The sequence below is a fragment of the Tachypleus tridentatus genome, chromosome 10 (genome assembly GCF_004210375.1).
Source record: "Tachypleus tridentatus isolate NWPU-2018 chromosome 10, ASM421037v1, whole genome shotgun sequence".
NCBI lineage: Eukaryota > Metazoa > Arthropoda > Merostomata > Xiphosura > Limulidae > Tachypleus > Tachypleus tridentatus.
In genome coordinates, this window is record NC_134834.1 from 51,640,094 (window position 1) to 51,916,857 (window position 276,764).

Genomic DNA, 276,764 nt, shown 5'->3' on the forward strand with positions numbered 1-276,764 from the left:
TTACATGCTTTCATTGAAAAATAATGCTAATGAACTATGCATATTTGACTTGGCGCACTTTTGCCGTGAGTGAGCTGTGTATGACGGTTTTGTTTGTTTGTGGATTTGCCCAAATTTACTCGAGGGCTATCTGCAGCACTAGCCGTCCATAAATTAACAGTGTAAGACTAGAGGGAAGGAAATCATCACCATCCACCGCCAGCTCTTGGGCTACTCTTTTAACAATGAATAGTGAGATTAATCGTCACATTACAACCCTTCAACGATAAAAGGGTGAGCATGTTTGGTGTGACTAGGATTCGTACCAGCGAACCCTCTAGTCTTACACTGCTAAATTAGGGACGGCTAGCACAGATAGCCCTCGAGTAGCTTTGTGCGAAACTCAAACAAATAAAATAGAGCTAAATTACGTTCATATGCAATACATTTGATAAAACTGTCAAATTATGAAGAGCTAAAGCTACTAATAAGGGACATAAACACCTCACATTAATATTTTAATACTTTCCATTAATAGCTGAAGATAAGATGACAGCAAGTAATTAAAAGCTAGATTCAATACCACAGTAAGTTTTAAGTTTATAAGAAACCAAAGAACAAGAATGGGCCTGACATGGCCAAGGGTGTTAAGGCGTGCAACTCGTAATATGAGGGTCGCGGGTTCGCATCCCCATCGCGTCATACATGCTCGCCCTTTCAGCCGTGGGGGCGTTATAATGTGACGGTCAATCCCACTGTTCGTTGGTAGAAAAGTAGCCCAAGAGTTGGCGGTGGGTGGTGATGACTAGCTGCCTTCCATCTAGTCTTACACTACTAATTTAGGGACGGCTAACACAGATAGCCCTCGAGTAGCTTTGTGCGAAATTCAAAAAAACAAACAAAAACAAGAACAAGAAAGAAATTAGTATCAACTAAGCATTTGAAATGTTGAGTACAAATACGTTAGGTATGCCAAGTTTTTGGTTTTGTAATATAGATACATTAACCTTAACTGAAATTCATATTGTGGTTCTATGATCAGAACCCAAGTCTTCAGATACTTACTTTATTCCTTTCATTGGACACAAGCATGGAGTTCTGAATTTATTTTGTTTATTTAACTGAAACTTTGCGATACCCAGTGTATTTTTGTACCTAAACCTCTGGCTTATTGTACTTCTGTTGTTAAACACAAACTTTGAACACGTGTTTGTTTATGCATTTAAACCTAAGTCTGAAAGTATTTACTAATATTAAACCTAAAACAAAGCATGCATAGTATATTTATATCATAAAACTTAAAGCTTGGCACACTTAATAAATTTATGTTGCGCCATCCAAAGAAGAATGTACTTAATACATCTAAGATGTAAAACTTTAAGTTTGATATACGTAAATACAAGGTTTATAAGTTGATAACCGAAATACAACATAATCTTAAATTTTATGTTTATTATAAGCGCATGCATTAGAAAACCCAAATGTTTGGATTTAATAGGTGAAGTATAAAATATGTCTCAAGGTTTAAGCTGAATAATGATAATTAACCATGATAATTAACTCACAGCTTTGTATGGATTATAGAGAATAAATAAACTATTATGATTTTTGACGGATGATAATACTATATTTCATATTTACAACTTGGCTGAAGAGAGAAGACTTTTGAACATATTGGAACCAAATATAAAATATTAGTGTATTATACGACTTACTCGTTCTTATTTTTTATTTTCTGTGAGATAAGTTTATTCTTAGTTCCGAAATAAATAAATATTTAGCATTAAAGATTTCTAACATTTTTCCAAGTTCACAAAAATAATAACACAAATAGTATGAAAGTGTATATAAAAATAGGTAGATAAATAAAACTTTTCCAGGTAAATCTGTTTAAAAAGAGCACCAGTAAATTAAACTCTAAAATAATATAGAATTACATTAAATATATACAAAATACAATCAAGAGATGATAAAGTAAAATGTTGGAAACAAAACAATTAAATTGAATAATAACAAAGAAGTAAGGGAAGAGTTTATTAAATACTATAACAAGTTAAAACTATCAAAATATATATATAAAATATTTTACTGGAATAAAGTATTCAACAAAATTATATATTAATAGAGTATTGTTAGTAAATGTTAAAATGTGATCACGAATACAAGAGGATTCTAAAAAGAGAGCCACCTTTAATATTTTCAAAATTACTTCTTATAGAATATTAGGTCTATACGAGTAAAAAAATCCAAATAAATGGAAGGACTCGTGGATATCAAAAATAATGTTTTAATGCTTAATAAAATCTGTATACTTTATTTGTTCAAAGCTAAGAAGTATTAGAATAACAGAAAACAAGAAATACAAAATTTAATAATGTTGATATTAAATATAAATATAACTTTCAAGATTTTCACAGCTGCCGTGAAGCAGGGCCTTTGAATAATTTACAACCACATATATCAATCAATAAATTTGGGTTATATTCATCAATTAGGTGTTCAAAAGTATTCGAAATAGAAAAATTCAAAAACTTGGTAATATATAAAGTGTTACCATTATTTAGAAGGACTGATGAATCTAAAAAGAACCAAAATGTAAGAACCATTTGGAACAATTGACAAAACATCTTTTTGGGAAAAAATGCAATTAGGAATATTAGAAATAGTAACAGTATAATGTTCAGTGCAGCATTAGAAATTATAAACGAAGAAACAACCGAATTAGAGTAAACGAAAACCCATGTAATAGTGAGGCCTAAATATGCTACCACACATCATCAGTTTATTTTAATTAAAAATAATAATTTATGGTAATATTTACATTGGATTGCAAGAACTCATAAATGTAGTATTAGTTCAAGAATAAAAGAATTATTAGAATATCTAGAGATCAATCTATACGAAAAAATGAAAAAGAATTGCCTATAAAATATCAAGGAAACCGTGAAAACTGATTTAACAGAAAAAAAATTACTGATGAAAATATTAGAATTAAAAATGAATAAATGTCTAAAATATAAGAGGACTTTGAAACTGGGCCTTTAGAAAATCCTTGCAATATCAAACACAAATTACTTTAATGATAAAATTGTAATCTTTTTCAAATGCCAATTACCTTTTTTCTAATTATTTTTAATTTTATAAACATCATATTTCTTATCATATTCACCTAACTTTGTTCCATAAAAGCATTCTTCAATGTTTTCATCATCTAGATATTTAATTTCTTAAGTCATATGATCTTTTTTCAAACCATTGAATATAACAAATATCTTTTTCATAAAAGGTTTGAATGTATCTGTTTAGGTTCCCCTTATATTACAAAACTTATGATCAACTTTTGTCTAGTAGCAAGATTTTTTAAAATTACATATATTATTAGATACTTTACAAGAATTTCTTATCTGCTTCCTTCAACTGGCGTCATTTTAATAAATTTATGTTATTAATTATTACAATTTTAATTTATTTATCCCAAACATCAATCCACTTACATGTATTATAAACAGTAAACATTTTCACATTCTAGTTTTCAGTTTTTTTAAATTTTTGAGTAACCTAAGCTTTAAAATTGCTTTCAGTGGATACTCTGATCATTAAATAATTTCTGAATTTTGTTATTAATAACTTCTGTTCCTTTATTATTTTCAATTTTTTATTTCCTTTCTTTGAAAGCCTTTGTTATTTCTTCTGTGATTTTTATTTTAATTAGAACAGCACAATCACATTTACTAAAACTATCTATAACTGTTGAAATAATCTTGTGCTGTTTCTCTAAGATTTATATTGCTCATATCAACTAAATATGCCTGACATTGATCGTCATTACGTTGTACGAAAAATTTTTTCCCGTACGTCTAATTAGTTTGTGTTTTGTATTCTCATATTGTTGATATATAAATTTTGTTATACTGCTCAAACTTTCCTCTTGTAATTATTATTTTTTAACTGAGAGGTGTTGTACCACAAACTTTGCATATTCCTTCCAATTACTAGTCTTCCATTAATTAAGGTAGCTTCTTGAATGTTGTATGTTTCAGGTTTTGTTTTACTCTTTAAACAGTATATAAAGGGATGAAGATGTCAAGACCAAACGTTTCTTAGCTTTATTAATTGGTTTTGTCTCACTGTTAGAAACGAAATGTTGTAAAAAAATAAATATATTATCCCACAAGCAGCCGTTTCAAAACTTAACACATGTCTATCAGCTGTAGCTGGTGATGTACTATACACAATATCACGTTTCTTACACACTTTATTCATTCTATTGATACAAGGTCACCATCAGCTAGACACATTTGAAACTTGATGAAAAGTCTGCATAATTGAAATTCAAGTAAATGCATCTCAGGGGAATGAAGTTTATCTTGGATCAAACTTACTAGATTGCCTTCTATTTGCTTTTTTTCTCATTTATATCCATTCAACTTAGCGTGTTTAATGTGCTTTCTTAGAAAGCAATTTAATTTTTGCATGCAATCTTTCTCCTTTAAGTTAATTTATTATTTAGTAACATTTTAGCATCTGAATAAATTTAACATTTCTTTGAAAAGTTATAAGAACCTTTATATTCTTTTCTCTAGCAGATATTTTAGATGTTTACCAATTGCTTCAATAACACCGGCTTCCGGACTTAATGCCACAAAAGGAACAATAACAAACGCTGTTAAACCAGAAGCACTGAATAAAAATTTAAAACTTTTCATAACTGTATTAATATTAGAATAGGATGCATACGATATACAAATATTTCCATTTCGAAATACTCCCCTATTATTTATAACTGGAGTAAAATTCCTTCTATATCTCATTTCATTCAGTAGCTTTAAGATCTAGCATAAAAATCATACCTTTTTAACAGGCTGCTTTGATATATGCTCAAATTTATCAACATAAACACGGATTATCTTCGTTTAATTTATCATAGATTACGTTTAACAACAAATGTTATTTCCCTATAATTTCTTAAACCTACAATTAAAAGTATAAAGCGATGTACAGAAAATAAAGGTTATTTTTAATAAGATCATCATATTCCGCCAGCCCCTCGAAATCTTTAATTACCATAATTTATTTAAGTATAAATTCAGTTACAATTTAGCTACTTTTAACTATAAGATAAGCATCAATAAATTATTAGTAAAGAGAATAAAAGTATATTAATTCATTAAAATGAATATCGAAGCTAAACGAAGTAAGAATGAAGCACAAGCTTCAGATAAAGTAAAATACGAAAGATCATACCATAGTTTCATAATCTAGGAATTCAAAAACGGAAATTCAATCTAAAAGTTAGAAAAAAATGATATCGTTAACATGTGGGATTCATAACAACATGATACCACAATTCTAATCTCAGTTAAAATTAACAGTTTATCAAAGAATCCAAAACATACATTCGTTGATTTAAATGAAGCATTACATGCTTCATTTTAGAGCAACAGTAATTTATACAACCATCCCAATTAATTAATAAACCTGATTTAACTGTAGAAATTATTGAAAAACCAGAAATAGTACATAAATATCTGGATTATAAAAAGAGCTAAAACAAAAAGATAAATATCTAGAAAGAAGAGAATCATTCGAAACATAGATAACTATACTAGAAAAACGTTTAAGATTTAAATCAAGAGTCTTTATCATAGTATTTTACAGAATATTTCACATTTTAGTGTCAGTAAGTACAAATCAACTAAAAAGTGTTTATTGGCAATTATAACAAAGATTATCAAAGTACTCGAAGCCACGAAATCTGTTTCGGTTTGTGCCCTAGACATTACCAAGGCATTGGATAGCGTTTATCTTACAATTTTGCTTTTTAAATGTAATCATTATGGTCTCTGAGGTAAAACGTATTACATCTTAAAATCCTATTTAAAAAATAGACAATGTTTTACTCCAGTTAATGGTATAAAGTCTAAATTTTATATTATTCATTATGGAGTTTTTCAAAACTCAATCTATGGCCCTATTTTATTTATTATTTATGTTAACGATTTAATTTCGATACGTTCAGAATATATGCTATCTTTATGCCGATAGTATGACTCTTATTATAAAAGCAGATTCTCTTGCTAAGTGTTACGAAATACGAATGGTGAATTGCCTTCTATTGCCACTTCGGTTATTGAAAATTGCCCAAATTTAAGTTGCTGTTTTTTGTTAAACTGAAGATGGCCTAAGAAGGTCAATATGTTGGTTTCTGCTTTATTGGTAAAAGTATCAATACCCATACTATCCGTACTGCGTTGCAAAGTTATCTCGTATTCATAAGTCACAATGTATGATAATTTCAAGGAAACAGGTTAACGTCGATTTGAAAGTGAATCATAGCTACAGAGACTTACTGTTTGTTTGTTTGTTTAGAAATAAGCACAAAGCTACACAATGGGCTATCTGTGCTCTGCCCACTAGGGGTATCGAAACCTGGTTTTTAGTGTGTAAGTCCGCAGACATACCTTATAGTATACAGACGGTAGCAGACCAACAACATTCTAAAACTGTCTCTCTGGGTGTTGTGATGGCTAGATTTTATACTCATTAAGAGAGATTCTCGAAAATTCACGTGACAACAATATTAGAAGATACGCTAGTGCTTTCGTAAAACATATATTGTTGATTTTTCACACGAGAATCTTTTACAAATTTAGGAAACAGGCGGGACTTGCGCAATACACATTTAATAATGTAAGTTACATACACTTCTAAATATTTATTAAATTGAAACAAACATAGATATTAAAAGAATATTAAATCCGGTACACCCCTCCACAGAGAATTAAAAATTGGCGTTACAGAGTTTTTAACTGAAATATTATTTTAATGTATATACATTGATAACAATACATTAGACAAAATACGTTGTCAAATAATGGTACAACTTCAGAACTCATGACAATATATAACCCAATTAAAACAAATAACCTAATGACCATAAAATTACATCGCACGTGAAAGTACATCAGCACAAAAGTTATCAACCCCTTTGGCATGGATTACCTTCAAATAACACGCTTGTAACGTTAAGCTCCAATTTAACAGCCTTTTGTTTTTGCAGTTCATGCGGTTCAAAAACGTTAATAGGTTGTGATCAGTGTAAATGACAATAGGCTGTTGTGATGCAGATACATACACATTGAAATATTATAAAAATACCACTAAAGCCAATGTTTCTTTTTCCACAGTTGAATAGTTCTTTCAGTGAAAGTTAATTTTCAGAAAAATAACCAACAAAGTGTTCAATGCCTCTTTTGTCTGATTTAATGAACCACAATCATTGGCATCAACACCTAATGCGAAAGTTTAATCAAAGTCAGGTGCCATCAATACAGGATAAATGAACAATAAAGATTTGATCTTTTCAAAAGCAGATTAACATGTTTCAGACCACTTGAGCTTTTATATTTCTTCAATACGTTTGTTAATAGTAGTGATGTCAGATTTTTTTTCACAAAACTTCCTGTAATAACTAGCCATTCTCAAAACTTTCTTCAAGCTTTTCTTGTTTGTATGAGTTGGATAATTCACAATACAATCAACTTTAGCTTGAATTGAGATACTAGAACGTGGCCTACCACTGACCAAAGTAAACAGTTTTGGCTTTTCAAAAGTCACTTTTTTCCACACTTATAGTGAGATTAGTTTTTTTAAGCCTCTCTAAAACACGACGTAATACACATAAGTATTTTTTTACCAGATGTTACTGTAAATCACAATATTATCAACATAAATTCCAATATCTGACAAATTGTTGAAAGATTGATTCATCATTCGCTAAAACGTTGCCTGAGAAGTTTTCATCCCAAACAGCATTACGTGTTACTGGTATGATCCATTAGGAGTAAAAAAATAAATATTTCTTTTGTCCTGTCACGTAGACGAACAACCCAGTATCCCTTTTGGACGTCACATTTTGTAATATGTCTAGCTTTCCAAGTTTATTGATACAATCTTCCATTCTTGGAATGGGATAGGAATCTTTGTCAAAGCATTTACTTTCTGAAAGTATGTACAGAATCTAAGTAAACTAACAAATTTAGGAATTAATACACAAAGTGAAGACCAATCACTTTTACTGGATTCTATAATCCTGTTTTTCAGCATATGAAATATTTATTTGCGCATTTTATCAGCCTTGATTGAATTCACACGATAGAGATTTTGTTTCACAGGAGAAGTATCACGTATATCTATATCATGAACAGTAATGTTGGTTTGATTAGAAACATTCAGAAATATACATTTATATTCAATCAATAAACCAGCAAGTTAATTTTTCTCTTTAGAAGGCAAGTGATCGAGTTTTGCAAAAAGCTTGGCCAGAATGGCAGAATTTCTGAGTTTGATGTTGCATTAATCTCAAATATTTTAAAATTTATGGGTGTCTGAGTCAAAACGATAGTCACCGCTACCAGTAGAACACTCAATAAATTAAGTATTTTCAGATACATCTGGGATGTAATAGGGCTCTGACGTATTGATATCAAATAATCGGGTAGCCTTTCAACGACGTAGTTTGACTTATTGATTTTCCAAACAACCTCGTAGGGACCATGGTACCTAACCTTGAGCGGGTGTTCCATTGTGGATAACAATTCTAAGATCATGTCGCCAGAACGGACTTTACGCTCTTTAGCCTTGCGATCATAAATGTTTTTCATTTTAGTTTTAGATCACTTCAAGTTTTTCTCGACCTACCTGAAATCGCATAACAGCCTTTACCGAAACTTTGAAGCGAAATCGAGTTAGTGCTTTTCTTTCAAGTCAACTTCCAAATTCTTTCAGCAACTTCAAAGGTTCATGCATTGAATGGGCAAACACCAACTAGAATAGGCTAAACCCTTACGACTCCTAATTTGACTCTCAAACAGCAAATAATAATAAATTAACTCTTTCATTCCAATCCTTCTCATTATTAAGACAGTAAGTCTGCATCATATTTTTCAAGGTAGAATGGAATTTCTCAAGAGCACCTTGCGAGTCAGGATAGTATGCACTAGATTTAATCTGTTTAGTATCAAGCTGGTAAACAACCTGTTGAAACGACCCAAACATAAATTTCGATCCTTCATCAGACTGAAATTATTTAAGCAAGACAAGAAAAGTAAAGAAATTAATCAAACCCTTAGTAAATGTTTTGGCCAAAATGTTTATTAAGGGAATAGCTTCAGAAAATCGAGTGGATGTGCACATGAGAGTCAACAAATAAGAGTTTCCTGATCGAGTTTTTGATAAATGCCCAACACAATTAACAATCACACAACTGACGGGTTCTTCTGATGCTGGAATAGGTTTCAAAGGAGCAACGGGAATTTTCTAGTTAAGTTTTCTGACCAGTTGACACGTATGACAAAAGTTACAAATCTTAAAAACACCATGTCTAATTCTTGGCCAAAAGAAATATCTCATAATTTTGTAACATGTCTTGTTGACAAATAGGTGACCTGCCATGGGAATTTCATAGGTAACTTTCAATATTTCAAGATATGCTTTTGATACAACAATTTGACAAACCACAGCCCAGTACTCTGAAGCTGGAACATTTGAAGGTCTCTTTGCGAGTGCATATTGTAACGTATTTACCGTTACACGTTTATTTTAGAACTTACGTTTGTTTTATTATATTTTTATTTTTTGCATGTGATATATATTGTTAACCATGTATTTTGCATGTCTCTCATGTTTTCGAAATTTGTAGAAAATTCTCAAGTAAGAATCAACAACGTACTAGGTGTATGTGTAATACTAATGATTGACAGTATTAGTGATAATCGTTATTATAAATTGTATTGTTTTTATGTTTGTATATTATAATATATTTGTGTTAAAAAAGGAAAATGTATATATCAATTTTGTTGGCAAATAACTCAAATTTAACACATATGAAAAATTTAATTAATTACTAAGTCCAGCAACTACTAAGTAATCGAGCACGAACAATCCCACATTGAAGCCCAAAAAGAACAATCCCATATCGAAACTGAGAAAGAAATTAGGCTGAAAGAAATGGAAATTAGACTAAACTCCGATCGATCAATGCTAAATGACAGTTTTGAACACAATCGATGTATTAATTTACTACCATTTCATGAAAAAGAGGTGGATAAATATACCACTTGAGGATACGTAAGATAAATAAACTTACCTCCTGAAGTTAATATTCCAGCCTTCATTATGAAGGTAAGGCACTAAGTAGTTGCTCAGTAGACAAATTATTCTATTAATAGGGTTCCAATAAGTTATCTAAACTAACTAGTATAACTTCCAACCACCAACCACTTACGACGATAGGATTTTAAAATCTGTTGTAAAGGCTTTCGAATACTCGCTATCTTTAAAATCTAAAATTGTCATTTATTAAAACGTAATTTCTTTGAAATCACTCGGTAATTGAGTAAATGTATATGACACTTCGTACAGATTAAAACTGGCACTTTTGTTTTTGGAGTTATACCAGGTTTTTATGCAGATGTTAACAGATAAGATTTTATTTGCAGAATAAAAATGAATATTGAGTAAGAAAATGATCATCCAGTTGATGTGAACATCCAACGAATTGTATATAGATTATTGTTAAACAATAATAAATGAATTTTAGCAAACATTGTTTATTTGTAAAAGGTCCCTTATAAAAAGATATTTCTACTGATGTTTCAAACAAAGCAGAAGATAAAGTTCTTGAAGTTTAAGGTAAGAAAGCGAAAATATTTTTGTCATTAAATTTATAGACAGTATATTAGATGTTTAATATTTTAGATATGAACTCAACACTGAAGATGCAACCGACATATTATATGTTTATAAATAACATATTATATGCTAATGGTTTTATTTGTCCAGAATTAAAATGTGACGAAACAAGATGATTCCTCAATTGTTATAGACAATTATTTTTATAAAACTGAATTAGATATTGCTAAAATGTTTATTGAAAAAATTGAATTACCCTGTCTTGCTCGTTATTTTTACTGGTTTATTTACTCATTTTTGTTTTTGTTAATCCCACAGTTACAACACAGATTATCTGTGCTGCGCCCATTACGAGTAATGAAACTCTACCTTTAACATTATAAACATTCAGACTTGCTGCTGAGCTATTTGGGGAGTGATCGTGTAGAAATATAAATGAATTTCACAAACAATTACATCAAGAACGAAGTATCTAATATATTCTTCCATTCTGATACCTCAGAAACTTCAGGTAAACAAGCACTAACATCTGATAACGCTAAAACAACAATAGATGGTGCAAATAGTAAGGAAAAAGTTGATAAATTAGTACCAACATTTAAACATAATGCTTTTTACGACAAAGGATTTAGCAAAAGATGAATTATAAAAAAAAAAAATAACGGTAAGATAAACCAATTTTGGATATCGATTAAAATAATGTTTTGGAAGAATGAAAGTCGTGACATGACTTTTACTGATGTAACCAACAAAAATTATGGAATGGTTATAAGTGATATTTCGTTCATTATGGTTATCTCATGTTAAACTATATCTCGAACAACAAACTGAATGTATTAGGTTTATTTTAAATGATCAAACTGAAGTTGAAATCAATTGTAATTGGTAAGACCAAGTGATACATATATCGCAAACACTACAAATTATGAAATGAGAGACTTTTACGTTGTTTCCCAATGGCAAGATAAAGAAAATAATCAATTCGAAAACACTGTGATTTTCGATAATCTTGATGTATTAAGAACGTGGGTTAAAACGAATAATGATAAATATGCTACTGAAGATTGCAATGTTAGTTCAAACTTGGAGGATCAAGTTACTTCGCTTGTTACTCAGATTTATTAGCAACCGGGTTAATTAATATTAATGCAGAATCTTGATGTTTATTAAGCTATACCAATTATGGAAGAACATATCCAATAAACTGTTTGACGTTTCGAACCGTATTTCCTATAAAAATGTCATGAATTTGCAGATTAGGTTCATGTGACAACTCAGACAAATTCCAGCAAAACCATACAGAATAAATAATCAGTGATGTCGAGAAACCCACTTGTTGAGAAATTTATATGCAAAAACGGCTCGTTTGGGTTGAGAAAATATTTTACATAGAAGAGCAAACAACGTTTCGACCTTCTATGTAAAATATTTTCTCAATCCAAACGAGCCGTTTTTGCATATAAATTTCATACAGAATTTAATTTCTATTGGTTGAAAAGAGAAAAGAAATAACGAATATTTGTAACAGAATGTTTTGAAACTATGAGAACTTATTAATGATAATAAATGAGTTTTTGTTTCCGTATGTAATCCAAATAAAGAAACATCTCAAGACCCTATAGTACTTCCTACAAAGGGTATAAATTAACTGCTGATGGCAATTATAATACCGAACTAAAATTTAAAATGTTAAAGAATCAACTGATATTAATGATGTTATTAATTTATTGTTAATAGAAGAATATATTCATAATAAAACCAAAATCGATAACAAATTTATTAATAATAGTCTTAACAGAAATAAAGATGGTTTGTACTTATGTACCGAAAGGATAGTTATTAGTCAATTATAAGTGGGATACTAATACCAAAAATATAAAGGAACCGAAAGAGGAAATTGACGCAGCTAATAAAAACTAAGGAAATAAGGAAATTATAAATATTATTGACAAAATTGAAGGTATTGATAAAAATTATGAACTAATGTAAGTGTATTAGAGTGAAAGTCAAAATATTTAATTAAAAACACTAATTCAAGTATTAACAACTTTAATACTGAAACTACAAGAAAATCACAATACTTGGAAAGTTATTCATTAATACTAAACAATAACAAAAATTTTATTTGTATAGTTTTTGTTTCTGTTTTAGTTAAGGGCAGAGCTAAACAATAAGCTATTGTGCTTTGCCAACCAGGAATGTCAAGACCCTAATTCTGGTGTTGGGAATTCATAAATATAGGTGGGGCAATGTAAATAAAGATACTGTAATAAATTTAATAGAAACGAATGAAGGTGAATATCCAGTTAATGAACATATGCAGATAATATAAATCATATAATGAAGCGCTTTACTATTTCAGAAATGAACAAAAACATAGTAGAGTTTGAATCTCACATGGATTTAAAAATAGGTTATATAACTGTAACTAATAGTCATATACTATTAGACTTTTAGTGAATAATATTTCTTATTAAAAGAACATCTAATTCTGATTTGATACATACGAATATAGTGCACGTAAAAGACGTCTATTTGAAAATTATTGTAACGTTTGGAACATGAAAGCTTAATTTTCTTCTAAATTAAAATTTTGGGAATATGAAATAGGTCCATTTCAAATAAGTGAAACTACTAATTGATCAAAACTTATTTTTGTTAATGCATCTAAACATGATAAAATTCAATTAATTTCATCAACTAATAATCCATTCGAGGGATCTCCTACATATTTTGATTTAAAATAATTTATGACAATACCCAGAAAAATGACGAAGAATTGTGAGATACTTTAATTTTATCGGCGAACGTTTTTTGATACTTTTTAGACTTAAACGATTTTTATCTATATTTTTGTATTTTTAAAAATATTTATATATATTTTTGTGAATTTAAGCTGTGTTTCTATAAAGAACCTTTATAAATGAAGTTTCTGCTACATTTTAAACAAGTAATTTAAATATGTAAAATATTAAAAGCACCAAATAATAAATATTGCCTCCAAATTTGGGACAAATATCCCTATACTCTTAAGTGGAAAGATAAAACCTAGATGATAGATCAACGGAAAAAATAAATAACTGTCATTTTAGATGTTCTTTTACGAATTTGGAGTTTCTTCTAACAATATTTGGCTAATTTTGCTGGTTTTTTTTGTTCTTTGAATAATTTTGGCGTATTTTTTTGTGTTTGGGACTATTATTTAGTCTTTTTTAACATTATTGTATGTATTAAGCTTGGTAAACTACTGGGGCAGAACTTACATTCATATACAACTAATGCATAAAATCGATTAAGTGTGCACCAATTATAAGCCTTAATATTATACTGAACAATGTAATGTTGGCAGTGACAAATGAACTCATAAATATTTATTTACGGGGAAAAATATAAAACTTAACAGTGAAATGACAGGGAACCAGCTATTGGTCTATTGCTACAATTCCAAGCAACACATGTTGACATTTTTACATATAATACAGAACACAACTAAAAACAGTATCTGCGATTGATACACTGCGTCTGGACAACAGAAAGTACGACAAAGGACAAACACGCTGTTCCCCTTATTAATTTTGGTAACTTTGTGTGAAAGGGTTAATGCTCAGTTTAATACTGATATCAGTAAAATACATAACAATTGACGACAGTTTTCTAAATTTTAGAAAACCAAACAAGTTATGGACCTATATCTTAACAATGGAAAGAATAAATGGATCAAATATACAGAGATCATAATGAGTTTTAAGTTAGTTTGCTACCCTTGGAAACATAAGGTGTCGGAGTACTTTACACTTCACAAATAGTTCACAGCTTTAATTGTCCGAGAAATGTTATTGAAGCAAGATTCTTGGGAAGAAGGCCCTTTGTAAATAATTTATTAAAAAATGTGTCTGAAAATTATTTTGTGATTATTTATTGTATGTTTTGAAAGAAATTCAGAGACTATGTAGGCTTTGCTATATGTTTAATCGATTCATAGTTGCATCACATGTATTACCAATGCAAATCGCAATAATTTGTTTTTTGTTGTTTTTTGAATTAAGCACAAAGCTACACAATGGGCTATCTGTGCTCTGCCCACCACGGGTAAATCGCAATAAGAACGACATTAAGCAAAATATAATAAATATATAATTAAAATTCGTTTTCAAAAATAAGGAGTCCGTGTGCATCGAAACGAACGGAAGAAGTTGCGTTAGTAATATTATTTTTCATAACACTAAAGTGCTTCTTTTTTATGAAAGCAAAGAACAGCGTTCAGAAATACTTAAGCAAATCAGTACTTTTCAGTTGTTATGCCATTTGACAGTTTTCATGAGACAGCCAAGTGTAATTAAAAAACATTCCCCAAGTGTAGTCAGCAAGAACGGTGTATCTCGTGAGAAAGGAGGCGCTGATCAGTTCCCGTTCAGTTCGTGTATTTTGTAACATTTCGAACTCTTTGTTGATATTCTGACAGGGGCCACTAACTGGCTCAATCTGCAACTTCTTCATGTTTTTATAAAGATGATACAACAGGACGGTTGCATTTTTCTTCAGGTTTTGGAACAGCTCCAGGTAAATAGGGTTATCATTGTGAAGATTATGATCCAATATCCTGGAATCTGCAACTATTAAATACGATTGGAGATCTCGGAAAACGTCTTTTATGGGAGCTTTTACCTGCGAATATTGAATATCAGTATACCTCTAAAACTGATATTATATATCATCTTAAAAAATAATGGAAATACAACAACTTTTATAACTTATATTATTATTATCTAATAATTATTTCATCACCTAGTGAAAAATAGTATAGTGAAAATTGTCTCTTTTGTTTATCCAAATGAAGTTATATATTTTAATTGTTGAATGATTCATGGGTGCATTACAGCTTATGTTTATAAAAGGTGTATATTAAGTTTGAAAATTCGGAAAACATAGTGAGTATATGTTTCACAAACAACAACAAAAAAAGGTATAATAAATAGCACTTTTTCCTTCGTACATCAACCGTAAAAATTAAGATTTATAACTCTTTCAGTTAACTTACCTACAATAAAACAAGAACAAGAACAAAAATTAGCATCACCTATGTTTTTCACAATGAATTTTTGACAACTGAGTTTCTGTAGGCTGAAATAAGTTTGTGAGAACAAGAAGCTAAACTTACATGATAAGAAGAATTGTCATCACGAATTGTATATATCTTTATCACATTTATTTCAGTATTAACGACATTTGAACCTCTCTCATGCATATAAGTTAACATTTTCTTCTTTAGAAGTTCTGTTAACTAACAAATATAATTCATTAAGAATTCACCAGCTCATAGATGTATTAATTACTTTTACTTTGCCAAACCCTGATTTAACTTTAACAGTATGGGTTTGAAGAGAAATTGTATATTTTTCAATGACGATATTTTATTCTAAAAAGTACAATACTTTTGCAAGTTTATTTATGACTTTTATGGAATGTGACGAATTTAATATGATATATCTATTTTAATATCGATGTTTGTTTCAGTTAAATATATATTTAAAATGTATGTAACCTATACTGTTAATTGTGTATTGCGAAATTCCCGCCTTTAACTAAAATTATAGAAGATTAGCGAGTGTTAGAATCAACAATATATGTGTGTACGAAAGCACTAGCGTATCATCAGTATTGTTCTCCAAACTGAAATTTCTAGAAACAAGCTTCACGCTTATAAAAATTAACCAATGAAATGCGCCAAGAGACAGTGCATATTACTGTTTTGCTATACCTGGTGTACTATAAAAGCTATAACTGTAATTAAGGCTTATCAATCGGGAACTTCAGATATTGACCAGGAACATTTATACATTTCAAACATTATAATTAGTTTAACTTCAGCAGATTAATTTCGGACGTTAGTATTTTAACACAGACATTAAATAACTTCAGCAGTGAAAACCTCAGGTGTGATCAGTGAAGAGCTAGTTAACTCCTCATTAAGTGAATTGTACCGATATTAACTCGAAATTAATTCATTCATCGTGAACCCTCGATAGGATATCAAGAAAGTTTCAGATCAGATAGAAGGCTGACTATTGTTTGTAAGTATCTTAAACTTTAGAATATAAATATCTATTTATTATAACTCTTTGTAATGACGGTTATTGTAAATTATATTATTGTTTGTATATTAAAATATATTTGTATTAAGAAAAAAAACTGTGTGTATTAATATTGTTGGCAAATATCATAAATTGGATACAAATCGACATTTATCCAACTAAATCTAAACTACAATTTAATTAAGTTTTAGATTATTTGAAATCGTAATATGTAACAGTAGTTTCACATTATTTGACTAACTTATAGATTACTACAAGTAGTTGAGCTTTGTAAATAGTACATAACGCAATTTTTTTTGTTGTTGTGGCACAAAAATGTACCTTATCTACTACAAATTTTGGTTATTGGTTCTCACGGAATAAATGCTAGACAAATTTTAAAGGTTCTTACTTCTGCATGAGGTTGTTGACTAGGTCCCGGAAGCCATGAAAGAGCATCTCTTGCTATAAAACTTTCAGAAAAAGCTTCATCATAAAGCTAAATCTAAACTACAATTTAATTAAGTTTTAGATTATTTGAAATCGTAATATGTAACATTAGTTTCACATTATTTGACTAACTTATAGATTACTACAAGTAGTTGAGCTTTGTAAATAGTACATAACGCAATTTTTTTTGTTGTTGTGGCACAAAAATGTACCTTATCTACTACAAATTTTGGTTATTGGTTCTCACGGAATAAATGCTAGACAAATTTTAAAGGTTCTTACTTCTGCATGAGGTTGTTGACTAGGTCCCGGAAGCCATGAAAGAGCATCTCTTGCTATAAAACTTTCAGAAAAAGCTTCATCATAAAAGGCTTCGTGGCGCTGTAAATATAAATGCAACTTTCATAGCATCATAAAACTACTATATCAAAACGAAGAACAAAAAAATGAGTTCGAAAAGATACCCGAAACAGTGGAAATAACGTAACTTACTATTCGCTATTTGAGGTATTTTTTTCGGAATTCATTATAAACTTTAGTAAGTAATTGTAAAGAAGTAATGTAAAAGGATAAGAATATATAATATATATGTTGTGATAATTACAACTGAATTTTAATATATATGCTCATACCTCCTATGTCTAATGCAGTCATGAAGGGGAAATACTATAGTAACCTCGTTAAATTATACAAAAATATAAATTGTAAACAGTTACCAGCTATGATTAGAAAAATATTAGTAAATGTTTGAAAAACGTAATTATTAGAAGCCTTATATATGATGTTTTGAGCCTAACAAATGAATTTTCTTTTCCTGAGAGCGCCACACTAACAGTAAATATGGAAACCTATAACGCTGAACTTGGTTTCTATACTTGCATTGGAGCAGCATATATATCCTTTCGTGTAGCTTTGTACTAAACAGCAACAAACAAAATCTTTCCCTCAGACGAGAATATTATTGACTGATTATGAGAAAATCAAATGATCGATTATTCAAAATAACCAGTCAATAATTATTTTACTTTAAGTCCTACCCTCCTTGTGCTTTCAGTTTTGTTAAAATTTAAATAAATTAGCACTTTCGCATGTTGTATTTAGCCTACATCCTTGAGCCTCCACGTAAATATTAATGTTTAACATTTCATTGAAGGTTTTGATTCCAGTTTAAGAATGAATAATAAATAAATAAGACTAAGGAGTTGTTTAAATTTCAAAATACAACAACACATCATGTAATCATATCAATAAACGTGTCAAATACACATGTACTTATCCTTAAATGTGCTCAGGCTATCGGTGAGATTTCTGGCACTGTTTGTTAATTAGGCCTAAATAATCGACGTTTTTTTTTTTTCATTGTGCTGGAAAACTTGTCTGCAAAGCTCTGTTGCGACGTTAAATAAGTATAACGGCTTTGTCAGTTGTGCAACACTCGTGTTTTGTTGCCGAATTCATGCTAGGGGTAATGTTATAACTATTAAGATTAGTTATCAATTTAATTATCCTAAACTAGCTGATTCACAACTAACAGTCCTATTCGAAGCATTTATTCTCGTCGCAAAACTGAATTTCACGTTGCAAATGTTTATCACTGAATTTCTGAAACGTATTTCTTCTTATTAGATATTATGGAGAAAACATTATAATTTTCAATGTGCTATTGCTCATGCTCGAGCTAAGAAGGCTAACATTGATTACTGCTGTTGTTGTTTCAGCACAAAGCTACACAATAGGTTATCTGCCGATTGACCACCACGAGGAATTGAATCTCGGACTTTAGTGTTATTAATATGTAAACTTATTACTGACCCACAGGAGGACACTATTAGAAATATGTTACGAACTGGATATTTTGGACTCTTATCATTGCTTTCAACCCTTAAAAAGCTGTGATGGTTCAACTGATACATTAAATATATATGGCCAGCATGACGTGCAACTAGTAATCTGAGGGTCGCGGGTTCGCATCCCCGTCGCACCAAACATGCTCGTCTTTTCAGCCGTGGGGGCGTTATAATGTTACGGTCAATCCCACTATTCGTTGGTAAAAGAGTAGCCCAAGAGTTGGCGGTGGGTGGTGATGACTAGCTGCCTTCCCTCTAGTCTTACACTGCTAAATTAGGGACGGCTAGAGCAGATAGCCCTGGAGTAGCTTTGCGCGAAATTCAAAAATATACACTAAATATGTTTTGCTCGTAATTACGAGTTGTAAATCACAGAAAATTCTAATTCGTAAGCCTTCAGAGTTATAATTATAAATATAATTTCAGTACCTAATATCTATATTAATTTATATCACAAACTGTGTTATTTTATTTTGTTAATTATTATGCTAAATATCTTACGTAATTTGTGTCAATATGTCGAGCAGCTGCCTTATTGGCTTGAGCTTTTTTCTGTTAATTCAGACATAACTGACGTCAGGTAAACCTTTTCTTCACCCATTGTTATAACACAGGGGATATTTAGACGATTGAAGAAGGTTCTGGGAAATAACTGAGTATCAGCAACAGTTAAAAACAGAAACACCAAAAACGCTATTCCCTGGATGCTGCAGTTTGCTGAAAAAATTAAAATTAACTTATCAATGAACACAATTCATTAATTTATAGAATGCAAATTTGCCTTCAAGAAATATCCATTTTTGCTTAAAGCATTAAATTTGTTTAGAATTATAAGACACCGTATAACATTTCAGGTTAATAGTTTTCATAGTTTTATGTTATTTTTAATAAGTATTCAATATAAACTTTATGTTAATTTGAAATTTTAACATTAAAACATATTATATGAAATGAAACAAAAATGAAAGGATCTGTTATGCTTAAAAATAAATGATGACATCACCTATCAGTTATTGCTACTAAAACCTCCTATATTTCTTTTACCAAGTTTGTAAAAAATATTAATTTTTCCAAGATTCGTCTTTGTCTATCCTTATCAACTTTAATTTATTATACATATCGTTTTGGAGACAATACATAGTTCTAGGAAGAATATATACACTATATACACGTACATTTGTAATCATTGCATATAATATTTAAATAGCTGAGTAAGCGAACATTAAAATACTTACCATTTAAACTATATTTTACCATTTTGCTCAAGCCGTTTATTTTATTAGAAGGAAATTTATTTCAAACGACACTTTGATTTATAGCTAGAAAATATGGTTAGAGGAGCAGCGCTTTATTCGATCAACTTCTGATTCTTCTGAGAAACTCTGGATGAAATATATCCACATTTATATTGTTGTAGCTGAAGCGTGTTAATTTTTAATCAATAATACATATATGCTGTATAAACAACTTATGTATACTTTTCAATCTAGTTGCTGCATATAACTGATTTATTTTAACTTTTACAAGAGCTTTAAGAACCGGCGTAATAAGATATGTTTGTATATCTTCGTTGAATTATATTTGGGTTTGAACCACTAAAGATAAAACATTATAATAAATTGATTTCTAAACATATAGAAATTTTATTAAAAATTCGATAGCATTATCAAGAATTGTAGCCTATAGGTATTCAACCACTTGAGTTGGAAGGCATATTACATTTCTAAGTGCATAGATTTATTCATAAATGAGTATTTTTATCACAACATATTTCATTAATCTCTCATACATTGTACGTTGAAAACAAACACAAGTAGTAATAGCTGCATTATATTAATATTGATGTAATTCATTTAATTAGACATAACAAGAACAGATTTAAAAAGTCTTTATCTTCGTCTCGATGTCTCTATTTTCATATATTCGCAGAAATTATAAAAAAACGCTTAAATTCAATGCTTTACTACAGTCGATCTCACTTACATGTGAAGCCTACTCTGTTATTCGATTTACTATTTGTCTCCTAGTTATACCGGTTTAGTATCTTAAGCATTTTGTTGGCTGAATAATTTAAACTGCATATTCTTGAAATCCTTCGGTTAATAAAGAATCGCTGTGTAAGTAGAATTCGTGTCGCAATACCATACATATAGTAAACATTCCACCGCTACATGAGCCTATTGTTATTTCTCGGTTTTTTATTTCTTTCCACTCGACAGAAATTTCAAAAAAGTCATAACCCTAGATTCGTTTCATGAAAGCGAGCTGCGACGAATGGCTGTATTGGTGAAGCTATTGGGTTGAGGAATAATTCGTGAGCGTTTTTTCAAGTTAAAAAAATATATTCATAAATGAAACGCTTTCGAAAAATATTTCATGTCATTTGGTAGATAATATTTTCCTCTAATAGATGGTGTGTTTGATTTTCATATGTCTTTAATTTTTGCTTTCATTTTCAGCTCATTAAATGGAATGTCAAGTGGACAAAATCGAGCATTTTCGACACCATCTGCTTTTCGCATTTAATTTCTTGCAATTTCGTTTGAAACAATGCATACTATATACCTAGGTATTACATGAAATAAAGTATCATAATAAATGTTTTGTGTGTAATGTGTTCATACATTGAAGTATTGTATAGTCTTGCATGTAATGCTTGAAGGAAATTATTTAAAAACGCTCACGAATTATTCCTCAACCTAATAAAAGCCAAACTAATGTTTCATGAGGACATTACAGATTTGTCAGAGGCTGAAATATCACAGGTATTCCACTAAAATCTGTGATTGCTTGGGAACAATCGTAAATGTCCCCTTTTTTTAATCATAAAACCAAATAGAAGACATTTGCAATAGTGCCTACTTTACTTGATCGTCGTAGTTCGGTAGAGATTAGATTGGAGAGCATTTAGGTATCAATCAAATCCTTTTGAGCTTTCCATCGATTCCAAATTGACAGTAAAGTATAGACTGCTTGTCATAGAAGTTAGAAACATATGGGACTATCTTGAACTTAAGGCACGAAATTACGTCACTCTTTACGTCTAAGTCCCAAGAAGTGCTAAATTTATTATGGTTTTATTTCGTTCGCAAATATGCTCGTCCTTTCAGCTGTGGAGCGTTATAAATTACAGTCAATCCTACTATTCGTTGGTAAAAGAATAGCCAGAGTTGGCGGTTGGTGATGATGATTAGCTGTCTTCCCCCTAGTCTGGCCTGGCACGGCCAGGTGGTTAAATCACTCAACTATTACTTCGAGGGTCACGGGTTCTAATCCCTGTCACGCCAACCATGCCCACCCTTTAGCCGTAGGGGCGTTATTATGTGGCGGTCAATCCTACTTTTCGTTGGTAAAAGAGTAGCCCAAGAGTTGACGGTGGGTGGTGATGACTAGCTGCCTTTCCTCTAGTCTTACACTCTTAAATTAGGGACGGCTAGCGCATATTGCCCTCGTGTAGCTTTTCGCGAAATTCAAAAGCAAACAAACAAACCTTCTAGTATTACACTGCTTAATTAGTGATGGCTAGTGTAATTCGTGTAGCTCTGCGCTAAATTCAAAAACGTTTCAAAAACAATTCACTCCAGTGGAGTTTTCAGGTGCTAAGCAATTGTTATGATATTACTAAAGTTATCGTATCAAAATATGTACATAAAATGTCTAGTTCCTTGTGTGACCAAGTTAAACAGTGTATTAAACTGTATGAAGTACTGGTAATTCATGGTTTCTATGGGAGCGATTAATGGCTGGTAAATACCGATCCAACTGTCTACCAAAGATGAACTTTCGTATGTCTGTAGGAATGGGTTTCTTTCTTCATACATCCACGTAATATCAGATACTAACATATCTACGTTGGATGATATTAGTCGGTAGATTGGCAGAACACATGACAGCTTGATCTGGACAAATTCCATCATTTCTGATGATTTGGCTGTTGAAATTAGTTGGATGGATTTTGAGATACAGTGGTTCAGATATTTTTTTTATTTATTTTTGATCAAATAAGCGTTATTTCACTTGATTATCTTGCTACAGTAGTGTGTTTGTTTGTTTGTTTTTATTATGAAAGTATTATTGTTGTTTTCTTTGTGCAAAGCTACATAAAGGCTATCTGCACTCTGTCCAGCATGGAGAATCGAACCCCACATTTTACCATTGTAAGTCCATAAGCTTATCGCTGCCCATCTGAGTATTACATCTAAATTCATAACAAAGAGGCCAAATTATCTTTTGATGGCGTCCTCTGATTGGCTATGGTGCTCCACTCGCAATCATGTATTATCACGGGTTTATCATGGGGATTATCACGCAATCACGGGTCATGGATTAGAATCCCTGCCACCGAATATGCTTAGCCTTTCAGCCCTAGGGGAGTTATAACATAACGGTCAATCACATTATTCGTTTATTAAAGAGGTTCCTAACAGTTCGCGGTGGATGATACTAACCAGCTACCTTCCATCTAGCCTGTAACTACTAAATTACAGACGGGTATCGGAGATAGCCCTCGAGTAGTTTTGCCCGAAGTTCCTAAACAAAACAAACCTAAATCTCTGGAGATCCAGCGATAAGATAATTTGTTCTGAAATTCGGCGTAAGACGCAACTGGAATTGAGAAAGATGAGAAAGCAACCAACTTTTAGTCACTCCTTAAGAGATTAATAGATTACAACACTAAGTGATTAGAGAATTGTTAGGAGAATGGTTGCCTTTCTAAATTTAGCTATTTTGAAGCTACCAAAACTCCTACGATTATGAAACGTTTTGTTCCGATTATAAAGAAAGCTCATATTTATGTGATTTAGGAAAGTTACATCAAAGACTAGGCGACCAGAATGAAAGAAAGGCCGAGTGACTGAAAGCGGATGAATAAAAGAAAGGGCGAAGCAAATAAAAACATACTGCCAGTAAGAACTAAAACTAGTTCTAAACCTAATTTTCTTATGTGATATTGATAGAGTAATAAAAAGACATTTGTCACTGGTCAATTCCTGATAGTAATTTGGAAAATCTTGATAAAGCTTAAGGAAAAGTGATGACCTAGTATTACAAAGTTGATAAATATCAGAGTTGGTTTACCATAGAGTGGTGTCAGAAGGTGATCTACAACGCTCTTAAAAATTAGATCGATTGATGTCTAGCTTATAGGCCTGATAGGTCAGTCAAAGTAATAAATGCGTGTTTGATTCTCCACAATTGGGCCTGGAATGATCTGTTTGTTAAGGCACTCGACACGTAATCTGAGGATCGTGGGTTCGAATTATCATCACCGAATGTGCTTGCTCGTGGAGGGATTTTAATGTGACTCTCAAGCTCACTTTTCTATAAAAGTTGAAAAAAAAAACGTCTTTTATACGTCTGGATAAATATAAAATATATGTTTTACTTAAACCAACGTTTAACCTTTACGGATTCGTCAGAATTAATATACATAACTGTTTAGCATGAGAATATATATTAAATTATATAACTACTTGTTATGTTCTTTTTCTCGAGCCTGCAGTACGTGCGTCTAACAATGTATAAATTATTATTATTGTTTTAATATTATAGTATCGTTATGACACTAACTATGCAGTTATATAAATATATTACTTGAATAAAATAGATAAAAAATAAGAAAAAGGGAACAATACAATGTTTTATGACTGACTGAAAAGAGTAAATAGAAGCTGCTAAGGAACAGTAATAAGTTTAAAGGATACATAGCTTCTATCAATGTTAAAAACAAACTGTAAGTCTGTATGATATACTAGGCCATCACAAACCGACAGCTAGCTCTCATTTCTAAATAATCTTCACCAATTAATATATTATAAATTTTAACGCAATAATACAAATACGTACACTGTATTTAAATATAAAATATAAAACACTGTAACAACTCTTAACGTCAACCGTTTCGATACACACTAGAGCCGTGAGTGATGACTCCGCGCCCTTTTTTGACATGTTTTTATACACAGAAAATAAATGCCGCGCGGATGTGTAAATAGTTATATATTTTCAATATTTTTATTATTATTATTGAAATTCCTGTTTCGACCGTTTTAATGCATCAGCTTAGTTACGCCACTTGACTATTACTTTTAAATTAGGGACAGTTAACACACATAACCCTTTGAGAACTTTGCGTGATATTCAACAAATACTCTTGCGTCATACATATATCTCGAAGAACTTTTCATTACCTGTACTAAAATCGAACTAAGTAGCCAGCAATGATGATTAATACAACAAAAAATACAAAGAAAACGAACGACACTTTGCAAGGATCTGATGTTAGATCCACCCTCACTGGACAAAGATTAGCATTTAGAACAAAGTATAAAAAACAAAACCTTGCACTTCCGATACTATCCCTACATTTTGTTCTTTTTGTTGTTATTTAATTCCTGTAATGTCCATTGGTATATTAAAGATATTTTCGTATTAGAACTACACGACCTAAAAACACCAAAATCTGTTAAAATGTTAAGCAAATTCTGGTATTTTAAGGTGGTTTTTTCTACTATTGTCTGTTGTTGTTGTAATAGTAGTACTCATTCCATTCTCCGTGTTTTATAGTAAAATTTGTTTCGAATCATTAAATTTAATGTATTAATGTGTTTATTGTTTTGTATTCTATGCTACATATCGTACAAATTAAAACAATTTCCAGTTTTCGTTGTTTATCATTATTATTAAGCTACAAAAATGTATAGAACAAACAAACGAACAAACAAAGAGTAATATATAAGAGTATGGTTTTACTGGGTTAAACCCAGTAATGCATAAAATACTTCACATTGATTAACTGCAGTTTTACTAGGTTCATTTGTGCAATTAAATATCTGTGACATTAGAAGGTTAAATATAATGTTGCTAGAGATCACGGTACACTGATAAGGATAACTTCAGCAATTTTATAGAATCAAAGCTTTATTATGTTCATTCTAGTAATTATATAGAATAGTGTTACTTTATTAGATCAAATACAGTTCTCCTTAGAACACTGTGGGTAGTAACCAGCGTATTAAATAGCCTCATTCCAACTGTGGTAGATTCATTCTAGTTATAATATGTAAGAGCGTGATTATTACGTTAAAAATACTTATGATATAGAACAAGTACGTTTACCAGATATATTCATTATAGTAGTTTTAGACAACTGCAGATTTAGTAGGTTTATCCTAATAGTAAAATGTAACAGTTTGGGTTTACCAAATTAAATCCAAGTTCAGTAATGCTATACATGATAGCAGACTGACCAAATTAATCCTAGCAGATTTACGGAAGTGTGATATTGTTGTGCTCATTAACAGCAAAATCGTTGAAAAGTGTGACTCTACTACATTAAATACAGGAATATTTAGGGTGATGAGTCTCTTAGGACTGTGGCTTAACTATGTTCATTCTAGTATTTTTTCATAACGGTATTCTTATTGGATTCATTCTGTTAATAAATCGGCTGGTTGATTATAATATTGCAATAGAATAGTGCAAACTGTCTATATTCATTCCGACAGTCTTAAACAAATCAAACTTCAATAGGTTCATTCTAGTGATAATAATGAACACTGTTACTTTAGTATGTTATATTTAGTAATGCAAACTGACCAGTTGTATTTCATCAGTTTTAAATAGCCTTAGTTTAATAGGGTATTTTTAAATAAATGTTTAAGAATATAGCAGTATTAGATTAAGTCCAGCTGTGATAAAGAACAATGGAGGTTGACAATGCTCATTCCAGTTGTTTTACAGAAATACTTCTTTGCTAGACTTGTTATAGTAATAACAATGTGTACACTCTTGGTGCATTATTTTGTCAGTATTGTTAAAGACCGCATATTCACTGATGTATTTAGGGCCTGGCATGGTCTAGCTCGTTAAGGCGTGCACTTCGTAATCTGAGGGTCGCGGGTTCGCGCCCGAGTCGCGCCACAACATGCTCGCCCTTCCAGTCGCGGGGGCGTTATAATGTGACGGTCAATCCCACTTTTCGTTGGTAAAAGAGTAGCCCAAGAGTTGGTGGTGGGTGGTGATGACTAGCTGCCTTCCCTCTAGTCTTACACTGCTAAATTAGGGACGGCTGGCACAGATAGCCCTCGAGTAGCTTTGTGCGAAATTCCAAAACAAACAAACTAATGTATTTATAATAATATTACGAAACACTATTACATTATTAGGCTAATTAAAATAAAAACCCCCAACAAAAACAGCTGATTCGAATGATAATAGTACCATAGTACAAGGGACTAATAATAATACACGAGTTTTTTTTTGGAAATAATACATGAGAGAGTATTCAATTCTTCAAAATTTCTCTACGACGGGTATAAGGCTCAGCGTCGTTAACCAAACTGACATTTCTTTTCAAGTATTACAAGTGGTGTTTTATTAATATTAGTTTCTAATTATATATAGAAATATCAAGTCATACACTGTGTCAATACTTACTCAAGTGATAAACAAAATATAATTTCTGTTTTGACCGAGTTATTGATTTATCTTAAGTGTTTTTGTTGTTAGTTTTTTTGCACTCCAAAATCACCTTTATTTGTGGTCTACATGTGTTATCAAATATAAATTTGTAGTAGTTTGAAGTATGAGTTGTATAGATTACATAAACTGGACACGAGTATACAACTTATTACACTCTGATTGGAAAAAAACAACAACAAAAAACAAGCTCGTGTTGATATTTTTAGCCTAAGCGGTATGTTACACAACACCTTTTTTGAGACTTCATGATAAATTCGCGAAGTTTCTCTAGTTTCCGTGATTTCAAAGTTTCTTCTCAAGGGGTAAGTTTACAGAAAATCAATAAGTATATTTTATTTGCAAATAAATATATTTTTAAATATACAAATAATGAAATGCAGTGTTTGTATAAATTAAATTTATACAAAAAATATCTCTTCGCCACATTACATACCTTCAGAGAGAAAATAATTGTCTTTTCAGCTTACAATGTATGTGTTATGAGATCAAATCATCTCAGGAGGTAAGTTTATAAAAAAATCAATAGATATATTTCAACTGCAAATAAATATTTATTTTAAGTATACAAATATAAAAAGCAGTGTTTGTATATGTTAAATCTATACAAGAAATATCTCCGCCACGTTACGCTCCTCCATAGCTGAAAAGACAAGTATTTTCTCTCTGAGAAAATTTGATCCCATAACAAAGAGATTGTAAGTTGAGTATGGTAGCTAATCCTTTATTTGTTATTAAGGACTAAACTGCACAGTGATCTATCTGTGTTTTCCCCAATTCACTTCTTAGAAACCCTAATTTTAATGTTATAAGCCTTCAGACCTTGCAATCAATTACGGGAGGACTTCCCCAATTCCAACAAAACTTACTTAACACTCCTACGAAAAGTGGGGCCTAATAGGCCCCAGAGCAACTTGAAAGGTTATTAATATTAGGCTAATAATTTTGTATTTAAATGAAATTGCCATTTAAATCCATTAATGAATGGATTAACGAGATTCCCACTGTCCCTATCTACTATCTAGCGAAACCACAGCCAGGGGAACGGGCTTGGAGAAATCAGGACTAGAAACGTCTTTTCGTAGGAGTGTTAACCACTATCATTTTTCTCCTTTTACCTCTACCTGTCTAAAGTGACAATAAAAATTTAAGAAACGTTACTCAAAAAACAATAAACCATTGTAGTGTTTCAATATTTGTATATATAATGTTATACAAACCCAGAAGACTAGGCATAGGGAAAACGAAAGTCTGTACGTGATTTAAGGAATGTTTTATTACTATAGCCCCCCAGTTGCTCAGTAGTATGTCTGCGGACTTACAACGCTAAAAACCCGTGGTGGGCAGAGCACAGATAGCCCATTGTGTAGCTTTGTGCTTAATTCAAAACAACAATAACTTATTACTATAATTATATGAAAGACGTAACATTTATTGTTTTATTTACGAATTACAAACTTCTAGTCGTTGAGTAGTAGGAGTATAAATATTATGATTATTAATGAAGCAAACAGTGACATTTGCTCAAAATTCATTATAATGAAATTTTTAAGACTTGTACGACCCACTAGAGGCCAAGTGTTCTGCCTATAAAACTCAAGATCTGAGTTTCTCAGATTCTAAACGTTAATAGTGCCAAACATGCTTAACATCTTCAGCTGTGAACGCATTATCAAAATTATTTTCAATTCTGTTATTCAGTTAAGAGTAGTTGCTACAAACAACGTGTACTGTACACCCCACTGATTTGTAATTTAACATTAAGATTTTTTTTTTGTTTGGAGTTAAGCTCAAAGCTACACAAAAGCTGTCTGTGATTTGCCCATCAGGGGTATCAAAACCCGGTTTTTAGAGTTGTAAGTCCAAAGACATACTTCTGTGTTACTAGGGGACAAATTAAGAGTGGCTCGGTCTGAACTGGAAACAACTCTCACCTAGTCATTTAGTCTATTCTGTGCATGTGTATAAGGTGTCTTTCAGAAGAACAAATAAATTTTCGTACTTGTAATTCACTATCACCTTAGCCTCACCACAAACATGTACTAGGGTTATCTACCATTTCAACTTTGTGCCTGAGAGGTATGAGGTCGAATAAGAACATTGTAATTCTAACATCTTCTATTGTCTTTCGCATGAAAATATCCGTTCATATTGATGCATTGATAGAAGTAAGAAAGTCTTTGTCAATTTCAAACATTGTTTGTTATTTGTTAGTATTACAATAAGATATAGTTCGCTTTAAAGATATAGCTGTTTGGTTCTGAAGATTTGCTTTTATGATCATAGTCTTCTGTTTGTGGATGAAAACATTACTCAGATTTAGTTTATGTGTGTTTGTTTGTTTTTGAATTTCGAGCTAAGCTACTCGTGGGCTATCTTCGCTAGCCGTCCCTAATTTAGCAGTGTAAGACTAGAGGGAAGGCAGCTAGTCATCACCACCCACCGCTAACTCTTGGCTACTCTTTTACCAACGAATAGTGGGATTGACAGATCACATTATAACGCCCCACGGCTGAAAGGGTGAGCACGTTTGGTACGATGGGGATTCAAACCCGCGAACCTCAGATTAAATGTCGGACACCTTAACTCACCCGACCATGCTGAGTCAGTTTATGTGTGATTTCGAAACCTTTCGTTATAGTAAACACTCTGCTAACAAATTTATCAGCTCTCGTGAAGAACAATAAAAATTTTTATCCCCAAAACATTATAATCTTTGGCAACTTTGCTGTATTAACACTTCTATTCGGATAGGCTTTTCATATTACGTTCTAGTAATAAGTAAATCCGCAGCGAAATAGTACTGCAGAATATTCAGGAATCTTTTCTGAACCAAGTATGTAGGTGGCATAAGCATAACTTATGGCATCACTTCTCTCATCCTAGGTGACTGACTGCCTATGAGATAGTATATACAAGTCGTTTTAATGAACCGTGATTAACCCCATAAAGTAAAATTTAAATCATTTTCCTGTCACCTACTGATTTTGACAAAACAGCATTTTAACGATAGCGGCTATAGTTTAGTTGGCCACAGATTTTATTATATATCTTAAGCACTTCTACTACTTTTACTAACATAAATTTATTAAAACTTAATTACAGAGAGCAGCACTATGTATGATGGCACTGTGTAAACACACGAGGACAGGTTTTGCATTTATTAAGAATTTTAAGAGTGAAGTGTTTTATAGATCAAACGTAAGTTTTTAAATTACAAATATATTTTTATGTTAAAAATAGCAAATTTTAATTGCGTCTTAATTGAACTTTTTTAAGGTTTCTGTGCAGGTTATAGTAGAAGGCTTAGGCTTAAGTAATGAAATAGATTGATATGTCTTCAAAATTCAAGCTACTAGTTGTAGTAGTAAGGTATTAGAAATTTATTTATACGTTGATCAAGTATGTCTTAATATTGAGCATGAATACTTAACTTTTAAACATAAAAAATATTGAGCATGTGAGCGATCGTTCCACGCTAGTGTTAATGGAAAAATAAATTATTGTTTCTCTCTCTGCCAAAGGAAATGATAACATTAACAACTAAACTGTGATAAAAACATAAACACATGAAAATCTTGCTTGTAAATCTTTTAAGCTGACTATTACATTATAAAACATTTGTTTTTATCATTTTTTAGTAATTGGTTTCAAATGCAAGCAAAGCTCTTGAAGAACAGTATTTGTGAGTGGTCTATTCATATCATTAAACACCAATCTGCCTATTATTCATTCACAACTCTCAAAGCACTCATGAAGCCCTCTCACGACTTTCTTGAGGCTAGTGCTAACTACCATAAAGTATGTACTACAAATTAGATAAACACAAAATTGACATAATTTGAGGAATACTAGTAAATGTACTTTATTAATTTTTAGCAAAGTACTATAAAATAAAAGAACTTTAGAATGTTACTTTTTTTTGAAGAAGAGTGTATGTGTAGCTGTTGTGTTCCAGCCAATAAGTGCTCTTTAAAAAGAAAATAGAGCATGATCACGAGTGGGCTGTGTGGTTCTTACTGGAAGACTATCATGATCCACCAGTAGGTCATGTAAAAGCCAATGTGTTAATAGACTGATTGATTGAAACATTGAGATTATTTTCTTCCTTAACACTATTTAAGTGATTTCAATCAATGTTTTTAAGGTAGCCCACATGCATTACCTTGTATTTAGCATACATAAAATCTATTTGTAGTTTATTTGCCATTTCATCAAATGATCAAACTCTATTGTAAAACAATATTATTCACATGGCCTATTCATTGATAAAATGTAGCCCAAGATTTGGCAGTGGGTGCTGCCAGTTGGATGCTTTCCCTCTAGCTGGCAGCTCAAAATTAAGTACAGTAGCAGATAAGTTTAATAATAATAGCTTTGTAATTACTCAGTAAGAAAAAAAAAAGAAGATATAATTTGCCCTATGGCTGGAATGACAAGTATGTTTAACAGAAATGGGAATCAAATCTGAAATCCTTGAATTACTGAGAATTCTGACCAGAAAACTGGTTAATTTTTTTATTTGTTGTGTTAGCTGATGAAACTAAAGGAGTTTAAATTAATCAAACATAAAGATGCAAAATCATAATAGAAATATATAATTTTATTTTAAGTAATTTGATATAGAAAACAGTCTGTATGTCTGGTTTCCGTTTTTAGCATTACTTTTTAAATCCAACATTCTTCATAAAGGAGCCCTATTTGTCATATTCATTTCTGTTCCCATTTATATCATTAAGTTTTAAATCCATCATTTCCAGGAACCTTTATTAGTGTTTTATTATTATTAAGTATGTATACAATTTACTGTCCTGTTTTTACACAATTGCGATGTATATTTCATATAGGTGAAATCAGTATGCAGGCTTCCTGTTTTAGCTGTTCATTCACATACCATTCCTTCAGTTCTCCAGACAGAAGGACAACAAGTTGGAGCAAGTTCTGTTAAAGTAAAGAAAATTAGTAAAGCTATGAGAGCTTACTTAGAGAGAGCAAAAGAACATGGTAATGTTGTCATTGTTTGCAAATTTCTTGTGTATTGTAAAAATAATTTTTAAGTGCAGGCTTCAAGTACATTAAATTTTGAAGTGTTTGATTTGATTATACCTGTATTTGAGGAAGTCATTTACTGTGCTTATTGGTAAAATAATTAGAGATTAAGTAGGTATACAATATTTTCACAGAAATTATAAATAGGAGGAGAAGATTTGAAGATTGGTAGATTATTTTTTGTGAAATATATGTTAGCCATGTTAAAAAACAAGTTTATGCAGCTAATGTTTAGTATTCATGTAAAAACTCTGATGTACTATGTTACAAAAAATACATCCTTTAAATTCAAGGTAAGGGAGTGAAGATATTTTAACATTAGCCATACATCCCAGCAAAGGTATTCTCATGTAGCCTGAAATTTAAATTTAATGCTTGGCAGGTAGAAGGTATTTATGATAATACAGTATGAGGGAAAGATAAATATAGTGGTTTCATTTAAAAAATATTCACTTTTTTTATTCTTTCCATGAGCATCACCTTGCACTCCAACTTATAAGAGTCTGAGTCAGATTGACTTCATCATTTCATAGACATGTTCAGTACAATAACTTTATTAACACATCTGACTTTTAGCATATAACAGACTTGTACTAAAAATACTTTTACCTATTGTATAGTTGCAAATTTCATTTGCATACAAATAATTAAATGTATGTATAAATTTTTTTGTGTAATCCTGTATTTTGTAACTGGTATTTTTTTGTATTCTTAACATAGGCTGTTGTGAAATCAGCAATATAGGTTAACACAAATATTTGAAATTTACGTTAAATTCCTAATACCATGTTGAATTTTTCTCTGTACACTCTGATCCCTCATTTATACATATTGGGTTAATACCAACCACAATTTAACAACTAAGCCAACTATGTTTATTAATTGTATAGAACTAACTGTTCAGTAAGTTTTGCCCCATTCTGTATAAATAATGTTCACAAAATGAAAGCAGACCACCAAAAGTAAAGATAATAAAAATTATGGTAATACTTTCACTGTTTATAAAATTTTTTTTGTTCCTAAGATAAAAAAAAATGCAGGGTAGTTTCACTTAAGTGAAATAAAAAAAAATTAAGTGAAGTGTTTGCAAAATATCTTAGACATATATCTCTAACTTTCCTCAAGTTGTATTAAAACTGAATTTTTTTCATCTCGTAAATGATGTAATAAACAATGCTTTCAACTATTAAGTTGAAATGCAATATGCTTCATTGTCCGGAGTTAGTTTTGAAATAATAACTGAAGGTGTAAATTTTCCAGTATCAAAATTTGTACTTACCTGAAATTTATTCAAAAATAAAATATTTATTTACTGTAGTTTTTATCAGTCTGATAAAACTGCTGATCAAAGATAGTAAATGAGCCTGATTATTAAAATTGATAGGTGGTGGTTTATTTGATTGGAAGTATAGACATAACAAAAGTGTATATTCACACTTGCATTTTATATTTTACCAAACTGAAATTGTAGATATTAAGAATTATTGTGGTGTGTATGTGTATACATATAGTATATAATGTTCAGGCATATCATAGTTTGATTTTCATCAGTAGTATGAAATCCATCACGATGTGTTGAATACTTTTTTTTATATTTTACAAAGATGAATTCATGAAACACAAAAGAGAAGAGTATGAGTTTGGGAAAAGACACCTGGCAAACATGATGGGTGTGGATCCAGAGCACTTCACCCAGGCTGACATAGATGTAAGTTACTATGTGTTTATCTGCTGTATTTTTGTAATTTTCATAAAGTTACTTGTAATCAATATATTAAGATCTATGTTGCCTGCAAAAAATATGAAATAATTACCAATTTGACAACATTTATTTAACAAAATCCACTAGTTTATTTTTACAAAATATTTTCAAAATTATGGTGGAGCCACTCCAACAGAAAGGTAACACATTTTGATAATTCCTATTCCTTATTACATGACTTTTACACTCAGGATTATTTGGTTCCTTTCCAAACAAATAAATCCTTGTGGACATGTTCCTACTTTCAAATGTCTTGTCCTCCTCAACTTGAGGATTCCCTTGCCATAGCTTATGTCTATTCACCTTTTCTGTTCTTGAATTCCCAGTTACAGGGGTCTTTTCTACTTGGAAGACCAACCTTCAGTCTCCAATAACCTTCTCTAATAATCCGTTTTCCTGTCTTTACTGCTTTCTACCCATTTTTTTGTTACCTATCCTCTCTTTATTCCTTACTTATACTGTGATTATATTAGTTTTTCTTGGAATGTGGTCAAAAGTTGGTCCTTTTCATTTCCATGGCCAGTGTTATCTCCTGCTAATTTTGTTTGTCTGTTGTTGGAATATTCTGGAACACAACACTCTTCTCTACCATTCTTGTCTCCTTGACCTCCATCTGGCTGCTTTTCTTTGTCCTAATGTCTTCTGAGGTGTTCCTACCTTGTTGGACATTTCTTCAGCTCTTTGGCTTTAGCAGAGTCATGAGAATGTTTTTCATCATGTCCATGGCCTTGTACTTTGTTTTCATTATTACATGAATGAATGACTCCTCCTTGACTCTTCTTAGAAACCTTTCTTATGAGTTTGGTACATCACTTCTCTAAGAGATAGCTCATTTGTGTTGGCTAGTTAAGTTTTCCAAATCTTGGCTGACTCTGACTCAATACTTGTCCACCTCGGAGTTTTTTTTAAATTTTTAATTCAGTCAGGCTCAGACCATTTCTACTCATTTGTGGAACATGAAGCATATAGTTGCAATAAGTCTTGCCTTTCTCTCAGTAACATCTTGTCTTTCTAGGCTGGGATCACATGGATACTTTTCAATGGACTTTGAATGATCAGTAAAATAAAAGTCTCTCGTGATCTTTTTATCCTCTTGAGCAATACTGCCTTCTTCTCTTCTCAAAGACCTTTCTTGGTTACTTGATTGTTCAAATATTACAGTTGACATTCCACTGCTGTCCTGCATCATCAAGGTTTTCACCTCTACTGATGCATCTGTTACAGGTTGAGAAGTTGGGGTTGTCTATGAATCACTTCACAGCCTTTGGGATTTGGTCTCCTGCAGAGTATACCTGCTACATCAATATTTTGTAATGATTTGTCCTCCATTGGATGTTTTCCTAATTACCATCTTATTCTTGTGGATCACTTGTTTATTATTCACTCCAACAATGCTTTGATTATTTTCCATATCAGTTGTTAGGGTGAGACTTGCTTTAGGTATCTTTGCTTCCAAACATTGGACTTTTTTTTTTTTATTGGATCCACTCACATTGGGTTCATCTGGCTGATTGTTATGTTCTTGGTTGTGGTTTGACTCTCTTGACTGGACAGGATTCTGCATCTGAAGTAGTCATTCTATCTTCAGTTATTTTGACAGAAGTACTTCCAGTTTGGCATGCCAAAGTTCAATGTCTTTGCTACTCTTTTCATTACCAACCTTTTCCTCTTCTGGTTCTTGGTACCTCATCCAGTAGTTCTGGCTGTAGATGCCTTCAGTCAGGACTCGTCTCATCTCTTCCTGTATGTGTACCCTTTACTAAAATTGGTTGACTTGGGTTTTTAAATAAAAGTTGAATTTTCCATTTCATGGTTTCACAGTGCTGGGTTTTGGATTGAGATTAAACCAATCAACATAAGTTCTTACACATGTTTGAGGTTTTTTATCTTTCTTCCTTGATTGTGCTTCCTTTGTGTTATGAGTCACACCAGGGGTATGGGAATTTGTTCCCATTCTAATCTTTTGCTATCCCACATGTACCTTTGTCCAAGGATGTTATTGCTTATAGGATGGTTCTGGTAAGTTTTGCTGTTGGGAGAGTTGATTTTATTTAAATAGGCATCCTTTTGATACTGGAAGTTGGATTCCCAGATCTAGTTATTCCTCAAATAACACATGCCATTTCCTGAGGTGGAGCACTTTTTTTTAATCCTCCCAGTCTCTGGTGCATGGAGGTGAAGAGGGTATAATCCTCATCCTACCCCTTACATGGACGTTGGTTCTTAGCTGCATGAGTTTTGGAGGTGGTTGACTGACCAAGTATGGTCCATAGGGTTCATTCAGTCTATACTGCAGGGCTCACATTTTGTTTGACCACTTTTCTGCTTTGTGTGATTAACTTGCCTTTATCTATTTAAGGGTTCAGACACTAATCCTCCTTCAATTTTCTTTCACTTGAATGTTCTCCTATCATTTTTCTCCACTGTTTATGGATGGGTGAAAAATATATTTGGTCAGAGATGGTGTAGTTCCCATCTTCAGATCTTCTGGTCTGGTTCTCTTATGTATGGAAGTATCCTTTAGATGGTTTTGGGAGGTGTGTCTATTTTTCCCTTGCACTGGTCCCTTCTGCTAATGAATGAGGGATTCTAAATAATGTTGTGGGAGGAGGGAAGTACTGTATTGTATTTTATAATTTTTGTCCACTACAAATGTATTTCTGATAGGTAATTTCCTCCACTCACCCTCCTCACAGTCTTTTGGTGCTTCTGTCTTCTGCTAAACTTTGAAATGATAGTTTGGTTGAGTCACATGCATCATGTGAGTAAACTATTGTCCTATTGGTGGAAAGGTGATTGTTGCGTGATGATTTACATGACAGACACGTTAGAATCACTTCATTTCAATAGGGAGGAGCATAAGGCACGTAGCAAGCTTAAGAAAAATGTTTGCATAAAGGGGGCTGCAATGAATGAGAATAGCTGATCTTGTGAGTGGAGATAGGTACCTATTGGAAATACATTTTCAGTTTAGGAAAATTGTAACTTCCTAATTTCTTTAAGATTATGCAGCTCAAAAAAGATATTTTTTTCATCTTTAGCAAGCAATAGAATATCTGATGCCTTCAGGTTTATTTGAGAAGAAAGCTCGACCAATTATGAAGGTATGTCTAAAATATTTGTAATATTAAAACATACCTGATTATAAATTCACAAAATAAATACTTTCTTGAGAAAAGATATTCTGATGTACAATATGATGAACTATATAATTGTTTTTTCTTAACTGTTATGACATGTGATGTTACAATACATTATGCTTAATGTTCTCAGATGTTTTTTAATTTTAAGTTCTAGTTTAGTTAAAGTATATAGATATGTAAATGTATTACTGTTTTGCTGTTCTCTTAATTTTCTTTTGATCTAAATCTATGCGTTAGCATATTCTATGTGCATAGTAGTACAGGGTCAGGCATCTTGCCAAATATCTTATAAAATTTGAGTATGCAACCCTAAGTGTCAGTTAACACATAAGAATATTTTTAGAGTATATTATACATTTTGTTTACATAGCATTTAGTTGTTCTTGTAAATTTGCAATATTTTTATGACAATTACAAAATAAATTTCATTTATTGTTGTAGCCTTCCATGGAGTAATGCAATTCCTGAATTAACATGTTGGTATTTTTTATCATTCTAGCCTCCTGAGCAAATTTTCCCCAAAAGAAAAGGTAAAAGAATATTTAGGAGTTTCTTAGTAATAAAATATTTTTAACGAATTTGACTTGTACACAAATTATGACTAAAGTTCAAGAAATTTTTAAAATGACTACAATTGATAAGTCTGTATTAGAAAGTTTATAGTGATTGTTATAAAATTTCTAATTATTGGAGCAAATTGGTAGTTATGAAGTGGTCAAGATGACCAACCTTTTATAGCTTTATGGTAAAGAAAATAACAAAAAAATTACTGAAAATAAAATATGAAATGTATTTAGGAGGTTTTAGAGGACACACAAATGAAATTTTGAGATGAAGAAAACTATATTTAATCTTAACATGAAAATCACTTTGCACATGGACTATTCAAAATAAATACTCAATGTATTCATGGACAAATCATGTTTTCTTTAGTTTATTAAAAATACTTCAGTAGAAAATACAATTTTTGTGTGTAAAAGACTTGTAATGTTTGCTGAAAGGCTGCCAAGTTCTATGAAGATATACATACAATATTACAAGTAAAAACTGAGTAAAAAAAGGTTATGTAGTCTGTAAAGTTGAGAGAGTTAATGAGATAAACTTTGCATTTTATTTTCCAACACAGCTGCAGAATTTGATGAGAGTGGCAGGCCATTTCATTTCTTGTTTTATACTGGAAAAGCAAACTTCTTTCAGACTCTACACGTGAGTATCTCTTTTTCATTTTGGATTTGTTTTCAATATATTATTAGCCATTTTTTAGAGTGGTGTAATTTATACATAAGAAATCTTAATTTTCAACCTTCTTACATCTTTATTAATTTTTACTTTGGTGTCATTGAAAAGTAATATCTTTGAGAGTCCTAAATAAAAGTTTTTATTATGTATAGAAAATAATGTAAACCCACAATAATTTTTTGTTCTTTATTTAGGATATTGTAGAGAAGATAGAAGAAGTTAACAGCTTTGAAGATCGAATGTTACGCAAAGGAATCCGAGAACCTCCAGCAGAATCCAGAGTGTAAGTTGATATTTATTACAGCTGTTAATACCAGATTGTTATTTAAATATAGCTGTAGAATGTTCAAACATTTTTAGTGAATGTTAGTTAATCATTTGAATTTCACTTACTAATTTAGGCCAGTATTAAATTTTAATCCTTTAAATTCCTATAGCAATAGAAACATTAAATCTGCAAGTCACTTTTAATTCCTCATGTGTCATTATAGTAGCACTACCCTCTAAAAGCCAAATTATTAAAAAAAAACCATTAACTCCTGAAAAATGCATACTTTAAAATATTTAACTGTAATAAATTCATTCCTGTAAAATATTTTGATTAATTTTTATATTTCAATCTGCTGGAAACATTTCTGTCTGAAAAACTTAAAACTTACAATGTTTACTGTCACAGGAGTTACATAAAATGTTTTTAACAAGTGTTCTTTCAAAATATCACAAGTCTTTAAATGCATGCAAACTTTGTATGTGACAGATTTCGTGAAGAAATTTATTACTAGTATTTGTTTTTAATTATCATATTTTGATAATTCCTACCACATTATAATTTTAATATAATGATATAAAATTTAATTACATTTATTTTGCAAAAAAAATTACAGAATAATTTGTTTCAGTTTTTATATTATTGAGAGTATAATAAAACATTTGAAAGTTATGCTGGAGTTATGTATGTATATGTGTTATAGTATTTCATGTGACAAAATTTGATTCTAGCTCAACAAATGTATAAATGAAAAGATTAAGTAAATATATACTGATATCTTCTTTGTTTTTTATTTGTATAGATTGAATTGTTCTTTTTGTAAGTTAATACCTTTCATACATTATGAGAAAATTTTAAATCTGTGACAGTTGTGGATCAAGATTGAATAATAAACAAATGTTACTCCACCATAAGATATTTTTGAGTATGTGAGGCATCAATTCATTTGACCTCTGGTATGTGGACCTGTCTTCCTCTGTCATGTCACCATCTTTTACAGCTTTACTCTCAAAATTTAATTGAACAACTTTAATATCAATGCATGTCAGTAGCCCATTAGCTGTTTCCTCTAAAGCTAATGCAAACAGCAGTGTCATATTACACATGAAATGTAACACATTTTATTTTACCAGGCTTCCTAAGTAAGCTGTAAATAGATTTGGAATTACATTTCAAGTTTGGAGGGAAAATGTGATGTTCTCTCTCAAAGAAACCATGCAGACTTATAATAACAAAGAAAAACGTCTTATATGAATAATGGCCCTATAGAGGAGAATATGCTTTTCCCATTAGTTATAAATATGTTAATTGGACATACAGAGTTGATTAGCAATCTAAAGTCAGAAAGAGAGAGAATGGTTTTTCTGGTAAGTTTAACAAAGTTATTATTTCAATAAAGTAAGAAGATGGAGGTTCAGATTTCATGATATGCTCATTTTGATCCAGTTGTATTGAATGAGTGAAATGAATTTTAATACTAATTTAGATTTTTCTCTATTCTGTAGTACCACTAATAACTAAACTTGTAGATATTAATAAATTAAAATAAAAAATTGTTAAATGGAACAGATATTATTAAAGTTTGCTATAGGTACTAATTGCAGTGATACTATTTATGGTGCAAATATCTTTACATAAGCTTTTCGAGTAAGATTATGTACTATTTTTAAGGAATTACATAATTGTTGCTTTAATAAATGTTTCATGAAAATATTATTCTGATCATTACTGCAATAACTGTGTTCCAGTTGGCCTGAAGAGCTCTTAAGTGAGTAAAGTGCATCATCAACATTGACAAGTATAATTAATTAATAAAAATAATGACCTTATATTTTTACATAACCCTAGATATTAATTATTGAGTTACAGTTACAACAGAATGTGTTCGTACCCCTGCATCCCGAGAGGTTTTTTGCTCATAACTTAAAAAGCATCATGAGTAGGCTAATAGAAGTTTAATTATTATAAATATTATACTAACACACATCAACATAAATTTTTATGTAAATTGAACGACAAATAAACTGTTTATAAACAAATAACCAAATATAGGAGGGGCAGAAAGTGTTCATGCGTCTACTTTAATGGTCAGTTGTGTAAACTTTCAGGTTAATTACTTGGCGCAGTATCTCCTCATAGCCCTCTATGATCGTTTGACAGTACTCTACTGGTATTTTCTTCCATTCTTCTTTACAGAAGGTCTTCAACTTTAGCAAGTTTTTCAGATGACGCTGATGAACCCTGGTCTTCAACTCGTGCCAAACGTTTTCAATTGGGTTGACATTGGATGACTGTGATGGCCACTTCAGAACACATATATTGTTTCTCTCCAACCAGGATTGCACATATTTCGATGTGTACTCAGGGTCATTGTCGTGCTGGAAGATCCAACGACGCCCAAGCCACAAGTTCCAAGCATCATTCTTGATATAAGTGCCTAATATATCAACGTACTCTTCTTTTTTCATGATTCTGTTAACACGGTGAAGGCTGCCTACACCAGAAGAGCTGAAGGAACCCCATAGCATGATTGAGCCACCTCCATGTTTAACTGTAAGGACGGTGTTCTTTGGAAGATTTCATTCCCCTTTCTTATGGAAAATATTGTGAATATCATTGTGGCCAAAAAGCTCGAGTTTAGTCTTGTTTGGCCAAAGAATACTCTTCCAATAGGTAAAGGGTTTATCTACATGCTTTTTTGCATACCTCAATTGTACTTCTAAATGAACAGGCTTTAAATATGGAGTTTTACAAGGACGGCATGCTTTGAACCCTGAAGAGCGTAACATATTCATAACTGTAGAGGTGCTTACTTCAACCCCAGTTTCCCTTACCAGTTTCTGCATGTCATTAGGTGTTAAACGAGGGTTCCTACTAACTTCCCTGAGAACCTTCCTCTTGGTTCTCTCTGGAATTTTATTGGGGCATCCGGAACGAGGGAGGTTAGCTGTTGATTCTGTAAGCTTAAACTTGGCAATTATGTTTTGAACAGTAGATTTCTGCATATTAAGTTGTATAGCAATACCAGAAAGAGACACACGAGACTTGTATTTTACAATAATTCGGTTTTTTAAATCACTGGACAGTTGTTTCCTGTTTGCCATGATGACCAAGCAGATAATGACGGAGACAGCACTAAATTGCCAGAAGTACATTTTTTGCTGGCTAAATTCCAATAATTATGAACCCAGTGTCTAGTTTTGGAATGGTATAATGTAGTTTATTCGCCAAACTAAACAAAATTTTTACAGGAATATCAGTTTTTTCACACAGTTTATTTGTCATTTAATTTACATTAAATTTTATGTAGATATGTGTTAGTATAATATTTATAATATACTGTACTTTTATTAGCCTAATCGTGATACTTTTTGAGTTATGAGCAAAAAAAACACTCGGGATGCAGGGGTATGAACACTTTCTGTTGTAACTGTAAAACTGGCAAATAGAACCCAGATGTATTGTTATATATAGACAATTTTAAGGAACAGCTCAGCCAGTCAGAATTGGTCTTGTTTATATGTTGTGTTTGCCATTGTGAATCTCTTGCCTTATGAAACCTGAGAATATTGCAATTTCCAGTGGCAAGTACATTTGATAAATGAAAATGCCAGGAAAATGCAAAATTAATCTTGCATGGCATTATATGAGAACCTTGGAAATGTGTGTAGTGATTCTGCGTTATAATTGTAGATCCTGTATGGCTCTTGGGTAACACGCATAGTTCAAATATTCACTGTATCTTAGCTCATATGTAGTTTGAATAAATCCAGTATATTAATGAAGACATTGAAATTTGTATAGGAGCAGTTTAGATATGACTAAGCTGTATGTTGTGTGCTCATTTTCTCTTTATAATGTAATTTCACTACTGAATTAAGTATTGAATTTGTAAGTAATTTGAGAATATGAAAAGACTGAACCATTTGTGTTATTAATGTTATGAAAAATTTTCTTGTTTTCATAATATAGAAGCAGCAAATTACTACTTACGAGAGGCAGTGAAATTATTTGTAAAAATCTTTGTTTGTCATCATAAAGCTATGAGTTAATGATCAGATTATTTTAAGTATTAACCAAGTTGCATTTTTTCATTTAATAAATAAAAAGCTTGCTAATTATTAATGCATGCTAGGTAAGAAAAAAAGAAAACAACAAGACTTTTTGTTTTTACAAGTATTGACAAGGTGATGTAGCACACACACATATATTAACTTGTGTTTTCACTTACATTAAGTAATAACAAATTACAACACGTATATTAACTTGTGTTTTCACTTACATTAAGTAATAACAAATTACCTTAAAATATTTGGTACTGGTAAAAATATTACACTATTTGTAATTATGTTTCCATCTACTATGGTTCAAAAGGGGCTGTAAAGGCTACAAATTTCATCTGTTTTTTGGGTTAAAATTTATTTCAAGTCCAAGTTTATCACTCAGTCATCAATAAAATTACTTGTTGCTTGTTTTACACATACCATAACCAAAATCTTTTAAATTAAACATATTTTTAGAATGATTTTGAAGAAGAAGAAGAGAGAAAATCCTGAATATTTACATGTATTTTCAGAAACCTAAGTGGAAGTACATGGGTGACAAAAGAAGGTTTGGAAGAGTTGATTATAGAGAAAACAAGTGATCAAGATGTAAGATATATTTTATCAGTATATCATCTTATGGAATAGAAAAAAAAAGTTCACCAACTTTCAAATGATGATAAAATATATAGATTTGTAATTAGCATCTTTATGTAAAAAAACAACACTAGAACTTCCACATTCAAAAACACATCCTTAATGAAACAAAATACATTTCCACTTATATTTAATACTGTTACAATAAACAATATGAGCACTTTCACAGATGTGTGTTGAAGAAACATTTGTAGAGTTCAAACTTTTATGCTTTTAAGGTTAATGAATATGCATATATAATTTTAGTGCAATCTACGTACAAATACTTGAAACATTTGAGCTATAACATTGAAGAATGTGATTTATGTTCCCATAAAAGGCAGTAACAGTGTTCCAAAAGTAAAAAACTACAGTCTCATCAAGAGAATACAAGTTTATTAGTGTTTGTCTGATATTTCAGTTTTTATTATATATTTATGGAATATTGAAAATTCTGAAAAGTGGCTTAAGTAAAATTAGAATTGTTACATTTTCAAAAGTAAAAACTTTTATAACAAGATTGATTACAGAGCGAGCATTGTCAGCCACAGAGCGAAAAGCAGTATTGAAGGAGCAGTGTTTTTAATTTGTTTATTACATTCATATTTTGTTCCATTGAATGAATCTATTGATTTTCTATCATTTCTTTTACTAAACAATTTACCATTTGAATATTTGTCATAATGATTAGTCTTATTTTATGGTAATGCAATATAAATAATTTTTGATGTACTTTACAGTATTTAAAGTTCATTATATACATTTTCACTTTAAAATAGTTAGTCATTGTTTTGTACTAGCTTGTTCTTTAACAGTTATGCAACAAATCGTGGATAAAAGATATTTTTCAGACCTCTGCTCTGTTTGTTATAACCCACTCCACAATACTTAATTATTCTTTTGTATACCTTATATCATCACACAAATGTTTTATAGGAATTGACTGTTCCTTTGGATTATGTTGTTTGATTATACAAGTTTTTTTTTACATGGTTAATTATTTTTTGCCTCATCATGTTTTAGTATGCAACATTTGTGAGTGCTATTACAAATTTGGCTGATCATCCATATTCGTACCGTGTAAAAGACTACATCATGAAATTTAGAATGACTTTAACAGCAGCATCTCTAAAGCTTGAGATTTTACCTGTAAGTTTTATGTTTTTTTAAAACCATTAAGATACCAAAAAGTGTTGTCAGGTGCTAGATTACCATTGATTCAAAAATTTTAATTCATACTTTCTAGCAAAAATTAAGCCATGACATTCATGTGTTTCAGTTGTAATAAAAATAATTTATCATAATGCTATTTTTTCTGTTATGCTGTTTAAATGTTTTATTAATGCCCTTTTAATGAAAATAAAATGAGTGAAAGAAGATTAGATAATAATGTAATTCTTGTTATAAATAATTTTCCATGTTACAATGTTTAGCAAAGTAAGACCATAAAATAATTTTAAAAATATCAAAGTTTGTTTATTAAGAACTTGAATTTTTTGTGTGTGTTCACCTATCTTTCTGAAATGATAGTATCTTTGCAATCTTATATTTATCTCACCCTTCATTTGCCCTTTAGGCATTAGTGATGTTTTTTAAAAAAAGTACACCAGTCTTTTATACCCCTATATTTTTTGTCATTACAGCAATACATACTGATCATGTAACCACCCTCCACCAATCCCTATGTGCCCTATTTAGTGGTGCAGATAACTCTCTACTTTTGTGACATAATTCTCCTTTTCTTGATTGGCATTCTTGTGTGTAGATGTGTGTTTTACATTCTTCATGTGACTGCACAGTTTCTCAATGTGCTTGCTCATCAATTAATATCAGTTTCAAGTTTCTACTCTTGAGTTTTATGAGATCTTTAGGTCATGTTTTCTAAGTTCTGATTCTTATGGCTGATCACTTATCTTTTCCTCACCAGGTTTACCACAAAGTGGTCTCTTCATTCTCATGTTTTTCTGTGGGTGTATTCTCAACAGGGAACACTGCATATTTGTATACATTTTCCATTCACTGGTATGCCATGCTTTCTCCCTTTAGTCTTCAGTTTCTTACCCTTCAGCTGTGGAGATAGATGCTTTCAGTCAAAATTGGAGGGTCCTTCACCTGTATGCCTATCCTATGATTTGACTCATTGTCTGGACATTTTCCTGATTCTTCTGCATTGCACTCATATGTGATTACCTTTTTCCTGGTCCTTACTGGAGCAACACATCTTTTTCTCTATCCTGTGTGCTCCTAAGTCATCCACGATCTGATGTTTTCAACAAGACATTTCCACAATCTTTGTGTGCAAGTGACTTTTCTGTCATGTGCCTTTGCCCAGGGGCTCACCCCTACATGCCTGCCCTCTCTTCAGACTCTTCCTTTCCTGCTTTTTTTCCTTTATCTACAGAACTCCTTCTTGTGTCATGTTGGTTGCTTTAGATCAGCTGGCTTTAAAATAGTTTTCTCTACTCTGGCCCTTCATGGGACAGCAGACCCTGCCAATTTTTCTGTCCTGTTCAATCCTCTGTCCACTGAAATTGGTTAATTTTCATTCAGATCTCACTATAGTTTATTTTTGCATGCGTTTTTTTGTCTAATTCTATGTTTCAACTCCTGGGCTCACCTTTTGCTCTTCCCCTTTGTCTGTGTTGCTCTGTTGTTTGGCTCATATTGTCTCCTTTCTTTCTTCTCATTCCAGTCTCATTGTTCTATGCAAGAGGGAAGAAGGCATTTGTTGGTTTGTTACGTATTATACATAAAATATGACATGAATTATATTATGCAAGGTCTTTCTGGATGGACAGCACTTAATATAATCCAATGGATACTCAGGGGCTTCCTATAGATTTTTTACCTGGTGGACTTTACTTTGCTGTCTTGATATCATTCTTAGATACTTCCACTGGATGTTTTGCCCAGATAGATGGCATGTGTTTATTTTATCTGTTGTTATGCTGCATATTATTCACACAATATGGCATGAAATCTGTTACGCATAGAGCTTCCACTAGATGTTTCCTGCCCAGATGGACCACATTTGACATAATCCATTGTGTGCCAAGAGACTTCATCTGGATGTTTTGGCCTGTGTGGATCTCACTTAGCTTTTTTAATATCAATCCAAGTCACTTCCCCTGGATGTTTTACTTAGACAGACTACACTTGTCTTGTTTATTTTACAAGCGTATGCAAGGCACTTCTATATTTTATTATGGACCATACTTGGCATAATATATTGTTTCACAAGGCACTTTCCCTAGATGTTTTCTGCTCAAGTGAAATGCATTTGGTTTATTCATATATTGTTTTCTAGCCCAAGCTCCATATTCTATTTTTTTTTTTCTGCCCTGTGTGTCTTATCTTCTTTGCTGTGTGAAGAGTATACCTGTTCCAGAAATAGCTATAACACCCCACAGGTGAGCTTCATATTTTAATTGTGGCATACCTGCTTATTTTATAGAGGTTGTTGTATGCTTGATTATTTGTTTTTGTGCCCTCACCAGTTTCTCAATCTTTCCAATGTGAGATTCTAGCTATGGAGGAGCAGTGGTAGTACTGTTTTGAAAATTAACATTCCTTAACACTGAAAATGTATTTCCAATAGGTACTTATGTTCTTTCACCCATTTCCCACCCTTCCTTCCTATTGATTTGCCTGTGTATAGGGGATTTTTATATGCCAATTTCTCAGAAGTGAAGATTTTACTGTAAGGGTGAAAGGAGCTAGCTACTTTGCAAGTATAGAGGGCACATTATGATGGGTGGATCAGCACATGTTGATACAATGATGCATAAAATATAGAGGTATAAAATATTATTACACTTTTTATAAGTTTACCAATTCCTCGAGGGGAAATTATGGTCAAGATAGCTATGGGTGAGAGAGGTATGTATCTGTTAGAAAATATTAAATTTCATTGTATGTATTAGACTTAAATTTCTGCTTAACTGTATCATGACTAGTGAGCACTTTCAGCTTATCAAGTTTAAAAGTTTGTGTAAAAAAATATACATGTCCCTCTTATTTTAACAATTTTTAATAAACAAAATATTTTAGAAATGATGTTATTTTGTTTAATTCCCTAAGAAAAGTCTGAAAAGTGTAACAACTTTCATTATTCATGAAGCTTTCAGTTTTTCCTTCAAACACTATATTCATAAATTTGGAACTTTTTTGTCCAACTCATAGTGTAGGTTTTTATATTTAAGAATCCTTGAGAATATAATCATTTTTTGTCTTGTTCTGCAAGTGATTTTCCTTGTTAATAGATTCAACACTACAGCTCTTTCTTGCCACTTTTATAATATAACAGCATATGGTCTGAACAATTGTTTACATCACCGAGTTTTGAAAATAGCTATAGCTGAAATTTAAATGTGATTGGGGAGAGCAGATTATAAGCTCTTGAGATATTTAATGGCAAAAACAAAGTTAACAAAGAAATGTAATAGAAAGTTTAGAACACTATTGGAACAAACCACAAATCTGGGAATTTTTTACAGTTTTTTATGAAATCTTTTTATTCCTGAAAATATATCCTTATTAAATTATTGCTAAAAGTTACAGACATTTTAATTTGTGCAAAGACATTAGGCTTAATGAGTAGCAGACAATGGCAAAATATCCTGGTACTAAAATTCCTTATTTATTACATTATTGCTAAGTTTATTGTATTCAGACATTGCACACCATTAATATATAATGGAGATAAGAGACAGAACTTTTGGATTCACAGTAAAAGAAAAATTCTAAGACGTAAGGAAGTGTTTTTGTTTTATTTTCAAAATAGTATTTTACAATAAAATCATCAAAACCCTACAACCTAAAAATGATAAAAATATTAAATCAACTTATATATTTTTTTAAGCTGAAACTATATACTGTTTAATTTGTACCAAAGTTCAAGCAGTTTAAGTATTTCTTCTGTAAAAAAGAAAGAAAATAAAAACATGGTTCAAAAAGAATATAAGGTGCTAATACAATTGTATATAATAAATTTACATAAAAATAATGTATTTTTCTGGTTCATCCATGTCTTCAAAAATGCATTTCAATTTAAAGTGTGTTAATAATTTCTTTTTTTATTTTCAGCTTCAATATGATGCAAACAATCATCCCTTTGTCAAAACTACAGGTATCAGTTTTGTAGAAATCTAGTGAGATATTTATAAATTTTGTATTATTTCTAATTATATATTTTTTAATACATGAAAGAAAAAGAATGCAAAACCCTAACACTTAAAAAGGTAAATACATAATGAAAATATACTATGCTTTTCATAACTACAGTTGAGAAAAGTGATATAGGAAAACAAATGTAATGGTTCAGTAAAAAGTTATTTAATTCAGAAATATATATTTTTTTTCTGTTCAGAAAATGTTGTATGATATAATGTTTTTATCTTTTGCATGAAATGTTTTGGATTCTCTAACGGTTTATGGTACAGAAAAAGAACTTTCAACTTTAGCTGAAATTTATAAAACAGTTAACAAGAAATTTTTTGCACCTACAAATAATAAACATTGTACAGCTTTTCTGTATCTCCAGTCTGTTAAACAGTACTAAGATCTGATATTATTCTGTGGAAAACTAAGTGTATCTGGAAAGATAAAACAAGAAAGACCAAAGACTTAGATTAAGTCCAAATTTAGAATTTGTTGAAGTTTGTGTTTCTGCATGGTGTAAAAATTTTTTACTTATCTGTTCTAATATAAAAACGACAACTAATGTGCTCAAAATTTAATCTATTAACTACAGTATGTCGTTATAGCTTCTGATGAGGAAATGTGCTAGCAGTTCAAAACACTGTTTTCAAGCCATCGTGTGAGCAATGGTTATTGTAAAAGCTATAATAATGTTTTATATTTTTTTATTGGGGATGAAAAAAAAGTGTATGGCTAAGGGAAAAATGAGAATAAAAAAACTTTTATTGTACACAGAAAGAAGGAATCTAGATAAGTGGTGCACCATTTATTTACTGTTAATTATTACAGGATACAGAAAGACATCCAAAGCTGAAGTACTAGTTCAAGGAAATGGAACAGGCAAAATAGAAATTAATGGCACTGACATAGAGTACTTTGAAAATATACAAGACAGGTATGTTGGAAAGAGATTTGTGAATCTGTTTGTTTCAGCAGTGAACCAGTTGAAACACGATTGCAATGTGAATTTAATAGAGAATTTCTTAATAATAGTTTATTAATTCCTATGTTTCTCTTTGCGTAAGATTCAAATACTGTATACATTATTATAAATTGAAAAGCACAAAAGAAGCCATCAAGTATACCACTACACTGACTTTTTTGAAAATTAGATATGTGGTGTAGATTTATGGTTAGGCAAGATATGATTTCTACTTGTAATACTGATTACTGATATTTCTCTGCTCTTATGGTTGAGTTGAGGCAATGACACAATCACATGATGCCACGTTAAGTTTCTTGTACTTTTTGCTCTTACAGGGGGTTCAAGGATTTGCCCGTTTTCAGCTGACTGCTAACTTCTTGATAAAACTGGTTTCTTGACATAAGAAACACTGTCTACATATGGTTGGGACTATAAGTATATGTAATACTATCCACATGCTTTAGCCACTATACCTGTTCCACATATGGTGCAGTGCCTCATGTGTTCTTCAGTTTAATCTGGTATCAAGCTTGTTTATTCTAGGTTGTCATTTTCTGCTTAGTTTCAATTTTAAGTACCTACATCAACCTCTCTCCATATTTGCAATGTGAGATTCTAGTTTTGTATGAGTGGAGATAAGAACAAAATGGATAATATTTTCTTACACTTAAAGTGAATTTCCAGTAGGTGCTCACCTTTCTACTGCTGGTATTGTTCTTTTAGAGACTGCCTGTTCATGAAACCGAGGATTGTGAGGGAGTAACAGAAGGAACTAGCTCTGCCAAATAGGTGGCACATTACTATTGGTGGAGAGTACATGCTATGTACATGCTCAGTAGTTCATGAAATTGTCTGGGTATGTAGACTGGGGCAATGAGTGTGCAAGTTTTTTCCACAGTTTTCAGAAGGCAGAAAGAAAATTGAGATAAGAAAATGTAAACTTTTGCTTTTTACAACTTTCATTGTAAAGAAGAGACCAAATTATTTGGTGAAATCACACTTTTTCTATGTAAAATACATAAGAAATCTTAGCTGTACTTACTGGAATTACTTTCAGTATTAGTGGTATATCCTTTTAAAGCTCTTTGTTGTTATGTCTATGCTATCAGTTGTCAACAAAGTAATGGACCTGAAAGGAATTTGCTGCATAGTTTATAAAATTTGTTTATGGGCCCCATTGCTAACTGCAAAATAAAATATACCTTTATAATAGTTTTAAACCAAGAAATGTTAAAAACAAAAATTACTTTTGGACAATCAGTGAAGTATCAGTTTTCAATATGAACTCTTGTAAGCTTTCCAATTCTAAAGTATTATACCTACAAATGTATGTTAAATTGATTGTTATGTGATAATAAATACAGATTAACAGCTAATTTAAATTAATCAGAGATCCACACACTTCTTGTCTTCACTTTAACATTTAAATTATTTTCTATGACTCTTTTGCTGACAATATTTTTTATTACACCATCCCTAGTATGAGCTTCAGGCACACAGTTTTTTAACCTACTATGTGCTCTTGTTCGTAAGTCAAGAAACTTATATTACTTCACTTTTTTATGCCTATCTAAAATTATTTGTAAAAAGCCATTAAATGGCCTGCATGCATCTGGAGTCAATAGGTTCACAACATTTTAGTCTGTATGCTGTTTCTTTTGGCAGGAACAAAATTTGTTTGCTCGTAAATTTTATAACATACAGTTCATAAACAATTTATTGTGATTAAAAAAATACTTTAGTGAGAAATTTATTCTGAATCATAGTTATAAACAAATATTTATAAACTAGGGTGATAGGAAGTTAGAAATAGCTCAAAAGTGTCAATGATAAAAAATTTACAATACATAATTTTGTAAATGACACAGTAACTCTCATAAGGTTGAAAAATGTATTTTACAATTTTTCAAAAGTAGAATTCATTCTGTTTAATTTTCATGCAGTCAAAACTTCTTTTACACAAGTTTAGAAATAAAATTTTGTGAATCATAAACCTTGGTTATTTAATGTACAACTTCCGAAACGTCTAATTCGACTTTTATAATCACACAACTTTAGAAATGGAATATTGATCAGCAGTTGTCCTGATCAAAATACAAACCCAGTATTATGGCTGAAAACCTTAATTTCAACTAGTGCTAGCTATCGTGGGTAATTCCGTCTTTTGAAATTTATTCTTGTATTTTTTATAGTGTCACTGTTTTATTTTATAGAGAACAGTTGATATTTCCACTTCAGTTTTCTGGGCTTCTGAAACAAGTGGATGTGAGTGCTGTTGTTAGTGGAGGAGGTACTTCAGGACAAGCTGGAGCCATTAGACATGGGCTTTCCCTAGCTCTCTGTAGCTTTTTATCCCCTAAAGAGGTGGAATTGATGAGATTAGGTAAACATTTACATTTTTAAACTAACAACCTTAGATTTGTTATGACATTCACAGTGTATATTACAGGAGTTGTCCCTGATGTGGTTAAAAAAACTATTTATAAAATCTCATCTTAGCTCTATCTACATGGGCTCAGTATAACATAAAATTTTATTTAATAATCCATATTTTAAGAGTATATAGGTTTTAAGTGTTTATTACTACAAGGCAATAATAAACAAATTCCTGAATTTTCCTTAGTGTGACACATGACATATTTTCTCTGTTGTATTGCCACCCCTTCAAAAAATATGAAATTAAACACAAACTACTCACTATAAGATTAAAATTACTCATACAAACCATAATTTCTATATCCTTCAATTTTGTTTGGTAACAGAGCTACTGAATAGAAAATTAGATCTGTCCTGCTACACCCAACTGTCACATTTTCTCTTTCAGGATTTGTTAATAGTTCTCTCTTATATTTAATTAAATATTACCTGTAAGCAATAGAAGGTCAATTTTTTCATCTTATAAATGATGTGTTGTTTAATTTTGCATTATAAATAGATAATTGTGAATTTCACTCAGAGCACAAACATTTTCCCATGAGAAAGTTAGGGGAAATTGTCTAGTTTTTACATGCTATTAGTATGTGTTATTTAGTGCATTATTTAATTAAAGTTATTTACTGTACTACTGCCATTCGTATAAGTAAAAAGTAGGCTTAAGTGTCCTTAACAATTAATGGCATGATAAAAAGAATATTAAATACTTTTATTTCTTGTTTTCCATGTTTATTCTTTATTTATTCTTGTAAAAGTAACTAATTATAATAAAAATAGGTATTTTTTTATGTTATTTAAGTTTATATTAAGTAAAATAAATAATAATAATGAAAATGTGTCATGAGCCATGAATGTGAGTTGCACATAGTAGATCGTAGGTAATGTAATTCAGCAGCTAATTGTGAGCTGCACATGCCCTGAGTGATTTACAACTTAACATGGTGAAGATAGTAGTCAGGCATGACAATAAAATTTAATTATAAATAGAAGTATACTGTTATGACCTTAAAGCTAGTTTCATGCTATAAGTTGAAGTCATTCCAGATAGAAAAAAGGGGTAATTTATATTTATTTTAATTGTTTTTTAGTAGTTTTGAGGTTGATCAAATTGACCGTTTCTGTTTTGAGATAGGGTAAAGAAAATAACAGACAAGATATAAAGTTTTACTGAAAAAAAAAACATTTGAAACATACTTAGAAAATTTTATGGATTACACAAAGGAAGATTGAGATTTTCGAGATGACAAAAACTGACCCTTCCAGATCTTCAACATCTGAATACTAATTTTACATTAAAAACTGACCCTCCCAGGTCTTCAACATCTAAATACTGATTTTTAGCATGAAAAATTACATTGAACATGAACTACTTAAAACAAATACTCAGTATGCTAATTGACAAATCATTATTTTAGTTTGTGAAAAATATGTGACTAAAAATATGTGGAAGACTTACAGTTTTAATTGAATGACTGCAGAATGTTGTGAAGATACACATATTGTATTGAAAGTTAGAAGTACTAAATCTATAAAGACTTTAAGTGTATACAAAGAGGTCGTGTGATTGGTCAGTTTGACTGAGCCCATGTTGAGAGAGTTAATGTCAATGATATACTTGACTATTCAGCTTGTAGATAAATCATCAAAGTATAATGAAAAGTTGGAAAATTAGAAATAAAATGAACAGCTATATATACCCTTTATTCTGTTTCCTTATTGTTGTTTACAGTGTTTTAAAGTATTTCTCCTGAAAGCTTGAACAACTGAACATTCCACATATATTATCTTTGTTTATTTTATTCTCAATAACTAAAATAGATGCTCTCACAAAATAAAGCAGTAAATTGCTGCTCTGGTCAATAGTCTATTTACATGACACTGTGATACAATACCTACACTCATTCATCAGTCAATAAAAGCTTAGGTTATAGTATTACTTATTACACTTATTTAGTTTCAGTGTTAAGTTTTGCAAGCCTTCTGAATCTAGTCTTCTTTATAAAGTATAATAATATTTCCCAAACATTTGTAAAATATTTCGTTTTTCCAAATTTTATGAACATGTTTATAAGTTGTCAGGCTTCTAATGTTGTATAATTTACTTTTATTTTATTTCATCTTAGACAAATAGAATAACATATTCAGTAGACATAATTGAATAGTTATATACTGAAGTAATGAAGCACTGTAGTAACTTTGTGTTTAGTGGGAATGTGTAATATAAGCAAACCAATATTTTATATTGAATTTTAAAATTTCAAATATATAGTCAAATATGAACAATTTTGGCTGAAAGTTAAGATTAGTTTATTAATAACAAAAGATCAAAAAGAAATTACGATAATAGACCATAATACATTTTTCTGATGGCTTGTAAATCCTATTAGTTTTAAATAATGTTTGCAGCTTTACACAGTGGAGGGTAGCATTCCAAAATAGTGTTAATTACTGTTAAACACTATGTTTAAAAAATATTACTAAAGATATGTCAAGAAATAGTTTTTTAACATTATCAATTAACTGACCACATGACCAAAGTTGATTCTGAATTAATGTGTATTAATTAGTTAATTAATTAGGTATCATCTAGTAATCAGTATTGTTGTGGATTAAGTTAATTATTGATTATTGATTATTTGCTAGTTTATCACCATACATATGATGTATTAGTCTGTATCAGTAATCATCTAGTAATCAGCATTGTTGTGGATTAGGTTCATTATTGATTAGTTTCCAGTAAATCATCATACAGTCATTATCTAGTAATCAATATTGTTGTAGATTAGAGTTATTACTGATTAGTTGTCAGTTAACCATCACACCTCTAACCCAAATGTCAGATCACTCTGTGAAATTGAGATCTTGTTAAGAACAAACTAATGCATAATTTCAAATGTACATACATTTGAAATAAAGTAAAAACTTCCACATCTTGTTGACAATATAATATAATATTCTTATTTTGATGAAACTCTGAGCATTGGTTCTTTAGCTGGCCTGTAACACTATATGTAGCAACTGTTTTGATTACTATTACCTAACTTTATAAACATATCAGGAGTTCTAGTAAAACAATGATCAGTGATAAGACAAAATTATGAACTAAAACTATTTAGTTTCTTAAATATTATTAGTTTTTACATTAAATATATATAAAACTATGCTATATCAAAATGAAGTGGAATTTTCTTTACTACACCCAAAAATATATATGATTCCCTTTTGATTTGCTTTAAACACAAAAAAATAGTTGTGATTGGTTTCAGTATTAATGTGTAACAAAAGCAAAACATGGAAGTTTGTGTAAAAATTTTTTTAATGAACACAACCCAACAGCTGATAAGAGGTTCTGTGAAGTGTTTGATTAATATACTGGGGTATTTTGTTGGCTAACCTCTACTATTTGTCTTTTTTGTGTGTGTTTCACTCTTAATCTGTCTGTAGGATTTTTATATGGGTTAGGTTGCTGTTGTGATGAGTTTTTCTAGCTTGAAATGGTAAGCATTTTCTGATGTCTCACTGTAGTTTATTCATACACCCATAGAAACATGGGTGTTTGTTTTTTTCTCTCTAAATTGTGTACCAAATTTTCACTATATACTATACAGATCATTTTTGGGGTGTCTGGATATGAAACAATTTGGTATGAATATGATGCTCTGTATAGAACTAACCACCTAACAAATGTAATATTTGTATATAGAATAACCAAGACTCTTGAATACAGAAAACAAAGAAGTCACAGAATTATATCAGAATTGAAGGTTTTTGAGAAACATTTACTGGTAATAAAAAATTATCTGTCAAAGGTTGTCAAATGAACTCAACAGAATGTAAAAAAAAATGTTTATATACATCAAATGCTTTAGGAGGAGGAATAACATGAATTATAAAAACTTTTAACATAGGAACAATATTCAAGAATATTTCTTATTCATATATATATTCTTAACATCCAGAAATAAGCAAAAAATGTTAAACTGTACAATGTCAAGGCCATACACGACGTATATAGAAAACTATATTCCCTTTTTTATATGTGTGTGAATGAACACCTATGGAACATCAGAAACTCTTGTACCAATACATCTGCTGTAGGTTTTACAGCATCAAACTGAGTGATATCTAAATTCTGGACAAGATTTTAGATGTAAACACACACAAAAAGCTATCATTATAATATCTAATTGTCTTTGCTCATTTAAATATTTTAATCAAAACTTTTGGTTTACCTTATTAACAGATTTTGAATTACAGTAAGAAAAACTTAATAAATGAATTTGGCCAGGCATGAGTTAATTATTAATATGTCAAAACATTACTAAGAGAACATCATAAGAGTAACAGTCAAGTCTCTCAATTTGATTAGATAAGAGTAGTTCATGAGTTGGTGGTAGCTGATGTTAACTAGCTGCTTACTTGAATCTGAAAGTTCAATATCAGGAACAGTTATGTGTAGCTGGCCTTGCACAAAAATTTTGAACATTTTACAAATTAATATATTTTGGTTACTGTTATATAAAATTATTCAGCACTAGTTCTTTGTTTCTTGTCTTTCAATCTCAACAATTTTAGGTTTAATATGGTATAGAGTGTTCATATATATTGTGGTGGAGCTTATTTTTTATATTTAAAAATAATAATAATTAAAATCAAACATTAATTTACAAACATAGTACTTTTGTGTTCTGTGTTAATGTACTCGAAAAAAGAGATTTTCACTTCCATCACAGTATTCTGTATGTGTGGGAATTAATGCTGAAATTTTATTGTTCATTGTAATTTCATTTGAAATTCTTTTGTGTCTGTTTAAATGTAACATTTTCTAATTCACAGTACATAACTCATTTCATTGATGAACAATTCATATGTACTACATACCTGTAGAAGACTCATACCAAAGTAATAAAGCACAAAGAACATTATATTGTACTGTCATTATTTATTAATTACAATTTGCATAAAAACTAGTCTTGTTAACTACCTCATTTGTTGTATTCATTGAAGTTTTTCATTACTTGTCAGTAGTTTATTTTCTTTCCTGTTTGCAATAAAATGAAAAAGGTAGTGTTTTAGCAAGGAAAGATCATTTACAATTGTGGGAAATTATGTTAAATGTTCTATGAGCTATAATAACTTGACCATGCATTAATTTTATAGAAAAATGTTAAAATGTGAAGGACAGTGTTTTATTGATAATGGAATTAAAATTATGACATTTTCTGTCACTTGATAATTTTTTTAGTTTGAAATGAAAATAAGTACATCTTATCATCAGGCAGAATTCTGTTCAGTGAAGTATTGTATTTATGACATGCACAATACATACGTTGTTGACCTTTATGAATAACATTAACAATTTACTATGTGGTATGCTAGATCATAATGAATAATGTGGCTGACTCGTACCTCAGGGTTCTATGTTTTTAGGCTAGAACATATAGCAAGCTGACAGTTTCAGACTTAGTAATGTATTTAAAATAAAATTGGTACTTTTTCAAACAACACTTTGGGCCTTTTCTTTAATATGGGTCTATCCATTGCAAAACAGCTAGCAGTTAATTAAAGATTTGAGAAAGAATGCAAACTTGCTAAAATTGACTACGTTTCTTCTGAACCAAAAGGTAGCTTAAGATCTTATTGAATATCTATAAATACTTTCAAACATACCATTTGAATTTTCAGCGGGTTTGTTAACTCGAGACAGAAGAACACGAGAAAGAAAAAAACCAGGACAAGCTGGAGCCAGAAAGAAATTCACTTGGTTAGTCTGTAGTTTTTATGTATATTACAATGTTATTTATGTAGAATGACTTATTAGTGGACCTTTTGGAGGTATAGTACATATAAAATTGATGTAGATAAACGTTTTTTTACATTCTAGAGTGACTTAAAGAATTGTTGCTTCTTACTTGTGCCATATTTTGACCTTACTCATGAATGTTAATAAATATGTTTTTTAAAGCATGTGAACTTTACAGTGCAGTGCTCAGTTATGCAGTTTGTCAGAGCCCTAATTTTTTTCCATAAAAAAAGAAAGAAAACTATTTTAATAAGAACCTTTGGTGTTGTATGAGCATTATAATTATTATACTAGACTTTTGTGTGATTAAGATACCAGATGATAGTGATTATTCTACCCCACCCCTCCCCAAATCATTACTTTGATTTTGAAACCAGTATTATTGAGACTTGTATTTTTTCAACATTTTTTAAGTACACTTGGTTCAGTGTGATTGTTGTTATTTTAAAATTTGATAGAAACAATACCTGTTTTTGTTTGCTGTATAACACTGCTTTTGAAGATGAGAAAACTTTTATAACTTTATTTTTTCATTTGTTGTTACAGGAAGAAGAGGTGATGGCCACAGTCATGTTGAATAACATATGTTTTCCCATTGTGATTTGTATCTCATACTAAATGATGTAGCGTAACATTGCTTTTGTAGTTGAAGTGTATGAACATTCAGAATAATAAAATTATGAAACCAATAAAAACTTCATTAAGGAAGATATTTATGTACATTATACAATTTATTTTTCTAAAAATTTAGTAGTGCATGAACAAAATGTTCAGAAATTTTTTCATGTATAAAAGTGGATAAAGTCAGCAATAGTGAAATTGTTCAAGATTATTAGTTTTATCAACTGTAGTATATACACGTAAAATTTCATGTCATAAAATTTAAGAAAATAGAAAAAAATAGGAAAGTTTCCTTCTGATTTTTGCTGAATATTAAAACCATGCGAGCCATTTTTCCGCTGAAACGTGGATTTCCGCGGTTTTCAAACGGCCAACGATCACCCACGAGATTCGTGTAAATTCGAGGAGAAAATATGAGCGATTTGGGGGCCGGGTAGGTGGTTTTTGAGGAAAAATCGTATTTTTTCAATGTTTCTTGCAGAAAAAAAAATCTGACCGCCATCTTGGAGGCAGTCTCGTTTCGTCTCGTTGCAGGTCTCGTGGTCTGGTATCGTGTGCATACCAGACAATAAAATATTCTCTACGCTCCAAAGAAACAATAGCGATTGAAATGTTTAAAAGGAAAGATGTTCATTTTGATCCTGTAGACAAGAGAATGTGTAAGGACATTAGATCAGCAGCTTCAAAGTATACCTCAAAGCTGAGGGAGAATCAGAAGAAAAGGGCAGAAAGGCTTGAGGCCTATGGTTCTGTGAAATCTGGCCCAGCCACCTTGGCTAAAGAAAAAGTCCAGAAAGCTGCAGAGGCACAGAGAGCTGCCCATTCAGAAAAGGAGAGAAAAAAAGCTCGGAAGAGAGCACTGGAAACCCTTGTCTCAAAAAAAGAGGAAAGTAGCCAAGATTGATTAAAGGAAATTAAGTGATTTGAAATTTGACTGTAATTTATGCAGCAGAGCAGAAGTTGATATCAGTGACTGAAAAACATTTTATACAGTGCCAGTGGTTTATTTTAAAGCATATCATTAATTTTATTTTGAAGCAATGTCAAAGCTTTCCTTGATTTGCTGTTTCAGTTTGTATTGTGAAAGAATGAAAAATATACTGATATTGAGGTACCAGTAATTTACTGACAAGATTGTATAGATGAACAAGTTTTACTGTAGGTAGTCATGTAGAGTAATTTTAAGTAATTTGAAATTTTAATGGAATACATGCAGCAGAGCAGTAGTTGTTGATGTCAGTGACTGTACAAAATTTAATTTCTGAGGCATATCACTGATATCAGTAGTTTAATATTGAACCATATCAGTAGTTAAATTTTTAAGCAATGTCATAGCTTTCCTTCATATGCTGTTTTAGTTTGTATTGTCAATTTGTGAAAGAATGGAAAATTCACTGACATTAAGGTACCAGTAGTATAATGACAAGATTGCATAGATGAACAATTTGAACTGTAGGTAGTCATGATTAGTCAAAAGAGTAATTTTATGTGATTTGAAAATTGTATGGAATATATGCAGCAGAGAAGTAGTTATTGGCAATGACTGTAAAACAATTAATTGGCAGCATACCAGTAGTTGATGATGATGATGTTATTGATGACAAAAAGGATAATAATGAAATGATTTGTATTTGAAATATTTACTGAGTTATTTTGGCTTTATTAACTCATATTACTAATATATTTTGATTTAGAAAAAATTAAACTGAATAAATAGCAAATAAACAATCTTAAATTTCATTTATTTACTTTTTTATTTTATTTGTTAATTTTAGATATTTTGATATATCTTCTAAAATGAATGCAAATTAAAAGAAGAAATCAATCTGCTAAAACTGTAAATGAAAGTTATAGTTTTATTAGTTTGATTTAGTCTTTTAATTTCCTTTTGTTATTTTATATGATATATATTGTGTACTTTTCCAACATTGCAATGTCAAAAAACAAAGAAATTATGTCCCAGATTGCACCAAATCACACCAAATAGCATCCATTTTTTAAAAATTTCACGGGGGGGCATGCCCCGGACCCCCCTAGTCAGGCGCGGCTGCACCGCACTATGCGCCAGGCTATATACCTTTTCCTCTTTTTTTCATAAATGTCATTAGCATGCCTGTAAAACAAAACTAGTTTCATGCAGCCAAATGATTTACTTTGATGTTTTACTCAGAATTTTTTTCATAAGTTCCAGATATATCTCGGGATGGCTCATGTGTATTACCACTTTTACTAATATAGTAGAGAACAACGTTCGACCTTCCTAGATCATTTTTTGAAGGTCTGTATAAAACATCACTCTTGTTTTGATTAAGTCCTGCACTCAGAGATATAACTATTCAATCCAGCAGAGCTGTTTCACATCTGTTGCTGCTACAAGGTAACTTGTATCATGAGTTCATAACTGTAATGCTGATGCAGAACCCAGTAACAAAAGCAAAGTTTATTTCATCCAGTCAAACTATTTGTGAGGATTAAGTTTGTATTTTCTGGTTGGAAAGACAGCTTTGCAACCAGTTCCTGGTGTATCACAGGGATGGGTATAAACCTTCTAATTCTTGTATGTACTATTAGCGTAACCTTAAATTTGAGTATTTGCACAGGTATGTACTATGTCACACTTCATCCTGCAAGTTATAAGCTTCCATAACATTTTTGGATACAGACCAGTCTTCGTTCCCTCCCAGGTCAACAGCCATGCCAAACTTATTTTATATGATATATATTGTGTACTTTTCCAACATTGCAATGTCAAAAAACAAAGAAATTATGTCCCAGATTGCACCAAATCACACCAAATAGCATCCATTTTTTAAAAATTTCACGGGGGGGCATGCCCCGGACTAGTCAGGCGGCTGCTGCACTATGGCCAGGCTATATACCTTTTCCTCTTTTTTTCATAAATGTCATTAGCATGCCTGTAAAACAAAACTAGTTTCATGCAGCCAAATGATTTACTTTGATGTTTTACTCAGAATTTTTTTCATAAGTTCCAGATATATCTCGGGATGGCTCATGTGTATTACCACTTTTACTAATATAGTAGAGAACAACGTTCGACCTTCCTAGATCATTTTTTGAAGGTCTGTATAAAACATCACTCTTGTTTTGATTAAGTCCTGCACTCAGAGATATAACTATTCAATCCAGCAGAGCTGTTTCACATCTGTTGCTGCTACAAGGTAACTTGTATCATGAGTTCATAACTGTAATGCTGATGCAGAACCCAGTAACAAAAGCAAAGTTTATTTCATCCAGTCAAACTATTTGTGAGGATTAAGTTTGTATTTTCTGGTTGGAAAGACAGCTTTGCAACCAGTTCCTGGTGTATCACAGGGATGGGTATAAACCTTCTAATTCTTGTATGTACTATTAGCGTAACCTTAAATTTGAGTATTTGCACAGGTATGTACTATGTCACACTTCATCCTGCAAGTTATAAGCTTCCATAACATTTTTGGATACAGACCAGTCTTCGTTCCCTCCCAGGTCAACAGCCATGCCAAACTTGGGCCCTGTTACTTTATGTAATCATAATAGCCTGTATCTAGTTTTGTGTTGCTGCTGAAACAGTTATGTGAAAGAACTTTGCCAGTTTCTATCATGGTAGTATACAGAACATAGGATGTTCTTTTTCCAGTAACCTAACTGTCCACCGAGGAAGTAGATACTCTGATCTGTTGCACCAAATAGCACATGTGGAGAAGCAGCTTTATAATTATTCTGAGACCTCTAAGATGCAGGTGCCTCAGGGAGCCTTGTAGTTTCTTTCAACCTATCAACTTAGTTTAGATGACTAGCTCAGATCTTGTAGCTGTATATATGACTTCTTTCATGATTCTTGTTAACCTGACTGTGCCTGATTGGTTTTCTTTAGGAAATTTCCCATTAGGATATCATTGTAATCCATTGAAGCCATTTCCATTCCGTGTAGGTAGAAAATTATCACTGGGCCTGCATTTCTGAGCCTTAAATTTGACCTGGTTTTTTGCTGGGTTTAACCTCATCCACAGGTTGTCTCATATGTTATCCCTGTTGTACTGAGCATTGAATTATCCTCAAAAAAGTCACTTGTCCAAGACTCTAAAGACCAGGCATTCCACAAACTACTTTATGAAATCTCCAGAGAAATGTATTTGAGTTCTTCCTTGCCAAGCTTGTAAGCAATTGCATTTCCTATATGATTCACCTTACCACAAGTAGTAAAAGCAAGTATGTCTTTGTATATGATATTGTGAATATGTATTTCATTTTTTAGCAGCTTGAAGTGTGAAACAGTTGAACATAGATGTATGACTGGAAGCCTTATTTCAGTGAACCCATATTCATTGACTTCATTTCCAGATAAAGGTCCTTTGTGATTATGTTGTGTACTGTTTCCTGGGGCATGAGAATAGCTTTTGCTTATGTGTTCTTATCTATTACAAAACAATCCACTTTACCTCTCAATTAAGTTACAAGTTGTTGCAAGCATCACAACATAGTTCTGATATATGCCATTCCACCAATATTTTATACTGCCTGTAGTTATTAATTGGCTTGCTAATTTGCATTTTCAAAATTATTTTAATGTAACACTCAACCTTCTGGATTGTGTACCTATATTCTCAATATGTGTAAAGTTGTATTCAAACATTTCTCATCAATAGTGGTAGATATTATCATTGTACATAGAAGATGTACAGACAAGTTAATGACTTGCAAGGTGACAGGTTTAGAAGTATATTACCACACTAGTGGTGGCATATTTTATTAATTAAAATTGTAATACAAAGTTTACAATATAAATGACTTAATGAAAGTATTAACTTTATTGAAAGTCATTTTTTAAATCATCTAAATATCATGATATACCAGTTAATAGTAAATTTTGCTGTTTTTTATGAAAACTTTGATAAAACCAATATTTCTTATTTATGAAATTCATTAAAAAACTAGATTGATTGGACTTGCTGAAAGTTTCTGTTCCTTTACAGATAAAGGCAAATTTTTATGAATATTAAACTTTTAACAGTACATTCTAAGAGTGATTCTAATACATTTAATAGTCCTGTTATGAGATAATGCAGAGGTTCCCATACTGTGGTTTGTGGCCCCCTGGTGATTTGTGATAGTATTTAAGGGAGTCAGCAGTAATACATCAAATTTATGAAATTACCATTTACTGAAATAGTAATGGAAAATATAAAATGCTAAAACATTTTTAAATTAATATATATATAAATTCCAAATTAATAATTATAGTTGACATAAATTAAATTATGTAAATTCGTTGTGAGCTTGGTACTGTTACCTGCTGAGCACAAGAAATAATACAGTTGGATTTGACTCATTACTAAAGTGTGTGCATTTGCATCACAAGTTATAGTTATTACAATAATTACATGGTTACTACAAGTGTTGGTAACAGTGATTTATAATTAATTAGTTTCAGTAATATTTTGACATTTTAAGATAAGATTTAAACTTATGAATCACTGGCTTAAATCTAGCATTGTAAAAAACCTTTAGCATAGTTACAGGCCTTATGACACAAGTGGGTAGGTCCATTACATCAAGCTCAAGTGTGCTTCAGCAAAGCAGTATCATTCTTTGCATTACAGGAAGTCACACAAATTGTGTTTTATTTTCTATATTTAAATATTTTTTTATTGTTAATTTCTTAAAACTAGAATCAAGATGTAAAGATAGTAGAAGATATATTTTACACCACTTACAGATAAGAACTATTTTTAATGGGAGATGGTCTACCAATACAGTAAAGAAGTTGAAGTTTGGGAACCCCTGAGATAATACTAATAATTATAATATGAAAGAAATGTTGATGATCATATACGGAAAGTTTACGAATTTGCTTTAAAAAAGTTCATAAATTTAAAAATAAAATGTGAGCAGTTGTAGGGAGTTTGACATGATAGTAGTCCTAAATACAAAATTCATAATGTAGTCTCTTCTTCTGCACATATAGTTACACTGTAGTAAATTGACACCAAAACAGCTCATAAGAAAGGATATATAAGGGGGACATCACCAATTTACTGTCTGGAAAGTGATGAAACCTTTACACTCCACACAAGTTTGATATCAATATTAAAAAAGACTATCTGTTGATGTTTCAAACCTAGCTCCTTCCTTTAGTTGAAAACAAAATTTGTTGTTTTACTTTGTATTTCTTTTTGTAAATCACATTACTGAAATGTCTGAACAAAGTCATATAGTGAACTGTTCTCAGTGTTTAATTTCTTTTTCTGATCCATTTTCCTCATCATCTGTCATCACGTTAACTAATGAGCCAACAGCTTTGCCCAGACTACCTGCCATGTGGAACAGACTGTCAACTCCAGTTGTTCTTGCTCCTGGTAGGTAAAAAAAATTAAAAGTAACTTTCAGCTATTTCTTTAAATAATATATTCCATTGTGTACAACTGTGTAATTCCACTTTGACACTTGTATAAGAAAGTTAAGAAATGACTTGAATGAGTTAAAAAGGAAAATTTATTACAAGTTGCTGTGTGATGTAATACTGTTTTCTTCATTGCCCATTCAAACTCAGAGTGAGTTACTCATTGTCAAAGTTACATAGATAAGTTTTATGATGACACAAACCCTTATTTGCTGATGTTAATTTTTAGTTTTGGTTAAGTACACATAAAAAATAGCACTGTCGGTAGTCTGTAATAAAGGTTTGTCAAGAGAATGTTCATGAAATTTCTAACATAATTCTGTATGAATGTTATTGTATACAAAAATGAAAACCAAGTTGTTGGTTTCAGAAAAATTTATTAAAAAGAAGCTGTTTAGTTAGATCAGTCTTTCCAGGCAAAAATAGTATTTTTAGGGATAAATTTAGATTACTATTTATAGAAGTTTTTTTAAAAAGATGTTTGGAAAAACGTAGGCAAATATTCATCTCAATTTGGTAAGATATAAGTGCATTTTGAAATGAACAAAGATAATTACACTATATTTATATACCAAGACAGTAAATCATTCTCACTTTATTAGCTCAGATTAGTTACCATCTGCCTGGAGATGTAGATGCTTATGAAGGTTTTTTAACCTTACATCTATTGGTGTTCTAAAATTTTATCATAAAAAAAACATTTTGCTTACCTAAATGATTTCCTGATCAATTCACCCCCACGAAATTATCAGTTAATCACATCAGGTCAAAGATGACATCATCCAAATTACATTCCAAGATGACCATAAACAAAAGAAGTTTTGTTTTGTTTTTTTTAGACTATTTGTGAAATTTAAGAGAGAATTTAAATAATTAGGAATATCAAAATTGTTTGAAATACTACATGGTTCTTCACATTAATATTTCTTTTACACAAATTTTTTTCTGTTGGTGACAAAATCAATAAGTGACAGTTTGTATTTATAAATAAAAAAATTAAGATTAATCTACCAAGATATATTAAAATGCAGAAAAATATAAAAGGTTAATTTACATCTTATGATAGAGAAATTTCCAACAAGCTTCCATTACCTAGCTCTGAAGCAACACCATTCCTCCGAGGAGTACAATCAGTAGAAAGGCTTCTTCCATGGTTAAGAGAAGATTGAGGAGTTGTGTAAGAGGTGCTTTGTAGCAAAACTGGATTACTTGATGAACCAGATGATGACTGGTTGGAGACAGAAGAATTAGTTGAGAAAGCAGTTAGTATATAAATTATTTGGAACCTTAAGGCAATCATACAAGTATGTTAATTCTATTAGTAAAATGACATGCTATTCCCATAAAACAAATATTTACTAATCATTGAAATTTTGTGGTAAGCAACTGAAAGCTAAAAACTTTATAAGGTAATACTTCACTTTATGTATTTTACATTTTTCTGTAAACATAGTACACTTTTCAGCACATTTTTTATTTCCTCATTTTAAGTTTTTATTATGTGTATATATAATAAGGAAAAACATCATAGTTTCAAAATTTATTCTGAAATAAAATTTAATATTCAGGAAACATATGAGATCCAGAGAGATAGGAAACAAAACAAAAACTTTTAAATCTAGACAGCATCATGACTTAACTTTTAACACATTATACCCACATATCTATACTATAGATTAGTGTTTTTAACAAGTTATGATTTACATTCTCAAACATTTATAAAATGATTGTTATAAAATAAATCCACAAAAAAATAAACATTTCTGACACTTTATCTATCTTACATAAGAATTGATATAAATGGTTTTTTTATAAAATTATGAATATGTATCTTCTATATGTGAAGAGCTACAGCTAACATACAGTGTTATTAAAAAAATTCAGAAACCATATCTTTGAATGATTGCTAAATTTAACTGTTGTCAATTTCATAAGCAGAAGTTGGTTGCTAATACACAAACTGTCAGCTAGTCATAAAAAAATTTAACTGCTAATGTAAGACTGGTAAACTAATCATACTAAAGTTCAATGTTATGAAAGGACCAAAACTAGTCAAACATGAGCTAGATAATAAAATATGATTGATCAATTATTCATAAAACTTGAGCTACTTACAAATGATACCTCATTTAGTCAAATAAGAAAGCTAATGGTAACCAAAGCCTGAATATATCCACCTACATATTTTTAATGTTAACTTTTAACCACTCTAACCAAAGATTTGGGACCCAATAACTTTTGTTGGAATGACAACCAAATAATGAACCAAATTAAAGTCTGAATCCCTGAATTTTTAATTTTCTAACCTTATCTAAAGAAGTAAAAGTTTGACACTTGGATAAAAAAACAAGACAGTTTTGTCACTTTGGTATAAATACAGATGTTCGAATTTATCTTTTAGTAAATAAAGCTTATTACTTCAACATGAATGTTGTACAAAAAATACTAGTTTGTGTGTATGTAAGGAATATTTTGCTGTATATAAAAAACTTTAGTTTGTTATGGTAGTAAATTTTTTCATCATCTATAGCTTTAGATCTTCATCAACATAACTAACACAGTTATAGTTCTGAACTCATGAAATTGCTAAAATAAATTCCACCACTTCAATTTAACATCAGTTTTACATTAAAGAGATATTTCAGAACTGAATAACACTATTAGTGAGTTAACATGGCCCTTACCAAAAAATACTTTACTATTGTTACATATGTCTTTGGGCATTGTTCTAATTATTGGTTTAACTGTTGAGACAATATACACTACATGCAACTACTATTTCATCATATTCTTCTCATTGTTAGTGACAGACTGTTTAAAACCATACATTTTAAAACCCACTTGTGATGTAAGTAGTCATATGTTACTATACATTGGTAGTCACTGCTTACAAGCATTTCATGTACATAACTTCTCTCTTAATAAAGTCTAACATTTAGCAGTTTGGGAAGTTAACTAACTGGAGTTTTAATATATTAGTTTTTTTCACTTACCTCATTCAAAAGTTTTCGAAGTCGTTGCAGTTGGGCCTCCAATTGACAATTGTGATCTTCTAGTATCTGCATTCTAGCTTCAAGTCGGCCTTTGTGTTGCCTAAGGAGCTTTGCCTCAGCCAACATTTCTTCATTATGACTTGAAGTGTATAATATCTCATCATAAACATCATCTGTGGTTGAAAGGGGCATTCCCTGTACAGCTTGTTTTCCTTGGAGAATCTCAAACTCAGCATGGAGGTTTCTGCAACAGAATAATTAAACTGAGTTTCAGAAAGGAAAAGTATGATGGATCAAAACTAGCAATTCCCTTGACAATTTTAAACACCTCAATCCACCCTCTAACTTTACCTTTTTTTTCAAGATAAAATAATTTCAAAGATCTTTACCTTTTCTCATATGAAAATCCATCCACCCCAAGCACCATTCTAGTAGCTCTCCTCTGAACCCTTTCCAACAATTTAATGTCTTTCCTATGGTGAGGAGACCATAACTAAACATAATACTCTAAATGTGGCCTAACCAGTGACTCAAGAGACTGATCTACTACATACCAAGATACCTTTCTTTCATAACACTGTTAAGATTACTCAATCAAAATTATTTTTGTACTTCAAATTATGATAACTCACATCAACTATCTTGCATTTTTTATAATTAAAACCCATTTGCCATTTATTCCTTCAATTCACTAAATGATCTAAATCCTTTTGTAAAGCAGCAGCATCCTCTTCTCTACTCAACAAGACCTTAATATCATCAGAATGTTGAAGTAATTTATTGACCATTCCTTCATCTATGTTATTAATATCAATCAAAAAGAACAAAGGTCCTAAGAGTGAACCCTGAGTTACCTACTTGTGACATTACTCCAGTTTGACTGAACTCATTCACAACAACCCTCTGTTTTATTCTATCCACTCAGCTAACTTATCTCCCACACCTATAGAAATAACTTCTTTATAAGCTTTTTATGTGACATCTTGTGAAATGCTTTATGAAAATTCAGATACACTAAATCCCCCAATGGCACAGTAATTATGTCTTTGGATTCACACTGGTATAAACCAGGTTTTGATACCTGTGGTAGGCAGAACACAAACATCTTTGTGCTTAATTCCAAATAATCAATCAACCATAACCCCTCATTTATTTAAGCAGTAACCTATTCAAAAAATATCAAAAGATTTGTAAAGCAAGATTTTTCCCTTAGTAAAACCATGTTGACTACCAAATAAAATTTTTAACTTTGTTAAATTACATTGCAAAGTGTCTTTTATCAATCTTTCCAAAACCTTTCCCTCAACTAATGTAAGGCTAATAGACCTATTATTACTGGGAAATTTTTTTATTACATCCCTTAAAAATAGGAGTAACATAAACCAATTTATAATCTCCTGGCACCTACCTACTGTTCAAGGACTTACAAACAATACTAGCAGGTGGATCATATATTCAGTCCTTAACCTTGTTCAAAACCCTAGGGAAATACTGTCTGGCCCAGAAGCCTTATAATTCTTTAAACTTCCTATTTTTTCTTAACATGCTCAGAATTTATGACACTATATTTCTATCTATATGCTGTTCAAGATGATGAATATTGCTTGAATCTTCATTAGTAAGAATTAAAGAAAAAGCAGACTCTAGTAAGTCAGATATCTCATAATCATCAGATATGAGCTTCCCTTTATCATCCTTCAAAGGCCTTCCCCATCCAAGTAACTCAGCTGCCCAATTCAAAACAAACTATTCTTGTCATATCTTCTCAAAGTTGTTTTTTTTTAATTTGTAACCAAAATATTATTATTCGTGATCTCCATATGCTGCAAAATATCAAAATGTAATAGAGCAGTAATCACTTGCACTCAAATCTTCTCCAATTTGGTGATTTGCAACAAATTCCCACGAGAAACCTTTTCCCTTTATATACCTGCTAAAAGAAAATCAAATGGATTCAATCTCCTTGCCATTATCTTTGATATCCCTGACTTCAACAGGATGTAACTCACATTTCACATATAAAGTTACTCTTTCCTTTCTCTCTGGTACTCCATCACTATTAAATAACCAGCAATCTTGTATTTCAAAGAAATTTCTGTAATCAGAATCATCTACATTTAATCATGTTTCAGTTATTTACATTATATCAAAGTCTCACATTAAATCTACCTTTAGAACTACTTCTATACTCATTTCTTATGCTAAACGTCTTCCTACATCTTACTTTTTTCACATTTTATTTACACTAGCCCTCACCACTGTCTAGTACTAGTTTGAAACTTCCCTTACAGCCAAGTTAATAACCTTAGAAAACAAGCCAGCCCCACTCTTCAATTTTAAATGTAAATAATTCATTCCAAAAAGCTACCTTTTCCCATCAAACTGAACTCACAAGTGCAACCAGCCAATTTGCTCATTCTTACACATTAACCCAAGCCTGGCATTCATCTCTAGTGACCTACTTATGTTTCCTTCCCACAATTAAATTTCATTGGTATTCCTGACACAGTCAAATTATAATTCTTTCTTTATATGTTTTTGTCAACCCCTTGTACTCATCAATTATCTTCTCTGACCTTCTTTTCCCTACATCAATAACCCCAGTGTTCTAAAGAAAATCCACATCATTGCTAGCCCCTTTATTTTATTTTTTGCTCTATTAGTTATATATACCTTTCACCCATGCCCCTGAGTAGCATCATCTAATTATTTTCACTCTATATACCCCCTGTAGACTATTCTATCCATATGCCTTGTCATAATATCTATAACCTCTTTAAGTTTATCATTAAACTGGAGATAAACATGATAATATGTCAATTGCATCAACTATGTATAGCATTCCAACAAATGTAACAAACTGGGAAGAACAGTAGTAGGAAGAACGGATGTACTACTGGTTAAGTCGTCTTGGAAGAGAATCTAGTTTTTCAGATAAGGCCAAAACAACAGTCAGTCATGAAATCTCTATATTTCAAATGTTGATTAAAAACGGATGTTGAAGATTGCAGTAAATGCCTCTATAGTTTTAATGAGACTGATTCCCTGTGAAAAAGTCAACATAATAGATAATTCATTGTTGAGCTGGCTAAATGCCAAAATGGATATTAAGAAAACCCAGTAGTTCAAGTAGATGATCTTGGCAAGAACCAAAGAAAGAAAGAAGAGAGAAAGGTAAGCCTAAGAAATACTCCCAAGTCTAATACAGTATATCCATCTCCAGATAAGTTCAACCTGCAACTGAAGTACTATAGTAACAAAAGACAGTCATCCAATGTAACAAAGACATCTATCATTAGACAATGCAGCCATTGTGAAATGAAAGAATAAATGGTCCACTCCATAAAGAGAAATTGATGACCTAAGAAAGAGAGTATGCCAAAATTTTAATCATACCAGGAAAGACTGGTTCAAAGATAAACATGTTCAGAATAAAGCATAGGATGTAGAGAGACTGCAATAAAGTAAAAGCTGCAAAAAAAGATAAAAAGAATACTGTCCTAATTGGTAAAATAAACCATCACTGTAGAATTGTCTGTATGGGCAAATGCAGAATGGTTCTCATTTGGTGGTTTAAAAATACATTTAATGAGTATTATTTTGAACTTAACTGTGTTATTCTCTTAAATTAGATAAACCTATATACTTAGAATTTCAATATAGATATCCTATAAGAAATTCTAGATTTGTAGGTTCTACAATTAGAACCATAATATCTGGAATTAGAGAATGCACTGATTTAAGGTTGATAAAGCAACAAAATTAAAAACAACATGTATTAAAAAGAACAGTAATGTGGAAGGAACAGAAACTCAAGGCAAACATGTTGAACAGCCTGAAGTTCTAACATACTGATGTGAGCTGTTGTTTTCTGAGGAATCTGGAAATCAGACCTATACTGATTCTCTAACACAGCATCCCAACATATAAGGCAACCACATTAAAAAATAGGAAGGTGTATACAATGAGTAGGAAAAGAGGATCCTGCTGTCTTAAGATTTCAATTCATCCAAAAGTGGAGAAGCATGATGATGGAAGGATGCATTTATGCTGTATGACAATGGGCACATTCAGTACCCTTTCAGAAAAAGACATCACAAGTGAAGCCACTGACCTCAAAGTGCAAGAGATATTTTAGTGCCAAGTGTGAAAAACAGAAGAGAAACTCCAAAGTTTGCAATGCCAGGAGATTGGTACTAAAGGCAATTGGCATTGTGAATAATTAATCCAAGAGATATAGCCACCTGAGTAATCAGTAGAGTTTATAAAGGAGACTGAGTGAACAATGTTGTCATAATAAGCCTGTCCATAAAAAAAAAAATGAAAACTGATGTCATTTAAATGTAGAAGAACAGCAAATGCTTTTATTTTTCAACAGGAAATAAATAAAGCTGAAGGGAAGAGAAATGAACTGAAGCCCTGTCCCACTGAAAAAAAACAGAGAAAATTACAGAATGATGGATGCAAAGGATATAATGAGATAAGAATCATGTATACCTTTGTCATCCAATTGGCATGACAAAGAAACTTTCATAACAACATAATGTTTCACATTTTGAAACAAGGTGTCTCCAGGTACAATTCTGACCTTTGCATTCTGTAAGAGATCTGAGACTTTCTGGACCAGAATGTGATGGCAAACTGAATCAGAAGAAAAATACCTTGAGTGAAGAGAAACAAAAAGATGATGACAATGAAAATTTTGAACACAAAAATACCACATATGAAAATATTACCTGAGATGACTACCCAATAATCATTTATATTTTGCCACTTGACAAAAGGAATGAGCAAAAGTAGCAGACATTGACTAACAAGGATAAGAGGGAAGAAAAAATGTAGAAGGACATAAAATGCTGGTTATCTTTAAGAGAAATGACTATCTGAAGTAAGGAAAGATGCTAAAACCCTAATGAGTCCCTATTAGCATGCTTCTCCTTGACATAAATATTTCAGATGAAATTCCTATAAAGACAAAATGAAGCAGAAAAGAATCCATTTCGAGATCAGCTGAAACGTTGTGTGCATGATTGGCTAAGATATCATAGAAAAATAAGTGCTATGTGCTAATAAGATATCTATCAGTGAAAGTAGCTAACACTTAGATTACACTGAAGAAAAAAAAAAGTCTCAAAATGAGACAAGTCAGTGCAGGGCACAAAATTTATGATAGGTAAAAGTAAATGAACACGTGAAAGAATCCCCAATAACTGGGCAAAGTGTAAAAACAAACTTGCTAGAAACTAGAAGGCTACCTGCATGACAAGTGCAATGAATGTAAGGCCTAATATAATTTTTCTAATTTCGAATAACATAAGCAACGACCTGAAAATTGAAGGTGGAAAATATAAAGATTCAAGAACTTAATTGTCCAATGTTACACCAGAACCCCTGAAAATATGCATAGCAAGAATTGATTTAAAAATTAAATAAAATATGTATGAGGAAAAGCAGAAATTATACCAGCAATTATAAAAGCTTCTTTGAAATTAGAACTAAAAAAAAAGAGCTATTACTGTATAAGTTGAGCATTCACATAATTATAAAGCCCACCAAATACATCAGCAAACAATTGGTCATTAATGCCAAAAATACACTGATCAATAAGGGCTGATAATATAGCCATGGGATCTCCCTAGACACTACAGGCAGATTCTGTATGTGTTACTCCTAAAGAGTTGCAGAATTTCTGATATTGGTAGAAGCATTTGTGTCTGCTTTATAACTACTTAAGAAATCACAGTGAATGAAGTTAACATCACAGCTGTCAACAAGAACATCTGAATTATAGTAGGAAAGCACAGCTTATGTACATTCTCTTGAAGTGTTGTGAAGAGTGGGAGAATAGAGAACTCTGGGTTAATTGACACACACTCTGCTTTGTGTCAAGGATATTCAGAATCTAAAGTCATAGGAGTGTTGACAGTGTTGGGGCAATTCAACAACAAAAAGATTTTAGTTTTGTAGAGAAAGATCAAACCTAATTGAAATCAACCTTTCTAGCAACCACATGAATAATGACCAAAAACATCCAATGGTCCAATAATTCTCATTCTACTGGCCAAGAATATTCACTGACTTTCAGTTATAAAATTACTGAAGCATATGTCAGAAGATATATGTTAGATAATGGAAATACCTCAATGCAATGTACTGTGATCATAGTTACTGTACTGCCATTCAACACTTTTATACCTACTTGAATATAAGGGTGTGAAACACTCTAAGATTTAAATAAACCATGAAATAGGATGTAAATTAGTATCTGAAATATATCTACTTTAGAACAAAATCCACATTTGGTAGGAAGGGAGGATGCCAATTTGCAATCCTAATACATGAAGAAATGTATAATATATATGCCAGTTTAACTTACTGATGTTTTCTTAACATTACCTGTTTTCTTCCTCCAGCTGATGAATCATTGTTTCTAACTCCTTTTGATGATCAGCATCTACAACAGCCAAAACTTGGGCTGGACTTCGGGGCTGAAACATCAAGCCACATTTGCAAGTTACAGGAACATTACTGCTTTACACTATACTAACTATTAAACAGCAATGGCAAAAAAGAAAACCCTTTTTTATTAGAAGCATCATTAGAAATATTATTAAAACTATGATTCTTAATGCATTTCCACATCTAAAACAGTTTTCTTCAACAACAAAAAAAAAAAACTGAAATTCAAACAGAAAGGGTGAAACAAATTTTAAATAAAAATAATTGTAAACATTATTTTCTGGTGTTTCTATTTTAGCCAGTAAAGTGATTTACAAAGACATTCAGTAACAAAACTTACTTTTTTATTCCAATTTGATGATAGCATAAACAGTATATGAATCATTATACTAGAAACAAAAGCAGCTATAAAAGTCAGTCATCAAACTGAAGGATGCCTATTCTCACACACACTGCTTTATTATAAATTTTTAAAATATATCCCATTGTGGATTATGATAATATAATAAATACCAACTCAGTTCAGATTTTTGTATACAACACTGTAATAACAACAAATCACAAAATACATAATAAAAAATGACAAAAAGTGACAAGTGGCATGCCTTCTGTTACATACTTTAAACAGATATTCAAACATGCTTGATCAAATACATTTCCACAACTTTCCAAAACATTCTTTTTCAATAAAATTAACTTTCCAGCATTTAATTACTTGAACTTTAAATGATGTGTTTTCAAAGATGAAGAATTTTGTTTCCAGAAAAAAACACAATGGAGTAAAAACTGTAGAAATATATTTATGATTTGTGATGATGATTTACAGGGCACTCAACAAATGTTTCATAAGATCAGAAATAGTAAAAAATTGTATTCATGAGCAAAACTTCAAAACTTAGGTGTGTAAATGTGAAATAGACAAGTAACAAATAAGTAGGTACTAGAGCAATCACATTTTACATGACTATAAATTTAGATTACTGATGTATTCAATTTGACAATGAAAACTCACTGGATAAAATAAAGGAAGACTATTAACTTAAATGTACAGTATATAATTACTGGCCTGGCATAGCCACGTGGTTAAGGTACTCAACTCGTAATCCAAGGGTTGTGGGTTTGAATTCTCGTCACACCAAACATGCTCGCCCTTTCATCATGTGACGGTCAATCCTACTGTTCATTGGTAAATAGAAGTCCAAGAGTTGAAAGTGGGTGGTGATGACTAGCTGCCTTCCCTCTAGTTTTACACTGCTAAATTAGGGATGGTTAGTGCAGATATCCCTCGTGCAGCTTTATGCAAAATTCAAAACAAACCAATATAATAATATGTATGGACTGAAATAGTTGCATTGTATGGCTTAGTAAGTTTTCCAACAGGCAAGACAATCTCCAAGTTTCCTGGGATGAAATAACTTGATCATTCATTTGCTTATATCATTGACTTAATAAAACATGTCCCCATGCTGTAATAATAAAAAACATTTTGACGTGAAAGCCTGTTTTTTTTTCAAAGTATTGTGTGGAGTATCTCATATTAGTCACAAGTTGCTCAAGATACCTTTCTGCTAATAATGTATCTCTATGAAACCCCTAGTTGTATTATCTCTAAAGTGTTAAAAATATAATTCTGATACCATCTTATTATATTCCAGAACTTTTTCAAGAATGATAAGAAATATAAAATTGCAGTTTTATATAACTATTTAACATAGATCAAACATTTTTAAACCTAGTTGTAGGTAGAAAGTTAGTTCACGCTTGAATTTCAGGCAAGGCAATATGATGCTCCACTGAGGAATATATCAATATATCTAAACTGCCTTTATTGGTGTGTTGACATACATATAAATTATAAACATTTTACAGTTACACAAAATGTTTGCTGTTTCTCATAAGTAACATCAGACTTAAATGGCAAAATAGCATATGCTGTCATGGCTTGTACATTTATACATGCTTTACTAATGTTGTTTCTACAATTTGCAAGATAAGACTTAGGTTCTGAAATCCTACCAACACCAGGCAATGCACAAGTGCAAAATTCTGAAATTTTTGTGAATGTATAAAATGTGCTGAATGATTAAAATTTATTTGTTATATTATATATTTATTTATATGGGAAAACAATTAATTACTTCAAAATTTAATTTAAATCTAAAATAAACTATTTAGTGTGATAAAAATAGCAGTTGCCTAATGTGATATTTTACTGGACTCACAAAAAAGTAAGGTGAAATGTAGCATTTAGTCATCTTTTGAATTCTTTCCTTTGATGGTTAAAATTAATGTAAAAAATTCTGAAATCTTATGTTTTTGGAAAATAATTCGAGTTTGTGTGACTCATGCTTTGAAATTAAAAGCAGAATGGCCATCTTTTATATAATGTTTACACTATATATACATTTTAATGACAGTACCAGTTATTTATTTTTATAATAAAACCTTTGGAAGATTAATAAAGTTTTTATTATAAATACATCTTGTTTAATATTACCAATTTAATTTTAAAATTCAATAATTTATCCTATACTGTAAGCTAATTATTAGTATTGATCCATTTATTACTCTACTTGTAACAAATTCTTCAGAAACCAGTTATCCAGCCATTAATTCCATTGTTATACTACTTTGTATAAATAATGATACTCATTTATATTTCCAACATACCCAACTAAAATAGAATATAACAAACTTTAAAACCTAACATCAATGTTCAAGTTAAAGCTGTGTTGAATGTAAAACTGTTTCAGTTTCTAATAAGTACTTCAAAAGATGAAAATTCAGTTGTCTAATAAAAAAAACTTTCCATAAGTGTTAAATGATGTGGCATGGTTTTACTACTAAATAGGTCAAAGCTTCTAGAGAAAGTTCTAAAAGATAAATTGTTAATAGGTTTACATTACTTGGGCTTATCAGATTAAAATATGGATGGATTAATAGCTTTTACTCAAAAATGTCATTTTAGAGTAGACCAAATTATAAATGTCTAATGAAAGTATCTATTATAAGTGATTTTTAAAAGATACTTTTATGACATTGATAACATAAATACTTTATTTTCCAATTTGATGAGCAGAACACTTTAAAGTGATATTTGCACTAATGATATCTAAAGTGTATATTAAGTTACTTTTGAGGTTTACAAACAATCAACCGTATAAGTGAAACCAGGCTTAGAACATTCATGAAATTGCAGTAACAATTAGATTTTGATAGACAGCTTCTTTAATCAGAAAAAGAACATGAAACATCAACTTACAATAAATTGTACATTTTCTTTAGAAAGTGTCTGACAATACTGAGCTATCAGTTGGTGTTCATCCTCACTCCTAAATAAATAAATGACAACTGGTCCTTTTATCTTTCCATAAGAAATACAAGACAATATCAATATTTTAACTATTTTGCTAAAATAGAAATACAGTTATCTCTTCACAACTAGTGTTGTGATTGGAGAGATAACAATAAAAAAGAAAAATTAAAAATGCTATTTACATCTATGCACCACAAATAGCTAAAATCTTGCATGAACTGATGTGTAATTTCCTGCACATGTCACAAGTGTTGAACAGAGCTCCAACCCTCCACATGTCAATGTGCATTGTGTCAGCCTACAATATAAATCATCATTAGACGAGAACATTCATTGATAGGAGGATGACACAACCTCCATACACAGTAATCCCTATGAATTTGAACATATTAATACAGGCTCATTCTTTTCTTAGCATCATTTGTCTTCAAACGCGTTTTTTTTGTCAGTTTCCTTTGTTTTTCTTTTTTATGTGCTTTTTGGGAATGTCTCTCATAATACATTGGCATCTTGAACTGATGCAGCTCTTCAGCAGTCATTGCTGATAATTTTAGTTTAATATTGGCACCTTTTTAATTGGAGGGTAGGATAAAAGATTCTTGGTCACTATTTCATACCAGTGTGCACTAGCTGATGGTTCCTTTACTTCCACTGCTTCTTTTCTTAGTTGTTTGTGTGGCCTGATGGGTAGGGTAATAAACTCACAATCTGACTTGCAGGTTTTAATACCTGCCACTGAATATGTTCTTCACTTTTCTCTTTATTTTCATTTTGTCCTAATTACCTTAATTTCTTTGGTTTCTGAGGTGTACTTTATCAGATTGTCTTACTTTCTGACTTCCACATCCATCAATCCTCTCTCTATGACCTGTCTTGCACCTTTTCTTTTTTATGTGTTTTTTTGGGGAGTATTTCTTATAATATATTGCCATTTTGGGCTTTATTATCATTGCTGATAATTTTGGTTCAATGTCCTTGGGACAAAGTGTACCCAACAGGTTTCTCATCATATACACCATATTGAAGTTACCCCCTTTCAACTTCTTGTCCTCTCCACAGTCTCTCTTCTCTGAGATTATCTGTTTCTAGAGTCCCCCTTGGCTCTGGTCCTATAAAAACTCTGCTTCCTCATGTTGTTCACTGATGGACGACATATATTACAACCTATTCAGTTCCTCAGATCTTTTTCTCCAGAGTTCTGCATATACTTCTACTTTCCCCTGATCTGTTTCAAATGCCATAGGATAATTTCTCAACCTCTTTTCCCTTCTTTTTATCAATCTCAAGAAGATGGGAATGTGTTGACCAAATATACCAACTAATCTGTCCCACTTAGTCAAAATTTGATCCTTCCTCAGTTTTCAATGAGCAATTTTTGTTACTCTTTGATGGATATTTTTCTCAGTAGTGAAAGACCTGATTTATTTTCTCAGACATTTTCTCCACATTCTGATTTGTCTGCCTGCCTCTTGCCTCCTTCAGTTCATCTACAGTGCTCAAACATTTGGTTCTCAGTACTTCCTTTCAAACTGGTTCTGGCCCCATTTACTCATTAAGTCTAGTGGACTTGAATTTGGATGTTAGATTTTTGAGACCTATTTTCCACTGTTTTTTTTAGATGCTTCACTTCTAATTATCCCTTCTAATGTGGCTTTTTCTGTTGTGACCTTCTTTCTTCAAAATTCTTCTCATCTGGGGTGGCTAATTCAGCTTTTCATTTCAATCTCAACCCCAACCTTGTATTTCATTCACTCATGGATCACATTCATTTTGTAAGGCAGCTTAATCTGTATCTTTTTTCTTTGTGAAATGGAGCTTTTGATACCAGGCCATTCATGGCTCCTTCATTTTTTGCATGCATGTGTTTTTACCAGGTATTTTCTCTTCGATTTATCATTTTTCTTGGTTGTACTAATATTTGTTCCCATGATCAGTTTCTGGCTTATCAGTGTTGGTATATCTAGATATACGAGGTGTGATCAAAAAGCTTTAAGACTTCACTTTTATTCCAAAGAATAATTTACATACATCAGTATTATATGCTATCCCCTTCAAAGTAATCTCCCCCAGCTGATATACACTTGTTCCAACGTTCCTGCCATTTTTGGAAGCAATGCTGGAAGTCTTCAACTGTTATGTGACTAAGTTCTGCTTTCACATTATTATGGATGGTTGTAATGTCATCAAATCTCTTTCCTTTCAGCTTAATTTTAAAATTTGGGAAAAAAAACAAAATCACATGGGGCAAGATAGGGAGAATACGAGGAGTGTGGTATCATAGAATGTTTTTTTTTCACCAAAAAATCTTGAACACATAAAGCAGTATGTTAAGGTGCATTGTCACGATGAAGAAACTGGTTGACATTCTCCCACAGCTCGTAAAGGTTTCTTCTTTCTCCCTCAAGCGAATTGAGACTTCTTTATAAAAGGCCTGGTTAACTATCTGGCCACAAGGTACAAATTCATAATGAACAATATCTCGAACATTAAAAAACATGATCAACCTTGTCTTTCCATTTGATCAAGACTGTTGTGCCTTTTTTGTACGTGGTGATGATGGAAACTTCCATTGGGATAACTGAAGTTTTGTTTCAGGGGCATAACCATATCCCTATGACTCATCACCAGTAATAACGATGTTGATGAAATTAGGATCAATTTCTAGCCTTCTTTTCAGATCGTTGCACATTTGTTGGTGGCAAAACTTTTGGTCCTTCCTCAACAGCCTTGAAACAAATTTTATAGACACTCGACACATGCAGAGTTTTTCAGTTAAAATCGCCTGACATGATCCAAAGGAAATGTTCAGTTCATTAGTAATTTTGTCAATAGTTAATCGTTGATCATTTCAAATTTTTTCTTTCATCTTAGTGACCATTTCATCAGTGGATGATGTCAACAATCGTCTAGAACATGGGTCATCTTTGACCAATTTCAGCCATCTTGGAAGCTTTTTATCCATTGATAAACGACAGCCTTACTTAAGCAGTCATAATCAAAGGCAGTTCTTAACATTTCAAGGATTTCTGTTCCCTTTTATCATTTTTCACACTAAACTTGATGCAAACACATTGCTCCTCTTCTCTGTCCATTTTCGTTATAACAGCAGCAAGAGATATGTCTGTCTTTGAGCACATTTTTTGCAACATGGGTATAAGGTCTGGGGAAATGGCTTTTTCGTGGGATAGATCACTATTTGTACTTTGTACACACTTCAGTGAAGCTCACTGCCTCTGTAGTGGTAACTGTAACAAAAGAAGTCTTAGAGCTTTTTTATCAGACCTCCTACACTGCTTTCTTTTCATCTATAATAGTTCTGGAGGCTCACTTCATTCCACATGACCCTGAATATCTTTTTATCCCATTTTACCTAGATTTGCATCTGTTTGGGGTTCTCTGAAGATTAGAAATCTGTTTGTAGAATCTATCTGCTTCTGTACATGAGCTTCCATATCTTTGGCAAGTGTAGCATAGGTGGCACTTTGTGTTATTGGCTTTGTGCTTGATGACAACCATTCCTTTGACCACAAATTTCCACTGCCTCTGTTTAAATGGGGTTGCAATTCAGAATACCTGATCCATTTCCAGTATCTGGTTAGTCTTTGAAAACTACATTTTTCTGTCTCTATGTCCTCAGGCTAGTGGCTATTCCACTATTGTATCTCATTTCTCTAGTCTGTTTTCTCATGATCAATTTGAATACTTCCTTAGTTCTTTCTTCCTTAACTCAACAAAGAGGCACACATTCCCAGGCCCTGGACTTTCACTTCTGGACCCATAACATTCAGTTGTTGATCTGTCATGTTTCTGATGCTTTGGTGATAGATTGATTATCTCACCTGTCCCTGGATGACCCTTCCCACTGAGTGATTTCTCCATTTTCTGGTATTCTTGGTAAATTTGCTCCCACTGTAAGTACATTATTATTGCTCTATTTTGATATTCCTTCCACTCTTTTCTTCCACTCATTTAGTATCCAGTCCTAGTTTTACAACACTGGCTGAGGAAACTGTCTCTCAAGTGATTCAACCTCTTTTATATGCTTCAGATATACTTCTTCCCTTTACCCCTTGCAGCTGCTCACATCTACTTTTGTACTACCCTCCTCCTACACTAGTTGCTATAAGAACAGGTTCAAATTCTTCCATCTGTCCCAAACTTTGGATGGTTTGGAAGGGTGTTTGGATGTTTTCTCCATTCATGCTTACTTGTATTTCTTTTTAATATGTTATAGATGGTTAACTAACTACCTGTGGGCCAAATTTGACCACTGAAGATATTTTATCCAGCTTCTATTTCATTTTTTTAATCATATTTTATTTTGGCCAAACTGGCAAAACAAAACAGAAAATGAACTGTGACCAAGAAAACGAATCCAATCATGGTTCTAAGGACTTTCTTTAATCGTTAATTCAGTTATTTAAAATAATATGATTAACTGTGTATCTGTAGTACACAACTGGAATTTAAATTTAACAAATATTCTGAATGTACTTTACCCTGTTGTATATTAGAAGCCTTCAAGCTACAGTCTAAGTAAGAAAGTGGTCCACAAATGAAGAAGTTGGTCATCCCTACTAGCATTTGTTTCTTTCCAGTTGCCATTCTTCTCTGTTCACAATGGTTCTGATAGTAAGTTATTTTTCTCCTTTCTTTTTCAGACATAACTCTCACCTTATTCTAATTATATCTATAATGGAGACAACGTAGCCTACCAATTGGCCAATGTTACCTCACAGGGAATACTTACTCAAAATCTGCACAAAGTAGAGAAATACAGAATGTGATAAGCCCAAAATCCTGCTCAGCACCTACCACTAAGATTGGGTCTTCCCACTCGCAAAAACACAGCTGTCTTTAGTCACAATAACCCATTGTACTGTCTCTAAATGTAAGACCTAATTTCACATGATTATGTTTGAGTACTATGGTCCATGCACCTCTCTGGTGTTCTCCCACACATATTCTTTCCCTCTTATTTCTTCCAGTGAAGTATTTAGAACCTTTATTTTCCTAGTCACAAGTTGTTGAGTAGGTCAAAATGGATAATTTTTCATCGTGTGGGCAATTCCACTGCATTGAAACCATGATGATGAACTCCTCATTTAAGTAGGCCTGGGATATTGCTTAGTTGTGTAATACAGGGCACCACAGAACTTTATGTCAAGCCATTTCTGATGGTTAGGTCCAGATGGATGACTCTTAGATTTATCTTAAGACAAAGGTCTGGCACACTAATCTTTAAATTTAATTTTTTGTTGTGAATAACTCATGTATTTTTCCAGTATACAACAGTTTGCTTTATAGCTTTAACTACAATAAAGCTCAGCTGTCTGCCTGTGAGATAATGACCAGTTAAGCAATTTGGAATTATGCTCACTTTAGTGAAGTATTGGCAACCAGTAACTGATTCTTTTGATAATACATTTTGCTTTACCACCTCTCTTAAGCAAAGAGTATTCCCTGCTTGAGATGGATGAAGCCTCTCATGATGTGCTACCTCACTAGACCAACCATCATTTCATGAATGTCACATTCCATGAGCTCTATTTCTGATTCTGTTTTCAGAATGCAGCACATCTATGTATTGTCTCTGCACTAACCCATCTACCATCTTTAACATAAGATTCTAGTTCTTTGCAATGCAGAGAGGTGAGTAGTATTTCTAAAGTTAACATTTTCTTTACCTGAAAGTGTGTTTCTGATAGATAGTTATCTCTCTCCATTAACTCCAACCATTTCTCCCCACTTCCAATGCATTTAGTGTGCTTCATCAAGAATGAGCCTGTGTTCAAGTGCTGATACTCATGGAGATTACTGTGCATGGAGAATGTGTTGTCCTCCTATTGCTGAAGAGCTGTAGTCTGATGATGATCATGTCATAGGCTAGAATAGTAGATGTTAAGATGTATTAAGGTAGAATCTTTGTTCAAGGCTTGAGGCACATACAAGAAATTACCTGACAGTGTGTGCATGTGATAATAGTGCTTTGTAGTGCAGAGGTGAGCATCTATCTAAACTACATTTTCAAATAAGGAAAACGTTAATATTGAACAAGTTCTGCACTCAGATGTAATTAAAGACATGTATACTAAGTCTGTATCTTCCAGGTGTTTTAAAAATATAAACACACAATGAATTATAACAAAAAAATAAAACATTTTAAATTTTATTGCTTTAAAGTAAAGTAATAAATTTATTTCCATGCCATATTTGAACAATTATATTTATAATAAGACCATAAAATTAGGTTTATAATATTTTTAGATATTACACATTATTTGGTGCCTTAGGGTTTTTCCAGAAAGAGTCCGTAATATTATAATTTATATTTCTCCTAATACAGTAGTATTTCACTTATTATATTTATAAACACTATATTCTTTATTTGTCTCTTTTGGGCGTTTTTCCAGGATAAAAAAAGTGGTTGATATTCTGTTATACCCTCTTTTTCTTCTTGAAGAGACCTTAAATGTTTCAAATTCCAATTAGAATATCATTATTCCTTTATGGCAAACATAATTTAACAAAGTCATCAATATAAAATACAAAATTTTACTGTTTTGCCATTTTATTTAACAAGATATTCTTACCAGCAGCTAAAACTGTAGACATAATTTTTAGTAAGTTTTTTGTATGCATAAGTTACAAAGATGGTATGTAGACAGAGTAAAATTGTTTCAGTTTATGTTAATATAGTGTTACATTTGTTAGTTGTGTTTAAATGGAAAGCTATACAATGGACTATCTGCAATGTGCCCACCACAGGTAGCAAATCCAAATACTCAGGAGACAAGTCCTCAGGCTTACTGTTGAGCCACTTGGGGGCTCTTCCACTATTATTAGGACTTCATTCTTATAACTGTTAGGTTTCTATAAGGAAACAACCTTTCTATTGAATTTTAAACTAATACATTATTATTGTTACTACAAATAGCTTCCGATAGTTCCCACATTGCTATGGACATATGAGAAAAATTTCCACTTTCATGAATGATTGACTTTATACTTTAACATTCAGAGCAAAAATATTTTTTTACTTTCACATATATGCAGTCTCACAAGAGCATGTTATGACTGCAGTTTAACTGAATCCTTATCTTTGCTTCACTGAAGCTAATAGGGTAAAATAATGCAAATTTAATGACAAATAATTCAAATAATGACTTTTGTTGTAAACTTCAAGTATATAAAGTGTAAAAGCTGATAAATGCTACAACCACTATAAATATGAAATGTTACAATAGGTAAGCAGAGAGTGCTCAAATAGCTCCACATCACTTACTGATACAATCATCAGTTTGAAAATGAACAGTACTTACGAATCAGGTGTGGAGACATTCTGTGTACATAATTCTACTTCTGCAAGCCTAAAAATACAAAAAATGAAACTGCATAATGGACAGAATACAAATTATAAAAAAAAACGTGTATTTAAAGATGTTTACCACTTTAAGTGTTACTTACACATACAGTGCAGCTCAAAGAAGTGTAAAATAAAAAAAATATTTAAAATTAATTTGTAATTATCAAAACAAGACAGTGTTCAATTTCTCTATAAAAATATCAATGTGTGTGTGTGTGTGTGTATACATATAAAACACACCCACACACACATTATATATATCAGGTCATCCCATAAGTAATGTCCAAAAATTTAATACAGAAAGTGCATCATCATTTCTGTCTTTGTAGAAGGCTTTAATGACTAAAATATGTAGTAGGACGTGTATAAAAATGTTCAGACAAATAAAATAAACTAACCTAACTCCACTTTTTCTGATCATTAATCACATAAACCCTTATGAAGGTGGATGTGTCTGAGGAACACATTAAGCATATAATGCTTTATGAGCTTAAAAAAGGCAATAGTGCAGCAGAAACTGCATGAAACATTCAAGGTGTTTATGGTGCAGAGTCTATTAATGAAAGAAAACGTAAAAGGTGGTTTCAAAATTTCGGATCAGGTGACTACAGTTTAAGTGATGTACCATGTTCAGGTCATCGTGTTGAGTTTAATGATGATTTGCTGCTGGTTACACTTAATGAAGATTGTACTGTAACAGCTGAAGAACTAGCACAGAAACTTAATTCAACAGTTCACTGTCATCTGCAACAGCTTGGAAAGGTGTCAAAACTTGGAAAATGGGTCCCCCATGATTTGACACAAGTCAACCTTAGAACAAGAGTGAACATTTGCACTTCTCTGCATTCTCATGAATGTAACTCACCTTTTTTGAAGAGGTTAGTGACTGGAGATAAAAAATGGATATTTTATAAAAATATCAAGTGTCACATACAGTGACTTAGTGCAGGTAAACCTCCACCCTAGGAAAATATTGTTAAGTGTTTGGTGGGATTTTGTGGGTGAAATCCACTTTGAATTGCTGCCACTCAATGTAACGATTACATCAGACTTTCTATTGTTACACTGAAAGAAAAGAGGCCTGCTTGGATCAATTGTAAAGGTGTTGTGTTAACCAGGATAATGCACGGCCCCATACTGCAAGGATCACATCTGCAAAGAATGAAGAGCAAGACTGGGAGAAACTTCTACTTCCTCCTTATTTTCCACAACTTGTCCCATCTCATTATCATCTATTTAAAATGTGCAGAACTATCTTGATGGAAAAGAGCTTGGAACATATGAAGATATCAAAACTACATTCTATACATTCTTTTCCTCCAAACCCTAAGAATTTTATAGAAGTGGCATTTAGAAGCTTGTAAGTCGTTGGCAGGAAGTAATTAATAATAATGGAACATATATTATTAATTAAATAACATTAAAAGCTTTTGAAATTATTTTTCTTTTTCTGAACCCAAAATCGAACATTACTTAAGGGATGACCCGATATATGTATATATATATAATTGGAGATTTTAAGACGAAAATTGAGGATGAGGTTTGTAAACACTGTAGCAAAGCTAACCCTAATAGAATTTAGCATTCTGTACTATAAAACATGATTAAGTCCTTAACTTTAAAAATAGCTGAATGTTTGAGCATTACTTCTATTCTTCATGAAGTTGCTTGTAATAATATTTCATATGTAACTATTTACACATATATTTCAAAGCCTTCAATAATGTAACTCACTAGTACTTATAAACATCACCAAAACCAAAATTGAAAATTATTGTACGAGAAAGAATTTGAGAACAATTTTAAACCTGTTAGCATACAGCTCTAATCTGGAATGCATTTCTTTCGAAGAAACTGTGTGCTGTGGAGATGGTGCTGGACTTTCTAAATCATCACCTTCCAGAACTGTCTGGACTGGAAGATAACCCATCCGATGATGTTTTTTAAAATGGCGTTTAGATTTGAATTTATTACGAACTATTCTTGTGAAGTCTCTCATGTCCTCTCCAGAAGTTGTCTATAAAAATTATAACAATGTTTTATATAGTTTTACCTATATATTTATAGACCATATATCAAACCAACTTTAAAAAGAAAAAAGATAATTTGATAGCATTTGTTTATCCAATGTCTCATTTTAAATATATGTATAATGTACTCTCGTTTTTGATTGTAAATACTAAATTTCTGTAAGGTAACCTTTTCACATAAGTGTTTGTTGGTCATACATCGTACAACTTTCATTCTTACACACAATGTTCACCAAGTTCACTTGACATCATCAGGTGGGATACAAGAACTGAAGATAACAGTATCTAATATCAAAAAAGGATCATGTGAGAGTCTACAACCAATAGTAATCTACAATAATACAATTAAGGAGTTGCACTAAATAAAGTAACTTATCAATGAACTGTAAAATTTAGGCATAATAAATAAAACATTTAGTTCTTGTATTTCACCTGATAATGCTAGGTGAACCTGGTGAAATAGTGTATAAAACAAAAAGTTTTACCATGTGCAAATGATAAAAACGTTTGGAAATTTTAAAAACATAGTTCTTTCTAATATTTAATGTATCCATTTGTTCAATATCATCTTTTACAGGTTATTTACCTGTTCTTGGTTGTATTTGTTATCAGAATCATCTTTTAAAAGTGATTTATACAATGTAAGAATAATTATTCTCTTGATTGTATTTATTTGTACAATACTGCCTTTTAAAAATTACCTACATAATCTATGGTAACTTTCCTCTTCACTCTATGTATAATGCCACCTTTGAAAGATCATTTACATATTTCTACTTGTCCTGCAACAATGATTATTTTTTGCTTATATATATACTCTTTAAAAACAGAAACACAAAAGGGATATTTTTTTATTTTAAAGAGAAATATATGTAATAACGTTACAAGCTCAGAGTATGTGATGTTACACGTGTTAAGGCACTGATTGTCAGACCAAAATGACAATAAAAGTTGTGCACTTTGAAAACAGAGGAAAACATCGCATTTTTCGCAAAAACGCATGCGTGTCCAATAAATTTGTTTGAGAGATCTGCATGTTCTGCAAGTGCAACATGTGCAAAATCCCTATAAAAGTGATGGGTTCTCAGTTTCCATAGTTCAGTGTTAAGCCACCGACACGCAATACAGTTACGCCAAGACTGACTGAAGCACAATGCAACAACGCCATTGGTCGCTTGGAATCTCAATCAGATGTTGCCAGAGCTGTGAATGTCCACCAAAGCACCATCACAAGGCTATTGAATCGTCACCAACAACATGGATCAACTCGTGACCGACCACAATCTGGCAGACCATGCCCGCACACGATCGCTACATCTGGTTAGGTCACCTTCGGGATAGGACCACCACTGCAACGTCTACTGCCTCAACCATACCAGGGCTGCGTAGGATTTCCGATCAGACCGTACGCAACCGTCGACGAGATTCTTAGGCCCCATGTGCAACCCATCATGGTGAACGTCAACGACGTTTTTCAACATGACAACGCCTGTCCTCGCACAGCCCGACTCACCACTGTCTTCTTGAGACACCACAACATCAACGTTCTTCCCTGGCCCTCCAGATCACCAGATTTAAACCCCATCGAACATCTTTGGGACGAGTTGGACCGACGTCTGCGACGGCGACAACCTCAACCGCAGACTCTACCTCAGCTTTGCAGGCTGAGTGGACAGCCATTCCACAGGATGTGATTCGTCATCTCATCGCTTCCATGGGCAGGAGATGCCAAGCAGTTATTGATGCACACTGGGGGCATACTCGTTATTGACGTTGAGTGACGTTAAACTTCACCTTGTGAGCGTGGACTTCGCCTTTGAAGACTTTGGATGTTCAGCAGTGAATGTGCAAAGTTTCAGACATGTCATACAGAATAAACTTGTTAACAATTTGTCTCAAATTTTGCCTTTTGCGTTTCTTTTTTTGAAGAGTATATATGTATATATATATATATATATTTCCATTTTGTAGAAACTTTCCACTACACTCTTCGAAATTCCATGTGATATTAATGTGTAAAATTACAGAGAATATAACTGGAAAAGTTGGAGATATACTAAAGGGTTAAAAAATAATAAAATGGAAATGCACATGTACACCTTAATGTAAACCTTAAGCAATGCAATGTTTTTGAACTCTAAAATATACATCTAACAATCCCTCACCCAGTTTGTTCTTTAATTTTGAACTTTTTCAAAATCCCCATTGATTTACTTCCAGTAAAACAAGACTGTTTGACCTTTGTTGTGTATATTAACATACATTCACCAGTAGTTAATCAACTTGTCCTTGTGAAACACTAAACTTTTGTAACAAGTTTCATAAGAACCAAGTGTGGACTTTGAATTGTCTTGAAGACACACACACAAGAGTAAAATAGTACCTTTGATGAGCTTCAACTAGGCAAAGTTAATTTTGCATGTAATTATTATATTTTTATGTTAGGGTAGTATTTAAATAATGGCATATTGGTTAGTTTTCTACAAAAGATATATAGGCATAAAACATTTGGAACTGAACTTGATAAGAGTATTTAAGGTAATAGATTATAAATTCAAAAGCTGAATAATTTCTTCGTTATAAAATCATGAAATAAAAGGCCATCTTTTATTGTTTCAATTTTTAACATACTACAACATAATCCACGAATCTGACAAAAAGTACCCTGTTTATACTCTTTTTAAACAGCTAGCTTTAAAGTGTTGAAGTAACAAAAATCTGTACATGGGAACTAATTAGGTTTTCAAATGGGACAATCAAAATTGAAAAATATATGAATTTATACAAGACCTTTATCTTTCAAACAATAAAATGAATATATTTTCAATCTACTACTTAACTGTTTTACTTAACATGTATACAAGTCCTAGAAAATCTTGATTTGCACTAAAAGTTTCTGATGGTGTTACATATGGTTCCTTCCATTTTATTTTAGAAACTTTGTTTATTTGTTTTAGATCAAACCCATAATGGGCTATCTGCTGTATCTGCTACTGGAAGTCAAACCCCAAGTTTCTGCATTGCAAGTCTCTAAATGTACTACTGTCCTTCCAGAGGATTATTTCAGAAGCTTTAATATAATTAGTTATTTCATCTGATATATGGACAGTTAAAAATGAAAACTTTAAGTGTCATAAGTGTATAATTGCAACCTTTTCTTTGTAACTTACTATCATACAGTACTCATGCATGGGATGAGAAAGTTTATGGCCTTTGGCTTTTCTTCCTGAAAAGAAACAGTTCTGGCAGAGGTCAAAATTGAAGCACTTCAAGCATCGATATCTGGAAGATAACGTAAAGAAACAATCAAGCACAGAACAGTTTTCTAGATCTAAAACATCTCCAAGTTTTACAGTTTCTCAGTTTTGTTTTTATTCCTAAGCACAAATATACAAAATTTTTTATCTATGTTCTACTTATCACAAATATTTTATAACAGATTTTTTTTTTGTTTCATAAGCCCTCAAACTCACCACTAAGTGACCACAGGCAACAAGAGCATTAAATAAGTGAATAAGAAGTGAGAATAACCACATACAGTCAAGTGTGCTTTTAATAACTTTATTAAATTTAAAGTCTCACAACTTTCAAGATTTGAAATAACTCTTTCATGCTGTATACAAACAGTATTTCAAACATACTTTTGACTGCCTTAAGTCCAACCCAGTTAATGAGTTATATGAAATACGTTTTGTAAAGGTGTGTAATCAGTTTTACTCCATTTATGTAACTTAATGTAAGATTTCTATATAAACTTATGAAGCATTGGATAATATTTTTATGATAAATTATTTATTTAACAAAAAGCTAAACAATGGGCTGAGCTGTAGTCATCATGGGTATCTGAAACCACTTTTATCAGAAGGAGGAGTCTAATTGTTTATATGCCTGGTAGACAAAATAGACAAGGTAGTTTAAACCATGATTGGCTATATTTAATCTTCTCATAATTTTTACTGGTTTCAGATTATATTAAATGGACAAAACAAATGATAATTAAATTTAATTCAATAACAGGATATCCATTATAGATATAATAGCAACTGATTAGGGCAACTGGTACCTAACCTAAATCCAATAATTGGATATTGTTTACAGATGTTGCATTTGGCCTGATGCTTGGCATTCTCTGCAGCAACAACTCTGTGCAGAACTGGAAGCCACACAAGAGACTGGGGTTCTTGTTGAAGCCAATTCAGGAAATGAGTTACTTGAATTTCTTTCTTGTTACCTCCCTAGAAAGATGACAATAGCCAAATGAGAGATTTTGTAAAAAGTTGCAATTTAAAATAAACACAATACATAGTCTTTATTTTTAAACAGTTCTTGAACTGTAGCAATAACAACATTAAGATTAGTATAAAATACTGCCAATTTCAAAAATCAAATTCTAGAGCAAAAATTTCAGTTAAAACCGAGATAATTTTTGGAGATAAAATCATATTTTTCAATGCAACAAGTATACTGCTATCATTAAACAATGTCAAATATGTATTTCAAAACAGTCACAATATGTTAACAAAATGTAACTTCAAAATGTTAATACATCACATTACAAACTTATATTTCTCTAGTCCAAAACTTCACAATGGGCTATCTCTGTTCTATTCATGGCAGGGAAACAAAGTTTATCAGTCTTTCAAAATATTCATATTACTTTAAAAAAAAATTTAATGCATCATAATGTGAGTCATCACTAGTATTTAAATGAAAGCAATGTTTTTCTTATCTCAATAAGAAATAAGACTAATCGAAACTTTCGATGATAGACTATTGTGTCTGCATACAAGAATAGTTATGTATTTTTTAACATCCAAATAAACAAAACATACTGCTACAGCATCACATACACACATATACACATACATACATAAACACACACACACACATATATATATACACACACACACACACACACACACACACTGCTGGCCAAAATCTTAAGGCCAATGAACATAAAGAAAAAATATGCATTTTGCATTGTTAATCTCAACCACTTATTTGAGTAGAGCTTCAAAAGATAAAAATAAGAAAAGGGAAAATACAAATAAAAAACATTTTTAGCATTTAATAGGGAAAATGTGAACACTATGAAATTAGCTTAAATACTAGCTGGTCAAAAGTTTAAGACTTAACAAACAGGCCAAATCAAAAATAAATAAACACAAAATATTGAACTAATTAAAAATATCCAGGGATATAAGGTATAATGTAGGACATACATATACCTTAAGTTTTGGAGGTGACTGAGAAAATAGGACCCACTTTGCAATGGGGATACACTATCTATCAGTCTTAACCTTCATTCATCAGTTTTACATTAATAAATAAAATAAAGGAGTAGCAATATATATATAGAAATATAAATTAGGAGAGTAGGATGTGAGTGTTCAAGTCTACAATGTCCCACATCTATATTACCCTTCAATGCCTGCAGAAAGTTGTGGGAAGGTGACTGCTCTTCAAAGTAAAGAAGAATTGAAAAATAAAAATAACAGTAAGAAAATTAAGGTAGCCACATCTTGCTCTCCTAATTTCTGTTTCTATATACATATATATATATATATATATATATATATTGCTACTCCATTATTTTATTTCTTTATGTGAAACTGGCAGATGGAGGTTAGGGCTAATAGATGGTGTATCCCCACTGCAATGTGGGTCCTATTATGCAGTCACCTCCAAAACCTAGGATAGCTTTATAATCTCACATTGTAGCTTGTACCCTAGGATCTATTTAAAAAGTTCAGCGTATTTTGTTTAATTTTTAATTTCAATGTATTTTGTTTTGGCTTTTTAAAAAAAATTATGGTTATATGCATAAACTTCATTACAAACATATAAATTGTAGTATTTTCATTCTTTCATATTGTATTTCTATGTGCACTTTAATGTAGTATCTAACATCTCTTAATGCTATGGGTCATAAGAACTTGTACAGTACATTGACTAACCTTCTCAAAACAACTTCGCACGCTAGGTTCAATGTTACTTCCTCCAAAGGCAGCTACTTCTCCTAACAACCTGGGAATCTATAAAATTAGCCTTCTTTCACAAAGTATTTGCAAAACATTTAGATAGCAAAATATAGATAACTTATGAAACAAATCATCATTACAGATCATTTTCTACATTATTTCACTATAGCATATTAAGTTAATTCAAAGTAACAGGTTAAGCCACAACTTAATAAAACAAAATTTACAGGTACAATATCATAAAATTAACATATTAGTGTAGAAATAACATAGTAATGTATTTTTTGCTTCACCCAACATTTTACATTTATCCTCCATATTTAAATTTGAAAAGTTCATAAGTTAAATGTATTACAGCTCTCAGATTTAACGTCCCAACATGAAAACATCTACACATACTGGTTACTTTAAAGGGATTATCCTGTTATGCCAATAAGACCTTTCACAGATTTAGCACCTGATGATAATCATGATTATAGAAGATTTATAAAGCCATTGCTGCAGCAATATTTCATTCACTTGTGCAAAGATTTTTTTGGGTTTTGTCAAAAAACAATGATATGAGCAAACCTAACAGGTTCCTTCATCTCTCAGGCAGGGGTACTTGGTAGCAGTTCAAAAACTGAACAGCCAAAAGGATAGCCTCATTCAGAAGGTAGAAATGAATCAAAAGAAGCCTAGAGTCAGACAGAAGTTCATTTAATAAAGAGGACTGTGAGGATTTTTCTAAGATAAGGTAGTGAACCACTAATTAATTTGTTCATACTGACAATACCTCAACCTTATAATTGCATACAATTTGCAGGGAGATGCACCAGATGTTGTATGGCAACCAACAACCACTGCACTATACAAGTTGTAGATACAGTGAGGCTTGGAGAGATGAAAGTGGATCACATCATAAATAATTGAAAGAATATCAAGTAGTTAAATGAACAGAGATTTAGCCTATTCTGCATGGATGGGTGAGGCCAACCCCAGGTTAAAGCATGGGCTTACTGGGCTAAAGCCCAGGGCCTAACATTAATTAGGAGACCTCAAGCTGTGAATAAAAGCATATTGCACATACAGGTTCTGTCTCAAGAGGGCCTCTATAAGTTGAAACACCTAGATCCAACAGAAACCCTTAATCTGGCCCTAGTGTAGAAAATGCTTCATGAGACATAATTCCTAAGTTCTATGGTATCCACTGCGGGTAGAGGAAGGATGGTGGGTAAATACGACTCCTTGGCACAGTCTGATTCTCTATCTCCCTTGAAACCTAAGTAAACTCTTTATGCTTAATATGTATCTCATGGGAAAGCCTCATCCAGGATGACACTGCAGTTCACAGTCCTGGATGGTCCAGGATTAGTTTCTGAAGCACAGAACTGTCTATAGTGAATATTTTCTATGGTAATGAAAGCTCAATCAGTAGATGTCATTTAGCCAGAATGTCTGATATAGAGCCTTAATTCCAATAACATAAAGCAAGTTGAAAGCTACACTGTAGGATACTTAGTGAGTCACATCTTTGGATTCTTTTATATACATCTTGTAGTGTTAATCTCATCACGAATTCATGGTTTTATTAGCTCCAAAGGCAGCAAATTGAGATATTAAAAAGAGTTCCCAATAAAGTGGCCAAAATGTATACATAAAAGAAGAATTTTAGAAAAACAAAATACTACTTAAGATATATAATCAAAACAAATCTTTAAATTTGCATTAATTCTCAATATTTTACTTGTAAAGAATTTTTGCACTGAAAACAATTGTGACAAACACACATATTGTCAAATGTTATGTGACTGATATTTCACACTATACGTACACAAGAAAGGTATGAATTACTTTACCTACAAGCTCACTGCAAAAAAAAAAAAAATCTTCTTTTAATTTTAAGTTACATTCATGCCAAAAGTGTATGTTATCAAGTTTGTTTCAAAATTTGTTAAAAACCTGACTCACAACAGAATGATATAAAATAGAAAATATTTCACTTCTCACAATTTGTGATAAGAAAATGAAACCTATTAAATTCATTAATATCTTAAATGTAATTTCTTGTAAGAAATGAAATAAGAAACATTACCTGTATGCAGTCATGAAGCAAAAGACCAAGTTTACGTTCATCAGCACAACCATTTACATCTGCTATCAATCGGAACAAATCTGCTTAAAAACAGTTATCACTTTTTTAGGATGGAAACAAGAAATCATAAACATATAAAAAAAACTTAGTGTATCAAAGAAGTAGAATCCTTCCTAGAATCCTTCAAGTAGCCTTCCATTAGGCTCTTTTTCAATAACTTAATGTCCTTTCTTAAATAAGGAAATCAAAACTATTTACACATATTTGATATGAGGCTTAACTTGTCATATCCTTTAATAAATTGGTGGCACTAAATAAAGTACTAGATGAAATATAAGCACAATTACTCATTCCTTAAAATTCTTAATACTTGCATCTAAACTTGTCCTCGAGGGTTCCATGACATAGAAGTACGACACCAATTTTGAAGGCAAGGATACGAATATAGCCTGTTCTAGTTGAACTAAAGTGAGAAAATTGCAAAAATTATTAAACAAAAGTTATATGTAACACAAACAGAGTGAAATTCTCAAAAATAAAAAGTACAGTTATTCAGCTTGGTTAAGAGGACCTGTTTTTTAAATAGAAAAAATCTACATATATGAACATAAAAAGTGACAAAGCAGCTCAAATAACTCCTAGCACTATTAACACCTTCATAAAGAAGTTCCAGTACTCAATATTCACCCAATGACACAGCAATAATGACATTAAAACATAAAATATCACCATAAATATCATATTATGGAAGTAAAATATCTTGGTGTACTAGTTCATCTGTCTCTTAAGTAGCAGCTGGAAAAGTAGGATTTTCAGTTCGAAGAGGACATAATGTTATTTTATAGATCATTAAGTAGGCCACATTTGGAATACCATGTTCAGACTTGAGATTCTTATCTTAGAAAGGCTATTGAATTGTTACAAAGGGTTCAGATGAGGATGGCTAGGATTATACGTTAGATAAAAATATTTTCATAAGAGAATAGATTAAGATTCCTGAACTTGTTTCTTTCTTCAGAAAATAATTAAGAGTTAGAAGAGATCTGACTGAAGTATTTAATACTGTTAAAGGATTGATAGTGGATGATGTGTCATTTTTTTTTCACACTTAATGGGGAAAAGTAAACAAGACTTGACAATAGCCAGCAGGGAGCAGTTGGTATCAAGTTTCTTAATTTGCTCCCTAATTCACTTTTGACTAATACCTGTTACACATCAAAGCTAATAATAACTGCATTTTGATAAAACTTTCAACAACATAAAATTTACAGTCCTACTTTTAAAGAACTTAATAAAATTAAAGAACTAAAATAAATCATCATAATTAATAACTCATTACATAATACAATACCATTTATTTAATATTCAAAGCCATTAAGTATAATATCCTCACAGAGACTTAGCTTTATTTTCCATCATACAAAACTCTCATTAAGGAAACTTGTGCCATATCAGCAACTGATGTTACTGTATAAATCTTAAATATAAGTTACATGCATTTAAAATTCAACACTTACATCTATTAACAACTTTAATGCTAATATTTTCCCTATCTAATAATGTATTTTTGATGGATACTCACCTCAACATACAGATAGCTTCTTTTCTCTTGAGTTCACACATTCTGCCAAACATATTTACAAAAAACTAGCCTTGTGAAAACTCCTATCAAATTACATGAGAGCCAGTAAACTTGCACCATTACATGATGGCATCATTATACAGCCAAATTCATGAGAGTGTTATACACATTCATGTGCAATAATCCCATCTACATTTGCACTCATAAATACTCATTCTTTGATGAAGCGTAAATGTGCATTTGAAAAATGGGTACGAAGGATGGGAATGTGTGAAAGGTGATTATCTGTCATAAATAGATTTTCACGTAAGGAAAATGTTAACTTTAGAAATTATAGCTCACAAAAATAGCTAGAATCCCATGTTGAAATGGTGGAGAGACAGGTGCAAATATTGTTTAGATGAACTGCCCTCAAAAGGAACTAAAGAAGCCCATGGGATTATGACATCCAATGGCAGGGACTCCATAAAGGCACTTCACAGGAGATAATGTCTCATCTTGCACATGGTTCTCTCTTTGCCCATGTAGAAGAATAGAGGAGGCACAAAACTCCATAAGGGTGTAACAAATGTGGATGGAACAGATACATAGTCATCCATGAACTTGCACACAAACTGTCAGACAACTATCATGTGTAATAAAGTTGGGGCTCACTTATACCACACTTATTTACTCACCTCTTGTACCATCAAACACAATGGATTCAAACCAGCAGCAACAGAATGGTACCTGTGGTGAGTACCCATGTTCACCTCCTCCATCATTAATCTCTATGGGTCTCATGTCAGCTTCAGAAGAGGGCACTTTATGGAATCATGCTTTTATGAATACTTATGAAGACTTTTCCTCAACAATAGTCACTACTGGCACCTTGTCTGCTGCTATAGGAATATGGTATGTGAGTGATACATTTCTGGTGCATATGGTGCATTCACTACAACTCTACCATCAGTCTCTATGGGACCTATGCTAGTTGCCAGATAAAGGAATCATATTACATATATACATGACCATGGGCATAGAGAAGTGATATAGTAAGAAGAGGTATGTAAGAAAGATATTACCACTGAACCATGTTATGGAAGACTAAAGGAGGAAAGACTGGACAGAATACAAATATTTGGGAGAAAACCATTGCATAGACATCTGAATGATGGTTATCATAGGCAAGGAAGAAGATATATGTGTTAGGGAGAGGTGATACACTGGGCAAGTTGTTAGAGGTGAGAGTCCTGACTAAAAGGGTGGAGAACCACAGTGAGACTTCAATCAGTCAAAGAGTAGGTCAGTGAGATCTGTAGTTAAGGAAGGAAAAGAAGAGGGTAAAAAGGCCTGATGAAGAAATTATCTTGTGGCACTGAAATGGGTGGAAAATGGTAGAAATATGACCTAAAGACCTGCAGTGGAAGAGACAGACATACGATAGTAGAACACAAAAAGGAATATGTTATAAAGAAAAGTGATTAGAGGAGACCAAAGGCAATAAGTACATCATGTATTATGGTAACTAGAAGATGAAGAAGAATGACCAGAGTGCAAAAAATCCTATATGTGAAAATGAAGGAATTCACTCTCCACTGAATAACTGATATGTGAGTATGGATTAAAAGGTATGGTATGTAGGGATAGGATTGGTTGGTTGTTTGGTTTAGTGTTTTATGGCACAAAGAAGCTAGGCTATCTGCACCAAATGTCCAGTGAAAAGTTAAAAGTAAATTTAGTAAAATTCATAAAAGAAAATTAAGGTAAAACGAAACAAAGTTTAAAAAAAAAACACATAAATAGCATAAAACCAATGTTCACATCTATTTAACAATATCAAGAGAAAAACTACAGTAATTCAAGTTGTAAAGGACTTTCTGTAGCAAAACTATAATAATCATAACTCGCCAGGAAAACTAACAGGTAAGTATAAAAACCACTGTCAGTCACCTGAAGTTAGCCTTTGCAGTCCTGGTTCCGAGTTATTTGACATTATGGCCATTTTCAAAAAGTCATAAAAAGGTTTTAAAAGACGTGTAGCAAAATTATAATAATAACTCTCCAGGATGACTAACAGGTTGTTCAAAGAGCAGTGTTAATTACCTGAAGTTGGCCTTTCCAGTCCTGGTTTTGAGCTATTTAATGTTATGGCCAGTTTTTAATTTCAAATCAAACTAAATTTACTGTGATTTTTAAAATGGAGCCACATTAAAAAAGTGTAATGTATAAATTCAAAAGATTAATGGCCTTTAAAAAGCTAAAAACATTACCAAGGTGGACAGTGTCACTATCACCAATAACACTGTCTAACATTATGGACAATCCTTGGGACAGAATATGTTTATAATGGTGCAGTCATTGAGAGTTATAATGACGACAAGAAAGTAAAATGTGGCTTATTATGATCTGAGTGTTACACAAACTACACACTGATGCATCAGTTCCAGATAAAAGAAAACGATGAGTTACAAAACTGTGACCAAAGTGTAGTCTACTTAGAACAACTTCCTCTTTCCGATCCTTACAGAAGCCAGATGGCCAAAGTCCAATATAGGGTTTTATTTTAAAAAGCTTGTTTTTGTGTTGCTCACTCCAAGTTGACTACCAGCTGGCACAAAGCCGAGCCTTAAATACAGGAACATAGTCTATGTATGGGACAGGCACAGCAGTGATAGTGCCAGAGCAGATAGACTTAGTTGCTTGTTAGCGAGCTCATTCCTGCAAATATCAATGTGGCCTGGTATCCAGAAAAACTGGACAGAAGGAGATGTTACAGAGAAATGGGCCAGTCAGTTTTGAATATTGGTGAGAACAGGGTGTGAACTTACGTGAAGTGATTCCAGGGCCAGTAGAGAACTAAGCGAGTCATTATAAATAGTGCAGTTTGAGTACTGCTTAGCTTCTATGTGATCCAGGGCAAGAGAAATGGCATACAGTTCAGCAGTGAACACAGAAGCTGTAGAGGGGATTCTGCATGCAACCACCAAACCACAACAAAAACTATGGCAGAGCTCACACAGTCACCCGATTTCGAACCATCTGTATAAATAGGAATGGAAGGATGGTTCGAAAGATGTTCAGCAAATAGCAGACAGTGTTTCCAAACAGGAGTGTCTACTTTTCTCAGATGACTTAAAGATAGGTCACAATTGGGAACTGTAAGAAGCCATGGTGGGAGGGGCTGACCTGTGGATACAGTAATGCTATCTAACGACAAACCCAATTCATCCAACTGCACCTGGATACGAAGGCTACAAGGAGCAATGGCAGACCGTCTGTTCTGAAAAAAAAAACACAACCCCAGGTGGGATGCTTTGGTAAAGAATAAAATTTTGAAGCATATAGTAAAGACAGTTGCAAATGGCTGAGGTGCAAAGAAGGTTCATGACACTATCTATAAGCTCTGAACTGGGGAAGTGCAGAAAGCTACAGTGCTGAGCCTAGGTCCTTGATGATGAATAGGGTCTAGCATCTTTAAAGCCGATGATCTGGCAGAGCCATAAAACAGTGATCCATAGTCAAGTTTTAATCGAATCAGAGCACGATATATTTTTAGCATCAAATGTCGACCCACTGCCCAAGTGGTGGAAGAGAGGACACAAAATGTTCGATGCTGTTGTACATTTGACCCATAGCTGCTTGATGTGTGGTATAAAGGTCAGCTTACAGTCAAAGATAAGTCTCAGGGACCACAGGCAGCATAACTTCACTGATACGGAGTTCAGGATTAGGGTAAATACTCTGTTGGTGGCAAAAGTGTGTGCAAAAAGTTTTAGAGAGAGAGAGAAGTTAAAGCCGTCTGCTGTGATTCACTTCAGTAAATGATTGAGGGCAGTCTGTAGCTGCTGCTCAATATACCTCATATTCGACGATTGACATGAAATGTGAAAGTCGTAGACATAGAGCCCATTTGCAACAGTGAGAGGGAGTTGTTCAGTGATGGCATTCATTTTTATATTGAAAAGTGTGCCACTCATAACACAGTCCTGAGGGACTCCAAGTTCCTGTAGAAAAGAACAGGAAAATGTTGAACCCATACTAACTTGGAATCTCCTGTCCATTAAAAATTTTAATAAAAATAGGCAAATGGACATGTAACCCATATATATGGAGGTCTTGAAAAATGCCATACCTCCATGTTGTACCATAAGCCTTCTCTTTGTCAAAGAATATTGATACGAGATGTTGATATTTGAGAAAGGCTTCTCTGACTGACATTTCAAGTCAAATCAAGTGGTCTATGGTGGAGCGCTCTCATCAAAATCCACACTGAGTGGGTGAGAGGAGGTCGTTTGATTTGAGGAACCAAACAAGATGAGCATTAACCATCCTCTCTGAGATCTTACAAAGTCAGCTTGTCAAAGCAATTGGATGGTAATTTGAAGGAATCTTGGAATCATTCCCAGGCTTAGAGAAAGGTAGGACAATATCTTGGTGCCAGGCATCAGGAAAAATATTCACCTGCCAGATCTGGTTAAAAACAATCAGAAGAATAGCAAGAGAAGCAGGAGATAGATGGTGCAGCATGTCATAGTGTATATTATCAGGTCCAACTGATGTACTGCCTGACCAATGAAGGGTCAGTTTCAGTTCCACCAGTGTAAAGGGGCGATTATAGTCATAGAGACAATCAGCTTGAAAGGAAAGAGGTGATTGCTCTGCCTGAGTCTTGATGGCTAAAAAGGTGGAAGAAGAAGCAGAAGTGCTAGATACCTGGCAAAAGCCATCACCTAGAGTATCGGCAATGCTTTTGGTATCAGCTACCTCCTGGCCATCAGAGAGCAAGATTGAGAGGGGTACAGAATTATATTGCCCACTGATCTTTCAAATCTTGTTCCATATGACTTTAAAACTGGTGGTAGAAGATATGCCAGTTGTGAACTTAATCCAAGATTCCTTTTGGCTTTGACATCTTACCCACTGAGCATGTGTATGGGCCCACTGGAAAGCAATGCAGTTCGAGAGTGTGGGATATCTATGGAAAGTATCCCAGGCTCATTTTTAAACCTTTCATGCCATGTGGCAGGCTGGATTCCACCATGGACGAGGATATAGTGGAAAACATGTTGAGGTTTTAGGAACACATTGAGCAGATGCTTGTATGATACAGTTAGTTACTGCTGCCAAACAGTCATCTATTGATGGTTTACAGACAATGGCAGGATCAAGTTCTCTGAGAGCAGTGAAAGAGAGCCAGGTTGCCTTATGCAGCTTCCACTGGGACATGCGGATCAGGTGGCATCGACCATGACCAGTCTCTCTCAAGATTATGGGAAAATGATCACTGCCTTGTGGATTATTGCCAACCCTCCATGGAAAATGCAAGAATAATGAAGGGAAGCAAAATGAGAGATCAGTAGCAGTAAAGGACTGACTAGGTGCATGGAAATAAGTAGAAGGTTGTGATCAGAGAGCATATGTTCTACAGAGTGACCCCTCCTATCAATATCAGCACTTCCCCAGAGGGGATGATGTCCATTAAAGCCTCCCAGGATGAAAATGGGAGACAGCAACTGTTCAATGAGAGATGTATGATCAATCAGACCTTGATGCTCTCATTGAACAGTTGCCATCTCCCTTTGAGGCCATAGCCATCAGTGTTTCCTTGGGTTACACCATCACTGTTTGTTCTCTCTACCTGTCACCTGGCAAAGACAGGGTGGGCATATGCTGATCAATCAACAGTGCCACCCCTCCATGCACTCATCCATCACACAGCCTGTCATTTCTTACAAAGAAAACCTCCAAGAGGTGACTGTATCGACAGGTTTCAGAAATGTTTCCTGTAAGGAAAGACATACAGGATGGTAGGAAGAAATCAGTGTTTTGATGTCATCCAAATTAGAACATAAACCTCGACAGTTCCATTGTATCAGGGTGGCCATTTTTATTTATGTGTAGGCAAATTAGATGGAAAACCCTTCTGTTTATGACCATGTTTTTTCCTTACTTTCCTAATTCAAGGGAGGTCAATTAACATCTATGGATCCTGCCCTGGAAGGGGATTCGAGTGACTGAGGATGTGAACGAATTATTGTTTTGCATCTTGGGGTGGGAGAAGATGAATCCAAGGAAATGCCTGTACCTGGAACCAAATGGATGTGGATCTTGGGGTTTGTTGGAATTTATGTAAGGGACAGAGATAGGTGTTAAAGTTGATTCATCAACCTTTTTAACCCTGGAAGTCAAAAGACTTCTCATTTGCTTGGAGAACAATTCTTTTGGAGGCAGAGAAAGATTTGTCTGCACTTCCACTGTAGTTGTGTAATAAAGTGCAGCAGCATATGTCCAAAATGTGGTGGTGGACAGCAATTTTCGAGCCTCAGGATAAGAATGTTATGAATTGTTTTCAAATGCTGCACCTTTTTTCTTCCAACCATTTAGAGCAAGAACGAAAGTAGAATGGGTGAGAGCCATTGCAAATGATGCAATGAGGGTCCATTTCACACTTGAAGGCATCACAGTCCTTGCCACTGCAATGAGCACATGTCAAGGAACCACGACATGACATCTTAGAGTTACCAAACTGCTGACACTGGAAATATTGGAGAGGGTTTGGAATGTATGGCTGTACTCTGAAATTAAGATAACCTGTCTTGATGGTGGGAGGTGGACATGATGTAATTGTGAGAATGAAGACATTGGTCGACACCATAATTCCATCTTTGCGAGTGGATATATACCTCACTGCAGAAATTCCTTGGTTGGAGAAACCAGCAAGAATCTCTGACTCTGAGATGTTCTTCAAATCCCTCTCAACAATCATGATGGATTCAAAGTAGCATGAGGTGTAACCTCAATAGGTATATCTCTAATTGCCTTTGAATACAAAAGAAGTTCACTGTGTTGAAATGTGGATGTTTCCACTAATATGTCACCAGATCAAAGCTATTTTACTGACTTTATAGAGCCAGCAAGTCCCTCTAGTCCCTTCTGAATGAAAAAGTGAGATATTTGCCCTAAAGGTTTGTCTGAAAGTGAATGCAATATAAGAATATAAGGTATAACAGGTGGTACAGGCTGTGAGAATTGCTGCTCAGAACCTTCAAGATGTGGTCGTTTACTTATAGACTGTTTTTCACTATTTTATTAAGATTTTTAACTAGAGTATCAATAATAAAGAAGGGAAATTTTGGTGCCCACTGACCCCACCCATTATGGAGCCCTACAAAGGGATGCACTACAATATCAAACCAGGACACTGCAGCAATGCCAGGGTTTTGCGAGCACCATACCCAAACAGCAGCATCAGATACAATATCCACAACACCTGTTGAGAACATCCAACACTGGTACTTGGTTGATCACAGCCCGAGTGGACCAGCCAACTGATCAAAGGGGGTTACCCCAAGGCCACCCATCTACAGGAATTTAAGGCCAAAGTGGTGTGTTGGGATTAGAACTCTCAACCACCAGGTTCCACTCCTCCCCTTCATGGATTGCCACATATGGCAGACATGTGGGTGGATGTTTATATCCCAGAGGAGGTAAACTGAAAGGACAGAACCTTCCCTGGGATGTCTCCTCACCACATACAGGAATCCACACCAAGGGGTAGTAGGGATAGGAGAGGGATCTTGGGTAAGAGGAAACAGTTTACAGAAACAAAGGATGGAATTTCAGTGTGGGGCCACTAACAGGATCCTGCAAGTGGTGTCCCAAATCAGTGAAGGATCTGTGAGACAGGGTGGAGAGGAGAACGAACCTGGAGGAAAATATAGCATTCTTGACTGAGGGCATAGACAGCCAGCACTGAGGAATGAGGTACAGGAGACCAGTGAGAAGAAGGCTGGTTTTAAGGGGGTGTAACAAAGGAAGTTATTTGGGAAATAGTAAATTCATGTCTTCAGTGTGTAGGATGTGATCTCCTGAGAAAGACAACCTATAACAATGTTCAATAAATCTGGAACATGATCAGTTATGAAATTCATCTGAACAGAAGGGGTACAAAAGAAAAGTTCCAAAGTCAGAAGCATAGGGCCTGGTATATGTATCTCATAAGTCGTTGGCATAAAACAAAACAGTAGAGTTAACAAAATGAATCAGAATTAACTGATCCATACAGAGGGGAAAGAACTGAGGCAAAGCCTGGTGGGCATTTTGCAGACTGAAGGCATGATGAGTAGAGAATATCCCTACAAAGACAAAGAGCTAAAATAAGACTTCATTCAGATGAAAGTACCCAAATACAGGTGAAAATCAGGATTGGGAGGAAGTAAGGGAGCACCAGAAGTGAGTGGCAGTAGAAACATGTAGCTACCAAGCAAAATTTTTCAAAAAGAGATGGAAGAAGGTAGAATCTTGATAAGTATTACTTGTCGTGCAACATCCACTACAGAAGATGCATAGATGCACAACCAAGTGTAAGAAAAAGTTCCAGTGCAAGCAAGGTCTCCAAAGGAGAAAGTACTTCAAGTGCAGAAAGTAAATGACAAGTGCAAAACATGGTGACTAGACAGTAGATGAATGGGAGAATGTTGAACACTCGGAACAAATTGAAGAAAATTAGAATGGAATGAGAACTAGAACAAGGGTGAGGAAAGATTGGGAAAACTGACAGACCACTCTAAATGACTGGAGTTGTGAAGAATGAGGAAAGTGAAGTTGGAAGAAAAATGCATTGGAACAAGTGAGGAGAAGCCTATTGCCAACATAAAATAAACCAAAGGCTTGGGACCAGATAAAGTCAAACAAAGACCTGCATAATGTGAATGAGAATGCAGATAGGGTCAACACTACACCAAAAGCAGAAAAGCAAAGAATTGAAAAGACAGTTCAAGTGGATGAATAAGGGAAGTTGTTGGACAGATGGAGTGATCTGGATGTGAATAAAGGTATTCAAAACATATAGATCTTAGTCATTCACTGGCTAAACTGAAATTACCCACAAAGAATGAAATTCACAATCCAGTACTGTGTGACAACCAAGAAACAATAAACAGAAAATGGGTAAATAATCAGACACTAATCTCCAATCCTTAGGGGAAGAACAGAAGGTTACTGGGGAAAATCCATAGAGGGGCTGTGAACTCTCATGATTGGTTAATTCTTCTATAATTCCAACAATGCTTTCCCCTCAAGACATCAAATGTATGCAGAATCAGATGGGATGGACCCAATTAGGAATAAAAGGGGAAATGAAAAAAATTGGGTTCTCATCAGCAATTAGACCATGGAGTAAGATGTTGGATGGAAGTGGAGAACAAAATGTGAATGAGACATTGGACCCTGAGCAGAAGACAAACCAGGATGAAATATAAAACTGGTGAATTAAGATGGGAACAACTGAAAAAAATGAATAATATGAGAGAAAATCTGAGAGTGGGAGGCTGAATCCCATAATACAATGGAATCAGGGACACTACGAAATTCCTTTGGATGAAAAAGAAAGGGCACAATAAAGGCTCAGGGAAAAGTGGAAGGGAGATGGGTTTGAGATAAAAGGATACCCTTCCCAACTGGTTCCAACAACCAAAGGAACAGAGAAGAAAAGAAATGGTAGAAGAGGTGGAATGGGCCATAGAAGCAAAAAGGAAAAGGTTCTAAATTCCCAAGAAAGGTCATGAAGGGAACAAAGACAGTTTACTGACATAAGGTAAAAGGAATATAGGTACCAAAGAAGAGTAGTATGAAACTGACAAAGATGGAAAACAGCAGGCAATTAATCTGACCCTCACACTTACAAGTATGTCTCCAAAGACTGGGAATCAAGGAAAAGGTAATGCAAGTGACCAAAAGGAAGAACAAAAAAAATCGTTAGGTAGGGAGTGTGAGACATAAAATTGCAAGAGAGAAGGCAAGTCTGAAAAGTGTTATGTACCAAAACAAAAAGTGAGAAAGAAACTATATATAGTGGGTATGTATCTCATACATAATAAATAATTGTAAATACCCAAGAAATAAGGTGAAGAAAGCCAGTGGAAGTGTCATCGTTTACATGGAATAGTTTACAATGCAAACTTGAAGATGGAAATTCATACAATTCAACCTCTTCAGTTTCAAGCAAATAACTGTGAAACAAAGTGAATAGAAGGGATAGGAGAAGAGGATCTTGGCTGTATAATGGAAGACAGCCATTATGTTTTGCACAAGAAAAGAACTTCCAGCAGGAATGGAATTAATATGTCCAATGTAAGGAGAATATTCACTCACATCTGGCTTTAAAAATATATTCAAATTAGTGAATTCATGTTGAATTTAATAAAATCAAGATGGTAAAAACTAAAATTTGAAAAATCACAAATCTTAGCATACTCAAATACACACCAGTGCACTACAGTGTTGAGAAAAATTATAAGGATTCAGAAGCAGAAATGTAGAGAGAGTCATTCTGTATCAAGATGTGTCTTGCTGCTATTGGAGGCAGGTTCTGCTAAAAAATGTCACCTTGCATTTGTACAAATTTACATATATTCACATGAGATTAGGTGGGTGTAATCACAAGGCTATGGCTTGCAAATTTATTTGACAGGATGAGCAAATCTAAGAGAAAAGTAGCTATTTGTGTTTGTAGAGAAGAGGCTTCATATTTCAGAATTTTTTCATTATTTCTTAATCAGGTTTAAAAAGTACAGAAAACATAAAGATCAAAATCAAATCACTTGTTTTTGCCTACTTAGTCAACATGCATGTTGATTTAACATTCTTAAGTTCTCAAGTCACAACTTCCTACAATTAACACTTATTCAAGCAAGCAGAACTTTAAATGTTAGAAATCAGTTTCTTTAGTATAATTTATACACTCCGTATTAGAATATTAGAACAAATATTCTTTTGTTTTGTTATAAAGATTATGTTTGCAGCAACAGTATCATACAATCACGTTTTATATCTTTTAATTGCACATATTTGTGTTATAAATTCCATGGAACTGATTGAAAAGTGCTTTTCAAGCTTGGAAATCACAATATTTATAAATTATCCACTGACAAATAGAAACATAATAAACTACAGTTTTTCTAAAAAAATGTATGTAATCATAATTACTGTGCTTCACTAATCTTGTGTCAATGATGATGACATATAAGATTGACAATTTCTTAAAATTACAAAATGTACATGTGTATAAAATACAGTATTAGTTGTAGCTATATTTCTTAACATGTTACACAGAAAGTCGGTACAATTTTTGTTAATCATCTGAATATGATGCTATAAACACATTGAAAATAACTGTTATGAACATAAAACATATGAAATTGTTTAAGAAACTGTTTTGTGTTTCTTACAATATTTTCCTTATTTATAGCGCAAACATTTTTGACATTTAACAGCGAATCTTTGAAAGTGTAAACACAAATCAAAATTGTTGAGATTTAATTGTACTGCAATATTGTACTCATGTCTTTGATAACAGTAAAATTAATTTGTTTCAAAAATTGATATATTTTTCTGAAAAACGTTGATATAGCTTAATTTTAAAATGTTTTAGTGAGAAGCACTACATACTTTTAACATTTGAAGGTAATATTAATGCACTGTGAGATTGTTCTTAAAACTGTATTACATCAAAATGAATATTTGAGTATTCATGTTTTAATATGTTACTTTCATTAACAAAAGTGGTTCAAATTTTTAATATGCCTTGGATTAACTTATCTTGTTAATTATAATTATAATATAGATATTATTTTACATTATTAACTAAATCTTCTAAATTAGCCATACCTTGTAATATTTTATTGGGTTTAAATTAAACTATGTAACACAAGTTTTGTTCCTGGATAGTATGCGTTATTTCTTATTTGTTTATGTTTTAAAAGTACAGAAAATGGACATTATTTCCTTCAAACTTTGCTTTTGTGACCTGGATAATGAAATTTAGAAATTAACTTATTTGTTACATAAAGATGAGCAAATTTTCACATTTTCTTTTGCATAAGGTCTGAATAAAACAACATATGAATCAAGATTTACATGTATTTGTACTAACTTTATACAAAAATGTTTAGAAGTGTCTAGTTTTTCAAGATTTGTGACAGTAACATAAATCACTTTCACATATCAGCCCCCAAATACCGTCTTCCATCATGTTTTCATTATACACTCCCAGGTCACAAAATCAAAGTTTGAAGAGAAAAAATAGGTCTTTTCTAATTCCTTTAGGCATAAACAATTGGGAAACAACACTTTCTGCCCAGGAACAAGAAAAAGTGAAAAAAAATTGATATATAGTGTTATGAGCAAAAAATATCATTAACAGTTATAAGTAAGAAAGTAAGAAAAGTATATTTAGTTAGCCATATATGTTAATAGGTTTACTTTTAATTTTGGTCTAAGTATGTAGCTTGCTCTGAGTAGAAGTTAATATTAATGATAATCTTTCCCAACTCTTGTTTTATATAATTAATTCTAAGTGATTTCAAAGATGAGTGTATGTGTTACATATTTTGCCAATAAAGTGCTTCTTCTTGGTGTCAAATACTTTATATCATCACAAATATTACAAGATAGCTATGACTATATTAAAGTAAAAGTTTAAGCCACATTCAGCACATCAGTGTGTATTAAAATGAAAAATCTGTTTTATTTTATTCACACTTAAGTTATGCATTGTACATGTATAGGTATATCTTCGTCATTAGTTGCAAGACCATCATATTCAGTTACAATCAATAATTTCAGCATCTTTGGAATTGTAGTCAATGAAAAAATGATCTGCACTGAAGAAAGCTCATGGGTACACAAGGTACGTCCTGAGTTGAATATAGAATATCAAGTGAAACACTTTATTTGTATACTTATTGTCTTACAAATTTGAATATATTTGCTAATTACATATTCTGCATACATAGTTCAATATAAGTTTTACCTGTGAAATATTCTACTTTAATTTATTGTCAAATAAAAACAACATTAAGTTGTGCAACTCTATTAAAGGTACTTACGTGTCAAACAAATTCAACAGCCAGTTTAAACACATGTCTATACTTAGAGGTTTGTTGACTAAAAATCCTGGTTCACTGGATGCACTCTCATAGATTGTTGAGAGACATGTAATCATCTCTGTGATGCTGATTAACTTATCATTCTGAGCTCGAAGACCATGCTGATCAAATGCATTGATGATGTTATTTAAGTCCATGAAAACTACTGAAAAACAGATACAACAATAACTATAACAAAACAAATGTTTTATTCTAATAGTTAATACCAACTGTAAACTTGAATTGTATAATCTTATCATTTTGATGGCCCCTAAATTTCAGATAGCAAATAACATTAGTATTTCCAATTAATATTAGTTACATCTAGTAACAGAAACATACACTCAGATACTAATATTGTTACAAATTTAGAAACTTGTACAAACAATACTACTCACCAAGTACAGTCATTACATTTCTGACACAGGGTTTGGGTATTCTTTAATTTCAAGACGCTTTCTGGATTTTAGATTCCTTTTAGAACAATTAAGTGCTATCATTTTATTTACTACATTTTTCATTAAACTTGTATATATATATACAATATCAGACATCTCTTTTTATCCACACATGATTATAATTGAGTTTAATGCATTAAACGTGGCAAACGTAATTTAATGGTAACTTCATGTGTACAATAAACTCTGAAACATGTTTTGTTCATGTAGAATTCAAGATGTGTATATAGAGCATCAGACTATAAAGACAAACATAACCTGTCTACTTTTATTTCGCCACATATTAATGGCTGCCGACAACCTGACTGCACACAAAAGGAACGAGAGCTAAGGTGAGACGTTGTAAGAGGAGAGTGGAGAAGGGATAGGTAACCTATGGTCTTAATATCAAATTATTTATCACTATTATTTATTCTATGTGCACTTTACTATGTACAATTGCACTTTACTGAGTACAATTTCTACTTCATTACATTTTGGTACTTATTCATGATATGATATTTCTTGAAGCAATCCAAACAAAATCCTAGCCTACCCTCCTTGCAGACTGTAGATACTTTTTCTTTTGTCACTTCTGTAGAGTTGAACTGAAGCACACATGATATGTCATCAGTTTATGGTGCCCATTATCCACCTCTGCGTGTGTCAGAAAGTGACAAGTAGCCCATTCTTTGGTAAGGAATCCAACAGCTAGATTCACATTCTGCTGTCCCTGGCCTGATGTAACAGGTGTTCCATATTTCTCAAAAATTTGAAGTACTACATTATAACTAAATTCATTTAGTTTCATTTTTCCAATTGTGACCAAGTGTACATTATATGCATTGTGAATGGTGACATCAAACATAAATAGTTTGTGATACCATTTTTATATTTTTCTCACACTCTCTACTCCTTCAATCTGGGAACCACTTTTGTCAACAAGCTTCATGTTCTCTGTATGGTCAATCACTGTATCTGGTTTCATTACAAGTTCCCAAGTTTTATAATCCACCTTGCCAGTGTTGCATTTCACCTTTGTGAAAGGTGGTGGTCATTTTTGCATCACATTTGTCATGCCAGTTCATCACTAGTATTTTACCTGACTTTATTCACTCACACTCACCATGTTGCATTCATACAGTAAATTATGATGCGTGTTTTTGGTTTTTTGCATGATTCCACATGTTCAAGCTTTCAGTGCAGGCATGAAATTACACTAATCTGATGATAGATATCAATTATCAGTATACCAAAAAAATGTCATTTTCCATATACTTTGCCATTAGTTCCTTCACCACAACACCAGAAACTCCAAGATGGTCATTATGGGGGATTTCAGTGTCAGTACCTGTATAAACAATAGCATCTAAGATAATTACAGTTTCAAACCATCAGAGAAGAAAAAAGGTTTTATTCGAAATTGATGGCATTTTAATGGTGTATACTGCTGGAAAAATCCTACCTTTGAACAAAACTAGAGATTAATTGATCAATAGCTTATGGAATGGGGAAAAGAATTTGTTAAATCTTGAGGTTATCATAGCAAACACTTCTCTAAGTTTCCATATTCGATCATTCTCAGATGAATATTTACTACCATCAAAGTGTAAAAACCTTAGTAGAAGAAGAAACTTTACCTTGTTATGTATTTTCCAAAAATTGGGTTCCAATTAACAAACCAATTTTTCAATAATCATGGAGCCCATGTTTCTTTACAAGGGACACCAATAAAAATAGGTAAAAATATTCATACAATTCCTGCACACGTGTCTACCTATCTATGAATGCAAGACTTAAGCATGAATATGAAGTTATCTACAGTTAAGACAGAAAGTGTTTGTACCCCTATGTCCCGAGTGTTTCTTGCTCATAACTTAAAAAAGTATCATGATTAGGCTAATAGAAGTATAGTATATTATAAATATTATGCTAACACACATCTACATAAAGTTTTATGTAAATTAAACGACAAACAAACTGTTTATAAACAAATAAACAAACATAGGAGGAGCAGAAAGTGTTCATACAGTTTAGAACGTGTGAAAAAGTGGATATTCCTATAAAAATTTTGTTTAGTTTGGCAAATAAACTACATTATACCATTCCAGAACTAGACACTGGGTTCATAATTATTGGAATTTAGCCATCAAAAAATGTACTTCTGGCAATTTAGCACCATCTCCATCATTATCTGCTTGGTCATCATGGCAAACAGGAAACAACTGTCCAGTGATTTAAAAAACTGAATTATTGTAAAATACAAGTCTCGTGTGTCTCTTTCTGGTATTGCTATACAACTTAATATGCCAAAATCTACTGTTCAAAGCATAATTGCAAAGTTTAAGCTTACAGGATCAACAGCTAACCTCCCTCGTTCTGGACGCACCATCAAAATTCCAGAGAGAACCAAGAGGAAGGTTCTCAGAGAAGTTAGTAGGAACCCTCGTTTAACACCTAATGACATGCAGAAACTGGTAAGGAAAACTGGGGTTGAAGTAAGCACCTCTACAGTTATGAATATGTTACACTCTTCTGGGTTCAAAGCATGCCGTCCTCATAGAACTCCATATTTAAAGCCTGTTCATTTAGAAGCACGTTTGAGGTATGCAAAAAAGCATGTAGATAAAACCTTTACCTATTGGAAGAGTATTCTTTGGTCAGATGAGACTAAAATCGAGCTTTTTGGCCATAATGATATTCACAATATTTTCCGTAAGAAGGGGGAACGAAATCTTCCAAAGAACACCATCCCTACAGTTAAACACGGAGGTGGCTCAATCATGCTATGGGGTTCCTTCAGCTCTTCTGGTGTAGGCAGCCATCACAACGTCAATGGAATCATGGAGAAAAGAAGAGTACGTTGATATATTAGGCACTTATATCAAGAATGATGCTTGGAACTTGTGGCTTGGATGTCTTCCAGTACGACAATGACCCTAAGCACACATCAACATATGTGCAATCCTCGTTGCAGAAAAACCATGTAAGTGTTCTGGAGCAGCCATTACAGTCACCTGATTTCAACCCAATTGAAAATGTTTGGCATGAGTTGAAGACCACGGTTCATCAGCATCATCTGAAAAACTTGCAAGAGTTGAAAGCCTTCTGTAAAGAAGAATGGAAGAAAATACCAGTCGAGTTCTGTCAAATGATCATGGAGGGCTATGAGGAGATATTGCACCAAGTAATTCACCTGAAAGGCTACACAACTGACCATTAAAGTAGATGCACAAACACTTTCTGCCCCTCCTATGTTTGGTTATTTGTTTATAAACAGTTTATTTGTCGTTCAATTTACATAAAAATTTATGTTGATATGTGTTGATATAATATTTATAATATACTATATTTTCATTATCCTAATCCTGATACTTTTTAAGTTATGAGGAAAAAACTACTCACAATGCAGGGGTATGAACAGTTTCTGTTGTAACTGTACTATGTAACAGTAATATTTGTTGGTTTCTGCAACAATAAATGACATCAATTCCTGGCCAAAGATGTCCTAAAAATAGTCATGTTATTTTACATCATCACCACAATGCCATTCCTCAGTCACATCTGAATACTGAATATCTGGCTGTAAACTCTAACCATTGGTCCACACAAGAGGTACTATTTATCTCTCTACCAACTGTCTTTTATTTACAATATTTTTTACCTGAACCACCAGTACAGAAAGAGGTTGATGGTACAGTCTCCTTATCACAGTAAGAGATATATGTACCTTCCTTGATGTATGAGACACAACTGAGTGTTAGGGAGAGCATAAGTAGATAGAAGAAAACAACGTGTGACATATAAGATTCTGTATGGTTGTAAATGTTGGTGATCACTTGAATTATGGGGCATAGAATTGTGAACCTTATATGAGGATTGTAGTGGATAATAGGTTAACTACTGTGTACCTCATCAACATTGATGAGGCAAGTACTACCACCCCTATCCAATATATTCTAGCCCTCACATTTTATAGCCAACTGAAATAAATAAATTTGGTGAAATCAAGCTCGACCCACAAAGAAAGAAAATGGTACAGTAGAAGCAGTCAAATGTCAGTGAATGCCTTTGTGAAATGAGGAAAATTAAGGTTATTCATGAAACAAATTTGTTGTGTATTCATAAAATTATTGGTCAAAATCAGAGTAACAACTTTTAATATACAAAAAAGCCAATGCTTTTTGGTAACACACTACATTCCAACAATAACTTAATACATAACTTAATATTGTTATTAATATATGTACTGAAATTATAAAATGAAATGCATGGATAACAAAATTAGAAAATATTTATTGATTTCTTAATTTATCTCCACTAATTAAAAAGAATTGTTTCTATTGAAAACGTTAGTGATAAAAAAGAAAACAGCTTAATTCAGAAATGACTTAAGTTTAAAAATGAATTGATAATTTTTGTTTCATGATAAATTTTATAATTTAGGTAATACCACACTATCTCAAACACTCACTACACTAATAATTTTTCATGACACCCTTTTACCCTTGTCACTAAAATTGTAATAGGCAGACAGTAATTGAACTATTCTATCTTGATAAATGCATTTTGGCTTTTATGACGTCTCATATTTCGAGAAATCAAGAACAATGTCACACGATACACGTTAGCTTTTATACAGGTTAGGTAAACACTCAACATACTAAACTCATAAAATGGCTATATATATTAAATTTTCCTAATACATAAAACAATGTAGGGAATATATTTGACTTTGTAGTTAATATGTATGTCTACAGTATTTTCATAAATGATGCATTTGTATAAAAATTTTAAATGAATAAAAATAGTAAAAAATAACTTTATTTCTAGAAATTGGTACATCAGCTAATTAAGAGTTCATACTTCCAGATGTCAACATCCTCTATACTAGCACAAATAGCTCCTGCTACCATTACAACACAACCCTCACTTTCAAGAATTGGCATATACAAACCCCAATACACCAGCAAGTCAGTGAGAAGATAGGATGGGAAGTGAGTGAAAGGCAGTAAGTACATATCAGAAATATATTTTCAGTGTTAGGAAATATTAACTTCTGAACAGAACCACCTCTATTCCCTTATAAGTAGAATCACACATTTGAAAGGTGGAGGGGCCAGTGAAGGTACAAAACAAATAATCAAACAGAAAGTGGCCACTATGAATAAAGCAGCTATCTCACTCTTAAAACACAAGGCACACCTGTGGAGTATAGCATTACTTCTAGAACAGGCATGCTCTTCACCCAGTAAAAAAGACACATAAGGCAAAAATAAAGATAATATATGGCTAGAGCTAGAAAAACCATATAGCAACAGGCCAAGTAAAGTCAGCCCAAGCAGAAAACATCCAGGAATTGTTACAATGTATTATGCCAAGTGCAGTCCAAGAACAAAAACAAGATGGAAACATCTTGCATAAGTTTGTGTGTCTCAAGACGACTGGTGTGGGTATTAAAACTTTTATTGAAATAAGGTAGAGAACAACATTTCAACCTTCTTAGGTCATACATACATTTTTACTTCAAGTGGGTTTCTTACCATCATAAAATAATTGCATGAGTTTGTAAAATCAACAAGACAAGCATAGTCTGCACAGAAAAACATCCAAAGTAAATGTCTTGGATTTGAAACAAGATAGCTCTGTCAGGTCCACCCAGGAAAAACATCTGGAAGAAGCTTCTTTTTATACATTGGTAGTTAGGTAGGTATTCAGTGTTTATCGGTACAAAGCTACAAGGCTATCTGTGCCAGACAAGATGTGGTACAGTATAGATATAGGGCAATTAAGGTAAAAAGTAAAAGATGTAAAATTAAAAACTGCCAGGAAGACTGAAGCAAGAAATACACCATTGCTGTCAGTCACCTGAAGTTGGCCTTTCCAGTCCTGGATTCAGTTAAAAAAATAAAAACTAAAATGTGTAAAATTAAGACTTGCTAGGAAGACTGCAGCATCAAGATCGAATTTGCAGTCAGTCAACTGAAGTTGACCTTTCCAGTACTGGGTTCAAATCAAAATAAAAATTGAAATGTGTAAAAGAAATCATGGTAAAACATTCAAATGTGTAAAAGAAATCATGCTAAAACACTATATAATTCGATAAAAAACCTTACATTAAGTGTAGCAGTCCAATGGCTCTTAAAAATGTAAAAACACGAGTGAGATGGGCAGCATCACCTATAACATGGACCAAAGTCAAGGGCAAACCCACCTTACAAATATCTTTAAAATGGTGTCATCGTTCTATGTTGTAACGATGGCATGATAATAAAATGTGGATGATTGTGATCTGAGTGCCACATAGACCACACATTGGTGCAGCAGTACCAGATAAAGTGTTGAAAAACTGTGACCAATGTGTTCCCTTGTCAAAACAACCTCCTCTCTTCAATCCTTACAAAAGCAAGTGGGCCAAAGACCTAGAGAAGGTTTGATTTGATAAAGCTTGTTATTGTGTTGCTCATTTCAGGTTGCCTGCCATCTGGTGTACAGTCTGGATTTGATAACTGGACCATAGTCCATGTATGGAATGGGTACTGGGATGATAGATCCAGAACAGAGAGACTTCACTGCTCTGGTAGCCAGCTCATTCCCACAAATACCAACATGACCTGGTATCCAAAATAATTGGATGGAGACAGATGAGAGAGAAATATTGGCCAGTTTGTTTTTGATATTGATGAGAAGAAGGTGGTGACTATCATGGAATGATTCCAGGGCCAATAAACAGCTGAGTGAGTCCGTATATATTGTACAATTTGTATACTGCATTAGTTCAATATGATTTAGGGCATGAGAGATGGTATACAATTCGGCAGTGAAAACAGAAACTGTAGGGGGAGTCTGTGTGCCATAATCGAACTGTCACAAAGCATGGCAGAGCCCACTGAGTCACCCAATTTGGAACCATCTGTATAAGTAGAAATGGATGGATCATATGGATACAGAAACTAAAAGGAACAATAGCAGATTTTCTGTTACTAAAAAGTGTGGTCCATTGTGGTTGGAAAACACAACTCCAGGTAGGATGCTGTGGTAAGGATCAAAGTTTGGAAGCATACATTAGAGACAGTTGCAAATGGCGAATATATAGAGGGGTTCATGAGATTCTACATATATACTTTGCAGAGGAGAAGTACAAAAAGCTCCAATGCAAAGCCAAAGCTCCTGGTGATGGACAGGATCTAACATTTTCAATGCTGGGGTTCTGGAAGAACCATAAACCACAGATCCATAGCCAATTTTGGATCAGACAAGGGCATTTTGAGCATGGAGTATTGATCTGCTCCCCAAGAAGTAGAAGAGAGGACATGGAGAATGTTCAATGCTTTTAGACATTTGATATGAAGTTGCTTGATATGTGATATAAAATTTAATTTACAATCAAATATAAGACCTAAGAACTTTGCCTCAGGGACAACAGGAAGTACAACATTATCAAGAGTTTTGGATCTGGGTAGATATCCCATTCACAGCAGAAATGTATACAAACAGTTTTAGAGAGTGAAAGTTTAAAACCATTTGCTGTGGTCCACTTCAGTATCTGATTGATTGCAGTTTGTAGCTGCCATTCAATAAACCTCATGTTTGATGACTGACATGAGATGTGAAAGTCATAAACAAAAAGACCGTTTACAACTGTATGGGGGTAGCTGTTCACTGATGGCATTAATCTTTATAATGAAATGTGCAACACTCAGAATACAGCCCTGAGAGACTCCAAGTTCCTGTGGGAAAGAATGAGAAAGTGTTGAGCCCACACAGACTTGGAATTGGCACTTCATTAAGAATTGCTGGATGAAAAGGGGTAAGTTGCCACACAATCCATACGAGTGAAGGTCTAGTAAGATGCTATATCTCCATGTTGTATTGTAAGCATTTTCTAAATAAAAAAAACAGTAACAAGATGTTGTTGCCTCAAAAGGCTTCTCTGATTGATGTTTCAAGGCAAATTAAGTGGTCCATTGTAGAGCGTTGTCTTCAGAACCCACACTGAGTAGGTGAGAGGAGGTTGTTTAATTCGAGAAACCAAACAAAACGGGCATTGATTATCCTCTCTAAGATCTTACTGAGACAACTTGTCAAAGCAATGGAATGGTAATTCGAAGGAATCATTGGATCCTTCCCAGGTTTCAGAATTGGGAGTCTGATAGCTTGTCACCAAGCATGTGGATAGACAATTTCCTGCCATATTCAGTTAAAGACAGCTCAGAGAATAGTAAGAGAGTTTTGGAAAAGATGGCATAACATCTCATAATGTTTATTATCAGGTCCTACTGATGTATTGCCAGACTGATGAATTGCAAGTTTGAGTTCCATCAGTGTAAGAGGGCGATTGTAGTCATAGGAATGGTCAGTTCAAAAGGAAAGAGGCAGATGCTCTGCCTGTGTTTTAATGGCTAAAAAGGAAGGGGATAAGTTCCAAGAGCTAGATACACAAGAAAAGAAGTCCCCAAGAGTATTGGCAATGCTCTGTGCATCTGCAACTTCGTGGCCATCAGATATTAAGATAGAGAGGGGGCAGAGGTATATATTCCACTCACCTTCCAGTTTTTATCCCAAAAAACTTTTGTGCTGCTGGTTGAAGAAATGCTGGAGGTGTATTTAATCCAAGATTCCTTTCGGCTTTGATGTCTAACTTGCCGAGCGTGTGCATGGGCTTGCTGAAATGCAATGCGGTTTGAGAGCATGGAATATCTTCGAAACTTATCCCAAGCATGCTTCTGAGTTTTTCATGTAATAGAACAGGCAAAATTCCACCAAGGGCAGGGATGCCATGGGGAACGTGTCGAGGTTTCAGGGATGCATCAAGTAGCAGCTTGTATAATACTGTTGGTTACTGCTGCTATACAAATCATCTATGGATGATTTACATAAGATGGCAGGATCAAGTTCCAAGGGAGTAGTGAAAGAAGGCCAGTTGGCCTGGACCAACTTCCACTGAGGTACATGGGTTGGGTGGTACTGATCATTGCCAATCTCTCGTTAGATAATGGGAAAATGATCACTACTTTGTGAATTGATGTTATCCTTCCAGGAAAAGTGAGTGAGTAGCAAAGGGGAACAGACAGAAAGATCTATAGCTGTAAATGACTGACTAGGTGGATGAAAATATGTGTAAGAGACAGTACTGAATAGAGCCAGATTGTGGTTCAGGAGCATATGCTCTATGGCACACCTTCTTACATCAATACAGGAGCCACCCCAGAGGAAATTATGCCCATTGAAATCTTCCAAGATTAAAAAGAGGGTTGGTAGTTGCTCAATGAGGGTATCAAGGTCTGATTGATTATAATGCATTTGAGGTGTAAGATATAGAGAGTAAATAGTGATGGTACAACCCAAGGAGACACAGATGGCTACAGCCTCCAAGGGTGTGGTCAATGGCAGGGACTGGGTGGGCACATGCTGATCAACCAGCAATGCAACTCCCCCATGTCCATGTCCCACATATAGCCTGTTGTTCTGGTGTAATTAATAGTGTTTTATAGTAACTTTTTTTTAAGCTGTAGAAATGTTTCCTGCAAAGAAAGACATATGGAATGATAAAAGTCAATCAGATCTTTGATGTCAGTCACATTTGATTGGAAACCTCGACAGTTCTATTGGATTAGTGTGGCCATGTGTAATTATTTCAGAGGAGAAGACAGTAAAGAGACCTTTTGCTTATGACTGTATTTTTTTCTTTATTGGCTGTGGGTCTATCACCCTCTATGGATCTTGCTCTAGCTCGAATGGTCGGGTCTGAATTTATCGGTACACATACTAATGATTGAAAGCATGAACGAGTGGTTTGTTTAATTTTTGGGGTATCAAGAAAGGGAGACCCCATGGAAACATCTTGACTTGAAGAAGGTGAAGTTTGGCAATGACTGGAAGGTGTGGTCAGGATAGAGATGGAAGGAGACTAATTCGCGAACTGTGTTGATTTTGGGAAGTGTTTCATTAAGATTTGCTGGTGAAGATTATGTAGGGAACAGGGTAAGGTCTGTTTGAACTCCTACTGTAGCAGTAAAAGGGTTACAGCAGCATAAGTTCTGGACAGAATAGGTAATAATAATTTTCGAGTCTCTGTATAAGTGAGATTGTTAACTGTCTTGAAACGTTGTACTTCTTTTTCTTCTACCCACTTAGGGCAAGAGGTAAAGTAAGAAGGATGCATACCATTACAGTTTATACAATGTGGTTTGAGTTGGCATTTGATGGCATTATGATCTTTACCACCACAGTGGGCACAGGTCAAGGAATCACAGCAAGATTGTTTTGAATGACCAAATTGTTTTGAATGACCAAATTGTTGACAATGAAAACATCGCACAGGATTTGGAATATAAGGTTGCATCTTACAACTCAGATATCCTGCTTTTATTGTGGTGGGAGAACGTGGTACTGTAAATGTTAGTATTAGAACATTTGTTGGTTCCAGAATTCTAATGGATCCTTGGCTAGTAACACCTGCGAGGATCTCAGATTTGGGGACAGTCCTTAAATCTTTTTCAACTATGACTCCTCTGGAAGTATTCAAAGTGGAATGAAGAGTAACTTCAATGGGTATGTCTCCCAAGACCTTTGATGTCAGGAGGAGTTTGGAATGCTTTGATGAAGATGTTTCCACTGAGATGTCTCCCGAACGTAGCTTTTTTTTATCAATTTAGGGCAGCCAGCAAGCCCTTCTAAGCCCTTCTTTATAAACAGTGGGGACATCTGCCCCAAAGGTTTCTCACTTAAGGAATGCAAAATTAGGAATTGTGGGACAGATTCAAGTGGTGAGTTTGGCTGTACAGATTCATCAATGCATAGTCGTTTTTCAGTAGTCGGGTTTTCTCGGTGGTTTCAAGTTGTTTTTTTGTTTTAGAAGTATCCATAATAAATAGAAAAATTTTCGGTGCCCACTGACCCCACACACCATGGAGTCCTACAAGGGGACGCACTACAATGCCTTAAGGACACTGCAGCGACGCCAGGGTTTCGTGAGTACTAAACCCAAACACCAGTGTCAGACACAATGTCCACAACACCCGTTGTGCACATCCTATGCTGGTGCTCAGTTGACCCTGGCCCAAATGGACTAGCCAATTGATCCTGGGGGCCACCCTAAGACAGTCCGTTTATAGAAATTTAAGGCCAAAGTGGTGTGTTGGAGTTGGACCCCTCAATCACCAGGATTATCTCCTCCCCTTCACGGGTTACCACGCACGGGAAACACGCAAGTGGATGTTTAGATCCCAGAGGAGGTAAACTGTAAGAACAGAACCTTCTCTGGGAGGTCCTCTCACCACGTACAGGAATCCACATCGACGGGCCTTATACATTGGACTGTGTCAAATGTGGTTCATCTGGGCAAAAAACATTCATTGAAAACACCCTATATAATAGGGATAGTGCCATAAGTGCATATAATAGGAAGCATAATGATGAAAGCTCTCTTCTCATCAAATGAGTACATATGATTATCAGATTTTGTTGTAGAACAAAGCCACTAATGAAAAAACCTCCATGATCTACCACTCCAGTGACTGGGAACAAGAAGTGGCAACAACCTCTGTGATCCACTAGAAGAAAAAAAGAAATTGTTGGTTTGCATTTTATGACTCAAAGCAACTAGGCTATCTACACCAAACAACCTGTAAAAAGATTAAAAGTAAAGTAAAATTACTAAAATTCATAAAAAGGAATAATGTTAAAACAATTCATAGTCTAATTTTTGAATAAAAAAATTAAATAGCATTAAAAAGGCCATTGGCCCTTAAAAAATTAAAAACATTTGTAAGGTGGACATTGTCACCATTGACACTGTCCAGCATCAGAGGTAAACCTTGGGTTAAAACATGTCTAAAACTATGCCATCATTGAAAGTCCTGATGATGGCATGACAGTAAAACGTGGACTATTGTGACCCAAGTGTCACACAGACCACACATTGGTGCATCAGAACCAGATAGAAAAAAAAGAGGAGTTAAAACTGTGACCAACGCATAGTCTAGTTAGGACAACTTCTTTTCTCCCATCCTTACAAAAACAAGATGGCCAAAGTTTAATAGATGGTTTTTATCTGGAAAAGCTTGTTCTCATGTTCCTCACTCCAAATCGACTGCCAACTCAAACGGAGTCGAGCCTTGAATACAGGACCACAGTCTATGTAGGGAACAGCACAGCAGTAATAGTGCCAGAGCAGACAGACTTAGCTGTGGTGTCAGCAAGCTCGTTCCTGCAAATATCAATGTGGCCTGATATCCAAAAGAACTGTATACAAGAATATGTTAAAGAGAAATGGGCTAGTTGGCTATGAATATTGGAGAGAATAGGCTGAGAACTAACGTGAAGCAATTCCAGGGTAATCAGAAAGCTAAACAAGTCAGTATATATAGTATACGCATGGCAAACACGTTGGTGGATGTTTATATCCCGGAGTAGGTAAACAGAAAAAACAGAACCTTCTCAAGTAGGTCCCTTCACAATGTGCAGAAATCCACACAGAGGGGAAAAAGAAAGGGAAGATACATTGAGGATGGGGCAGAAGAACAACACACAAGAAACACTGCAATGGATGTTTGCATCTGTCTCTTTTGAAGAACAGAAAGATCCAAATTATAAGAAATCATAGAACAGTAAGGATAGTCAAAATTTCTTGTCTGCTTTACTCAAGTAATCTATGAGTGATGGTTCTCAGGAGATATACAGATGAATAGATCCACCACCAGAAAACCTACAGCTGTCTAACAGAGAACACCCTACCTTAACAGTATAGTAAGTGATACTACAAAACGGTTTACCAGACCTAACCAGGCAACACCTGTCGTCAAATTGGATCTATCCAGAAATGCAAATAAAAACAGTTGTTTCTAAAATTGTTAGAAATGATGTACAAGTGAGATCAATATGTCAACTTACCCCACAAGTGAAAGATGATACCTTACTGAGTAGCATACAGCTATATAATACAAATGTTGTGTGACAAATGTATTGAGAGTTGTCTGTATTTCTCCTTGTACAATATCCTCCAAATGACAGGAGATACAAGCAGATAAAGACAAACAACATGATGTTTGTTTGTTTTTGAATTTCGCACAAAGCTACACATCACCACCCACTGCCAAATCATAGACTACTTTTTACCAATGAATAGTGGGATTGATCGTCACATAATAACCTCACAACTGAAAAGGCCAGCATATTTGGTGTGATGGAAATGCAGAAAACAGAGGGATTCAAATATATAAAAAGGCAAAATTGGTAAACCTGAAAAGATTCAGTTCGAGACATAACAATGAAGGGAATGGATAGGAGCAAAGAGATGATTGAGTTGATGAGAAATAGAAGGGGAAAAGAGGAAAGCAAAATATTTCTGATGAGCAGCAAAGTCATGAAAAGGAAGGAATAAAGGAAAACATATGGTAAAGGGTGCAGGAAACATTAATGCATAAATATCAGAATGACAATGATCATAATAGAAAAGAAGGAAATAGGTTTTAAGGAATACGTGGTACAAAGAATAGGTTCAAAAGAAAACAGGCAAGGGCATAAAGAATGATACTAAAAACCAAATTCAAAAGCCTAAAGGATACAGGGATGAACAATACAAAAGGAACAGAAATACTAGGGAAGGAGAAGTATCAATAAAAACAGCAGAAGCAACAAGTGTGGAACAGAGCAGCAAAACAACTAGAAACAGTGAACACAGACAAACCTTGATTAAATAACCTGGACAAGTGAGAAACTAAAAAAATGTGAAGGACTGAATCCCCAGTGAATGAACCACTGGAAAAAAGATAGAACAACATTGCAGATACCCAGACCAATGAAGAAGGATGTATGGACTGAGAAAGCAAAGAAGCTATATGGGTAATAAGTCTTTGAAATAAAGCAATGGGTCAGACAAAAGCCATGCAAAGGAATTTTGCAATGTCTGAATGATACATATCTGATTGAGGTTGCCAGAGTATAAACCTAGATGGAAGTGAGGGTAGGGCTTGCTACTCTACAAAGGATCAATGAAGAGGAAACATGACTGAGCAGGTGGGAATATCAATGTGGTCTGGTACCCAAAAGAACCAGATAAAAGTGGTTGTTAAAGAGGAATGAGTCAGTCAGTTTTGAATATCGGCGAAACTAGGTGAGAAATAACGTGAAGCGATTCCAGGGCCAGTAGAGAACTAAGCAAGTCTGTATAAATAGGACAAATCAATTACTGCTTAGCTTCTATGTGATCCAGGACAAGAGAAATGGTGTACAGTTTGGCAGTGAACATATAAACTGTAGAGGAGATTATGTGTGCAACCACTGAACCCCAACAAACGATGGCACAGCCCAGAGAGTCACATGATATCGAACCATCCATATAAATGGGAATGAAAGGATGGTTTGAAATATGTTCAGCAAATAAAAAGAGTGCATTTCCATTTGAGAGTATCCACTTTTCTCAGATGACTCAAAGAAAAGTCACATTTAGTGATGGTAATAAGCCATGGTGGGATAGGATAACCAGTGGATACAGCAATGTCATCCAAGAACAGACCAATTCATCCAACTGCGACAGAATATGAAGGCCAAAAAGAACAATGGAAAATTATCTGTTCTGAAAAAGTATGGCCCATTGAGGAAGGAAAACATAACTCCAGGTGGGATGCTGTAGTAAGTATCTGTTTTAAAGCATACAGTAAAGACAGTCATAAACAGCAGAGGTGTAAAGGAGATTCTTTAGACTCTGTGTACAAACTTTGGATTGGGAAAGTGCATAAATCTCCCATGCAGAGTCAAAATCCCTGATGAAGAATGGGGTCAATCATCTTCATGATCAAAGTCCTGGCAGAGCCATAGACCAAAGATCCATAGTCCACTTGTGGTCGAATATCAGCATGATATATCTTGAGCATAGAACATCGATTCACTCCCCAAGAGGTGGATTAGAGAACATGAAAGATGTTCAATGCTCTTGTAGATCTGACTCGTAACTGGTTGATATGTGTTATAATGGTCAGTGTATAGTCAAAGATAAGTTCAAATAACTTTGTCTAAGGGACCACAGGAAGTACAACTTCACTGACACGGTGTTCAAGATCGGGGTTAATTGTCCATTGGTGGCAAAAGTGCATGCAAATGGTATTATAGATAGAAGTTAAAACTATTTACTGTGGTCCACTTCAGTAAATGACTGAGGGCAGTTTGTAGCTGTTGCTCAATAAACCTCATGTTCGACAACTGACACAAAATGTGGAAGTCATCAATAAAGAGCCTGTTTGCAACAGCAAGAGGGAGTTCTCCAGTGATAGCATTAATCTTTATACGAAAATGTGTGATGCTCAAGACACATGGGCAACTGACCATGCAACCCATAAGTGGTGGCTTTGCAAAATGCCATGCCTCCACGTAGTATCAAAAGCCGTTACAAGGTCAAAGAATACTGAAAAATATTATGTCACTTGAGAAAGGCTTCTCTGATCAATGTTTCAAGTAGAATCAGGTGGACCATGGTGGAACACTGTCATCGAAATCCACACTGAGTTGCCAAGAGGAGATTGTTTGATTCGAGGAACCAAAAAAGGTGAGCATTAAACATCCTATTTAAGGTATTACAGAAACAGCTCATCAAAGCAACTGGATGGTAGTTTGAAGGAATCTTGGGATCCTTCCCAGGCTTAGAGAAAGGTAGGATAATAGCCTGGTGTCATGCATCAGGAAAAACCTTCTCCTGCCAGATGAATCCCCAGAAATGCAGAAGAGAGATGACGCAGCATCTGGTAGTGTACATCATCAGGCTTGTCCAATGTACTGCCAGACCAAAGAAGAGCCAGTTTCAGTTCCACCAGTGTCAAGGGGTGATTATAGTCATAGAGACGATCAGCCTGAAAGGAAAGAGGCTATCACTATGCCTGAGTCTTGATGGCTAAGAAGGTAGAGAATGAAGCAGAAGTGCTAGATATTTGCAAAAGCTTTCAACAAAGTATTTGTGATGCTCAGGGCATCAGCAACTTCCTGTCCATCAGAAAGCAATATTGAAAGGGGAACAGAATTATAATGCCTACTGATCTTTAAAATTTTGTCCCAGTGACTTTGAAACTGGTGGTAGAAAAGATGCTGGTTGTGAATTTAATCCAAGATTCCTTCTGGCTTTGACTTCTTACCTGCCGAGCATGTGCACGGGCCCGCTGATAAGCAATGCAGTTCCAAAGTGTGGGATACCTTTTGTAGGTATCCCAGACCGGTTTTTGAGCTTTCTATGCCATGTGGCATGCAGAATTCCTCCACACACGAGGGCATCGTGGAAAACGTGTCGAGGTTTTTGGAATGCTTTGAGCAGCTGCCTGGATAATACACTCAATCACTGCTGCCAAACATTCGTCTATCGATGGCTTGCAGATGATGACAGGGTTAACTTCTGTGAAAGCAGTGAAAGAGGGTCAGTTGGCTTCATCCAGCTTCCATCAGAGCATACAGGTCGGTTGACATCGCTCAAAATGATAGGAAAATTATTGCTGTCTCGTGGGTTACTGTCAACCCTCCATGAACAGTGGGAGAATAGTGAAGGGGAGCAGATTGAGAGATCAAAAGCAGTAAAATATTGACTAAGTGCATGAAAATAACTATAAGAACAAGTATTGAAGAGAGAAAGGTTGTGATCTCAGAGCATATGCTCTATGGAGTGACCCCTCCTATCAATATCAGTACCTCCCCAGAGGGGATTATGTTCATTAAAGTCCCCCAGGATTAAAAGGGTGATGGCAACTGTTCCACGAAAGCATCAAGGTCTGATTGATCATCAATCTCTCCAGGTGACAGGTAGAGAGAACAAACAGTGATGGTACGACCCAAGGAAACACAGATGGCTATAGCCTCCAAGGTTGTGTCGATTAGCAAAAACAGGGTGGACACATGCTAATCGACTATCAATGCCACCCCTCCATGCACTGATCCCTCACTCAACCTATCATTTCTATACAAAGAAAACTGCTGAAAGGTGACTGTAGCAGCAGGTTTCAGAAATGTTTCTTGTAAGGAAAGACATACAGGATGGTAAAAATCAATCAGGTGCTTTGATATCATCCAGATTAGAATTAAACCTCGTCATTTCCACTGTATCAAAGTGGTCGTTTTTGCTTATGTATAGGTGAATAGGAAAGAGAGCCCTTCTGTTTTGGAGCACATTTTTTTTCTTTATTAACTTTACTTGAGGGAGGTCTTTCGACCTCCATGGAACCTGCCTTGGGTCGATTGGACAGGTCTCTGTCGTTGGAAGAAGATTCCAGTGATTGAGGGCATGAATAACTGATCATTCTGTATCTTGGAGCTGGAGAAGAAGATGGATCCGAGCGAGAAAAAGCCATACTCAAAACCAAAGGAGGTGGAGCCACGGATTTGCTGGAAGGAGAGATCTGTTTGCATCCCACTGTGGAATGAAGTGTAGCAGTATACATCTGAGATGAAGTAGTAGACCATTTACAAACATTGTACCTCTTTCTTTCACCAACCTAGGGCATGAACGAAAGTAAGATGGGTGAGAGCCACTACGATAAAGCAATGAGAGTCTATTTCACAGTCATAGGCACTGTAGTCCTTGCCACCACAATGAGCACACATCAAGGAATCATAACATGATGTCTTTGAGTGACTGAACTGCTGATATTGAAAACATCTGAGAGGTTTCAGAATACATGGCCGTACCTTGTAATTAAGATAACCTGCCTTGATATTGGCAAGTGGGCGTGATGATGTAAACACCAAAATTAGGGCACTGGTCAGCATCATAATTCCAGGGAATGTTCTTCAAATTCCTCTCAACAATAAATACTCGTGACGAAATCAAAGTAGTATGGGGAGTAATCTTAATCGGTATATCCCTAATGAAATTCGAATGCAGGAGGAGTTAACTGTGTATAGGAGTGGATATTTCCACCAATATGTCACCAGAACAAAGCTTTTTGATTGAGAAGCCAACAAGTCCCTCTGGTCCTTTTTGAATAAAAGAGACATTTGCCCTAAAGATTTCTCTTATAAAGTGTAATATAAGGAAATGAGATACAGGTGTTGAAGAGGTTGGAGATTGCTGCTCAGAATCTTCAAGATGTAGTCATTTACTAATGGTCTGTTTTTCACAATTTTTAAATTTGATTAGGGGATACATAATAAAGAAAGAATGTTTCAGTGCCCACTGACCCCACCCACCATGAAGCCCTACGAGAGGACACACTACAGTGCCCAACAAAGACACTACAGCAATGCCAGGGTTTCGTGAGCACTACACCCAAACACCAGATATAATATCCACAACATCTGCTGAGAACATCCAACACTGGTACTTCGTTGATCCTAACCCAAGTGGGCCAGCTGAATGACCCTGAGGGGTCCACCCCTATACAGGAATTCAAAGCCAAAATGGAGTGTTAGGGTTGCACCCCTCAACCACCAGGATCCTCTTCTCCCCTTCATGGGTTGCCACTCACGGCAAACACGTGGGGGGATGTTTAGATCCCAGAGGAGGTAAACTGAAATAACAGAGCCTACCCTGGGAGGTCCCCTCACCACGTACAGGAATCCACACCGAGATGGAATCTGAATGAAGGGTAAGCATAGAGATGAAGGCCTCTCCAATTTTGACTGAATGCATCTGTCCCTAGAGTTGAGGGGTGTTGGACAAGAGATAAAAGTAAAGAATGTTTGACCTTCCAATGTGTTTCAAATGCATCAATATGGAGGTATAGCCAGGTGAGAATACACCCACTGAAAAACTCCATGATGAATGAACCATTTTGTCAAAACAACTAGGTTGGGGTGGGAAAAATCGTCTACAACCAGATTAATGTTCTGGGTGTTATGAAATAGATTCCTTGATGGACCATCAATATTAAATCTCCCAGGAATTGAGTGAAGCCTCAATCTACTAAAAAGCATCCGTCATCAGATGCGAATTGGGGGATGAGGCAGAGAAACCCCACTGTGGTCAGAGCCCTGTTAAGCCACCAAACATAGTCTATCTTAATTCCTGGAAGACGTTCCACTGGTCCAGAAGTGTGTACTGAAGGGAATGCATGTGTACTTGTTCCAAGGAAATGATAGCTTCCAGAGAAGCCCAGATTCACGAAAGAGAGAGAACCTTTGGGGGAAAAGAAGGTGATGACAGAGCGTTAATAACTGCCCATTTCATATCCAGAAGCCAAAGTGGAGCTGGTTTGACTGACCCTTTGCAATGAAACACAAAGTTACACAATTGGCTATCTGTGATCTGCACACCATGGGTATTCTAGTGGTGTGAATCTGAAGACTGTGTCACTGCAGGACAAGAGAAGGCTGGTCCCAACTGAGATAGGAATTGAAGAGGGCCTCCAAATGAATGAGGTATTGAATGGGAGTGAAAAGGAACTTCTCCACCCATCTTGAGTAGACTCCCAAAGAAGGAAGCAGGTGTGACTGGCAGATTGGACTCAGAAAGAGACAAGCAGCAGCAAGTCATCCATATAATGATGAATTTAAAAACCTACCAAATGAAGATGACATGGAGAGGCCTGTACAGCCCGACAGAATACAGAAGAAGCTCATGCGAAACCAAACAGTAATGCATAAAACTGAAACATATCCTCTTTGTGGATGAACTGAAGATAAGAACGTGACTCTTGAGCAATGGGAATATGACTGTATGCATCTGTCATTTTGAATTTGGTCATACAAAGACTTGGGGAAATAGCCGTTGAAGAGAGAGAGAGAGAATATATGTGTGTGTGTGTGTGTGTGTGTGTTTTCTCATAGCAAAGCCACATTGAGCTATCTGCTGAGTCCACTGAGGGAGGGAGAATGAATTCATTCAATCAGGATAAATCAATAATAGGTCTCCAAACTCCCGTCTTTTTTGGCAGACAACAAATAGATTTGAGTAAAAACCAAGATAAACAGGCACCACACAGTGTATGTCACCCTTGTAAAGAAGACTGAGAAGTGACTGTACTAGATGGCTGGATAAAACATAATCCTGAAGAGGAAGAAAAGAAACCAGGAAAGAGGACAGAGAAGAGGGGAACAGAATTTAATGCATAGACCTTCTGACAGAACTGTAACTCCTATGGATCTGATGTAAAGGTATTTTAGATGGTGGTAAAAAGTTATAACCTGGCTCCCACCTGCCTGTGGAAAGATATCTTATCACCAAGTGGTAAGGCTTTGAGAAATGGGAAAAATTAGCATAAAGAAGGGAATGTGGGGAGTAAGAAAAATGGTAGAACATAGCAGAAGGAGCATTAAACATTCAAACAGACAAAGAATAAGAAGTAGTAGTAGTAGGATGATACAAACAAGAAGCAAGGGAAGACAAAAAAGAATAGAATCTCACCACTTTGACCCTGGACTCCAAAGACTGAGGAAGATCAACACAATCTGTTTCATGCAGAAATGTAACACGATGAAGTTCCTGTAACGACAAACAGAGATACTTCCCCTTGCAAGTAACGTGACCCTTAAGAGTAAATCTCAGTAACACAAAGTCAAAGTGGTTAGGGGTAAGCCTGAAGTCGACAATTGAGCCATAGTAAATCATGAAAGGATTCAGAAATTGGCTTAGAACTGATCAGGAGATAGGTGGAAGGTTTTTTTTTTTTTTAATTTCGCACAAATCTATCTGTTCTAGCCATCCCTAATTTAGCAGTGTAAAACTAGTGGAGAGGTAACTGGCAATCATCACCCACTGCAAACTGTTGGACTACTCCTTTACCAATGAATAGTGGGATCAACCATCACTTATAACACACCCACAACCCTCGAGTGCTTTAATAACCTGGCCACGTTGGACCACTGGTGGAAGGCCTGAGGCAACAATTGTAAAGAGGAAAGAACACGTGAAAGATTGGTAAATGTAATGCAAACTGTGGTAAAATTAAACCTATTAAATGAACCAAGGCCTCAGAATTAGAACCCAATAAAAGAAGGAAAGGATCTTAATGCCAAGAATACAAATAGGAATTCGAGGCATGTTGGTAAGCAAAACAGAATTGGTTCAAAAGCTGAAGGGAATGAGGCATATACTCACTCCCAACTATAATTGGGCACCAAAACGTTACTTCAGGAAGAATAATGTTAGGAGAGGGAAGAAGATAGTAATAAATATAACAAGACTCTTCTCCCAGTAAGGACAAAATAAAAGGGCTAAAGGGTAGGCAAGTAAAATATGACAAATCTGATCAATAAGATGAAAGAAAGGTATGGTTAACAGACTCTGTTAACTATCAGTATTATGACACTGTCTATGAAAAAAACAGGACAAGAAAAAACAAATTGAAACTGTCCTCCATTGATGAAAAACGTCTTCAAAAATATGGTTTCTGGGGAAAGGGAGAATGAGTAGAAGCAAAAGCATCCCACTCTCGTAGAGTTAATACCTTCATCAACATTGGAAACTCGATGTGCTGGGGACTAGTGACAAATCAATATTTCATTTACCATATGAAAATTCAGATTCATGAGTCCACGAAGATTTTTGAAAAGAAAATGCAAAGGAACTATTAAATGAATAAGTAATTCCAACTACAAGTGAAAACTAGCAAGGAAACACATAACAACGTAGCAAAATTCGTTTGAAGAACAACTGAAAATGTAGTTTGAACTTACTCGAGAAAATGAGAATTGTGTTTTAATGGCAGAGGGAGCTATCTGCACTATTATAGAAGATGCAATGGGATTGGTGTAGTGGTCACAAGATTTACATGGGCACTGAGCAGGTTTACTGATTTGGCACCTGTTCAGTGAAAGTGGTTTTCTCTGGGTTTTCCAGTTTTCCCCACAACAAAATTTTCTGTTATTTGTTCTACAGGTTCCTTTCAAAGTCTGGGAATAATAATTAACAATCAACTCTGTATCTGCTCAGCAAACTATAACTTTTAATTAAAATGCATGTAACTAGCTGCAAGTGAATTCAATTATCTCCTTTCTACAATTTAAATTCGACTATTTTACAGCAGTATCTCTATATTAATGTTTTGTTAATTATAGTTGTTCCCGTAATAGTTTTAATTATGTCAGCCCATCAGAGCCTAATACACTATACATTTCCCTGCTCAAGTCTCCTGGTCATCCTCGCCAACACCATTATCACTGTCTGTCTTCTCCACATCATTTTCTCCACGTCTCAACTCCACTTGCTTTCCCTTCAAAGCTTTGTGATGGGTTTCCTATGACGCTTTCGAAGTAACTTAACTAGACAGTCATACCCACCAACAACAGTGAGTAAATTAAAAGAAATATATCATTAAAGAAATTATCTGTATGTGTCATACATTCCACATTGCTTTTAATAACCTCTGCTCTGCCATATCTTAAACTCACATGCAGGGCTGAAGATGAACGACAATTTCTGAGCACCACAGGGTTGTCTCTCAGACCCCTGTTGGGCCTGTTTGATTTAGAAACCCAAAATACTATCACATTAGTTAATAAATAAGATTTACCAATGCCTAGATAGCTGAAGGTTAAGATAGTTATGAGATAGAGAGAGGTAGTATTATTTTGGAAATACTATTTAAGAAAAATTATAAGAAAAAAAACACGTAAAAATTTCATCCGAAATAATTCCCAGTGAGTTAAGAACTGAGGATGAATAAAATTGTTTATTTCTTATTTCTCACCAAGTCATCATTTAATACATTACAATTATAAGCAGTAATTAAAACATCCTTGAATAATATTGACTCTTATTCTTTATACACTAACCCATATACCTGGTTCTATAATACTGTCTTCATATTCTGGTTTCATAATCTAAGAAAGTTGATAAACTGCTAAAAATAGGGAACTGAAAATACATCTTTGTTAAATGAACTTAAACTGTAAAGTCAGACTTAAGTGCATGAAGTTATATTTTGTAGCTATAAAAATATATGTGGTTGGAATGATAAAGACAAAATCGTGGAGATTTTGCCCTTGGAATAAATATTCTAAGTGTAATGCAAGCAATCTTAAATATTTCATCTTAGTTATTCAACATAAATTCTGTCTGAGACCTATACAAATGTATTTGACTTTGATCTTTTGTGCACAATTACTGTTGTTATTTTCATTCTAGCTTAAAAACAGATATGTACTTACAACACAGCTGTTTCTGTACAGTTCGTAATTTCAAAGCAGTCCTATATGCTGAGTATCTGACTTCATTGTATTCACCTGTATGGAATACACACTTTACAAGTATGAACAACTGTAACTGTGTAAATGCCTAGAAATAAAACAAGTTTTCATAATACACAAAAACCTCTTCTTTTTTTTTTTTAGAGTAGAAAACAGCTTATAAAATATGGACAATTAATCTTATTTTAATATTTGAAATGAATACTAACTGACTACAGGTTAAATTTAAACCTGTCTCTGATACTATTAAAAATGCAGTTAGCTGAGAAGTACAAAAAAAATCTGATGTCACAAAATAATCAGTTCTTCAATAATTCTACAAACTCCTCAATTAAACTTTAAAACAGAACTTTTCTTTCCTACATTTGAATCAAATTATTCTAGCATTCTCCAACTCCATACTTCTAAAAAAAATGCAGTATCATGTTCTGCACTACAGCAAATACAATGAAATTTTAACATTTGATATTTGTTTATACTAACACTAATTGAATATAAAAGCTTCATGCAAATAACTAGTTTTCCACAATCTAAAATAACAAAAATGTTCTAGTGCAAAAAATAACTTAGTATGTATACTGCATTTCACGTTTGTAATCAAATAAATACAGAAAAACGTTACATAAGCTTACCTAATGACTCCATTAACTCAATCATTTTTGGATGATCCCAGTGTGTTGTCTCACTTAAGTGGCTAGATGAAGTTGAAGAACTACTTAGATAATGCTGTTCTTTCATTGTACTTACTACAATTTTTTTGTTTGCATATAAAAAAAAAATGAATCATTAATGTTACACTACAATTAGAGTTTGTTTGTTTTTCACAGAAGTGAATTTTCTACCTTGAAATAGAACAACTTATTTTTCCACACATTTTTCAAAATCAGCACACAGTAACTCTTTCTAACTTAACGCTGTCAAAAGTTTAAACACATAACTCTACCTTTCATGTATTTATTAGCAATTAAAAATTAAATTATAATCACGATTTGTGTGTTGCACAAAAGTCACTGACATATAAGTTTTCTTACACATATTCTTAAATTCAGTTATTTCTACTTCAAAAATAAAATGATTCCCCTTAAGAACAGATAAATTAGATTTGTTTTTTCAGAATTTTATCTCTGACAGAGATTTTTATTTATATGAACTCAAGTTGAATTTCAATACATTACAGCTACTCTACACTTTATCACTCACAGGTACAGTGGTAAATCTATGGATTTACAATGCTAAAATCAGGGATTTGATTCCCCTCAGTGGACTCAGCAGATAGCTCAATAGCCTTATAGATAGCTATAAGAAAATGCACACACAAATACACACATTCCATGCTTTATGGATGACCTACATAGGATTTATGTTTTTCAACATGAAAAAAAAAAAGAGAAATGAACTTTTAGTTCATGACAGAGATGAAGGCCTAACTATCTTACTAAATATATAAAGGAAAAAATCAAAAATAAAGGAGATAAGTTTATGGAGTTTCAACCGACAATAGATTTACAGAACTATAGGAAAGCTAGAAATCTGGTTGAAACAGAAAAAAAAAAAAAAAGTTTACAAAAATCAGATTAGACCACCAAAGGATGTGAATAGCAAGATTTTGTAGAAGAATATGAGATAACTGAGCTTTTATAATACATAATTCTTTTCTGCTTTTGTGAAAGAATATATTAATAATATTTCTGACTTGGCATTCTAGGAAAAATACTTAAAATGACTTGAATCATGTACATATTAATACTTTGGTGGAAAACAGTAAAACTTAGAGATTAGAAATAGTTAAAGCACCATAAAGATTTGAAAGAAGGTTTTTGCCTAGGATTTAAAAGGCAGTCAGAGATCACGTATGTGAATCTTTTGTCTCGGATGAATTTGAGAGTCATTAATGGCACTCCTATTTTGAACAAGAGTGATACATGCTGTTTTGAAAAATGTAGATTACATAATCTTATTCCTGTAGTTAGAAAAATTCTCCAGAGAGTCTGAAGAAAAGAAGATATTTGTAAGATCATTTACTGCAATATGATATCAAACAAGAAAGCCACCACAAATCCACTAAAAGGAAATATGTTCATAGTAGTCTATTAGATATTTTAGAAGCTACTACTTGTTACCTGGACAATGGAAGGAGCATAGATTTGGTGTACTTGCATTTTCAAAAAATGTTTTGACAAGGTACTTTACACAAGATTAGGTAAACATAATTGTATCAGTAAAGTTGGGAAAAGATTAGTTAACTAGATTATAGGTTATGAAAGTAGAAATTAAAAGGTTATTACTAATGGAGTCCAATTAAATGAGACTCTTGCTATTAGCAGAATGCTTTAGAGGCAGTTGCTTGAGTTTTTGTGTTTTCTTATTTACATTAAATATTGTTAAATGCATAAGCAACAAAACTTGTTGATGACATCAAACTCTTAATATATAGTGTTAATACCAAAAATATTTAGATACTACAGAATCATTTGGATCAATTAGTAAGTTGGCTAATTACTGTAATTATGGTAAGTGCAAGGTATGCATTTGTATTACAATAATTAAGATCATAAGTAATGGATAATTCATTCAAAACTAGAAGCAGTGCTCTGTTGCTAGTACAATAAAACAAAGAATTTTAGGGGTATTTAGAGATGTACATATTTTTATTCATTCTTACATATCACTAATTAGGCCTCACTTAGAATATTGTATACAATTTTTATCTTATTTAAGTAAAAATACTGACTTTACTGGAAAAGCTTCAGAGGAGGGTTATTAGGATGATTTGAAGTTTAAGGGTTATCTTTAAGAGAAAGATTATGATCTCTTACTTTATTTTCTCTTAAGAAAATAAGGGTAAAAATGACCTTACTGTAATTGACACAAGCTTAAGATTAAGAAAATAAAATCCAAGATTCAAGTTGAGAGAAGTTTAGTTTTCCAACATAGTAGTTGGTTTACGAAATGAGTTACCTATAGCAGTAGTGAAAAATAGTTCCTTTGAATGACCAAACAATCTCTTGTCTATATGTTAATTGTGTGGACTTACTTGATGTAGTAAGGCACTTTGTTTCCAGAAACAGCTCTTTCCCACGGCTCATCCACTGAAGCTGAAATTATTTCATAGGTAACTGTTAACAGTATGTTTATATAATATTTTATGTTTGCCAGTTACATAATATATTTTATTTCCTTTTATTGTAAATAAACAATGCAAGTGTCAGTTACTTGTATGGACACAAATTTATGAAGTAATTTCCATTTTTCTAATGCTGAAGTTTTGTACCATGTGACTAAAATTTTGAAAGCTGATAAACAATGGATGCTACGTGTTACCATTTAAAAAGTTTTCTGCCAAACTTTGATCTTTCAGAGCAACCTCTAGTTGTTTACGTCGGTCTTCAATGGCTAAGTGCAAGAGTCGCCATCTAGTGTTCAATTCCTCAAGTCGATTAAGATTGGCATGAGAGAGAAGAACATTGCATCCAGTTATACGCCCAGCAGCTTCATTTACTTCTTCTAAATGCTGATGTAAAGGCACCATTCGCTCTTTGAAATTCTATATAATATAAAATACATATGATAAAACAAATATACTATCAAAAGAAAAAACAACGACCACTGATATTTAATTCAAATAAAATAAAAATTATGCTTATAATTTACTTCACACATTAGTATGCCCTTACTTAATAAATGTCTCACCTGTATCTCGCTTAAGTGTTCTTGCATTTGATCTAACACAAACTCAGAAACTGCAGGCCACTTGACTTTGATTGCTTCTGCTGCTTGAAGATTGGTACTCATTTCTTCCATTGTTCTTTGAAGTATCTTCATTTTCTAAAATAAGTTGAATAACATAACATAATAGTTTTAGGTTTTGAAATATTTTTGGCTACACATGAATATCACTGGAATATAACTACAAGGTACCAACAATTTGGAATGAGCCAGGCAAACAACAACAGGCTATCATCACATGACTTATTCTTCTGTAACTGAAATATTTTTTTCACAAATTAACTGCATTGACATTTCGAATTGTATACCACTGCGAACGCATGTAATGTTAATTAACGATCCAAGAAATGATTCAACATTTATTTCTTTGGTCAAAATAAATTAAATCATGTCTCAAAAGTTATAGTACATTTTTTAATTTTATTCCTCGTTTTAATTATCAACGAGAGGCTTTAAACTTATTTTAAGGAAGCTCCTAAAATGGTAAATCATAATTATTTCCTGTTGTATTGTTTACGGTCATGGTTCTCAACTCATAATTCGCGGACACCTGAGGATCTCTGAACATTCTCAAGGGTTGTTGTTGCTGCTTTGAATTAAGCACAAAGCTACACACTGGGCCATCGGTGCTCTGCCTAGCACGGGTATCGAAACCCGGTTTTTAGCGTTGTAAGTCCGGAGACATATCGCTGAGCCACTGGGGGGGCATTCTAAATGGAATGTTCACGAAGTTAAACACCGAGTTCCACATTACAGTTGAAAAAAAAAAGATACAATCGATGCTATCTTCGATTCACCAAGTTAACGTTTTAGTTTAAAGTTTCATTAACTTATATTCTTATTGATGTCTGTTTGTTTTAGAGCAAAGACTTACTGTACTGTCTTCTGTGTCTGCCTTGAGGAAAAGAACCCAAAATTGTAGCTTTGTAAGTTCGCAAACCTACTGCTGTTTCACCGAGTGTCAGTGTCGCTTTTATACGCCATGGGATCTGCTTTTGCGGACTGACTTACCTGAGTACATAGGGTTCGCCTGATTGTGTATGGTTCATGAGCTTAAAAAAGGTTTAGAACCACTCATTTAATGTTATCAAATATTTTGCTCATCTAAATCTGAAAAAAATATGTATGATTACTGTTAATAATAATAACAACAAATTACTTTCAAAGTAAGCTTAATTATTTGTCCACAAAGTAAAACAAGTCAAGTATAACAAAATATATCATTAAAGGACAAATAGATACAGTAAACAGGTCTCGAAACGGTTATACAAATATTCAAGTCAATTTATAATAAAACCCACTGTCTAAATTTTTTTGTTTAATCGTGAATAAAAATAAAACCAATATTATTTATCAGTTTGCAGTTTGGGAATTAAAATGGGGATTTTACACATGAACTGTACTTTACTTTATATTCCCATTCTACAAAAGGTCAGGTTACAGATCGTAAGAATTCAGGTAAAACTGTCCATAAGTTTAAACTAAAGGAGAGCAGTCACAAGGATTTCGTGTGACTCTTTGAATCGAATAACTGTATTTAAAGTAATGGTGTGGAGTGTGTTCAGTGGTATCATAACTTGAGCCATGTTTGTTTGTTTCGAATTTCGCTTAAAGCTACGCAAGGTCATCTGCGTTAGCCGTCTCTAATTTAGCAGTGTGAGACCAGAGGAAAGCCAGCTAGTCATCACCACTCACAGCCAACTCTTGGGGTACTCTTTTACCACCGAAAAGTAGGATTGGCCGTCACAGTATAATGCTTCCTCCAGTTGAAAGAGCCTCTTGAGTCATGAGCTCTCAATCAACTGTCCTTCATACTAACAGCTAGGCCACGCTCAAACCCAGTTATAAGGCTCGGCATGGCCAGGTGGTTAAGGTGCTCGACTCGTAATCTGAGGGTCACGGATTCGAATCACTGTCGCACCAAACATGTTTGCCCTTTCAGCCGTGGGGGCGTTATATGAGACGGTCAACCCCACTATTCCTTAGTAAATGACTAGCCCAAGTATTGGCGGTGGATGGTGACGACTAGCTGCCTTCCCTCTAGTCCTACACTGTTAAATTACGGACGGCTAGCGCAGATAGGCCTCGGGTAGCTTTGTGAGAAATTAAAACAAACAATACAATAACCATACTGTTTTAGCGTAATTGTACTTCGTATGAAAAATACAGTGTAAACACTACTGTACAGGAGCTATGGAAACTAGTTTACTGTGATTTACTTGCTGTTTAATGTTCCTGCAATATTATTAAGTTTTTTTTTTCTTTTTCGAAGATCGTCAATGTATGTAATTGTATGCCTCATTACATGTGTGTGTGTGTGTACACATACATATTCAAACTGTTGCGTGAAGGACTTTTTAAAAACAACCTGCTCCAAGTGCCACTAGTATTTCCGACAACCAGTCTAGCCTGACCTCTCTAGCCTGACCTCGTCCTTTAATGCTGCCAGTTTATTTAGTTAAACACATCTCTCATGCCTCCTACCCCTGATTTGTTTCCATGACGGACCTACCTCGCCTCTACAGTCTCTTTTCCGTTATAGCTCTATCTGGGCAGGACCCAAGCATTCTATTATCTCACACACCCCATCTTCCATAGCTAATTCTCGGGGATCGGATTTATTGATCCCAGCCCAGACATAGGATTTGTAGATCCCAGCCCAAACATAGGATTTGTAGATCCTAGCCCAGACATAGGATTTGTAGATCCTATCCTCCCTGATGGACTATTCCTCCCCAGGAACCTTCTGAATTTTAGAATGAGAAGAAAAAAAAAAGACAGTGTAGTAACTAACAATCATGTCGAGTACCTTCAAGTACCACAACATCCATGGCTTTCTGAAACTTTTTGAAACAGCTTTACTTCATGCCAGATACACCATAGTAGAAGTAAAATATTTAAAATGACCAGTTTAAAGTAATATAAGCTTATTTTTCTTGTTTTACGTTGCCAGGAGTGGGGCAAAGGGAGACCAGAATATCTCTAAACACTTCTAGTTCTTTATAATACTTGTCAAGATTAGATTTGGATCATGGGTGAACGTTATCGCTAATATCAGGTTAGCAGGTGAAGTACCCGTTCGCTGGATGGAAGTTATGTAAATTTGTGATTAACGAAAGGTTATCTTAGGACATGACAAGTTGATTTCTTTACATGTAATTGAAATTAAAAAAAAACGCCCAAGGAGACTGCAATATACAAAATGTAAAACTACATATTTGCATGTACTTCCCCATAGGCCCAACAAACCTTCACGTCCAATTGGGGGAAGATCCATCAGGGGTCGTCAAAGAAGAATATAACCGCAAAACGCAAATGGAAAACGGAACATTTGTATGTATCCCCATGGACCCAATGAACATGAATACCAAATTTAGTGAAGGTCCATCCGTAGGGTGACAAATAGTGGTAAAATATGGCAAAACACTCATAAAAATAGCAAAATGCAAAACTGAACATTTGTATGTACCGCCGCATGGACCTAATGAAGCTCCATATCAATTTTGGTGAAAATCCATCCAAACCTTGCGAAGTACTTATATGAACATACAACAGAAGGGCGACAATACTATTATATTTATAGAGATTCTTTTTTCTATCCTTATTTTATTCTGATAGATGTAGCATAGCACGAGTAATTTTTGCAGGTTTTAAGACGTGTTACTGAAATAGACTAATGATTATTAGAAGATCATACATAGTCGTTCCTTTAAGATACTAAACCATTATCTCTAACATCATCAACTGATAGTTTAGTTACATATCTTAGAGAACTTTGAATACGTGCTTCACGCTTGATTGTTTGTTTTTTGAATTTTGCGCAAAGCTGCTCAAGGGCTATCTGCGCTAGCCGTCCCTAATTTATCAGTGTAAGACTAGAGGGAAGGCAGCTAGTCATCATCATCCACCGCCAACTCTTGGGCTACTCTTTTACCAATGAATAGTAGGATTGGCCGTAACATTATAATACCCCACGGCTGAAAGGACGAGCATGTTTGGTGTGACCGGGATTCAAACCCACGATCCTCAGATTACGAGTCGAACGCCTTAACACGCTTGGTCATGCTGGGCCTTCTTCGTTTGATCACTAGTATGTAAATACCGTTATTACTATTATTCAAGAAATTTTCTAGGTATAGAGAAGCAAAAGGCACTTACTGTTAAAACATCGTCTATCCATTTATGGCGTTGACCAGTATGGGTCAAGAGAGCATTCCACTTATCAGAAAGCTTCTTAACCTCTCTCCGGATGCTTCGAGCAATTTCCCTTGCTTGTTCCTCAGCACTACGGTATCCCCTGCTCTCAGTCTCGTAGTCTTTGGCTAGAAAATATGCGGCAAAAATACAGAGGCGCTTGGTGACGTCAAGCATAAGTTTACTGTCGAATACATTACAATGATTTTCTGGAATTGTTCACATATATAACGATTTTAAAATACTCCAACATCAAGAAATATTTATTAACATCTAAGCATTTATTAATGCATTTAAGGTAATTTTATTAAGTAGATTCGTACCAATAGAATATTGACTTTTTTATAGTTACAATGATACCAGTCTTTCAAATTTATTAGCGTTCAAGTACTACGTGAAGAAGTTAGAAACCTAAGTTATTACTGTTATTGTGCATGGAATGGGTAATATTTCCTAAAAGGTAAGTATTCTAATTTTCGAATAATTTATTGTTGTTGCACAAGTGACACCTTACAATTGGATACCAGCTCTTTATTTGCTTATTTTTCCTTTATTTGTCACATAACACAAGTGGTACTTCCGTGAAATCTGGATTAGATCATTTTTCCAATACGTTTCTTAATAGCTTTATTTAATATTCGGCCCGGCATGGCCAAGCGTGTTAAGGCGTGCGACTCGTAATCTGAGGGTCGCGGGTTTGCATCCCCGTTGCGTCAAACATGCTCTCCCTCCTAGCCTTGGGGGCGTTACAATGTCACGGTCAATCCCACTATTGGTAAAAGAGTAGCCCAAGAGTTGGCGGTGGGTGGTGATGACTAGCTGCCTTCCCTTTAGTCTTACATGCTAAATTAGGGACGACTAGCACAGATAGCCCTCGAGTAGCTTTGCGCGAAATTCAAAAACAAACAAACCAACAATTTAATATTCTTCACGCGAGGTCAACCAATTAACACTACAGCAGTAAAAATGTTTTGTAGAAGGAACGAACATTTTACAAATGTTCTTAATTAGGAATGACAGGCATCCTCGGTGTGAACAGTTTTCCCTCCCTTATCCCAAAAATACCTGACAAGGTTGGACATGCTCAGTGAATTACTAAACACTGAAACAGACAGAACTGTCACATACAAAACTTCAGGTACCATGCCATTCACATTCATTCAATGTAATTATTACTATTAAGGTATTTAATGTTGCATATCAAATCTATCTAACAATATAAATAACTGATATTGAGTTAACTATAAATTACAAAAAACACGTAAATTTAGTCTTATTTGGCACGTGGCAAGTTCTAGCTAGGTTGCCACAGTACAACGGCACGCACTCTGCGTATTGGAGTTCTGCTGAGACGACTCTGTTCTAAAGCCAGTCTTAAAAGTCAGTTCTTAAAACAGGAAGATAATTCAGAAAAATATAGGATTTGGGGGAGGTTAAAGAGAACGTATACAGCTTACCAACTTTTGGGGGATATAGGTACTTGTCTTGTGTTGCAGTATCTAAGGTTAGGATATTTGTTGTTGTTTTGAATTAAGCACAAAGCTACACAATGGGCTACCTGTGCTCTGCCCACCACGGGTATCGAAACCCAGATTTTAACGTTGTAAGTCCGCAGACATACCGCTGAGCCACTGGAGAGCAAGGTTAGGATCATGAAAATTAGTTATATTCTATGATTGTTATTTATAAAGTGAAAACGACCACACAGTGAAAAACACATATGTCAACATAACTTACGTTAGTTTTGAGTAAATCGATGATTTAGAAAGGTTGAAAACTTTTATATTATGTGAAACTATAACAAAGAAAGGTATAGACAATTCACAGCCATTGTGTTAACTTGATAAATATTTCTTCCCCTATTGTTCAGTGGTAAATCTCTGGGCTTATTACGCTAAAAATCAGGTTGGATACTCGCAGTTGACACAGCACAGGTATCCCATTTTGTAGCTTTGTACTTTTAAAAAGAACAACCGCAACATAATACCCTTATTGCAGATTTTATGAAAAGTGGCGAAACTGAAACTGTCAATATTATATATTTCAGTTTAAAACAAATTGTGCTTACCACATAACTTAAAACATTTCGCCTGCAAATTATTGAAAGGCAAGCAAATCACTAATCAAAGGTTTATTATACATGATAGGAAAGACTTTTTGAGATAAGGATGAGTTCATGTCTTTCATACTTAAAAAGTTGTACCAATAAATGATTTTGTTTGTTTGTTTTTGAATTTCGCACAAAGCTACTCGAGGGCTATCTGTGCTAGCAGTCCCTAATTTAGCAGTGTAGGACTAGAGGGAAGGCAGCTAGTCATCACCATCCACCGCCACCTCTTGGGCTACTCTATTACCAACGAATAGTGGGATTGACCGTTACATTATAACGCCCCCACGGCTGAAAGGGGCGAGCATGTTGGCGCGACGGGGATGCGAACCCGCGACCCTCAGATTACGAGTCGCACGCCTTAACACGCTTGGCCATGCCGGGCCACCAATAAATGAAGAAAACTGTCTAGGTAGCAATGTTTTTATTACTATTTATATACAAGTATATTATCTTTTTCTGTAAAAGTTTTAAAATTACAAACAATTCTTACAAATCTAATGAGTTGTAATAGTTTCTTCACGACATATCTGTTCAACTGTCGTATATCTAACCTAAATAATGGAACGAGTATTCATGCGAATAGTTGTATAGTCATATAATAGTTACATAGTCATGTTATTCATATTAGTCAATTCGTCAGACGTAACATTTACATATTTTTGTGAAATGAATTGTTGAAGTGGTCGCTAGAAAACAGTCGTACTCGTACAATAGATGTCTCATAGAAAGCATGAAAGAACGATTGATTTCCTTTTGACGTGACAGCCTTAGAACAAAGTATTTTCTAAATGGATACTACACTGCAGGGCTATTATTAAGAAGCATGATCAGACATAGAAAGATGGCTTGTAACGTGAGTTAAGTTTCCTTGAAATAAGTGATAGGGAGCGGCTTTTGGTTGATGTATTTATTTTGTAAGTTTAGTGGTTCAAGGTTCACGAACTGTTATTGCAAAAAATACTTTAAGACCGTTCGCAGCCATAACAGAATGACGGTGATATCCCACTATTCAATCAGCTAAGAAATGGCGATTGGTGCAGACAACTAACTGCTTTCTTCTAGTCTACGAATTCAAAAATTATGGAGTGCTATTCACAGGTACCCCATAAAAAAGCAGTTGGTAAAATGCTGAAACAAACAATCCTTAACGTAAATCGTGAGCATGTTAAGTCTTTTACCGAGAAAGTCGCAACCTTTCCTCATCAGGGTGATTAAACGTTCACCATACATATTTAACACTCTAGGTAGTATTGGTGAAATTGTTTTCGAATTATAGTTTACCAACTTCACTTATTATAGAAAGAAAGAGTAATAAGCCTACATAAATCAATGATTTTTTAATTAAAGTTAATATTAAAACATACCTTCAGAGTCACTAGTATCTGAAAGCGGTGGTTCCTTAGTACTGTAATGTCTTCCTGCCAGAAGGCTACTCTCGATCACAGGACGTTTGTCATCTAGCTGTCTGCAGAATGCACGATGTTCGTCTTGCTGTTTGAGAATACTAGTCACGTCACCACCAAGCGCAGGTTGGGCGGCGAGTTCGGTTTCTTTTTTTATAACCCATTCCGTAAGTTCTCGTAACGAAAGGAGCAATTGATTCCACTGCTCTGCATTTTTCTCGAGACGATTTCTGAATCAAATGTATTCAGGTGTACATATCAGTATTACAAGACATATTCTTTGCTTTTTGTACGTTGGTCATGTTTACACGATATGCGTTATTCAAAACCAAGATACATATAAAGCAAGTACAATTACTAACAAAATAAAATAAATTTGATAGCAAGAAGGTTTGTGAAAGGTAGATAAGAACATTTATGAAGGAAAGTTCACATTCCGAAAACACTCAAGCTATCATGTATTTTTTTATATTACTTACAAGACATTCTTCATAAGATTGTTTTCTAAATAACATAAAAAGTGCTAATGATTAACATTACATCCAGAATAAACAGAAGCCAAGTCTGTGAAGAATGAATTAGAACCTTTTTCATGGCGAGACATTTTAATATATTTGAAACGTTCAATAGAAATTTCGTAAGAGGGCTCTGTTTTCTCAGTTGAAGCCGTAGAAACGCTGTTTAAACATCGGTTTGGAATTGATTGGCTTGTTTTGAATTTCGCGCAAAGCTACACGAGGGCTGTCTGCGCTAGCCGTCCCTGATGTAGCAGTGTAAAACTAGAGATAAGGCAGATAGTCATCACAACCCAACGCCAACTCTTGGGCTATTCTTTTACGAGCGAATAGTGGGATTGACAGTCATATTATAACGCGCCCACGGCTGAAAGGGCGGGCATGTTTGGTGTGACGGGGATTTGAACCCGGGACCCTCAGATTACGAGTCGAGCAACTTAACCATCTGGCCATGCCGGCTCAGTTTGGAATTCAAAGGCTATGATAGAGAATTACAACAAGCAGTTATTACACGAAATCTTGCAACGTAAAAGTCTGATCAAAACTTAGCATGGCAATGTAAAAATGTTACGTTTTAAATATATAAATAGTTTTTTTTAAGAATAAAAGGTCTATATTGATCAGACTGACGATAATAAATTTCAACCTGCAAATAAAAAGTTTTTTTATTTTATTAAATGACTCTCTTGAATCCATCAATTTAAAATAAATATTTTATAGTTGGTAACAATATAACTTCATATTTGTACTAGTGATTAAAAATATAGTTTTAAACGTTATTAGATTACATAATATGATATTATTTTCAGTTTGTCTCATTTTTTAAAATCATTATAAATTTACTTCTATTTATTTATTTTATTAAATAGAATATATATTACATACATATATATTCATAACATATAATATATGGAAAATATTGAGCATAATAATACAATATATTACTTCTGTAATAAAAGCTTTCTTATGGAAAGATACGATACAGTACTATTTTATCATATTTACTCTCAGAGAACCCCCGACGAGCCCGTTAGAATTTTGGTCCGGCATAGCCAGGTGAGTTAAGGCGTTCGACTCGTAATCTGAGGGTCGCGGGTTCGAATCCCCGTCACACCAATAGCAGCGTTATAATGTAACGGTCAATCTCACTATTCGTTGCTAAAAGAGTAGCCCAAGAGTTTGTGGTGGGTGGTGATGACTAGTTGCCTTCCCTCTAGTCTTACACTGCTAAATTAGGGACGGCTAACGCAGATAGCCCTCGTTCAGCTTTGCGCGAAATTCAACAAACAAAACAAACAAACTCAGATAACCTCTTGCTCACAGTTGGCTCTAAGGTCAGTCTGCGGACTCATGACGCTAAAAATAAGGTTTTGATTCCAGTGATGAGCAAAATTATCGATAGCCCATGGTGTAGTTTTGTGCTCAACTACAAATTAATCTCTGTATTAAATAATATTTGGTCATTATTTTGAAAATAAAAATAAACCAAAATTAATTAAGCTTTACGGTGTAGTAATACGAAAAACGAGAAGACGTTATTTACGTCACTATTACTCTTTAATGTATAGTTTGAACTTGTGTATCAAACAGAATACTCGATAGATTGAAACCAAGCTGTGAATGTCTTATAATGTATATTATAACGTCTATTGAGCGAATGATAAGAAAACAAATATATATTTCTCATTCTTTTAACGTAGTTCTTATTAAAGATATTTATTCAATTACCTAAATGTGATTTTTCTTAGTATATATATATTGCACATACTTTAAGGGTATCAGCACCTTTGACGATTTTCTTTCCTATACCCAAAGAAACATGTCAGATGTTATAAGCCACAACAATTAATGACTCACATAGTTTTAGAATAACTACTAGAGAACAGTTTTAAGAAATATCGTACACAGTAAGTGACAGGTAGCAAGTATTTTAAAAGCAAAATAGCAATCATTGGATCAATTTTTATTTCAAATTAAATCGGTTCTGAGACGTAATAAAACGATCAAAAGCTACTACTTACCACTTACACATTATTTTAAGACAATTTTAAGTGTCTAATAATAATATAATAAATGAGCAATACAGAACATTAAAAATCCATATACAATTAAAAACACTCCTAAAATGTGGGCTCTACGCGTTTGACGTTTATTACGTCATCATCATTGCAAGACATAAGTGCCATACTTATTTCATCTTAAGTAGATCATGACGCCTGAGTGTGAGCTTACATTTCTGCATAAATTTCAGAGAAGTCCCACCACATTCTTACACAAGTCCTCGCTGCACCTTCGTCTGTATATAATAACTTTCGATTTTTTTAACCTTACTATTTATTAATTCATACGACTCTATCGTTAAGCCTAAATTACTACTTTTTACCCAGAATATCTTATGTTGTATTTTCTGTCCTTTCGTTTTTTTACATATAGTCTACGTTTCTCTGAACGATGTTTTGAATGATGTTTTATCTATCTAGTTTAGCCATCTCCATATACTCATTCAATTTTATAAATTCCAGTTTTTACCATGACCTAAACTTTGTTTTATCTTATTCATCGGTTTAAACATCAACTAAAATAACTGTTGTTTTATAACATTTTGAATAAACTGGAAGTTAAACCTGGAACATATGGTAACATTACATATTTCTTTTTGATTTTATCATAACTGAATTTTAAGGTAATACCTTGATCCATTATTACCACAGTTGCGACGTTTTTAACAACTGAATCTGTAATAGTTGGGTTAAATCCACTTTCAAAGTGAATTTTACAGAAAAAAGAAAACTTTGCAGTCAAAAGAACTACTCATACTGATTAATTTTGCAGGTTCACATTGTTTTATAAAAAATATGTGTTAATAAATGAAACGTAGAACTTGGTGCAGAAAGAACCTTTTCCGAGCGGCAATCCGAACGTTTTAGTTTTTACGTTTTCCGTTAGAAAAAGTACTGTGACGTAATAGTTGCGAAACAAACCGCCAACGCCAGCGTGTTGAATATAAATAAACATGGCCAGTGCATACGGAGAAACAGAGATGACGTATAATTGATATTCATTTTGTTACGAGTCATACCCGGTACAATGATTGTGGAAGGGCCGAGTATTAGTTACCATAGTCGGCAAAGTATAAACAAATAAAACCCAGTCTGTGATACCAATAATTTCTAAACACCAGACAGGTTTCGAGATGCTTAAAATTGCACGTGAAACAATACACACCATATTTGTTGTCATGACTTAGGCTTACCATTCTTCCACTGGAGGTATGACCGACTCGCAACCGGCCTGGGCGCTGTCAGTATCACTCACAGTTCCGCTACTTTCGCTCGTGAAACTGTCCTCATCACTAGAACTTGTCAGATCTGTGTCAAAAGTAACTGTTCTAGGTTCGTTCAGAGTAGGTTCGAATTGATATGGTGCTACTTGACACTGTTCAGAACACAAAGTCAAAACAGACACCGCCTCTGTTTCTCCGTATGCACTGGCCATGTTTATTTACATTCAACGCGCTGGCGTTAGCAGTTTGTTTGGCAACTATTACGTCACAGTACTTCCTAGCGGCAAACGTAAAAACTAAAACGTTCTGATTGCCGCTCGGAAAGGGCTCTTTCTGCACCAAGTTCTATGTTTCATTTATTAGAACATATTTTTTATAAAAAATTTGAACCTGCAAAGTTAATCAGTATGAGTAATTCTTCTGACTGCAAAGTTTTCTTTTTTCTGTAAAATTCACCTTTAAAGATGCTGTTTATCCAAAACTATGATCCTATTTGAAACCCACGAATCCAAAACAGTGGGATCCGACACAAAAAATGAGCATTCAAAGTGATCTTGACAAAGCTTTGCATGGTGTGAAGGAGTCCAGTTCTTCCTATTGACCATCCGCATCCACTGTCGCCACCTTGCCTTCTCCTTGCACGGAAACGAAAAGAAGCATTTGCCCGATGCCGAACCGTTTTTACAACCATAAGCAACGCAGTAAACCATGTTATCATAAAATAAACATAAAGTACCAATATCAAGACAAAAAGTAGTCTCACAAAGTCTGTTATCCAAAAAAAGCACCGATAGATTTACATAAAACACCAACACTGAAAAGAACAAAATGGTTGGCTCGCAACGAAACGTGTTTGGCAACTATTACGTCATAGTTGTAAAACGTCACGGAAACAGCCGAACGATCAAGAGGAACTTGAGTTGGAGGACCCGCATATTTTGTTTCAGTTTTTACTCAAAAACTAAAGTGTTTAAAAATATGGCAACCACACAGGAATTATACCTAACCAAAGTACAGTTTCTAAGGCAATTATTAAATTTGTTGAAAATTCGCCTTTCAAGTGTTATATCTTTGAACAGTAAAAACACATTTTTATGTCTTCTTGTTTTGCATATATCTTTAAAATTCTGTGAACACAAGTGTAAAATGCAGACATTCTTTATGTTCTAGTATGACATGGTTTCTTGTGCGGTGGCATTAAAACAAAAAAAAGGGGTTTACAATTAGTAGATATATCTAAATAACGAAAATTATTACTTTTCTCAATTCCATAGGTATATTGTATAGAACGTTCTATGCTATTCAAATAGTTTGCAAACTCTGTTAATGCTTTATTGTGTCATATACATACCTTATCCAAATATCAGATTTACATTTTACACCAGTTACGGTTTTTGTTTCAAGTGCACATATATAAATATATACATACGTATGTAAATATATACAAGTCAGATAACAATGGTGGTAGTGGCTATCTCTTGATTCTGTTTATGAAAAACAACCTGAAGACATGGATTCTTTACACGCACACTCACCTTTCTTAGATTAATTATACTAATAATTTCAACTGCTGAAGTTTTATTTTGTAGCAACGTATTTTTAAAACATTTAAATACATCTTCTACTGGAAATTTTGTTAGTAAAACAAAAAAGTGTCTACATTTTACATACAACTTTGAATATATTTACAAAACAAGATGACTTAAAAATGCGTGGCTTTTAATGAAACATATATCAGTTGGAAGAGAATTTACTCTAACTGTTGTAGAGAGAGCATTTAAGACATCCACTAATGTGGTAACAATGGAACAAGGCATTACCTTAAAATCCAGTTATGATAAATTTAAAAAGGAATGTTTAGTGTTGATATATGTTCCAGATATAACTTTTAGTTTAGTCAAGGTGGTAAAGAAACAACAATTATTTTACTTGGTATTTAAACCGATGAATAATATAAAACAAAATTTAGTTCATATTAAAGATAATATACAGTTTATGGTAAAAACTGGAATTTATAAAATTGAATGTGAATATGTAGATGGCTAAGCTAGATAGATAAAACATAATTTAAAATATCGGTTGCAAGAACGTAAGCAATATTAAAAATGGAAGGACAGAAAGTGCAACACATTATAGGAAAAAATAATAGTAATATAGGTTCAACAATTGGGTATTAGAGTCGATATTATCTGCAAATCGTTAGAAATAACAATGGTTTTTTTAAAGATCGTAACATACTAAATAGATAAAGATGCAGCGAGTATTTCTGTAAGAATGTGACGGGACTTTCTTTAAGATTTATGCAGAAATGTAAACTTACATGCAAGTCTCGTGGTCTGCCTGAGATGAAATAAATATGGCACTTATGTCTTGCAGATTCACTTCTGATGATTACGTGATAAACGTCGAAACATGTAGAGTCTACGTTTTAGAAGGTTTTAATTGTGTATCAATATTAACGTTTTGTGCTATTTATTTATTATTTTAACATTATTCACAAGTACCAAGGAAATAATATCTCTAATAATTCTGTTTGAGTAGTTGTTATTTAACTTTGAGACAGCACTTGTAGAAATAAAGACAGTTATTATTAACTAGGTTTAAATTACCTGAGAGAGACAGTTTTGAGACGTAAGGCGTTCCACCGCTGATTCATCTCCTCTGACTTCCTTCTCAAAAGCAGAGCGTCATCTTGGCTTTCGAAGCTTTGGAGAAGCTGACCACTCCGTTCGTTTAGGGTCAAGTGTAGGTCACGTTGGCTCTCGATTTCCCTTTGGAGCTCCTATCCAGACAAGAAAGGTGTTCAGTGTTAAGGAAATTACATCTAAGTATATATAAAGTGAAAATCATTGTGAAAATTGTAGCTCGACATTTTATAACTAGTTATGAACATGTTCGTTACATTCAGTGACTAAATAAACTGTTTATCACATAAAATAAAAGTTCTAGAAAACAGTTGGCAAAAAAAAATATTTTTTTTTCTTGGCAGGCAAGTTATCAAGAACTATTTTGATATGCAACAATACTATGTGGTATAGTGATATATAAATCTTCAAAATCTCCAACACTCAATTTTCACATAGTATGGCAGCTGCACGCGGCCCAGAAAATTGTTATTTTGGTTTAGTTGCTTTGTTTCTCTAGAAGTAGCGTCACTTGACTCATGGGAACGTTTCGGCATAGGATAAATTGTCCGGATTAAATTGGTTCATGCTGAAACATCCCTTCCTGGTCGATTATGGTGTAAGTCAAGGATGGACATCTAATCATTGCTGTCTCAGACTAGGGTTACGAGCTATCGCTGTCTTTTGGAAAAAGAAAGTGAGTTTTCGTTCTAAGCTCAAGTGCATGTTCTGAACCAGTTTCCCAAGAGACCTTCAAGGATCAGTAGTTGCGTTTGAGATTAAAATGATTAGTCCAGTCGAGGTCTGTCTGAAGAAGGCTATGAGATTAGATGTAATCTATAGAGAAAAACTGACCACGTGTTTTGAAAGGTATGCGTACACTCAGTTTTCGTGCTTTCGTGATTTAAAAAATAACAATTTTGTCCAAAGTTTCCAACCTCTTTAACGTCCACTCTAACTCAATCGGTTTATATCACTTAAAAAGTTTGCTTGGGTCTAACCTGCAAGTTAGAGAAATTAGTTTGATCTGAGAATACCACACTATAATTTAGTTAACTCTATTCTTCAGAAGGGTATAGCATGGCCAGGTGGGTTAAGGCATTCGACTCGTAATCCAAGGCCCGCGGGTTCGAATCCCCGTCGCACCAAACATGCTCGCCCTTTCAGTCGTGGAGAAATTATAATGTGACGGTCAATCCCACTATTAGTTGGTAAAAGAGAAGCCAAAGAGTCGGCGATGGGTGGTGATGACTAGCTGCCTTCCCTCTAGTCTTACACTGCTAAATTAGGGACGGCTAGCGCAGATAGCCCTCGAATAGCTTTGTACGAAATTCAAAAACAAATAAACAATATTCTTCAGAGAAAAAACGTTTCTGAGCATAAGCAAACCCACTAGTAAATGCAAAGCAGAACAAAATGTATGTAAATTTATGTGTTGGAAAGCTATGAAAGTTTAAAATAATGTCTTATTTAAAAACGCGACAGTTATGGTAAATTAAAATTAAATGTAAACAGAATACGATTTAAGAATGGATTCCATTGATTCATCAGGTGGGTATTTCAGTTACACTAAATTCCATCACGACATTTCATGTTGTTAGGTGAAGCCTCTATAGGAACTTTATGTTACTATAGTGTTCCAAGTCTTCCACACAAACCACACATTTTTAGTCATTTATTTCCATTTCGTCGCTGATGAAAGAAAGTTTGTATTCCATAAACTTTCGCAGTTTCGGATTTTTTCATCCTCAAAAGCCTGATGGTTAGTATATCAGTACTGTAAATTAAAGGGTTCGTGGCACTTTGCCTCCAAAAACACACTCCGCACTTTAAGGCTGTTGGTGCCTATAACAGTGACCATCAAATGCCACTAGTTCTTCGATATGAGAAACCTAATAGTTGGATTTGTTACTGTTGGTTAGTTGTACTCTAAATTATCAGCTTAAATTTAAAGACGACTGTGAAAAGCTAACATTTGTGTAGCCTTATAAGAAAATAAGAAAACAAACTTAGTCTCTTGGTGATAATCGTGCTTTCACGTTAAAATGTTTGGCCAAATCATAGTAAAGAGTGCATGTATTACTAAAATTTATGTTGTATAATATATCACTAAAGCTAATAGAAATAAATTAGGTAGAAAAATACAACGAAAAAAAGGTTCACATATAATTAGCCCTGAAATAGCAAATTATTAAGCAAACGTATTTTTGAACACATGAATTTTGATATTTGTGTACTTAACCCCCTCCAACAAATTATTCCCTGAACATTTTTATTTAATTCGCTGTGCATCCTCTGTTAAAATTCCGATTATTTTATTTTATTTAGTTAATTATTGTTACATGTGTAATTCTTGAGTGGTTATTTAACACAATAATGTTTGTTCCTTTTTATGGTACCCTGGTGAGACAACGGTAAGTCTTCGAATTTACAATGCTAAAATCAGGGGATGGATTCTCTTCGGTGGACACAAAATATAGCCCTATGTGGCTTTACTATAAGAAAACACACATACATTGTTATTTGTGTTATTGTGAAAACTAAAAGCCAATATTTTGTCATTATATTATCTAAAAAGACAAACTCTGATAATGTGAAAAAAAACGAATACAAACGTTTTTGCTGAAACTACGGGAAGAAAATATTGGTTGGAACATCTGTTACAGTGGTGCAGGTTTTGTTTGTTTTTTAATCAGTTTTTTGATGCAGTATTTTTACGCAATACTCATCTTTGTATACATAAAATATATATTGTAACCTCAGAATTTCGTACAAATAATGCACTCAAAAATATGCAAGAATAATTTATTGCTCACTTTGACGAATTATAAGAAGTCATATCTAATAAATTATCAACATGATAGCATGGAGTATGGAAACATAATTTCTGTATTGAATTTTTATGTCAGTATCTTTCTTGAAATGGATTTGTAAAGCGTTAAAATACCGAAGTTATCAAGAAACGTATTGTCAACGGCAATTCCAGTACTTTGAAATTTGTCAATCGTCACTGTGTCAAAGAAAACGAGCCCGAAATAACATTTTTATCACTTCTTGGGTAAACAATTCCATGTAAATACATTACAATTTATCTTACATTATTTGTAACCGTGAAACCCAATGTGAGTCATGGTGTGCAACTAACTGGTGCATTTTCTTGAGGTATTGATGTATTTTGCTCAGTTCTATCAATCATAATCCAAGACCAAAGATGAAAATTCACTTTTTTTCTGAATATGAGTGTTATTCAGTTACTATAGTAACCACATGAACTGGGTAAATCAAAGCATATACATTTGTTATTACGTGACCTTATCTGGGTTAGTTAGCTTTTTTTTTCTGCATTATCCATTAAAATAACATTTCTTTTACAGACTTCATTCAGTATTTATGTTCTATGTTAACGTTCGACACCAATATTATCAGAGGTTATCCACACAATAATTTCTGAAAAATATAATGAAAAGTATTGAAAAATAACAATTTGATTTACTTATATGATGTTTCATTTTTGTAATTATGAGCTTAACAAGCACATCAAAACGTCGTCCATCTTTTTAGTTTAAATTTTCATTAACTGTGATCTTTCTGTCAACTTAATGTTTAATCAAGTATAGTTTTATTTCCTAATCTGACTTGGGTTAAAGGGTTGTTATTATGAGAAAGTTGGAGTTTGAGAATCTCTTTAAATTTTGATTTTAAAGCACATTAACGTTGGTTAGCAGAAATTTGTAAAGGATAACCCATGTTGAGGCTTAGCACCTGTTTCGTTACATTTTATCAGTACAGTTAGTGAGTAATATACCAAGTGAATATGCTTTAGAAATTACTGACAATTTATATTAGATTTAATCTGTCACTTAAGTTTTCTTGAAAGCAAGGTTTAAACTTAACAGTGGAATAAAAATATCCTCTAATACTTTCTAAATGTTTCTGTTATCACGAGAATCAGACGATTGTCCAAATCATCATCTGGAACAATGTGAAAAAACACTTCTTATGTGGTTTAGAAAAGTAATTGAAGAGAAAAGATGATCTTCATTCTCTTAAGGTTATTTTAATTAAACATTAAAAACTGTGATATAATTTAGATACTTTAACAGTCACAGAAACTTCAAATCCGAAATTCATTGTAGGTTAGTGTGTTAAACAGTTACTGGAATTATGCATCTGAATACGGACTAACTTATCATGTCATGTTGTGCTTACACGTGGTTTCACAACACGTGACAAGCCAAGTGCTATGTGTATATACTCATTAATCACTCTGCAGAGTTATAGAAAGACGACAATTTAGTTGACAGGATGAACTAACGCGTGGCATCACTTCCGCTCTTGACGTGTGGATGATGCATTCCAGCTGTTACGAAAAGACCTGTCAGAGATTTGACAGAGGTTTTACTTACTCTGGTTATTTTTTATTCCAATTAAAAGATAACAATTTATAAAAATACTGAAGTGTCAAATAATTTATCCAAGATACTAAATTACACATTTAAATCTTGAATACGTTAACCAGCTACATTAAAACAGTGTTTAATTTCAACAATATATTCTTTTCAAAACATAGTAGTAGCGGTGTAAGAAACTAAAGGGTAATGAATCGCACACCAAACTAACATCCCATACTTACTATATTTTTAGCGAAATTTCGTTTAATTGTTTCTTTTTTTTCTATTTATACGATAATTGCTTGAAATTTAACTAACCTTCCAAGAACGTGTAAAATTAAAGTTTATATGCAATCCAGAATCGAATTATTTAGTTACAGAATGTAATCTTAGGTATCTAGGGCTAGGAGCTCCAGTATCTTACACAAACGTTGATCTTTTACTTGACATGTTTTGATAAGCTGGTTCTGTATCCTATCGTAAGCCGAATGCTAATCCTCTTACATTAATGAATGATCACCTCTTTCACGCACTGGCAGGAAGTGTTTTGGCCGAAAGTGGTAAACTTGACAAACCGAACCAAACAGGAATCACAACCTTCATCCTTTCGAGTTGCACACATTCCAGAAATGGGGAGGAAAGTTATAAGAGCATGCACAATTTTTGTAAGTGGTCCATGGCGCGGGAATTAACTGGATGAATACTTCATCCATAAGATAGTTTGCGCAGATGAAGCCCACAATAGTGATGAAATGTGTTCCAAGAAAACACATACTAGGTTACAGGAATATGAAACCATAGAAAACATAGACTGATGGTTGAAAGAACGCTTTGTTGTCGGTCCATTTTACTTCGACGGAATACTGACTGAAGCCTATCTACTTCTTTTGCAGCCACGTGTTGACTCGCGGTAGTGAATTTGCGAAACACGTTTCAAGAAATAGAGTTCTAGTACAACGCGAACTGTCCTTGTAGGCGTTGGATGTCAGACAGCACGTGGGTGTTGATTTTCAGGGCGTCGTGGGCTAGTGTAATGGCCTGATCTTATATCATTAAACCTTTTCTTTTCGAGATACACCAAATGTTTTGTGCTGATCACATGTCGAAATGGCTTGGAGGGTTTGAAAAAGAAAATCTCACCTGTAAACTCGTAAATGTTGCAGAACGTGAGGTGTACTCTAATCGAATAAGTAATATTAAATTGTGTTGCGGTGACAACAGTGCACGTTTCAAACAGTCGTAATATCAGGTCTTAAAAGAACTATAGTGATACGTGATTCTTGTATCACCCTAGCCTGCATTATCTCTCTCCTAAACAAAGAAAACGTAAACTTTGGTTTGTTCTTTCGTAGATCAATTCAGAGAAAACATTATACAACAAGTTTTCGAGAAAAGAAGTTTCAAAAAATAGGATTAAAATATGTTTCACGCTGGATGTATAAAGCGATAATGTTTACTTTGTTAGAACTTGTGCATTGAGTTAATTATCTTAAAACTATTTACAATAATCAAACTAGAACACTAGCGTTATTTACAGTATGAAAAGTAGTCATGTTTTGTTGAGGGTCACCAAATACTTTTAGAGTAGATTACTATACAAAATATGCTTACATTCTACACCTCACTTTTCACAACTTATTTGCACAGTTTCACACTCGTCTTTTAATCATCTATAAGCTAAACAGATTTTCACATATTCCTTGAATAATTAGTTATAGTTGTACAATATTTTATTTCATTTCATTGTAATTATGGTTGTACGCAGGTCTCTTTTTATACTTCTTGAAAACACTGGTGTTTGTGAGATTGAAGAAAGCCTTTGAAAAATAGTATTAATATAGATTTAATTGGTAGAACTTACAGATTAGGGTACAAGGACTGTAAATCTGAGTATTTATGGTTCGCGAACTGTTGATCCCAAAACTTGCTTTGCAGCTTAAACCCGTGGGTGCGCTACAATTAAAAGTGACATTCAAATCCCACTCTATGATCGGTGAAGAGTAGTTCAAGGAATAGCTGCGAGTACTCTTGACTAATCGCTTTCCTTTTAACTTATCAGTTCAAAATTATGACAACTATGTGAAGGTGGATTTCATTTAGTTCTGAGAGGGATTTTGAAACAAACTAACAAAAGATTCAACGTTTAGTGAAGGACCTAGTGAGCATAGTACTTAATTAAAAGTAAAATAGCATTAAGTTTTAAACAAGCATGTTCTTCTTTAGTTTGAAAGCGACTTCATTTTAAGGAAATACAGAGTTCGTTAGTATAAAAGATATGCATGTATTATCTTTAGTCATCACCTGAAAGACAAAACGTTTTAAAATTTTATAAAGTTTTTGCAGCTTCGGTATTAATGGGCCCACATTTGGTATATAATGGGCCCACACAAGTTTGAGAATATATCTCATTAAACGTTTGAAAATGGTTCTTGTATCCTGTGCATTAAAACAACAATAACACCTTACAAGGTGTTTATTCATTCTTCAAAGCTTGTGCGACACATTATATTTCGCTGTATTATCTTCCACTTTGTGGGGACAACCTTCAGGTGTTTTCTAAAAACGCTTTACATAAGTTCTCCTCAATGTGAAATTAACTGTCCATTGGAATTGAATTGTTACAGAGACGCTTATTACATACGTCTCGTAAAAATACTTACACGCACATCTCTGTCAAATCGCAGATATGCAGCAGAAAGCTTCTTAAAGATACGAACTGTTTTGCTAGCTCTAATTCAGTCCACCCGCTCTTAAGTGCAAATACGACTACACGGCGTTTACCATTGGTCAAGTCACATAGCATGTCGATAAAGCACTATGAATGACGCCTGTAGAAGAAACTGGTTAGTTATCTGTTAGATCAAGCTTTTTAGCATCCTTTCACCTTTGACGGCCCAGGTTCAGTTTGAAGTTTTAAGAATTCCTTCACAAAATTATATTTCGTTTGAGACACACCAGATAAGTCAGGATAGTTTAAACTGAAGCACGGATCCCGTGAGGTTAGTTTCTAAATTTGGCTCCTGATAAAGAAAATGGGTCTTTCAAGTAGTATTTGATGGAACCAATGGGAGAAAGCTGTGAAACTAGGTAGCTATATACATACAGCTACTTAACCGCTGCTAAGACATAAATTACTAGCGTTAATATACGATGTTACACAAATTATATATATCATATATGTCAATAATAAGATTATTTGCATTCTGATTTTCATTGTTTGTTTGTTTGTTTTTGAAATTTGCGCAAAGCTACACGAGATCTATCTGCGCTAGCCATCCCCAAGCTTAGCAGGGTAAGACTAGAGGGAAGCCGGATAGTTAATCACCACCCACCGCCAATTCTCGAGCTACTCTTTTACCAACGAATAGTGAGATTGACGGTCACATCACAATGCCTCCACGACTAAAAGGGCAAGCATCTTTGGTGTGATGGGGATTCAAACCAGATCCTCAGATTGCGAGACAAGCGCTCTAACCATCTAGCCATGCCTCTAATTGAAGATATTAGCATATTAAATGAGTTCATTAATACTTTCTAAATGTGTTTTCTATCTTTTTTTTCTCAATCTACTCGGAATATTGTCTATATTTAGTATGTGAAATACATCAACCTATAAACTGGAGTATGCCAGATTAAAAAGATGTTTATCCAAATATACTCCAAAGATTTCAACGATCGAAGAAAACTTCAAGTTTACTCACAGAGGAATTATCTTGTACTCTCTCTTGATGATGAGAAACCCACTTCAAATAAAAATGTATCTCAGAACGGCTGGTATGGGTATAAACACTTTTATTGTACTCCCTCTGTTCATCAACATAAAGTTAATTTTTAAAGAATTAATCAAGCCTTGTCTATGTTCAGGTAACCTTTAATTTTTCTCTGGACAATCTACATTTTTAAATATATCGTCTAATTTGATAAACTTTAATAAAACACTAACATTCGTTATAAATTCAATTGACGCAAAGTGACAATAAGCATACTTTAAATGTAGAGAACTGAGAAGTATTGTATTTTAAAATGCACAAAAATATAGAGTGAAAATAATACCAGTCCGTGAGAAAAATGAAAACATACTAATCAGTTTCGTTATGTTTTAAAATGTATTTCGGAATTCTTTATATTTTCGTAGAAATGCAACACGTGCCATCACTATTTAAGTCGGTCAGGTGGTTAAGGCACTCGACTCATAATCTGAGGGTCGCGGGTTCGAGTCCATCACACCAAACATGCTCGCCCTTTCATTCTTGGGGGCGTTATAATTTACGGTCAATCCCACTATTCGTTGGTAAAAGGAGTAGCCCAAGAGTTGGCGGTGGGTGGTGATGACTAGCTACCTTCCCTCTAGTCTTACACTGCTAAATTAGAGACGGCTAGCGCAGATAGCCCTCGTTTAGCTTTGTGTGAAATTCAACATACAAAACAAACAAAATCAGAGAACCTCTTACCCACAGTTGGCTCTAAGGTCAGCCTGTGGACTTATGACGCTAAAAATAGGGTTTTGAACGACTATTTGTGTTGTTTTGGGGACTGTTTGTGTGATTGTACTTTTGCATATATTATTTCTATGACTATCTGTAATATTTGTAATACAAACCTGTGTTGTTCTATAAACTGTCTATATTGTAATATTCGCACTAAGATGTTATACTAATAGAAAAGAACAGCAATGATCGTCCATCCAAATAACTGAAGATCAGTTGTTTTTCTTCTGGTTTTTTTTTTTGTGTGTACGTATGTATAAAAGTAAATTTAATTTAGCCTATTCTATCATGTTTTCTTATAAAATCTGTTAGATTACGATTCCTATTCATTCATTTCTTTTTTCGTTGTCGTGCAGCTCTACGTATATAAAATATACGCGTCCCCATCAAGCGACTCAACCGTTAGTTTAACGAATTATAACTATTCTAAGTACAGGGATTCGATACCCATGGTGAGTGTAGCGCACATAACTCATGTAATTTGTGCTTCAAAACAAACGAACGAACTTTACTATGTGGATAATTATTATAACCTCAATATTAACCATAGAAACAAGAATGAAAGTTAAGCCTAGAATTTGGTGATGTTTAATATTTAGGAGTTATTTTGAAAAAAACAACAAGTCTTTAGTCTCTCTATTTAAGTTCCAGATTCTAATTATATACATAGATAAGTGACGTTCAGTATTCCCTGTCAACTTTCAACTAAAACTAGCTTCTATTAAAATAGGTATATAATTGGAATACATCGCTAAATTCGTTTTACCTAAACACACGAAAAAATTGTTCACTCATATTCAGAAGTTTATTTAGATATACTTACTAGTAGAAGGAATTCAGCATTAGATATAAACATAAATCCACTATCAAATTCTGTAATTCGCTACGAGGCGGATTTGAGCCATGATTTTGGGATGGAGCGCAGGAGGACAAAAGATGTACTTAGCACTCTTAAACATTAATAATTGAAAATAAGTTTATAAAGCATATTCCTGTACACTCTTCAGGTAATCTCAGTAATATGAAAATATTTCAAACTACTCTTCTGATGTTAGAACCTGTAATGGGAATTTCACTGAAGTCCTACATTCAAATAACATTAACAAACAATGAAAGTAATTACGCATGATCTAAGTTAAAACTATACTCTTACAAACTTTGAACCTTCTAGCTGTAGTTTAAAGTGCTTCAGAGTTCGTTACTACATATAAAACAAATTCCTTACTCTGACTTTTTCTGACCATCCTCTGACTTGTTGCATGTCTTCCCGCAGACCATACTTTTCTGCTTCCGACTCGAGAATTTCGAAAGTTGACTCTGCTTCTGATAACCAAGCAAGAAACCTGTCCATAGCTTTATCCAGTTGGTGTAGGGAGTTGACTGCGTTTTGCAAAGCTTTACTTCTTGCTTGAAGACTGAATATTTTAAGTATTAAAACGTAGATATAACATAACGTCGCATTAGTCAGAAAGAATATCCACGTTTATTTAACTCAGTACAGAAAATCTCCAATAAAACTTCATGATTTAGACTCAAACAATGACTGAATGTCATGAATCATAATATTCTAATTACATTTTTTACTAACTGGTTAATTATATTTAATCAAGTGCCTAGCACTAGCAGATCTAAATTCTGCCCAAAATGGGATAATCAAATATATTTTTCCACTAGGTGTAGTTGCAATCTTTCTTTTCAATCACCCTTTTCCTTTTTAATAAAACACAAATATTAATCTCACATTAAATTACAAACTGTTTTTATTTTTCAACTTTATTTTATGAAACGTTATTAGCATCGTACCAAAAGCAATAAAAGTATGTATAACATCATATTAATGAAATTAATAATAAATGAAAAAGAATTCGACCTCTATATGTTTCATACAAAAATCTGGCTGCAGGAACATATAAGCTGTTCTATATCTTTATCTGTTTTATACAAATGGTTAGCCACAGTAATGGATTAGCTGCCCCATAAACTTATTATGTTGTACACAGGTAATTAATTCGTTTAATCGCTGTATGCTTGTTTGTTTTTTGTTTGTGAATTTCGCGTAAGGGTACACGAGGGCTATCTGCGGTAGCCGTCCCTAATTTAGCAGTCTAAGACTAAAGGGAAGGCAGCGAGTCATCACCACACACCGCCAACTCTTGGGTTACTATTTACCAACGAATCGTGGGATTGACCGTCATATTATAACGCCCCCACGGTTAAAAGGGCGAGCATGTTTGGCGCGACGAGGATGCGAACCCGAAACCCTCAGATTACGAGTCGCACGCCTTAACCCACCTAGCCATGCTGGACCTTCGCAATATGCAAAAGCAATTCTCTTAAACGATGGAACTTCTTAGAAGTTAAAATCACCGTTTAAGATTAGATTAATGAGATCATGTTATTTGTATTGGAAATATTTTAATAGAATGAAACACTCAAAATTAATAAAAAATAATCCAAGAGTTAAAGAATGAAAACTTTATCAAATAAGCGACTATATCGTGAAGTATATAATTTTACTTTTAAAAAATAGAGTCCGTTTGCTACTATTTCCATCTGAACGTAGAAAAACTACGAAAGCTTTTTCTTATATTTAGACTACGTTATTCTTCATCGTATGTATGTTTTACCATTTCATCAAATATTATTCACCCACACTACACTTTATTTCGTTTACGAGTAAAATCATGGTATATATTTATAATCTATTTAAGATACTAACCGTGAAGATAATTCCGTATATCTTTGACGTATTTCTTCAGTCATATTCCTCAGCTGCAATATATCATCGTGAGGATTGTTGTCACTAGCCAACTTATCAACCAATCGGCTTAAACTTTCCACATCCGGGTTCCACTGATGAATCTCATTCTGAAGTATCTGTCATTGAGAAAGTCATTACTCTCTTTGATTTAGAAGTTCTAGAAACGTTAACATTTTCTCAAGTTTCACTGTAAATCATTTACTGAAATTAAATATATTCAATAGTTCTGAGACATCACTATCAAATATAAATGGAATAAAGGTTAAAAACATTACAAAAACAAGTGAAGTCAATCTAATAATTGTTTGTTTCAGAGTAATACGTTAGAAATAAATTATCCTAAACGAAACAACTGTTATATGATCACATTTATCCCGCCCTGAGGGATATATATATCTGAGGTTCATACATCAAGTGTTCTTGAAGGACACTAACGTCTCCATCCCTATCTCTGAGGTTTATACATAAAGTGTTCTTGAAGGGCACTAACGTTCCCATCCCTATCTCTGAGGTTTATACATAAAGTGTTCTTGAAGGACACTAACGTTGCCATCCCTATCTCTGAGGTTTATACATAAAGTGTTCTTGAAGGGCACAAACGTTCCATCCTCATCTCTGAGATTTATACACCAAGTGTTCTTGAAAGACACTAACGTTGCCATCCCTATCTCTGAGGTTTATACATTAAGTGTTCTTGAAGGACACTAACGTTGCCATCCTTATCTCTGAGGTTTATACATAAAGTGTTCTTCAAGGACACTAACGTTGCTGTCCTGCTTCTCTATCTCCGACTTCAAGAGTACCTGAAGGCTACTTACATTACCGTTCTTGCTCTCTGGTTCGTTCTTCATGTTCATATGGAGTGTACCCCTATTGTTCTCGCTTTAAGTACGTCCAAAGTATACCAACTGTCTCCTCTGCCCATCTGGTAAATTCTTCCAATAAACTTGGGAAATAATTAAATTTTGTCTCTGTTGCTCTGTTTTTTGCTTCAAGCAAGTCTGAGGAACACTAATGTTTAGTAGCTGCCATTCTGAGACTTATTTTGTGTGTACTCATAAAATGCTACTTTTATGTTGTTTTAATTATCATTTTAACCTGGGAAAGTAAAATTTTTATCTCTGTCAATACGACACCTAATAAGAAATACTAATGCTCTGTTCATCTTTTCCCAAATTCTTTCGTAGATAGTAGTATTATTGTTTTATCTGTACTTCTAAATAACTTACAGATATTGATAAAGACATCGTTAGTTCCCTCTATTCTCCATTGAAACATACCAAATTCAGTTTCTTATTTAATGAGTTCTCATAAATAAAAATGCCCTTAAAATTTGACTACATTTTGTTCGAATATCAAGAATTTAACGTTCTCAAAACGTTAAAAATGCATAATAATGTTACACTTTTATAGCGAAAATATAAGTTGCTTTGAAATAAACTTATTTACATAATGCGATGGATATGCAACTGGCTTTTCTAGCTCACGCGTATGTATTTGGTATTTTTAACTTGAACAGTACTATATACAGCACGTGGGCTAAATGACCAGGTCAGAGACCCCCCAAGATTCAAATATAACCATTCCTACTTTTTATTACTGACGAAAAGAAAGAAAACTAGTCAGCAGCGTTTTCCGTTACCAGAATTTTCTACAGCTTTAAAGCGAATAACAGGATTAAATTTCCTTATTATAATGCAGGTGAAAACTTGGAGTATGTTGAGCGGTATCACGGTACGAACGTAAAAAATTCCGATAAGCATTCCGATACGATAACCATCACTCCACCTCCAGCTAATAAAAGTACGACTTGTTTTGAATTTCGCGCAAAGCTACACAAGGGCTATCTGCGCTAGCCAACCCTAATTTAGCAGTGTAAGACTAGAGGGAAGGCATCTAGTCATCACCACCCATCGCCAACTCTTGGGCTACTCTTTCACCAACGAATAGTGGGATTGACTGTCATATTATAACGCTCCCACGGCTGAAAGGGCAAGCATGTTTGGTTTGACGAGGATTCGAACCTGCGACCCTCAGATTACAATTCGAGTGCCTTAACCACCTGGCCATGCCGGAACCCAAAAGTACGACTTACGTCTTGTAATCATTTTAGCTCATCCTCTCTACAAAATATTCCCCTCAAGTTCTTAAATTACTCGATTGTTGGAAAAGTCAGATTTATTTTTTTTTTGTGTATTTTTCCAAAAATAACAAAATAACACTTGTTACATAATAACACAAAATACATCGATGTAATAAATAACTAAATAATAGTAATTACACAGACCGGATACTTAATACGTCACAATATTCATACAAAGTTTAGCTGTCGATCTCGTTAATCGGGAACACAACTGTGCAGTAGAAAGGGTCCAATGTTAACGTTATTTCACACACCTCTAGGTTATCAAACATATTTAATGATATAAAACAAAATTCTAATGATACTATTCTAACCAATCACCATTTAATGAACATTTACATATCACGTGTCCTACTTAATTTATTTTGAATTCGAACACTTTAAAATTTAAGAGTTGTTTTTACCTTTATTTTTGTTTTTCTCTATATATACAAATATACTTAAATTATTAATGTTTCCACCACAGCAATTAGCTATGAATGTTTAAAAAAAACTTTGTAAATAGAAATGTTTTTTCGTGTTTTTTTTTTTTTCACTAGTGGTGTAGTGGTTAAAGTACCAGTACTGTGAATTCGTGGGTTTATGGTTCATGTTCCATTTCGAGAAAACGCGTACTGCACTTTGGGAATTTGAATCCAATATAAGATTCCCAGTAAAATCGCATCGTTCGATTAGCCAAGAGTTGGCGGCGAATAATACTGAGTAATTAGTTGCCTTTATTATATTCTATCAGTTCAAAGTTTGGTGCAGATAGTGCAAAAAACAACAACAACAAAAATAGATAAAAGTAACAATTGTGTTTTGAATTTAAACAGAGGTAGCTAGTCGTTCTTTTAGCTTCCTTATAAACTTTATAAGTGCTTCATTATATACAAAAATAACTACATACCTGATTGAGATCTTCCAATTGAACATTATAATGACATTTCTACGACAAAAAACTCATCTTTACTTGTCCAGAAATTGTGCCAACTTCAATATTTAGAATTAACTATAACAAGATATTTCGTTTACTTACACAAACAAACGTGTTACTTTGTTAATCCAATTAATTAATTATAATCGGTATTTTATTCACTTTCCTGCAATTCTTAACGCAGACATTTTAAATTAGAATGATTGAGAACTCATGGAAATTTTAATTGCTACCTCTCACTGTCAGTTCTATTCTTAGAAATGTTTATCTGTCATCATAAGATTTATTCTTGCTCAGGGGAAATAATTTTAACATATTTAATGAATTTTCATGTCAAGAACAGAATGAAAGGGAATTTACCTTTTGTTCTTTCACTTGAACTTCAAGAACATCCAGAGTTTGGCCGACAGGGGGAAGTCTTTCCACCCTATTCTCAATTCGATCCAGCCAAGTTTTTACATCACGCTTGCGGTCTTCAAATGTGCGCCTATTAATCATCATAGCTTCCAACTGTCGTTGTCTGTGCAATTCCCGCTCTTTTCCTCCGTCCCACGCTTGTCGTTGCTGTGCCACTGTTGGCAAAGAATGTAAGCTTTCTGTAACAGTTATTTAATAACTTTATGTCAAAACCATCCATTCGTTAACCACGCCTCTTACCTTCCATCCTGGATGTCATTTACAAGTTCTTGGTGGGGTGTGTTTCCATGGAAACAAAGTAAGTCTGTTACTGTGAGGAAATTACAGAATAGGTCCAAGTTTAGCAAAATCTCATGTCTCTCACTTCTCATTTTTTAAAAAAGCTTTCGTAGAGTTCGATATCATAAATCACTTCACTATTCTTTGATGTTTGTTTGAGCTAAAGTCACTTAAAGGCAGCAACAGATGTTACAACATCGATAGTTTAAAAGCACAACTCAGATACAGATAAGTGCGTGAACACAACTTGATGTTACAACTGAAGGACTGTCACATGTTGAACAAGTTTTGATAATTGAAACCTATATTTTTTGTGTTATATATTAGTATGCATTTTTATCGTGGCAGAAACGTACGATCAATTTCAAACCAATCAATAAATTAAATAATATCGAATAACTTTTCAAGTTGTTACATTAAAAACTTTCATTAGTCTTTAAACTTTTGGGCTCATACACGGTTTACTAAATAAACTTTAAGTATGACTAAGGATTATGGTAGTGACAAAAGTAAGTGTTGTTTAAAACGTATATCCATTTTCATAGAATAATTTAAAGATGTAATTCAGTAGATTTTCTTTTCATAAAAATAAAAGTTTTAGATTTAGGATAATAAGAAAACTTCAATGTGTTACATAAGTTTTGAACAACTTTATTCTTTATTTTATACCCTATGACATCAAATAAAAACGGTTTGAAATTATCATAAGAGAGAAATTGGAAATTGACAATAACCAATAACAAACTTATAATGCTAAAAACCGGGTTTTGATACCCGTGGTGGGCAAAGCACAGATAGGCCGCTGTGTAGCTTTGTGCTTAATTACAAACAACAACTAAAAAAAGAACTGATAACACTTCACATACCTTACTCTGATTGATCATTTGCTTCTAAGCCTTAAATTATCGTCAATGTAACTTTAATATTTCTATAACTGATAAATTAGTCAAAACATCAAATAATATAAGATTTAAAAGCGACTGACCAATTAATGAAAAATAAGGCATGTATTCTTTCTGACTGCTTTTCAGAGTTGAATGTGTATTATCGACTTCAAGTTTTAGGCTCCTATGTACAGTGTTAAAAACAATGAGATGATGAAAACGCCCATGATTTGTTCCTAAGGCTGCAATTCTTTAACCGTGAATCACATTGACAGCTGCGATCATCATTCATTTTTATGTATCTATTGGGAATATCCTTAGATTTTCCAGATCGGGAAGTCATGATGATATATTTGTTTCTGATTTTGAGAATCAATAATTGTCAAATTCAATATCGAATCTGTGTGTTAATAAGAATGATGACATAATTGCATAAGAACGACGTTAGTAAAGAGAGAAATAAGATGCATTATACAATAGTAATAGTTTTTTTTTTTTTTTTTTAGGTTTTTGCTTTTCAAGAATTAACACTTTTTTTCTAGCGTTCTTGGGCCTGGCATGGCCTAGCGCGTTAAGGCGTGCGCTTCGTAATCTGAGGGTCGCGGGTTCGCGCCCGAGTCGCGCCAAACATCCTCGCCCTCCCAGCCGTGGGGGCGTTATAATGTGACGGTCAATCCCACTATTCGTTGGTAAAAGAGTAGCCCAAGAGTTGGCGGTGGGTGGTGATGACTAGCTGCCTTCCCTCTAGTCTTACAGTGCTAAATTAGGGATGGCTAGCACAGATAGCCCTCGAGTAGCTTTGTGCGAAATTCCAAAACAAACAAACAAATTAGCGTTCTTAGTGTCGTCTAGTTTCTTCATTATTAAATAATACAATAAGAATAATTTGCTTATTCATTCAAAACGAGGGGGTTGAATTTCTTGCTGTTTTCAATACAAATTGCAAATCAAATATTTTATTGTATATAAAGTTTACTTGACAAGATGAAAGATACAAAAACTTCAATATTCATTAAAATCCTAACGATACCAACCGGTAGGCACGAAGAGATGGGTAATTATTTTGATAGTACAGTGCCATCTACGGCGTAATATTAGAACTATGAATTAAAAATAGAGTATTCCATTTCAGAAAAAATAGGTAAAAGGTTTGTGCATTAAAATTTATAACATTAGCTTTCCTAAGACTTACTGTTAATTTGTTTAATTAGGTAAGAAAAAAAGATGTAATTTCGAACTAGGATTTATTTTTTCACCCACTGAAAACATCTATCCATCTTACACAATATAATATTTACTATTTCTTTCACATAGTTTCACCGAAAAAAAAAAAAAACAGTTTCATTGTTGAGGCAAAATAAGCTAACTAAATAATCTAATAAGACTGAGGGATTAATCTGGTTCACTCATTTAATTAATTAAGCAGAATAATGAACATGTCACTCTTCTATCTAATTATTTTTTTCGCTTACTCCACGTCTCTGTAAGATGCATGTGCACTGACCCGGACGAAACAGTAATCTTGTCACGACTTGCTTCACTGAACTATTAATATCTCTTTTCCAAATCAATTACAATTACCAAAGAGCTCTACAGTCTTGCTAGATCTCGATACAAATGCGTTATATTGTCAAAGTGATCACACGAACACAGATTGAACAATGACTGTAGCTTAAGAATATTATTATTACGGCATAAGAATACCATTACTTACCATTGCATTATTAACTGTAGTGTGATGATATTTAGACACAACCTAAGCACCTTAGCTCAATGATAGATGTGGTAGAGCTTTCTGTGAATTGTATCTCTTGGAAAGAGATGTTGTATTGATTTAAAAATATGTAGTAGTAAACTAAAGGGTACAAATTCAACACTAAATTTTTATTTAAATAACGGGAGAGCTTTCTCTACATTAGGACAATTAATTGAACTATTAAGTGACTGTAGAGGCATTATAAGAGAGGATAGTTACAATAGGGTTGAGTGAACACTATAAGTGAACGCTGTAGTATCCTACAATAAGAGAGCTACAGGATAATTCAGTGAACACTATAAGTGAATGCTGTAATATTCCACAAGGGAGCTATAGGATAAATAAGTGAACACTATACGAGGTCTGTTCAAAAAATACGCGGACTGACGTCATAAAACAAAATGTACTTTATTTAGAAGCTACAGGTCTGGGACCCCTTCAAAGTACTCTCCTCCCCAACACACACACTTATCCCAACGGTGTTTCCACTTGTTGAAACAGTCCTGGTACGCTTCTTTGTAATGTCCTCCAGCTCCTTCGTCGCATTTGCCTTAATCTCGGGAATCGTCTCAAATCTTCTTCCTTTCAAGGGTCTTTTGAGTTTGGGGAACAAGAAAAAATCGCAAGGAGCAAGGTCAGGTGAGTAGGGGGGTGGGGAAGAACAGTGATCGAGTGTTTGGCCAAAAACTCACGAGTTCTGAGGACTGAATTTCGCAGCAACGCGGTGCATCTTCAATTTTTCGGTCAAAATCTCGTAACAAGATCCAACTGATATCCCACACTCTTCAGCAAGCTCCCTGACAGTCAGACGTCGATTTTCCCGCACCAGGGTGTTGATTTTGTTGACGTGTGGGTCGTCAGTTGATGTGGAAGAACGTCCAGGACGCTCATCATCTTCAATGGACTGTCGACCATCCTTAAAACGTTCATGCCACTTGAAACATGCCGTACGATTCATAGCAACATCACCGTAAGCCGTGTTAAGCATAGCAAAAGTTTCAGTCGCAGATTTTCCAAGTTTAACCCAAAATTTCACAGCAAGTCGTTGCTCCTTCAGGTCATTCATTCTGAAATCCGCCAAACGAAAAAATCGCACTTCACTTAAAACCGCGTAACTAATACACAAATGAAGATATCTGCAATCGGGAAATGGCGTCGTAATCAGCTGATCTGTGCAAACCTAGCGACACCAAGCGGATTTCCCTGGAACCAACTGGAGCCGCGCAATTCAAACAGTCCGCGTATTTTTTGAACAGCCCTCGTACATATGTAAATGAATACTGTAGTATTCCATAAGAACAGGGCCATAAGTTAATTTAGTGAACAAGTATGTACTGAATACTATAAAATATCTGTTGTGGTTGTCCATCTGAGGAGAGTCATAGAAAGATTTATTGTAGAAGATAAGTACATGCTGAATATGATATAGTGACCACTCTGGTATACCACAGGATAATTCAGTGGACAAGTATGTTTCTGAGCACTATAATGTGGTTGTTGTGATATTTTGTCAGAGGGAAGGTACAATAGACGTAGTGGTTTGATTTTGGCTGACCTAAGAGCCAACTGTGGGTAAGAGGTTCTCTGATTTTGTTTGTTTTGTATGTTGAATTTCACACAAAGCTAAACGAGGGCTATCTGTGCTAGCCGTCCCTAATTTAGCAGTGTAAGACAAGAGGGAAGGCAGCTAGTCATCACCACCCACCGCCAACTCTTGGGCTACTCTTTTACCAACGAAAAGTGGGTCTGACCGTCACATTATAACGCCCCCACGGCTGGGAGGGCGAGCATGTTTGGCGCGACTTGGCGCGAACCCGCGACCCTCAGATTACGAAACGCACGCCTTAACGCGCTAGGCCATGCCGGGCCCGCAGACGTAGTGGACAAGTATGTTTTTCAGCACTATAACGAAATGACTGTTGTAACTTCCTATTTGAGAAAGTTAAAAAGCTATTTAAAGCTAATAAAATAATCACAAACACGTTTTCTGATTCCGAATAGCTTTTTCCTTTGTAAACTTAGGATCGAGTATGGTCTAACGGTTAGTGTATTCGCAGTGTAAAGATCGAGTGTGGCCTAACGGTTAGTGTATTCGGAGTGTAAATCAATATTTTCATGATTTGGCTCGCGACCAACTATTTCAGAATAGGTCTGTGCGTATTTGCAAAATTTAACGTTTCGCCATACTTCGTCCTACGTCAGGTTATAATACATTCTCTGTTTAAATAAAATGAGCCATAATAATGTATTAACCTAAACTTATAAATAAGTTTAATTGTCTGAAAAGAAATCTTAACATTTTTCTTAAAACTAGTATATAATGCATAAAGAAATAATAGTTTCGTTGATTATTATTTTCTAAAATATAAATTAGAAATTAGATCGAACTGGTAAAACTTAACACTTTGTGCAGATTCTGCATTGCTTCATAAACCTAGTATTTTCGCTAAAGTAAATAGATGGATAAAGCCATTAATAAAAGGCAGAACTGTCCTAGGCAATATTAACAGTAGACTAAAAATAATTTAACTTCCTGTAACTACTCAATTCCAGTAATTGAACAACGATGCTGTCATGGAGTATGGGCATTGTGTATAGTTTGTTTAAAGTTAAGCACAAAGCTACAAAATGGGCTACCTACTCACCACAGGTATCGAAACCCGGATTCTAGCATTGTAAGTCCGTATACTTACTGCTGTGCCACGGAAGGCCTTTATATACAGATGAGCATGTCATGTCATTCTGGCACGCCTTCTTTCCAAATAAAAGTTTAAAAGATACAATATCCTATTGTTTCGATACTTTCTGGAAGATATTATAAATAAACTTTCCGAGATTTTTTATCCTGTATAAGTAAACAAGGCCATGATGTAATAGAACTTTGCAGAAGGCAGTGGTTAGAGTAGCAAGGTATGTTACAACAGAGTATTTGATGCTTTCTAAGTGATGTCAATTGTTTTCTACATTTTTCCCAAATAAAGAAGATGTCAACTTGGCATAAAGAACTTCGTCATGATGTCATCAGGACATCGATATCCTGCATTACTGTTATTCAACAGTTTATGATTATCATATGATTATCAAATTTGATAATCAGCATATGATTATCAAACAGTTATTAATATATAAGATACTTACTACCCTGTGTAAATAATCGTAAAAATGTTAAGTGTAATTATTATGCAAAAACTATGATTTATTATCATACATAAACTTGGGTTAATTAACACAGTGATACATATGTTGAGTATCACAGAGGTGTGTGAGTTAATTATTATAAAATTACTTGGGTCAGTTATTACAAAAATATTTGACTGAATTATCATAGAGATTACTGTATACACCAACAACAAGAAAAAACGTGGGTTATGGTTTTGGTTTTAAAATGCAACAGAATTTACTTTTATTTACTTGAATAGTAACTTTTATCTTTGCTTCAAGTGTATTAGTGTCAATACACCTCACTTCAAATATTCAATATGTCTGCTATCAATTTCACCAACAGACTCCAGATGAGATGGGCATTAGATTTATAGATCTTCGCTACCATGAAGGACCATAAGTACAAGGTTAGCCGTTTGTCTGAGTTTCGAGCTACGAGTCTCCTCTCTTATAAAACCAATTCAACCACTTAAGCTATAGGTCCACAATGAAGATTTGCCACTACCTTAACTTTGAGTGGAGCTAAGGGAAACATCTGTTTCCGAGCACCCTCATTTCAGAGGTTTTCATGTAAAGGCTTCAAACCAAAATACCAGTATTTCGTTGGTGGGTACGTTATAAGGAGATAGTCTTCCCACTTTTCATTAATAAAGAGCAATTAAAGCGTTGGAAGTGGGTGGTGTTAACTAGTTGTCTTCCCTCTAGTCAATGGCTCAGCGTCAAGACTAGAACTTTATAATGTTATAAACCTGGTTTCAATATTCGTAGTGGACATAGCGCAAACAGCCCGTTATATAGGTTTGTGTTTAATAACAAACAAAACAACAACAATAACAATAATCTTTCCAAAATAAGGAATCACTAGCGCAGATAGCCCTTGAGTAGTTGGCACGAAATTCAACAAACTTAATGACGTCATGATAGAAGGAAATACGGTTTCAAGGTCATATTGAATACACACTTTAGGTCCTGGTAAAAAGGATTTTTTAGACGTGTTCTCTAAACGTCAATAACAAACGGCAAAGCAAGCTTCAGGTTGAGTATTTCTCCTTCCACATGTAAACTGATACCCGAACTGATCACGTGTCAACATACTATACTTCGTTTTAGACACGCACTTGCCAACACCGCTTTAAAGTCAAGCATCACTCGGCCAAGAATAAACTGAAACTATCACCTATTTTTAAGTGAATTTCAGATGTTATATTTTGATAGGCCTAGCTATTTCTGATAACTATACTAGTTATATCAGTAAATATTCATCACACTCGAAAATACAACTTAGTGACGGTAGTGATAAGAATAATCATAATACTGTTACTAATATATTAAAACAACGCAATATTTTCAACAAAAAAGTATCGCAAGACGGCTGGTATGGATATTAAAACTTTTAATAAAATAAAGTAGACAACAACATTTGACCTTCTTAAGTCATTTTCAGGTTAACAGAAAACGTTGTTCTGTACTTTTTTATATAAAAGTTTTAATACCAGCCTTCTTGAGATACCATTTAATTTCAAGTGGATTTCTCGTCATCACGAGAAATATTGTCAACAGTCTTCTATGTCTTTCTCTTTCTTTTCTGAAATCCTCGGTATCTTATTTTTACTTGTGATCTTTCCAAATTTATTGTCCTACATATCTCTCACTTTCATCCAGTCAGCACTGGTGTAATGCTTCACGTTATAGCTATTAAGAGGAATGAGGCTGAGAGTTATAAAGTCTATAGTAGTAGTGAATATTTATCGACAGTGTTCGAGACTTTATTTCACTGGTGGAACAGCGGTAAACCCTCGCACTTATAATGATAAAACTAGAGGTTCGATTCCAATCAGTAAACACAAAAAATAACTTGATGTGGCTTTACTATAAGAACACACACACTGATCCTTTACCTTACTAATAGAAAGATACTGCTTTAAAGTTCTTTCAGTGTCCAATTCAAAGGTCTGCATAATATTCTCAGTGCACTGTAGTTTTTGATTTGTTTTAAATTTCGCGCAAAGCTACTCGAGGACTATCTGCGTTAGCCATACCTAAATTTGCAGTGTAAGACTAGAGGGTTTGTTTTGAATTTCGCACAAAGGTACTCGAGGGCTATTTGTGCTAGCCGTCTTTAATTTAGCAGTGTAAGACTAGAGGGAAAGCAGCTAGTCATTATCACCCACCACCAACTCTTGAGATACTCTTTTCACAAACGAATAGTAGGATTGAACGCACATTACAACGCCCCCACGGCTGAAAGGGTGAGAATGTTTGGTGTGACGGGTATTCGAACCCACGATCCTCAAATTACGAGTCGAGTGTGTTTACCACATGACTATGGCTGCACTATGGTAGTAACTTAGGCACACAATATGTAACTACACTTTGTAACCCGAGAAACCATCATCGAAATTTACTAGATGGAGAATGGGGGAGACTGCGGTGATACCCACGCGTCTTCCAGCCGTTAGACAGGAAGTGTAATAAGGTTGTCATTGTTAAAGTGTAAAATAAAGACGGTCTGTGAAGAAGTTAGTGTGTGTATTTCTACCTGTACCACCACTTTCGCAAAATATTTATATCACTTTATTCGAGTATGCGTATTTAGAAAAAAAACGACAATAACGTTATCACTAATTGAAAATGTGTTTGATAATGATATGATGATAGTTTAAACTAATGTTAATAATTTCTACGTAATACGAGTACTTTTCAGATAAAAACAAAACAGACATGTAATCACAGTTTGATAAGTTGAAAAACAACGTAATACAATATTACATCACAGTATTAACACGTCACAATGCATACAAACCTAATTTTTTGAAAACGAGAGCACTGTCATTATAAATAGACATCGTATCTAAAATCACATCCCAAGAATTATGTTTTTAAATTAGTAGAGTTAAGTATGTGAAACTAATGTTTCACAAATTCATGGATATTCTTTAAATTTAAATCAAAACAATAATAATGACGAAACAAATAACTAGAAATGTAATGTGCTGTGTACTACCAGATGGTGCGTGTTTGTGTGTTCAAAACATTAGATAGTATTTAACTAAAATATGTTTTATTTTATTGTAATTGAAGTTCATTGCTAAACTACTATTTGGCAAAAGCTTTTTGCATATGTATTCGCTTATAATATCCGAACCACTTAGACCGATTTCTACCAAATCTGGCCTGTACCCTTACGCCCCCCCCCCGGAAAGTTACAAAAGGGGTCGACTTTCCTACTTGATCCCTTCCACTGGAGCATACCAGTGACTGTATGACTCCTATATAAGTTGAACAAGCAAGTAAGATAGTGTATACATATATATATATTGATTTTATACAATTTGTTATCGTCATAGAATTATTGCCTATTTATTGTTTTTACACTTAATTATTCCATTATTGGAAAATTAATATAGTCAAATAAACAATTACCAAATATAACAGCTTATTCAATTCATCAAATTCTATCCACTGAAGAGAATATAATAAAGTAATTAGAGAATATTAAGGGTTAACAACTGGTTGTAACATGGCAACAAATTCGAACATTTTCGTTAGCTTGTTTTATTTAAGTTCAAAGCTTTACATAGAGTAGCTATCTGCTTCGTACTCACCAAGGAAATTGAGCCCCGAATTTTAGTGTTAAAAGACCTCAAGCTCAACGTTGAGTCACTGACAGTCCAACGTTCTAGCACAAGATTAATTCCATTTAATTATTTAAATGTATTAAGTCCAATCTTCCTGAACAAATATTAACCGGTAAATAAAATGAAAAGTAAGACCCTCTATTTTAAAGTATTTGTTTGCTTGCTTTAGAGTAAAACCACAATTAGATATTAGGTCCGGTATGGCCAGGTGATTAAGGCATTCGACTCGTAATCTGAGGATCGCGGTTTGGGACCCCCATCACACCAAACATGCTCACCCTTTCAGTCTTGGGGGCGTTATAATGTGACGGTCAATCCTACTATTGGTTGGTAAAAGAGTAGCCCAAGAGTTGTCGGTGGGTGGTGATGACTAGCTGCCTTCTCTCTAGTCTTAGACTGCTAAATTACGAACGGTTAGCGCAGATACCTATCGTGTAGCTTTGCGCGAAATTCGAAATACACCAAACCAGTAAGATTTGTTTGTTTTGAATTTCGCACAAAGCTACTCAAGTAATATAGAGGTCACACTTTATTTCTATCATCGCAACTGGTACGATCTGACGTAAAAAAGCAATAAACCATATAGTTGTACAATCCTACTATTGGTTGGTAGAAAAGAGTAGAGTTGTCGGTGGGTGGTGATGACTAGCTGCCTTCTCTCTAGTCTTAGACTGCTAAATTACGAACGGTTAGCGCAGATACTTCTATCGAAAGCTTGTGACTTGTAGCTTTGCGCGAAATTCGTAAAAATACACCAAACCAGTAAGATTTGTTTGTTTTGAATTTCGCACAAAGCTACTACAGCCCCTTGTGTAGAGGTCTATCTAAGTGCTAGAATAAATTATAATTTGTTATCATAAGTCACACCCTAATTTGGTGGCTTTATCAGTGTATCACGATTCTAATAAATAAATGATAGTAGCAAATATTTGACGAAAACAATGTCACAACGTATTTCACACAAAATATGATGTTTTTTAGTTACTTAAATCGTTATTTATTTTTTATACTTTTTGTTTAAGCCTTATGTATAAAACAACATGACAAGAATCGTAAAAAAGTAAAAGTATTAGTTCAGAACATTTTGAACTCTTACGTTTCTTTACTCGCCATAAACATGAAAATATCTTAAAATATAACATGTTATTATAAGCTACACAATAATGTATATTCTAATTTTATATATAAGAGAAAAGTAACTGTGTAATATATTTACAAAGATAAACACCATTCAGAAGTGAAAGAAAACAGCAACTACTTTCTTAGAAATTCTCTGGTGGTTAAAAACTAGGCCAGCATTTCACACCACAGATCCCTAGAGGAATGTACAAGTTCATTAATTAGCTTATGTATATTATTATTATTATTTTAATTTCACTTATCTTTTCATCGGCATTCGTTCTCTTATGGTCTTTTTGTTTTCATTACGACCCCTATTTTTCATTCTTTCATTTTTAATTTTTTTTATATATTTGAACAATTAATCTATTTTCATATTTTTTATGAATTTACTGAGTATCGTGTACAACCGTCCTTAAACATTCACTCATTTACCATCAAACATTTCTATTCATGTTATTTGACACAAGTTATCTGCGCTTTGATCTGCGTGTCAGTAAAGAAACAACCATAGTACAACTAGTTTAAGAATGGAGGTATTCATGAATTAAAGAAAACAGAACGTTCTTTCACTGTGTTTGCTTCTGTTCACCACAAAGCCAAACTGTTTGAAACAAAAGAAAAAAAAAACATTAGTTTTTAAAAAATACAACAACACAAAATCCAGTCGAATCTTAAATTCTTTATATTCTTCACTTTCAAACAAAACTCCTTCGTTTGTTGAGACCATTTCACAAAAATACCATCCGCATATTATTGTTTCACTGCAAACAGGCTTGTAACATGTATAATATAGTGTTTCCATAAAACATATAATTGAGTAACTGATTTTGTATTATCGCGGAATCAACAAATGAAGCCTAATAACTCGTAAACAACTGAACAAAGTAAAGTGTGAGATGTTTTGCGAGGAGAAAAAAACAAAGAATTTTGTGATTGAAACAACAGTTTTAAAAGAGCGCCAAACAATTATTTATTCTAATTACAGATAATCATTAGATTTAGATGAACAATAACAATAAAATCACTAAGAATTATTACAACATTAGCTACTCCATAGAGAGTGTGCAGTTGTTGAATCAATTACCAAGAACTAATGGTCTAAGAAATACACGATTCCGTTAACGTTTGCGATAAATCCTGGAACACGTGCGACTGTCTGTGACATGTTGACATAGAGAGTAACTCTTCTTTCGCTCGTTCGAGCTTGCTTGTTTCTTTCTTTTCTTTTTCATCTCTTTACACAAAGTGGAAACAAGTGGTTTCTAAAACATGTCACTTGCCTCCTGCATGCGTAACGGAACCCACTCGTGGCTCATCTGTAAGCTTGATGGTTTATACTGCTAAAAACGAGGACGCAATACCCGCGAATGGCAGAACCCCGTTAGCACATTGTGCAACTTTGTTGTTAACAAGAAACATTGATTGGTTCTTTGGTATTTTTTGGCGCAAAGAAACTTGGCTATCTGCGCTAAACAACCGATAAAAAGTTATATGTAAAGAGGAATCATGTTAAAACAAAACGAAAGCCAATTGTCGAATTAAAAATTTAAATAGAATTTAAAAGGTCAATGGTCCTTAAAATTTTAAATCAAAACTGAGGTGGACAGTGTAGCCATCGCTAATCACACTTTTCAACGTCAGGGGTGAACCTATGGTAAAAACATGTCTAAAATGGTGCCGTCACTCACGATAGTAAAATGTGGGCTGTTGTGATTTGAGTATCACACAGATGCATCAGTCCCAGATAAAAGAAAGTAATGAATTAAAAATTTGTGACCAATGAGTATTCTAAACAGGGCAATTTCCTCCTGGTGCGAAGCCGAGACTTGACTAGAGGACCACAGTCCGTGTATGGGACAGGTACGGTCGTGATAGCACCACAGCAGACAGACTTAGCTGCGGTGTCAGCGAGCTTGTTCCCTCGAATACCGATTTGCACTGGTATCCATAAGAACTGGATAGAAAAGGATACTCAAGATAAACGGACCAGTAAGCTTTGAATATCAATGAGAACAGGGTGACAACTGACATGAAGTGATTCCAGGGCCAGTAGAAAGTTAAGTGATGCTGTATAAATAGTACAATTCGTGTGCTGCATAGCTTTTATGTGATCCAAGGCAAGAGAAATGGCGTTCAGTTCGGCAGTGAACACAGAAACTGTAGCGGGGATCGTGTGTGCAACCACTTAACTACAACATACTATGATAGAGCCCACAGAGTCACCTGATTTTGAACCAGTATAAATGAGAATAGAAGAATGATTTGTTCAGCAAATAGAAGACCGTGTTTCCAATTGGGAGTATCTGCCTTCCTCAGATGACTCAAAGAAGGTCACATTTGGGGATGGTAATAAGCCATGATTGGATGCGCTGACCAGTGGAGACAGCAACTTCATACAAGGTCAAACCCAATTCAGCCAGCTGCACCTGAATACGAAGTCCAAAAGAAACAATGGCAGACCATCTATTCTGAAAATCATTGCCCACTGAGGAAGGAAAACACAATCCAAGGTGGGATGCTATTTGAAACATACAGTAAAAATAGTCGCAAACTGCAGAGGTGTGAAGGAGATTCATGAGACTCAGTGTAAAAACTTTGGACGGGAAAATTGCAGAAAGTTCCCGTTAGAGCCGAAGCCTTATATGGTGAAGTACTGGCAAAGCCATAGACCAGAGACCCATAGTCCAGTTTCGATCAAATAAGGGCACGACAGGTCTTTAACATAGAACATCGATCCACTCCCCAAGAGGTGAAAGAGAGGACACGAGGGATATTCAGTGCCTTTATACACTTGATGCATAGCTGCTTGATTTGTGGGATGAAAGTCAGCTTAGGTAAAATATACGACCCAAAAGCACAACTTCACTGAGATGGCGCTCGGGACCAGGATGAATACCCCATTAGTAGCAGAAGCGCATGCATACAGTTCTAGAGAGAGAGAGAGAAGCTTATATCATTTGCTGTGGTCCTCTTCAGTAAATGATTGAGGGCAGTCTGTAGCTACCATTAAATAAACCTTATGCTCAACGACTGGCACGAAATGTGGAAGTCATCAACAATAGAGCCTGTTTGCAACAGTAAGAGGGAGTTGTCCAGTGATAGCATTAATCTTCATAATGAAAAGTGTGACATTCAAGACAAAGCCTTGAGGGTCTCCAAGTTCCTGTGGCAAAGAACAACAAAGCGTTGAATCCACACAGACTTGGAATCGCTGGTCCATTAAAAAGTTCAATAAAAATGGGCAAATGGCCACGTATCCCATATGAGTGGTGGTCTCGCAGAATGACACACCTCCATGTGGTATCATAAGCCTTTAGGTAAAACAATTACAGAAAAAAATGTTGCCGCTTGATAAAAGATCCTCCGATTGATGTTTTAAGTCGAATTACATAGTTCACGGTGTAGCACTGTTATCGAAACCTATATTGGGTGAGCGAGAGGAGGTTGTTTAATTCGAGGAACCAAACAAGACAAGCATTAACCATATTATCTAAGATCTTACAGAGACAGCTTGTCAAAGCAGTTGAATGGTACTTTAATGGAATCTTGGGATCCTTTCCAGGCTTAGAAAAATGGAGAGCAATAGCCCATCGTCAAACATCAAGAAAAGCAGTTTCATGCCAGACCTAGTTTAAAACAACCAGAAGAACAGCAAGAGAGGCAGGAGAAAGGCGGTGCAGCATGTTGTAATGAATGTTAACAGGTCTGACTAATGTAATGCCAGATCAATGAGGAGCAAGCTTCAGTTCCATCAGTGTAAAGATGCAATTATAGCCATAGAGATTATCACTCTGCCAAAGTCTTGATGGTTAAAAAGGTGGTAAATGACGCAAGGGAGCTATATGAACTAGAAAAGCTTTCCCTTAGAGTATCGGGCATCAGCAACGTCCTGGCAATCAGAGAGCAAGATTTGGAAGAAGAACAGAAATGTACTGCCCATTGATCTTCCGAATATTGTCCCATATAACTTTGAAACTGGTGCTAGTTGGAAACTTAATCCAAGATTTCTTCTGGCCTTGACATCTTACATGACAAACAAGTGCACAGGCATGTTGTAAAGTGATGCAGTTTGAGAAATACATACAAGAGGTATCCCAGGTCTATTTTTTAATCTTCTGTGCCATGTGGCAGGTAGGATTCCACCACAGATGAGGATACCATGGAAAACATGTAGAGGTTTTTAGGAACACTTTGAGCAGCTGTCTGGATAATACAGTCAGTTACAGGTGTCACGCAGTTGTCTATCGATGGCTTACAGATGACGGCAGGATCAAGTTCCGAGAGAGCAGTGAAAGAGGGCCAGTTTGCCTGGTCTAGCTCCCAACGAGTCATGCAGGTCAGGTAGCATCGACCACAGCCAGTCTCCCTCAAAATTATAGGAAAATTATCACTGCCCACTGGGTCACTGTCAATCACACAAAAGAAATGACAGAAATGTAAAGGGGAGCAGATAGAGATATTAATAGCATTTAAATAATGACTAGGTGCATGAAAATAATTCAACAACCAGTACTGAAGAAAGAAAGGTTGTGATCCGAGAGCATATGATCTACGGAGTTACCACCCTCAATATCAGTTCCTCCCCAGAGGGGATTATGTCCATTAAGTTCCCCAGGATTAAAAAGGAAGATGACAACTGTTCAACGAAAGCATCAAGGTCTGATTGATCATAGGTCTCTTCAGGAGACGGGTAAAGAGAACAAACAGTGATGGTATGACTCAAAAAACACGGATGGCTACAGTCTCCAAAGGTGTATGGAGTGACAGTCAGGGTGGGCTCATGCTGATCGAGCAGCAGTGCCACTCTTCCATGCACTCGTCCATCACACAATCTGTAATTTCTGTACAAAGAAAAATGTCGAAAGGTAACTGTGTCAGCAGGTTTAAGAAATGTTTCCTGTAAGGAAAGACATACAGGATGGTGGGAAGCAATCAGTGCTTTGATGCCATCCAGATCAGAACGTAAACCTCGACAGTTGTATTGTATCAATGTGGCCATTTTGACTTACATAGATAATTGGGTGTAGAACCTTTTGGTTTATGATCACGTTGTTTTTCTTCATCAGAATGAGGTATTTTGACCTCCATGGATGCTGCCCTGGATCGAGTGGGCAGGTCTCTGTCAGTAGATGTAGAGCCCTGTGACTGAGGTGAGAACATTGACAGTTCTACTCTATCGATGTGGCCATTTTTATTTAGATTGAGAACTGGGTGGAGAACATTTTGATGTATGACCACATCATTTTACTTTATAAGAAAGAGATCATTCGACCTTCACTGCCCTAAATAATCGTTCAACATCTCGGGACCAAAGAAAGTGAACCTGAGTATACTCCAAAAGCTAGGGCCGAAAGAAATGAACCCAAGCAGTCACTGGAAGGATTTTTATGTGTAGAGATTGGAGTAGACTCGTCTACTCTCTTAACCAAGGAGGGCAAAAGACTCTTCTCATAGTTGGAGAATGACTCTGTTGGAGGCATGGAAAGAACTGTCTGAACTCCTACTGTAGCAGTTGAATGGAGTACAGTAGAATACGCCCGAGATGTTGCTGGGGACACTAACTTCTGAGCATTAGAATAAGAAATATTGTTTGTAGTTTTAAAACATTGCACCTCTTTATTTTCCATTAATTTAGGTCAAGATCGAAAGTACAAAAAAGGTGAATCATTACAATTAACACAATGTTGTTCAAATTCGCACTCATAGGCATCTTGGTTTTTGCCACTACAACAAGTGCATGTTAAAGATCCACGACAAGAGGTCTTTGCATGTCTGAACCGCTGGCATTTGAAACATCAGAGAGGAATACATGGTCGCACCTTACAGTTTAAGTATCTTGCATTGATAGTGGCAGGTGGAAGTGGCGATCTAAACGTCAAAATAAGTACATTTGTAGGTAGCATTATTCCATCCTTCAGAGTGGAGGTATAGCGCATTGCAGAAACGCCTTGCTTGGAAAAACCAGTCAAGTTTTTCGACTCTGAAACGTTCTTTAAACCCCTCTCAACTATAATTCCTCTGGAAGAATTCAGACTTGCATAGGGAGTTACCTCAATGAGTATATTGCCCAAAGCCTTTAACTTTAAGAAAGGTTTAATATGTTGTGGTGAAGATGTTTCCACCAAGATGTTTCTTACTGACTAGGAGAAGCAAGGAAGCCCCTCTTATTCTTTTCGAATGAAAAAGGGAAATATATCTCCTAAAGATTTCTCAGATAATGAATGCAGAATGAGAAATCGAGGTGTTTGGTCCAACTTCGATAGTGACTGTATAACAGAGTTGTCCATACGTGGTCGTTTTTAAATAATCTGTTTTTCTTTCGTTTTGTTCATGAATGGGGATATCCATAATAAAATAAGAACATTTCAGTGCTCATAGTCGTAATTCACCATGGAGCCCTACAAGAGGAGAGACACTGCAATGCCAAACAAGGATATTACAGCAACGTCAAACTTTCATGAGCTTTATACCCAAACACCAGCATCAGAGACAATGCCACAACACCTGTTGAGAATGTCCAACAGTGGTATTTAGTTAACCCTAGCCCAAGTGGACCAGCCAATTGACCCTAGGGGACCACCCCAAGATCGCTCATCTACAGGAATTCAAGGCCAAAGTAGTGTTAGGGTTGGACCCTTCAATCATCAAAATCCTCTACTCCCCTTCATGGGTTGCCACGCACAGAAAACACGTGGGTGGATGTTCAGCCCCCAGAAGAGTTAAGCTGAAATTACAGAACCTTCTCACTACATACAGTAATCCACCTCGAGAGGAAGAAAAATAATTGGGGTACAGCATTGCGAGCAGGTTAGAGCAATTGGTCGGCAACTTGAGGGTCGCACGTTCGAATATCCGTCCCACCAAACATGTTCGCCCGTTCAGCTGCCTTTCCTCTAGTCTTTCACTGCTACATTATGGACAGCTGACACAGATTATCATCCTGTAGCTTTACGCAAAAGTAAAAAAGAAACAGATAAACAATACCACGTTACTAAACCGTGATGACGAGAAAACCCACTTGTAGAGAAAATTTTATATGTGAAAACGGCTGGTATGGGTAGAGAAGCACTCCTCTAAATAGTGTTTCTCTACCCATACCAACTGTTTTTACATATATAATGGCACGTTACGTGTGTAGACTAAGCGATATACCTAAAAGATTCAGATATAAAGCCCTCCCTAATTTTGAATTACTGGCTGTCCAGCACTACCCACCATAACAAGAGTTTTTCCAGGTTCCTTGAATAAAACAACGGAACGGACAGCCATTTTTACTCCTCATTCACAGCTGTAAGTGAGGAGTATACTTTGTGACGTTACTTCTCGAACTACATACCTTTCTATCTGCACCCCAATAAGCTTGTTTGTTTGTTTGTTTTTGAATTTCGCACAAAGCTACTCGAGGGCTATCTGTGCTAGCCGTCCCTAATTTAGCAGTGTAAGACTAGAGGGAAGGCAGCTAGTCATCACCACCCACCGCCAATTCTTGGGATACTCTTTTACCAACGAATAGTGGGATTGACCGTAACATTATAACGCCCCCACGGCTGAAAGGGCGAGCATGTTTGGCGCGACGGAGATGCGAACCCGCGACCCTCGGATTACGAGTCGCACGCCTTAACGCGCTTGGCCATGCCGGGCCTACCCAATAAGCAAACGATAAACCAAACTCGCTCATCTGATGGTTTTCCTTGTGTTCTTAAACTAGAGTAAAAATACTTAGTTTACAATAAGTTTTGGCTTCATAGCATTTTATCGAAACTGCATGATTCTAGAAGTTTCTTCATGGATTACGAATACAGCAATGCTCTCTTTATGAAATTAAAATATGTGGAGTTTTTAATTCAAACAAATCCTTTCGAATTTAAGACTTTATATATTAAAAAACAAATAAGAATAAACTACGAATGAGTTATTACTTATTTAGTTTTTCTGCATGGGGATTGTAATTTAAAATTGGTACGCCTAGGTAGTCAGTTGTTTGTTTGCGTGATTACAAGCGCACTGGCAATTTTTTAGAAGATTAATTGTTGTTTTCAGGAAAAAAATGTAAGATTCCATTTTAATATATCTCTTGTAATCTTGTAACGTGCTTCATCTTTCAGTTTGTTTGATAATTTAAGAATAAATTGAATTTTGTTTAGGGTCGATCAGGCTATGATGTTTGAGAGGTTTTCTATCTGGCCGATGTTTTAGTTGTTCCCCTAAATAGAATAGAAGGTCAATATGGCTTACCTGATATTTGAAATTGGCATCATGATAAATTGAGCATATTTAGTGACTCACAGCTTCATACATAACTGTCAGTTACTAGAATTCTTTACTGGTTTATACTATCACTTCTTATTTTAACGCTCATATTTTATAATATTTTTCCTGTTGTATACAGCGCAAACGGAAGTATTTTTGAACATGTTTGAATAATTTTGCTATTTTGTAGAAGCAAAATAATGATTAGAAAGAAAATCAGTGATTTCTTTCTTTAGTGTTTGTACTAGTCATTGTATAACTGTTTTTGTGAGATGGACTTGTTTGTTAGTATAACCCTTGCTTTTTAGAAGCAGGAATCAGTACAGTGTTTAAGTATATTTATATTTTTTTATAAATACGCGTGTGTATTTGTCTGTCCACTGTTACGTGTTATAATTTATCTCGAGCGAATCTCCGATTTATTATATTACGCACATTACGTATTACTATTTCAAACAACCGGAAGATTGAATTTAAATTTAGAAGTTAATTAAATATTAATTTGTATCAAATTTATAATATTTACCAACAAGACTGATACACACAATTTTCTTTCTTAACACAAATATATTTTATAAACAAATAATAATACAATTTATACTAACGGTTATTACTAATAATTATTACAAATGAGGGTTTATATACAAGAGTTTTACAAACTTACTAAACTGAGTTTTATATCTGGTCTTGAACTTAATATTTTGTACATGATCCAGGTCCACGAAGCGAAAATATCTTGTATGTTGATACAGGTATTCTTCGTTTGACAGGAATGCTAACTAACACTGTTCTTGTTTGGCCTCACACCCTTACAAGTTGACTTTCCCAGCGAAGATACAGTCATGTGAAAAAATTAGGACATCCTATGAAAGCCTGTGTATTTTCGTAACAAATTTGGATATATAGATATTTAATCTAAATTTTAACAATACTGAGAGATTATAGGAATATAACTAAACAATTAAAACTGAAGAAATGACTTTTCAAGATATTCGGTAAATGTAAGAACGGGAAAGTGTCGAACCCATATGAACTTGGAATCACTAGTCCATTAAAAGTTTTAATAAAAATGGGCAAACGACCACGTAACCCATATAAATGAAGGTCTCAAAAAATGCCATACCTCCATGTTGTATTATAAGCCTTCTCAAGGTCAAAGAATACTGATACAAGATATTGTCGTTTGAGAAAGGCTTATCTGATTGACGTTTTAAGTCGAATAAGGTGGAGCGCTGTCATCGGAACTAATACTGGGTTGGCGAGAGGAGGTTGTTTGATTCAAGGAACCAAAAAATACAAGCATGAACCATCCTCTCTAGGGTCTTACAGAGACAGCTCATCAAAGCAATTAGACGGTAGTTTGAAGGAATCTTAAAATCCTTCTCAGGCTTAGAGAAATATAGGACAATAGCCTGGCATCAGGCATTAGGAAAAACCTCTTTTGCCAGAGCCAGTTAAAAACAATTAGAAGAATAGCAAGAGAAGCAGGAGATAGATGGTGCAGCATCTGATTGTGTACATCGTCAGCTCTGACCGATGTATTGCCAAACCAATGAAGGGCCAGTTTGAGTTCTACCAGTGTAAAGGGGCAATTATAGTCATACAGACAATCAGCTCGAAAAGAAAGAGGTAATCGCTCTGCACGAGTTTTGATGGCTAAGAAGGTAAAGGATGGAGCAGAAGTGCTGGATATCTGGAAAAAGCTTTAACCTAGAGTATCGGCGATGCTTCAGGCAGCAGCTATTTCCTGGCCATCAGACAGTAAGACTCAGAGGGGGCAGAATTATATTGCCCACTGATCTTTCAAATCTTGTCCCATACGACTTTGGAACTGGTGGTGGAACATATGCTGGTTGTGAATCTAATCTAAGATTCCTTTTGGCTTTGACGTCTTACCTGCCGAGCATAAGCATGGGCCTGCTGGAAAGTGATGCAGTGCGAGAGTGTAGGATATCTACAAAAAGTATTCCAAGTCTGTTTTGAGCCTTCTGTGTCATGTGGCAGACAGGATTCCACAACGGACGAGAATATTGTGGGAACGTGTCGTAGTTTTAGGAATACACTGAGCAGTAGTAGCCTTTATCATAGAATCAGTCATTGCTGCAACACAGTCGTCTATTGATGGCTTACAGATGATGGCAGGATATTGTTAGCGAAAGCAGTAAGAGAGGGCCAATTGGCTTGATCCAGCTATCACTGGGGTGCGCGAGTCAGGTGGCATCGACAACAGCCAGTCTCTCTCGAAAGTATAGAAAAATAATCACTGCCTCGTGAGTTATTGTTAACCCTTCATGAAAAGTGGGAGAACAGTGAAGAGGAGCAAACTGAGAGATCAATAGCAGTAAAGGACTGACTAGGTGCATGAAAATAAGTATAAGAACCAGTACTGAAAAGAGAAAAGTTGTGATCTGAAAGAGAATTCTCTGCAGGGCGAACCCTCTCATCAATATCAGTATCTTTTCACAGGGGATTATGTCCATTATGTCCCCCAGGATTAAAATGGGAGATGACAACTGTTCAACAAGAGCATCAAGGTCTTATTGATCATAGGTCTTTTCAGGGGACAGCTAGAGAGAACAAACAATGATGGTATGACCCAAGGAAACACGGATGGCTACGGCCTCCAAGGGTGAGTCGAGTGGCAAAGACAGGGTGGGCACATGTTGATGTGATCACGTGAGTTTCTCGAAGTTTCAACAATGTTCCAGCGCGTTTTCGTAAAACAAATATTAATGATTCTTACTTTCAAGAATGTTCTACAAATTTCGAGAATAGGTTGGACTAGCACAATACACAGTTAAGAATTTATGTGACATGCAAAACGAAAAATTAAATTGAAACAAGCGTAAATATTAAAAGAAACGTATAACGGTAAATCCGTTATACCACATATACACGCATCTGTGTAATTATACAAATAGTTTGGATTCATATTTTAAGTAGGTTAATCGGCAATGATTTTACTAATCTGCAAACCCAGACAAGTCTAATGGATATGCCCTTTTTCAGTGATATACAAATATGCTATTAATATATTGTCACTTTATCCTCTGGTAATTTACTTAGTCAGGGGAAGTAAAGAAAAATTTCAAACTGTAGGCATAGAACAGGTTTACTTGTAAGAATCTCTTAGATTTCCACTAAAGCACAGCCTCAGAGAATCACACACATCAATTGTTAAAGTTCTCTATACGCCTAAAAATTTTTCATTCTTGTTTCTGAAGGATTTCAAACACTGCTAATGCTGTGCTTCGTTGTGAGCGTCCTACTTAGAACCAAATAAGAGACCACGTGTGGTTTGTTCTGTTTGAAAACTAAACTCGTAAAAGTTTTTTTTATGGATTAGTATCTACCAATGACAAGAAAACGATCATTTTCTACCGTTCCCGTTTATTTGGAATCATTCTTCGCTAGTTTACTTTTTTCACTTATCTGCCTCTAACATTTTATGTTTCTTCTTTGGCTACTTTTTTTCTGTATGTATATTTTCGGTGTTTTCATACGTTTTTCATTTTGTAATCTTCTCAGATTTGACAAATATTTCATTTCTAATACGTTTCATGTAGTTTCTTTAATACTAGCTTTTTCTGTCTTATTCTTTATGCCCCCCGCTAGTACAGCGGTATGTCTCCGGATTTACAACGCTAAAATCAGGGGTTCGATTCCCCTCGGTGGGCTGAGCAGATAGCCCGACGTAGCTTTGCTATAAAAAATACTTTCCTTCAATTTTAATGTTTTCTCTCTTTCTTTGTATTTTCTACCGCAAAATTTTTGTTTCTTTTGTTCGCCGAACCGTTTCTTCTTCATTTTACATTTCTCACACTGTTGTTTTTATTTTTATCTAATAATTTGTTTAATTTTTCTCTTTTTCCTCTTTACACATTTCTTGACGTATCTATTCTTCCATATTTATTTCTCTCTCTCTCTTTTTAATTAAAACTAGTAGGAATGAGAAACCGGAAGTACAATGAGACATTATATCCCACACATCTCTTGGCGCCAGATTAGTTGTTGCTGTACATTAATGAAGGCTGTTTCTTTTTGCTCATGAATTACCACGTGTTTTTTCGGTATCATTTCAGACTAAGTCGCTAGTCATTAGAAATCTGTAAATCAAAATTGTAGAACTTGAGACGTTTCAAAATGGTAATCTGAGCACTTAATAAGTGCATGCTTTCAATACTTAAAATAACAAGTGTCACTGTTTAAATGTTTATGATAATTATGTTCTACTTAATTTAAGATTTTTGAAAGCGTTTCAAGAGTAAATTCCATGATTTTATACATACGATTACACTCTTGTCACGGAATGACCGACTACACAACATATAATTGCGTGTTCGAAATTCGCTAAAAGTAATAAGACTTGAGGGAAGGTCGCTAGTCAACAATACTCACCACCATCTCTTGGGCAACTGTTGCCAAATCGAAGAACAGACTATCATTCTTATAACGCATCCAACAGCCTAATGTACGAAGAGAGAGTTATTTTTGGTAGTAAAGGATCGCAATCAATGAACTATCAGCTATACACGGTTTCTCAAAGAAGCAATTAAATGATAAATATAACTCTATATATAAAGAGGAAACTTTAGGTACATGACAATATAGTTGCATTTTTTTATATCATACGTAAGAAATGAGATAAAGATTTTCAGTTTTATTAGTGTACTTATTGCATTAGATAATTAATTTTTATGAGTTCATAAATGGTTAGATGAATTTGGATTGAATTATTTTACGTGTAAACTAGTAAAACAAAGCAACATGATACACGATGATGAACTTTCTTGCACAAAGCCACAGAACAGGTTATCTTTCCTCTCTTTATTGTATATATCGAACTCCAAATTTAGCATTATAAATCCTTCGATTTACCACTGAGCCACTGGAGGTGTGGGACAGATGTGAAAATAAATAACAACACAATTTAAATGATTATCTAATATATGAATCAAGATTTAAATATTAAAGGTATACAGAACAAAAAAAAATTATATTTAATCGATAAATAAACATTTGATGATTAAACATTTGTTTGTTTGTTTGTAATTAACCACAAAACCTATCTGGGCTCTTCCTGCTACGGGTATCGAACCCGGTTTCTAGCGAATAATTCCATAGACATACCGCTGTGCTATTGGAGCAGTTAAATATAATAATTGCTTGATGTGAGAATCGTAAACATGAATATTAAATAAAATTCACTAGTTTAAAAACAAAGAACTTACCTTAATCGATTTTGGATCTAATAATAAAGTAACAAATAATTAACGTTTTCAAAACAAAACTTCCTACCTCTAGTAAACATGTTCAATGCACAGCATGTTTTCAATCTAGTACTAAAAATAGTGCGTGTGTGTTTTCATAGCAAAGCCACATTGGGCTATCTGCTGAGTCCATCGAGGGAAAAGGAATCCTTGATTTTAGCATTGCAAATCTGTAGACTTATCGCTGTACCAGCAGAAGACCGACAAGAGGGAAAGCAGCTAGTCATCACCATCCACCACCAACTCTTGGGCTATTCTTTTACCAACGAAAAATGGGATTGACCGTCACCTTATAATGCTCCCATGGGTAAGGGAGCGAACATGCTTGTGAGGGGAGGAGATGAAGATTCGAACCACCAACCTTCTGACTGCGAGTCAAACGCCCTAACCACCTATCCGATACTATTCAATTTTAAAACTTTGTAACTTAAAACAAAAAAAGAAACGTTACGTAAACTAAAATTTAGATTAAAACAGTTTTTCTTGTACTGCATAAGAAAACATAATTCCTGCATGTGTCATGTTTCTTAAATTCCAAAACCGAACTTGAGGAGTAATTGGCTTTAAATTGGGTTGTCATTTTTTGTTTTGATTTCAATTTATTATTAAAATGGAAGACATGAAACATAAAAATATAATATTGCACTACTAAGTACTTTTTTCGCAAACTTTAACAAATTATTTGGTTGCATTGAGGTTTTAGAAGAATATTATTGTATATTCACAATTTATAAATAAAAACAAAATGCTAAAAAAGGCTTCCTGCTGCCTCAAGGATTTAGAATACTGTAGTATTTCGTTATTAACACTCCAGACAATATTCTTGGAACGGTTTCAGGGCGTCTAATTCGGAAGGCCCTTGAAATCAGCGACTTTTATGCGCCATTATGATGAAATGTGTTTATAGGTCCAAGTTAATGATCTATTAAGCTACGGTTGTTAGGGAGAGGGGGAGTGGATGTAAGGGCGTTATCGTTTTAAAGCTAGAATACACTACTTACGTGCGGATCTACAGTTTCCATCGCCCTGGCTTTCCTAGAACACAATACATTTGCTTCCTTCATACGTGAATCGGTGTAAATTTCACTACTATGTCATTTTTTGCTATGGACTGAGGAGAACCATAATTTAAGTTCTATTGTGCAACTTCGGGTATATTTAATATCATAAAATTTTGACACATCCATTTACAAAAAGAGAAAATAAGACAGAAAAGCTTACAAATTGAACTTATTGTTTTCATCCTAACATTTTATTGACAAAAATAATGTTTTGGAAACCAATGTACATTTATAACTCTACCATGACGACTAGTTGTTTAGTGGAACAGAGAGATAAATGTTTCATAAAAGTTCTGTGTTGTCATTCACAGAAAAGTCTAAACGTTAAAGTAATGATCTGATTATTTGTGCTATATAACAACTGTTACTCATACTAACTAAAGCAACACAAAGGTAAGAGTTTCTCAGTGGATCTATGGTAAGTCAGTGTGCTGAAAATTGGGTTTTGATACCTATAGTCAGAGTATAGATAGTTCGGCATGTAGTTTTGCGCTTTAATAAAACAACTGAAACATATCTGATAAAAGTAATTGTTTTGTTTGGGTCAAATATTTCATTAAAAAGGATAGTAGTCAACTGGTGTGTCATTGTTTTCTATCAACCACAAGTTTTTGTTTTATGGCAGCTATATCTGTATATTAGATCACTTACATCATATACTGGATTAATTTAAGTTCTGACCTACACAGGAAGGTTGCTTGGATCAAAGATGTTGTTAATAAACAAGATTCTATATGAAAGTGTACTGGTTTTCATTTAAAAAAGCTTTAATATATAATTTCATGTAATTATATTATATTATGGTCCGGCATGGTCAAGCGCGTTAAGGTGTGCACTTCGTAATCTGAGGGTCGCGGGTTCGCGCCCGCGTCGCGCTAAACATGCTCGCCCTCCCAGCCGTGGGGGCGTTATAATGTGACGGTCAATCCCACTATTCGTTGGTAAAAGAGTAGTCCAAGAGTTGGCCGTGGGTGGTGATGACTAGCTGCCTTCCCTCTAGTCTTACACTGCTAAAGTAGGAACGGCTCCGTGCAGTGGGCTAACAACCTACTCACTTAAAAAAAAAAAAAAAAACTGTTGAAGATTTCGCAAGTGATTGCGGCCCTATGTTCCTTGATGGAATCGAGTGGTGAATAATGATATTATATTATAATTTATGTAACAAATTTTAAGGCTGTGACTAAGTCATGCTAATCTTGTGTATTTTTAGATTTTGTGAAAACAAGATTTGGAAATAATTATTTTCTTAAGATTTTTAAATGCAGTGAATGTAAATGTTAAAATATAATAACATTAAAACTATTACAGATACACACAGGCTTGAATTCTCAACATAAAAGGTTGGTACCTCATATGCAACTAGGGTATAAATAGGCTTACCGGAAAAGTATGGGCTTAGGTATAGCAGCCCCAAGAATTGAACTAATGATCCCACGGAAGGCATCTAGACAACAGACCCGCAGATAAAAGGGTTTGTTTGATTTTTTCAGATTAAGTAACAGAATTAACTGTCACTTTTTAACAAGTCCAATGATATAATGTTGGAAACCTTGGGCTTTTAATCAACAGCCCTGTATGGACGTCTTATTTCTATACCTACAGCCATCATTATTTCAAAGGAAAGTATAGAAAATGTTTAAAACGGTGAAATGTCTTAAACTCTGAATAAATAATACGATTGAGTGTCGTAGTTTCAGACGTTGTTTAGAAAGAAAAGTAGGTTTAGTTACCACTTTTCCCGAAAAGGTTTCCCTTTGGTTTATTCAGAGCGATTCTGAACCGTCTTCAATCCAGCGATTAATGATGTGAAAACAGAGAAAGTGATGGAAATATGCAACAGTTATTATGAATAAAAATCCATTTAAATGAAGAATGTAACATGGAAGTTGGATCAATGAAAGAACGGATCACTCCATTAGGAAGAGGAACAGATGGAACACAAAATGTTTGCAGTGAGAAAACAGAACCATGAAAAAACGCACTACTTGAGAAACACATTTCTATACTTTTTGTTCCTATGTTTGTTTGGTTTTTTTGTTTTTGCCATTTCGCACAAAGCTACATGAGGGCTATCTGCGTTAGCTGTCCATAATTTAGCAGCGTAAGACTAGAGGGAAGGCAGCTAGTCATCACCACCCATCGCCAACTCTTGGGCTACTCTTTTAGCCACGAATAGTGAGATTGACCATCACATTATAACACCCGCACGGCTGAAAGGGCGAGCATATTTGTTGCGACGGGAATTCGAACCCGCGACCCTCGGATTATGAGTCAAGTGCCTTAACCATTTGGCCATGCAGGGCCTTGTTCCTATGTAAGGTAGGTTCTTTAATGTGGGGGTGAGATAAGCTTATTTGCTAACTTAAACTGACCAGATCCATATAATATTTTATTATCAAATCTGGTTTATTCTTTCATTTACAGTAAAACTAAGTAGTGAAACAGCTAACTTATTAGATGGTATTATAATGAAATAATTTTTGAGGTTAATCTTTGTGGTTTTTTATTCTAAAATGCCAATATTCGTTATTATGCGAGAAATCGAGTTTATACACGTTTCTGAATTGAAGAATGTTTTTTTTTTTTTAGTTTATGGAACCATTTATTAAAAACAAATCAAATGTAAACAGAAAATTCGGGAAGCTTAAAATCACTTAATGTCTGTAATTACACCTTAGGCTATAACTATTGTACACCCTGGAACAGGTTTTACTTATTACTACAAATTAACCGTTATTAACACAAGATATCCGTACTCCGTTCAAAGGCCCTTTCATGATTCACAGAGGCCTCACTGTGTAGATCAATCTCTGTATTATTTCCAGTAACTTTCCAAAGGAGATAAGTTCCGTAAATTGGTTCCATTAGGACACCCGCTCACAGTAGCTGAGTATGTGTGGCACGTTTTATTCTATTGGGTACGAACACCGTTTCACTATAGCATCCTCGTACTCCCGAGGGGAATCAGGAATACAAAATAAGATGACAAATTCTGGTTCAGCAACCCTAAAAATCTTCTCCTGCAGCTCTTCCACGCTAATGGAACCTTCTGAGCTCGTTTTATTCCTCCGTGGTAGGAGTCTGCGCTACATAAACAAGGAAATTCCCGGATGACCCAGAGTTCGTCTGTTATATTTAGTCCTGCTAGCTCCAAAACGGTGTAAGGATTTCGCAAACAAACAAAATGAATTAACAAACAGACATTGTAAATTGAAACAGGTATCAAAATATTCATTTAAGATTTCAAACGATAAAGTTTAATGTAGAAGACAGCATCATATTTTTAATATCGAAAAAGTGTTAGTAAATGAAATAAGCTGGTAAGCCTTAACGTAATGGACTAAACGGATTACCTCGTACTACTTCCAAACTCAACGTGAGGGAAAAACAAAATAAGAAACATCTTATTTGCTTTCTGACAAATAATATTTGTTAATGTCATAAGCATTTATAAATGTATCCACACATATCGAAAAGCCAAAGCTTTATAATGCGATTTGTCCAAATTATAAGTTGCTGTATCATTGTATATAAATACCATTATAAAAGTCTTTAAAAAATGGCGAAAGCCAGAAATTACGAAATTTGAACCTTTCAATACGCATTTGCAACTTTGCCGCCCGTAAAAAGACATAAGAAAAATAAAGGAGTTTCTAACTTTAAGAAACCAAAGCCTATCATGAGCAATATCCCTTTTACATAAAAAGTAGAAACATGCTACATGTTGGTACCTTTGGATAAAAGACTAAAACATACGATGACAATGTGATTGCATATGCACCTCTTAATCTTCTGAGGACAAGTCGTCCTCTTCTATAAAGACTACTGGTATCTTCAGCCTGCTTTAAAAAAGGTTGTGTATTTTCTTAATAATGCTCAAGAATATTTTTGTTTGGATTTAAGCGCAAAGCTTCACAGAGGGTTATCTGTGCTCTGCCCACCACAGGTATCGAAACCTAGTTTCTAGAGGCGTGAGTCAGCAAACATACCGCTGTGTCACAGGGACTTGTTTCAAGAATAAGTTTGCACTAATTTTTCACAGAAATCTTCCTAGATTTCCTATTAGGATCCTACCTAGCTTAAGGTCATAATGATGCGGTGTCACACACATAAAGCCATGCCTGATCTGGTCCTGGGAACTACCTCCTTGACAGGTTCTTATATAACAGAAAAATTACTGAAATTTAGGAGTTACTTACTCCTATGTTAACTATTAAATTCAACTAAAATGGGAAAAGGATTGTTTGTGTTTTTTGGTTTTGAATTTCGCGCAAAGCTACTCGAGGGCTATCTGCGCTAACCGTCCCTAATTTAGAAGTGTAAGGCAAGAGGGAAGGCAGCTAGTCATCACCACCCACAGCCAACACTTGGTCTATTCTTTTACCAACGAATAGTTGAATTGACCGGCACAATTTAATGCCCTCACGACTGAAAGGGCGAGCATGTTTGGTGTGATGGGGATTCGAACCCGCGAATGCCTTAACCACCTGGTCATGTCGGGTCGTGTCGCTCGTTGGGACAGTGGCAAGTTTAAAAATTTACAATGGTAACATCCGAGGTTGGATTCCCTTCGGTAGACACAGCAGCTCAATGCGGTTGTACTTTGAAACAAAACAAACAAGTAAGTTAAGCCTTATTTCATATCAACACTGTTTGGTTTAAAGCTCTTCTATAGAGCGTTTACTTTAAAAAAGAACACTTACAAATAAGTTTCCACACAATTTTGATAACCGCTCCTTCTAAAATATGTATATTCTCACAGATATTTAAAAGTGATTATGAACGATCAGGGCACGAAAAAATGGCTAAGTTAATATCGATGTACTTGTGCCAAAGTTCCAAAAAATAGTATAAATTTTAGTTTAATTAAGGCCCAGAAGGATCGGGTGGTTAAGGCGCTCGACTCGTAATCTGAGAGTCACGGGTTCTAATTCTTGTCACACCAAACATGCTCGCCCCTTTCGGTCGTGGGGGCGTTATAATGGTACGATCAATCCCACTATTCGTTGGTAAAAGAGTAGCCCAAGAATTGGCGGTGGGTGGTGATAACTAGTTGCCTTCCCTCTAGTCTTACAATTCTAAATTAGGTATGGATAGCGTAGATAGCCTTTGTGTAGCTTTGCGCGAAATTCAAAAACAAACACATTTAAACTAAAAAAATACGATAATGTGCATTTACCTATCTACCTCTGGTATTGAACGTTCATTATTTATAAACACGAATAAACTTGAAAGAGAAGTATTAAACCTTGTTATTTTATGATAGGTTTATGAATTGTGCTTTGGTTTTTGTAGTTCTGCTGGCTTTCTGATTCTACTGAATTAATTCTATAAGATGATAAAAAAATCACCAAGTTTGATGATTTAGAGTACAACGGCGTATCAGGGAATTCTATAAAGACTGCTACATCGTCTGTTCCTGCTATTTGACGTTAATAAGTAACATTGACATTGTTTAAATCCTGTTATTTCAAAACATAATCCACTGTCTACAGTGTTATTCTAATGAAATACGTTTGGAATAAAGTAACGAAGCGTGCTTTTCGAGATAAGAAAAGTAAAACTGCTTAATTAATGAATTGTTAAACAGCTGTGTTAAGTATTTGGATGGACAACAGAAACCGCATGATGACAGGCGTATAAGCTCCTTGACAGCGACAAGTACAAATGCTTATAACCCAAACAAATCTGTTTAATGAACAGTAACATAAGTAGAGTAGATGTGTGAGTTACAATAGCACAGCAGAACACGCTTCTGTTTCAAACGGATGTACGTCTTTCGCTTTCTCTGTATTCTACAATAGATGTTTTTTGTTTTTTTTAAATCGGTGCGTCATCTTTCTAATTGCTTCTCATATTGCCAGCTTGAGTTCATGTTATTCACAATCAGAGAGGCACACATTGTCCTAACACATTCGATAATGTATGTGTTTTACTGTTACAACACTCTGTTAAAAGAACGGGTTAACTCAACAGCGCTTTTCTGTGTAAAACACACATAAGAACCTCAGCAGTACTAGAAATATTAACAGTATTTCCCTTTACTTTTTTTTACAACTCATGTATTAATAGAAAAACCTGTAAACAATAAAGCATTGGGAGCGACTTAGGGCATAAATCATTTTTAAAAATGCGCGTAAAACCCGACAGGGTTACACACAACTGACAACTATACATAGTTTTACTACAAGTGTTAAACTTGTAAAAATAATATTTCAGTTCTTGTAATCTTATAGTATATTTTATTGATTAATATCATTTCATTTGTTTTAGAACCTGAAAAATAAAATTAAGAAATACAAACTCAAAAATACCTGTAGTTTTTCCAAAGTTTCACAGTGCTATATTTTCTGATATAATGCCCCCACAGTGGCTCAGCGGTATGTCTGCGGACTTACAACGCTAAAAACCGGGTTTCGATACCCGTGGTGGGCAGAGCACAGATAGCCCATTGAGTAGCTTTGTGCTTAATTCAAAACAACAAACAACAATCTGATATAATAATATAATATAATACAATAAAAGAACTACACAGTTACTCATCCCAGTAGGAGTAATAATGAAATGAAATGTAAAATTAATTTGATTTGATATATTTTTACCTGATTATACTTGTAACAAATTTTAGTGTTTTACTATATTTACTGCAAATCGCTTTTGTGTTCAGTGTTTTATTGCCCTAACTGTAAATCGTGCTTGTAACAGATGTTATTGATTTACTGATATGATTGGATTTTTTTTCAGATTTCGACGATTCAGTTACCTGAGTGTAGAAACTTGTTTTGATTTTGGTGATTTAGTTTGATAATTTCACGTAAAGCTACATGAGAGCTAACCTAATTCACTATTCCTAATATTGAAAGTGATAGACTAGAAGGAAGATATCTAGTAAACATCACTAAATGCCTAATACAGCATTACATTTTGTCAACGAATAGTGGGATATACCGTCACACCATAAAAACATTACGACTTAAAGGGCGTGCATGTTAGGTTGATGATTTAGTAATCTGTAACTAGTTTAAGAAAGCATCTGAGAAAATATCTCTCTCCTAAAAGCGGTTAATTAAAGGTTAAATATCTGAAAAACTATCTTAAGATAGTTTCTGACTTTATGATAAGATTTGTTTCAAGTTAAATACAAAGCTACACAAATTGACTATATGCCCACCACAGGTACCGAAAACCGGTTTCTAGCATTGTTAGTCGGCATATATGCCACTGTGCTATTGAGGGATATGCGATAAGGCAATATATGTCTGAAAGTAGGTTTTTTCTTGTCTTTTTGGTTTTGAATTTTACGAAAAGTTACATTGGGGCTATATGCGCTATCCATCCCTAATTTAGCAGTGTAAGACTAGAGGGAGGGCAGCTAGTCATCACCACCCACCACCATCTCTTGGGCTACTCTTTTACCAACGAATAGTGGGATTGAACGTCACATTATAACGCTCCCACAGCTGAAAGAGTAAGCATGTTTCGTGTAACAGGGATTTGAACACGAGACCCTCAGATTACGAGTGGAATGCCTTAACCTACCTGGCCAAAAATAAAGTAGACGTGTGTGTGTTTTCTTATAGCAAAACCACACCGGGCATCTGCTAAGTCCATCGAGGGGAATCGAACCCCTAATTTTAGGGTCGTAAATCCGTAGATTTACCACTGTACTAGCGGGGGACAAACGTAAACATGGCTGCCGCTTGAAATTGCATTGAATAATCATATTTGTCCTACAATAACTTACAATGACAGTTAAATTGTTTCTACTTAAAATATTTTTGTTGTCGATAAAAAGAGGGGAGAATGTGTTGTTCTTAAATTACACTGAAAAATCTCGTGACAAAAATGTATATTAAACTGTTACTTTTTTATTATTAATTCAAAATTATATTATTACAAACACTGTAAACAAGTGTGATTAATGGAATATTAGGTTATTTCGTACCAACTGTGGTTAACGTAAGTGGATTTATTTAAAATATCCATATACTCTTGATACTTTTTAAGCAGTAAATTTCTAAAATAGTTTTGAGATACAGTTTAGAAAATTTAATAAGTTTTAAGATACTGATTTTACATAGGTGAATTTTGTTGTGAATTTGATTGCTGATAAAACCCGTGTTTTTTCTAGTCTAAGGACCCATGCTTAATTAATCGGGGTGTTAAAACAGTAGTTGTTACAGATTTTGAAGAGTTAATTCACTATAGGATGTATCAAACATATTTTGCGATTTAGTAAGCTCGTACTTGTAATATCCTGATTGCAGAGTGTAACTGTAACAGACTTTATAAGTTGAAGCTTGATTGTAGAATGAATTTTTTAGTTGGGTTTGGCAATGTAGCATTCTTCCTGAAGATTTTTACGTCAGACGGCTATTTATTTTTATCTCTCTACAACTATAGTATATACATAATTTGTTGGTTTAATAATCTCACACAGCCAGGCATGGGTAGGTGGTTTGGGTGGTCACTTCCACTATTTGTTGGTAAAAAAGTAGCTTAAGAGTTCGCGGTAGATGGTGATGACTAGCTGGCTTCCCTCTGCTAAATTAGGGGCTGTTAACGAGACAGCCGTCGTGTAGTACTGCACGAAATTAGAAAAAGCAAAAAACAAGTAAACTGAGTGCAAACAACATTTATACCACACGTATATAGATAATGTAGATGTCGTGTAGACAATACTTGAACCTGATTTTAATGATTTAATAACCTGATTGTACATGTTACTTGAAAAACTGTGATAGTTTGATAACGTGATTGTAAAGAGTGGTTGCAACAACACTACTTACGACAGACTGTGATTTATTTGTTTATTCTGGCGCAAATCTACACGAATGAGAACTTCCATTCTGCTCACTGTAGGAAATCGAGCTTCGGATTCCAGCCTATAAGTCGGTAAAGTTTACCCACCGGGAAACATATACTTTGAGAGTAAAAAAGAAACATTTTCAGTATCAGATAATTTTTGAGCAATTTTAAAGTTTTCACTGACTCCTAAATAAACTGGATCTACAAATTACTCAGACCTTCACAAATGAGCTTCTTCATTTTATTAAACAATAAAAGCTCCCCAGTGTCTGCGGACATAAACTGCTAGAAACCGGGTTTTTATGTCCGTGGTGAGGGAAGAACAGACAGCCATTTGTGTAGCATTGTGCTTAATAATAAACAACAACATTAACCATTGAAATAATTATGTACAAAACATTTTCAAAACTTGTCCGCCAATTCCCTTTACATAAAACAGAAAGCACATAACCCTACAGAGCTGTTATATATAGCCGTCTTTGTCACGTTTTCACTTGAAAAAGTTCATAAAAATCTGTAAAATATTGAATTTATCTCTTAAAAACGTTTGGTAGAAATTTAAAAAAATAAATTGTAAAACTGGATAACTATGCAGCAACACGTAGTCCATGTCGTTCTCTTTGCTTCTATAAGAAATACATTATCCTCAACACATGGTTTATTTGTTTCAAATTTTGAGCAAAGCTACACGAAAGCTATCCGCGCTAACCGTCCCTAATTTAGCAGGGTAAGAATAGAGGGAAGGCAACTTGTCATCACCACCAATTCTTGGGCTACTCTTTTACCACTGAATAGTGTAACTCACCGTTACAATATAACACATCCACTGAATAGTGTAACTCACCGTTACAATATAACACATCCACTGAATAGTGTAACTCACCGTTACAATATAACACATCCACGGCTGAAATGACGATCATGTTTCATGTGGTGGAGACTCGAACCCGCGACCCTCAGATTGCGAGTCAAGCGCCCTAATCATCTGACCATGCCGGGTCCCTAAACACATGTTGCTAAATTATAAATTGGCCATCATAAAACTAGACGTCACTTCTATGCCTTGATTTTTTTTCTACGAAATTTTCGTTTCACCGATTTTTACGCAAAATGTGTTTGTTATTCAAATATCATATAAGTGATTTAAATAAATTGTTCTTTAATTATCAGGTGCTTTGCTCGTATGACTATACGTGAACTTGGGCAAATCTATTGCCTTTCGCAACGTATAAAGTGAGAATTAATGGCCGAACATAATCATCTGTCTCGACACGTAAGAACAACGCTTTTCTTGACTTGAATACGTGAAATAAAAGCGTATTTTACGAAAGTATAGAATTACATTCTTCAACAAAAAAGTTATTTATGTATGTTATAAATATCAAATACAACCAACAAAGAAAATCGCTTTTTAGAATGATATAACTTTTGCCTTGGTTACCGTATAAAGAAAGGTTTTCAGATGAGTAGTTATGTATTTTATTTGTAATAGTGTTTTACGCAGTGTTACTCTTTCTTAAGGTTTCTTGTTTTGTTGTTACAATTAAATGAAAATTACGGCCTTGCCTTGCGCAAGTCTGTGTTGCTAAAAACACAAAGAAGTATTTTGAAACTGAGAACGTGTTATCAACGAATTATGGATAATATTATAAATTAAGCAATGACGAATACAATATCAAAAACACTTTTTAATATAACAGTATTAACATTCAACGCGTGCTTGTGTGGTTTCATATAGCAAAGACGCACTGGGCTATTTGCTGAGTCACCGAGAGGAATCTAAGCCCTGATTTTAGAGTTGTAAATCCGTAGACTTACCAATGTACTAGCGGGGGACAAATTTTAATGCAAAGCTACGTAGTGGATTTTAACATTGAAAGTCCGTAAGCGTTTTGGCCCGGCATGGCGAGGTGGCTGGGGGCACTCGACTCGTAATTTGAGAGTCGTAGGTTCAAATCCCCGTCACACCAAACACACTCGCCCTTTCAGCCCTGAAGGCATTAGAAAATCATGGTCAATTTCACTATTCCTTGGTAAAAGAGTACCCCAAGAGTTGGTGACGACTAAATATCTTCTTCCTAGTCTTTCGTTGCTAAATCAGGGACGGGTAGCGCATGTAACCCTCGTGAAGCTTTGCGCAAAATTCCAAACAAACCGTAAGCGTACTGATGATGAAAACGATAGCTTTGAATTTTTTATTTAAAGAAAAATAAGTGATTTTTCCTAGCGTGTCTTGTGTAGAAAATCACATACTACATTTTCGACAACGTATAATAAATGGAACAAACTATCGTTTTAGCTGTTTCGAAATTAGTGTTTTCTGTTCCACGAGCAATATAGCATTGAGATCTTCCTTTGTTCATCAGATTACATTAATCTGAAAACAAATGGAATAATAAAATATGCGAAAACAGTTTTGTTTTCCAGTCGTTAATTATCGATAAAATTACATTCTTATAGTTATAACACCAAGTGTAATGTGTGCGTAATGGTATTTGTCCGCCTATCCATAACACAGTGTAAGGTACGCGTAACTATCTGTCTGCCTATTCGTATCGATCGTAAGGTGCGTGTTTATTGGACTCTAAGTTATAAATTATGTACCTAAGGCAAATATAAAAAAAAAAAAGTCAATGAGTCATGAAACGTGAAGAAACGATCCTGTTTCATCCCAGTGAGTAATTTGAACGTTTCAGTTAAATCCAACAAAAGTTATCAATACAAGTTCTCTCAGCTACAAAGAAAACTGATTCAAATAGTTCAGTTTTTATACGGAAAACAAACAGTTATGTACTGAACTTGTGTTTGTGTGTAGGAAAGCCACAGTACTACCGAGCGGAATCGAACCCATACTTTTAGCATTGTAAATCCAACGACTTACAGCTGTCTCACCGGGAAACATGCAGTTGAACTTTCAGACATAAAGCAGTAAGTAAAATGAGCTATACTGAGTTGTAAGTTGTATGTTATCAAGCAGAGAACTGTTATATGACGCATATATGGCTCTTCTGGATTGAAAGTGTATGTGTTTTATTATAGCAAAGCCACATGCTCTCCCCTTCAGCCGTGGGAGCGTTATAATGTTACGGTCAATCCCACTATTCGTTGGTAAAAGAGTAGCCCAAGAGATGGCGGTGGGTGGTGATGACCAGCTGCTTTCCCTCTAGTTTTACACTGCTAAGTTAGGGATAGCTAGCACCGATAGCCCTCGTGTAGCTTTGTACGACATAAAAAAAAAACTACGTATTACGTAACATACATACAACCAAATGTTAGAGACCAAACTGTACTGAACACAGTCATACTTAACAAGACTTATTAAGTTTGTTAAATACTGAACATACAGCTAAAATATGTAGCAAACATTTGTTCAGCATTTGAAAAAATATTCATGAATTGATGAATATTAAATGGTGAGATAATAGTGTGTGTTTTCTTATAGCAAAGCCACAACGGGCTATCCACTGAGCCCACCGAAGGTAACTGAACTCCTGACTTTAGCGTTGTAAATCCGTAGACTTATCGCTGTACTAGCGGGGGCATGTGAAATAATAGCTGGAGTCCGTTTGAAATATGTATGGATTGTGAAATTATCCAGTGTTACCACATTCTTCTATCTAGCAGCAAAAATCATATTTTAATAATATGTCACAAATGAGGCCTATTTCCATGAGTAGAAGTCAAAGATTTATTTATATACATATATATCATTAGTAATTCTTGTCTTCATTTAGTTGTAATAGTTGTGATGTTAACTTTCTTGAGAAGGTTTCTCTTCTCGTCAGTCTCTAATGTACTTTTATGTACGTTATATCACCTTTAATACAATATATTCATTTTCTTAAACATTATTTTATTACTACCTCTGGTAAGTAAAAACGTAGTTCTTCATATGATTAATGTGGAATAGAAAAATGAAATAACATTTTAAAAATCAGTGATGATAACTGAACAATAATAACTCTGGTCAGAAGAGTGGGTTTGAGTAAACACAGCCTAACCTAACTCGACACTCTCTTTTCACAGAAAATGAATGTCTGTACAAGACATTTTTAACATAAATAAGCAACAGTGTTAAGTGGTCTATAAAAACAAACCTACACTTAGTTTTTTTTTTTTGTTTTTGACTGTCATTTAAAAATATTATTTTATTATTAAAAGGCGTTTTATTCTGTTTGACGTACAAGTGCTGAAAAAACATTTGGTTTGTACGCAGATAACATCTATAATTTTTTTTTTTTCCAGTACGTTCCACAAACATTAATGTAGCTATGATGGGAAGAGACTAAAAGGATTTGTATTTGACAAAACATTTTAAAGTTAGAAACATTTGAGGACTCTCCGTTACTTTCTCTGGACAGGTTAGATTATCTTTTTCGTTTCTCTAGTGTATTGCAAAATAAGAGGCAGAATAATGAGGTTCACAGCAAGAAATCTGTCAGATTCTGTCCAAATAAGCAAGTTTATTAATATCTGTTTCTGATGACTCTCATTTATGTTTCGTGTGGCATTAGTAGTTAATGAACAGTGGATGTGGGACGTCACAAGACTGAGGAGTGTATTAACCAATGGAGAAATTGATTAGTTCTTGTTATTTTAAGATTTTTGCATGACCAAGTGCTTAGGGCATTCGGCTCGCACTCTGAGAGTTGCAAGTTCAAGTCCAATCACCAACAAGCCATGTGGTCATTATTATGAAGGATAATTTTATTATTCGTTAGTAAAGAGTAGCCTAAGAGTTAGCGGCGAGTGTTGTTGACTAGTTACCTTCCCTCCAGTCGATCGCTACAAAATTAGAGACAATAGCACAGACAGCCCACGAGTAGTTTGACGTGAAATTCAAAAGACTTATTTTATTGAATGTAGCCAAGTCTACATGATTACGGTATCTCGGGTAGAATATCTTAAATGTATTAACATATCCACCCATTCAGAGAGATGAACTTATAAATTACACATCATTTGTTCCTCTTAAGTCTCTCTAACTGAGAAAAACTGACGTGCATTTCAGTTCTACCATGAGTTCAGTCATAGCTGTTTACTCAGTTGAAGTAATGAATACATAATTTACACATGTAATTCCAAGTTTTACGTTGTGAAAATTAATAACTGGAGTTCGATCCCAAACAAAACCAGAAAAGTACATATTTCTTCGCTTTTGCGTAATCTCGCCGTTGCTTGTTGTTTAATTATCCGTTAATCCAAGCTGCTCACCAAGTTTCTCCTCTGGTTAGTGTAATAATGAAGAACATATCAGTTGAATCTTTGATAACCCGACATGGTGCTCTTGTTCATGTTTCCTTCCTTTCAATAATCAACAGGTTAATTAGCAATAAAAACTGACGTCATATCCTGTTGTAAGTATGCCTATGATTTCAGTAAATCGTTTCAGAAAAATGAAGTTTTGACGAAAACAATTCGTCGTCATTTTGTAGCAAAATAAAATCAAGGTAACACAATTTGTTGTACCTTCACAATCAACGTTTGCTCAAGAGAATTTTAGTTTCAATGTACAAAGCTCTTCAACTAGCATAAATATCTGAAACTTTCCATTCCATTATTTTGGGAAATACGAATTTTCTGACACAAATTGTTTCTAACCCGTTGGAAAATGAATCCGAGTCGTTTTAAATGAAACAAAATTTGGTTGAAAAATCAATCGGGCATTTAGAAAATTATATAGTTAACAATTATGTTTTCTTTTATCAATATATCCAAATATCAATTTTCTCTTCTGAATATAAAGTATTAAATTTAAATATTCAACTTATGTAACTTATTGTTGATACTTCTATACTATATATTTAAAATTAATTATTTCTTTATTTAATATATTGTTAATATTAGTATCCTTCTTGAGGTTAAACTACAATAAAAATTATACTCATTTTGTCCAACAATTAGGCCCTGTTTATAGTTAACACATATACATCAAGGGTTTAATATAACGCCCAGTACAATCTGAAAATAGCAGCTTTACTCATAACGCCAGCGAGAAGTTATTTGTTGCACTTAAGACACGCTACACGTAATTTGTGGCTTAGCTCCTCAATTAGAACAAATGCTTCGAAAATCAGTAAGTGTATGTGAGCCACATTACCAAGGGATTCTCGCATCGGTGATTTGAGGGAAGTTGGCGTGAATAACTTACTTTTGAACTTAAATATAGGATAGCACTTAAATTTATCAAACGTATTTTTGCAACTATCCATGAGGCAAGTTTTCTAAGTCATTAACCCTAACCCAGCGAGGAAGAGGAAGGAAGATTCACTAAACAAATTTGTAGTTGATACAGAGTGGAATTTTAAATACGGATAATCTAATTAGTGGATTAAATCTCCTGATATTTGTTTCTTCAGATCACTTTACAGTGACACCATACTTCCACTGCAATGAATGTGGTGGAAATAGCTTTAATTTCTTAACTGTCGGTAGTGATAGTCTCTCCTATTCTTCTCTCAGACTTTATACAAAATCAGCACTACACTTAATAGAAAATAAAGATTTCTCACGTTTGACTTTAAAACATTTTAAAGTTTAAGTGGAAACAAATATAAAACCCAAATCACGTGAATACGTGCTACCTGATGAGCAGAAATTATTTACAACAGTGTAACCATGACACCAACAGTATCAGTTAAAATCGTTGTGATGACCCAAAACATAAAATGACCTTGATAAAACGACTTACCGCCAGTATGAGACCTGATTAACTTTCACCAATAAAAGGTAGCATACAGATATCGATGTTTTCAAAATGTGAAGTTTCCGTATGTATTTTAGATCTAGTATCTGCTACTAGTGTTTATTTAGTATTTCATTTGTTAGGTCTACTGTAGGTTTATAATTTAATAAGCATTCATTCAGGATATTACTGAATATTTATAAAGACTATTCAAGATAAAAAAACAACAACAAATAAAAACATTTTTTCGTGTATAAATTTGACTGAAACGACGAATTCAGAACATAAAGTAAGACACACACACGCCTTTCGTTGATTCCGTCTTCGGTAATAATTTTTATATGATTGACAAAAAGACACTTGGATACATTTATATTTTTATTTCCAAGTACGTTTTGCACTAAGGCTATTCTTCGAGTAGTGATAAGAACGTTAAAATCAATAACCATGCCACCAGTTCATTTAAATGAATATAACGATAAGCATACGTTTTGTGAGATTAAGATTAATGCTATTATGAGAGAAAGCAAATGATTTATAAAATATGACGTCTAGTGCTTGGTTTGGTTTATTTGGAATTTCGCGAAAAGCTACACGAGGGCTATCCGCGCTAGCCGTCCCTAATTTAGCAGTGTAAGACAAGAGGGAAGGCAGCTAGTCATCACCACCCACCGCTGACTCTTGGGCTACCAAAGAGTAGTGGGATTGACTGTCACATTATGACCCCCACACCGCTGAAAGGGCGAGCATGTTTGGTGTGACGGGGATTCGAACCCGCGACCTTCGGATTACAAGTCGAGTGCCTCAACCACCTGGCCATGCCGGGCCTGCCTTCTAGTGCCATATTCAACCTTTTCTCTTTTTCATGAAGTATTACCCAACTTGTTGTGTTTTCGATAACTAGGAAATTATTCTAAGACATATATAGAGTTTAAAGATTGTTTTAATGGCTAACAAAGAAATCTTTAAGGGAACCTGCTGATGACAAAACTTTATCGAAACACTAAAAATTTGTTAGTGTTAAACTTGAAATACGGTTTTATTCTTTACCCATCTTCAAACATTATAAAATGATAGATCTTTAGCACAAATAAATTCGCGTTTTGTTACACAAGTTTTCTGCGCACAGCCGTATTTCGTTTTTATCTGTTTGTTTTCTTGAAATTTCGTGCAAAGTTACAGGAGGGCTGTCTGTGCTAGCCGTTCCTAATTTAGCAGTGTAAGACTCCATAGAAGAAACGCAGCTAGTCATCATCACCCACCGTTAATTGTTGGGCTACTCTTTTACACCCTTGAGCAAATTAATTGAAACAAATGGTCATTTTACAATATTTTCAGCATGGCGTCCAGTGTAGGCTCGCTAGACCCGCTGATTTCCTTTAATAGTAAATTTTTTCACACAGACGGCGTCATTAGCTGTGTTTTGCAGTACGGTCGATCTATTTTTGGGATATATGACGAAATTTTGAGGAATATTATATCATTCGAAATTGCGTTAGAAGGGCAAGGAGACCAGTCAAAAAACAACTTCTTACCAACTCAATGAAGGAAAAACGGCATCAATGGGGTCTGAAATACAAGAACTGGACGCAAGAACAATGGAGGAAGGTGTTATTCAATGACGAGACTTTATTTCTTCGTACAGGGTCAAAGAAGTCTGCATGTTTGCAGATCTCCAAGTGAAAAACTTCGAGAATCTCACATCAATCAGTTCGTAAAACATCCCTTGAAGAAGATGTTTTGGGGCTCCTTCAACTACTATGGCAGCTGAATTCTACATATTGTAGAAGTTATGATGCGAGGACCACAGTACATCGAAGTTTTGCAGAGAAGAGTCGTTCCAGAATTGAAAAAAGAGATTTCCAGATGGATCTGGCATTTTTCAGCAAGATCTGGCCCATGCCACACATCGAAACTTTTGAAGAATTTTATGACTACAACGCGAATAAAGATGCTGGATTGGCCTGGAAACTCTCCGGACTTAAATCCTATTGAAAATCTTTGGGCGATTTGTAAAGAAAGACTTCGGGGAAAAGACTGTACTACGAAAGATAAGCTAATTGAAGTGCGGTACCGCGATTCAAAAATTAGTAAAGATTGCAGTCAACTCATGGACTTGATGCCAAAGCGGATTAATGATCTTCTGAAAAATAAAGGCGATCATATCATGTATTAATTTGTGAGTAATTTTTGGATTCTCAGAAATAAAACGCAAAAAATTGAAAAAAATCGTAATTTTTCGTTTTGTTTCAATTAATTTGCACAAGGGTGTACTTACTAATAGTGGGATTGAACATCACTTTATAACGCTCCCAGGGCTGAAATAGTCGGCATGTTTAATATGACGGGGATTCGAACTCACAACCCTCAGATTATCAGTCGAGTCCCTTTAACCACCTGGCCATGCCGGGCCTATGTTAAACTGACAGACTAGAGAGGTAGAAAGAGGCAGCAATTCCTCAGTAACCACCTCTAACTTAACTCATTTAATAGTGGTTTTAACCATCACTCTTATAATGTACCGCAGTCCCAATGTGCAGAGCAATTTTTTCCTCAACAGGTTGCGAGCCATGAATCTCCCGATTCATATTCGAGGCACGTTTACTACCAAGCTTCGTCCGGCTCAGCACAAATGCTACTGAAAACAGCTTGAAACATGAAGAACAACATATTTTTATGTATACTTTTATGCACTGTTAAAAATAAAGCTATTTGAAAGGTGTACGCTACATACGAATTTTTTACATTTCTTATACTATCAAAAAGTTATACTTTAAATGTAAAATATCATCAGAGTTTTGATTTTGAATAACGGAAATTAAAGACATATAAAATCTAAAATTTGTATTTCTTTTAATGGTAAATAAACTTTGAGAACTTCATCAGGTTAAGTACGAAATGTGGCCTTCAACTTTCAAGATGCGCGCGCGTTTTATTTTTTTCGCAACCGTAAAGGGTTACTGGAATAATCTGAAGTTAGTTTCCAAATCTGTAGTTTAATGTGATTGAGAAATTGTTATTGTTTGTAGGTTTTGATGCAAAGACTTTTACTTACCACTATATATATCATTCATGGGCTTTTCTTCCTTTCACTGAATTTAAACGCTTGGTGAGAAAAAAAAACAAAGATAAAAGTTCGCCAATAAAGTATTCTGATATTAATTAGACCAAACAATGGTATAGTTGATGTGATTAGTCTATATGCTACTGATGCTATACATTTACACTGACAAAGCTGTGAAAGAAATACCCAATGTTCAAGTTCTAAACAGGTCATTGTTGCAGTTTTCTGATACTTTTAACAATCTGTGCGACCTGATAAGAAAAAACCACGGTGTGTTTAGGAAAGAAATTGTTTATACACAGATAAAAGAAATAGTGCAATTATGTTTAACCCCGTGTATCAAAAATAAATAAAAATAACAATTTGATATATTCGTACACCTTTATTTGAAGAAAGCTGTAGTTGGACATGCAAAGTAAATACGTAAATGAAATAAATTAATTACCAAAGACTTACTTATGGAGGTATGATTCTTGAACGTTCCGTGGTGATTCGTGTTGCAATACAAGCTTGTCCTTTACTGTCTATAATGGCAATTCTGCTTCAATGTTGAACACTTCGTTTAATGTTGAACACTGTTCTAGACTTGTGACGTTCAACTTTACGCTCACGTGTAAATCACGAATCAGCTTAACTAATGACGCTACTGCCTTGTTCTTCTTACAGAAGACAGCGCCCTCTCTTCAGAACGGAATGAACCTCTAGTTGTTCATATCGTCAGTACTGCTTGTTGAAAAGAGAAAAGTCGCATTTTTTGAAAAGTGAAGAGAAAATACTAATCATAGCTGCTGCTCAAAACTTTATATAGTTCCAAGAATCGCACACCAGCTTTCCTCAAGCGTCTAACCCTAAATGTTCCGATCCAACATGTAATACATACGTGCGTGTACGTTGTGCTCCATACCAGCGGTCAGAGTGAGCAATAAATCAATACGTACCGAAGGTTTTACTTTCAAAACGCTAAGGCAGGAAGAGACATACACTACATATGGAGAACCTCGAAATTATAGGGAGGGAAAGGTATAGTTTTGGTTACCAAGGAAACCAACTGATTTCATATAACTAGAAGTAGTTGGTGATCTTTCTCACGACTAAAGCCTAATAATGTACTTCTATTACAATTACGCGTCTTTACGTCTTGGAGACAGAGTGCGTGTTGTTCTTTGTCCAAAAAAAAGTGAATAAAATGATACCTAATTGCTAGTAATCTTACTTCACATTTCCCTTAATTATAGTCCTGTTAAGAGTTCGAATTATAAGCGCGTAAAAATAGTATTCGAGATGGTTCTTTTCTTTATCGCTGCCGTAAGCTGCTGACTTAGATAGAGGCTTTTTGTTCAATACTAAAAGTTCGTTTCTTTTTAAGCCTGAAAAACCTCTTTAGTCCGCCATCTTAATTAAGTGTTTTTGATCACTGCGACTCGCAGATTGCTTATCCTTTTTTTTTTTTTTATAGAATACTTCATACAATAAAAGACAGAGAATGTGCTTGTTAGTACAATAAACATATAATTTTACTTTAATTTGATATGTTTTAAAGGTTACTTCTAGGGATTCTGATTTTCAACTTGAATAGCACTGCATGCACCCCAGAGTTAAACGAGATGACAGATCTCTTGGGTTCGTCAGGTTGCCATTTTTAATTTTGACCTACTGAAAACACAATGGCTTTATCAATCTCTTTGAACCGAATGACCGGATTTTATTAGAGTAGAAGGCAGGTGACGTGCTTATTAGGATAAAGATATATAATTGTATCTTAACGAGATATGTATTAAATGTTATTTGATTTTTACTTCCAACAACCTCCTTCTAAAACACTAGTGTGGTTAGAAGAAGGCAGAAGTCTTGAACAAATATGAACATTTAGGTTACTTTCAACGATTCTAATTTCCAACCTAACAGCACTGTATACACATTCCAGTTAACGGCCAGTTCAGAGATATCTTGGGTTCGTTGGTTATACCTAAAAATGACGAAACGCTTACAGCAACTTCAAGTCTCGGACTTAGAACCTTTCGAACAACATCTTGACCCTTCAATTACTAGACCGCGTATCACCCATGTTAAGTAATTCAGCTATAGCGTGATTTGGGATTTTGTGAAAATTTGGTTTTCAACTAGTAACGTCTTCCAGCTACCTCACATATATTATAATGTTCAGACTTATATTATTTTCTCTAAAAATGTTTATTTTTTCTTATACATTTAAGCTGCGAAGTGTTGTTTGAATAAAGAACATTTAGAAGTTTGATTTTATTAAATAATTATTAACTCACTAACAAGATATTTGAATTCATTAAATTTTCGATTTTTACAAGTTTTTCGAAGCAGCTACTGGCATTGACTGACAGTGTCACCTTAGGAACGATTGTCTACTCTGATTGGTAATATTAATCCAAAGTGTTTATCAGGTTACTCGTGAATAAATAACACTGTTCCGCGAACTTAAACTTCATAAAAGTTGTTTTGGTTTTACCAACTGGTTTTACATGATTCAGATACGTGGATTTCATTTTTTTTCTATCACTTAAGGATTTTTTACAAATTGAGAAGAAAAAATCTTACTTAGATTAAATCATGATTTCCTTTACCACAATGGACTTTTTGTTTTCATAATTATGTTTGGATTCTCTATCGATTGATGAGACTCACGTCGCGATTGGACTAGCGAATATGTAGCCAGTAATTATCAATGTTTTAAATGCTTGAAGATATAATATGAGTCGATTTTAATGAAAACACTATGTAACAAAATTTTTACTTTTTCTTGTTCCAGGACAGAAAGTGTTATTTCCCAAATGCTTATGCCTAAAGTAAATGGAAAAAAGACCTATTTTTCTCTTCAAACTTTGCTTTTGTGACCTGGGAGCGTATAACGAAAACATGATGAGAGACTGTATTTGGGGGCTGATTCGTGAAAGTGATTTACATTACAGTCGGAAACCTTGAAAAACTACTCACTTCTAAACATTTTTGTATAAAGTTAGTACAAATACATGTAAATATTGATTCATATGTTGTTTTATTCAGATCTTATGCAAATGAAAATGTGCAAATTTGCCCGTTTTTAAATAAAAGATAGGTTAATTTCTAAATTTTATTATCCAGGTCACAAAAACAAAGTTGAAAGGAAATAATGGCCATTTTCTGTACTTTTACAGTATAAGCAATTAAGAAATAACACATACTATTCAGGAACAAAATTTGTGTCACATAGTGTTATTATTCACTTATATAAAAGTGCATATAACATTGTAAAACATCTGTACGTGACGGAGAAAAATGGATATTATTTTTTTGCGGATGCACTTTGTTTAGAATATGTTTTAAAAAGAAAACGTTGACCGAATTATTATTATTATCCGTTTAAACAAGTCTAAAACACTTCAGTGTTACTTTTGAAAAAAATTTCTCCCATCTTTAGCGGGACAGAGATAAATATATCACTTATAATGCTAACAAAGTATGAGCATAGTGAAAGGATCCTGCATGGACACGTGGTTAGGGCACTCGACTCTTAATCTGAGGGTCGCGGTTCAAACCACCGTCACACCAAACATGCTCGACCTTTAATCCATAGGGACGTTATTATGAGGCAGCCAATCTCATTGCTTTTTGGTAAAAGGGTAGTCCAAGTTGGTAGTATGAAATAATGATTAGGTACTTTCCTTCTAGTCTTACACTGATCAACTCTCTCGTGTAACTTTGTGCGAAATACAAAACAAATAAACAAAAGACAAAACAAAGTAGACCCGGCATGGCCAGGTGGGTTAAAGCGTTCGACTCGTTATCTGAGGGTGGCGGGTTCTAACTCCCTTCGCACCAAACATGCTCGCTTTTTCAGCCGTGGGGGCGTTATAATGTGCGGTCAATCCCCCTACTTGTTGTTAGAAGAGTAGCCCAAGAACTGGTGGTGGGTGGTGATGACTAGCTGCCTTCCCTCTAGTTTTACACTCCTAAATCAGGGACAGCTAGCGCAAATAGCTCTCGTGTAGCTTTACGCGAAATTCAAAACAAAGTATTTAAATATTGGCTTAAACCACGTATCTTTTTTCTTGGATGTTTTGAAAAAAAATGTTAAGATTGATCAAAATATCGTTTTATTTCTAAAGACCAAACTCAGTGCAGGTAGATGAATGATGGACCTTTTCTAAAACATGAATCCCCTAGTGGGTCGACGGTACCCGCGATTCTATTCCTTGCCATACAAAACGCGCAAGTAGCCCGTTGTGTATCATTGAGCTAAAATCAAAATAAACAAACAAACAGTTTAGAACATGACAACTTGCATGATAAACTATCTGTGATTGTAAGACTCAAGATCATATAAGTTTGATGTGAATGATAAATGTTCGCAGAATTTATTTGGTTAATTAATCTTAATTGTTTATTTGTAAAGCTGAAGACAGACGACTTAGCATATTGCCAAAAAAAGCTAACTGAAATTAAATATGAAGCAAAAAGATATATTTAAAGCTGCTTTTATTGTGTTACTTACGTCAACTCAATTTATTTTCTATCTTATACCAGGAAATGATTACCGCAGATTATATCGTTTTTATTAATATATCAGTGTCCAAACGTTTCCGTTTAATATCTAGGTTTTAAAATGTTCACTTGGAGACATATGTATAAATGAAAATCAGTTAATATAAAAAAAAAAAACCACCAAAAAACAAATGAGTAGATATGTTTTTGTTAAAATATATAGCTCTAATCATGATAGCATGTTTATTCCTCTTTACATACTAGAGACATCTAGTGACAACAAATACTACTTTATTGTAGTTATTTGAACTACTGGAAAGACAACATCAGTAGAAACGGTTGGTAAAATGCATAAATATATACATGTGTGTATTTTATTTTTAAACATTTTTTCTTCTTGAGAGTATACTTTAATACCTTTAAGTTATTTAGTTGATGACAAAACTCTTCAGAAGCCATTACTGTGTTGTTTTAAAATCTGTAGGGCAGACGTGTTGTTAAATGTTTGAAAGATTCGGGGTTTGGGCCTATTTTTGCAGGAACTTTGGGTGTTTCAGTATTTTATCAATCACGGTTTTCCATTCTGACTTTTCAAAGTACCAACTGCTGCTACGGGACAAGGATTCCAATTGTCAGTGCCTGGAATCCCTTTCCTCTATTATCCCAGTGGCACAGTGGTATGCCTGCGGACTTACACACTATAAACCGGGTTTTGATACGCGTGGTGGGCAGAGCACAGGTAGCCCATACTTTGTGCTTAATTCAAAACAAACAAACCTCTCCTCTGAAGAAAAATAAGATAATATTTCTTGTTGTGAGAAGCTTGGTGACGAAAGTTTCAGTTTTATACAAGTTATTTATTAGTTTATATTAATGTAAATTGCTATTTAAGATTCTTTAAATAAACATTCCATCAGTTATACAAAAATCAAAATCACTCGAGTTTTATTATTGTTTAATTTTGAAGTTATTACAAAACACATGTTAGAATGTCCAGAATTATACATATTATTTTCTCCAAAAATTTTGAGGTTGCGATAAATGCTTAAAAAAACCGTTGAACATAGTTTTATTTTTAATTTGAATATATTTTGTCTACAGATGAAATCAAAGTGAATGAAAACTGATAGTATAATGGCTCATAATAAGGGAAAATAAAACAGCTTATTACGTTATATAAGCGTTAACAGTTTATCCCTGTAAGCTGCCATGTTTTAAACTGTTTTAGTACAGGGCCATTGTGCACAGCAAGGAATCCAATCCTAGATTTCGGTGTTGTAAATCAGTTAATTTACCAGGTAAATTATGCTTTAGAAAAAGAGTCATCATCCATCTAACTGCTTTACAAAACCTTATATAACTTTCACTTTATTGATTCCAGCCTGATTCTGTGAATTTCCATGTTTTCTTTGTCTTTTTTAATACAGTGTAATAAAACAGATATTGTTAACATTAAAAACAATAGAATACTAATTTGATATAAATTTGTTTTATGTTTGTTTTCATATATTTTGTTCAGTTGTTAATTGAATTTATACTTTTACTAAAGTTATAACATTTTATTTAAAATTATGTAGCCAGTGAAAGGAATTTGCAGTTTCAGAATATGTTCAACAGATGGGGCTAAATCTGTAGCTTTTGGACTGTTAACTAGTTTTAGATACAGCTTATTTATAATTAACTAGAATGAAAAACCACACAAATATCTATAGATATAGTGAAATTAAATAATTACATTCAAATGAAGTCAAATAAGTAAACAAAATCATGTGGAAGGACTGCGTTTAAAACAGCAAATCCCAATCTCTGATTAATTATGTTATAACCATAAATTTTAAGTCATAAACAAACGCATTAAAACTAACAAAATAGCTACATATTTAAATAAATAAATATATATATATATATGATTGAGTGAAGGTTTCCTGGCGTTATACAGCAAATAATAAACAGAAAAATCAGTTTCGAAAAAAATGTTTTAATATATTTTCAAGCATGTTACTTGTAATCTAATAAGTTAAATAGTAACATAATGTCACTGTACCACGCTGCCACCGAATGAAGGATTTATTTCTCTTTGAAATATAAGACTTTCATTTCTTTACATGTAAAATAAAGCAAAAATTACTTTTTCGTATTCATTAAATATAATCTGAAGTTTTCTTATGTATAAATAATGTTGCGTGTGCGCTGTTCCCAAAATAAATCAAATTGAGAATAAACTTGAGTAATAGTACATTTTAAATACAATTTTAATAAGTACAAAAATTTTGCTATGTACCTAAATTAATATTTTTATGATTTCAACAAGTAAATTCTTATATTTAGAAACGTAGTATAATTTATTCCGAAATGGGAACAAAACTACAAAATATACTTCAATACAGTTTTTTCTGTGCAAGTTGAACAAACACAACAACAACAATAATATATGTATATACGGGCCCGGCATGGCCTAGAGCGTTAAGGCGTGCGCTTCGTAATCTGAGGGTCGCGGGTTCGCGCCCGAATCGCGCCAAACATGCTAGTCCTCCCAGCCGTGGGGGCGTTATAATGTTACGGTCAATCCCACTATTCGTTGGTAAAAGAGTAGTCCAACAGTTGGCGGTGGGTGGTGATGACTAGCTGCCTTCTCTCTAGTCTTGCACTGCTAAATTAGGGACGGCTAGCACAGATAGCCCTCGAGTAGCTTTGTGCGAAATTCAAATTCAAAAACAAACATATATACTTTATAAAGCCTTTCATAAACATGAGATCAAACTTGTTACTTTGATTATCAACAGTAACACAAGCTTTAAAACATAGTTTAGAAATCAAAGGTATTTTTGCCAGATTGCATAGTAGAAGCTAGCTTAACTTAAAGTAAGCGTAAAGTTCAAAGAGAATATTTATGAATTTTCATGAAAATTTTGTCTCAAGACTGTTTATAAACAGAAAATATCGATGTAAAGACTATCTGATAAAAATTTAAGCAACTGTTGTGATTAAATATACAAGTTTCACAAACTTTTGTGAATAAAAAAATATGATTTGTTAATACTAGCATGCGTTACTTAAGTTTATAGTGAAGCAACATGAGAAAACAGAAAGTTAATTTTAATTGTTCAAGAGAAAATCATCACGTATGTTAAAAATCAATAGGTATTGACACACCGAATTGCTAAAAGAATCAGAGTTTGTTTGTTTGTTTTTCGCGCACAGCTACATGAAGGATATCTGCACTAGCCGTTCCTAATTTAGCAGGGTAAAACTAGAGGGAAGGCAAATAGTCATCACCACCTTCCGCCAATTCTTGGTCTACTCTTTTACCAACGAATAGTTGGATTGATCGCACATAATAACGACCTCATGGCTGGAAGGGCGAGCATGTTTGATGTGGTGAAGAATCGAACCAGCGACCTTCAAATTATGAGTCGTGCGCTCTAATCACCTGCTCATATCGAGCCAAAAATGCATATTTGTGTTTTTTTCACAGCAAAGCCACATAGAGCTATCTGCTGTGTTTGTTCACTGAGAGAAATCTAACCCCTTGTTTTAGCGTTGTAAATCTCTAGACTTACCGCTATACTAACTGGGAGCGGGCTAAAAGAATCAGAGCTTTTAAAATTTCGTTCATCAGAAAAACATGAAATAATATCAAACTTAAAAAATGTGTGTGTGTTTCCTTAGAGCAAAGCCACATCTGCTGAGTCCACAGAGGGGAATCGAAGGTCTCGAAGAACAAAGAAATCACATTCATCTTGGGCGTATATGAATACAAGGTACTTGTTACAATTACAGAAAAACGTTTATTCAGAAATTTTTATTGGAGACCACTGATCATTATAACCTATGAACCAGAAATGAACATCATGAATAATTACATTATAGTACCTTCTCCTTCAAAGTTAACGAATAATTCATCTTTCTACTCCTGGATTTTAATTAAAACAGTAACGGCCATATTATTTTACAATTTACAAAATAACACTATTTATTAGAAAGGTCATTACATTATATTTAATCGGTGTTTAAAATTCTAATTACTTTAGTTTTTACTATTTGTTCTAGTAGTGAAAATTCAGTTTTGATGTTTCGTAAAGTAAATCTAATAGAAGAATGTTTGACTTCTGCTGTCATGCTTCTTTGATTACAAAGACAAACGACATACACTTTCATAAAATGTATTTCATTATACAAATGGTTGCATTAAAATTAGATTGTTCCTATTACAATAAGCTCTTATATTAATACGATAATTAAACTGATCTTCTAGGGACTTCAGTGTGTTCAACGTGTACTAATATCAAGAAGTTTTACTGCATGATTTTCGCCAGAAACATCGTTAACTATTAAAACAATTCTGCATCGAGCATACTTCAACTGTGCTTAAAATTTTCTGGCTATGTAGCCCCTCAGATAATACGATATGCTATCGAAGTAAGGGGTACAGTTTGTGTCTTGTGGAAATATAAATATGTATATACGACAAGACTGTTAGATTTTTCTTTTATTAATATATATAGTTCTTGCCTCTTATTCTACTTTATTTAGATCTCTTTATTTTTATTACTGGTGTAGCATCACTTATTAATTATGAAAGATTCTTTTTACATTCAACCTCTTACCGTTTGTAAATAATTGACCAGTGTGCAACGTAAATCTTCCCTCCAAATACAAGGTGCATATTCAACGGAGTTTCTGTTCAATGTAAGTATTTCTGGAGTCTTAAGTAGCCACTGATCACGAAGGACTGAATTTTCAAGAAAAGAAAACAAATAAACTTTATCCTTTCATCTCTTGTAACTGCTTTTAAAACCAGGCACAACGCACGTATAAACCATAACATAAATTTTAAGGACACAAATATTTAAGTAAAAGTAGAACAAAATAAAATTTAATTAAGCCTACACCAAACTAATAAACTTTTTACTAAGTTTACTTTCTGTAACAATAGCAGTGGGTAACCATATGAACGACACTAGTGTAGCAGAACGACATCAGGTGACTTTCCTATTTCTGACTGTTCATTCGCCCTTCTCCCCTTCCCAGTGGATCAGCAGTAAGTCTGTGGTAGGCACAGCACAAATATCCCATTGTGTAACTTTGTGCTTAACAAAAACAAACAAAAAAAAGACTATTCAGAGGCTGACTTATTATATTACTTTCATCTGCTAACTGTGCTTGCAATTGATGATAAAAGCACTTAGAAAACTATACTGTTAATAAATTTAGGTCACGAAAGAAATGTTTCACAAAATTAGGTTTACAGACTTTAAAACATTTGTCACATAAACAGAAACGGAAGTTCGAATTTCACTCGATCTATAATCTTTACTTTCAGTGTTTTACAGGATTTAAACCAGTTAGGTGATGTCTCTTCCAGATATAACTTGTCCATTCAAAATATGTTTTTGGAATAGAAATATCAAACGTAAGTGTTTATATAAATACTTTTATTTTACTAACAACTTAAAGTTGGTAGATGTATTATTATTTTGAAATTTAGTAAGTAGTTTCCGTGAAAAATGTCATTATTCATGATACTGGAAAAATCCATAGTTTTTTTTCTGGGAGAAAAGATCGTTTTTTTATATGAAAAATGTTCGATGAGCCGTACTAAGACACTTATTGAACATAAGTCATAAACAAGTTGTATTTACGCAAAATATGTATCACAAAAGCTAATACAGCAAGAACACACTTTATATTCATTTTCATAAGAGCCTAATTTAAACACCAGCTAATTTTTATTAGCTTTACAACTTATAAAAGGTAACTAACAATAGCAAATCGAATTCCAAAGTTAATCACATATTCGTTTATTTTTATGGTAAAGCTATTTATTACACACTATTTGCCACCGTACCTAATTTTGAATTGCCGACCGGTAAAACACACTTGGCAGTTAGCAATCACCAAATTCTCTTGGACTACTGTGTTTTCTCTCTTTTTCACCAAAGAACACTTGAACTGACTGTCACTTTATGACTGAGAAGATGAGCATGTGCAATGTCAAGTTTCAATGCCGTGATTATGAGTTGAGCACTTTAATTACCAGGTCATGCTTGATCATATATTATGTCACAATAAATACGAAATAACACATTAAATTTAGTAAACCTGATGGATTATAATACTAAAACTCAAGGTGTGATTCTTACGATTCGCATAGCGAAGATGTGCAGCTTTGTCTTTAAAATAAACAAACTTAAATTAGACCAAATAAAATAACAAACAAAATATACCGAACTATGATTCATACGATTATTGTTTCCAAAGTCGCATGGTATAGTCCATATAAGCTCACCCATCAGTTACTATGAAATCATCTCTTTTTTTTTTTTTTTTCCCAGCGTTTACGCACATTAAGATACATATAATATAACACACTTCTATACAAATATGAGCAATACAATGCAATATAATATCCACATCATTACAGCATTTTAAAAAGGAAAACATTTTTTACTCTGGTGATATGACAATACAGGAGTGACGGTTAAGTCGTTTACTCGGTCACCGCCGGTTCAATCTGGTAATTCCACCTTGGGGATGATTAACTGTAGACAGCTTATAGTGAAACAAGTAGTCCTATAATTCATAACGTTGGTTAGAAGATTAGTAAATGGTACTTTATTGATAAAGCATCCTCTAGATGCTTCAGAAACAGTTATTTATCAGCTAACTAATTTACGAAAATAAAGAAAATAATAAAGTATTTTTTCTACGTTGCTTATTTGTTGATGTAATCATTATAAATATGAGGAGCTATTTAAATATTGTAAAGCCGAGAGCTTATAATGCTAAAATTTGGGGTTTTAACATAAGTGATAGTAAAGTTACATTTATAAACAACATATGCTACTACAGTTCAGATAGAAATAAAACTTTTCCCCATGCTTTTCAATTGCGCAGTTTAATAAAATGGTCATTGGTATATGACAAAATCTATTTATTGTCACGCCCTCTAGATGTGAATGAAGATAAGTCTTACCAGTAAGGCACAGCTTGCTTAATCGTCAAGGTTCACTTTCAATGTGAACTAATTTATCATGTTTTACCATTGATTGTATTCAGCCTCGCAAACCAGAATGAATTTTCAGCTAACAAAAGAACTATTGATTCGTGACACGGTCTAGTTGGTCTTAACGCTTATTTAACGAATATACTTTCTTGGAGATAGTTGGATGTCTATCAGATAATTTAGAAGTTTGGGCGAGTCAGCATCACAACGCTGAGTTACCTAATATTCCACACATGCTCTCTGATCTACAGTTTCCTGTAAGGTTGTTTTCTTTAGTCGAAGTTTTCTTATTCATGAGAAAACACCTACGAAATAGTTTCATATTTTATCTCACTGTCCAGAAGCAAATCTTACTGACAAGAATGATTGTTTTGTCTATATCTGTTTGTTTAGTAGCTCCAGACAATGTCTTCGTTGGAGTCATTTAAGTTATAATAGCTTCATCAGAAGCTCCAGATTATGTGATGTAAAGTTTCGGAAACTTAACTGTTATTTTTTATATCAGCGGATGTTAGTGGTTTAGAGTGTTGCAGTAACAGCTCTTTGATGTTGAACTTTATAAATAAGCTGTTATATTAAATAACACGAAGATATTAGAAGCTGATAAGTTGCTTTAGCAAACAGGATGATGTTAGAAGTTCAGAGTCAAGTAGTTATCTCAGAGAACACATGGATGTTAAAAAGTTTAAAACTTAACTATTATTTTAGAAAATAGTGGAGTTAAATGTTCGTTATAGATACCAGGTCATCACCATCGTTATTTAACCTTTCTTTTATCAGAGACAAATGCTCTACCAAACAACAATAAGACGAACATGAATTTTACATCACTTTTCCAAAATGATGTGATTAAGATCACATGATGTCTAGAACCGAGTCTTAAGTTGAGTTTCTAACATTTACTCAGTGATTATTGAGTGCTAACTTAGAATACTTCAGGTTTTACAGGACAAATTCGAGATAGGGTCCATATGGTTGTGTAACTAAAACGTTGCACTTATATGTTTATGTGCAGTCGTCGAGCTTTGGCCTTGGTGGTTTTTCATATTTTGGTGTATTCCTTCATCTTTAGAATTTTTTCATAAACATCCTATTTTTCACGTGAAATGTCAAATTTATTCGTACTTCTTGTATCTTTTAGTACATCATCGATAGCTTTAGTTCAAACAGTATACTGTAGTTTTTTTTAGAAGTGACATGCGTAAAAACATGGGGCAACTCGAACATTTCTTCTACGCTATTTGTTGGTACAGTTTTGGGAAAGGAAAAGAGACTTCACTAACACGGCCCCCAGGAGAAAGTTTTTTGAATGGTAAAAGCAAGTTTAATCCGTAAACTCCAAAAGAAGGCGGCTTTGGACGTATCCTTTTGACTATCCTTTGGACGTATCCTTTTGACTATCCTTTGGACGTATCATATGGAGAGAAATTTTTCGTTTGCTAATTGATATCTTTCTGAGTGAAACATCCTCAAGTCTTCATTCTAATTAAATTTAGGTACACCCACTTAGCGTAATTCAATATATATATATCAATAAAACCATTTTCTCAGAATCATCAATTAAACCTTTTTGGCTACTGTTATCAACTTTTTATGTTTCTTTTTCAGTTGAACGATTTAACCTGTGATTCGGAATTAAAGGTCGAAGTATTACGATAATCAACAACAGGATGAGCAGACAGGAACGTTTTGAAAAACAGCTACAAGTGTAATATTGTATTGGGCTTGCTGCACAATATCGAAGGTATCTAAACGGTTCCAGAATATATCGGTGTGTAACTTGGAGACTTCCATGCTTCATCTGTTTGGCTCTTAAACTCCTGATGTGCTGACGGATTTCAGTTATCTTACCATTTCAAACCACTTCTCGCAACCTCAACGCTTAAAGAGTGCGGGAAATATATTATTTTAAGAATTACAAAAGAAATTCAACTCAGTTTAATAAAACCGGGTTAAGTAGTTTTGTTTTTCAACAAGAATGTTCCTCACTGGCTCGTGAGATGCCTATTAAAATGTTCTAGAGATCTCTCTGTGACCTTCAATAATTTTTTGAGTTTTACGACTCTTGAAGTTTCAGTTTCAAAATCAAGTAAATCACTGATAGTGTGCTCATATTCAAATCATTACAAGATATTTTTTTACGATGCTGCCAGGAGGAAGTGAGCAAACTTATTGCTAATACTTATCATGCGAATACAAGTAGTAATTGTGAAATGTAGTTGCCTTTAACGTGATATCAAAAGAAGTAACTCACAGTTTTACAAAAGAAGAACTGTAATAATTCGGCAGTCACTAACACTTTTGAAGGAAAGTAGTAACACTTACATATGGTAGTCACTAAGGCTACTGAAGTGAAGGATTAACACTGACATATGATGGTCGCTAAGGCTATTGAAGCGAAGGATTAACACTGAAATCTGGCGATTGTTAAGGCTACTGAAGTGAAGGATTAACACTGACATATGGTGGTCGCTAATGACACTGAAAAGGAGTAACACTTAAAAATGGCGATAACTAGGGCTACTGAAAAGTTTGGTTTGGTTTTCTTTGAATTTCGCGCAAAGCTACACGAAGACTATCTGTGCTAGCCGTCCCTAATTTAACAGTATAAAACTAGAGGGAAGCGCGCTAGTCATCATAACCCACCGCCAACCCTTGGGCTACTCTTTTACGAAGAAATAGTGGGATTGACCATCACATTATAACGCCTCCATGACTGGAAGGGCGAGCATGTTTGGTGTGACGGGGATTCAAACCTGCAACCCTCAGATTACGAGCCGAGTGTCTTAACCACCTGGCCATGCCGGGCCCTACTGAAGAGAGTGGCAATACTGAGATCGGGTGGCAGCTAATTCTGCTCTTGGTTATTATGAAGTGATACATGTAATGATAAAGAATAAGCAGTTGACCTATACCTTTTATTACACCAAGGAGTTGTTTAAGCTGAAGTCAGTTGTAATTTGTAAAGTTGTCTTTAAAGACCTTTTGTTTTTAACATCCACAAAATTTGGTTATATGCAGGACATTAACAAAAATAACTTTCTCTAACATTTTTGTCACGTATATTATCACATTAAGATGTAATAAAGAAAACCGGTTCAAATGTGTTAAAATTAAATAAGAATATGAAATCTTGAGTGTGTGTTTTCTTTTTTTAGATTCCGAGGGGAATCGAACCGCTAATTTTAGCGTTGTAAATCCGTAGACTTACCCCTGTACTAGCGGAGGACAAATCTCGAGAGAAGCTAAATATTTTACATTCCCATGAAGTCTTTCCATTAGGTGATGGTGTTAATCATTACATGATTTTAGCTTTTGGGAAGTGGCTTAGTTTTTAGTGTGTTTAGACGCTGAATCAGAGGGTTCATATTTCGCAATTTGTTGAAGCAACAAAAAAAAATTCTGCGTTTGAAGCCACAGGTTCGTTAGTAAGAGTGGCACTCAAATCATACAGTTGATCAAATAAAAATAGCCCAAAGTTGGCGGTGGGTGCTGCCTTCTCCTTTGTATACTAAGTTAACGTTGGACACGAATACGTGCAGATAGACATTTTTGTAGCTTTGTGTTAAAACTGCGAAACAAAATTTTACACTTGTGCGTAGAGGTCAAGATGTCATTTTACGATGGGGGAGGGAGAAAATATGAATACCAATGTAGACGCATCTTTAATAACCTACTTTTGTGAAATTCCTACATTATTTATTTATTCAATGCTTTTTCTGTGTTTGATTCTGTCTGACAGATAAGCAGCTACATGGAAATGGTAACTGGAAGTTAAATAAACGAAGCATATAAGCCAATTTTCACTAGCACTTACCTTAGCAATTGTTTACTCTAGAATAAATATTTTTTACCAGCAATTGAACAAGTTAAAATTTTTATTAATGTCTACAGACCAGCTTAACAGCTTGAGTCTTACCTGAATAACAGATTGGTTGCTTTTCACTGAAATACCAGAAATGAGGAGCTTTTCTCAGCACATTTTTCTTTATTCGATAACTAATGGAAATTATTAAAATTCAATACAGTCACTGAGAAACCAGTTCTGTATGTAAATACAAGTAAATTTCCAATACCAAATTTATATTCACGTCATTTTCTACTTCCTGTTTCCACTTCCGTGTTTCCGGTGTATTCAACAGAAACACGAGAAAATACTTGAAAATCACAAAAAATAAACCTAGAAGAAAGGCCACAAAACACAGAAACCAAACGAAACAAGATTATAGGCGGTGTGGGAAACAATAGACTTTCACAGTCATCTGGGAACGATTGATCGAAAAGAATAGAAAAACACAAAAATGGGGAGATTCCGTCCTTACTATCGGCGACTGCTACCGCATATCTGATTGAAAGTTATTAGGAAAAGGTAACCTGTCGTCTTTCCCCTTACACTTCCTCTTTTCTTGTTGTTCAAGTTTTGTATAGGATCCAGCCGGATGTTGCCGATGGCACTCTTTACTTAATCTTACTACAGGAAGGAAAAGAGTCTATAAATAATGATCAGAAAACATCTCGCATTCCTGCTTCGCATTCTTATGATTTATATATATAAAAAATAAATTATAATTTCATAGAAAACATTGAGAAAAAATTAGTAGAAAAATACGATATTAATAGACTGTTTAAAAGGTTAAGCAAAATATTGTCCAGTAATTAATATTTTGTTTTAAAATATTGTTTTTACACGATGCGAACGTAAACATAAGTTTTAAACGTACAATTTTTAAACATTTTTTAAAATTAATTCTTTCATTTAAAATCATTGCAGTAACTGATATTTCGAAAAGTAAACTGTTTACTTAATATTCAATTTTAGCAAAAAAATAACAGTTGTTAGCAAATATTTTTATTCTAAAATTATAAATAAAGCTCATTATACAGTCATATAAAAAGTGATTTTATTTAAAAAAAACTGTTATTTTAAACTTTTAGACTACAGAATGTAAGTTATCAGTATGAGATATGTTGTATAAGACAAAGTTACGTATCAGTCCGAAGTTTGTTCTATAAGACAAAATGATCTAATAGTAAACAGAAACTTCATACGGCAATAGCCACACTGTTTGTTTTAATAGGATATTCTCGTTTACAATGATGATGTTAGATTAAAAAGAAATATATTTTTAACAGCACCCACCGCCAGCTCTTTGGCTACTCTATTCACTCTTATAACGCCATCATGGTCCGAAAATTTAGATCACATTATTGCGGTAATGGAACACGAAGTATGGCTCTTAGGATTCACAGTCTAATACATTAATCACTGAGCCACGCCCGGCTCTAACTGTTTTAGAAGAGAAAGGAAAACTAACGTACACATTGTGTTTTCCTGAGTCAACTCAGCATTATCAAATGTGATATATAACTATATACGAATTACCTACTGGGACTTGAGTCCGCTTTACTTCATCATATAATGGACTGAAAATTTCATAAATATTATATACACTTCACCATTATAAGAGGCCTAATCGTATTTCTTTGGTTTGTCGATCCAAGTTGTACTGATGAACTTTGAATATGCGAAATAGCAGTTTACAGCAGAAAGTACAGCCAATCAAGGAATGCATCAGGCTACTTCGTCACAAATTTGATTTTCGACTTCCCCTCAGGTGAAAGAGAAAAGAAATCTTTAACATACATAATATATGAATTCTTCCACTCTAGAAGTGGTGTAAAAAACTTTTAACATACATAATATATGAATTCTTCCACTCTAGAAGTGGTGTAAAAGAACTTTTTAACATACATAATATATGAATTCTTCCACTCTAGAAGTGGTGTAAACGAACATTTTAACATACATAATATATGAATTCTTCCACTCTAGAAGTGGTGTAAAAGAACTTTTTAACATACATAATATATGAATTCTTCCACTCTAGAAGTGGTGTAAAAGAACTTTTTAACATACATAATATATGAATTCTTTTACTCTAGAAGTGGTGTAAAAGAACTTTTTAACATACATAATATATGAATTCTTCCACTCCAGAAGTGGTGTAAAAGAACTTTTTAACATACATAATATATGAATTCTTCCACTCTAGAAGTGGTGTAAAAGAACTTTTTAACATACATAATATATGAATTCTTCCACTCTAGCAGTGGTGTAAAAGAACTTTTTAACATACATAATATATGAATTCTTCCACTCTAGAAGTGGTGTAAACGAACATTTTAACATACATAATATATGAATTCTTCCACTCTAGAAGTGGTGTAAAGAACTTTTAACATACATAATATATGAATTCTTCCACTCTAGAAGTGGTGTAAACGAACATTTTAACATACATAATATATGAATTCTTCCACTCTAGAAGTGGTGTAAAAGAACTTTTTAACATACATAATATATGAATTCTTCCACTCTAGAAGTGGTGTAAAAGAACTTTTTAACATACATAATATATGAATTCTTTTACTCTAGAAGTGGTGTAAAAGAACTTTTTAACATACATAATATATGAATTCTTCCACTCCAGAAGTGGTGTAAAAGAACTTTTTAACATACATAATATATGAATTCTTCCACTCTAGAAGTGGTGTAAAAGAACTTTTTAACATACATAATATATGAATTCTTCCACTCTAGCAGTGGTGTAAAAGAACTTTTTAACATACATAATATATGAATTCTTCCACTCTAGAAGTGGTGTAAACGAACATTTTAACATACATAATATATGAATTCTTCCACTCTAGAAGTGGTGTAAAGAACTTTTAACATACATAATATATGAATTCTTCCACTCTAGCAGTGGTGTAAAAGAACTTTTTAACATACATAATATATGAATTCTTCCACTCTAGAAGTGGTGTAAACGAACATTTTAACATACATAATATATGAATTCTTCCACTCTAGAAGTGGTGTAAAAGAACTTTTTAACATACATAATATATGAATTCTTCCACTCTAGAAGTGGTGTAAACGAACATTTTAACATACATAATATATGAATTCTTCCACTCTAGAAGTGGTGTAAAAGAACTTTTTAACATACATAATATATGAATTCTTCCACTCTAGAAGTGGTGTAAAAGAACTTTACCCAATAACAACAATAAACTTACCCTATTGGTGTTGTTCTCAGTTAAAGCTCACGTATTGTTGAGTTCTTCTATGTATCATACTTGACAATGAGTTCGGCATGGCCAGGTGATTAAAGTGTTTGACTCGTAATCTGAGAGTCGCGGGTTTGAATCCCTGTCTCGCCAAACATGGTCGTCCTTTCAGCAGTAAGGTGTTATAATGTGACGGTTAATCCCACTGGCGGTAGGTAGCGGATAGTCTTACACTACTAAATTTGGGACGGCTAGTGCAGATAGCCCTCGTGTAAGATTGACCGAAATTGATAAAACAAACAAATACTTGAGAAAGAAGGGATGATTCAGTTAAGCGCTGAATTCATCATTTTATTTTTATTTTTAATAAAGTTCACCTTATTCAGTCCTATTTTGTACCCGAGCTAGCATCAAGCTAGAGTCAAAATTCTTTAGACTCTTTATACAAGTTAAGATAAAAAATTACAACATGCTTGAAATATTTAGGCGACATTTAATAGAAAAATTAAACTCCTTTAGAAGACTAAATTTTTCATTGAGGTTCTAGAAGACCAGGTCCGGCATGGCCAGTTGTTTAAGGCGCTCACCTCGTAATCTGAGGACCGCAGGTTCGAATCCCCGTCGCACTAAAAATGCTCGCCATTTCAGCCGTGGGGGCGTTATAATGTGATAGTCAATACTACTATTCGTTAGTAAAAGAATAGCCTACGAGTTGGCGGTGGGTAGTTTTGACTAGCTGCCTTTCCTCTAGTCCTACACTGCTAAATTAGGGACGGCGAGGGTAGAGAGTACTCGTGTTGTTTGGCGCGAAATTCAAAAGACACCAAACTAAAAGACCAGATTTAATAATAATTTACTGCACGTATTTTTCTTTCATGTTCAAACCAACGTTCAGAAGGTCCGGAGTTCGAGCCGTAATATTTCGATGAACGTGCCCCACACTGTTAATCCATGTATTTGGTTAAGAGTAGCTGCTTAAACAGCTGCTTGTTTGACCTCTCGTTGATTAACTGTTGTAAATTACAGGTAGTTATAATAAGAGGTCGTTAATCTAGAAACTTAAAAATATTCTCCAATTCCACTTTTAAGGCAAATAAAATATCTTAACTGTTAATCAATGAGATTTCTGATAAGTTTCTTTGCCACTCCCTCTAGTGGCAATAATCTTACTAATTCGATAATTTTTTCAAAATGATTTTATCTTTATAGTTATTATAATGTGAGTATTTATAACATATACTGCAACTTAAGGTAATGTGTATTATAAAAAAAATGCAACTAGTAGTTGGTTGACAAGCACAAAGTTACACAGTGGGTTGTCTATAATTTTCTAACAACGAATATCGGAAGCCGATATTTAGCGCTTTAAGGACGCAGTTTTGCTGCTGAGTCATCGAGGAGTCGGAAGTAATATAAAAGGATACTTTGACATACTAACAACTGAATTCACCTGCAGATCTACCTATACACAACACAAGTAATTAATAATGTAAGATACAGAGCTGTGAAGACACTCGAAAGTTCTAGACAATAACAAACACCAGAATGATGTTGTTAATACTACAGTATGTTCTCATTAGATTAATTTTATTTGGGTGGCAGTACGTAACTAATGTTATATTTAAACGAAATCACAAATTTACGTGCTACCAAGTTAAAAAATAACAATTCTGATATTCAAAGTCTGGAGAAACATTGGAAACTACTAGGCCAATTATCTTCCAAAGCTTCTCCAATTGTAGGCGCTCAGAAACGTAACTTATAATTTATTTTATATCTCTTACAGCCAGACTGTTTAAAGTTCTTGTACTGAGCGACAGATTTTCTGGCTAATAACTTACGATAGATGGGAGATAAACCTGGGAATCATATAAACACACTTATGATTCGAAAACAACAGGTGAGATATTAAGGAATACGTCTGCTGTCTGGTGTGATTATTCATCTAGCAGCCTAGTTATCGAATGTGTATTTGTATACATATTACCTGATTATATTCGCAAAATATCCTTCGTCTCTGATAGATCTGTTATTTGCATTCATTTCTCACATTCTAATAATGGAAACCCATTCTGATCAATTTATGAAGCCTGTATGTCTCTTGAAATAGCAGAAAGTAACAATAGAGTCGAAACACTGCTTTATTTCCTCTAAGACCATAACCCACGATAAAATTAAATTATGACTAAAGCAATAAAACAAACAAACAATACAACAACTTAGATCTCTGTTAATCTCCAAAATGGAGAAATCTAGGGAGAAAGTTCACATTTTGAGGATATATAGGATTTTCAGTGTCCTTCTTTGAGCTTTGGATTTACAATATGATTTATTAATCTCTGTATAACGATAGTGCAAATGGTCTCGAATTACCTCATCTTTCATGAAATGGTGATGTACTGAAAGGTTTAGTAATGATAAATAATAGCTATAATTACTTAACGTACATCATGAACGTTACTTAAAGGCTTAGCTCGAGAACATGTCATCAGTGATTTATTGAGAATATACCTTGAGCCATAATAAACAAGAAAGGCAAATGAGAATTTCGTTAAGAGTTTTAATATTAGTATTTTGACAATACGTTTGCTAGGAAACAAAGGTTACTAAAATTCAATGATTTGAAACAAGTAGTAGCACATTTTTGTCCAGTCCGTTCGATCAAATTCGTTTGAAATGTTCATTCTTTCATATATATTCCAAAAGAACAACAACATATTTTGCTAGCTGAAGTGCAAACCAAAAACTATTTTGTGCAGCAAGTGTTCACCCTACATTATAAACGGTATATAACGACGTTTAACTTGTGGTTATTTCCCCCGTACCAGTAAAGTATTCAGTTTTAGTTACAAAAAATGATAAACTTTGGATGAATTAGGTTTACATAAGTTGTTAGGTAATAGCTTACAAATTCTCAGCCATTTTGGTTTCTTTGTTTGTAACTTGTAATAAAGAACAAACATGGGCAAGAACTGTTCTCAACGTTCTTTTGTATGCTAGGTTTTTTTACAAATCTTGGTGTTAATTATTTAAGGCTTAAGCTAGAAAATATAAATTTTATGGGCATTTGGTTTTAACATATTGTTCACAGAAAAGCAGTTTTTCTTTTATACGATATCACTATTTTCGTCTTATTGTTTTAACAAAGTAGTGTCTTGTCTTCTGCAGTAAGGGGTTTAACCACTGTTCGTTTTTAAATTTCGCGCAAAGCTACACGAGGACTATCTGCGCTAGCCGCCCGCATTTTGCGGTGTTATACTGAATGGAAGGCAGCTAGTCATCATCACCTACCGCAAACTCACGGGCTACTCTTTTACCAACGAATAATTAGATTGAACGTCATATTATAACGCCTCGACGGCTAAAAGGGTGACCATTTTGGTTCGACAGCGGCTCGAACCCGCGAACATTAAAAAAGGAAAACTTAGTTAAAACTGAACCATCTCAAATTAATGCTTTTCAATACGAAAAGAGTAAAATTTAAACTTCTTAAATATTCAGTTATAGAGAGTAAAAACAAAATTAGGATAAATTAATACAGCCTTTCAAAAATAAAAATAAGAGGTACCTGTGAGAGGTACCTGTATGGTATATTTATATGTTAAGATATCGTTCTGAATTTAACTATCAATATTGATAAGAATATTGAAAACATTCCCACATAACAAAATTCAGATAATATTCCTAAACAGTTCGACATGACCTCAAGTTGTTTGAAAAACAACTCTCCTTGAATTATCAGAAATACAGTGAGAATATTCAACTTGTAGAAATAAAAATATAAAAATGTTGTACATATGTCTATGGAACTGGCCATTAAGTTCATTTAGCTGTCTTATCTAAATACATCAAGCGCTATTAAAATACAATTCTACGTGGGATAAATTTGCAAACGAAATGATGTTATTTATTTTTTAAATTTGTTTGTTTTTAAATTTTGCACAAAGCTACACGAGGGCTATCTGTGCTAGCCGTCCTTAATTTAGCAGTGTAAGACTAGAGGGAAGGCAGTTAGTCATCACCATCCACCGCCAACTCTTGGGCTACTCTTTCACCAACGAATATTGGAATTGACATTATAACATTATAACGCCCTCACAGCTGAACGGGCGAGCATGTTTGGTGTGACCGGGATTCGAACACGCGACCCTCAGATTACGAGTCGAACACTTTAACCCGCCTGGCCATGCCGGCCCGTATTTTTTTTATGTAAAATGTAATTAGTATTAATCGTGTTTCTACCTGCTGCCGCATAAACACTCTCTACACTTTGAAATCAAAATTGTTACAAAAGTGAAAATGAAATCTTAATATTTAGTCAGACAAGAGATAGCTCAGTGGGCAGCTGATTACGTGTTGTTTTTTTCTACCTTATCATTTCAGAATTAAGGACAGTTTTGTGTAGATAGCACCGTATGCACCTTTGCAGGAAACCTCTGAAATAGACAATTATCATTTTTTGAAACTCACTCAGTAAGCTTTTATGCTATCAAGTTATAATTGGTATTTTCAATTTAAGCAGCACTTTATGCAGATAAAGCTAAGTAAACAGGTTGAAATCCCTTATGGACCGAGTATAGTCGTCATTAATTTTTAATTAGTGGCCTGAGGAAATACCAACAGTCAGCAGCGCTTGCAGCCAGAAGGGATTTGTCCGACTTTAAAATGATTAACAGAAATGACTGTCACTTTTAGAACACTTCCAAAGTCGAGTGGTTAGCGAAAGCGTAACGTAAGTCTTCGATTCGCAGCACAGCACACTAATCGCGAAGCCATACTCAGCCCTGAGGTAAAATATAAAAGACTTTAAAATAAAACTGTCATCTATCGTGCGTGATTTTGTGTTTGCAAACTCTAGAGTTAGTTGTTTCTGGTGTAAGATTAAGCAAGCTTCACACGGTTTCTGCGAATTATTCAACTAGTTTATTTTAATATGAAATAAATTAAACACAAGAATGGTTCTTGTAGAATGAGCGGTTACTTATTTTATAATGTATCTATGTGATCAAAAGATTAACATGTGTGATAAGATGTTCAAACCTCTTTAAACTTTGCTAACATATAATAAGTGCAGACGGCGTTAACGTATACGTAAAGGACGAGGCTGGGGTAAATAGAACTATGCATTTCAAAAGGAAATGTACGATATCTGTGGAGTGTATCTGTTATTCTACAGAGTCCTTTCTGAGACAGTAGTGTTTATCTGTCAAGGTTTTGTATGTGGCTCTCTTCATTTGTGGATAGACCTGTACACTATCGAGTTTTAATACTGTCCCTAATATACAAGTGTTTAAGGTGTCGGTGAATCTCGCGTCTCTTATTACATAATTTAATCGGTTGTCATATTTTATCAGACCATTCTGTTCAAAATGACCTTACGTACTGGAAGTGTTTGGTATTTCATGTTGTAGAATAGGTTTAACTACTTAGTCACTGAGGCGTCCCGCACGGCCATGAGATTCGTTGAGAATTCTATATAATAAACTTCTTAGATCACTTAACAGGTTTAATTATTTTAAATACATAGTATATGGTACTGTGTCTACATTTTATACAATTTGTGCATTCATATACAAAATATCACAAACAAAAAAGTCATGTACGCGAATAACTAACGAGATTAAAGTTCTGTCATGGTTGTTGCTGAATGTGCAGTTGCTTATGATTAATGTGAAATGCAATAAATTTCAATAATAGTTTTTTATGTGATTTGTAAGTAGTTAATTTTGTGGCAAATATAAATTAACATTTTATGTGAAATGTATTAAACATCAGTCATAGTTTTTGTACAATATTTATATAGTTGTTTCTGAAGAGAAGTGAATAAATGTCCATCATAGTGTATGTGAAATGTTTGCTCAGTTACTTCGGTTTGCTTGTTTTCTTTATTTAGAATTAAGCGTAGAGCTATATAATAGGCGATCTGTACTCTATCCAGCAGGGGTATCAAAACCCGATTTTAAGCGGTGGGAGTCCGCAGACATACCACGGTGCCACTGGGGAGCTAGTTCTTTCTGATATGAAATAAATAAACATCCATCATATATTTTGTGGAATAGTTATAGAGTTAGTTGTATTTGATGAGAAATGAAAAACATGTCCATCATAGTTTCTGTGAAACGTTTCCTTAGTCGATTGTGATGTGATATAAATTAAGCGTTTGTTCGGTTCTTGTGGAAGGCACAGTCAGCTGCCATATCCATCACGATTTCAATGAAGTAATCAATTTTCTGCTTTTGTATATTATTGCTATTTTTCACGAATACATATTGTAGTCATCTGTGAATTTCTGTGGGAATTAAATGTGTGTTGTGTGTGTTTTCTTATTGCATAGCCACATCAGGCTATCTGCTGAGCCCACCGAGGGGAATCGAACCCTTGTTTGGAGCGTTGTAAATCCATAGACATACCGCTGTACTGGCGGGGAGCGTTTTCAAACGGCAAACATGTTTGGTGTGACGGGGGATCGAACCCGCGGTCCTCAGATTACGAGTTGAATGCCTTAACTACCTGGCCAAGCCGGTCCAAAAGGGTGAGCATGTTTGGTGCGACAGGGATTTGAACCCGCCCCGTCAGATTATGAGTAGAACGCCTTAATCCACCTGGCCATGCCGGGCCTGGAAATTAAGAATCACTTCTGTATAGGTGCTCAACATATCATTGAGGATCTATAACGACCAACTTAATGCACAAAACATGCAAATAATTCTTATAGAATTAACCTAATTAAGTATCCATCGCTTTTTCTTCATTCTACTTGATGCATAAATTAGTTTTTTTCCGCTTTGAGTTTAAAATTTTTTGCTTCGTATTTTAGTCCCACACATTCACATTTTTTTGTTTTTGCTCTTTTACCACCTTTTCTTTACGTTTAATTTGTTCAGTCATCTCAGTGTTTAACATATTACAGAATCACTTTCACAAAAATAAAACTCGACCTCGAGCATCGACTTGAGTTTTAAAACTTCTAAAAGGCAAGAAGCATGTTATATATATGATTACTTAACAAGTTCTTTCTGAACGTCATCATAGAAATTAATGACATCAAACCACTTCAAAATCATCTAAATTACTGATTTATAGAATATGTCTCATACTAGATATGAAACAGGAAACTTAGAAACTTTGATCATATTATATGCCAAGAAATAAACAATATAAGGATGGTGAATTTTAATTAATACATAATCCGATTTTTTTAGAATTTATTTCCGAGAAAACATGGCAAATATTAAAGCTATTTTATAGCTTGAGGTTTTGCAATAATTAAATGAATATGTTGTAGAAGCAACTTGTGTAGACGTAGCTTGTGTCGCTTTTAATGTGTTACATAATGCTGTTTTGTAGGCAGAAATATTTTATGATAAAATATTGTATAACTGTGGTTTTAACGTAGATTTTAAGGACGTCACGCAAATAATAATTGTGTACTCGTAGGGTTCTCACTGAAGTGGCCTTGTGGTTAGCATGATGGACTGTTAATTCGAAAGTCTAGATGCTACAAAATCGTTTTGCGCACTTTTGGTATAAACCAACTTATTTATTATTGTAGTCTCAGAAAATACAGCGATTACTGTTCATTGTATAACTTTTCTTTACTCTGTCAGTTCAAAACTGTGAAAATCTCCTGAACTATTTCCTGTATAGCTAAGCCTAAATATCCAAAATAAGTAAATATCAGTGCCATGACATCAGTGTTATTTAAATGTGTTGTATTTTTAATTTGGAAGTACGCAGTGCTATCACGTCATTAATGAAGAATTGACTTATGTTATCTATGACATAAAGTCAAAGTTTTATAAACAATTTGTGGAGACATATTTCTCGAATTTTGAGCTCATCAAACCATTGAACTTTCACAGGATAAGTCAATTTTAATTTGCAAAAGGAGACATGTTTACGAACCCAATTAAACAAGTGATTTAATTTAGTTTCAAAAATATTTCAACTAATTGTTAGACAACAATTTAAATAACAAATGATGTTGCTTTTGTTTTAAAGTAAGCACTACATAATGGGCTATCTGTGCTCTGCCCACCACAGGTATCGAAACCTGGATTTTAGCATTGCAAGTCCGCAGACATACCGCTGAGCCACGTGGGGGCATAACAAATGCACACTTACTCAAAAAACAAGAACAATGGTGTCGTTAAAGTGCATAGTTGAAATAACAATCAATTTTAAATACTATTAAGGACCGGCATGGCCAGATGAGTCAGGCACTCGACTCGTAAAAATGAGGGTCATGAGTTCGAATTCCAGTCACACCAAACATGCTTGCACTTTCAGCCGTGGGGGCGTTATAATGTTACGGTCAACCCATTATTCTTTGGTAAAAGAATAGCTCAAAATTTGGCGGTGGGTGGTGATGACTAGTTGCCTTCCCTCTAGTTTTACACTATAAAATTATTGACTGCTACCGCAGATAGACCTCGTGTAGCTTTGCGCGAAATTCAAAACAAACCAAACTAAAATACCATTAAAATGTATTTCCACCAACTTCATTATTTTTAATATTACGAAGTAGCATTTACACTGCATTAATCGCAACTCATGTTTTCATTTCCTAATTAAACAGGATTTGGTTTTTGATTTATCAAAATGTTGAAAATATAAACTACATAATTGCCCTTCAAGAATCTTTGGATTAACAAAAGTGTATAACTTACAGCAATGCCTCTGAGCTCAGGTATCATCTGATTTAAATGATTTGCAATTTACAATGAAAAAATAGCAATGCTTTTTCTAGGTCTCATAAAACTTTTTAAGTTTAGATCCCAGTAAAATTTGTTAATGATACAGTGAATTGAAATAGAGATACTAATATACTGTAAAACCCAGTCACTTATCGATAAATCAGTAACACCTGTAGCTCATGGAACAGTCTGTTTCTTTGTTTTGTTTTTTTGAATTTCGCGCAAAGCTACACGAGGGTTATCTGCGCTAGCCGTCCCTAATTTAACAGTATAAAATTACATGGCAGGCAGTTAGTAATCACCACCCGTCACCAACTCTTGGGCTACTCTTTTACCAATGAATAGTGGGATTGATCGTCACATTATAACGCCCCCACGGCTGAAAGGGCAATCGTGTTTGGTGCGACGGGAATGTGTGGATCAGTAGAAGATACCACAAAGCATCTATGAAGTCTCGAACACATGTGGAGTTAGTAATTTAAAAATTAAAAATGTAATGATGCTCGTACACACTTGAAACTTATTAAAAGAATATAAAACTTCTCTTAACCGCGTGTAATAAAAAGTCCCTAAGACTACAACAACCGTTTGTACGAATGCGTGTTATGGAATAAAATACTGGCATAACTGTAGTTATTCGAATGAAAAACTGACGGTGAAGATTTAAAATATTTATGAACCCGAATGTCTTATTATAGAAAATAAATGTTCAGTTGAAGTCTTATCAATGCATTTTTATTTTGGAATATAAGCTTTAAAAAACAGTGAAAGACTGTTACGTGATGTTTTTTATCACACTTAATGCCTTAGAAAGCATTACATGTATCAAACCTGACGTTTATAATGCCTAATGTAACATTACTTGTATAATTATTATTGAAAATGCGGTTTTAGACAAGGTAATTTACTCAGTTTCAAATGCTCTTATCATTGAAAATATTTGTTTCGACCTAAACCAGTATACGTTGTATTTATACGTCATTACAACGATCTTTTGAGTTAAAATCACGAATCAGAAACAATGGGAAATTGTAACTGAATATTAAGTATTTCATTAGTGCAATACACTATCAGAAAAAAATACAACAAAGTGAATAAGTTATGCAGTTCATCAGCACTTTGTATTTGCTTTAAACTGAGCCTTATTTTTATACAGTTCGCAGTTTTCTAGCGTGTGATTGTAAAATATTGTTCCGAAGGTCTTGTATGACTTCTCACAATTCAACTATATTCTTGGGCTTCCATGTAAGCTCAACTTTTGTAGACATCCATCATCATTAGCTAAGATATAGTTCATACTTCTATTTGATTACTAGCCTGCTTCACTGTAAATGTTTTTACCTTAACCGTTTTAGTGTTCCCCTCTTTGTCATAGGTTAATGTCAAACAATATGAATTTGGATTATTGTGTATCGAGCATTCTCATCCAGCTTTGTTTATATTATTGTTTAAAGTTTAATAACTTTTTAAAGCCAATTGGTTTAGTTATCACTACTAAACACTGTACCCCCTAACCAAACTTAGCACTGGTTTCAAGCTGCTAACCATCCACTGAGGCTATTTCGTACTAATATGTGAATTATTACACCTGAACCATTAATAACTCTATAATGGGTTGAAGTGCATTACGTAAAGAACATATCCTGAGTAATAAACATCACTTTTGAAGAATTTAGACTTTCTACCTTGACTACTTCTGTTGTCAATAGTAACAGCTTCACCATCAGAGACTCCTATTAAATCAACAAATTTCTCCTATTAGTTTCAGGAGAAAGACAAAATCTAATTTCCACATGTCTGATTTGATTGCCCACTGGCATCTTCTAGTGGCAAATATAACTTATCTTCATTTTGTGTTTATATCGTGATGACGAGAAACCCCCTTAAAAAAGTGTATTCTCAAGACGGCTGGTATGGGTATCAAAACTTTAAATAACATAAAGTACAGAACACAGTTTAGACATTATTAAGTCATGTTCATGCTCAGTTATAAATGAATCATGTTTATTATTATATTTCCTTATGATCGTGTATTGATTAGAGGCAGACAAAACATTTTATTCCGTGTACTCATGCATATTTGTAAAATATATTATTTAGTTGTACAGTTATGTACCTCCGCTACAAAAACAAGTAACATAGTCGTGTTATGTATAGTAATATATTCTTATTGTATTAGAAACACAAATGATATTGTTTTGAAGTAATTTGTAAGGGAAACAAATAACATGCTGTTATGGGATGAACGGATTTTGCAAGATGGTAAAACTACCATAATTACATCTACAATAACAAACTATATTTTTAAATATTACGTTATTTATCTAGTTTCTTAGGCATTTTGAATAATTAGAAGAATATATATTGGTAGCAATCCAACCACACTATATTCACCACATCCAATGCTAGTAACGCGTTTCATTCAATTCAGAGATTTTTAGACAGGCTATGACACTAAAGACATCTTAGTAATCGTAACACTATTTATATAAACCACTTGTTACAATAATATTTGTTAAGGTGTTGACATCTTTCACAAATTGACGACGGATGATTGTAATTGTACTTGTTCTAAGACATCAGTATCAGGCTTATTATATTTTAAACGCTCCATTCTATATAAATCAGGCATAATTCGCGGGTTCGAATCCCTGTCACACCAAACATTCTCACCCTTTTAACCATGAGGTCGTTATATTGTGACAGTCAATCCCACTATTCGTTGGTAAAAGAGTGGTCCAAGAGTTGGAGGTGGGTGGTGATGACTATCTGCCTACCTCTAGTCTTACACTATTAAATTAGGTACAGCTAGAGCAGATAGCTCTCGTGTAGCTTTGCGCGAAATTCAAAAACAAACAAACCATTTTTCATTTACTACCTTTGCTCAATTTTGCATAATACAAATTGTTTCACAAAAATTTAAGAATAAATACAAACTATATTACACCAGTGTGCCTAGAAGCAAAAGGACAATTGAAATTATATAAAATTTGTCATGGACTTGTACTCTACGAAACTAAAAATTGCCTAAAAATATTTATAACGCCCTGTACACCTGTACTTCGTGAATGTTTTTGTTTAATTTCGAGTAAAGCAACTCGAGATAGTTGTTTATATTAAAAACGTATATTAATTCGATTGTTAAATCCCTAGTACATCTTCTGTATTACTGATTTCAATCAATGTTTGTACATGCACGAAAAACTAGATCTTTTCAATAGATTTAGACATAGTTTGATACTTTTGTAGAGCTCTGGATTTTGGAGATTGCGACTTAACTCGAATTTGTGCAAAACCATAATACACTCTATTATAAGTCGGGGATGGATAGATGACTGACTATATATATTCCTTAGTGTACATGGGAATGACATGTTGCTGCTGTTGAATGGTAAGTAGTGTGATAAGTAGCTCAGAGTTAGAAACACCAGTAAACAGTTTCGGTAGCTTTGCTATAGATATAAAATATGACAGTGTTTTGTAGAATCGCGCTGCTCTATATACCATTACCTAAAACATTTGTCTGAAAGATAATGACAGCTTTTTGTTTTCAATGATGATGTTGGTAAACCACATCAAGCTATATTAGAAGAGCCACTGTAATAAGAGGTTATGTCTATATATTTGAGACTAACTAGATACCTCAGTCTATTCGAGCATGAACAATTATGATAGGTGTTTTATTCATCACCAAGACAACAAGTAGAGACCTCATTCAATATTGATACTGCTACTACGTCTCTCATGACACTCTAGCGACAACAAACACGCTGATACTCGGTGCTTAGTGGTCTGTCTCTGTATGAACCAGCTGACTGAATAACTCACCAACGTTTATTTTCTATACTACATTTATCTTATACAACACGCTTGGTGTGATCAGCAACCGTAACCTCTCTTTGTTTTCACTTGATACGTTTTTAATGGTTGGAAAAACACAAAAAAAATTGTTTGACCACCTATGCACAGTTGCTAATATAACAACAATAATGTAACAATTGTGCACTCATGTATTAGGTCGTTCAAAAAATAATGGCGGATTTTTATACTAAAATTTTAGTCATTTATGAGGATAAGAAACCTGTCGTTTTTACGACTTCATATATACCATTCAGAAAATAAAGCTTCTATTAGTTAGTGCTTTTGTTCATAAAACTTTATTTCTAATATTTCAGATCCTTACAATTAATAATGAAACAAAAGTTGCTCGTAATTTTTTATATGAATTCAGAATGAAGTACAGTACAGCGTTGGTTCCAAAAGTTTCGTAATGGAAAAACGAGTTTTGAAGATAAGGAAGGCAGAGGACATCCTTTCGTTGTTGAAAACGACCAATTAACAGCATTAGTGAAAACAAACCTGTGCTAAACTATTTGAGAAATGGCACATGGATTGAATGTTGGCATTTCCACAATTCTGGACCATCTCAAGCTAATTGGAGAAATGAAAAAGCTCGACAGGTGATTTCCACACAAAACTAATGAAAATCACTAATATGCCGTTTTGAACTGTGCTTTATGTTGATTTTGCGCGACAGAGACGACCCATGTCTTGATTGAATTGTCACTTGCGACAAAATGCGGACCCTTTACGACAACAGAAAGCGATCTGTTGAATGACTCAACCAAGACGAGGCTCTAAAACACTTCCCAAAGCCAAAGTTGCACCAACAGAAGATTATAGTCGGTGTATGGTGGTCTGTGGTCGGTATTATACCTTACAACTTGTTCAACCGGCTTCAGAATATCACTGCAGAGGTTTACTGTCAAGAATGAGAAGAAATTCATAAAAAGTTACATGAAAAAATGCGAGCATTAGTTTATCAAAGAGAACCAATCTTATCTCATGATAAGACTCGGCCACATGTTGTTCAAATGCCGTTGCAGACCTGTCAACCACCAACTATCACTTTTTCAAGTATTTGAACAACATTTTACGAAACAAAAGATTCAACAACAGAGTAGCAGCAGAGAATGGGTTTAAATAAAAGTTCTAGGATTTCAGAGTTTTATTATCATTGCATAAATCAATCTTGTTTATCGTTGGAAAAAATGTACAGATTCACTAAGTTCCTATTTTGATTGATTAAGTTGGTTTTGAATGTTTTTGTTTATCATTACACATACATTTTTAAATCCGCCATTAATTTTCGAACAACCTAATAACGATATTGATAGATAAATGTTAGATAAAGTATTCATATAAACACAGATGCTTACAGTAATATGCTTTATCTCTTATCAGCTCAAGAACTATTTACCTCTTGTTTTACATATGCACAGAAGGGACGTATATTTATAAAGATCACTTACACACACCTATCTAGTTTTGTGACGTATACGATGTATTGTTCTATATTCTTTAGTCACGAAGATGTATGCTGTAGCAATAGGAAACAAAAGGTTATTATGTGAAGTCACGCAAACGAATAGCCTAGTAACAGACAGACTTATATCAGTAGTTACACAGTTTTGCTCCGTAACAAAAAAACCAACATAAAATAACAAACAAAAAACAACGTACTATTTTAGTATGGGTAATGAACTTATATGATTTGTTTAGTGAAGTCAGATATATATTTTCATATTTCTGTCATTTTTTGTTATTTTTGATAAGTTTGTTGGTTTATTTGTTGTTAAGCAGAAATCTTCACCATGAGCTATTTGTCCTGTACGTATCGAAACCCGATTTGTAGAGTTATAAGTATTCAGATTGACTGTTAACCCGTCGCGGGACAATTTCGACAAGATATAATATTAGTAAAAAGTTAAACTTAAATTATTAAAATAGGAAGTGGAATTCTGAATTATTATCAACTTTTTCGAGAATTTTGGTGTAATGAAAAGACCAAAGTTGAGTTATAGTGAACATCCCAACTCTAAAACATCAGTTAGGGAAAGGAAAATTTATCCATAATTAGTGGAGATAGGAACCACTTGTCTGTAGTTACCAGAATGAATTGATGATATATCTGAGCTAGAGTTGTCTTAAATAAAGTTTACCTTTCCAATGATAAACTATAGACGTTTTTATTGTCAAATTAAGGTGTACTAGAATACAGTCCATTTGTTACTACTTGACCTGCTACACAATTAAGATCAAATGAGCACACGTCTTTTGTAATACAGTCCACAAGAACTACAGGTAAATAAAGTTCAAGTAATTAACAACTCTCTGCTGTGCCAGTCGAGGAAGAAAAAGAAATGTTTACTAATAAGTAAATTTCGCTTTAATTAAATGTACCTTATTACAATTTTAATTAGAGAGTATAGCGTAAAATTACTCTCTTCTCTGGTCACTATGCTGCATTAACTCTCCAAGCTGTCTGGTGATGCTCTGAGTGTGATGGACTCTGATTGGACCATTTTGATCCAGAGTCATTATGCGTTTGCTATTTACTCAACGTTTTATTTCACGTCAGTGGCTCGCCCATGAAGATATAGGTATAAATAAACGAAGCTTGATTTAGGCTAATAAACTGGGGTTTGTGCTGGTTAATTACTAAATTATATATTGTATGGCTTGTGTTTCTTTCTTACTAACGTAATCCTAGAATTATTACAGAAGAAAACGAAGGCAAACAAATATATCGTTAAGTCGTTTTACAATCTAGTAAAATGTACGATAATTAACCTAAATGTACTTAGAAGTATAAAATTACAGAGAATCCCCACATATTAAAATAAAATAAGCCATATAGATAGAAAGTTGGATAAGTGATAATGATTCTGAAAGTGTAAACGTTGTAATAATATTGAAAAAGAAACAAAATATCACAATACTCAAAGAACAGACAAATAAAACAAAATTTTATGTTGAAATGAATGTTAGTAATAGAAGTATCTAGAAGAGTAGAACTCACACAGTGATTGGACCAAACTGAACCCGGTTTTTATTTTTTTAAATAAGTAAATAAAAATATGTTGTAGTTTTACAAAATTAATACAGACGCTTAAAACAGCTTAAATATCTAATTATATAATTTTAAACTATATAGATCATCGTATCAATATTCAGGTGCTTTTCACCACATCTTATTGTCAGTGTGAATGTTATTCAGGTGCATTGAAATGCAGGTTAACTTTATTAAAATTATTATTAAAAGCAGACACGACGAGCGTTTCTGTTGGTGAATTTATCTACTTACAAATTAAATGTCAAATGTCACCTCAAAGTTCACGTTACCATGGTTATTATACACAGTTATAATTTTAATGTTGCTTAGCAACGAGATTTTCAACATTTTTTAATAATATTTCGATGGCTTTAGTTAGTTTTCATTGACTAACATTTTAATTACGAGTCAAAATTTTTGAAGTAGATGAAGCATGAGCGTTTATACATGATAGTTCATAATCGCATGGATGTTGAAGATTGAATTATCTGATTGAAAAACTGAATGTTTGATACACGCATCACAAAGGGACGTGATGTAACACAGGTTAAACTAAGTAACACATAACTACAATTAGCTTAGACTTATCCATTATTATTGGGGTATTGGAAGTTAAAGAATAAACGCAATAGCAAGCAGATCAAAGATTAGCAAATGAATAACTGGTATGTGAAAAATGAATAGAGGTATATTGTTAATCCTATCGCTCCAGTGTTAGAAGTTTGAAAAAAAGAAATCAGTAATTACTTCACATCCAGATCTTTTTATTTACTGGTGATCCGCTGACAAGTGAAATTTGGAGTAAAAATTCAGATAACAATAGAATCAAACTGATTGTTATAAAATTGGGGACAAATTTTGACTTCAGTATATCGAAGTTAAACTGAAAACTTGAATATTCCTTTTAGCTGAAACTCAAATAATCTGTTGTTTGAAGACATATGGAGTCACTTTTACAATACAAACATTACAAAAGTCTCCTTTCTAGTCATATTAATCAGAGGCCGCTTAAAGGTCAACTACCATTTTGTTTTTCCGTGTAAATGCTGGGCTAGAGACCTCCAAAATGGTGAACTTTCTGGTTACTGAAGCTCAGCATAATAAATCGATATCAGTACAGGAAGAATATAAGTTGTAAACAACTACAGAAGCTTGATATTCTCACTGTACGTATTAATTGTTAAAGACAGGCTTAGTTATTTCGTCCAGTTTAAGAATATATCTGTATTTAACAATTTTACTTTGAAGTTAGAGAATGGTAGAATTAATAGTAAAAATGTCATACCGCAATTACTCTAACCAATTATCGTGTAAAATATTTTTCATTGAGTAAACTCAAACGATTTATTTTGTTTATAGACATTGAAGAATAAACTCGAGTATTTTACGATTTATTTTCTTTCTATCATGAATGTTTCATATACTTTTCCTAGCAATAAGGTGGATCATATTGTCATTGTGCTCTGCAGAATTTCTTATAGCAAAGCCACATCGGGCTATCTACTGAGTCCACCGATGGGAATCGAACCCTTAATTTTAGCATTGTAAATCCGTAGACTTACCATTGTTCCAGCTGGGGACTGCTTACAGACGCCCCACATGATAAATGAACGTTCCCTGATATGAATTTGAATAACAAGCTGTTTACCAAGTATGCGCATAACTTACATTTTCTCACGTGAGTCAAACATTGTAACTCGCGTGCACAAAGTCAGAGATTTTGGTACGCAACATTTTATTGTATTTCAAATGGAATGTTGAATCCTCTCCTGTATTATATTACTCCCAGGTAATTAAGTACTCATAATTACTGTTGCTTTCTTCCTTCACTTTAGCGGATAGACCTGAGCACAAAATATCATGATTTATATGCCACATGATAATAAATTGTCCCTTATCTAGGATATACATATTTATAAAGAACGAAAGTACTAAATATCTTTTGGCAAAAAAAAGTTTTTACACATGTACACACACAAACAATATTTATATATAAATTTTACATTGAAATACGTATACATTTGTAGTAAATTCCTGATCTCGTTGAAAATTAAACAATAAAATACCTGTAAAAATACATTATTATAGCAGCTTATGTAAAGTTTATTTTCTGTTTTGTTTCTTTTTATATTTCGTGCGAAGCTACACGAGGGCTATCTGCGCTAGCCGTCCCTAATTTAGCAGTGTAAGACTAGAGGGAAAGCAGCTAGTCATTACCACCCACCGCCAACTCTCGGACTACTCTTTTACCAACGAATAGTGGGATTGCTCGTAACATTATAACGCCCCACGGCTGAAAAGGGGAGCATTTTGGTGCGACGGCGGTTCGAGCCCGCGACCATCGAATTACGAGTCGAGTGCCTTAACCACCTGGCCATGCCGGACTTTTATCTAAAGTAAAAGACCTATAATAAATATACTACTCGAAATTCTTAAGATATGTAAACTTTCTTTCAAAGCATTAGAAGAATTAACATTATAGAAGTAAACATTTTAGTGACAAATTAGGATATTTACTTTGTTTGTCATTAAGCCGAAAGCAACACAAGATACTGTTGGTTTTTGTGCTCACTACAGGTATTGAAATTCGGTTTTTAGCAGTATAAGCTTTCAGACTTCCCCCTGAGCCACTGGTCCATTGTATATTTGTAAAAAATCAATTTTTTTGTTAGACTAAATGTTATGTTTACTTATATTAGCTGTTGCTGGCTTTTTATCACAATACTACACTTTGAACTGTCTGCGATCTCCCCAACGCAGGAAATGGAAATCCGAATTTTAGGATATTTAAGTATAATTTCACCTCTGAAAAGTTGTATAGTTCTAGAAAACGAAGAAGGTGAGTATACATCAGGTGGAAGATTTACTCTACCTACGTATTTGATATTTTGCAGTAATATTGAAAGTCGTAATTAAATTTTCAAAAATATTTCTTTAAATAACTTCTGATCATTCGCACAATTTTGAGTTGGAAACAAATGAAACACCAAAAAAATATTTTTATTTCGGCCACTAGTGTGTTTTCCAAACATTAATACTACATAGCTTTGTTCATACTCTGTGTCAGGAGTGCACTGTATAGCGAATACTTGGGTATTTTGATTAAAATAACCAGAATTGGGGCCTGGTAGGGCGCGGTGGTTAGAGCGTTTGACTAGTAATATGCAGGTGGAGGGTTCGAATACAGGTCACCAATCATGCTTTCTTTTCCGGCGGTAAAGTATGCCAGAAGTACATCTTTAAGTAACCCGTTGCTGACAAACATTAAAAATCTACAAACAGTACATACGGCTGGTCATCTAGTACGTCTGCCGGCTTGGATTAACTAGAGACCATACATAATTAAACAAAAATTACAAATTGTACAAATCTCATTTCTCATTACAGCGCATAAAATTTTACGCATAGCAAATTCAGCTCTCTTTCACATTTATGCGAACCTATAGTCAGTAGAGGACAGGTTCCTGAATAGGTCGGTCATCTACTTCTAGTAAAATTCAAACAAAATCGAACTAATATTTTTTAAATAGTTATATCACATGTGATGGAAAGTGTGTGTTTTGAGGTGTTTTTTTTTCTTATAGCAAAGCCATAATAGGATATCTGCTCCATCGGAGAGGAATCAAACCGCTGATTTTAGCAATGTAAATCCGTAAATTTACCGTTGTGTCAGGGAGGGACATGATGGAAAGAGCCTACGTTTCCCTCCCTTATAAATATTACTATAAGTATAGCAATCAAACACCTAATGCAAGACTTACTTAGCCAGATTGTGTGGTGTATTCACTAGGCATTATTAGGACATTAATGTTAAATACGTACTTATTAGATTGCCAAATGAACAAGCTTTGGAATATATGGGACTATTTGTGTAATGCAAAACAGTTTACATTCCAAGTGAAGCAAAGTGTGTGTCAATGGAAATATTGAATGTTGAACATAAATGGACACATAAACGGACAAGGCACTGATAGGGATAACGTAATTATGATAGCAAATTTACGTAAATATAGAAGAACCCTCATTTATGTGTTGTTTAACAGTGCTCTTATCTTAATAGTGCTAACATAAATGGATCACAACAACATCAGTGCAGTAAGGTGTGGCCTACATAGCAACTCACATTCCCAGATCTCGGAAAGGATCAAGATCCCCACCAAGAATCTGAGAGATTATCACACTTAGAATACCACGTAAACCTCACAACTTAGCCAACAAAACGTGAAAACTACAAAATAATTACTTGATAAAAGACATGAGCTAGGAAAGGTTAGAACATTTTAGAGGAACGCAAGAGGTCTGAATTACAAAATAAAAATCAATACACTGTGTAAACAGATGAGACACAAAACCTAAAAACTTTTAAATATAACAGTGTCCGAGCTAGTGCAACAACACAAATATTTCTCAAAGAACAACTTCAGAAAACAGTTGAGAAACCGGATGACCATAAAATGGACATTTTCCAAAGTAAAGTAAATAAGTACATCGAAAATAATAAACATAATTGCAGAAAGTAATAAATAATACAAATGTGGCATTGTTTAAAGTCATCAATACAATAATCAGATTACATGAAGTACAAACAACAATAAAAAATTAAAATAACGCATTACAAAAAAACAGAATCTAAAGTTTATTACTCAAGAAAGGTTATTATTAGTTCAATCAGCTTATATACGAGGCACATATAATCACTCAATTGTCCTTATGTCCACCATCAACACCCCCAAAAAAGATAAATTAACAAATAATCCAGATAATTACAGAACAATTACCCTAACCAGCTTTATAAGAAAAGTATTATTGAAAAATATAAACAGAAGACTTCTGTTACACTTCTAAACAACATTATTACCGGATATTTTAACTGGCTTTTGCATGTTCAAACAAACAATAGATCACCTAGGATGTCTTACCGAAATAATAATAGACAGTTTTAACAAAAACGAATGTACTGTCGCTTGCTTTCCTGATGTCGAGAAAGAATTTGACAGTATGCCAAAGGTACAAAATACCAAATCTGTGAGAAATTATTTTGCTGGTTATCCAATTTTCTGAATAATAGAAGATAAAAGTAAATGTGGAGGATTCTTCACGCCTGAAGCAAGCGTTTCTCAAGGCGGAGTAGTTAGCGCCATACTTTTCTGTCCTGTTTATCAGCAACATGGTTCTTAAAGATTTAAATTCAAGTCACTCTAATTCTTTCGCAGCTGATTTTGCAATTTCGAAGAATTTCCTCAACCCGATAACTGCAGGATATGCTTTTTACCAAATCAACTGAAACAAGCAGATCCGAACCTGAAATATATTTAAATGGAACCTTACTTCAGGTAAAAGATTAATTATCCATGATTAATATATGACTCGACATTAACCAGATGTTAACATGCCTCAAAAAGAAAGCTTGGCAAATATTTAGCCTAATTAAGGATCTAGCTGGAAATAACAGAAGTAGAGACACTACGTTCTTAAAATTTAGGAAACATACATACGTTCTGTAAATGAATATGAATGCCAAGCTTAACTAAATGTTTGAGAAAAAACTTATTTTGAAATTACAAAAAATTACAAAACTACATCCTGACAAAAGAATACAGAACACCATGTACATCAAACTTTACAATCCTACATAAATACTTTAATATCCTGTTATTGTTAGAGACACTCCTGAATGGCTCGATTAAATATTTTAAGATTAATGTAGGCAAAAATTAAATTAAAAGTTACCTAGACAGCTGCGTCATACATTAATATTACAGTCATAAGTTCCTTTCCCCTTTGAATTCAATAAAAATCTTTCAACAAAAGGCTACTTAAAGTTAGGCTGTTTGATTTTTAGATACATACTCGGTTTTAGTTTAAATGGATATTTATGTCTGTAAAATAAGTTTAATTGTATATATCGGGGCCCTTAAATGACGTTATTTTTTATGTATAGAACTATATGCGTAACATAACATGTGCGAAGTTTAATGTTTATCGACGAGATAATTGTTTTCAATAGGCGGACATGACTAAGAAGGACGAGGAAATATAGTTTTATGTGGACTTTAGCGGAATACATGTTCAACACAGCTATGTCAGAACTAACGTTTAAGAGTACAGTTAACTATTAAGTCCGCCTGTGTGAAAGGAAATAGAAGTGAATAAGGGATGAATGGGTGCAAGATAAACTTGGCCTTCCTATAGGAAAATATACCTATCAAAACGATATGAAAAAAATTCACATAGAATTATTGGTAGATATACTACGTATACGTTATAAAACAGTATTACCATTGAAAGTATACATTGGTTGTTATATAGAGAGATATGCTTTAGTCCAGCATGGCCAGGTGGTTAGGGCGATCGAAATATAATCCGAGGATCGCAGACTCAAAATACTCATCACACCAAACATGCTCGCCCTTACAGCCGTAGAGGCGTTATAAATTAACGGTCAATCCCACTATTTGCTAGTAAAAGAGTAACCCAAATTAGGGACTTCTAGCGCAGATAGCTCGCGTGTAGCTTTGTGCGAAAAACAAACAGCCAAGATATGCATCAGCATAATAAACTCTACCTACTATTAATTTTATGTTATAATTATATAAAACACTTATATTGTACCTATTATTATAGTTGGAATCCATAACGCCAACACTAATCGTTTACAAAGATAACCCTTTGTTTAATTACTTCTATATTTATTGCCATTGTAGATATTTTCTGTTTTTTTACTTGTCTATTAGGCTTTGGTAACCATCAGGATGACTTGACTAATTTACCTACTCAACAGTTACGTCGCAAATAATGTTGTCACTCACTAAGTATATCTGTTTGTGTTTAACCCATCTTCTCTATGTTGAATGGATATCTTTAGTAATTCATAATTGGAAATCAAAAGGAAAACTTTAGCCTTTAAAACAGCTGTATCGTTTTTTTTGTGATTGCTTTATAGAGCAATTATTATAAGTTCAATACTTTTATGATTTATTGTCCAGTTATCTATTATATACACTCTGTCATTTAGTTTTCAGTAGAAAATTCTTCATTTTCTTTACCTGGTTTCATGTGGGACTGGTGTTCTGTAGGAAGATAAATGAAGCTTCTATTTATTTTATTGGAAACCATCTGTATTGCATCTTCCCCAACTTTCTTAAAGCACTCCAATAGAATCCAGTAGTAAAAGGTCTCGAGCATTTAGTCTTGCGATAATAAACTTCCTCGTGCGTTGTCTCTTATAGAATATTAATGTACTACATATATTTTACATGGAACGCCATCTGTCAAAGGTATAATATGTTTTTTTGCTCCCATGAGTAAAGACATTTCGGTTGATCTGGGCTAGTTAAATATCCTCTAAACAAGTTACGACATGTCTTATAGTAGGAGAGTAAACAGTTTAGTTTGGGAGTTATTTCCTATAAACATTTTCTTATTTGTTCTCTTCTTATTCTACATTGGTCTATTTTTCGAATTATTAACTTCACATATGTAATGGCCAGTAAACAACTGTAAGCTATAGATCTGTTTCTGGCTTTTTTTCTATTGCTCATCGTAGAAATCATCGGCGCTGAAAGAACAGTAGCAGACAATTTTTCTTCCTTTATTGATTTCAAGCTTGACGATGCGTAGAGAATTCAACACAACACGTGCTCAGCTTACTACAGTCGATAATGCGGTTAGGAAGTGAACCAACATCATGTGATAACACGGCAAAGAATGACAACTCGCTGCCCCAGTCCAGCCGCCGAAGAAATAAATGACCACTTATCTCTATGGATTCTCCATAAAGTTACGATACACTGCTCGGCGTGATTTATATTTGAAGTTATTTTTATGTTATAAAGCACGTGGTTATAGGAACGCGTAACGTTTTATATCGTACACAGTGCAAAACTTCCATCATGACAATTTGTCTTATTCTTGTAGCTAATTTACAATGTCATAACGTTAGTATATCTTAGAAGGCGGTTCACTTAACAGTATTTAAGATAAAAACGAAATATTGTGTTATATCAATATCAAAAATACTATACAGTTTACACAGAATTATAGTGCTTATCAGTCTAGGTAATGATAGAAAAACGAGTAATTATAGGAACTTAAATACACTTGTTTTTTTTTCACTCGTCTCTTTTGATTTCTTTAGAGAATATTTCCAAAATTAACCATTAATTAGCATTTAATAAATTTATTTCTCAACACAAACTGAATACCAAAACCGAGAAGTATTCTTAAAGATATACACAACAGAAATTACTTGATGAACTGTAAGCTCTCGAAAAATCTTCAAATAACATGGAATAATCTAAAGAGAGTGTTATAAAGTGTTGTAACAGAAAAGTTACAATTTGTTTAGCTGTTTCACTGAATAAATAAACAGCATAATTACTTCGACTGACAACTACCCTTGTTACACATGTGTAATAAAAATGAAACTTTTACAATTCTCCTTTAAGAACTATCGTTGGAGAGACTGAAAGTAAAAAACGACATCTTATAAAATGAGTAATAATCAGAACTGATGTTTTCGAGTATTTTACTTAATCGTTTGGCCTCATTTTGCTGTAGATTTTACTCCTCGAAGTTTTCAGTTTGTTTGGAATAAATCTTTTAAAGCTTATTAAATCTATAACAGTCACCTACAACGACACATCTCTTGTAAAAACATTAACACTCGTACTTTGATATAAAAATCAACAATAACGTCTCCATTAATACCCTCATTAACAGCACTGATAAAATTACTAACACCTACAGTAAAAGAATTGAAAACAACCCAAAACTTTAAAGATGCTGTATAGAAAATTGTTTATACATTTTAATATTAAAAGAAAGGTTAATTTTGTTTCACGGAATATTTTCTGAAACTGAACATACCATTAAAATCTCAATGATATCAAGTTTTTCACTTGAATACATAAAGAAAAAAATGAAATGATATGAAATGTATTTAACTTTAATAGACCAAAAGTGCAAGATACATGAATTTTGTTTAACTAAAAACACCGGAAAAAATACAGTTAAATAGAATCACACTTTGTTAACAAAATGAATATATATATATATTGTATTCTATATCCTGAATATCCAACGAATATCCTTTGTTAAGTTGAATATCGATATCAAGGTTTGTTAACCTGAATGCACCATGAAACTACATAAATAAAAATCAAAATTTATTTACCTAAGTACATAAATGAACGGCTCGGCATGGCCAAGCGTGTTAAGGCGTTCGACTGGTAATCCGAGGGTCGCGGGTTCATATCCCCGTCGCATTAAACATGCTCGCCCTTTCAGCCGTAGGGGCGTAATAATGTTACTCTCAATCCCACTATTCGTTGATAAAAGAGTAGCTCAAGAGTTGGCGGTGGGTGGTGATGACTAGCTGCCTTCCTTGTAGTCTTACACTGCTAAATTAGAGATGGTTAGCGCAGATAACCCTCGAGAAGCTTTGCGCGAAATTCAAAACAACCAACATAAATGAACAAGTGCAACAAAGTCTGCATTGTGTTTTTTGTGTTTAATTATTGGAGAAACTTTACTGAAAACTATAAACTTTTACAATAAGCATCATGATACATAAGGATCGCTCTAGTGAAGATCATGTTTCATGTATTCAGTTTAATTAATTATAATATATGTTTTGTACAACAATACGTAAATAAATATTGAATATCCACAATTATAAGTACACATTAACCATATTTAATGAATAACCATTAATGCCTTATATATTTATAATGCTTTATTCTAAAGTTATGCATATACCATAAATACGCTTTCCAGTTAGTACAGCGGTAAGTCTACGGATTTACAACGTTAACATCACGTGATTTGATTCTCCTTGGTGGGCTCAGCATGTAGCCCGATGTGGCTTTGCTGTACGAAAAAAATAAACAGTACCATAAATACATTTTAGATTTTTACGTTATATGTATATATATATATTTAACATTAAAGATGACCTCATTTTATTTTGTGTATTATTATAGAGCTCTGGTGATTGTTTTAATATTTTCTGTTTGATTTAGGAATCTGTACATTTCTAAACAGTGTATTTCCTATTTCACAGAGTTGTTTTATTTTAGTCAGAAGGATATGTCTTTGCTAAGTCTATTTAAGTTTCTATAAATACATAAGTATGCATATACATAGCTATATATGTATATAGCTTAGTTAATGAAATCGTAAAACATAAGCTTGTATCATTGGACTGTAACAATGATAACATATACTTTATTATATATTTTGTAACTGAGTTATAGCCCTTATATCTGTTAAATAAGTATCTCCTCACCAAGTTATACTATAGTGCAGGATAGAATCAAATCAGCCAAAACATTTTTTTTCATTTAATTAAGAGACTTTCTAAAATAATGAAATATTATTGCAAAATAAAAAATCGATTACTTTAATGTGATCTTTTCAATTAATTCTATAATCCATTATTTTTCAATGACGTAACATGTTATAATTTTTCTAAAATAGAACCAACGTCTGTAATATTTATGTTATCAAAAACACACATTAACAGTTCCTATATTAAGTGTTTAGGAATTATTTGTTCTGGTTGTTTTAAAGGAATTTCATTTAAAATGATTTACTAACATTTGAACACAATAAATTTTCATTAAACCAGTTCTTTGTATATTTAAGTATTTTTTTAAATTTTCTATAACTTTATTATCATAATTTCAATCATACATCAATGCTGAATACTCTACGAAACTAGTCATTTTCTTACAAAAGGTAATTTAACAGAAATAATTTAAATAAAATAAAAATAACAATAGATTCGAAGCTTATCCCAGGAGTACTCCAGAAGTTATCTATATTTCATTGCTTATAACTGTATTAATTTAACTACTTGCTTTTGTTTTTACTATATATGATTTAAACGAACACCTTTTATTAATTTTTATAGTTTTAAATTATACATTATGGTGAAATGGCATCAAAAACTTTTGATATATCTAAAATTAAGCATATATTAAAACATAATAATTAATACAATTATTTAATTTGTTAATCATTCTATTAAATATATTCCTCGTATTAATACTTTTCGCATACTCGAACTGAAAATTGGTGAAAAGTTACCAAATTTATTTTTTATAATTCTTTTTTTAACTACTTTTACGAAAATTTTTGATATAAAGGGTGTGTATTAAGCTTGTTTGTCTGTTTTTGAATTTCGCACAAAGCTACTCGAGGGCTATCTGTGCTAGCCGTCCCTAATTTAGCAGTGTAAGACTAGAGGGAAGGCAGCTTGTCATCACCACCCACCGCCAACTCTTGGGCTACTCTTTTATCAACGAATAGTGGGATTGACCGTCACATTATAAGGCTCCCACGGCTGAAAGGGCGAGCATGTTTGGCGCGACGGGGATGTAAACCCGCGACCCTCAGTTGCCGGGCCAGTTGTGCAAGTACTGTCTTTCTTACCTGTGCATGTATATCACCGGATGTTTAAAGACAGAAAAACAGAGAAACGATAGCTTTTCAAAAGTAATGAAGAGGTGCACTATCTCTATTATGTACTCCTTTAAGTTACATTATAATACATATTTTGTTCTGTTATAATTATATACGCAATGTTTATATTACAAAACGAAGAACTATTAATAGTAAAATGAGTTGCAAATACTGAGATATTAATTTATAAAATATAGAACGCCTTAAGAAGAGCAGAGATAAGGGAAATATGTTTTATGAGAAGAAACTTTTCAAGCTTTCAGGGTTCTTACGTCATGCCTTATTGTTTCCTCAGTTTCTCCTTGTATCTTCTAGGTTGTTAAAAACTAAATTTATTAAAGAAGTTTTATGCTTCGCTAGTTATCCCTCTCTTTGTTTTACTTCTGTTAAATAATTACCTGCTAACAATTAGTTTTCATAATGTGAATATCTTTACAGATTTATTTTACCACGTTTTTCCTATTGATAGTTGGTCCCTTATCTTAAAGAAGCAGATGCAGCCATACCCCGTTTTATAGCATTGGGTTTAATTTATATCACATTAGGTGAGGCATTTAACGATAAACTGGGTACCATGTAAACGTTGTATTTGATAGAAATAAGTTGTTTTACTCTTTAAATACTAAAAAATGGGAAATAAAAAGTAAAAGTAAAATAATTCTGTAAGACCTTTAAAAAAAAATGGTGAGCAGTAGAAGTCGTTTAACTGGATGTACTTTCTGTAAGATACCAACTTTAGTTGCCTAAGATCCCCGAAGGACTGAGTCTCGGAATGTTGTCTACTTGACTGTTGCAACGTGGATACACATTACAACATTAGGGTGAAGTGCTGGACACATTACTCTTACATCGAACAGATATCTACTCTTTACATGTTGGCAATTGAAACAGTATAAGCTTCCGAATAGTACGTTTCGCTAGAATTGGAGACAAGGTGTTAAAAGCTTATGTTTATAACAACTACTGTTCCGCTTAATTGATTTTTAATATATTTTAGTTCATCATCAACAAGACATCATTGGCAGGAAAAATATTAATATACATCGTGAACGTTTTCGTGTAAAGTTGTGGCTACACAGATTCTCTATGATAATGTACATTTATTTCTTGTACTAGAAGTTTGAATTGACTTCTAGTGATAATGGTAATGAGTTTTGGTGTAGTGGTATTATGTAAGATATCATTTAAAAACATTCAGGCCCGATATGGTCAGGAGCACTCTTCCCGTAGTCTGAGGGTCGCAGGTTCGAATCCCACTTGCACGAAACATGCTCGCCCTTTCAGTAGTGGAGGCATTATATTGTGACGGTCAATCTCACTATTCATTGGTAAAAGAGTGATCCAAGAGTTGGCGGTGGGTGGTGATGACAAGCTGCCTTCGCTCTAGTCTTATACTGCAAACTTAGGGACGGCTAGCGCAGATAGCCCTCGTGTAGCTTTGTGCGAAATTCAAAATAAACAAAAAAAATCGACAGTTTTCATTTACCGGTTTCAAGTTACATGAGGTAAGTCAAGTTCATATTATTTTATTCTACAACATTTTTGTTTTCTAAATTATTTCATGTATCTTTTCAATGGAATAAATAAAGGTCTTTAATAATATCTATGACGCTAACAATAGGAATGAATTAACGTTTTTAAAGTACTGGTATTCAAATATCTAATTTTGAAACTGACGTATCGTTACAATCAGCATAGAAGGAAGAACATCAAGTTAACCGAATCAGTTTCTTAAGAATTTATAACGAATGTAATAAGATTATCCTTATACCCTGTTAATACAGTAATTTTTATTTTTAAAATATAATTAAATTGAAGATTTAAGTCTATCCAATACATGCATCAAAGAAGTTTTCACATATTATTAATAACTGTCAAATTTCTTAGTTAGATTTGTATCAAATATTTAATTTAGGAAACATTACTACGTCGAGATTTCTTTCAAAATTTTCACGCGAAGCTTCACAAAGAACTATTTATAGCTCAATTTAAATTTGAGCTGACAGACATCAGTGAAGTTGGCTAATTAACTTGAAACAACCTCAGCTCTGGGACAGTTTTGTTTGACAGGATAGTGATATTTGATTGTCACACTTACAGCACTACTACGCATCTAAAGGATAAAGAAATACTTGGTTTCCTACTATTGATGGATTTTTACACACAATTAAAGAGATCAATATTTTCGAGTGAGTGCAACATTTCTCCGCCACGCAATCCTAACATGACCAGTTTTAACACCAGAAAACTCGTGAAAAACACACACGAAAAAAATTCAAAAATTGTCTGTATTGCCGTTTGTAACCTCCAGAAAGATATCTTTGTACCAAAGTCCATGTACGTAAATTAACATACACATAAATAGTTTACGAAACCCTAAATTGTGTTTTCCTCAATGAAAAATTAAGCTAAAAATAAAAATTTCAAAGTTATCTCTGTTTTGGACCTGTTAAAAAGTGTCAAATTTCATATAAATTGGCTGAATTAAAAACATAAGAGAAACCTTTTGTGATGAAGAGAAACCCACTTGAAGTAAAAATGTATCTTAGAACGGCTGGTATGGGTATTAACACTTCTACTAATAAAGCAGAGAACACCGTTTCGATCTTTTTAGATTATCTTCATGTTCTCTGCTCTATCAGTAAAATTTTTAATATCCATACCAGCCGTCCAAAAAAAATCCCTATGATTATATGTGTTGTAGCTTCTTGATCCCTTATAATTACTAAAACTGTGAAATTCCATCATTTTTGTTCGTCAATGTGTAGAACCTTCAGAAATGCATCTTTGTACCAGATCTCATGTAAAATGGTGAAAGTTCGGCTAGATAATTTATAAAAAAAACCCACCAAAACTGTATTTTTTATGTGAATTCTGACCTGTATAAAAAAGATACAACATGGATAAATCCAACATTTTATGCTAATATTATACGAAATTATACATTTTTGGAATGTTTGAACTTTGATTTCATAAAATTCTTAAACAGGTCTAAACCTGGACGAATTGGACCAAGGTATAGCTCTACAAAGCTTTAATTCAATGTGCCAAGAAACTGAATGGTGGTCGATTGAAAAATGTTTTAAAGAAGAAAAAGAAACAACAGAAAAAAGAGTAGACATGAATGTAATTGATTTTCACAAAATATTAACAGAACTAATCGAAAAGGAGTTAATGTTGTAGTTTTAATTAGAAGTATATTTTTATATTAAACATATTTCATCTGAAAATGTGTCTTTGTTTGTTGTTAAGCTCAAAAATACCTAATGGGCTATGTCCATCACTGAAATTTACCTTCACAAGCCTCCAAAAACTGCTGAGCTATTGAAAGCATTGGGAAACGTAGAGAAGATCAAATTTGATTTATTCATTTACTCAACGTCCAAAATAATTATTCTATAATATTGGAACTTTTTTCTAAATTTCGTTTTGTTGTTGTCATTACGATGTGTTCTCTCAAAACTGTTGAAAAGCTACCTGTGCTAGCCATCTATAATTTGGAATAGATAGACTAGAGGGAAGATAGCCAGCGAGCAGCACCCATCATAAACAGTTAACCTTCTTTTGTCTCACCGAATAATTAAATTTGACCATCACAATAGAAAACACTTCTCTGTCTCAAACTACGGAACGCCTTTTGTTCTGTTGCACTAACGGAATGCAAACAACGTACTCGCAGATCCAGAGATAGACAGGCTAAATATTCAACCACGCCCGGTTCGAAACTGAACCAAATATGTTTTATGGCACATGTTTATAAATATATATATTCTATTATTATTGTTTTATTGTTGAATGTAGACGTTATAATCAAGATAAAATATAACATAAACTTAAAAACGTATTTTATTTTACAATTTTATCTTCAATAAGCCCATTTAACAGTAGCAACAAAGTGATACGCAAATAAGATAGATAAGCAAACTGAACAAAACACAAGCATTCACACGTATATATGGATAATTCTTTTAATAGTTATTAGCATTCACGGGTGTACTAAATTATATATCTACTTATAAACATCTCACTACTGATCTCTTTTTTGTATATTGTTTCTAAAACTGTCAGTGCGCTTGTGCTAAACTGTCAAGCTATGCACGCGACAGGCTTTTTGTTTCTTTTGTAAAGACTGCATGGTACATGTTTGTACTAATGCTGTCATCTGGCCAGAGTAACCCTTGTCAGTTTCACTTTGTGTGGCTAAATGTTAGATTTTCAAACAGAACCGGTAGATCTTAGAGCATATACATCGGATCTCGTGAAACTTGGTTTTGCATTAATTGTCATATACAATGTCAGAAAATTTAGAACTGATACTAGCAAATTAGATTAGTAATTCTGTAGAAATGACTAGTTTAAAAGTGTATATCTTTGTATATATATATATATAAAGAAAGAGATAGAAACATAAACTTATTTAAGAAATTGAATTATTCCATATTCAAGTAACTGAATTAAATCTACATCAATACATTTAGAACAAAGATTTATTTTAATATAATGCAAAACTTTAAACTGAAAATTGATTCAGTTTTAATCTGCACTGTATCAACATGCCAATGTTTTATCTCAAACTGTACTGTATATACAAATTATATATTTCTAATCAAAACGTTCTTCTTAAATAGACGTATAAAAAACTATAATGTTTATAACGTATAATAGTTTGGCACATTAAAAGTGGTAAACAAATTCGGACAACAATTGTTTTTGGTCCTTCTATTAACATATCTACCTTAACTAAAATGAAAAGGACATCTTTTTACTTCTGATACAAAATGTGTATTAACTCATTAAAGAAGTATGTCGCTTATATGTAATATTTATTGCCAAAATTTAGCTACAATGAAAATTAATCGATAGTTATTTTTTCATAAGTATAGGTTTATAAGAGAAAGGAAGGTAAAAAGATCTCGTTCGGTAAAGCGGCCACCCTGGTACATCATCAGTTATAAAAGTTTGTTTTTGAATTTAGTGCAAAGCTACACAAGGGCAATCCGCGCTAGCCGTCCTTAATTTAGCAGAGTAAGACTAGAGAGAAGGGAGCTAGTCATAACCACCCATCGCCAACTCTTGGGCTACTCTTTTACCAACGAATAGTGGGCTTGCCCGTCACATTATAACGCTCCCACGGCTAAAAAGGCGAGTATTTTTGGTGTGACGGGGATTCGAACCCGCGACTCTTAGACTACGAGTCGCAAGTCTTAAACTACCTGGCCATGCCGGGCTCGTCAGTTATGAGACGTTGTACTCAAAGTGATTATATACTACTATTGTTCACATGGCTCTATGCATAAAGATCTCGACGGGTGAGTACCAATGTGGGTGTTCTCTTGAAAAAAAACCCGTTGGTCTAAAGTAAATCATTTGAACATTTTATAGTTTCAATATAAATATTTCGGGAAATTTCACTTTGTTAATTTCAAACAACGAAGGATTATAAACAGCTGATTATGAGGAAAAGAAAAACACAGTTCATGTCAAGTCAGGTTTTGTAATATGAAATTATTATACGATGAATGTATTAGTGTAAAACATAACCTCTTTGCGCCGGGCCCGGCATGGCCAGGTGGGTTAGGGCGTTCGACTCGTAACTAGAGGCAGCTAGTCATCACCGCCAACTCTTGGACTACTATTTTAACATCGAATAGTGGAATTGACATTCACTTATAACGCTCCCACGGCTAAAAAACCGAGTATTTTTGATGTGACGGGGATTCAAACCCGCGTTCCAAACCACCAGGCCATGCTGGACCTAGAAGGGAGGAAGAGAACCAGTGTACATCTGACCCTTCTTGATATCATGACCAAAATTATGACTAAGACTGTGACTGTGTAACTTCAAACAGTTGCTGAAAACTATATTTATTTTAAAATATCTGGAATATCCGTCCCCTGGACGAGAGTGTTGTAAAATCATGATTAATGAAAGGTTATCTCAGGGAATGAAAAGTTGCTTCCCTTATATGTGATTGTATAAAACGTATAAACGCTCATAAAATTGCAAAGCACAAAATATGAAACTGCAAATTTGTGTGTATCTCCGTATGAACTCACCAAATACTCATGATGAAGATCCATCAATAGAAATCAAAGTAGTGGTAAAAACGCCCATAATATCTGCAAAATGCAAAACTAAAAATTTGCACGCATTTTTGTATGCGCCATTAAACATCCATACCAAATTTGGTGAAGGTACATTTAGAAGGAACGAAATAGTAAAAAAAAATATGCAAAAACACCCATAAAAACTGCAAACCAAAATACTGAAAATTTGTATATACCTTTGCATGGATCTAATGAATCTACAAACCAAATTTTGGTAAAGAACCGTCCACACCCTGCGAAATGATTACATGGATATACAACAGACAGTACTTTTATATTTATATGCATTACACTGCAGCCATTTTATCTTATTTCAGCCGCTTTAGCCAGTCAAACATGTAAATTGCTCCCCAACCACAATAAGTTATTTTTCCAGTATTCATAACACAACATTCTAGTATTTGGTTTAACTAGAAATAAGATTTACACCAAAACCTTTTTCATGAGATTCAAGTTTGTGAAAACTACATCGAAATTGAAGTTGGTCGACTTATCCCACATTTCCCCATACACATTTCTCCACCATTCTTTTTTTTTACTTACGTTGAAGTTAGCCGTCTTATTTCACACTTCCCTATACACATTTCTCCACCATTCTTCTTTCTTACTTAAATTGAAGTTAGCTGTCTTATTCCACACTTCCCTATACACATTTCCCCACCATTCTTCTTTCTTGCTTCTTATGATAAGAACAAAAGTTCGAAGACAGACACAAGCTTCTAACCGTTGTATATTTCTTATAAATTGTTATTATGTGTTTTTTTTACATTTTCACGCCAAGCTACACACTTTTTTTTTTTCACACAGTTGTCTCTAAGTTTGAGCTATATACTAGTGAGAATGCAGCTAGTTTATCTCCAACTCATGAAATACTCCGATTTAGCCAAATAGTGTAATATGACCACCTCTATTATAGCACGCCCGTGACCACAAAGTACGTAACGCATATTTACGGCAGTAGTACACTAACCATGAATCCTATGGATCACAATCAGGGAATACTATCCACTAGAGATCATATTTATTCCTTTTCTGTTAGTATTCGAGCTTTATTGTTATGTCGAAGACAAAGACGTTGTATATGGGTGTTATTATTTCCTGTTTATTTTCCATCACATTGAAAATATGCGAACTGAAACAAGGGTATTCTGCCCAGAGCCTTTTACAAGAATAAGACAGATTAATATTTACTGAGTAGTCTCTAAAGAAATTGTGTACTATGAAGCCGGAAATTATTGCTTGACAAACCCTTCCGGTATTTGTGCGGTTGAGATATTTATACTGATTACCTCTACTTTTCGTGGCTCGCTGGTATCCATGGGCATGAATCAGACCTGCTGACATTTACGTTGTTTGTTATGTAACATTTATTCTTCGAGTAGTTTCGAGATGTGCTTAGATGCTTATGTAATGCACTAGGAAGAAGCTGAGTGCATGTATCAGAGAATTATAAGTCTTTTTTTTAATGCCTGTATCTCAAAGCAATACCTGCTGAATGTCCGATTTCAGGATCTTAGCTTCTAAAGCCCTTATGCATATCGCTTAACAACAAGAAGGTGACCTTTAGACTAATAGCTATTATCATCACAGCTGCAACTATAAGTACTGGTCGAACAGATTATGATGAATTCGACAAAACAGAAAAGAGATAAAATGGTTTATTGATTTTTCGTCGGAAACCATAGTAAAGAGAGAGATGTTGAGAAATTACTGCTGTTGATAAAAGGATAAATTTTCAGTGCAGTGTCTATATATTATTAATAAACATTCAATGATAAAATATTCGTTGTTTTCCTGAAAATGTATCACATTATGCTGATAAACACATGTTCATTTAAGTTTTTCATTCACTTTCTTGGAGAAGAAATTAAACCGAAGCTTCAAATAAAATCTTAGGTACAGGAAATGCGGCTATAATCATGTTTAGCAAATGTTTTATATTCTATTGGACGTTTTGGCTTGCGACTTAGGGAACATTTAAACATTAAACAAAATACGAATTATTTCCTTCATAAAGTATGTATTTTATTTTATTGTTTAGAAGCCGAGTTTCCGTCGTCGTTGTTTGTAGTTAAATCGAAAACTATACGATGGGCTATCCATGTTCTGTCAATCACGGTTATCGAAAGCTGGTTTTGAGTTTGCAAACATACCCCTGGGTCACTGAAGAGGCAGGGAGTAAATAACCGTAATGTGAGAGGAAATAATGATAATATTTCTTCTCTGTATAAATATATTCTAAAAATCATTATAATCTTGTAACAATGTGCGAATGAAGTACGCCTATCATATTTCTAGCATTTAATGAGAACAAGATTACTTAATGTATATTTGGTCATCTATTTTTAACCCTTTGTTTTCGTCTTAACCTTCCTACCATGTCATGTGCAAAGATTCGCGAATTTTTGCGACTGTGCGTTCAAAATGTTGCGCGCAAAATACTTGCATTATATGATGCCAACCGCATTTGAAAGGTGACGTATTGCTTGCTTAACATTTTGACCTCTGTATATTTTTCGGTTTTGTTCAAATGTTCTTAGGTCAGGCATGGCCAGGTGGTTAAGGCGTTCGACTCGTAATCTAAGGGTGGAGGGTTCGAATCCCCGTTGCACCAAACATACTCGCCCTTTCAGCCGTGGGGACGTTACAATGTGATAGTCAATCCTATTATTCGTTGGTAAAAGAGTAGCCCAAGAGTTGCTGTGGATGATGATGACTAGCAGCCTTCTATCTAGTCTTGCACTGCTAAATTAGTTATGCAGATAGCCCTCGTGTAGCTTTGCGCGAAATTTAAAACAAACAATCAAATGCTCTTCTTGGTAAATTGTTATATATTGAAACATGCGAAAAACTAACTCTCAAATACCAATTTGGATTTGGTTAACTGTATGACTCTAAAGTCTTGAATGTAATAGAAAAGGCGTGTGTTTTTCTTATAGCAAAGTCACATCGGGCTATCTGCCGAGCCCACCGAGGGACATCGAACCCCTGATTTTAGCTGTAAATCCGTAGACTTACCGCTGTACTAGCGATGGCCATAGAAAAGGCAGTGAAATGTATTATAAACTAGCCAATGTACGCGTTTTCGTTCGAGTTATTAGGTAATATTTCACTGGTCGGCTGTTTCTGTGTACTTTGAGCCTAACTTAAACATGATATGCAGTCAAAAATATTTTCAAAGATTATTGTTTCCCAGAAACCTGAGAAAGTCATATTGTATGATAACAGATATTTGCTCTATGTTAAGAATTATTTATTTGTATCTTACTACTTTATCATTTTACTGAGATTTTCACTGAACTTTATTTATTCAAACGATGAAAAGGCTATTTTGGGGTAACAAGAACGACAATGAACAAAAGTTGGCTTAAACTGTTACCAAAGTCACGAGACCCAACGTATGCGCGTAATCACGTTGAGTTGAACCAAATTCATTAAACAGTTTGACCCCTAATGATACAGCGGAATGTCTTAAAATACTAGTGTAGTTTTGTGTTTAATTTTAAAAAATTAAATTGTTTTGGTGTCAACAAAATAATCGAAAGAAAATAACTAACGAGAGATTTTAAGATACTACTGCTTACTATTTAGGAAAGTTTTTATTTTATTTAAAAATAATCTTTATTTTATAAGTTTGTTTGTTGCTGTTGTTTTTAATATCGCGCAAAGCTACATTAGGGCAATCTGCGCTAGCTGTTCCTCCTTTAGCAGTTTAAGGCGAGAGGGAAAACAGCTAGTCTTCACTACCCACCGCCAATCTTTGGGCTACACATTTATCAACGAATAGTGGGATTGACCATCACATTGTAACGCCCCACGGCTGAAAGGGCTAGCATATTTGGTATGACTGGGATTCAAATCTGCGACCCTCGGATTACGAATCGAGCGCCTTAACCACCTGGCCCCGTCAGGTCTGCTTTACAAGACTTAAAAACTTGGAAAAGTATTGAAACTTGAATTATTCTAAGCATCAAATCCTGTTAAAAAGCAGAAGTTAACGAGTTATTTCCGAACGTAGAAACATAAGCATATTTAAATACGAAATGCTTAATCTTGAGGAGTTTTAATATGTTACTGTTTGAGAAACAATATAACTTTATGTTTTACAGTAAAAAAATTATCATTTTTTTTTCATTTCGCTGTTTGTCACTAGCACGAGTAGTAGGTACAGTTCATGAAATAACTCACGTATTCTTTCAACTTCTCAGCGAGAAGGAATGTGAATAAAACATTGTATGTGTGTTCACACTGAGCATAACCATCTCAATAAACTCTAGAAACGTATAGGAGGATCGTTAATAGCTACCATAAGCAATCGATTCTGTAGTAACTGACATACTTTCCTAGAGGTAAGTACTGAACAGTGTCTTTGCATCTGTATATATATATATATATATATATATATATCTTTACAATGAATGTTCCAAACCGCTTGGTTCTCTTGGATAGCGATCAGAATCGATCGAGTTATAAATATTATCCACAGATTCGACTTTATATTGTTTTGGATCTATATAGCATTAAATAGGTTTCAGTTCTATTGATAAGCAACTCGTGTTTGTGTAACCGAATAAAATAAAAACAGATTTTTATGTTTAGTGAGGAACCCAATGAACTGAATGATTAAGAAATGATTCAAGAATACAGTAACAACAGCATTTACTATAGGCAAGCTCTGATTTCAATGATTACAAAGTTTCAACCCACAGTATTGGGTCATTATCAGGTAAGAGTTAGATCCAAATTTCGTGCAAAGCTACACGAAAACTGTCTCCACTAACCGTCCCTAATTTAGCAGTGTAAGACTAGATGGAAGACAATTAGTCATCACCACCCAGCGCCAACTCTTGGGTTACTCTTTCAAAAACGAACAGTGGGATTGACCGACACATTATAACGCTCCATGGCTGAAAGGGCGAGCATGTTTGGTGTAATGGGATTCGAACCGAACCACCTGGCCATGCCGGGTCTTCAAGAAGGATAATAATATATAATAAAAATACGAATTGTATATGTTCTTAGGGTATTTATGCTTTATATTGTACGCCAGTAAATCAGATTAAACTAGAAAATGTAATGATTATGGAGACCCGTGCTTGTAAGACCTTCAGAATAATAGGCTGAAATGAAAGTAATTGAACATGATTTGATGGCAACTTCAAAGAACAATGTTTCTTGAATTCATTGAGAAGAAAACACGCTGTAATACCTTTTCTGCCGCGTTTGCTCAAACTACTTGTTTGTCTGTCTTCTGTTAAGTGTGCGTTTACAAAAAACAAGTTTATATTCATCAGTATATAGGTACGTATATGTGCACAGGATGATATATATTCAGGCTTACTAGGGTTTTACGTGTCGAGAAATACAGTTATTTATTTATTTTATTTTTTTCTAACAAAGTTTAATGTACGCAGCTGGTCCTAGGATTTCGTTTTCTCTCAGCGTGGGGTTTACATAAGCTCGGTAGAGACCACTAAACCTGTAATATGTACATAGATGGTTGTACATTCTCATGAAGAAATGTTAAACCATGCTTCAAGACATTTCATTAATTTTATTTTCTAGGATTAGCTGATTTCTTCGTATCATTCGCTATACATATGGTTTGTTTTGGTTAAGTTGGGGCATGCCACAACTTCATTCAAAGCTTAAAACCTAAAGCTTTACCAAATGACCAACTACTTTATTTACATGATGCATAAAAAACAACCGAGGTGTTAAGTATAATTCTTAACGCCCCTATTTTCTTAATAGGAAAGTATTGTGAAAATTAAGTAATTTAAAACTGTAACTTGCAAGAAACGTTACAACAGTTAATGAAATTTATCAAGGTTTTGTACATCACAGTACATGATACTAACAAACTTGAAAATGTGAAATTTCTCCATTTGTCTTTCAAGGATATGTTGATAAAATGATATTAATTATGAATCAAAGAACTTAGCGAGTCTCTTAAATGTTGACAGATAAGAGTTTTTCGGGCTAGGAGATTTTAACAGTAATCCAGATGTGGATTATTACTTTCCTGTATTATTGTAATAATACAGATGTGGATTATTACTTTCCTGTATTATTGTAATAATCCAGATGTGGATTATTACTTTCCTGTATTATTGTAATAATCCAGATGTGGATTATTACTTTCCTGTATTATTGTAATAATATAGATGTGAATTATTACTTTCCTGTATTATTGTAATAATACAGATGTGGATTATTACTTTCCTGTATTATTGGGGCCTGGCATGACCTAGCACGTTAAGGCGTGCGCTTCGTAATCTGAGGGTCGCGGGTTCGCGCCCGAGTCGCGCCAAACATGCTCGCCCTCCCAGCCGTGGGAGCGTTATAATGTAACGTTCAATCCCACTATTCGTTGGTAAAAGAGTAGCCCAAGAGTTGGCGGTGGGTGGTGATGACTAGCTGCCTTCCCTCTAGTCTTACACTACTAAATTAGGGACGGCTAGCACAGATAGCCCAAGAGTAGCTTTGTGCGAAATTCCAAAAACCAAACCTGTATTATTGTAATAATCCAGATGTGGATTATTACTTTCCTGTATTATTGTAATAATACAGATGTGGATTATTACTTTCCTGTATTATTGGGGCCTGGCATGGCCTAGCGCGTTGAGGCGTGCGCTTCGTAATCTGAGGGTCGCGGGTTCGCGCCCGAGTCGCGCCAAACATGCTCGCCCTCCCAGCCGTGGGGGCGTTATAATGTGACGTTCAATCCCATTATTCGTTGGTAAAAGAGTAGCCCAAGAGTTGGCGGTGGGTGGTGATGACTAGCTGCCTTCCCTCTAGTCTTACACTGCTAAATTAGGGACGGCTAGCACAGATAGCCCTCGAGTAGCTTTGTGCGAAATTCCAAAAACCAAACCTGTATTATTGTAATAATCCAGATGTGGATTATTACTTTCCTCTATTATTGTAATAATATAGATGTGGATTATTACTTTCCTGTATTATTGTAATAATACAGATGTGGATTATTACTTTCCTGTATTATTGTAATAACCCAGATGTGGATTATTACTTTCCTGTATTATTGTAATAATATAGATGTGGATTATTACTTTCCTGTATTATTATAATAATGCAGATCTTTATCATATTCAAAGCTACCTGGAAGAAAGTAATCTGCCAGTTAGTATGTTTTCATCTTTTGTATGGCGCCATTGAATATTTTATGCTGTTTTAATAGTATTTTGAAATGTAAATTTTGAAAAAAATATTTTTTTGGTGTGCGAACTGCCATGAGGTTTTCAAGGAAACTATTTTATTTTGATACGTTAAGCTCAATGGTGTTCCACTTGAACAACTTCTAGCGACTGTATTATATGAACCTGACTGAACCTGACAAACCTAAACTTCAATTGTAATACTTCATAAATATCTATACTGTTAAAATATTTAAAGCTTTAAGCAAAAGTAACAAACTTACCGAAAAATATAAAGTTTTCAAAAATAGTTTTGTTTATTTGTTGTTAAGCGCAAAACTGTCAACGAGTCATATACGAGGGCTGTTCAAAAAATACGCGGACTGACGCCAAAAACAAAATGTACTTTATTTAAAAGTTACAGGTCTGGGACCCCTTCAAAGTACTCTCTTCCCCAACGCACACACTTATCCCAACGGTGTTTCCACTTGTTGAAACAGTCCTGGTACGCTTCTTTTGTAATGCCCTCCAGCTCCTTCGTCGCATTTGCCTTAATCTCGGGAATCGTCTCAAATCTTCTTCCTTTCAAGGGTCTTTTGAGTTTGGGGAACAAGAAAAAATCGCAAGGAGCAAGGTCAGATGAGTAGGGGGGTGGAGAAGAACAGTGATCGAGTGTTTGGCTAAAAACTCACGAGTTCTGAGGGCTGAATTTCGCATCAACGCGGTGCATCTTCAATTTTTCAGTCAAAATCTCGTAACAAGATCCAACTGATATCCCACACTCTTCAGCAAGCTCCCTGACAGTCAGACGTCGATTTGCCCGCACCAGGGTGTTGATTTTGTCGACGTGTGGGTCGTCAGTTGACGTGGAAGGACGTCCAGGACGCTCATCATTTTCAATGGACTGTCGACCATCCTTAAAACGTTCATGCCACTTGAAACATGCCGTACGCTTCATAGAAACATCACCGTAAGCCGTGTTAAGCATAGCAAAAGTTTCAGTCGCAGATTTTCCAAGTTTGACACAAAATTTCACAGCAAGTCGTTGCTCCTTCAGGTCATTCATTCTGAAATCCGCCAAACGAAAAAATCGCACTTCACTTAAAACCGCGTAGCTAATACACAAATGAAGATATCTGCAATCGGGAAATGGCGTCGTAATCAGCTGATATGTGCAAACCTAGCGACACAAAGCGGATTCCCCTGGAACCAACCGGAGCCGCGCAATTCAAACAGTCCGCGTATTTTTTGAACAGACCTTGTATTCTGCAATATCAAAAATTGATATTTAGTGATATAACCCCTCATATGTTTATAACACTAGTAATAGTAATAATAATAAAACTTTTTATGGGCATACACGTATATATGGCAATACTACAAGGAGACTTGCTAGTCAAAAACTACTTGAACAGGGAGATGATTTTAATAGTTTGTCAGTTGCATTTGACAATATAAATAAATATTACACGTGCGTGTAACTGTTTTCCTAATCAGATGATGCTGTATAAATAAAGAAGCCACAGTGACTGCTTTAGATTTATGATATTAACATATGACTAGTTACTTCACAAAATAAAACAAACACACGATTAAACTTTGTAGTATTTTTATCGATATCAAAAGAGTGTCAGTAAATTTAAGTAATAAGTAACAAACTATATTAGTTGTCTAAAGCTCCAGATATTGTTGATAACATAAAATATAAATTAGTAGCTTTGAAAAGTTACGTTTGATATTGTAGTATTTAGTGATATTATTCATTTTCTAATTAACAGGTATTTAATGTTGTAAAATGTGTTCTTTTTTGTTAGTTTTAAACTGAGTTTATTCTTTCTGCGTATAATAGTTCTTGGAAAACTGAAGCATTAACAATTATGATATGATGTTTTCAAGTAAATTTTAAGCGTAAATGTTCCATTGTCATAGTAGACTTTTCTGAAAGATTGGTTGTTTGTTTCTTGTCAGAGAAACATAAAGTGGACTTGGTTAAAATAAGATAGAAAATAGTTACGACTTGACACTAGGGAATAATAAAAGACAAAAGTGTCTCTTTGAAATTATTAGATGTTTTGTAGATGTCTAGCATCTGCACAGATGACATTATGGTCGAGAGGTAAACCTAATTCAGTGATGAATATTAATCTGGTTTAATTATCAGTGAGTTATTTCTTTAACTATACGCTTGAATAAAACAAATCTTGCCTTTATTATTTTCTAGACACTTGGGTTAACGATGTACTGCACATTAGACGAACCTACTGGTTTTTAAAAACGTGTTTAAATGTGACTATACACATCAGACGGCTCAGCTACATCTGACGGCTTATAACGTCATAAATTGAATACCCACAGTCGGCAGAACACAAATGGATTATTGTGTAACTTTTTGTTTGATGTAAAACCTATCGGGTGGTTTCATTAGTTTATTTCAGCACAACTGTGTGAAGAGTTCTGTCCACTAGTTAGTTTTATTAATTTTGTAGACATATGTATACATGGTTCATGATATTAATTTTTCTTATCCATGATCAAATGGTGTGTTACATGTTAGATCTCATGCTTCGTTCTTGAAGTCTGGAACTCCGTAATACGAAGCTATGCTTCAATTACAGCTACTAAATGAAACAAACAGGTGTTGGCATTTCTGATAATTCTAAACACTTAAATTATAACAATGTGTCACCTTTATAAACAAAAATGCTCTTTTTATGCTAAAATAATTTTTAAACTTTCAGCACGAACATTATTTGCAACTTTATTTAACGAAAATTTATAATTAAATATATTAAGCTTGTAAATGTTACAAATTAATTTCCAACACAAAAAGATATATTACCTTTACACATTGTAAAAATGGAGCAGGAATCAGCAGTTAAATAACCCGTATTCCGCGGCAAGTTTTGTTGGTATGTCCTGAAACACTTAATTAAAGTCAAATGCAGCACATCACACTTTACTACGGTTTATCGTAGCGGACTGTTCTTGCTGAGAAATTCATTCCTCACAACAAAATGTTTTATATGCCATTTGCATCTAAGAAGAAGTCACGAACACCTCAACAAACCTCCCGAACACAGACTACTTTATAAGATTTGCTTATAGACGCTCCTGTTTACGTATAAGTCATTAGCTCTCCAAGAAACACATTGCTATAAACCTTAAGGTAACTGATCCTAGTTATGTTTTAAATGCTTAGCTTCCACCAATAGGAACACGCTATAGATAAGATACATAAAACAGGCCATTGTTTTTAAGTTCGTGAAAGAGAATGATAAACTGAAAGAACCGCTATCGTACTGAGATTTCAAGTACCATATACCAAACTGCTGGATGAGATGAGTCTATAAAAACTCACGACGAAGAAAATAGCACGAAAAACAATATTCGACAAAGCACGTACACTCGCACTATTCTAGCTCAAAAGATCTCGTCTTTCGCTTCTGTGATATTATCAACTGAAAACTGGAGTTTAAGAACTTATACCATCTCTCCAAATCTTCTTTAATAGAATGTTGAAAGTTGTTTGTATGCTTTCACACAGATCATGTGATCGCTGATAAAAAGGTATAAATAAAAGAAAAACATTTCTAACCTATCAGTGCTTAAGCAGTTATGACGGAAATAAGTTATAAATACTTCACAAGCTGTAATTTAATATATATAGTTATAGCGTGTTATATTTAATGCTCAAAGATTCGATATAAGAAGCAATTTTACTTTTGTAATACGCATGAGTCACGATTATACCGCGCCAGTTTGGAGCAAGCTAATAGAATCACTGAAAGTCATGTTGACAGATGAAAGTTAATAAATCAACCATCTAAAAGCAGCTAATCCTAAAAATATGACATTGTCTAAAGGACTTTTTATGCTATTTGATTAATACTCAAATGAAACATTTATCGAAGACTTTACGTCTTTCTTACAGTCAGCTCTAACGTTGTGATTATTATGCGTCTTTGTTATTGATCAGACCCAATATCATTTTTATTTGTTAGTACTTTATCTTTTTCATATTGGACATTTTCAGTGTTGTGATTACTTTATGTTCTTATGCTGTGGTCATTTTCTGGTATTGGTCGTTTGTAATTTTGCAGTTATTTTACATATGTATTATTGTTCAGTTGTGATGTTATAATCACGTGATATTTTTTCTTGGTCAGTTTTATATCGTGATCACTTCATGTCTTTTTTTTGTTTTGGTCAGTTTTGATGCAATAGTTATTACGACTTTCGTACTGGTAATTTCTGATGTTGTAATAATTTCACATCTTTGCTGATGACCAGTTCTTATGTGATTAATGTATTACTGCTTCAAATAATCAGAAACATAGATATCACGCAGCTTAGATTTAAATAGGTGCTGCTGATTCATTAAGACTACTGAAAACCAGCATATTTATTGGAGGAAATGAATGACTGTTTCATTCTTTTTAAACTATAGATTTTTTTCTATTGTTCAGTAATTTGCTATTGCTAACGACACATTGCTTTCTTTTTAAGTTTAATTATTCTGCTTTGGTAAAATTTTTTACGCTTAGGCATGAAGTGTCAGAAGCACCATTCCAGATTGTTTTTTAGAACCAAATAACATGATTTTGTGACACATATTTATGAATAAAATCTACATTTTTCGAGATAATAGTATCCTCAATACAGTCTATGTCACATTTAGGGTCGAAGAATATAGTGATTACAGTTTTATTAGAGGACGATTTCTCTAAACTTTAACACTAAGAAAAACTCTTAGTTCACTACATGAATAAACCTTTAGAAAAATCTACTAGTTTAGTTAGTGCACATCAGTTGAAGAAACTACGAATTTCGAACTTGTAACATTTTTATACCACCTATTTTTTATTGTACATTTGAGTTATTATTGAAATCGGTATTCCTTATTTTCAGCCTAGAAATACTTTATCATTCGGACACAGCTTTTCTAATTAAAACTTATCAATTGAGAATAAAATGCAACTGATGAGCAGCATCTGCCGCCTACATGATTACTCTTAGCTAAATAGCAGAACTGACGGTTACTTTTATAATACGTCAGTATAAGAAAATGAGGAGCATGTTAAACGAAAAGTCATACGGTCAAACAGTGTAGGATTTTATCCAAATCCAAGCAGTTTAAAAACCAAGCAGCTATTGTTTTCTATTGCCTGCTAAAGGACGTCTGTTCGATATGCTGCAAAGAAAAAAAGTAAAAAAAAATATTTAGATGTATAAATTTATTCTTTATTATCTCTTATCCAAAATCATAACTCTGTTATTATTAAAAATGGAGATTTAACAATGTTAATAAACTTCAACATTTTTTTTCCTTTTAACTATTATTAAACAATATTAAAGGTAATGCTTGTTTAGCAAAATTACAGCAAGAGTGGGTTACTCTTTCTAAACTTTATTTAATCATATCCTTATCAATGCAAAGTATAAACGTAAAGAATTCTATGGTTCAGTAATTTAAGCAAACGTTCTTGTTGTATGTACGTTAAAGCCTAAGCAAATGTTATGAATTTTCTAATTACAACAATAAAATGTATAAAAAGTATTTGGCTTTCGCAATTAATCTCAAGTAACTTAAGAAAAATATCTTGAAAAAATGTATTCTTATAAATAAACTGTGATGTAATTTTACATAAAAGAAAAACCGTTTTACTAGAACCGAAAATTTTAGTTACTTAAATTATGATCAGTAATTAGCCAAATTAATTAGTTATCCACTTTTTGTTACTTTCTGATATTTGTTTGATTGTTCTTGCTGGGCTTGCATGACCATGTAGTCATGGCTCAGGTTTGTATCCCTGTCCCATCAAACATGCTCTACCTTTCAGCTGTAGGATCACTATACCGTTACGGTAAATCTCACTATTCTTTGTAAAAAAGTAGCCTATGAGTTGGCGGTGGGTGATGATAAATGGCTACCTTCCCTCTGGTTGTAAAGTGCTAAATTACGGATGCCTAGTGCAGATAGACTTCGTGTAACTTTGTGCGAAATTCAAAACAAATAAACAAACAAACAGACTGTCGTTGTATAGAGCTACACATTGTTTCTTTTGAATTTGGCGAAAAGCTACTCAAAGGCTATTTGCGCTAGCCTTCCCTAATTTAGTAGTGTAAGACAAGAAGGAAGGCAGCTAGTCATCACCGCCCACCGCCAACTCTTGGGCTACTCTTTCACCAACTAATAATGGGATTGACCGTAACATTATAACGCTTCCACGGCTGAAAGGGCTAGCATGTTTGGTGCGACGGGGATTCGAACCCACGACCTTCAGATTACGAGTCGAATGCCTTAACCCACCTGACCATACCGGTCTTCACGGGGATTCAAACCCTAAATTTAGCGTTGTAAGTTTTTATACTTACAACTGTTACTCGTACTACTGTTACCTTAGAAAAGGCTTGATGACAAAGAAATGTCTGATGACCATTGGTTCCATTTGTTAATTTCTTTCACCAAAGCTAAATTTCCGGAAACTTCATAATAGGCTTAAACTTAATCGTATGAGAGAGATCAGGATGAGTACAGCAATTACGATATATCTTTGTGAACATATATTCTGATATGGAGTGTGTGCATATGTTATTTCTTGTGAGTTTATTCATGATATACTATTATCTACACTTTTATTTTCTTTTATATTTACTGAATAAGAAAGTGCTCATCTGTTAAACTAATCACTAACATCCAAAAACAAATCTCACTTTATTCTCTCCCAGGGTGAGAGAGAAATAACAGAGGATGCAAAAAACTCTGCCTTCTACGAACATATTTTAATTATCTTTTGCATGCCTGATTGAAGAAAACGCATGAACATCTTTTGAAATGAATATATGATTACGATATCAAGTAGCAAACTCACAAATATGTGGTGGTGTATTGTAATATGAAGAAAGATCTTACATCACGTGGTGCCTTTATGCACGAACAGGCTGTGTAGAATACAGGGATAGTGTTAGAGTATTCAATGAATATCCAAGACATCTGTTGCCTACGAACGTCTTTTAAGCGGCATTTTAAATTACTTATGGGGGGGAATCAGAAGGTACGAAATTTACTTCCTGAAGATGTCTTCCTGAAATTCTTGCAGGGAAGAGATTTTATTTTTTTGTGATTTATCTAATATAGTGCAATTCAGAAATCGACTTTGATATCTACTTAAATTTCATATGGTTTATTTCTAAGTGGATAACAAACAGAAAATTGTTACACTTATAATCTGTTTCTATTCTTGCTTTAAGCAACACTGTATATTCTTTTCATCAACTTAATAGTTGCACACCTATTAATTAGGAAGACTACTTAAGTCTACTTCTGCATATTATTTTAAGTTTAAAGTAACAATAACATGATATTATAACGTGTATTATACACTTGTTTTAAACGATTCTGGGGCAATTATTCTTTAGATGACTAGACTCAGTTCATTCTGTATGATTTATTTAAGTAGAATAAATCTTCCAAATGTGATTAGCTTTACATAATTTGCATTATATGAATAAGGATTTGCGGAAGTTTAATCGGTAAAAGATAAATATATGTAAAGCAAATATTTCTGCGCATGGTGAAGTAATCCTTACTTTTATTGTTATTTCAAGAGACGAGAGTCGGGTGAGCTGCTAAGT

At 33.8% G+C, this 276,764-nt stretch overlaps 2 protein-coding genes and 1 long non-coding RNA gene across 15 annotated transcripts; 1 reads left to right on the forward strand and 2 right to left on the reverse strand.

Moving 5' to 3' along the window:
• Positions 1-12,703: 12,703 nt before the first annotated feature.
• LOC143229269 (uncharacterized) lies at positions 12,704-20,426 on the reverse strand. Its single transcript, XR_013015770.1, has 4 exons — positions 20,275-20,426; positions 19,541-19,756; positions 17,475-17,573; positions 12,704-15,336 (listed from the first exon to the last, which is right to left on the reverse strand). It is a non-coding gene; the product is annotated as an uncharacterized LOC143229269 (long non-coding RNA).
• Positions 20,427-30,506: 10,080 nt separating this feature from the next.
• mRpS9 (mitochondrial ribosomal protein S9) lies at positions 30,507-58,715 on the forward strand. Its single transcript, XM_076461383.1, has 14 exons — positions 30,507-30,721; positions 32,368-32,524; positions 34,174-34,277; positions 37,373-37,435; positions 37,974-38,004; positions 38,601-38,680; positions 38,908-38,996; positions 43,558-43,633; positions 44,684-44,809; positions 48,746-48,788; positions 49,649-49,754; positions 51,998-52,167; positions 57,903-57,981; positions 58,567-58,715. The coding sequence occupies exons 1-14, from the start codon at positions 30,641-30,643 to the stop codon at positions 58,577-58,579; spliced, it is 1,218 nt and encodes a 405-aa protein (XP_076317498.1). The 5' UTR covers positions 30,507-30,640; the 3' UTR covers positions 58,580-58,715.
• A 4,636-nt stretch (positions 58,716-63,351) lies between these two features.
• Positions 63,352-211,153, reverse strand: LOC143229272 (dystrophin-like). Of its 13 annotated transcripts, none has more exons than XM_076461385.1 (26): positions 210,693-211,152; positions 166,201-166,412; positions 162,740-162,897; positions 161,246-161,435; positions 151,128-151,300; positions 144,682-144,950; positions 141,172-141,335; positions 136,978-137,112; positions 136,609-136,831; positions 136,322-136,382; positions 133,920-133,999; positions 133,249-133,323; positions 109,712-109,913; positions 95,635-95,723; positions 95,261-95,340; positions 93,163-93,240; positions 91,274-91,440; positions 90,376-90,487; positions 86,984-87,192; positions 85,132-85,179; positions 77,756-77,825; positions 74,431-74,522; positions 68,035-68,278; positions 66,134-66,269; positions 65,752-65,763; positions 63,352-64,994 (listed from the first exon to the last, which is right to left on the reverse strand). In XM_076461385.1, coding segments are annotated over exons 1-26 (3,408 nt in total). In that variant the 5' UTR covers positions 210,694-211,152; the 3' UTR covers positions 63,352-64,866. The 13 variants fall into 13 exon arrangements, 10 of the variants coding, with proteins under 10 accessions (XP_076317500.1, XP_076317503.1, XP_076317499.1 ...); XM_076461388.1 differs by having other exon boundaries at positions 86,996-87,192; positions 109,712-109,916; XM_076461384.1 differs by having other exon boundaries at positions 109,712-109,916.
• Positions 211,154-276,764: the final 65,611 nt, after the last annotated feature.

Bases quoted from the DNA above. Each gene is read 5' to 3' on its own strand.
- LOC143229272 (XM_076461384.1), bottom strand. The intron at 136,832-136,977 runs GTGAGACATTTA...TATATTATATAG, and splicing joins AACACTTAAGCGAGATACAG to AATTTCAAAGAGCGAATGGT. The intron at 91,441-93,162 runs GTTAGTCAATGT...TCATCTTTCTAG, and splicing joins TGCGAAGTTGTTTTGAGAAG to GGAGGTAACAAGAAAGAAAT.
- mRpS9 (XM_076461383.1), top strand. From the start codon at position 30,641: ATGATGGCACTGTGTAAACACACGAGGACAGGTTTTGCATTTATTAAG. The intron at 43,634-44,683 runs GTAAGATATATT...ATCATGTTTTAG, and splicing joins AGAAAACAAGTGATCAAGAT to TATGCAACATTTGTGAGTGC. The intron at 49,755-51,997 runs GTATGTTGGAAA...TTTATTTTATAG, and splicing joins TTTGAAAATATACAAGACAG to AGAACAGTTGATATTTCCAC.